The following is a 288,358-nucleotide window of genomic DNA, read 5'->3' as shown; positions in this document are numbered from 1 at the left end:
AGAACCTAGAATATAAGACATAATTTCAGTTGTTTCACACTTTTTTGTTAAGTATATAATTCCACATGTGTTAATTCATAGTTTTGATGCCTTCAGTGTGAATGTACAATTTTCATAGTCATTAAAATACAGAAAAATCTTTAAATGAGAAGGTGTGTCCAAACTTTTGGCCTGTACCATACCTGCGCTATGACCCCTACATTTACCATCTATCCTGTGTGTAAGTGATAAATGAATTTAGTGAAAAACTTTTATTTTGGGGGGAAAAAAGAAGCAATTTTGCTGCAGTTTTCCTTTTTTTCTGGAGTTTGATCCCCGCTGTTGGAGTTACGGCTGCAGCAGTTTCCAGCTCCTGATCGCACGGGCACAGCAGCAATGGGACCCCTGAGATCAGCAGGATGTGTGAACTCGTCAACTGCCTGCCACTCTCCATGAACATAGCTGTCATTTGTTGTCAAGTGGTTAGAGGGAATCTGTCACCAAAAATTAAATTAGTGTTCATAATAACAGTGTTACAAATACATCAACTTTCTTTTTTTTAATTAATATTAACCCTTTCCTGCAATATACAATAAAATAATGGCCACAGCCTGAGCCAGATCACCCTGACAGACCGGCAGTTCTTCTTTTGTTACTTTTTTTTTTTCTTTTTTAAACCTCTAAATATAAAAATATTAAAATATTTCTTGTAATAATGCCCAGAAGTAACCCAGATTTTTTTTTACTTAAAAAAGCAGTGCAAAGTCCTTTTACATAAAACCTGAGGAAACACATGGTCTTGCTGTCCTTGTGCGCAAACGTCTTTTGGTCCATGTATCAGTTTAATAGGTCCAGGAACTGTCCCTATTCTCCTGCTCTGTAACTAGTCATCCATTATTTTCAGTGGGTGGTTCCTCTTCATCAGCATTCTGTCAGCACAACAGGTTCTGGAATTGCCTTTTCTTCATTTCCCAGAAGGCATTGCTCCTGCTACTACCCAATAGTTTGCCTTCCCTGAATGAAAGCCTGCTTCTTTATTATGAGACTTAATTTGATAGAAGAGCAGGAGCAGAGTGAGAAAGACCCACTTTGTGTTGTTAAAGACTTTCTCCCATTTACTAGAGTTAAAGACCTGCACATAGTGAGATAAAAACCCGCCCCTACTTTTTATAGCAAAATAAAGATCTGCCCCACTTCCTGTACAAACATAAACAAAGAAAGAGATAATGAGTCATCTCCACTTCCTGGGGGGAGAGTTAAACATCCAACCCCCAATTCCACCAGAAAGACAAAGAAATGTCCCCACTTCCTGTAGAGAGACAAAGACCCAATTCCACTTCCTCTAAAAAAAATTAAGATTCACCCCTGCTTCCTGTAGAGAGACAAATATCCGCTCCCACTTCCTGCAGAAAGATAAAGACCATCCTTCACTTCCTGTAGAGAAACCAAGACCTGTCCCCACTTCCTGTATATAGACAAAGACCTGTCCCCACTTCCTGTATATAGACAAAGACCTGTCCCCACTTCCTGTATATAGACAAAGACCTGTCCCCACTTCCTGTATATAGACAAAGACCTGTCCCCACTTCCTGTATATAGACAAAGACCTATCCCCACTTCCTGTATAAAGACAAAGACCCGTCACCACTTCCTGTAGAGAGACAAAGACCTTCAGAAAGATAGACCCACCTCTTCTTCCTGTAGAGAAACAAATACCTGTCCCCACTTCCTGTATATAGACAAAGGCCCTTCACCACTTCCCATAAAGAGACAAAGACCCACCCCCACTTTCTGTAAAGAGATAAAGACCCACCCCCACTTCCCATAAAGAGACAAAGACCAACCCCAACTTCCTGTAAAGACTCAAAGACCCACCCCCACTTCCTGTAAAGACACAAAGACCCACCCCCACTTCCCGTAAAGAGACATGGACCCACCCCCACTTCCTGTAAAGAGACAAAGACCCATCCCCAATTCCCGTGAAGAGACATAGACCCACCCCCACTTTCCGTAAAGAGACAAAGACCCACCCCAATTCCTGTAAAGAGACAAAGACCCTTCACCACTTCCTGTAGAGACAAAGACCCTTCACCACTTTCTGTAAAGAGACAAAGACCCACCTCCACTTCCCATAAAGAGACAAAGACCCTGTTAGGGCTAGCGGAACGCACCAAATAATAAGATAGGTAGAATAAGGTGTGTTCGCAGCCCGGGGTCGACTGTGCAGAGATGGAACCTGCTGCCAAGTAATGACGGACTATATGGCGGTACAATGTGAATACACACACGGGTTAACTTCACCCTGTGTGAAGGAAGCGAACCCTGTTAAGTCACAGGGCCGCGGTACAGCACACAAGAGCACAAGCAAGGAGTCTCCGAACTCAGTCCTAAGACTTGGGATCTGAGTCTGAGTAGACTACTTGCGGTCGACATCGCTGCTGGGGTGTCAGCGTAACCAAAATAATAACAAAAGAATGCACGAGAGTGCATGTGGTGCCGCACTGGCGGACGCTACTAACCACCCAGGCTTGGGTCAGGAAAGTGCTGTGAAAGCGCACGGTGCCGCACTGGCTGACATAGCAACTAGACGCTGTATTGGTGTGTAACGTGCTGTTGGGTAAGTCGGGTGCTAGATAGCGAACATACACCTTCCGCGAATAGTCACACAATAGGGAGGGTTTTTTAAGGAACGACTTTCACTCACAACACACACACGTTTACAAATGTACACTAGCACATGGCCGTGCGGTCATGCGAAGCTTATATAGCTGCAGCACGTTCAGGACCTTCCAATAAAGGACCAATGGGAAGCTGCCACAGAAGTTTAGCACCTTCAAGACCTTCCTGGAGGACCAATGGGAACTGCTGCAGTATCTGAGCATGTGACCCTCGATCTCCAACGGGAGATCTCACCCTGGGCATGCTCAGAAGGGAAAAAGCAGGACTTAGTCCCAAAAGCGTCTGCTCGCCGCTGCCCAGCACTGGCTTCAATGGCAGAAGCTGGGAAAGCAGCAGTAATCCTATGCACAGAGTGAGACTGAGCAAGACGCTGGGAACGACGTCTCTGCTGAGCAGGCTCCACTGCGGCTGGAGAAGAATGGGAGACCGCAGCAGAGATGGTTCTGTGCAGAGGCGGGAACTCGACACCTAACAGACCCACCCCCAATTCCCGTAAAGAGACAAAGACCCGCCCCCACTTCCTGGAGAGTCAAAGCTCTGCCCCATTTTCTGTAGAGAGCTAAATAATCTTCCCCCACTTCCTGTAAAGAGATAAAGACCAGCCCCTATTTCCTGTTAGGAGACAAAGATCAGCTCCCACTTCCTGTCGAGAACCAAAGCTCTGCCCCACTTCCTGCAGACATATAAATACTCTCCCCCCCACTTCCTGTAGAGAGATAAAGCCTCATCCCACTTCCTGTAGAGAGATAAAGCCTCATCCCACTTCCTGTAGAGAGATAAAGCCTCATCCCACTTCCTATAATCCATCTCGGCATCTCTGCTGCTAGAGGCGGATTAAATTTGACAACAGGAAGTGAGCAACAAGTTACACAAAGGAGAGAAACCTAGTAGCCGGCATTTTAGAATGGATTTTCTACGGAAAGGAGAAATAATTGTATAAATAAAATGATTTGCAGATTATTTAGTGCATTATCTATTAAATGACAAAAATCTGGCAGTCTGCAGCCACCACTAGAGGGCGCTGAAATACTTACTGCATAGGTTTATACAGTAGGTAACTCTGTATACAGCAAGCTCCCTCTAGTGGTGGCAGCAGTTTCTGCAATGTGCATATCTGATGAGCCACACAGGGTTGTAAAATGCAGTAAAGTCTTTACAGGACATTTTGGGGGTCTGTCTCACAAAAACAGCCTTCTGATATATAGATGATGACATGTATAACATGACTATCACCAGAGATTCTTGAACCGGAAAATGACATGAAAAATGGACAATAGCTTTAACGTTTTGGAGCTCAAGTTGATTTTCACTTTAAAGATAGGCCGCAAGGTAGCAAAATGTAAGCAATAAAGCTACTAATGCAGCAGAGCCGATTCTGCAGACTGGTTCTTCTCTACCTTTACGGCCATGTGATGATATACCATAGATTACAGCGCAGTCATTAATCAGTCATGACTGCGGCACTTTCTTTATCCCTTCAGGAAAGTGAGCTGACAGTAAAGCACTTTAGTAATGGAAGTCATAAGCATGATTTACAGAGCCCTTCATAAATCACACTTCCATTTTTTTTTTTTTGGCAAGGGCTTTTATTTTGTAAGATTTATAGTCCAAGCTTCAAATCCTCTACTTACCTTTATTTATATGCAGTATCTTTATGAAATTATTTCTGCCTACTTTTGCCACTAGGGGGAGCTGTTTGCATATTGATTTATCCAGCTCCTGAAATAAATCTGTATAAAAGTGAGCTCCCCCTAGTGGTGGCAGATGGTAAACATAATTTAATTATGACACTGTTGCAGCGTTGCACCTGCAAATGAATCTGTTTATGGATTTTGACTTTATCTAATGTATATATAAGGGACAATGCTACAGGAAGGGACCAGAATGATATAACACATTCAGCTCTGCTATATCTATGTACCCAAGTGAATAATCCAAGGTACTCCATGTGCAAAATGATGTAGTGCTTGGCTAAATGCAAGAAGCATAGATGCAGCAGAGCTGTTTCCATGACATAACTAATGTCAAGTTGACCAGAGCTGAGTTTGTCACTAGGCACAAAACCTGCTTTGTTTATTGGACTTTGGGAGTTATCATAACTGAGTGGGCCACCACTGTCCATAAGTGAAAGAGAAAGAAGATAAATTCAGCACTGCTACATCATTATGTTAAAAAGATGAACGCAAGTGAACTTTTCATTATACTGATATTGTAGTTGCACTATAAAAATGCCAGATGTAGCAGAGCTGAATATTTAGAGCATCACCGGAGAGTCATTTGTGAATATTCCCTTTATTATAAAGATAATGTGGCAAAGATGAGTTTGTCTTTGAGGTTTTTTAAAGTTACAAAGCCACGACTGGCTAAATTATGATTTGTGAAACTTTATAAGAAATCTGATGAAAAACAATAGATAAGACATTTTAATGGCAAACTCGGCTCAGCTACATATGTAGAGAAAGAATGAGTAGTAAAATATTTGGATTTCTTGCTTTTTACATACATCCTCCTCTCTGCTGCACCTGACATTCTCCTCTTGCAGCTCCTGACAACCTCCTCTCTGATGCTTCTGACATCCTCCTCTCTGCTGCACCTGACAGCCTCCTCTCTGCTGCTCCTGACAGCCTCCTCTCTGATGCTCCTGACATCCTCCTCTCTGCTGCTCCTGACATTCTCCTCTCTGCTGCTCCTGACATCCTACTCTGCTGCTCCTGACATCCTACTCTGCTGCTCCTGACATCCTACCCGGCTGCTCCTGACATCCTTCTCTCTGCTGCTCCTGACATCCTCCTCTCTCCTGCTCCTGACAGCCTCCTCACTGCTGCTCCTGACATCCTCCTCTCTGCTGCTTCTGACAGCCTCCCGTCTGCTGCTCCTGACAGCCTCCTCTCTGCTCCTCCTGACAGCCTCCTGTCTGCTGCTCCTGACAGCCTCCTCTCTGCTGTTTCTGACAGTTTCCTCGCTGCTGCTTCTGACAGCCTCCTCTCTGCTGCACCTGACAGCCTCCTCTCTGCTGCACCTGACAGCCTCCTCTCTGCTGCTCCTGACAGCCTCCTCTCTGCTGCTCCTGACAGCCTCCTCTCTGCTGCTACTGACAGCCTCCTCTCTGCTGCTCCTGACAGCCTCCTATCTGCTGCTCCTGACAGCCTCCTCTCTGCTGCTCCTGACGTCCTCCTCTCTGCTGCTCCTGACGTCTTCCTCTCTGCTGCTCCTGACAGCCTCTTCTCTGCTGCTCCTGACATCCTCCTCTCTGCTGCTCCTGACATCCTCCTCTCTGCTGCTCCTGACATCCTCCTCTCTGCTGCTCCTTACAGTCTCCTCTCTGCTGCTCCTGACATCCTCCTCTCTGCTGCTCCTGACATGCTCCTCTTTGCTGCTCCTGACAGCCTCCCCTATGCTGCTCCTGACATCCTCCCCTATGCTGCTCCTGACATCCTCCTCTCTGCTGCTCCTGACATTCTCCTCTCTGCTGCTCCTGACAGCCTCCTCTCTGATGCGCCTGACATCCTCCTCTCTGCTGCACCTGACAGCCTCCTCTCTGCTGCTCCTGACATTCTCCTCTCTGCTGCTCCTGACAGCCTCCTCTCTGATGCGCCTGACATCCTCCTCTCTGCTGCACCTGACAGCCTCCTCTCTGCTGCACCTGACATCCTCCTCTCTGCTGCTCCTGACAGCCTCCTCTCTGCTGCTCCTGACAGCCTCCTCTGCTGCTCCTGAAAACCTCCTATCTGCTGCACCTGACAGCCTCAAATCTGCTTCACCTGACAGCCTCCTCATTGCTGCTCCTGACATCCTCCTCTCTGCTGCTCCTGACAGCCTCCTCTCTGATGCTCCTGACATCCTCCTCTCTGCTGCTCCTGACATCCTCCTCTCTGATGCTCCTGACATCCTCCTCTCTGCTGCTCCCGACATCCTCCTCTCTGCTGCTCCCGACATCCTCCTCTCTGCTGCATCCGACATCCTCCTCTCTGCTGCTCCCGACATCCTCCTCTCTGCTGCTCCCGACATCCTCCTCTCTGCTGCTCCCGACATCCTCCTTTCTGCTGCTCCTGACATCCTACTCTGCTGCTCCTGACATCCTACTCTGCTGCTCCTGACATCCTTCTCTCTGCTGCTCCTGACATCCTCCTCTCTCCTGCTCCTGACAGCCTCCTCACTGCTGCTCCTGACATCCTCCTCTCTGCTGCGTCTGACAGCCTCCCGTCTGCTGCTCCTGACAGCCTCCTCTCTGCTGCACCTGACAGCCTCCTCTCTGCTGCTCCTTACAGTCTCCTCTCTGCTGCTCCTGACATCCTCCTCTCTGCTGCTCCTGACATCCTCCTCTTTGCTGCTCCTGACATCCTCCCCTATGCTGCTCCTGACATCCTCCTCTCTGCTGCTCCTGACATCCTCCTCTCTGCTGCTCCTGACATTCTCCTCTCTGCTGCTCCTGACAGCCTCCTCTCTGATGCGCCTGACATCCTCCTCTCTGCTGCACCTGACAGCCTCCTCTCTGCTGCTCCTGACATTCTCCTCTCTGCTGCTCCTGACAGCCTCCTCTCTGATGCGCCTGACATCCTCCTCTCTGCTGCACCTGACAGCCTCCTCTCTGCTGCACCTGACATCCTCCTCTCTGCTGCTCCTGACAGCCTCCTCTCTGCTGCTCCTGACAGCCTCCTCTGCTGCTCCTGAAAACCTCCTATCTGCTGCACCTGACAGCCTCAAATCTGCTTCACCTGACAGCCTCCTCATTGCTGCTCCTGACATCCTCCTCTCTGCTGCTCCTGACAGCCTCCTCTCTGATGCTCCTGACATCCTCCTCTCTGCTGCTCCTGACATCCTCCTCTCTGATGCTCCTGACATCCTCCTCTCTGCTGCTCCCGACATCCTCCTCTCTGCTGCTCCCGACATCCTCCTCTCTGCTGCATTCGACATCCTCCTCTCTGCTGCTCCCGACATCCTCCTCTCTGCTGCTCCCGACATCCTCCTCTCTGCTGCTCCCGACATCCTCCTTTCTGCTGCTCCTGACATCCTACTCTGCTGCTCCTGACATCCTACTCTGCTGCTCCTGACATCCTTCTCTCTGCTGCTCCTGACATCCTCCTCTCTCCTGCTCCTGACAGCCTCCTCACTGCTGCTCCTGACATCCTCCTCTCTGCTGCTTCTGACAGCCTCCCGTCTGCTGCTCCTGACAGCCTCCTCTCTGCTCCTCCTGACAGCCTCCTGTCTGCTGCTCCTGACAGCCTCCTCTCTGCTGTTTCTGACAGTTTCCTCGCTGCTGCTTCTGACAGCCTCCTCTCTGCTGCACCTGACAGCCTCCTCTCTGCTGCACCTGACAGCCTCCTCTCTGCTGCTCCTGACAGCCTCCTCTCTGCTGCTCCTGACAGCCTCCTCTCTGCTGCTCCTGACAGCCTCCTCTCTGCTGTTACTGACAGCCTCCTCTCTGCTGCTCCTGACATCCTCCTCTCTGCTGCTCCTGACATCCTCCTCTTTGCTGCTCCTGACAGCCTCCCCTATGCTGCTCCTGACATCCTCCCCTATGCTGCTCCTGACATCCTCCTCTCTGCTGCTCCTGACATTCTCCTCTCTGCTGCTCCTGACAGCCTCCTCTCTGATGCGCCTGACATCCTCCTCTCTGCTGCACCTGACAGCCTCCTCTCTGCTGCTCCTGACATTCTCCTCTCTGCTGCTCCTGACAGCCTCCTCTCTGATGCGCCTGACATCCTCCTCTCTGCTGCACCTGACATCCTCCTCTCTGCTGCACCTAACATCCTCCTCTCTGCTGCTCCTGACAGCCTCCTCTCTGCTGCTCCTGACAGCCTCCTCTGCTGCTCCTGAAAACCTCCTATCTGCTGCACCTGACAGCCTCAAATCTGCTTCACCTGACAGCCTCCTCATTGCTGCTCCTGACATCCTCCTCTCTGCTGCTCCTGACAGCCTCCTCTCTGATGCTCCTGACATCCTCCTCTCTGCTGCTCCTGACATCCTCCTCTCTGATGCTCCTGACATCCTCCTCTCTGCTGCTCCCGACATCCTCCTCTCTGCTGCTCCCGACATCCTCCTCTCTGCTGCCCCCGACATCCTCCTCTCTGCTGCTCCCGACATCCTCCTTTCTGCTGCTCCTGACATCCTACTCTGCTGCTCCTGACATCCTACTCTGCTGCTCCTGACATCCTTCTCTCTGCTGCTCCTGACATCCTCCTCTCTCCTGCTCCTGACAGCCTCCTCACTGCTGCTCCTGACATCCTCCTCTCTGCTGCTTCTGACAGCCTCCCGTCTGCTGCTCCTGACAGCCTCCTCTCTGCTCCTCCTGACAGCCTCCTGTCTGCTGCTCCTGACAGCCTCCTCTCTGCTGTTTCTGACAGTTTCCTCGCTGCTGCTTCTGACAGCCTCCTCTCTGCTGCACCTGACAGCCTCCTCTCTGCTGCACCTGACAGCCTCCTCTCTGCTGCTCCTGACAGCCTCCTCTCTGCTGCTCCTGACAGCCTCCTCTCTGCTGCTCCTGACAGCCTCCTCTCAGCTGCTCCTAACATCCTCCTCCTCTCTGTTGCTCCTGACAGCCTCCTCTCTGCTGCTCATGACATCCTAACGTCTGCTGCACCTGACAGCCTCCCGTCTGCTGCTCTTGACAGCCTCCTCTCTGATGCTCCTGACAGCCTCCTCTCTGCTGCTCCTGACAGCCTCCTCTCTGCTGCTCCTGACATCCTCCTCCCTGCTGCTCCTGACAGCCTCCTCTCTGCTGCTCCTGACAGCCTCCTCTCTGTTGCACCTGACAGCCTCCCCTGTCTTGCTCCTGACAGCCTCCTATCTGCTGCTCCTGACAGCCTGCTCCCTGCTGCTCCTGACATCCTCCTTTCTGCTGCTCCTGACATCCTCCTTTCTGCTGCTCCTGACATCCTCCTCTCTGCTGCTCCTGACATCCTCCTCTCTTTTGCTCCTGACAGCCTCCTCTCTGCTGCTCCTGACAGCCTCCTCCCTGCTGCACCAGAATGCCTCCTCTCTGCTGCACCTGACAGCCTCTTCTCTGCAGCTCCTCACAGCCTCCTCTCTGCTGCTCCTGACATCCTCATCTCTGCTGCTCCTGACAGCCTCCTCTCTGCTGCTCCTGACATCCTCCTCTCTGCTGCTCCTGACAGCCTCCACTCTGCTGCTCCTGACAGCCTCCTCTCTGCTGCACCTGACAGCCTCCCCTATCTTGCTCCTGACAGCCTCCCGTCTGCTGCTCCTGACAGCCTCCTCTCTGCTGCTCCTGACAGCCTCCTCTCTGCTGCTCCTAACAGCCTCCTCCCTGCTGCACCTGAATGCCTTCTCTCTGCTGCACCTGAATGCCTTCTCTCTGCTGCTTCTGACAGCCTCCTCTCTGCTGCTCCTGACAGCCTCCCGTCTGCTGCTCCTGACAGACTCCTCTCTGCTGCTCCTGACAGCCTCATCTCTGCTGCTCCTAACAGCCTCCTCCCTGCTGCACCTGAATGCCTTCTCTCTGCTGCTCCTGACATCCTCCTCTCTGCTGCTCCTGACATCCTCCTCTCTGCTGCTCCTGACATCCTCCTCTCTGCTGCTCCTGACATCCTCTCTGCTGCTCCTGACATCCTCCTCTCTTGCTCCTTACAGCCTCTTTGCTGCTGCTCCTGACATCTCCTCGCTGCTGCTCTTGACAGCCTTCTCTCTGCTGCTCCTGACATTCTCTCTGCTGCTCCTGACAGCCTCCTCGCTGCTGCTCCTGACATCCTCCTCTCTGCTGCTCCTGACATCCTCCTCTCTGCAGCACCTGACAGCCTTTCTGCTGCACCTGACAGCTTCCCGTCTGCTGCTCCTGACAGCCTCCTCCCTGCTGTTCCTGACATCCTCCTCTCTGCTGCACCTGACAGCCTCCTCTCTGCTGCTCCTGACAGCCTTCCATCTGCTGCTCCTGACAGCCTCCTCTCTGCTGCTCCTGACATCCTCCTCCCTGCTGCTCCTGACAGCTTCCCGTCTGCTGCTCCTGACAGCCTCCTCTCTGCTGCACCTGACAGCTTCCCGTCTGCTGCTCCTGACAGCCTCCTCCCTGCTGTTCCTGACATCCTCCTCTCTGCTGCACCTGACAGCCTCCTCTCTGCTGCTCCTGACAGCCTCCCATCTGCTGCTCCTGACAGCCTCCTCTCTGCTGCTCCTGACATCCTCCTCCCTGCTGCTCCTGACAGCTTCCCGTCTGCTGCTCCTGACATTCTCTCTGCTGCTCCTGACAGCCTCCTCGCTGCTGCTCCTGACATCCTCCTCTCTGCTGCTCTTGACATCCTCCTCTCTGCAGCACCTGACAGCCTTTCTGCTGCACCTGACAGCTTCCCGTCTGCTGCTCCTGACAGCCTCCTCCCTGCTGTTCCTGACATCCTCCTCTCTGCTGCACCTGACAGCCTCCTCTCTGCTGCTCCTGACAGCCTCCCATCTGCTGCTCCTGACAGCCTCCTCCCTGCTGTTCCTGACATCCTCCTCTCTGCTGCACCTGACAGCCTCCTCTCTGCTGCTCCTGACAGCCTCCCATCTGCTGCTCCTGACAGCCTCCTCTCTGCTGCTCCTGACATCCTCCTCCCTGCTGCTCCTGACAGCTTCCCGTCTGCTGCTCCTGACATTCTCTCTGCTGCTCCTGACAGCCTCCTCGCTGCTGCTCCTGACATCCTCCTCTCTGCTGCTCCTGACATCCTCCTCTCTGCAGCACCTGACAGCCTTTCTGCTGCACCTGACAGCTTCCCGTCTGCTGCTCCTGACAGCCTCCTCCCTGCTGTTCCTGACATCCTCCTCTCTGCTGCACCTGACAGCCTCCTCTCTGCTGCTCCTGACAGCTTCCCGTCTGCTGCTCCTGACAGCCTCCTCTCTGCTGCGCCTGACATCTTCCTCTCTGCTGCTCCTGACATCCTGCTCTCTGCTGCTCCTGACATCTTACTCTGTGCTGCTCCTGACATCCTCCTCTCTGCTGCTCCTTACAGTCTCCTCTCTGCTGCTCCTGACATCCTCCTCTCTGCTGCTCCTGACATCCTCCTCTTTGCTGCTCCTGACAGCCTCCTCTCTGCTGCCCCTGACATCCTCCTCTCTGCTGCCCCTGACAGCCTCCTCTCTGTTGCTCCTGACATCCACCTCTCTGCTGCTCCTGACATCCTCCTCTCTCCTGCTTCTGACAGCCTCCTCTCTGCTGCACCTGACAGCCTCCTCTCTGCTGCTCCTGACAGCCTCCTGTCTGCTGCTCCTGACAGACTCCTCTCTGCTGCACCTGACACCCTCCTCTCTGCTGCTCCTGACAGCCTTCCGTCTGCTGCTCCTGACAGCCTCCTCTCTGCTGCTCCTGACAGCCTCCCGTCTGCTGCACCTGACAGCCTCCCGTCTGCTGCTCCTGACATCCTCCTCTCTGCTGCTCCTGACATCCTCCTCTCTGCTGCTCCTGACAGCCTCCTCTCTGCTGCACCTGACATCCTCCTCTCTGCTGCTCTTGACAGCCTCCTCTCTGCTGCTCCTGACATCCTCCTCTCTCCTACTCCTGACAGCCTCCTCTCTGCTGCTCCTGACATCCTCCTCTCTCCTGCTCCTGACAGCCTCCTCTCTGCTGCTCCTGACAGCCTCCTCTCTGCTGCTCCTGACGTCCTCCTCTCTGCTGCTCCTGACGTCTTCCTCTCTGCTGCTCCTGACAGCCTCTTCTCTGCTGCTCCTGACACCCTCCTCTCTGCTGCTCCTGACATCCTCCTCTCTGCTGCTCCTGACATCCTCCTCTCTGCTGCTCCTTACAGTCTCCTCTCTGCTGCTCCTGACATCCTCCTCTCTGCTGCTCCTGACATCCTCCTCTTTGCTGCTCCTGACAGCCTCCTCTATGCTGCTCCTGACATCCTCCTCTATGCTGCTCCTGACATCCTCCTGTCTCCTGCTCCTGACAGCCTCCTCTCTGCTGCTCCTGACAGCCTCCTCTCTGCTGCTCCTGACAGCCTCCTCTCTTCTGCTCCTGACAGCCTCCTCTCTGCTGCTCCTGACATCCTTCTCTCTGCTGCCCCTGACAGCCTCCTCTCTGCTGCTCCTGACATCCTCCTCTCTGCTGCTCCTGACATCCTCCTGTCTGCTGCTCCTGACAACCTCCTCTCCCCTGCTCCTGACAGCCTCCTCACTGCTGCTCCTGACATCCTCCTCTCTGCTGCTCCTGACATCCTCCTCTCTGTGTCTCCTGACATCCTCCTCTCTGCTGCTCCTGACAGCCTCCTCTCTGCTGCTCCTGACATCCTCCTCTCTCCTGCTCCTGACAGCCTCCTCTCTGCTGCTACTGATATCCTCCTCACTGCTGCTCCTGACATTCTCCCCTCTGCTGCTCCTGACATTCTCCTCTCTGCTGCTCCTGACAGCCTCTTCTCTGCTGCTCCTGACATCCTCCTCTCTGCTGCACCTGACAGCCTCCCGTCTGCTGCACCTGACAGCCTCCCGTCTGCTGCTCCTGACATCCTCCTCTCTGCTGCTCCTGACATCCTCCTCTCTGCTGCTCCTGACAGCCTCCTCTCTGCTGCTCCTGACATCCTCCTCTCTCCTACTCCTGACAGCCTCCTCTCTGCTGCTCCTGACATCCTCCTCTCTCCTGCTCCTGACAGCCTCCTCTCTGCTGCTCCTGACAGCCTCCTCTCTGCTGCTCCTGACGTCCTCCTCTCTGCTGCTCCTGACGTCTTCCTCTCTGCTGCTCCTGACAGCCTCTTCTCTGCTGCTCCTGACACCCTCCTCTCTGCTGCTCCTGACATCCTCCTCTCTGCTGCTCCTGACATCCTCCTCTCTGCTGCTCCTTACAGTCTCCTCTCTGCTGCTCCTGACATCCTCCTCTCTGCTGCTCCTGACATCCTCCTCTTTGCTGCTCCTGACAGCCTCCTCTATGCTGCTCCTGACATCCTCCTCTATGCTGCTCCTGACATCCTCCAGTCTCCTGCTCCTGACAGCCTCCTCTCTGCTGCTCCTGACAGCCTCCTCTCTGCTGCTCCTGACAGCCTCCTCTCTTCTGCTCCTGACAGCCTCCTCTCTGCTGCTCCTGACATCCTTCTCTCTGCTGCCCCTGACAGCCTCCTCTCTGCTGCTCCTGACATCCTCCTCTCTGCTGCTCCTGACATCCTCCTGTCTGCTGCTCCTGACAACCTCCTCTCCCCTGCTCCTGACAGCCTCCTCACTGCTGCTCCTGACATCCTCCTCTCTGCTGCTCCTGACATCCTCCTCTCTGTGTCTCCTGACATCCTCCTCTCTGCTGCTCCTGACAGCCTCCTCTCTGCTGCTCCTGACATCCTCCTCTCTCCTGCTCCTGACAGCCTCCTCTCTGCTGCTCCTGATATCCTCCTCACTGCTGCTCCTGACATTCTCCCCTCTGCTGCTCCTGACATTCTCCTCTCTGCTGCTCCTGACAGCCTCTTCTCTGCTGCTCCTGACATCCTCCTCTCTGCTGCACCTGACAGCCTCCCGTCTGCTGCACCTGACAGCCTCCCGTCTGCTGCTCCTGACATCCTCCTCTCTGCTGCTCCTGACATCCTCCTCTCTGCTGCTCCTGACAGCCTCCTCTCTGCTGCACCTGACATCCTCCTCTCTGCTGCTCCTGACAGCCTCCTCTCTGCTGCTCCTGACATCCTCCTCTCTCCTACTCCTGACAGCCTCCTCTCTGCTGCTCCTGACATCCTCCTCTCTCCTGCTCCTGACAGCCTCCTCTCTGCTGCTCCTGACAGCCTCCTCTCTGCTGCTCCTGACGTCCTCCTCTCTGCTGCTCCTGACGTCTTCCTCTCTGCTGCTCCTGACAGCCTCTTCTCTGCTGCTCCAGACACCCTCCTCTCTGCTGCTCCTGACATCCTCCTCTCTGCTGCTCCTGACATCCTCCTCTCTGCTGCTCCTTACAGTCTCCTCTCTGCTGCTCCTGACATCCTCCTCTCTGCTGCTCCTGACATCCTCCTCTTTGCTGCTCCTGACAGCCTCCTCTATGCTGCTCCTGACATCCTCCTCTATGCTGCTCCTGACATGCTCCTGTCTCCTGCTCCTGACAGCCTCCTCTCTGCTGCTCCTGACAGCCTCCTCTCTGCTGCTCCTGACAGCCTCCTCTCTTCTGCTCCTGACAGCCTCCTCTCTGCTGCTCCTGACATCCTTCTCTCTGCTGCCCCTGACAGCCTCCTCTCTGCTGCTCCTGACATCCTACTCTCTGCTGCTCCTGACATCCTCCTCTCTCCTGCACCTGACATCCTCGTATCTGCTGCTCCTGACATCCTCCTCTCTGCTGCTCCTGACATCCTCCTGTCTGCTGCTCCTGACAACCTCCTCTCCCCTGCTCCTGACAGCCTCCTCACTGCTGCTCCTGACATCCTCCTCTCTGCTGCTCCTGACATCCTCCTCTCTGTGGCTCCTGACATCCTCCCTTCTGCTGCTCCTGACAGCCTCCTCTCTGCTGCTCCTGACATCCTCCTCTCTCCTCCTCCTGACAGCCTCCTCTCTGCTGCTCCTGACATCCTCCTCTCTCCTGCTCCTGACAGCCTCCTCTCTGCTGCTCCTGACAGCCTCCTCTCTGCTGCTCCTGACGTCCTCCTCTCTGCTGCTCCTGACGTCTTCCTCTCTGCTGCTCCTGACAGCCTCTTCTCTGCTTCTCCTGACACCCTCCTCTCTGCTGCTCCTGACATCCTCCTCTCTGCTGCTCCTGACATCCTCCTCTCTGCTGCTCCTTACAGTCTCCTCTCTGCTGCTCCTGACATCCTCCTCTCTGCTGCTCCTGACATCCTCCTCTTTGCTGCTCCTGACAGCCTCCTCTATGCTGCTCCTGACAGCCTCCTCTATGCTGCTCCTGACATCCTCCTCTATGCTGCTCCTGACATCCTCCTGTCTCCTGCTCCTGACAGCCTCCTCTCTGCTGCTCCTGACAGCCTCCTCTCTTCTGCTCCTGACAGCCTCCTCTCTGCTGCTCCTGACATCCTTCTCTCTGCTGCCCCTGACAGCCTCCTCTCTGCTGCTCCTGACATCCTCCTCTCTGCTGCTCCTGACATCCTCCTCTCTCCTGCACCTGACATCCTCGTATCTGCTGCTCCTGACATCCTCCTCTCTGCTGCTCCTGACATCCTCCTGTCTGCTGCTCCTGACAACCTCCTCTCCCCTGCTCCTGACAGCCTCCTCACTGCTGCTCCTGACATCCTCCTCTCTGCTGCTCCTGACATCCTCCTCTCTGTGGCTCCTCACATCCTCCCTTCTGCTGCTCCTGACAGCCTCCTCTCTGCTGCTCCTGACATCCTCCTCTCTCCTACTCCTGACAGCGTCCTCTCTGCTGCTCCTGACATCCTCCTCTCTCCTGCTCCTGACAGCCTCCTCTCTGCTGCTCCTGACAGCCTCCTCTCTGCTGCTCCTGACGTCCTCCTCTCTGCTGCTCCTGACGTCTTTCTCTCTGCTGCACCTGACAGCCTCTTATCTGCTGCTCCTGACATCCTCCTCTCTGCTGCTCCTGACATCCTCCTCTCTGCTGCTCCTGACATCCTCCTCTCTGCTGCTCCTGACAGTCTCCTCTCTGCTGCTCCTGACATCCTCCTCTTTGCTGCTCCTGACAGCCTCCTCTATGCTGCTCCTGACATCCTCCTCTCTGCTGCTCCTGACATCCTCCTGTCTCCTGCTCCTGACAGCCTCCTCTCTGCTGCTCCTGACAGCCTCCTCTCTGCTGCTCCTGACAGCCTCCTCTCTTCTGCTCCTGACAGCCTCCTCTCTGCTGCTCCTGACATCCTTCTCTCTGTTGCCCCTGACATCCTCGTATCTGCTGCTCCTGACATCCTCCTCTCTGCTGCTCCTGACATCCTCCTCTATCCTGCACCTGACATCCTCGTATCTGCTGCTCCTGACATCCTCCTCTCTGCAGCTCCTGACATCCTCCTGTCTGCTGCTCCTGACAACCTCCTCTCTCCTGCTCCTGACAGCCTCCTCACTGTTGCTCCTGACATCCTCCTCTCTGTGGCTCCTGACATCCTCCTCTCTGCTGCTCCTGACATCCTCCTGTCTTCTGCTCCTGACATCCTCCTCTCTCCTACTCCTGACAGCCTCCTCTCTGCTGCTTCTGACATCCTCTTCTCTGCTGCTCCTGACATCCACCTCTCTCCTGCTCCTGATATCCTCCTCACTGCTGCTCCTGACATCCTCCTCTCTGCTGCTCCTGACATCCTCTCCTCTGCTGCTCCTGACAGCCTCCTCTCTGCTGCTCCTGACATCCTCCTCTCTCCTGCTCCTGACAGCCTCCTCACTGCTGCTCCTGACATCCTCCTCTCTCCTGCTCCTGACAGCCTCCTCACTGCTGCTCCTGACATCCTCCTCTCTGCTGCTCCTGACATCCTCCTCTTTGCTGCTCCTGACAGCCTCCTCTATGCTGCTCCTGACATCCTCCTCTATGCTGCTCCTGACATCCTCCTGTCTCCTGCTCCTGACAGCCTCCTCTCTGCTGCTCCTGACAGCCTCCTCTCTGCTGCTCCTGACAGCCTCCTCTCTTCTGCTCCTGACAGCCTCCTCTCTGCTGCTCCTGACATCCTTCTCTCTGCTGCCCCTGACAGCCTCCTCTCTGCTGCTCCTGACACCCTCCTCTCTGCTGCTCCTGACATCCTCCTGTCTGCTGCTCCTGACAACCTCCTCTCCCCTGCTCCTGACAGCCTCCTCACTGCTGCTCCTGACAGCCTCCTCTCTGCTGCTCCTGACATCCTCCTCTCTGTGGCTCCTGACATCCTCCTCTCTGCTGCTCCTGACAGCCTCCTCTCTGCTGCTCCTGACATCCTCCTCTCTCCTGCTCCTGACAGCCTCCTCTCTGCTGCTCCTGATATCCTCCTCACTGCTGCTCCTGACATTCTCCCCTCTGCTGCTCCTGACATTCTCCTCTCTGCTGCACCTGACATCCTCCTGTCTGCTGCTCCTGACAACCTCCTCTCCCCTGCTCCTGACAGCCTCCTCACTGCTGCTCCTGACATCCTCCTCTCTGCTGCTCCTGACATCCTCCTCTCTGCTGCACCTGACAGCCTCCTCTCTGCTGCACCTGACAGCCTCCCGTCTGCTGCTCCTGACATCCTCCTCTCTGCTGCTCCTGACATCCTCCTCTCTGCTGCTCCTGACATCCTCCTCTATGCTGCTCCTGACATCCTCCTGTCTCCTGCTCCTGACAGCCTCCTCTCTGCTGCTCCTGACAGCCTCCTCTCTTCTGCTCCTGACAACCTCCTCTCTGCTGCTCCTGACATCCTTCTCTCTGCTGCCCCTGACAGCCTCCTCTCTGCTGCTCCTGACATCCTCCTCTCTGCTGCTCCTGACATCCTCCTCTCTCCTGCACCTGACATCCTCGTATCTGCTGCTCCTGACATCCTCCTCTCTGCTGCTCCTGACATACTTCTGTCTGCTGCTCCTGACAACCTCCTCTCCCCTGCTCCTGACAGCCTCCTCACTGCTGCTCCTGACATCCTCCTCTCTGCTGCTCCTGACATCCTCCTCTCTGTGGCTCCTGACATCCTCCCTTCTGCTGCTCCTGACAGCCTCCTCTCTGCTGCTCCTGACATCCTCCTCTCTCCTACTCCTGACAGCGTCCTCTCTGCTGCTCCTGACATCCTCCTCTCTCCTACTCCTGACAGCGTCCTCACTGCTGCTCCTGACATCCTCCTGTCTCCTGCTCCTGACAGCCTCCTCTCTGCTGCTCCTGACAGCCTCCTCTCTGCTGCTCCTGACAGCCTCCTCTCTTCTGCTCCTGACAGCCTCCTCTCTGCTGCTCCTGACATCCTTCTCTCTGCTGCCCCTGACATCCTCGTATCTGCTGCTCCTGACATCCTCCTCTCTGCTGCTCCTGACATCCTCCTCTCTCCTGCACCTGACATCCTCGTATCTGCTGCTCCTGACATCCTCCTCTCTGCAGCTCCTGACATCCTCCTCTCTGATGCTCCTGCCATCCTCCTCTCTGCTGCTCCTGACATCCTCCTCTTTGCTGCTCCTGACAGCCTCCTCTATGCTGCTCCTGACATCCTCCTCTCTGCTGCTCCTGACATCCTCCTGTCTCCTGCTCCTGACAGCCTCCTCTCTGCTGCTCCTGACAGCCTCCTCTCTGCTGCTCCTGACAGCCTCCTCTCTTCTGCTCCTGACAGCCTCCTCTCTGCTTCTCCTGACATCCTTCTCTCTGCTGCCCCTGACATCCTCGTATCTGCTGCTCCTGACATCCTCCTCTCTGCTGCTCCTGACATCCTCCTCTCTCCTGCACCTGACATCCTCGTATCTGCTGCTCCTGACATCCTCCTCTCTGCAGCTCCTGACCTCCTCCTGTCTGCTGCTCCTGACAACCTCCTCTCTCCTGCTCCTGACAGCCTCCTCACTGCTGCTCCTGACATCCTCCTTTCTGTGGCTCCTGACATCCTCCTCTCTGCTGCTCCTGACATCCTCCTGTCTTCTGCTCCTGACATCCTCCTCTCTCCTACTCCTGACAGCCTCCTCTCTGCTGCTTCTGACATCCTCTTCTCTGCTGCTCCTGACATCCACCTCTCTCCTGCTCCTGATATCCTCCTCACTGCTGCTCCTGACATCCTCCTCTCTGCTGCTCCTGACATCCTCTCCTCTTCTGCTCCTGACAGCCTCCTCTCTGCTGCTCCTGAGATCCTCCTCTCTCCTGCTCCTGACAGCCTCCTCACTGCTGCTCCTGACATCCTCCTCTCTCCTGCTCCTGACAGCCTCCTCACTGCTGCTCCTGACATCCTCCTCTCTGCTGCTCCTGACATCCTCCTCTTTGCTGCTCCTGACAGCCTCCTCTATGCTGCTCCTGACATCCTCCTCTATGCTGCTCCTGACATCCTCCTGTCTCCTGCTCCTGACAGCCTGCTCTCTGCTGCTCCTGACAGCCTCCTCTCTGCTGCTCCTGACAGCCTCCTCTCTTCTGCTCCTGACAGCCTCCTCTCTGCTGCTCCTGACATCCTTCTCTCTGCTGCCCCTGACAGCCTCCTCTCTGCTGCTCCTGACATCCTCCTCTCTGCTGCTCCTGACATCCTCCTGTCTGCTGCTCCTGACAACCTCCTCTCCCCTGCTCCTGACAGCCTCCTCACTGCTGCTCCTGACATCCTCCTCTCTGCTGCTCCTGACATCCTCCTCTCTGTGGCTCCTGACATCCTCCTCTCTGCTGCTCCTGACAGCCTCCTCTCTGCTGCTCCTGATATCCTCCTCACTGCTGCTCCTGACATTCTCCCCTCTGCTGCTCCTGACATTCTCCTCTCTGCTGCACCTGACATCCTCCTGTCTGCTGCTCCTGACAACCTCCTCTCCCCTGCTCCTGACAGCCTCCTCACTGCTGCTCCTGACATCCTCCTCTCTGCTGCTCCTGACATCCTCCTCTCTGCTGCACCAGACAGCCTCCTCTCTGCTGCACCTGACAGCCTCCCGTCTGCTGCTCCTGACATCCTCCTCTCTGCTGCTCCTGACATCCTCCTCTCTGCTGCTCCTGACATCCTCCTCTCTGCTGCACCTGACAGCCTCCCGTCTGCTGCACCTGACAGCCTCCCGTCTGCTGCTCCTGACATCCTCCTCTCTGCTGCTCCTGACATCCTCCTCTCTGCTGCTCCTGACAGCCTCCTCTCTGCTGCACCTGACATCCTCCTCTCTGCTGCTCCTGACAGCCTCCTCTCTGCTGCTCCTGACATCCTCCTCTCTCCTACTCCTGACAGCCTCCTCTCTGCTGCTCCTGACATCCTCCTCTCTCCTGCTCCTGACAGCCTCCTCTCTGCTGCTCCTGACAGCCTCCTCTCTGCTGCTCCTGACGTCCTCCTCTCTGCTGCTCCTGACGTCCTCCTCTCTGCTGCTCCTGACGTCTTCCTCTCTGCTGCTCCTGACAGCCTCTTCTCTGCTGCTCCAGACACCCTCCTCTCTGCTGCTCCTGACATCCTCCTCTCTGCTGCTCCTGACATCCTCCTCTCTGCTGCTCCTTACAGTCTCTCCTCTCTGCTGCTCCTGACATCCTCCTCTCTGCTGCTCCTGACATCCTCCTCTTTGCTGCTCCTGACAGCCTCCTCTATGCTGCTCCTGACATCCTCCTCTATGCTGCTCCTGACATCCTCCTGTCTCCTGCTCCTGACAGCCTCCTCTCTGCTGCTCCTGACAGCCTCCTCTCTGCTGCTCCTGACAGCCTCCTCTCTTCTGCTCCTGACAGCCTCCTCTCTTCTGCTCCTGACAGCCTCCTCTCTGCTGCTCCTGACATCCTTCTCTCTGCTGCCCCTGACAGCCTCCTCTCTGCTGCTCCTGACATCCTCCTCTCTGCTGCTCCTGACATCCTCCTCTCTCCTGCACCTGACATCCTGGTATCTGCTGCTCCTGACATCCTCCTCTCTGCTGCTCCTGACATCCTCCTGTCTGCTGCTCCTGACAACCTCCTCTCCCCTGCTCCTGACAGCCTCCTCACTGCTGCTCCTGACATCCTCCTCTCTGCTGCTCCTGACATCCTCCTCTCTGTGGCTCCTGACATCCTCCCTTCTGCTGCTCCTGACAGCCTCCTCTCTGCTGCTCCTGACATCCTCCTCTCTCCTACTCCTGACAGCGTCCTCTCTGCTGCTCCTGACATCCTCCTCTCTCCTGCTCCTGACAGCCTCCTCTCTGCTGCTCCTGACAGCCTCCTCTCTGCTGCTCCTGACGTCCTCCTCTCTGCTGCTCCTGACGTCTTCCTCTCTGCTGCACCTGACAGCCTCTTCTCTGCTGCTCCTGACATCCTCCTCTCTGCTGCTCCTGACATCCTCCTCTCTGCTGCTCCTGACATCCTCCTCTCTGCTGCTCCTGACAGTCTCCTCTCTGCTGCTCCTGCCATCCTCCTCTCTGCTGCTCCTGACATCCTCCTCTTTGCTGCTCCTGACAGCCTCCTCTATGCTGCTCCTGACATCCTCCTCTCTGCTGCTCCTGACATCCTCCTGTCTCCTGCTCCTGACAGCCTCCTCTCTGCTGCTCCTGACAGCCTCCTCTCTGCTGCTCCTGACAGCCTCCTCTATTCTGCTCCTGACAGCCTCCTCTCTGCTGCTCCTGACATCCTTCTCTCTGCTGCCCCTGACATCCTCGTATCTGCTGCTCCTGACATCCTCCTCTCTGCTGCTCCTGACATCCTCCTCTCTCCTGCACCTGACATCCTCGTATCTGCTGCTCCTGACATCCTCCTCTCTGCAGCTCCTGACATCCTCCTGTCTGCTGCTCCGGACAACCTCCTCTCTCCTGCTCCTGACAGCCTCCTCACTGCTGCTCCTGACATCCTCCTCTCTGTGGCTCCTGACATCCTCCTCTCTGCTGCTCCTGACATCCTCCTGTCTTCTGCTCCTGACATCCTCCTCTCTCCTACTCCTGACAGCCTCCTCTCTGCTGCTTCTGACATCCTCTTCTCTGCTGCTCCTGACATCCACCTCTCTCCTGCTCCTGATATCCTCCTCACTGCTGCTCCTGACATCCTCCTCTCTGCTGCTCCTGACATCCTCTCCTCTGCTGCTCCTGACAGCCTCCTCTCTGCTGCTCCTGACATCCTCCTCTCTCCTGCTCCTGACAGCCTCCTCACTGCTGCTCCTGACATCCTCCTCTCTGCTGCTTCTGACAGCCTCCCGTCTGCTGCTCCTGACATCCTCCTCTCTGCTGCTCCTGACAGCCTCCTGTCTGCTGCTCCTGACAGCCTCCTCTCTGCTGTTTCTGACAGTTTCCTCGCTGCTGCTTCTGACAGCCTCCTCTCTGCTGCACCTGACAGCCTCCTCTCTGCTGCACCTGACAGCCTCCTCTCTGCTGCTCCTGACAGCCTCCTCTCTGCTGCTCCTGACAGCCTCCTCTCTGCTGCTACTGACAGCCTCCTCTCTGCTGCTCCTGACAGCCTCCTATCTGCTGCACCTGACAGCCTCCTATCTGCTGCTCCTGACAGCCTCATTTCTGCTGCTCCTGACAGCCTCCTCTCTGCTGCTCCTGACAGCCTCCTCTCTGCTGCTCCTAACATCCTCCTCCTCTCTGTTGCTCCTGACAGCCTCCTCTCTGCTGCTCATGACAGCCTCCTTTCTGCTGCTCCTGACAGCCTCCTCTCTGCTGCTCCTGACATCCTCCTCCCTGCTGCTCCTGACATCCTCCTCCCTGCTGCTCCTGACATCCTCCTCTCTGCTGCTCCTTACATCCTCCTCTCTGCTGCTCCTGACAGCCTCCTCTCTGCTGCTCCTGACAGCCTCCTCTCTGTTGCACCTGACAGCCTCCCCTGTCTTGCTCCTGACAGCCTCCTATCTGCTGCTCCTGACAGCCTCCTCCCTGCTGCTCCTGACATCCTCCTTTCTGCTGCTCCTGACATCCTCCTTTCTGCTGCTCCTGACATCCTCCTCTCTGCTGCTCCTGACATCCTCCTCTCTTTTGCTCCTGACAGCCTCCTCTCTGGTGCACCTGACAGCCTCCCCTATCTTGCTCCTGACAGCCTCCCGTCTGCTGCTCCTGACAGCCTCATCTCTGCTGCTCCTGACAGCCTCCTCTCTGCTGCTCCTGACAGCCTCCTCCCTGCTGCACCAGAATGCCTCCTCTCTGCTGCACCTGACAGCCTACTCTCTGCTGCTCCTCACAGCCTCCTCTCTGCTGCTCCTGACATCCTCATCTCTGCTGCTCCTGACAGCCTCCACTCTGCTGCTCCTGACAGCCTCCTCTCTGCTGCACCTGACAGCCTCCCCTATCTTGCTCCTGACAGCCTCCCGTCTGCTGCTCCTGACAGCCTCCTCTCTGCTGCTCCTGACAGCCTCCTCTCTGCTGCTCCTAACAGCCTCCTCCCTGCTGCACCTGAATGCCTTCTCTCTTCTGCACCTGAATGCCTTCTCTCTGCTGCTTCTGACAGCCTCCTCTCTGCTGCTCCTGACAGCCTCCCGTCTGCTGCTCCTGACAGACTCCTCTCTGCTGCTCCTGACAGCCTCATCTCTGCTGCTCCCTACAGCCTCCTCCCTGCTGCACCTGAATGCCTTCTCTCTGCTGCTCCTGACATCCTCCTCTCTGCTGCTCCTGACATCCTCCTCTCTGCTGCTCCTGACATCCTCTCTGCTGCTCCTGACATCCTCCTCTCTTGCTCCTTACAGCCTCTTTGCTGCTGCTCCTGACATCTCCTTGCTGCTGCTCTTGACAGCCTTCTCTCTGCTGCTCCTGACATTCTCTCTGCTGCTCCTGACAGCCTCCTCGCTGCTGCTCCTGACATCCTCCTCTCTGCTGCTCCTGACATCGTCCTCTCTGCAGCACCTGACAGCCTTTCTGCTGCACCTGACAGCTTCCCGTCTGCTGCTCCTGACAGCCTCCTCCCTGCTGTTCCTGACATCCTCCTCTCTGCTGCACCTGACAGCCTCCTCTCTGCTGCTCCTGACAGCCTCCCATCTGCTGCTCCTGACAGCCTCCTCTCTGCTGCTCCTGACATCCTCCTCCCTGCTGCTCCTGACAGCTTCCCGTCTGCTGCTCCTGACAGCCTCCTCTCTGCTGCGCCTGACAGCCTCCTCTCTGCTGCGCCTGACAGCCTCCTGTCTGCTGCTCCTGACAGCCTTCTCTCTACTGCTCCTGAGATCCTCCTCTCTGCTGCTCCTGACATCCTGCTCTCTGCTGCTCCTGACATCTTCCTCTGTGCTGCTCCTGACATCCTCCTCTCTGCTGCCCCTGACATCCTCCTCTCTGCTGCCCCTGACATCCTCCTCTCTGCTGCCCCTGACAGCCTCCTCTCTGTTGCTCCTGACATCCTCCTCTCTGCTGCTCCTGACATCCTCCTCTCTCCTGCTTCTGACAGCCTCCTCTCTGCTGCACCTGACAGCCTCCTCTCTGCTGCTCCTGACAGCCTCCCGTCTGCTGTTCCTGACAGCCTCCTCTCTGCTGCTCCTGACAGCCTCCTGTCTGCTGCTCCTGACAGCCTCCTCTCTGCTGTTTCTGACAGTTTCCTCGCTGCTGCTTCTGACAGCCTCCTCTCTGCTGCACCTGACAGCCTCCTCTCTGCTGCTCCTGTCAGCCTCCTCCCTGCTGCTCCTGACATCCTCCTCCCTGCTGCTCCTGACATCCTCCTCTCTGCTGCTCCTGACAGCTTCCTCTCTGCTGCTCCTGACAGCCTCCTCTCTGCTGCTTCTGACAGCCTCCTCTCTCCTGCTCCTGACAGTCTCCCCTCTGCTGCTCCTAACAGCCTCCCATCTGCTGCTCCTGACATCCTCCTCTCTCCTGCTCCGGACAGCCTCCTCTCTCCTGCTCCGGACAGCCTCCTCTCTCCTGCTCCTGATAGCCTCCTCTCTCCTGCTCCTGACAGCCTCCCCTCTGCTGCTCCTAACAGCCTCCCGTCTGCTGCTCCTGACATCCTCCTCTCTCCTGCTCCTGACAGCCTCCTCTCTCCTGCTCCTGACAGCCTCCTCTCTCCTGCTCCTAACATCCTCATCTCTGCTGCTCCTAACAGCCTCCAGTCTGCTGCTCCTGACATCCTCTTCTCTGCTGCTCCTGACATCCTCCTCTCTGCTGCACCTGACAGCCTCCTCTCTGCTGCTCCTGATATCCTCCTCACTGCTGCTCCTGACATTCTCCCCTCTGCTGCTCCTGACATTCTCCTCTCTGCTGCTCCTGACAGCCTCTTCTCTGCTGCTCCTGACATCCTCCTCTCTGCTGCACCTGACAGCCTCCCGTCTGCTGCACTTGACAGCCTCCCGTCTGCTGCTCCTGACATCCTCCTCTCTGTTGCTCCTGACATCCTCCTCTCTGCTGCTCCTGACAGCCTCCTCTCTGCTGCACCTGACATCCTCCTCTCTGCTGCTCCTGACAGCCTCCTCTCTGCTGCTCCTGACATCCTCCTCTCTCCTACTCCTGACAGCCTCCTCTCTGCTGCTCCTGACATCCTCCTCTCTCCTGCTCCTGACAGCCTCCTCTCTGCTGCTCCTGACAGCCTCCTCTCTGCTGCTCCTGACAGCCTCCTCTCTGCTGCACCTGACGTCCTCCTCTCTGCTGCTCCTGACGTCTTCCTCTCTGCTGCTCCTGGCAGCCTCTTCTCTGCTGCTCCTGACACCCTCCTCTCTGCTGCTCCTGACAGCCTCCTCTCTGCTGTTTCTGACAGTTTCCTCGCTGCTGCTTCTGACAGCCTCCTCTCTGCTGCACCTGACAGCCTCCTCTCTGCTGCTCCTGTCAGCCTCCTCCCTGCTGCTCCTGACATCCTCCTCCCTGCTGCTCCTGACATCCTCCTCTCTGCTGCTCCTGACAGCTTCCTCTCTGCTGCTCCTGACAGCCTCCTCTCTCCTGCTCCTGACAGCCTCCTCTCTCCTGCTCCTGACAGCCTCCTCTCTGCTGCTCCTGACAGCCTCCTCTCTGCTGCTCCTGACGTCCTCCTCTCTGCTGCTCCTGACTTCCTCTCTGCTGCACCTGACAGCCTCTTCTCTGCTGCTCCTGACATCCTCCTCTCTGCTGCTCCTGACATCCTCCTCTCTGCTGCTCCTGACATCCTCCTCTCTGCTGCTCCTGACAGTCTCCTCTCTGCTGCTCCTGCCATCCTCCTCTCTGCTGCTCCTGATAGCCTCCTCTCTCCTACTCCTGACAGCCTCCTCTCTCCTACTCCTGACAGCCTCCTCTCTGCTGCTCCTGATAGCCTCCTCTCTGCTGCTCCTGACATCCTCCTCTCTCCTACTCCTGACAGCCTCCTCTCTGCTGCTTCTGACATCCTCTTCTCTGCTGCTCCTGACATCCACCTCTCTCTTGCTCCTGATATCCTCCTCACTGCTGCTCCTGACATCCTCCTCTCTGCTGCTCCTGACATCCTCTCCTCTGCTGCTCCTGACAGCCTCCTCTCTGCTGCTCCTGACATCCTCCTCTCTGCTGCTCCTGACATCCTCCTCACTGCTGCTCCTGACAGCCTCCTCTCCGCTGCTCCTGACATCCTCCTCTCTGCTGCTCCTGACATCCTCCTCTCTGCTGCTCCTAACAGCCTCCTCTCTGCTGCACCTGACAGCCTCCTCTCTGCTGCTCCTGACAGCCGACTCACTGCTGCTCCTGACAGCCTCCTCTCTGCTGCTCCTGACATCCTCCTCTCTGCTGCCCCTGACAGCCTCCTCTCTGCTGCTCCTTACATCCTCCTCTCTGCTGCTCCTGACATCCTCCTCTCTCCTGCACCTGACATCCTCGTATCTGCTGCTCCTGACATCCTCCTCTCTGCTGCTCCTGACATCCTCTTGTCTGCTGCTCCTGACATCCTTCTCTCTGCTGCTCCTGACATCCTCCTGTCTGCTGCTCCTGACATCCTCCTCTCTCCTACTCCTGACAGCCTCCTCTCTGCTGCTTCTGACATCCTCTTCTCTGCTGCTCCTGACATCCACCTCTCTCCTGCTCCTGATATCCTCCTCACTGCTGCTCCTGACATCCTCCCCTCTGCTGCTCCTGACAGCCTCCTCTCTGCTGCTCCTGACATCCTCTTCTCTGCTGCTCCTGACATCCTCCTCACTGCTGCTCCTGACAGCCTCCTCTCGGCTGCTCCTGACATCCTCCTCTCTGCTGCTCCTGACATCCTCCTCTCTGCTGCGCCTAACAGACTCCTCTCTGCTGCACCTGACAGCCTCCTCTCTGCTGCTCCTGACAGCCTCCTCACTGCTGCTCCTGACAGCCTCCTCTCTGCTGCTCCTGACAGCCTCCTCTCTGCTGCTCCTGACATCCTCCTCTCTGCTGCCCCTGACATCCTCCTCTCTGCTGCTCCTGACATCCTCCTCTCTCCTGCACCTGACATCCTCCTCTCTGCTGCTCCTGACATCCTCCTGTCTGCTGCTCCTGACATCCTTCTCTCTCCTGCTCCTGACAGCCTCCTCACTGCTGCTCCTGACATCCTGCTCTCTGCTGCTCCTGACATCCTCCTCTCTGTTGCTCCTGACATCCTCCTCTCTGTTGCTCCTGACATCCTCCTCTCTGCTGCTCCTGACATCCTCCTGTCTGCTGCTCCTATCATCCTCCTCTCTTCTGCTCCTGACATCCTCCTCTCTGCTGCTTCTGACATCCTCTTCTCTGCTGCTCCTGACATCCACCTCTCTCCTGCTCCTGATATCCTCCTCACTGCTGCTCCTGACATCCTCCTTTCTGCTGCTCCTGACATCCTCCTCTCTCCTGCTCCTGACAGCCTCCTCTCTGCTGCTCCTGACATCTTCCTCACTGCTGCTCCTGACATCTTCCGCACTGCTGCTCCTGACATCCTCCTCTATGCTGCTCCTGACATCCTCCTCTCTACTGCTCCTGACAGCCTCCTCTCTGCTGCTCCTGACATCCTCCTCTCTCCTGCTCCTGACATCATCCTCTCTCCTGCTCCTGGTATTCTCCTCTCTGCTGCTCCTGACAGCCTCCTCTCTGCTGCTCCTGACATCCTCCTCTCTTCTGCACCTGACAGCCTCCTCACTGCTGCTCCTGACATCCTCCTCTTTGCTGCTCCTGACAGCCTCCTCTCTGCTGCTCCTGACAGCCTCCTCTCTGCTGCTCCCGACTTCCTCCTCTCTGGTGCTCCCGACATCCTCCTCTCTGCTGCTCCCGACATCCTCCTCTCTGCTGCTCCCGAAATCCTCCTCACTGCTGCTCCTGACATCCTCCTCTCTGCTGCCCCTGACAGTCTCCTCTCTGCTGCTCCTGACATCCTCCTCTCTGCTGCTCCTGACATCCTCCTCTCTCCTGCACCTAACATCCTCGTATCTGCTGCTCCTGACATCCTCCTCTCTGCTGCTCCTGACATCCTCCTGTCTGCTGCTCCTGACATCCTTCTCTCTCCTGCTCCTGACAGCCTCCTCACTGCTGCTCCTGACATCCTCCTCTCTGCTGCTCCTGACATCCTCCTCTCTGTTGCTCCTGACATCCTCCTCTCTGTTGCTCCTGACATCCTCCTCTCTGCTGCTCCTGACATCCTCCTGTCTGCTGCTCCTATCATCCTCCTCTCTCCTGCTCCTGACATCCTCCTCTCTGCTGCTTCTGACATCCCCTTCTCTGCTGCTCCTGACATCCACCTCTCTCCTGCTCCTGATATCCTCCTCACTGCTGCTCCTGACATCCTCCTCTCTGCTGCTCCTGACATCCTCCTCTCTCCTGCTCCTGACAGCCTCCTCTCTGCTGCTCCTGACATCTTCCTCACTGCTGCTCCTGACATCTTCCTCACTGCTGCTCCTGACATCCTCCTCTCTGCTGCTCCTGACATCCTCCTCTCTGCTGCTCCTGACAGCCTCCTCTCTGCTGCTCCTGACATCCTCCTCTCTCCTGCTCCTGACATCATCCTCTCTCCTGCTCCTGGTATCCTCCTCTCTGCTGCTCCTGACAGCCTCCTCTCTGCTGCTCCTGACATCCTCCTCTCTTCTGCATCTGACAGCCTCCTCACTGCTGCTCCTGACATCCTCCTCTCTGCTGCTCCTGACATCCTCCTCTCTGCTGCTCCTGACAGCCTCCTCTCTGCTGCTCCTGACAGCATCCTCTCTGCTCCTCCTGACATTCTCCTCTCTTCTGCACCTGACAGCCTCCTCTCTGCTGCTCCTGACAGCCTCCTCTCTGCTGCTCCTGACATCCTCCTCTCTGCTGCTCCTGACATCCTCCTCTCTGCTGCTCCTGACATCCTCCTCTCTGCTGCTCCTGACAGCCTCCTCTCTGCTGCTCCTGACATCCACCTCTCTCCTGCTCCTGACATCCTCCTCTCTACTGCTCCTGACAGCCTCCTCACTGCTGCTCCTGACATCCTCCTCTCTGCTGCTCCTGACATCCTCCTCTCTCCTGCTCCTGACAGCCTCCTCTCTGCTGCTCCTGACATCTTCCTCACTGCTGCTCCTGACATCCTCCTCTTTGCTGCTCCTGACATCCTTCTCTCTCCTGCTGCTGACAGCCTCCTCACTGCTGCTCCTGACATCCTCCTCTCTGCTGTTCCTGACATCCTCCTCTCTGTTGCTCCTGACATCCTCCTCTCTGTTGCTCCTGACATCCTCCTCTCTGCTGCTCCTGACATCCTCCTGTCTGCTGCTCCTATCATCCTCCTCTCTCCTGCTCCTGACATCCTCCTCTCTGCTGCTTCTGACATCCTCTTCTCTGCTGCTCCTGACATCCACCTCTCTCCTGCTCCTGATATCCTCCTCACTGCTGCTCCTGACATCCTCCTCTCTGCTGCTCCTGACGTCCTCCTCTCTCCTGCTCCTGACAGCCTCCTCTCTGCTGCTCCTGACATCTTCCTCACTGCTGCTCCTGACATCTTCCTCACTGCTGCTCCTGACATCCTCCTCTCTGCTGCTCCTGACATCCTCCTCTCTACTGCTCCTGACAGCCTCCTTTCTGCTGCTCCTGACATCCTCCTCTCTCCTGCTCCTGACATCATCCTCTCTCCTGCTCCTGGTATCCTCCTCTCTGCTGCTCCTGACAGCCTCCTCTCTGCTGCTCCTGACATCCTCCTCTCTTCTGCACCTGACAGCCTCCTCACTGCTGCTCCTGACATCCTCCTCTCTGCTGCTCCTGACAGCCTCCTCTGTGCTGCTCCTGACAGCCTCCTCTCTGCTGCTTCTGACATTCTCCTCTCTTCTGCACCTGACAGCCTCCTCTCTGCTGCTCCTGACATCCTCCCCTCTCCTGCTCCTGACAGCCTCCTCTCTCCTGCTCCTGACATCCTCCTCACTGCTGCTCCTGACATCCTCCGCTCTGCTGCTCCTGACATCCTCCGCTCTGCTGCTCCTGACAGCCTCCTCTCTGCTGCTCCTGACATCCTCCTCTCTGCTGCTCCTGACATCCTCCTCTCTGCTGCTCCTGACAGCCTCCTCTCTGCTGCTCCTGACAGCCTCCTCTCTGCTCCTCCTGACATTCTCCTCTCTTCTGCACCTGACAGCCTCCTCTCTGCTGCTCCTGACAGCCTCCTCTCTGCTGCTCCTGACATCCTCCTCTCTGCTGCTCCTGACATCCTCCTCTCTGCTGCTCCTGACATCCTCCTCTCTGCTGCTCCTGACAGCCTCCTCTCTGCTGCTCCTGACATCCACCTCTCTCCTGCTCCTGACATCCTCCTCTCTACTGCTCCTGACAGCCTCCTCACTGCTGCTCCTGACATCCTCCTCTCTGCTGCTCCTGACATCCTCCTCTCTCCTGCTCCTGACAGCCTCCTCTCTGCTGCTCCTGACATCTTCCTCACTGCTGCTCCTGACATCCTCCTGTCTGCTGCTCCTGACATCCTTCTCTCTCCTGCTGCTGACAGCCTCCTCACTGCTGCTCCTGACATCCTCCTCTCTGCTGCTCCTGACATCCTCCTCTCTGTTGCTCCTGACATCCTCCTCTCTGTTGCTCCTGACATCCTCCTCTCTGCTGCTCCTGACATCCTCCTGTCTGCTGCTCCTATCATCCTCCTCTCTCCTGCTCCTGACATCCTCCTCTCTGCTGCTTCTGACATACTCTTCTCTGCTGCTCCTGACATCCACCTCTCTCCTGCTCCTGATATCCTCCTCACTGCTGCTCCTGACATCCTCCTCTCTGTTGCTCCTGACATCCTCCTCTCTCCTGCTCCTGACAGCCTCCTCTCTGCTGCTCCTGACATCTTCCTCACTGCTGCTCCTGACATCTTCCTCACTGCTGCTCCTGACATCCTCCTCTCTGCTGCTCCTGACATCCTCCTCTCTCCTGCTCCTGACATCATCCTCTCTCCTGCTCCTGGTATCCTCCTCTCTGCTGCTCCTGACAGCCTCCTCTCTGCTGCTCCTGACATCCTCCTCTCTTCTGCACCTGACAGCCTCCTCACTGCTGCTCCTGACATCCTCCTCTCTGCTGCTCCTGACAGCCTCCTCTCTGCTGCTCCTGACAGCCTCCTCTCTGCTGCTCCTGACATTCTCCTCTCTTCTGCACCTGACAGCCTCCTCTCTGCTGCTCCTGACATCCTCCCCTCTCCTGCTCCTGACAGCCTCCTTTTTCCTGCTCCTGACATCCTCCTCTCTGCTGCTCCTGACAGCCTCCTCTCTGCTGTTCCTTACAGCCTCCTCTCTGCTGCTCCTGACATCCTCCCCTCCCCTGCTCCTGACAGCCTCCTCTCTGCTGCTCCTGAAAGCCTCCTCTCTGCTGCTCCTTACAGCCTCCTCTCTGCTGCTCCTTACAGCCTACTCTCTTCTGCTCTTGACAGCCTCCTCTCTCCTGCTCCTGACATCCTCCTCTCTGCTGCTCCTTACAGCCTCCTCTCTGCTGTTCCTTACAGCCTCCTCTCTGCTGCTCCTGACAGCCTCCTCTCTGCTGTTCCTTACAGCCTCCTCACTGCTGCTCCTGACATCCTCCCCTCTCCTGCTCCTGACAGCCTCCTCTCTCCTGCTCCTGACAGCCTCCTATCTGCTGCTCCTGACATCCTCTTCTCTGCTGCTCCTTACAGCCTCCTCTCTGCTGTTCCTTACAGCCTCCTCTCTTCTGCTCCTGACAGCCTCCTCTCTCCTGCTCCTGACATTCTCCTCTCTGCTGCCCCTGACAGCCTCCTCTCTGCTGCCCCTGACAGCCTCCTCTCTGCTGCTCCTGACAGCCTCCTCTCTGCTTCCCCTGACATCCTCCTCTCTGCTGCTCCTGACATCCTCCTCTCTGCTGCTCCTTACAGCCTCCTCTCTGCTGCTCCTTACAGCCTCCTCACTGCTGCTCCTGACAGCCTCCTCTCTCCTGCTCCTGACAGCCTCCTATCTGCTGCTCCTGACAGCCTCCTCTCTGCTGCTCCTGACAGCCTCCTCTCTGCTGCTCCTGACAGCCTCCTCTCTGCTGCTCCTGACATCCTCCTCTCTGCTGCCCCTGACAGCCTCCTCTCTGCTACTCCTGACAGCCTCCTCTCTGCTGCTCCTGACAGCCTCCTCTCTGCTGCTCCTGACATCCTCCTCTCTGCTGCTCCTGACAGCCTCCTCTCTGCTGCTCCTGACAGCCTCCTCTCTGCTGCTCCTGACATCCTCCTCTCTGCTGCCCCTGACAGCCTCCTCTCTGCTGCTCCTGACAGCCTCCTCTCTGCTGCTCCTGACAGCCTCCTCTCTGCTGCTCCTGATATCCTCCCCTCTGCTGCTCCTGACATCCTCCTCTCTGCTGCCCCTGACAGCCTCCTCTCTGCTGCTCCTGACATCCTCCTCTCTGCTGCTCCTGACAGCCTCCTCTCTGCTGCTCCTGACAGCCTCCTCGCTGCTGCCCCTGACAGCCTCCTCTCTGCTGCTCCTGACATCCTCCTCTCTGCTGCCCCTTACAGCCTCCTCTCTGCTGCTCCTGACATCCTCCTCTCTGCTGCCCCTGACAGCCTCCTCTCTGCTGCTCCTGACAGCCTCCTCTCTGCTGCTCCTGACATCTTCCTCACTGCTGCTCCTGACATCTTCCTCACTGCTGCTCCTGACATCCTCCTCTCTGCTGCTCCTGACATCCACCTCTCTACTGCTCCTGACAGCCTCCTTTCTGCTGCTCCTGACATCCTCCTCTCACCTGCTCCTGATATCATCCTCTCTCCTGCTCCTGGTATGCTCCTCTCTGCTGCTCCTGACAGCCTCCTCTCTGCTGCTCCTGACATCCTCCTCTCTTCTGCACCTGACAGCCTCCTCACTGCTGCTCCTGACATCCTCCTCTCTGCTGCTCCTGACAGCCTCCTCTCTGCTGCTCCTGACAGCCTCCTCTCTGCTGCTCCTGACAGCCTCCTCTCTGCTCCTCCTGACATTCTCCTCTCTTCTGCACCTGACAGCCTCCTCTCTGCTGCTCCTGACAGCCTCCTCTCTGCTGCTCCTGACATCCTCCTCTCTGCTGCTCCTGACAGCCTCCTCTCTGCTGCTCTTGACATCCTCCTCTCTGCTGCTCCTGACAGCCTCCTCTCTGCTGCTCCTGACAGCCTCCTCTCTGCTGCTCCTTACAGCCTCCTCTCTGCTGCTCCTGACAGCCTCCTCTCTGATGCTCCTGACATCCTCCTCTCTGATGCACCAGACATCCTCCTCTCTGCTGCTCCTGACAGCCTCCTCTCTGCTGCTCCTGACAGCCTCCTCTCTGATGCTCCTGACATCCTCCTCTCTGCTGCTCCTGACATCCTCCTCTCTGCTGCTCCTGACATCCTCCTCTCTGCTGCTCCTGACAGCCTCCTCTCTGGTGCTCCTGACAGCCTCCTCTCTGCTGCTCCTGACATCCTCCTCTCTCCTGCTCCTGACATCCTCCTCTCTGCTGCTCCTGACAGCCTCCTCTCTGTTGCTCCTGACAGCCTCCTCTCTGCTGCTCCTTACAGCCTCCTCACTGCTGCTCCTGACAGCCTCCTCTCTCCTGCTCCTGACAGCCTCCTATCTGCTGCTCCTGACATCCTCCTCTCTGCTGCCTGACAGCCTCCTCTCTCCTGCTCCTGACAGCCTCCTATCTGCTGCTCCTGACAGCCTCCTCTCTGCTGCTCCTGACAGCCTCCTCTCTGCTGCTCCTGACAGCCTCCTCTCTGCTGCTCCTGACATCCTCCTCTCTGCTGCCCCTGACAGCCTCCTCTCTGCTGCTCCTGACAGCCTCCTCTCTGCTGCTCCTGACATCCTCCTCTCTGCTGCTCCTGACAGCCTCCTCTCTGCTGCTCCTGACAGCCTCCTCTCTGCTGCTCCTGACATCCTCCTCTCTGCTGCCCCTGACAGCCTCCTCTCTGCTGCTCCTGACAGCCTCCTCTCTGCTGCTCCTGACAGCCTCCTCTCTGCTGCTCCTGATATCCTCCCCTCTGCTGCTCCTGACATCCTCCTCTCTGCTGCCCCTGACAGCCTCCTCTCTGCTGCTCCTGACATCCTCCTCTCTGCTGCTCCTGACAGCCTCCTCTCTGCTGCTCCTGACAGCCTCCTCGCTGCTGCCCCTGACAGCCTCCTCTCTGCTGCTCCTGACATCCTCCTCTCTGCTGCCCCTTACAGCCTCCTCTCTGCTGCTCCTGACATCCTCCTCTCTGCTGCCCCTGACAGCCTCCTCTCTGCTGCTCCTGACAGCCTCCTCTCTGCTGCTCCTGACATCTTCCTCACTGCTGCTCCTGACATCTTCCTCACTGCTGCTCCTGACATCCTCCTCTCTGCTGCTCCTGACATCCACCTCTCTACTGCTCCTGACAGCCTCCTTTCTGCTGCTCCTGACATCCTCCTCTCACCTGCTCCTGATATCATCCTCTCTCCTGCTCCTGGTATGCTCCTCTCTGCTGCTCCTGACAGCCTCCTCTCTGCTGCTCCTGACATCCTCCTCTCTTCTGCACCTGACAGCCTCCTCACTGCTGCTCCTGACATCCTCCTCTCTGCTGCTCCTGACAGCCTCCTCTCTGCTGCTCCTGACAGCCTCCTCTCTGCTGCTCCTGACAGCCTCCTCTCTGCTCCTCCTGACATTCTCCTCTCTTCTGCACCTGACAGCCTCCTCTCTGCTGCTCCTGACAGCCTCCTCTCTGCTGCTCCTGACATCCTCCTCTCTGCTGCTCCTGACAGCCTCCTCTCTGCTGCTCTTGACATCCTCCTCTCTGCTGCTCCTGACAGCCTCCTCTCTGCTGCTCCTGACAGCCTCCTCTCTGCTGCTCCTTACAGCCTCCTCTCTGCTGCTCCTGACAGCCTCCTCTCTGATGCTCCTGACATCCTCCTCTCTGATGCACCAGACATCCTCCTCTCTGCTGCTCCTGACAGCCTCCTCTCTGCTGCTCCTGACAGCCTCCTCTCTGATGCTCCTGACATCCTCCTCTCTGCTGCTCCTGACATCCTCCTCTCTGCTGCTCCTGACATCCTCCTCTCTGCTGCTCCTGACAGCCTCCTCTCTGGTGCTCCTGACAGCCTCCTCTCTGCTGCTCCTGACATCCTCCTCTCTCCTGCTCCTGACATCCTCCTCTCTGCTGCTCCTGACAGCCTCCTCTCTGTTGCTCCTGACAGCCTCCTCTCTGCTGCTCCTGACATCCTCCTCTCTCCTGCTCCTGACAGCCTCCTCTCTGCTGCTCCTGACAGCCTCCTCTCTGTTGCTCCTGACAGCCTCCTCTCTGCTGCTCCTGACAGCCTCCTCTCTGTTGCTTCTGACATCCTCCTCTCTGCTGCTTCTGACAGCCTCCTCTCTGCTGCTCCTGACATCCTCCCCTCTCCTGCTCCTGACAGCCTCCTCTCTGCTGCTCCTGACAGCCTCCTCTCTGCTGCTCCTGACAGCCTCCTCTCTGCTGCTCCTGACAGCCTCCTCTCTGTTGCTCCTGACAGCCTCCTCTCTGCTGCTCCTGACAGCCTCCTCTCTGTTGCTTCTGACATCCTCCTCTCTGCTGCTCCTGACAGCCTCCTCTCTGCTGCTCCTATCATCCTCCTCTCTCCTGCTCCTGACATCCTCCTCTCTGCTGCTTCTGACATACTCTTCTCTGCTGCTCCTGACATCCACCTCTCTCCTGCTCCTGATATCCTCCTCACTGCTGCTCCTGACATCCTCCTCTCTGTTGCTCCTGACATCCTCCTCTCTCCTGCTCCTGACAGCCTCCTCTCTGCTGCTCCTGACATCTTCCTCACTGCTGCTCCTGACATCTTCCTCACTGCTGCTCCTGACATCCTCCTCTCTGCTGCTCCTGACATCCTCCTCTCTCCTGCTCCTGACATCATCCTCTCTCCTGCTCCTGGTATCCTCCTCTCTGCTGCTCCTGACAGCCTCCTCTCTGCTGCTCCTGACATCCTCCTCTCTTCTGCACCTGACAGCCTCCTCACTGCTGCTCCTGACATCCTCCTCTCTGCTGCTCCTGACAGCCTCCTCTCTGCTGCTCCTGACAGCCTCCTCTCTGCTGCTCCTGACATTCTCCTCTCTTCTGCACCTGACAGCCTCCTCTCTGCTGCTCCTGACATCCTCCCCTCTCCTGCTCCTGACAGCCTCCTTTTTCCTGCTCCTGACATCCTCCTCTCTGCTGCTCCTGACAGCCTCCTCTCTGCTGTTCCTTACAGCCTCCTCTCTGCTGCTCCTGACATCCTCCCCTCCCCTGCTCCTGACAGCCTCCTCTCTGCTGCTCCTGAAAGCCTCCTCTCTGCTGCTCCTTACAGCCTCCTCTCTGCTGCTCCTTACAGCCTACTCTCTTCTGCTCTTGACAGCCTCCTCTCTCCTGCTCCTGACATCCTCCTCTCTGCTGCTCCTTACAGCCTCCTCTCTGCTGTTCCTTACAGCCTCCTCTCTGCTGCTCCTGACAGCCTCCTCTCTGCTGTTCCTTACAGCCTCCTCACTGCTGCTCCTGACATCCTCCCCTCTCCTGCTCCTGACAGCCTCCTCTCTCCTGCTCCTGACAGCCTCCTATCTGCTGCTCCTGACATCCTCTTCTCTGCTGCTCCTTACAGCCTCCTCTCTGCTGTTCCTTACAGCCTCCTCTCTTCTGCTCCTGACAGCCTCCTCTCTCCTGCTCCTGACATTCTCCTCTCTGCTGCCCCTGACAGCCTCCTCTCTGCTGCCCCTGACAGCCTCCTCTCTGCTGCTCCTGACAGCCTCCTCTCTGCTTCCCCTGACATCCTCCTCTCTGCTGCTCCTGACATCCTCCTCTCTGCTGCTCCTTACAGCCTCCTCTCTGCTGCTCCTTACAGCCTCCTCACTGCTGCTCCTGACAGCCTCCTCTCTCCTGCTCCTGACAGCCTCCTATCTGCTGCTCCTGACAGCCTCCTCTCTGCTGCTCCTGACAGCCTCCTCTCTGCTGCTCCTGACAGCCTCCTCTCTGCTGCTCCTGACATCCTCCTCTCTGCTGCCCCTGACAGCCTCCTCTCTGCTGCTCCTGACAGCCTCCTCTCTGCTGCTCCTGACAGCCTCCTCTCTGCTGCTCCTGACATCCTCCTCTCTGCTGCTCCTGACAGCCTCCTCTCTGCTGCTCCTGACAGCCTCCTCTCTGCTGCTCCTGACATCCTCCTCTCTGCTGCCCCTGACAGCCTCCTCTCTGCTGCTCCTGACAGCCTCCTCTCTGCTGCTCCTGACAGCCTCCTCTCTGCTGCTCCTGACATCCTCCCCTCTGCTGCTCCTGACATCCTCCTCTCTGCTGCCCCTGACAGCCTCCTCTCTGCTGCTCCTGACATCCTCCTCTCTGCTGCTCCTGACAGCCTCCTCTCTGCTGCTCCTGACAGCCTCCTCGCTGCTGCCCCTGACAGCCTCCTCTCTGCTGCTCCTGACATCCTCCTCTCTGCTGCCCCTTACAGCCTCCTCTCTGCTGCTCCTGACATCCTCCTCTCTGCTGCCCCTGACAGCCTCCTCTCTGCTGCTCCTGACAGCCTCCTCTCTGCTGCTCCTGACATCTTCCTCACTGCTGCTCCTGACATCTTCCTCACTGCTGCTCCTGACATCCTCCTCTCTGCTGCTCCTGACATCCACCTCTCTACTGCTCCTGACAGCCTCCTTTCTGCTGCTCCTGACATCCTCCTCTCACCTGCTCCTGATATCATCCTCTCTCCTGCTCCTGGTATCCTCCTCTCTGCTGCTCCTGACAGCCTCCTCTCTGCTGCTCCTGACATCCTCCTCTCTTCTGCACCTGACAGCCTCCTCACTGCTGCTCCTGACATCCTCCTCTCTGCTGCTCCTGACAGCCTCCTCTCTGCTGCTCCTGACAGCCTCCTCTCTGCTGCTCCTGACAGCCTCCTCTCTGCTCCTCCTGACATTCTCCTCTCTTCTGCACCTGACAGCCTCCTCTCTGCTGCTCCTGACAGCCACCTCTCTGCTGCTCCTGACATCCTCCTCTCTGCTGCTCCTGACAGCCTCCTCTCTGCTGCTCTTGACATCCTCCTCTCTGCTGCTCCTGACAGCCTCCTCTCTGCTGCTCCTGACAGCCTCCTCTCTGCTGCTCCTTACAGCCTCCTCTCTGCTGCTCCTGACAGCCTCCTCTCTGATGCTCCTGACATCCTCCTCTCTGATGCACCAGACATCCTCCTCTCTGCTGCTCCTGACAGCCTCCTCTCTGCTGCTCCTGACAGCCTCCTCTCTGATGCTCCTGACATCCTCCTCTCTGCTGCTCCTGACATCCTCCTCTCTGCTGCTCCTGACATCCTCCTCTCTGCTGCTCCTGACAGCCTCCTCTCTGGTGCTCCTGACAGCCTCCTCTCTGCTGCTCCTGACATCCTCCTCTCTCCTGCTCCTGACATCCTCCTCTCTGCTGCTCCTGACAGCCTCCTCTCTGTTGCTCCTGACAGCCTCCTCTCTGCTGCTCCTGACATCCTCCTCTCTCCTGCTCCTGACAGCCTCCTCTCTGCTGCTCCTGACAGCCTCCTCTCTGTTGCTCCTGACAGCCTCCTCTCTGCTGCTCCTGACAGCCTCCTCTCTGTTGCTTCTGACATCCTCCTCTCTGCTGCTTCTGACAGCCTCCTCTCTGCTGCTCCTGACATCCTCCCCTCTCCTGCTCCTGACAGCCTCCTCTCTGCTGCTCCTGACAGCCTCCTCTCTGCTGCTCCTGACAGTCTCCTCTCTGCTGCTCCTGACAGCCTCCTCTCTGTTGCTCCTGACAGCCTCCTCTCTGCTGCTCCTGACAGCCTCCTCTCTGTTGCTTCTGACATCCTCCTCTCTGCTGCTCCTGACAGCCTCCTCTCTGCTGCTCCTGACATCCTCCCCTCTCCTGCACCTGACAGCCTCCTCTCTGCTGCTCCTGACATCCTCCTCTCTGCTGCTCCTGACATCCTCCTCTCTGCTGCTCCTGACAGCCTCCTCTCTGCTGCTCCTTACAGCCTCCTCTCTTCTGCTCCTGACAGCCTCCTCTCTGCTGCTCCTGACAGCCTCCTCTCTGCTGCTCCTGACAGCCTCCTCTCTCCTGCTCCTGACATCCTCCTCTCTGCTGCCCCTGACATCCTCCTCTCTCCTGCTCCTGACAGCCTCCTCTCTGTTGCTCCTGACATCCTCCTCTCTGCTGCTCCTGACAGCCTCCTCTCTGCTGCTCCTGACATCCTCCCCTCTCCTGCTCCTGACAGCCTCCTCTCTGCTGCTCCTGACAGCCTCCTCTCTGCTGCTCCTTACAGCCTCCTCTCTGCTGTTCCTTACAGACTCCTCTCTTCTGCTCCTGACAGCCTCCTCTCTGCTGCTCCTGACATCCTCCTCTCTGCTGCTCCTGACAGCCTCCTCTCTCCTGCTCCTGACATCCTCCTCTCTGCTGCTCCTGACATCCTCCTCTCTCCTGCTCCTGACAGCCTCCTCTCTGCTGCTCCTGACAGCCTCCTCTCTGTTGCTCCTGACAGCCTCCTCTCTGCTGCTCCTGACAGCCTCCTCTCTGTTGCTTCTGACATCCTCCTCTCTGCTGCTCCTGACAGCCTCCTCTCTGCTGCTCCTGACATCCTCCCCTCTCCTACTCCTGACATCCTCCTCTCTGCTGCTCCTGACAGCCTCCTCTCTGCTGCTCCTGACAGCCTCCTCTCTGCTGTTCCTTACAGCCTCCTCTCTTCTGCTCCTGACAGCCTCCTCTCTCCTGCTCCTGACATCCTCCTCTCTGCTGCTCCTTACAGCCTCCTCTCTGCTGTTCCTTGCAGCCTCCTCTCTGCTGCTCCTGGCATCCTCCTCTCTCCTGCTCCTGACATCCTCCTCTCTGCTGCCCCTGACATCCTCCTCTCTCCTGCTCCTGACAGCCTCCTCTCTGTTGCTCCTGACATCCTCCTCTCTGCTGCTCCTGACATCCTCCTCTCTGCTGCTCCTGACAGCCTCCTCTCTGCTGCTCCTTACAGCCTCCTCTCTTCTGCTCCTGACAGCCTCCTCTCTGCTGCTCCTGACAGCCTCCTCTCTGCTGCTCCTGACATCCTCCTCTCTCCTACTCCTGACATCCTCCTCTCTGCTGCCCCTGACATCCTCCTCTCTCCTGCTCCTGACAGCCTCCTCTCTGTTGCTCCTGACATCCTCCTCTCTGCTGCTCCTGACAGCCTCCTCTCTGCTGCTCCTGACAGCCTCCTCTCTGTTGCTTCTGACATCCTCCTCTCTGCTGCTCCTGACAGCCTCCTCTCTGCTGCTCCTGACATCCTCCCCTCTCCTACTCCTGACAGCCTCCTCTCTGCTGCTTCTGACAGCCTCCTCTCTGCTGCTCCTGACAGCCTCCTCTCTGCTGTTCCTTACAGCCTCCTCTCTTCTGCTCCTGACAGCCTCCTCTCTCCTGCTCCTGACATCCTCCTCTCTGCTGCTCCTTACAGCCTCCTCTCTGCTGTTCCTTGCAGCCTCCTCTCTGCTGCTCCTGACATCCTCCTCTCTGCTGCTCCTGACATCCTCCTCTCTGCTGCCCCTGACATCCTCCTCTCTCCTGCTCCTGACAGCCTCCTCTCTGTTGCTCCTGACATCCTCCTCTCTGCTGCTCCTGACATCCTCCTCTCTGCTGCTCCTGACAGCCTCCTCTCTGCTGCTCCTTACAGCCTCCTCTCTTCTGCTCCTGACAGCCTCCTCTCTGCTGCTCCTGACAGCCTCCTCTCTGCTGCTCCTGACATCCTCCTCTCTCCTGCTCCTGAGATCCTCCTCTCTGCTGCCCCTGACATCCTCCTCTCTCCTGCTCCTGACAGCCTCCTCTCTGTTGCTCCTGACATCCTCCTCTCTGCTGCTCCTGACAGCCTCCTCTCTGCTGCTCCTGACATCCTCCCCTCTCCTGCTCCTGACAGCCTCCTCTCTGCTGCTCCTGACAGCCTCCTCTCTGCTGCTCCTTACAGCCTCCTCTCTGCTGTTCCTTACAGCCTCCTATCTTCTGCTCCTGACAGCCTCCTCTCTGCTGCTCCTGACAGCCTCCTCTCTTCTGCTCCTGACAGCCTCCTCTCTGCTGCTCCTGACAGCCTCCTCTCTGCTGCTCCTGACAGCCTCCTCTCTCCTGCTCCTGACATCCTCCTCTCTGCTGCTCCTGACATCCTCCTCTCTCCTGCTCCTGACAGCCTCCTCTCTGCTGCTCCTAACAGCCTCCTCTCTGTTGCTCCTGACAGCCTCCTCTCTGCTGCTCCTGACAGCCTCCTCTCTGTTGCTTCTGACATCCTCCTCTCTGCTGCTCCTGACAGCCTCCTCTCTGCTGCTCTTGACATCCTCCCCTCTCCTGCTCTTGACAGCCTCCTCTCTGCTGCTCCTGACAGCCTCCTCTCTGCTGCTCCTGACAGCCTCCTCTCTGCTGTTCCTTACAGCCTCCTCTCTTCTGCTCCTGACAGCCTCCTCTCTCCTGCTCCTGACATCCTCCTCTCTGCTGCTCCTTACAGCCTACTCTCTGCTGTTCCTTGCAGCCTCCTCTCTGCTGCTCCTGACTGCTCCTGACAGCCTCCTCTCTGCTGCTCCTTACAGCCTCCTCTCTGCTGTTCCTTACAGCCTCCTCTCCTCTGCTCCTGACAGCCTCCTCTCTGTTGCTCCTGACATCCTCCCCTCTCCTACTCCTAACAGCCTCCTCTCTCCTGCTCCTGACATCCTCCTCTCTGCTGCTCCTTACAGCCTCCTCTCTGCTGTTCCTTACAGCCTCCTCTCTGCTGCTCCTGACATCCTCCCCTCTCCTGCTCCTGACAGCCTCCTCTCTGCTGCTCCTGACAGCCTCCTCTCTGCTGCTCCTGACACCCTCCTCACTGCTGCTCCTGACATCCTCCTCTCTGCTGCTCCTGACAGCCTCCTATCTGCTGCTCCTGACAGCCTCCTGTCTGCTGCTCCTGACATCCTCCTCTCTGCTGCTCCTGACAGCCTCCTCTCTGCTGCCCCTGACAGCCTCCTCTCTGCTGCTCCTGACAGCCTCCTCTCTGCTGCTCCTGACAGCCTCCTCTCTGCTGCTCCTGACATCCTCCTCTCTGCTGCCCCTGACAGCCTCCTCTCTGCTGCTCCTGACATCCTCCTCTCTGCTGCCCCTGACAGCCTCCTCTCTGCTGCTCCTGACAGCCTCCTCTCTGCTGCTCCTAACAGCCTCCTCTCTGCTGCTCCTGACTTCCTCCTCTCTGCTTCCCCTGAGATCCTCCTCTCTGCTGCTCCTGACATCCTCCTCTCTGCTGCTCCTGACAGCCTCCTCTCTGCTGCTCCTTACAGCCTCCTCACTGCTGCTCCTGACAGCCTCCTCTCTCCTCCTCCTGACATCCTCCTCTCTGCTGCTCCTAACATCCTCCTCACTGCTGCTTCTGACAGCCTCCTCTCTGCTGCTCCTGACATCCTCCTCTCTGCTGCTCCTGACATCCTCCTCACTGCTGCTCCTGACATCCTCCTCTCTGCTGCTCCTGACAGCCTCCTATCTGCTGCTCCTGACAGCCTCCTCTCTGCTGCTCCTGACATCCTACTCTCTGCTGCTCCTGACATCCTCCTCACTGCTGCTCCTGACATCCTCCTCTCTGCTGCTCCTGACAGCCTCCTATCTGCTGCTCCTGACAGCCTCCTCTCTGCTGCTCCTGACATCCTCCTCACTGCTGCTCCTGACATCCTCCTCTCTGCTGTTCCTTACAGCCTCCTCTCTACTGCTTCTGACAGCCTCCTCTCTGTTGCTCCTGACATCCTCCCCTCTCCTGCTCCTGACAGCCTCCTCTCTCCTGCTCCTGACATCCTCCTCTCTGCTGCTCCAGACAGCCTCCTCTCTGCTGTTCCTTACAGCCTCCTCTCTGCTGCTCCTGACATCCTCCCCTCCCCTGCTCCTGACAGCCTCCTCTTTGCTGCTCCTGAAAGCCTCCTCTCTGCTGCTCCTGACAGCCTCCTCTCTGCTGCTCCTTACAGCCTCCTCACTGCTGCTCCTGACAGCCTCCTCTCTCCTCCTCCTGACATCCTCCTCTCTGCTGCTCCTAACATCCTCCTCACTGCTGCTCCTGACAGCCTCCTCTCTGCTGCTCCTGACATCCTCCTCTCTGCTGCTCCTGACATCATCCTCACTGCTGCTCCTGACATCCTCCTCTCTGCTGCTCCTGACAGCCTCCTATCTGCTGCTCCTGACAGCCTCCTCTCTGCTGCTCCTGACATCCTACTCTCTGCTGCTCCTGACATCCTCCTCACTGCTGCTCCTGACATCCTCCTCTCTGCTGCTCCTGACAACCTCCTATCTGCTGCTCCTGACAGCCTCCTCTCTGCTGCTCCTGACATCCTCCTCACTGCTGCTCCTGACATCCTCCTCTCTGCTGTTCCTTACAGCCTCCTCTCTACTGCTTCTGACAGCCTCCTCTCTGTTGCTCCTGACATCCTCCCCTCTCCTGCTCCTGACAGCCTCCTCTCTCCTGCTCCTGATATCCTCCTCTCTGCTGCTCCTGACAGCCTCCTCTCTGCTGTTCCTTACAGCCTCCTCTCTGCTGCTCCTGACATCCTCCCCTCCCCTGCTCCTGACAGCCTCCTCTCTGCTGCTCCTGAAAGCCTCCTCTCTGCTGCTCCTTACAGCCTCCTCTCTGCTGCTCCTTACAGCCTACTCTCTTCTGCTCCTGACAGCCTCCTCTCTCCTGCTCCTGACATCCTCCTCTCTGCTGCTCCTTACAGCCTCCTCTCTGCTGTTCCTTACAGCCTCCTCTCTGCTGCTCCTGACAGCCTCCTCTCTGCTGCTCCTTACAGCCTCCTCACTGCTGCTCCTGACATCCTCCCCTCTCCTGCTCCTGACAGCCTCCTCTCTCCTGCTCCTGACAGCCTCCTATCTGCTGCTCCTGACATCCTCCTCTCTGCTGCTCCTTACAGCCTCCTCTCTGCTGTTCCTTACAGCCTCCTCTCTTCTGCTCCTGACAGCCTCCTCTCTCCTGCTCCTGACATTCTCCTCTCTGCTGCCCCTGACAGCCTCCTCTCTGCTGCCCCTGACAGCCTCCTCTCTGCTGCTCCTGACAGCCTCCTCTCTGCTTCCCCTGACATCCTCCTCTCTGCTGCTCCTGGCATCCTCCTCTCTGCTGCTCCTTACAGCCTCCTCTCTGCTGCTCCTTACAGCCTCCTCACTGCTGCTCCTGACAGGCTCCTCTCTCCTGCTCCTGACAGCCTCCTATCTGCTGCTCCTGACAGCCTCCTCTCTGCTGCTCCTGACAGCCTCCTCTCTGCTGCTTCTGACAGCCTCCTCTCTGCTGCTCCTGACATCCTCCTCTCTGCTGCCCCTGACAGCCTCCTCTCTGCTGCTCCTGACAGCCTCCTCTCTGCTGCTCCTGACAGCCTCCTCTCTGCTGCTCCTGACATCCTCCTCTCTGCTGCTCCTGACAGCCTCCTCTCTGCTGCTCCTGACATTCTCCTCTCTGCTGCTCCTGACAGCCTCCTCTCTGCTGCTCCTGACAGCCTCCTCTCTGCTGCTCCTGACAGCCTCCTCTCTGCTGCTCCTGACATCCTCCTCTCTGCTGCCCCTGACAGCCTCCTCTCTGCTGCTCCTGACATCCTCCTCTCTGCTGCCCCTTACAGCCTCCTCTCTGCTGCTCCTGACATCCTCCTCTCTGCTGCCCCTGACAGCCTCCTCTCTGCTGCTCCTGACAGCCTCCTCTCTGCTGCTCCTGACAGCCTCCTCTCTGCTGCTCCTGACATCCTCCTCTCTGCTGCCCCTGACAGCCTCCTCTCTGCTGCTCCTGACATCCTCCTCTCTGCTGCCCCTTACAGCCTCCTCTCTGCTGCTCCTGACATCCTCCTCTCTGCTGCCCCTGACAGCCTCCTCTCTGCTGCTCCTGACAGCCTCCTCTCTGCTGCTCCTGACAGCCTCCTCTCTGCTGCTCCTTACAGCCTCCTCACTGCTGCTCCTGACAGCCTCCTCTCTCCTGCTCCTGACATCCTCCTCTCTGCTGCTCCTGACATTCTCCTCACTGCTGCTCCTGACATCCTCCTCTCTGCTGCTCCTGACATCCTCCTCACTGCTGCTCCTGACATCCTCCTCTCTGCTGCTCCTGACAGCCTCCTCTCTGCTGCTCCTGACAGCCTCCTCTCTGCTGCTCCTGACATCCTCCTCACTGCTGCTCCTGACATCCTCCTCTCTGTTGCTCCTGACATCCTCCTCTCTGCTGCTCCTGACATCCTCCTGTCTGCTGCTCCTATCATCCTCCTCTCTCCTGCTCCTGACATCCTCCTCTCTGCTGCTTCTGACATCCTCTTCTCTGCTGCTCCTGACATCCACCTCTCTCCTGCTCCTGATATCCTCCTCACTGCTGCTCCTGACATCCTCCTCTCTGCTGCTCCTGACATCCTCCTCTCTCCTGCTCCTGACAGCCTTCTCTCTGCTGCTCCTGACATCTTCCTCACTGCTGCTCCTGACATCTTCCTCACTGCTGCTCCTGACATCATCCTCTCTGCTGCTCCTGACATCCTCCTCTCTACTGCTCCTGACAGCCTCCTCTCTGCTGCTCCTGACATCCTCCTCTCTCCTGCTCCTGACATCATCCTCTCTCCTGCTCCTGGTATCCTCCTCTCTGCTGCTCCTGACAGCCTCCTCTCTGCTGCTCCTGACATCCTCCTCTCTTCTGCACCTGACAGCTTCCTCACTGCTGCTCCTGACATCCTCCTCTCTGCTGCTCCTGACAGCCTCCTCTCTGCTGCTCCTGACAGCCTCCTCTCTGCTGCTCCTGACAGCCTCCTCTCTGCTCCTCCTGACATTCTCCTCTCTTCTGCACCTGACAGCCTCCTCTCTGCTGCTCCTGACCGCCTCCTCTCTGCTGCTCCTGACATCCTCCTCCCTGCTGCTCCTGACAGCCTCCTCTCTGCTGCTCCTGACATCCTCCTCTCTGCTGCTCCTGACAGTCTCCTCTCTGCTGCTCCTGACAGCCTCCTCTCTGCTGCTCCTTACAGCCTCCTCTCTGCTGCTCCTGACAGCCTCCTCTCTGATGCTCCTAACATCCTCCTCTCTGATGCACCAGACATCCTCCTCTCTGCTGCTCCTGACAGCCTCCTCTCTGCTGCTCCTGACAGCCTCCTCTCTGATGCTCCTGACATCCTCCTCTCTGCTGCTCCTGACATCCTCCTCTCTGCTGCTCCTGACATCCTCCTCTCTGCTGCTCCTGACAGCCTCCTCTCTGCTGCTCCTGACAGCCTCCTCTCTGCTGCCCCTGACATCCTCCTCTCTCCTGCTCCTGACATCCTCCTCTCTGCTGCTCCTGACATCCTCCTCTCTTCTGCTCCTGACAGCCTCCTCTCTGCTGCTCCTGACAGCCTCCTCTCTGTTGCTCCTGACAGCCTCCTCTCTGCTGCTCCTGACAGCCTCCTCTCTGTTGCTTCTGACATCCTCCTCTCTGCTGCTCCTGACAGCCTCCTCTCTGCTGCTCCTGACATCCTCCCCTCTCCTGCTCCTGACAGCCTCCTCTCTGCTGCTCCTGACAGCCTCCTCTCTCCTGCCCCTGACAGCCTCCTCTCTGCTGCTCCTGACAGCCTCCTCTCTGTTGCTCCTGACAGCCTCCTCTCTGCTGCTCCTGACAGCCTCCTCTCTGTTGCTCCTGACAGCCTCCTCTCTGCTGCTCCTGACAGCCCCCTCTCTGCTGCTCCTGACATCCTCCCCTCTCCTGCTCCTGACAGCCTCCTCTCTGCTGCTCCTGACATCCTCCTCTCTGCTGCTCCTGACAGCCTCCTCTCTGCTGCTCCTGACAGCCTCCTCTCTGCTGCTCCTGACAGCCTCCTCTCTGCTGCTCCTGACAGCCTCCTCTCTGCTGCTCCTGACAGCCTCCTCTCTCCTGCTCCTGACATCCTCCTCTCTGCTGCCCCTGACATCCTCCTCTCTCCTGCTCCTGACAGCCTCCTCTCTGTTGCTCCTGACAGCCTCCTCTCTGCTGCCCCTGACAGCCTCCTCTCTGTTGCTTCTGACATCCTCCTCTCTGCTGCTCCTGACAGCCTCCTCTCTGCTGCTCCTGACATCCTCCCCTCTCCTGCTCCTGACAGCCTCCTCTCTGCTGCTCCTGACAGCCTCCTCTCTCCTGCTCCTGACAGCCTCCTCTCTGCTGTTCCTTACAGCCTCCTCTCTTCTGCTCCTGACAGCCTCCTCTCTCCTGCTCCTGACATCCTCCTCTCTGCTGCTCCTTACAGCCTCCTCTCTGCTGTTCCTTGCAGCCTCCTCTCTGCTGCTCCTGGCATCCTCCTCTCTCCTGCTCCTGACATCCTCCTCTCTGCTGCCCCTGACATCCTCCTCTCTCCTGCTCCTGACAGCCTCCTCTCTGTTGCTCCTGACATCCTCCTCTCTGCTGCTCCTGACATCCTCCTCTCTGCTGCTCCTGACAGCCTCCTCTCTGCTGCTCCTTACAGCCTCCTCTCTTCTGCTCCTGACAGCCTCCTCTCTGCTGCTCCTGACAGCCTCCTCTCTGCTGCTCCTGACATCCTCCTCTCTCCTGCTCCTGACATCCTCCTCTCTGCTGCCCCTGACATCCTCCTCTCTCCTGCTCCTGACAGCCTCCTCTCTGTTGCTCCTGACATCCTCCTCTCTGCTGCTCCTGACAGCCTCCTCTCTGCTGCTCCTGACAGCCTCCTCTCTGCTGCTTCTGACATCCTCCTCTCTGCTGCTCCTGACAGCCTCCTCTCTGCTGCTCCTGACATCCTCCCCTCTCCTACTCCTGACAGCCTCCTCTCTGCTGCTCCTGACAGCCTCCTCTCTGCTGCTCCTGACAGCCTCCTCTCTGCTGTTCCTTACAGCCTCCTCTCTTCTGCTCCTGACAGCCTCCTCTCTCCTGCTCCTGACATCCTCCTCTCTGCTGCTCCTTACAGCCTCCTCTCTGCTGTTCCTTGCAGCCTCCTCTCTGCTGCTCCTGACATCCTCCTCTCTCCTGCTCCTGACATCCTCCTCTCTGCTGCCCCTGACATCCTCCTCTCTCCTGCTCCTGACAGCCTCCTCTCTGTTGCTCCTGACATCCTCCTCTCTGCTGCTCCTGACATCCTCCTCTCTGCTGCTCCTGACAGCCTCCTCTCTGCTGCTCCTTACAGCCTCCTCTCTTCTGCTCCTGACAGCCTCCTCTCTGCTGCTCCTGACAGCCTCCTCTCTGCTGCTCCTGACATCCTCCCCTCTCCTGCTCCTGACATCCTCCTCTCTGCTGCCCCTGACATCCTCCTCTCTCCTGCTCCTGACAGCCTCCTCTCTGTTGCTCCTGACATCCTCCTCTCTGCTGCTCCTGACAGCCTCCTCTCTGCTGCTCCTGACATCCTCCCCTCTCCTGCTCCTGACAGCCTCCTCTCTGCTGCTCCTGACAGCCTCCTCTCTGCTGCTCCTTACAGCCTCCTCTCTGCTGTTCCTTACAGCCTCCTATCTTCTGCTCCTGACAGCCTCCTCTCTGCTGCTCCTGACAGCCTCCTCTCTTCTGCTCCTGACAGCCTCCTCTCTGCTGCTCCTGACAGCCTCCTCTCTGCTGCTCCTGACAGCCTCCTCTCTCCTGCTCCTGACATCCTCCTCTCTGCTGCTCCTGACATCCTCCTCTCTCCTGCTCCTGACAGCCTCCTCTCTGTTGCTCCTGACATCCTCCTCTCTGCTGCTCCTGACAGCCTCCTCTCTGCTGCTCCTGACAGCCTCCTCTCTGCTGCTTCTGACATCCTCCTCTCTGCTGCTCCTGACAGCCTCCTCTCTGCTGCTCCTGACATCCTCCCCTCTCCTACTCCTGACAGCCTCCTCTCTGCTGCTCCTGACAGCCTCCTCTCTGCTGCTCCTGACAGCCTCCTCTCTGCTGTTCCTTACAGCCTCCTCTCTTCTGCTCCTGACAGCCTCCTCTCTCCTGCTCCTGACATCCTCCTCTCTGCTGCTCCTTACAGCCTCCTCTCTGCTGTTCCTTGCAGCCTCCTCTCTGCTGCTCCTGACATCCTCCTCTCTCCTGCTCCTGACATCCTCCTCTCTGCTGCCCCTGACATCCTCCTCTCTCCTGCTCCTGACAGCCTCCTCTCTGTTGCTCCTGACATCCTCCTCTCTGCTGCTCCTGACATCCTCCTCTCTGCTGCTCCTGACAGCCTCCTCTCTGCTGCTCCTGACAGCCTCCTCTCTTCTGCTCCTGACAGCCTCCTCTCTGCTGCTCCTGACAGCCTCCTCTCTGCTGCTCCTGACATCCTCCCCTCTCCTGCTCCTGACATCCTCCTCTCTGCTGCCCCTGACATCCTCCTCTCTCCTGCTCCTGACAGCCTCCTCTCTGTTGCTCCTGACATCCTCCTCTCTGCTGCTCCTGACAGCCTGCTCTCTGCTGCTCCTGACAGCCTCCTCACTCCTGCTCCTGACAGCCTCCTCTCTGCTGCTCCTGACAGCCTCCTCTCTGCTGCTCCTTACAGCCTCCTCTCTGCTGTTCCTTACAGCCTCCTATCTTCTGCTCCTGACAGCCTCCTCTCTGCTGCTCCTGACAGCCTCCTCTCTTCTGCTCCTGACAGCCTCCTCTCTGCTGCTCCTGACAGCCTCCTCTCTGCTGCTCCTGACAGCCTCCTCTCTCCTGCTCCTGACATCCTCCTCTCTGCTGCTCCTGACATCCTCCTCTCTCCTGCTCCTGACAGCCTCCTTTCTGCTGCTCCTGACAGCCTCCTCTCTGTTGCTCCTGACAGCCTCCTCTCTGCTGCTCCTGACAGCCTCCTCTCTGTTGCTTCTGACATCCTCCTCTCTGCTGCTCCTGACAGCCTCCTCTCTGCTGCTTCTGACATCCTCCCCTCTCCTGCTCTTGACAGCCTCCTCTCTGCTGCTCCTGACAGCCTCCTCTCTGCTGCTCCTGACAGCCTCCTCTCTGCTGTTCCTTACAGCCTCCTCTCTTCTGCTCCTGACAGCCTCCTCTCTCCTGCTCCTGACATCCTCCTCTCTGCTGCTCCTTACAGCCTACTCTCTGCTGTTCCTTGCAGCCTCCTCTCTGCTGCTCCTGACTGCTCCTGACAGCCTCCTCTCTGCTGCTCCTTACAGCCTCCTCTCTGCTGTTCCTTACAGCCTCCTCTCCTCTGCTCCTGACAGCCTCCTCTCTGTTGCTCCTGACATCCTCCCCTCTCCTACTCCTAACAGCCTCCTCTCTCCTGCTCCTGACATCCTCCTCTCTGCTGCTCCTTACAGCCTCCTCTCTGCTGTTCCTTACAGCCTCCTCTCTGCTGCTCCTGACATCCTCCCCTCTCCTGCTCCTGACAGCCTCCTCTCTGCTGCTCCTGACAGCCTCCTCACTGCTGCTCCTGACATCCTTCTCTCTGCTGCTCCTGACAGCCTCCTATCTGCTGCTCCTGACAGCCTCCTGTCTGCTGCTCCTGACATCCTCCTCTCTGCTGCTCCTGACAGCCTCCTCTCTGCTGCCCCTGACAGCCTCCTCTCTGCTGCTCCTGACAGCCTCCTCTCTGCTGCTCCTGACAGCCTCCTCTCTGCTGCTCCTGACATCCTCCTCTCTGCTGCCCCTGACAGCCTCCTCTCTGCTGCTCCTGACATCCTCCTCTCTGCTGCCCCTTACAGCCTCCTCTCTGCTGCTCCTGACAGCCTCCTCTCTGCTGCTCCTAACAGCCTCCTCTCTGCTGCTCCTGACATCCTCCTCTCTGCTTCCCCTGAGATCCTCCTCTCTGCTGCTCCTGACATCCTCCTCTCTGCTGCTCCTGACAGCCTCCTCTCTGCTGCTCCTTACAGCCTCCTCACTGCTGCTCCTGACAGCCTCCTCTCTCCTCCTCCTGACATCCTCCTCTCTGCTGCTCCTAACATCCTCCTCACTGCTGCTCCTGACAGCCTCCTCTCTGCTGCTCCTGACATCCTCCTCTCTGCTGCTCCTGACATCCTCCTCACTGCTGCTCCTGACATCCTCCTCTCTGCTGCTCCTGACAGCCTCCTATCTGCTGCTCCTGACAGCCTCCTCTCTGCTGCTTCTGACATCCTACTCTCTGCTGCTCCTGACATCCTCCTCACTGCTGCTCCTGACATCCTCCTCTCTGCTGCTCCTGACAGCCTCCTATCTGCTGCTCCTGACAGCCTCCTCTCTGCTGCTCCTGACATCCTCCTCACTGCTGCTCCTGACATCCTCCTCTCTGCTGTTCCTTACAGCCTCCTCTCTACTGCTTCTGACAGCCTCCTCTCTGTTGCTCCTGACATCCTCCCCTCTCCTGCTCCTGACAGCCTCCTCTCTCCTGCTCCTGACATCCTCCTCTCTGCTGCTCCTGACAGCCTCCTCTCTGCTGTTCCTTACAGCCTCCTCTCTGCTGCTCCTGACATCCTCCCCTCCCCTGCTCCTGACAGCCTCCTCTCTGCTGCTCCTGAATGCCTCCTCTCTGCTGCTCCTTACAGCCTCCTCTCTGCTGCTCCTTACAGCCTACTCTCTTCTGCTCCTGACAGCCTCCTCTCTCCTGCTCCTGACATCCTCCTCTCTGCTGCTCCTTACAGCCTCCTCTCTGCTGTTCCTTACAGCCTCCTCTCTGCTGCTCCTGACAGCCTCCTCTCTGCTGTTCCTTACAGCCTCCTCACTGCTGCTCCTGACATCCTCCCCTCTCCTGCTCCTGACAGCCTCCTCTCTCCTGCTCCTGACAGCCTCCTATCTGCTGCTCCTGACATCCTCCTCTCTGCTGCTCCTTACAGCCTCCTCTCTGCAGTTCCTTACAGCCTCCTCTCTTCTGCTCCTGACAGCCTCCTCTCTCCTGCTCCTGACATTTTCCTCTCTGCTGCCCCTGACAGCCTCCTCTCTGCTGCCCCTGACAGCCTCCTCTCTGCTGCTCCTGACAGCCTCCTCTCTGCTTCCCCTGACATCCTCCTCTCTGCTGCTCCTGACATCCTCCTCTCTGCTGCTCCTTACAGCCTCCTCTCTGCTGCTCCTTACAGCCTCCTCACTGCTGCTCCTGACAGCCTCCTCTCTCCTGCTCCTGACAGCCTCCTATCTGATGCTCCTGACAGCCTCCTCTCTGCTGCTCCTGACAGCCTCCTCTCTGCTGCTTCTGACAGCCTCCTCTCTGCTGCTCCTGACATCCTCCTCTCTGCTGCCCCTGACAGCCTCCTCTCTGCTGCTCCTGACAGCCTCCTCTCTGCTGCTCCTGACAGCCTCCTCTCTGCTGCTCCTGACATCCTCCTCTCTGCTGCTCCTGACAGCCTCCTCTCTGCTGCTCCTGACATTCTCCTCTCTGCTGCTCCTGACAGCCTCCTCTCTGCTGCTCCTGACAGCCTCCTCTCTGCTGCTCCTGACAGCCTCCTCTCTGCTGCTCCTGACATCCTCCTCTCTGCTGCCCCTGACAGCCTCCTCTCTGCTGCTCCTGACATCCTCCTCTCTGCTGCCCCTTACAGCCTCCTCTCTGCTGCTCCTGACATCCTCCTCTGCTGCCCCTGACAGCCTCCTCTCTGCTGCTCCTGACAGCCTCCTCTCTGCTGCTCCTGACAGCCTCCTCTCTGCTGCTCCTGACATCCTCCTCTCTGCTGCCCCTGACAGCCTCCTCTCTGCTGCTCCTGACATCCTCCTCTCTGCTGCCCCTTACAGCCTCCTCTCTGCTGCTCCTGACATCCTCCTCTCTGCTGCCCCTGACAGCCTCCTCTCTGCTGCTCCTGACAGCCTCCTCTCTGCTGCTCCTGACAGCCTCCTCTCTGCTGCTCCTTACAGCCTCCTCACTGCTGCTCCTGACAGCCTCCTCTCTCCTGCTCCTGACATCCTCCTCTCTGCTGCTCCTGACATTCTCCTCACTGCTGCTCCTGACATCCTCCTCTCTGCTGCTCCTGACATCCTCCTCACTGCTGCTCCTGACATCCTCCTCTCTGCTGCTCCTGACAGCCTCCTCTCTGCTGCTCCTGACAGCCTCCTCTCTGCTGCTCCTGACATCCTCCTCACTGCTGCTCCTGACATCCTCCTCTCTGTTGCTCCTGACATCCTCCTCTCTGCTGCTCCTGACATCCTCCTGTCTGCTGCTCCTATCATCCTCCTCTCTCCTGCTCCTGACATCCTCCTCTCTGCTGCTTCTGACATCCTCTTCTCTGCTGCTCCTGACATCCACCTCTCTCCTGCTCCTGATATCCTCCTCACTGCTGCTCCTGACATCCTCCTCTCTGCTGCTCCTGACATCCTCCTCTCTCCTGCTCCTGACAGCCTTCTCTCTGCTGCTCCTGACATCTTCCTCACTGCTGCTCCTGACATCTTCCTCACTGCTGCTCCTGACATCATCCTCTCTGCTGCTCCTGACATCCTCCTCTCTACTGCTCCTGACAGCCTCCTCTCTGCTGCTCCTGACATCCTCCTCTCTCCTGCTCCTGACATCATCCTCTCTCCTGCTCCTGGTATCCTCCTCTCTGCTGCTCCTGACAGCCTCCTCTCTGCTGCTCCTGACATCCTCCTCTCTTCTGCACCTGACAGCTTCCTCACTGCTGCTCCTGACATCCTCCTCTCTGCTGCTCCTGACAGCCTCCTCTCTGCTGCTCCTGACAGCCTCCTCTCTGCTTCTCCTGACAGCCTCCTCTCTGCTCCTCCTGACATTCTCCTCTCTTCTGCACCTGAAAGCCTCCTCTCTGCTGCTCCTGACAGCCTCCTCTCTGCTGCTCCTGACATCCTCCTCCCTGCTGCTCCTGACAGCCTCCTCTCTGCTGCTCCTGACATCCTCCTCTCTGCTGCTCCTGACAGTCTCCTCTCTGCTGCTCCTGACAGCCTCCTCTCTGCTGCTCCTTACAGCCTCCTCTCTGCTGCTCCTGACAGCCTCCTCTCTGATGCTCCTAACATCCTCCTCTCTGATGCACCAGACATCCTCCTCTCTGCTGCTCCTGACAGCCTGCTCTCTGCTGCTCCTGACAGCCTCCTCTCTGATGCTCCTGACATCCTCCTCTCTGCTGCTCCTGACATCCTCCTCTCTGCTGCTCCTGACATCCTCCTCTCTGCTGCTCCTGACAGCCTCCTCTCTGCTGCTCCTGACAGCCTCCTCTCTGCTGCCCCTGACATCCTCCTCTCTCCTGCTCCTGACATCCTCCTCTCTGCTGCTCCTGACATCCTCCTCTCTTCTGCTCCTGACAGCCTCCTCTCTGCTGCTCCTGACAGCCTCCTCTCTGTTGCTCCTGACAGCCTCCTCTCTGCTGCTCCTGACAGCCTCCTCTCTGTTGCTTCTGACATCCTCCTCTCTGCTGCTCCTGACAGCCTCCTCTCTGCTGCTCCTGACATCCTCCCCTCTCCTGCTCCTGACAGCCTCCTCTCTGCTGCTCCTGACAGCCTCCTCTCTCCTGCCCCTGACAGCCTCCTCTCTGCTGCTCCTGACAGCCTCCTCTCTGTTGCTCCTGACAGCCTCCTCTCTGCTGCTCCTGACAGCCTCCTCTCTGTTGCTCCTGACAGCCTCCTCTCTGCTGCTCCTGACAGCCCCCTCTCTGCTGCTCCTGACATCCTCCCCTCTCCTGCTCCTGACAGCCTCCTCTCTGCTGCTCCTGACATCCTCCCCTCTCCTGCTCCTGACAGCCTCCTCTCTGCTGCTCCTGACAGCCTCCTCTCTCCTGCTCCTGACAGCCTCCTCTCTGCTGCTCCTGACAGCCTCCTCTCTGTTGCTCCTGACAGCCTCCACTCTGCTGCTCCTGACAGCCTTCTCTCTGTTGCTTTTGACATCCTCCTCTCTGCTGCTCCTGACAGCCTCCTCTCTGCTGCTCCTGACATCCTCCCCTCTCCTGCTCCTGACAGCCTCCTCTCTGCTGCTCCTGACAGCCTCCTCTCTGCTGCTCCTTACAGCCTCCTCTCTGCTGTTCCTTACAGCCTCCTCTCTTCTGCTCCTGACAGCCTCCTCTCTGCTGCTCCTTACAGCCTCCTCTCTTCTGCTCCTGACAGCCTCCTCTCTGCTGCTCCTGACAGCCTCCTCTCTGCTGCTCCTGACAGCCTCCTCTCTCCTGCTCCTGACATCCTCCTCTCTGCTGCTCCTGACATCCTCCTCTCTCCTGCTCCTGACAGCCTCCTCTCTGCTGCTCCTGACAGCCTCCTCTCTGTTGCTCCTGACAGCCTCCTCTCTGCTGCTCCTGACAGCCTCCTCTCTGTTGCTTCTGACATCCTCCTCTCTGCTGCTCCTGACAGCCTACTCTCTGCTGCTCCTGACATCCTCCCCTCTCCTGCTCCTGACAGCCTCCTCTCTGTTGCTTCTGACATCCTCCTCTCTGCTGCTCCTGACATCCTCCTCTCTGCTGCTCCTGACAGCCTCCTCTCTGCTGCTCCTGACAGCCTCCTCTCTTCTGCTCCTGACAGCCTCCTCTCTGCTGCTCCTGACAGCCTCCTCTCTGCTGCTCCTGACAGCCTCCTCTCTCCTGCTCCTGACATCCTCCTCTCTGCTGCCCCTGACATCCTCCTCTCTCCTGCTCCGGACAGCCTCCTCTCTGTTGCTCCTGACAGCCTCCTCTCTGCTGCCCCTGACAGCCTCCTCTCTGTTGCTTCTGACATCCTCCTCTCTGCTGCTCCTGACAGCCTCCTCTCTGCTGCTCCTGACATCCTCCCCTCTCCTGCTCCTGACAGCCTCCTCTCTGCTGCTCCTGACAGCCTCCTCTCTCCTGCTCCTGACAGCCTCCTCTCTGCTGCTCCTGACAGCCTCCTCTCTGTTGCTCCTGACAGCCTCCTCTCTGCTGCTCCTGACAGCCTTCTCTCTGTTGCTTTTGACATCCTCCTCTCTGCTGCTCCTGACAGCCTCCTCTCTGCTGCTCCTGACATCCTCCCCTCTCCTGCTCCTGACAGCCTCCTCTCTGCTGCTCCTGACAGCCTCCTCTCTGCTGCTCCTGACATCCTCCTCTATGCTGCTCCTGACAGCCTCCTCTCTCCTGCTCCTGACATCCTCCTCTCTGCTGCCCCTGACAGCCTCCTCTCTGCTGCTCCTGACATCCTCCTCTCTGCTGCCCCTGACAGCCTCCTCTCTGCTGCTCCTGACAGCCTCCTCTCTGCTGCTCCTGACATCCTCCTCTCTGCTGCTCCTGACATCCTCCTCTCTGCTGCTCCTGACATCCTCCTCTCTGCTGCCCCTGACAGCCTCCTCTCTGCTGCTCCTGACATCCTCCTCTCTGCTGCTCCTGACAGCCTCCTCTCTGCTGCTCCTGACAGCCTCCTCTCTGCTGCTCCTGACATCCTCCTCTATGCTGCTCCTGACAGCCTCCTCTCTGCTGCTCCTGACATCCTCCTCTCTTCTGCCCCTGACAGCCTCCTCTCTGCTGCTCCTGACATCCTCCTCTCTGCTGCTCCTGACAGCCTCCTCTCTGTTGCTCCTGACAGCCTCCTCTCTGCTGCTCCTGACAGCCCCCTCTCTGTTGCTCCTGACATCCTCCCCTCTCCTGCTCCTGACAGCCTCCTCTCTGCTGCTCCTGACATCCTCCTCTCTGCTGCTCCTGACAGCCTCCTCTCTGCTGCTCCTGACAGCCTCCTCTCTGCTGCTCCTGACAGCCTCCTCTCTGCTGCTCCTGACAGCCTCCTCTCTCCTGCTCCTGACATCCTCCTCTCTGCTGCCCCTGACATCCTCCTCTCTCCTGCTCCTGACAGCCTCCTCTCTGTTGCTCCTGACAGCCTCCTCTCTGCTGCCCCTGACAGCCTCCTCTCTGTTGCTTCTGACATCCTCCTCTCTGCTGCTCCTGACAGCCTCCTCTCTGCTGCTCCTGACATCCTCCCCTCTCCTGCTCCTGACAGCCTCCTCTCTGCTGCTCCTGACAGCCTCCTCTCTCCTGCTCCTGACAGCCTCCTCTCTGCTGCTCCTGACAGCCTCCTCTCTGTTGCTCCTGACAGCCTCCACTATGCTGCTCCTGACAGCCTTCTCTCTGTTGCTTTTGACATCCTCCTCTCTGCTGCTCCTGACAGCCTCCTCTCTGCTGCTCCTGACATCCTCCCCTCTCCTGCTCCTGACAGCCTCCTCTCTGCTGCTCCTGACAGCCTCCTCTCTGCTGCTCCTTACAGCCTCCTCTCTGCTGTTCCTTACAGCCTCCTCTCTTCTGCTCCTGACAGCCTCCTCTCTGCTGCTCCTTACAGCCTCCTCTCTTCTGCTCCTGACAGCCTCCTCTCTGCTGCTCCTGACAGCCTCCTCTCTGCTGCTCCTGACAGCCTCCTCTCTCCTGCTCCTGACATCCTCCTCTCTGCTGCTCCTGACATCCTCCTCTCTCCTGCTCCTGACAGCCTCCTCTCTGCTGCTCCTGACAGCCTCCTCTCTGTTGCTCCTGACAGCCTCCTCTCTGCTGCTCCTGACAGCCTCCTCTCTGTTGCTTCTGACATCCTCCTCTCTGCTGCTCCTGACAGCCTACTCTCTGCTGCTCCTGACATCCTCCCCTCTCCTGCTCCTGACAGCCTCCTCTCTGTTGCTTCTGACATCCTCCTCTCTGCTGCTCCTGACATCCTCCTCTCTGCTGCTCCTGACAGCCTCCTCTCTGCTGCTCCTGACAGCCTCCTCTCTTCTGCTCCTGACAGCCTCCTCTCTGCTGCTCCTGACAGCCTCCTCTCTGCTGCTCCTGACAGCCTCCTCTCTCCTGCTCCTGACATCCTCCTCTCTGCTGCCCCTGACATCCTCCTCTCTCCTGCTCCGGACAGCCTCCTCTCTGTTGCTCCTGACAGCCTCCTCTCTGCTGCCCCTGACAGCCTCCTCTCTGTTGCTTCTGACATCCTCCTCTCTGCTGCTCCTGACAGCCTCCTCTCTGCTGCTCCTGACATCCTCCCCTCTCCTGCTCCTGACAGCCTCCTCTCTGCTGCTCCTGACAGCCTCCTCTCTCCTGCTCCTGACAGCCTCCTCTCTGCTGCTCCTGACAGCCTCCTCTCTGTTGCTCCTGACAGCCTCCTCTCTGCTGCTCCTGACAGCCTTCTCTCTGTTGCTTTTGACATCCTCCTCTCTGCTGCTCCTGACAGCCTCCTCTCTGCTGCTCCTGACATCCTCCCCTCTCCTGCTCCTGACAGCCTCCTCTCTGCTGCTCCTGACAGCCTCCTCTCTGCTGCTCCTGACATCCTCCTCTATGCTGCTCCTGACAGCCTCCTCTCTCCTGCTCCTGACATCCTCCTCTCTGCTGCCCCTGACAGCCTCCTCTCTGCTGCTCCTGACATCCTCCTCTCTGCTGCCCCTGACAGCCTCCTCTCTGCTGCTCCTGACAGCCTCCTCTCTGCTGCTCCTGACATCCTCCTCTCTGCTGCTCCTGACATCCTCCTCTCTGCTGCTCCTGACATCCTCCTCTCTGCTGCCCCTGACAGCCTCCTCTCTGCTGCTCCTGACATCCTCCTCTCTGCTGCTCCTGACAGCCTCCTCTCTGCTGCTCCTGACAGCCTCCTCTCTGCTGCTCCTGACATCCTCCTCTATGCTGCTCCTGACAGCCTCCTCTCTGCTGCTCCTGACATCCTCCTCTCTTCTGCCCCTGACAGCCTCCTCTCTGCTGCTCCTGACATCCTCCTCTCTGCTGCCCCTGACAGCCTCCTCTCTGCTGCTCCTGACAGCCTCCTCTCTGCTGCTCCTGACAGCCTCCTCTCTGCTGCTCCTGACATCCTCCTCTCTGCTTCCCCTGACATCCTCCTCTCTGCTGCTCCTGACATCCTCCTCTCTGCTGCTCCTGACAGCCTCCTCTCTGCTGCTCCTTACAGCCTCCTCACTGCTGCTCCTGACAGCCTCCTCTCTCCTGCTCCTGACATCCTCCTCTCTGCTGCTCCTGACATCCTCCTCACTGCTGCTCCTGACAGCCTCCTCTCTGCTGCTCCTGACAGCCTCCTCTCTGCTGCTCCTGACATCCTCCTCACTGCTGCTCCTGACATCCTCCTCTCTGCTGCTCCTGACAGCCTCCTCTCTGCTGCTCCTGACAGCCTCCTCTCTGCTGCTCCTGACATCCTCCTCTCTGCTGCTCCTGACATCCTCCTCACTGCTGCTCCTGACATCCTCCTCTCTGCTGCTCCTGACAGCCTCCTCTCTGCTGCTCCTCACAGCCTCCTCTCTGCTGCTCCTGACATCCTCCTCACTGCTGCTCCTGACATCCTCCTCTCTGCTGTTCCTTACAGCCTCCTCTCTTCTGCTCCTGACAGCCTCCTCTCTGTTGCTCCTGACATCCTCCCCTCTCCTGCTCCTGACAGCCTCCTCTCTCCTGCTCCTGACATCCTCCTCTCTGCTGCTCCTGACAGCCTCCTCTCTGCTGTTCCTTACAGCCTCCTCTCTGCTGCTCCTGACATCCTCCCCTCTCCTGCTCCTGACAGCCTCCTCTCTGCTGCTCCTGACAGCCTCCTCTCTGCTGCTCCTGACAGCCTCCTCTCTGCTGCTCCTTACAGCCTCCTCTCTTCTGCTCCTGACAGCCTCCTCTCTCCTGCTCCTGACATCCTCCTCTCTGCTGCTCCTTACAGCCTCCTCTCTGCTGTTCCTTACAGCCTCCTCTCTGCTGCTCCTGACAGCCTCCTCTCTGCTGTTCCTTACAGCCTCCTCACTGCTGCTCCTGACATCCTCCCCTCTCCTGCTCCTGACAGCCTCCTCTCTCCTGCTCCTGACAGCCTCCTATCTGCTGCTCCTGACATCCTCCTCTCTGCTGCTCCTTACAGCCTCCTCTCTGCTGTTCCTTACAGCCTCCTCTCTTCTGCTCCTGACAGCCTCCTCTCTCCTGCTCCTGACATTCTCCTCTCTGCTGCCCCTGACAGCCTCCTCTCTGCTGCCCCTGACAGCCTCCTCTCTGCTGCTCATGACAGCCTCCTCTCTGCTTCCCCTGACATCCTCCTCTCTGCTGCTCCTGACATCCTCCTCTCTGCTGCTCCTTACAGCCTCCTCTCTGCTGCTCCTTACAGCCTTCTCACTGCTGCTCCTGACAGCCTCCTCTCTCCTGCTCCTGACAGCCTCCTCTCTGCTGCTCCTGACAGCCTCCTCTCTGCTGCTCCTGACATCCTCCTCACTGCTGCTCCTGACATAATCCTCTCTGCTGCTCCTGACAGACTCCTCTCTGCGGCTCCTGACAGCCTCCTCTCTGCTGCTCCTGACATCCTCCTCTCTGCTGTCCCTGACAGCCTCCTCTCTGCTGTCCCTGACAGCCTCCTCTCTGCTGCTCCTGACAGCCTCCTCTCTGCTGCTCCTGACAGCCTCCTCTCTGCTGCTCCTGACATCCTCCTCACTGCTGCTCCTGACAGCCTCCTCTCTGCTGCTCCTGACAGCCTCCTCACTGCTGCTCCTGACATCCTCCTCTATGCTGCTCCTGACAGCCTCCTCTCTCCTGCTCCTGACATCCTCCTCTCTGCTGCTCCTGATATCCTCCTCTCTTCTGCTCCTGACAGCCTCCTCTCTCCTGCTCCTGACATCCTCCTCTCTGCTGCTCCTGACATCCTCCTCTCTTCTGCTCCTGACAGCCTCCTATCTGCTGCTCCTGACAGCCAACTCTCTGCTGCTCCTGACAGCCTCCTCTCTGCTGCTCCTGACAGCCTCCTCTCTGCTGCTCCTGACAGTCTCCTCTCTGTTGCTCCTGACATCCTCCTCTCTGCTGCTCCTTACAGCCTCCTCTCTGCTGCTCCTGACAGCCTCCTATCTGCTGCTCCTGACAGTCTCCTCTCTGCTGCTCCTGACAGCCTCCTCTCTGCTGTTCCTGACAGCCTCCTCTCTGCTGCTCCTGACAGCCTCCTCTCTGTTGCTCCTGACATCCTCCTCTCTGCTGCTCCTGACAGCCTCCTCTCTGCTGCTCCTGACAACCTCCTCTCTGCTGCTCCTGACAGCCTCCTCTCTGCTGCTCCTGACAGCCTCCTCTCTCCTGCTCCTGACAGCCTCCTCTCTCCTGCTCCTGACATCCTCCTCTATGCTGCTCCTGACAGCCTCCTCTCTGCTGCTCCTGACAGCCTCCTCTCTGCTGCTCCTGACAGCCTCCTCTCTGTTGCTCCTGACAGCCTCCTCTCTGTTGCTCCTGACATCCTCCTCTCTGCTGCTCCTTACAGCCTCCTCTCTGCTGCTCCTGACAGCCTCCTATCTGCTGCTCCTGACATCCTCCTCTCTCCTGCTCCTGACAGTCTCCTCTCTGCTGCTCCTGACAGCCTCCTCTCTCCTGCTCCTGACAGCCTCCTCACTGCTGCTCCTGACATCCTCCTCCCTGCTGCTCCTGACAGCCTCCTCTCTGCTGCTCCTGACAGCCTCCTATCTGCTGCTCCTGACAGCCTCCTCTCTGCTGCTCCTGACAGCCTCCTCTCTGCTGCTCCTGACAGCCTCCTCTCTGCTGCTCCTGACATCCTCCTCTCTGCTGCTCCTGACAGCCTCCTCTCTGCTGCTCCTGACAGCCTCCTCTCTGCTGCTCCTGACATCCTCCTCTCTGCTGCTCCTGACAGCCTCCTCTCTCCTGCTCCTGACAGCCTCCTCACTGCTGCTCCTGACAGCCTCCTCTCTCCTGCTCCTGACAGCCTCCTATCTGCTGCTCCTGACATCCTCCTCTCTCCTGCTCCTGACAGTCTCCTCTCTGCTGCTCCTGACAACCTCCTCTCTCCTGCTCCTGACATCCTCCTCTCTGCTGCTCCTGACATCCTCCTCTCTGCTGCTCCTGACATCCTCCTCTCTGCTGCTCCTGACAGCCTCCTCTCTGCTGCTCCTGACAGCCTCCTCTCTGCTGCTCCTGACAGCCTCCTCTCTGCTGCTCCTGACAGCCTCCTCTCTGTTGCTCCTGACAGCCTCCTCTCTGCTGCTCCTGACAGCCTCCTCTCTGCTGCTCCTGACAGCCTCCTCTCTGCTGCTCCTGACAGCCTCCTCTCTGCTGCTCCTGACAGCCTCCTCTCTGTTGCTCCTGACATCCTCCTCTCTGCTGCTCCTGACAGCCTCCTCTCTCCTGCTCCTGACAGCCTCCTCACTGCTGCTCCTGACAGCCTCCTCTCTGCTGCTCCTGACAGCCTCCTCTCTGCTGCTCCTGACAGCCTCCTCTCTGCTGCTCCTGACAGCCTCCTCTCTGCTGCTCCTGACAGCCTCCTCTCTGCTGCTCCTGACAGCCTCCTCTCTGTTGCTCCTGATATCCTCCTCTCTGCTGCTCCTTACAGCCTCCTCTCTGCTGCTCCTGACAGCCTCCTCTCTGCTGCTCCTGACAGCCTCCTCTCTGTTGCTCCTGACATCCTCCTCTCTGCTGCTCCTGACAACCTCCTCTCTCCTGCTCCTGACATCCTCCTCTCTGCTGCTCCTGACATCCTCCTCTCTGCTGCTCCTGACATCCTCCTCTCTGCTGCTCCTGACAGCCTCCTATCTGCTGCTCCTGACAGCCTCCTCACTGCTGCTCCTGACATCCTCCTCTCTGCTGCCCCTGACATCCTCCTCTCTGCTGCTCCTGACAGCCTCCTCTCTGCTGCTCCTGACATCCTCCTCTCTGCTGCTCCTGACATCCTCCTCTCTGCTGCTCCTGACATCCTCCTCTCTGCTGCTCCTGACAGCCTCCTCTCTGCTGCTCCTGACAGCCTCCTCTCTCCTGCTCCTGACATCCTCCTCTCTGCTGCTCCTGACAGTCTCCTCTCTCCTGCTCCTGACAACCTCCTCTCTCCTGCTCCTGACAGCCTCCTCTCTGCTGCTCCTGACATCCTCCTCTCTGCTGCTCCTGACATCCTCCTCTCTGCTGCTCCTGACATCCTCCTCTCTGCTGCTCCTGACATCCTCCTCTATGCTGCTCCTGACATCCTCCTCTCTCCTGCTCCTGACATCCTCCTGTCTTCTGCTCCTGACATCCTCCTCTCTCCTGCTCCTGACAGCCTCCTCTCTCCTGCTCCTGACAGCCTCCTATCTGCTGCTCCTGACATCCTCCTCTCTGCTGCTCCTGACAGCCTCCTCTCTGCTGCTCCTGACATCCTCCTCTCTCCTGCTCCTGACATCCTCCTCTCTGCTGCTCCTGACATCCTCCTCTATGCTGCTCCTGACATCCTCCTCTCTCCTGCTCCTGACATCCTCCTGTCTTCTGCTCCTGACATCCTCCTCTCTCCTGCTCCTGACAGCCTCCTCTCTCCTGCTCCTGACAGCCTCCTATCTGCTGCTCCTGACATCCTCCTCTCTGCTGCTCCTGACATCCTCCTCTCTGCTGCTCCTGACAGTCTCCTCTCTCCTGCTCCTGACATCCTCCTCTCTGCTGCTCCTGACATCCTCCTCTCTCCTACTCCTGACAGCCTCCTCTCTCCTGCTCCTGACAGCCTCCTCTCTCCTGCTCCTGACATCCTCCTCTCTGCTGCTCCTGACAGCCTCCTCTCTGCTGCTCCTGACATCCTCCTCTCTCCTGCTCCTGACATCCTCCTCTCTGCTGCTCCTGACAGTCTCCTCTCTCCTGCTCCTGACATCCTCCTCTCTGCTGCTCCTGACATCCTCCTCTCTGCTGCTCCTGACAGCCTCCTCTCTACTGCTCCTGACATCCTCCTCTCTCCTGCTCCTGACATCCTCCTCTCTGCTGCTCCTGACAGTCTCCTCTCTCCTGCTCCTGACATCCTCCTCTCTGCTGCTCCTGACAGTCTCCTCTCTCCTGCTCCTGACATCCTCCTCTCTGCTGCTCCTGACAGTCTCCTCTCTCCTGCTCCTGACATCCTCCTCTCTGCTGCTCCTGACAGTCTCCTCTCTCCTGCTCCTGACATCCTCCTCTCTGCTGCTCCTGACAGCCTCCTCTCTACTGCTCCTGACATCCTCCTCTCTCCTGCTCCTGACATCCTCCTCTCTGCTGCTCCTGACAGTCTCCTCTCTCCTGCTCCTGACATCCTCCTCTCTGCTGCTCCTGACAGTCTCCTCTCTCCTGCTCCTGACAGCCTCCTCTCTGCTGCTCCTGACATCCTCCTCTCTGCTGCTCCTGACAGCCTCCTCTCTGCTGCTCCTGACAGCCTCCTCTCTGCTGCTCCTGACAGCCTCCTCTCTCCTGCTCCTGACATCCTCCTCTCTGCTGCTCCTGACAGTCTCCTCTCTCCTGCTCCTGACATCCTCCTCTCTGCTGCTCCTGACATCCTCCTCTCTGCTGCTCCTGACATACTGCTGTGACTGTGGCACAGATCGTGCTGCCTCCTCTCCTCTCCCTCCTCCTCCTGGCATTGCTGTGTCCTCCTCCTCCTCAGTCTCCGCTGACTTTTGATGATTTTACACTTTTCCCTCCTTTTCTTCCCGGTTCATTATTAGCCCCTGAACACCAAACTCCTGTAGCCGCCCCCTCCGCTCCTTGTCAGCTGCTCGTTAAACATGCGCCCCTGTCCCCGTCCTGTCACCTTGCGGGCTCCTGCTCCCTGTTCACACCTTGCACAGGTGAGGAGCGCAGGACTGGCGCCGGTGTAGCGGACGGCGCTCGGCATGTGAGATGAGAGAGGCGGCAGCGCTAGCGATGCTCCACAATGCGTCCCTGCCGCGGAACTGCTGCGCTCTGGGGCGAGGAGAGGGGCCGGCGGGGCCCCGGGCTGCCGGGCTGGTGGCGGCGCTGTCCGGGGTGCTGATCCTCACCACCGTGGTGGACGTGCTGGGGAACCTGCTGGTCATCATCTCCGTGCTGAAGAACCGCAAGCTGCGGAACTCAGGTGAGACGCTCCGTGCGCACAGCGCTGTACCGGCATGTGCCTGGGGCTGGTCTGTAATCTGTCCTCTGTATATATTGTACTGGTCTGAAATCTGTCCTCTGTATATATTGTACTGGTCTGTAATCTGTCCTCTGTATATAGCTGTAGACTGGAATATCTATATATAGCACTGGTCTGTAATATCCTCTGTATATAGCTCTGGTATGTAATATCCTCTGTATATAACTCTAGACTGTAACATCTATATATAGCACTGGTCTGTAATATCTGTATAAAGCTCTGGTCTATAATATCCATATATAGCACTGGTCTATAATATCCTCTGTATATAGCACTAGTCTGTAACATCTGTATATAGCACTAGTCTGTAACATCTGTATATAGCACTAGTCTGTAACATCTGTATATAGCACTAGTCTGTAACATCTGTATATAGCACTAGTCTGTAACATCTGTATATAGCACTAGTCTGTAATATCTGTATATAGCACTAGTCTGTAACATCTGTATATAGCACTAGTCTGTAATATCTGTATATAGCACTAGTCTGTAATATATTCTGTATATAGCACTAGTGTGTAATATCATCTGTATATAGCACTAGTCTGTAATACCATCTGTATATAGCACTAGTCTGTAATATCATCTGTATATAGCACTAGTCTGTAATATCATCTGTATATAGCACTAGTGTGTAATATCATCTGTATATAGTACTAGTCTGTAATATCATCTGTATATAGCACTAGTCTGTAATATCATCTGTATATAGCACTAGTGTGTAATATCATCTGTATATAGCACTAGTCTGTAATATCATCTGTATATAGCACTAGTGTGTAATATCATCTGTATATAGTACTAGTCTGTAATATCATCTGTATATAGCACTAGTCTGTAATATAATCTGTATATAGCACTAGTCTGTAATATCATCTGTATATAGCACTAGTCTGTAATATCATCTGTATATAGCACTAGTGTGTAATATCATCTGTATATAGCACTAGTCTGTAATATCATCTGTATATAGCACTAGTGTGTAATATCATCTGTATATAGTACTAGTCTGTAATATCATCTGTATATAGCACTAGTCTGTAATATCATCTGTATATAGCACTAGTCTGTAATATCATCTGTATATAGCACTAGTGTGTAATATCATCTGTATATAGCACTAGTGTGTAATATCATCTGTATATAGTACTAGTCTGTAATATCATCTGTATATAGCACTAGTCTGTAATATCATCTGTATATAGCACTAGTGTGTAATATCATCTGTATATAGTACTAGTCTGTAATATCATCTGTATATAGCACTAGTCTGTAATATCATCTGTATATAGCACTAGTGTGTAATATCATCTGTATATAGCACTAGTGTGTAATATCATCTGTATATAGTACTAGTCTGTAATATCATCTGTATATAGCACTAGTCTGTAATTTCTTCTGTATATAGCACTAGTCTGTAATATCTATATAGCACTAGTCTGTAATATCATCTGTATATAGCACTGGTCTGTAATATCCTCTGTATATAGCACTGGTCTATAATATCCTCTGTATATAGCACTGGGTCTATAATATATGTATATAGCACTAGTCGGTAATATCCTCTGTATGTAGCTCTAGTCTGTAATATCTGTATAAAGCTCTGGTCTATAATATCTGTATATAGCACTGGTCTATAATATCCTCTGTATATAGCACTAATCTGCAACATCTGTATACAGCACTAGTCTGTAACATCTGTATATAGCACTAGTCTGTAATATCTGTATATAGCACTAGTCTGTAATATATTCTGTATATAGCACTAGTGTGTAATATCATCTGTATATAGCACTAGTCTGTAATATCTGTATATAGCACTAGTCTGTAACATCTGTATATAGCACTAGTCTGTAATATCTGTATATAGCACTAGTCTGTAATATATTCTGTATATAGCACTAGTGTGTAATATCATCTGTATATAGCACTAGTGTGTAATATCTATATAGCACTAGTCTGTAATATCATCTGTATATAGCACTAGTCTGTAACATCTGTATATAGCACTAGTCTGTAATATCTGTATATAGCACTAGTCTGTAATATATTCTGTATATAGCACTAGTGTGTAATATCATCTGTATATAGCACTAGTCTGTAACATCTGTATATAGCACTAGTCTGTAACATCTGTATATAGCACTAGTCTGTAATATCTGTATATAGCACTAGTCTGTAATATATTCTGTATATAGCACTAGTGTGTAATATCATCTGTATATAGCACTAGTCTGTAACATCTGTATATAGCACTAGTCTGTAACATCTGTATATAGCACTAGTGTGTAATATCTATATAGCACTAGTCTGTAATATCATCTGTATATAGCACTAGTCTGTAATTTCTTCTGTATCTAGCACTAGTCTGTAATATCTATATAGCACTAGTCTGTAATATCATCTGTATATAGCACTGGTCTGTAATATCCTCTGTATATAGCACTAGTCTGTAATATCATCTGCATATAGCACTAGTCTGTAATATCATCTGTATATAGCACTAGTCTGTAATATCATCTGTATATAGCACTAGTCTGTAACATCTGTATATAGCACTAGTCTGTAATATCTGTATATAGCACTAGTCTGTAATATCTGTATATAGCACTAGTCTGTAATATCTGTATATAGCACTAGTCTGTAATATCATCTGTATATAGCACTAGTCTGTAATATCATCTGTATATAGCACTAGTCTGTAATATCTGTATATAGCACTAATCTGTAATATCCTCTGTATATAGCACTAGTCTGTAATATCTGTATATAGCACTAATCTCTAATATCCTCTGTATATAGCACTAGTCTGTAATATCTGTATATAGCACTAATCTCTAATATCCTCTGTATATAGCACTAGTCTGTAATATCTGTATATAGCACTAATCTGTAATATCCTCTGTATATAGCACTAATCTGTAATATCATCTGTATATAGCACTAGTCTGTAATATCATCTGTATATAGCACTAGTCTGTAATATCTGTATATAGCACTAATCTGTAATATCCTCTGTATATAGCACTAATCTGTAATATCCTCTGTATATAGCACTAGTCTGTAATATCCTCTGTATATAGCACTAGTCTGTAATATCTGTATATAGCACTAATCTGTAATATCATCTGTATATAGCACTAGTCTGTAATATCATCTGTATATAGCACTAGTCTGTAATATCTGTATATAGCACTAATCTGTAATATCCTCTGTATATAGCACTAGTCTGTAATATCTGTATATAGCACTAATCTGTAATATCCTCTGTATATAGCACTAGTCTGTAATATCTGTATATAGCACTAATCTGTAATATCCTCTGTATATAGCACTAATCTGTAATATCCTCTGTATATAGCACTAGTCTGTAATATCATCTGTATATAGCACTAGTCTGTAATATCATCTGTATATAGCACTAGTCTGTAATATCTGTATATAGCACTAATCTGTAATATCCTCTGTATATAGCACTAATCTGTAATATCCTCTGTATATAGCACTAGTCTGTAATATTTTAATATAGCCCTAGTCTGTAATATCATCTGTATATAGCACTAGTCTGTAATATTATCTGTATATAGCACTAGTGTGTAATATGATTAGTATACAGCACTGGTCTGTAATATCTGTATATAGTAATAACCACACAGGTAGTAGTAATGTATTAGTATCAAGGAAATAGTACAGTGGAAGTGGAACAACAATAACAGTATCAGTTACAGTATGTTAGTAGTACCAGTTCCAGCAGTAGTAGCAGTTGCAGTAGTAACAATTTAGTTACAGTAGTTGCAGTGATACCAGTTGCAGCAGTAATTCCAGTTGCAGTAGTATTAGTTGCAGTAGTAGTACAAGTTGCATCAGTACTACCATAACAGTTACAGCAGTGGTACCAGTTGCAGCAGTTGTACCAGTTCCAGCAGTAGTTCCTGGAGACGTACCAGTTGTACCAATTGTAGCAGTAGCAGCAGTTGCAGTAGTAGAATCATAGAATCTTAGAGTTGGTAGGGACCTCCAGGGTCATGGCATCCAGCCCCCTGCTCAATGCAGGACTCACTAAACCATCTCAGACAGATGTCTGTCCACCTCTGGTTGAAGACTTCCATTAAAGAAGAACTCACCACCTCTAGTGGGAGTAGTAGCAGTTGTAGCAGTAGTTACAGTTTAATAGTAGTACCAATTGCAGTAATTGTACCAGTTGCAATAATAGCAGTATTAGTTACAGTAGTAGTGGTACAAGTTGCTGCAGTAGTAGTAGCAGGAGTTGCAGCAGTAGTACCAGTTGCAGCACTATTTCCAGTTGCAGTAGCAGTACCAGTTACAGTAGTAATACCAGTTTCAGCAGTAGTACCAGTTGCAGTAGCAGTACCAGTTACAGTAGTAATACCAGTTTCAGCAGTAATACCAGTTGCAGTAACAGTACCAGTTGTAGCAGTAGTACCAGTTGCAGTAATAATACCAGTTGTAGCACTATTACCAGTTACAGTAGTATACCCAGTTTCAGCAGTAATACCAGTTGCTGTAATAGTACCAGTTGCAATAATAGCAGTATTAGTTACAGTAGTAGTGGTACCAGTTGCTGCAGTAGTAGTAGCAGGAGTTGCAGCAGTAGTACCAGTTGCAGTAATAGTACCAGTTGTAGTAGTAGTACCAGTTGCAGCACTATTTCCAGTTGCAGTAGCAGTACCAGTTACAGTAGTAATACCAGTTGCAGTAATAGTACCAGTTGCAGTAGCAGTACCAGTTACAGTAGTAATACCAGTTTCAGCAGTAATACCAGTTGCAGTAATAGTACCAGTTGCAGTAGCAGTACCAGTTACAGTAGTAATACCAGTTTCAGCAGTAATACCAGTTGCAGTAATAGTACCAGTTGCAGTAGCAGTACCAGTTACAGTAGTAATACCAGTTTCAGCAGTAATACCAGTTGCAGTAATAGTACCAGTTGCAGTAGCAGTACCAGTTACAGTAGTAATACCAGTTTCAGCAGTAGTACCAGTTGCAGTAACAGTACCAGTTGTAGCAGTAGTACCAGTTGCAGTAATAATACCAGTTGTAGCACTATTACCAGTTACAGTAGTATACCCAGTTTCAGCAGTAATACCAGTTTCAGCAGTAGTACCAGTTGCTGTAATAGTACCAGTTGCAATAATAGCAGTATTAGTTACAGTAGTAGTGGTACCAGTTGCTGCAGTAGTAGTAGCAGGAGTTGCAGCAGTAGTACCAGTTGCAGTAATAGTACCAGTTGTAGTAGTAGTACCAGTTGCAGCACTATTTCCAGTTGCAGTAGCAGTACCAGTTACAGTAGTAATACCAGTTGCAGTAATAGTACCAGTTGCAGTAGCAGTACCAGTTACAGTAGTAATACCAGTTTCAGCAGTAATACCAGTTGCAGTAATAGTACCAGTTGCAGTAGCAGTACCAGTTACAGTAGTAATACCAGTTTCAGCAGTAATACCAGTTGCAGTAATAGTACCAGTTGCAGTAGCAGTACCAGTTACAGTAGTAATACCAGTTTCAGCAGTAGTACCAGTTGCAGTAACAGTACCAGTTGTAGCAGTAGTACCAGTTGCAGTAATAATACCAGTTGTAGCACTATTACCAGTTACAGTAGTATACCCAGTTTCAGCAGTAATACCAGTTTCAGCAGTAGTACCAGTTGCTGTAATAGTACCAGTTGCAGTAATAGTACCAGTTGTAGTAGCAGTACCAGTTGCAGCTAAAGGACTTTACTCTTGGTGTGTGTTTTCATACTATGTGACTATGGAATTAGTAATGGGGGCATCTTATAGACACCTCTCCATTACTAACCTCTATGCTTGATGTCACCAGACAATACAAAGGTGACATCACACCCCCAAACTATCAGCCCACTTGCCACCGCTACAGGGCAAGTGGGAAGAGCGAAGTTCAGTGCCAGAATTGGCGCTTCTTATAGATGGACCTTTTCTGGGGCAGCTGAGAGCTGATGTTTCTTGCCTGGGGGTGGGCAATATCCATGGCCCCATCCTAGGCTATTAATATAAGCTCACAGCTGTCTGCCTAGCTTTTGCTGGTTGTTAATTATATGGTGACCCTACGTCACTTTTATGGGGGCCCCCCATTTTTATAACCAGTAAAGGCTAAGTATAAAGCTGTGAGCTGATATTAATAGCCTGGGAAGCTCCATGGGTATTACCCCCTTCCCAGGCTATAAACATCTGTCCCCAGCCATCGGCTTTTCCTCTGCTGGTTAAGAAAATTACGGGGGAGCCCACTACTTTTTTTTTTCAGAAAAATAATCATTTGTTAAGTAAATACATGAACAGTAAGCTGCACATGCACTGTATTAATTGTATGCATCACTGACATTTATTTATCTATTCTATGTGTAAATACTGTATGTAATGTATCCTATCTTGTTGGCTCCTGCTGTGATTTCACTGTACGCGGCTGTTGAATTGCCGGCTATCTAAATCGGATGCTAGGTGTTAAAATTCAGATTGTAGTTGCATGAAAACCGCATGACAGGTGCATGCCACTCGCTAGTGTGTCTCCTGCTTGAGGGATAGATGTAGCAGAGCTGAGGTTGTAAAATAAGCATGGATAAGATTGATAATTTCAGGGCAATGCTACAATGTGTTATGTCTATGAACCGGATTTCAGGTAGGGTAATAGACTGATAAGTAATCATTGTATACATGAAACAGCCTGAAGGCAAACTCAGCTCTGCTACATCTGTGTAAAAATGACGGGAATACGCATTGGATTTCTATCACCAGATAGAATTGATGGAGTTACATGGCTGTAAAAAGGTGTTTCGCTTCCCTGGAGTTGCTGCCTCGATAAGGATCTATGTTTTATTAAATAATACACCGTGTTTGATATTCCAGCGGAGCGCAGAACGCTAGATGTTAATTAAAATCCAGAGATGCGAAAATATCAGAAGATTATGTTTTCGTATAGAGGATATCCCCTGATAGCTCAGTCAAATGCAATAAATTGAAATATTTAAAGGGGAACACGGAATTAATTGTGCTCTAATTTTATTCCTTGGAATTAATTGTGCTCTAATTTTATTCATTGGAATTAATTGTGCTCTAATTTTATTCATTGGAATTAATTGTGCTCTAATTTTATTCCTTGTTTAAATGTAGTTGTCCACTTTGAGCAATTGAAATTTATTAGAACGGTCCTCCCACAAGTAAGCTGATCACTTGGATCTCGGCGATCAGTTAGTGAACCTGATTAATTTCTCTACATCACCGCCACAGAACAAATGAAGCATTGCACCATTCTCATTTATATATATGGGACGTTTGATAAACGCTGGTTCCTCCGACATCCTGGGTGCTGCATCCTGTCCAATATAGGTGATCGAGGGACCCGCCTAAATTCAGTCACAGTGACTTAATAGCAGGCTTTGCTTTTTAAGGGGTTGTCTTATGAATAAATGCATCGGCTATCCATGGGAGAGAAGATACATGTGTGATTATTTGGGATTTGGCTGTGGATATCCTCACTCATCCTGTGCACAGTCCCCTTGTATGAATGAAGCATTACTGTGCATGTGCGATTTGTTAACTGTCTACTAGTGATGGGCGAACCCGAACGGTAAAGTTGGGGGTCCGTATAGGACACCTAGTGTCATGCCCGGACTCCGAACACAGACTTCTCCCTGAAATCCGCGTTACTGTTCAGCAGCCGGAACAAAGCTTGTTGAAAGGCTGCGGCCACTCAACAAGCATATCTGGCTCAATCACATCCATGTTAAGAATTGTCGTGGCTGTGCTTGGCCCTCAGCTGTCAGCTTTGTCTTGGCTGGTTATCAGAAATAGAGGGTCCACACGCTTTTTTTTTATTATTTAAAGAATTAAAAAAAAAAAACCAACATGGGGTCCCCCTCTTTTTTAATAACCAGTAGTGATGAGCGAGTATACTCGTCGCTCGGGTTTTCCTGAACACACTCGGGTGATCTCCGAGTATTTGTTAGTGTTCGGAGATTTAGTTTTCATCGCGGCAGCTGAATGATTTACAGCTAGTAGCCAGCTTGAATACATGTGGGGATTCCCTAGCCACCAGGCAACCCCCACATGTACTCAGGCTGGCTAGTAGCTGTAAATCATTCAGCTGGAGCGATGAAAACTAAATCTCCGAGTAGTCACAAATACTCGGAGACCACCCGAGCGTGCTCAGGAAAACCCGAGCAACGAGTACACTCGCTCATCACTAATAACCAGCCAAGCTAAAGCAGACAGCTGCGGGCTAGTATTCTCAGGCTGGGATGGCCCTTGCATATTTGTCCCTCCTCAGCGTAAAAATAGTAGCTTGCAGCCGCCCAAGAAAAGGCGCATATATTAGATGTGTCAATTCTGACACTTAGCCCAGCTCTTCCCACTCGTCCTGGTGCTTTGGCAAGAGGGGTAATAGTTTTGGGGTTGATGTCGGCTGTTTTATGTCCTCTAACATCGAGACCAGGGTTTAATAATGGAGAGGTGTCTATCAGATGCTCCCATTATTAACCCTGTTGTCAAATGTAATAAAGACACAAAGTCCTTTAATTGAAATAAACACTCCCTGACCCTCTTTTACCCGTTTAATAATTTAAAAATAAAAAATAAAAGTTATACTTACCTGTCTGCCGATAATCCATGTTACATGACGAGCTCCTAGTCAGCTATACATTGCTGAGCGGTGACATAACCAATGTGAGCACTCAGCCCGGCATCAAGGACACACTGAGCTGACTGAGAGAACGCAGCTGCACGTGACCGGCGGTAACTTTAATAATGTCACCGCCGGTCATGTGCAGGCACGTTCTCATGCTCAGCGCAGTGCAAGCTCGTTGCTGGGCTGAGCAGTAACATTTGTCATCACTCAGCAATGCAGCCAGATGTAGCAGAGTTGGTGATCGTTGTAGGACATCAGCGTTATGGAGTACTTTCGGACAAGTGAGCATAACTGATTTTTGATTTTCATTATTACATTAACAAATGTGTAAAAGACGGTTGGGGAGTCTTTTTTGTTCAAATAAAGGCCTTTTTTGTGTGTGCCTGTAGTACTTTTGATTGCAGGGCTAGTAATAGAGGGGGTTTATAGAGGCCTCCCCATTGTCAGCAGAATTAAAACAGCTGACATCGACCCCAAAAACTATTACCCCATTTGCCAACGCACTAGGGTAAGTAGGAAGAGCTGAGGCTAAGCTGAAGAAGGGACTTATCTAATGGATGCTCGACTTCTGGAGCAGCTGAGGGCTGGTGTTTATAGCCTAGGAGGGGGTCAATATCCATGGACCCTTCCTAGCCTATTAATATCAGCCAACAGCTGTCTGTTTAACCTTTGCTAGCTATTAAATATAGGGGGACCTTATGTAATTTTTTGTAGGGGTCCCCCCATTCTAATAACTAATAAAGGCTACACAGACAGCTGTGAGCTGATATTAATAGCCTGGGAACCATTATAGATATTGGCCCCTTCACAAAATAATAATGCCAGCCCACAGCTGTCTGCTTTCCCTGGGCTGGTTATTAAATTAGGAGGGACCTCACATTGTTTTTTATTATTATTTATTTATTTAATAAAAATTTCTGTAAAATGAAAACCCAAGGTAACCTTGTGTCACAGCTCCTGGTGTTCAGCAGCTGGAAACTCCAGTAACCTTAAAGTTTCCTTTAATGTCTCCCTTAAGATTTCTGGACCTCACAGCTGTCAGAAGGTTAACTGAGTTCACAGCCACTGGGCCTCACAGAAGCTCTAGTGATGAGTGTGGGAGTGCCGAGTGCCGGACTCGCGGTCATGCATCAGTCCTGCACTAGGACTGTGCAGCATGAGAACCAGCTTACAGTAAGGTTATCTCAGTTTTCAGCGGTGCTGCCCTCATGAGAACCAAACCTTGTGAACTGAGATAACCTTACTGAGGTTACCTAAATTCCCAGCAGCTGGGTCTCGTGGTGCACAGCTCAAAAACTAGCAGTTGCTACAGCTCCAGTGCATAGAGCTGCCTTCTGGATGTAGCAGTGTTGGGTTTTGTCGTGAGACCTCATTATTATGGATTGTCTGTGGACAGGCATCATGCTGATCGACAGCCAGCTCCCCGCTGCCTAACTTCAGAGAGGCGGCTGTCAATCACCATGACATCGTCAATCACCATGACATCGTCAATCACCATGACATCGTCAATCACCATGACATCGTCAATCATGAACTGTTAACTGAGCAGCCTGGAAGAAGAAGAGCTGCTCTGTTGACATCGAACTGCTCAATCGCTCACAAGAGCAGTTGGTAACCATTCTGAGCGGGCGCTGAGCAGAACAGGCAGGTAGGTTTATTTATCAAGGGGTTACAAATGCTCATGAATGCTTCATTCACCCAGGGAACTTTGGGACCCCGTCTATATGATTGGTGAGGCTCTCCGCATTCAGACCCTCAGTGATCCTTCATTTATAACCGATGTGATAACCCCTTTTTGCTATGTTAGGATAAAGGAAAAGCTGGGGATTTTAGCAGCAGATCTGTGCAGATAAAATCCGCATCAGAGTACAGTAGCAGGCAAATAAACAAGATTTGCAGAACAATTTTGGCAAGAAAATGCAGATATTAAGATCCGTATGTAATTTACTCTTGAGAATTGATTTGTGCGCATTTTACCCGTCGAATGCAAAGGGAATTCAAAACTAATGTAACGTGGATTTTGCTGCAGATTACCTGCAAAATCTGCAACACCATTGATTTTGTTTTGTTTTTTTTTTTGCAGAGGCGAATCTGAACCAAAATCCATATGATTCAATGTGGATTTGTGAATTTTCCTGTAGATTCGTGTACAGATTTTCAGTGGAATTATCTGCTGCAAATCAGACCGATGTGAACCTAAATTTACTGTGTAGAACTGCAGCTACTAGTGTGTTCTGCCGCGGGCTAGCAATATGGTCCAGATGCCCTAAACTGACGGCTCAGAAGGTGGAGCAGAACTACTATGTTCATAGGTATTTGTCTTGTGTCTCCCCGCACACAGCCCTGAGAAATTCCTGCTCTCCTGTCTATATGCAGCACATTATCAGAACTGAGCAGTGTAGTTGTGAATCCAGCTCTAGAGGAAGATAAGCACTTACACAAAAGCAGCAGTACTACCTGTCTTTTTGTTACTCTCACACTCATCCTTTTACCCCCTCTCTTTAGCCTTCAATAGGCAGCTGTAATCTGATCCCTCAGTGAGCTGACAGTCTATTTTACTTTTGTTAAGGATAGAAATGAGTGAACCCAAACGTAAAATTTCACGATTCATAATTGACAGATGTTAAATGCCAAAAGTTTGGGAGGAGAGAGAATTTTCCAGTAAGGATGAGCGGACCCTTGTAAGTCCGGGTTCTAGTACGCGACCCAAACTTTATTGCAAAGTTCTACCTGAACTTGAACCTGAACCCGAACTCCATTGAAAACAATGGGGACCGGACTTTGGAGCTTGAAATTACTTTCTCCCTCCTTCCCTACCTCTTCCTCTCCCTACTTCTCTCTCTCTGACTTCCCCCAGAATTCCGAACATTCTAATAGACATTCCGGGAGAATTCCGTGTTCAGGATTTAGCACTGGACACTAACTGTCCGGTATGAACCCAGAATCTTTACGTTCGGGTTCTCTCATCTCTATTTTCCAGCTCAAAAGTTTGAGTCCCCGATTGTTTTCATTGGGGTTCGGGATCTGGATCAAGTTCTGGTACAGCTCTGATACCCGACCCGACTTTGGAATCAAGTACCACAACCCGAACTTCCATGAGTCCGCTCATCCCTAAGACACATTTTAGCGTTTCTATTTTTTTCTGAGCGAACGTTGAGTTAAGGAAGGAGAGAATTGGCTCATAAGTGGAGAAAGAAGCCGATTTCTATGATGAGATGTGTTTTAGAGAAATCTATCAAGTTTTTGTCTATCCAAAAGGCAGTGAAACTACCCCAAGCATCATACATTTTCAGAACCCCAAGTCTCCTCACTCTTACAGTAAATAATCCTTTCCTTTATGATGCACAACGTTCTTTCCTGTTGACATACGAGATGCCCCCTGGTTACAGGTAAAGTACTTGGTGTAAATAAATCATTAGACGAGTCTCGGTATTGACGCTCCTCTTTTCTCCGAATTGATCTGTCTTAATATTGGTAATCTATATTTCACTCCTGCCATTCTGTTAATTACTTTGGCTGCTCACCTCTGATCCCGCGCTGATAAAGACTTTTTCATGTAAGAGCTTTAAGCAAAAACTATATTGTCATCTTTTACATCCCTATTTATTTCATGCCTTTGCAGCAGCTGCCTGGCATTGGTTACTTTTTTGACGATCTCTATATGTAAGTTCTATACACAACTTGCTCTGTAGGAAGTTTCCTGCCAACAGTGTTCTTTCCTCTTTCATTCCTCGGATTTAGCAGAGCTGAACTGATTAAGTTAGTTTTTTCGCATTTGGCAAGGCCCATTCTTTCTTAAAGCGGTCATCCAGGCTGGGGCTTCAAGTCTCTATCTGACTGCAGACTTGTGAATCCACAGTGCACGCTGTCAGGATTCTCCAGTCCCGACGCCGACAGCGGCAGGCGTGTGACCTCAAGCATGCGATTTACTGTATATACATGCGGTCACATGCAGACTAGACTTGCGCAGACTCGCTCAATGCAAATAAATTGGGCAAGGCCGGACGCGTCTAGTTGGAATGTTTCCGGAAGTATGCAAAACCCAAACTCGAGGTCACATGACCGTAGAATCCTCACAGTGCGCACTTTGAGGATTCACCAGTCTACAGTCACATAGTGTAACTGCAGATTTAAAGGGCCCCAGCCAAGACAACCCCTTTAAGATTAGAGATGTGCCGATTTTGGTGTATATCTTGTCACTGAACCTCATCATCACCAATAAAGTCTTCAAAGTTAAAAAAAAAAACAAAAAAAAAATATTACATGGGGCTAGAACATGTCTGATACAGCCATGCTGCTTCTAAGGCTACGTTCACATTTGCGTTGCGTCGGGCGCAGGTTCGGCGACGCATAGCGGCGCATGCGTCATGCTCCCCTATATTTAACATGGGGGCGCATGGACATGCGTTGTCTTGCGTTTTGTGACGCATGCGTCATTTTTGGCGCAAGCGTCAGGGCGCAGAGGACGCAGAAAGTTGCGGTTTTTTTGCGTCCAAAATCAAGCCAAAAATGGACGCATGCGTCACAAAACAATGCGTTTTTGCATGCGTTTTGCATGCGTTGTGCGTTGCGTCGCCGACGCAACGCCCAACAACGCAAATGTGAACTTAGCTTACTTTAGCTCTGCTACATCTGTTCACTATTCTTAAGGTTAATGTATTTTTTTTTTCTTATTAACCATTGTACCCAAACATCAGACACACTTAACTCTGCTCCATCTATGCAGCTTTTCAAAAAAATATGATTTTGCGACAATCTATCAGGAGATGTTTATGCTGTATGTGTCTGTGTGTGGCCATCTAGTGGCTATGATGTGAACTGCAGCCTGACAAAAGTTTTATACACTATATTGCAAAAAGCTGACAACATTTCTGGGGATATTTTAAGTCTCACCACCCCAGTTTTGGGGAGCACCGCCATGGCAGCCGGGATTTATATAAAACCGTCCCCTTTTTTGGTACAGAGGCAGTCCTATCCCAGCGACTACGTTGCAAACTCAGCTCTGCTACTTTTGACACCTCCAGTTCTGCTACATCCGTTCGGATCACATTAAAATGGAACACGAGACTCTCATATCCCAAAGAGCAATGATATTTATCACTAAAAAGGCGACCTTATATTACCCTAAAAACCCGCTGTTTTATCGCGTCGTCTGCTCCCTACGTGGCTCGTGTGATTTTCGGATTTCTATGTCGGTGCCAGTTTTCCGCCCACACTCGGTTGTCAGCGAAGGCTTGATTTCATTGTGAGCCGTGTGAATCTAGAAAAAGCCGACACGTGGGAATGATTGTATAGACGTGCACTCGGCGTATCCTGCAAGCAGCTTATTTACGGGGGGCATTTAGATACCGCGCGAGCGCACCCACTGCAAGCATCCGAGCCTAATTGTGGGAGCGCTGCAGACGCTAATGATGAAAGTCTGATCCGCCGCTGATGTGAATGTTTCTGTGCATTATGGAGAACCTCGCGCGGCGTCTAACAAGTGACGTGAACTCTATTTATAGTGAGTCAAGAGCTCCATGAGTGATCTTACAGTAAGTACCCTGATTAGCTCAACAACCAGACGTCGCTCCGAATTTGGGTAGGATGAAGCTGTAAGAACGTGGCACGCTATACATAAGACCGTTAATCCCGCGCGGCGGAGCTCAGCGACGCAGAACACTTCTATGCGATAATCAGTAGAAAACGTATCATAAAATGTATCTGATACCTCTCCAGACGAGACTGCAGTGTCCAGTACTATCAGAAGAACCAGCAGTACTGAGCAGTCTAGCTGTGAATCCAGCTCTAGATGGAGATAAACACTTACAAGAAAGCAAGCAGTACAATCTGTCTCTGTCACTCTCACGCTCCTCCTCTTATCACCTCTCTTTAGACCTCAACATGCAGCTGTAATCTGATCCCTCAGTGAGCCGACAGTCTATTTTATTTTGGTCATGACGGATTTTAGTGTTTTTATTTTTCTGAGTTGAGGAGAAGAGGAATGGGCTGATGAGATATATTAGAAAGTTTCTTATATTTGCTCGTACGGTTGATTTATACAAAATTTTGCTAAAATATCAGGGAACGTTGTAACCTGACTATAATGTGGAGTGGTGTCAGGGCGGCACTCGCCTGCAAATTAAAGGGAGATCTGTGAGTTACACTGACTTATATGTTGTAGAAAATTCACCATAAAATGTCAGTTCTGCTCAGGTTTTCTTATAATTCCGTATTGTGCTTGGTTTTCCTGCAAAGTTGTGAATAAATTGACAACAGGGTGTTTCCAACTGCTTGTTAAAGAGGCGGGTTCCTACTGTCAGTCCTGATAGGCTGCAACAGAGTGTGTAGGGACACGCCCACCCCCAGCTGGAAACACCTAGTTGTCAATTTACTCAGAAATTCCTAGGAGAAATAATAGAAGAATGACACAACGTGGAGCAGAAAGATAAGTTATTCCAACCTTGTCACTTCATGAAGAATGCATTTACTGGAGACATGTCAGAACAGGTGACAATTTCTCTTTAAAGGACTTTTCCACTCTAACAAAAAGCAATCCCCAAACTCCTTTAGAATTGTCAAATAACAAATACCGCTGCAGTCAATCACTGAGCTCAGCAGCTCTGACTATGTAGACGGCACAAGCAACAGAGTTCAGTGATTGGCATCAGCGGTGATACTAGATGCTAGAGTAGTGACAGGGATCAGGCACTGGATCCAGGGTGAGAACGTGCTCTGTTTTTTTATTTTACATGAATAAAGGTTTGGGGACCACTTTTGTTAAGGTGGAAAATTCCTTTAAAGGGAATCCGTCGGCAGGTTTTTGCTATATAATCTGGCAGCAGCATGATGTAGGGACAGAGACCCTGATTCCAGCGATGTCTCACTTAGTTTATCGGTTACAGCAGTAGTAATGGAATCACAGTTTTCTCTGTGGCAGATCTAGCAGAGCTCAAATGCTGAACTGTGTATAGCCCCGCCCACACCACAGATTGGCAGCTTTTGCGTGCACTGCATATTGACAGAAAGCTGCTAATCAGTGGTGGAGGTGTGACTGGACCAGGAGGCACGAGACACCTAGTCCTGTAGTGATAATCTCTTGCTGATAAAATACTGATTGTAAATGAGCAGCAAAACACAGCCTAGTAAGTGACGCATCGCTGGAATCAGGGTTTGTGACCTTTATTCATGCCTACCTTTTCCTTCTTTCCTTCTTTCTTCTCATGTCTTTCTACATTTCTGACCTTTATTCCTGCCTACCTTATTCTTATTTCCTTCTTTCTTCTCGTGTCTTTCTTTCGATTTTTCTGACTTTTATTCCTGACTACCTTTTCCTTCTTTCTTCTTGTGTCTTACTTATCCTCTCTATCACTTCCCTTCCTCCTGTCTTCTCTTTCCTTTTCCTTCTTTCCTTCTTTCTTCTTGTGTCTTTCTTTCTACTTTTCTGACCTTTATTCCTGACTACCTTTTCCTTCTTTCTTCTCATGTCTTTCTTTCTACTTTTCTGACCTTTATTCCTGACTACCTTTTCCTTCTTTCCTCCTTTCTTTTCATGTCAATCTTTCTACTTTTCTGACCTTTATTGCAGCCTACCTTCCTTCTATTTTTCCTTCTTTCCCCTGGCCAATTTTACACTTTTCTCCCTACTTATCCTCTCCATCGCTTCCCTTCCTCCCATCCTTTCTCCCATGGTCATATTGGGCAGTGGAGGGGTTAATGTCAGCCTCTCTGTCTAGGGTAGTGCTTGGGTTTGACATTCATTTTCTTTATAGTCTCAGGCTGGGAATTGGTTAATTCTTCACCCTCCATTTTTTTCTTTTAGGTATCTATAGTATTTTTGGAACCGTATCTTCTTTCTGCCTTTGTGCTCTAGAAATGCTAATTTACTGTAATTTGAGATGGATCCGGCGTCATCATTTCAATGCCTGATACTTATTGTGCAGATGTGGCAAAGCTGAATCTGTCATTTAACCCTTTCCGGCATCATTCATCTCAATGTCAGCAGGTCCTTCTTCAGCCTGAGAAACCTCAACACCAGCTCGGCTCTGCTACATCTGCATTTTTTTATTCCATTAGTTATTTTCCATCTTAAAATCCAGAAGTATTGTTAACGTTTTTAAATCATGTATTTCGCCGTGTCGTCGGACTTCTTATGGAATCCCGTATGTTTGTGATGCAGAAGAAAAAAAAGGAAACTCTACAGTGATGCTGCTGGTGAGGGGGAAATAAAAATACCTGCTTTAAAGTAAAATTATGCATTCTGCTCCACTGTTCATCTCTTCATGATAAAAGCTAATCCTTGTCTTCATTTATAATGACCTCCAGCTGTGTTGTATATAACGCTACCAAAGTTTCCAGACATAAATCCCAGAAGATAATATTAACTTCCGAAAACTTCTAGAACCATCACAAGTAAGGCAAATCGCAGGAGGATTTAAAAACATTGCGTTCTTTCCATTCGGGGTTTTTTTTTCTAGAAAGACGTAAACAAAAGATCCTTTGTTTATTTCCATGGATGTCATGCTGAATCTATGATGCATTTTACTATTTCATCACTAGGTGGCAGAGTCCTCTAAATGCAACGTGTTGTCCACACAGCCAGGTCTGCACTGAGATCACTTGTGGGGAGCGAAGAAGAAAGTTTTCTCTTTATTTTACTTTTCATTTGTTTTTTTTTCGGTCTGACCTCTTGTGCAATGAATATAGTGACTACTGTGTTAGGAGAAACAAGGGTGGTCTTTATTATGGGGAGGGCAAAAGAGGCATCAGCCTAAGGGAATCCACCAACTGCGTCCCGAGTCCTTACGAGTCCCAGAAGTGGACGCCTCCAGTTGGAACATATTGGACCACCCAACTTTCTATATGAAAAAGATTTGAAAGAATAGCGATAATGGACTCTGGGTTGAGTTTTAGGTCTTTAATTTTGCAGATGCATGATGAGCAAAGCTTTTACAAATGTAATCAATCTGGTTCTACGTGTAAATGCCTAATACTACTAAGATAAAGAAATATTGGTGGGGGTGGGAGATGAATAAGGTGGGTTTATGTAAATCATAGTGGTCTGCTCATGACATTAAACAGAATTAATGACTATCTACAGCTTTTACATGTTCTCCTATTTATCTATAAATTCATGTATACATTGATCCATCCATCTACTGTAGTCCTCAATCCATCTATCTATCCACTTATCCATCCATCCAGCTATCCACCAATCCATCTCAGAATCCATATATTGATCCATTAATCCATTTATGTATTCATCCATTCATCCATCCTTCCACTAATCCATCTATCCAGTAGTCCTTCCATCCATCCATTAATCGACTGCCAATCCAAAATGACCAAAATAACAACACTGCACAGAGTCTATCCCAGCTCTGTAATATCTGTCAATATACCAACTGGTGGTGTAGTGTGTAGTACAGAGCTGGGATAGACTCTGTGCAGTGTTGTTATTTTGGCCATTTTGGATTGGCAGTACATCATATGAAGCTGTATTTTGTATAGGGCCGTGGTTTTTGTTGTTTGGCCTTAGTGCTCTCAGAGTGTCAGTGGACACTGCTGCAGTTTTACATAACTTGTGTTAATTCCAAAGTGCAAAATAGGCAGGCTGTGCGAATCCTTGTATGTATGTCTATGAGAACCTCGGAATGAGATGAGAGTAATTGAGATAAGGGATAAATAAATAAATCCCTGATTGATGAGGGGTTCCGTTAGGTGTGGTCCTCTGTATGTGACAGAAGACATTATTCAACTCAATTTGAGCTGAATTAGGTCGAGTGATTGAGATAAGGGATTTTCTTCTTGTAAAAATCAACTAAAAAGTGAAAAAAAAATTCCTGAATGAGCACATATGAATGAATGATCACATAAGTATCATTACTTATCCAATTGTTGCTGAGGGTCCAGGACAGATTTGTTGTGGATATTTTTAATTTACATCTGAGATTCAGTGAAACCCTTGTTATATATGGTTTGACATTGACAGGTTTTTATATGGGTTTTGGCCGGACGCAGTCAGAATCATCTTATTCAAATTGTGCAGTGATCTGTGTTATGATTAGACAATTCAATACCACAGTGGACATAGAGGTCAGAGCACATACAGTGATTTGACAATGACCCAAAAACCATAGAACGAGCTCTGAGACGTGGGAACTCTGTTGACCGCAATCCCTAATCCTCTCCAACAACACTAGAGGCAGCCGTGGATTGCGCCTAACACTCCCTATGCAACTCGGCACAGCCTGAGAAACTAGCTAGCCTGAAGATAGAAAATAAGCCTACCTTGCCTCAGAGAAATACCCCAAAGGAAAAGGCAGCCCCCCACATATAATGACTGTGAGTTAAGATGAAAAGACAAACGTAGAGATGAAATAGATTTAGCAAAGTGAGGCCCGACTTTCTGAACAGAGCGAGGATAGGAAAGGTAACTTTGCGGTCAACACAAAACCCTAAAAACCACGCAAAGGGGGCAAAAAGACCCTCCGTACCGAACTAACGGCACGGAGGTACACCCTCTGCGTCCCAGAGCTTCCAGCAAACAAATAGAAAAGCTGGACAGAAAAAAAGCAAACAAAATAGCAAAGGAAAACTTAGCTATGCAGAGCAGCAGGCCACAGGAACGATCCAGGAAGAAAACAAGTCCAATACTGGAACATTGACAGGAAGCCAGGATCAAAGCACTAGGTGGAGTTAAGTAGAGCAGCACCTAACGACCTCACCACATCACCTGAGGGAGGAAACTCAGAAGCTGCAGTACCACTTCCCTCCACCAACGGAAGCTCACAGAGAGAATCAGCCGAAGTACCACTTGTGACCACAGGAGGGAGCTCTGCCACAGAATTCACAACAGATCTGCCTGTATAGCGAAACTGTTTTTGATTCCCAGAGGATGAAGGGTTTGTAGAAATCAATTAAGTCTGAGAACAGCTGCATTCTGTTTCTGTGTGAAAGACACAAAATTTCTAAAATTCTGATGGGAGGGGTAGATGTAGCCGCTGCGTGATTGCTTGTGAATTTCTCCTTGGAGGGATGCTGTGAGTTCTTATCTCCGCTAAGTGCCTGATGTGTTCTCTGTATATTCTGTCCTTGGTGTAGTACGCGCTGGAAGATTTGTGTCTAAAACAATAGTACTGTATTGAAGTAGAAAGAAATATTATAAGTTGATGCTGGAAGTTGAAAATAAAAGAACTGTGCCTATTTTAGAGGAAATTTGTGAAAGATTGTTTGGTTATCAGTGTGATTGAAAGATTGGTAAAAGATTCACCTGCTTCAAGTTGAATCTTTTACCAATCTTTCAATCACACTGATAACCAAACAATCTTTCAATAATTTCCTCTAAAATAGGCACAGTTCTTTTACTTTCAACTTCCAGCTTCAACTTATAATATTTCTAAGTAGCCTCGTCCGCCCTTCCGTTGCCCTCTACCTCCACAGAGTCACCGTTCGTTTGTGCTTTTACCTTGACGATGCCAACCTGGACTGGTAACATTAATGCCTCCATTAATTGTTTCACCAGCTCTGCATTTTTAATGGGCTTACCGGCTGATGTAAGAAACATTCTGCTTCTCCAGATAGGGCCATAATCATGGGATATTCCCCGTACATAATTCGAAGCTGTGTAGATATTAGCGACTTTACCTGCAGCAGCTCTACACGCCTCAGTGAGTGCCTTCAACTCTGCCTCCTGCACCTACATATGAGGATGGATCTAAGACTCCATCTATCCATTCATCAATTTAACCATCCATCAATCAACTGAAGAATCCATCTATCCATTGATCCATCTACTTAAATCAATCTTCTATCTATCTTTGTATCTCCTAGTTATCTATTGATCTAGGTAAAGAAAGTTGACATGTTTGGAGCTAACATTGCTGCACATGGGCAAATACTCTGTATTTTTTGCTTGAAAACAATTCTGAATTGCTGCCTTCCTTTTTTGGAATTTATCTATCAAGAGTGCAAAAACCTGCAGCGTACCTGTGTAAGATGATGAAAAATAGGTTTGTCATGGACTAAATCACCTTTTTTCATCAACTTTACACAGGAGCGCAGATGGTTTTTGCACTTTATTTTGATCTGCTTACAACTACACTTTAGCCTGGAGCAGTGCTGCTTCATTTTGAGTTCTATCTATCTATCTATCTATCTATCTATCTATCTATCTATCTATCTATCTATCTATCTATCTCTCTATTTATCTCTCTATCTATTCTGACCCATAGCTAGGCTGCACGTATGGGGTGCTTGAGACACTGATTCTAGGCTGCCTCAGTATGAGCCAGTACTCACACAAAGATATTTCATCAGATAGTTTGAATTTGACTTCAGAGCCACGTATCAAAATTGCAGAATACGTTTTATTTTCCAGCTGAATTCTTGTAGTTATGCTCAAATACAGTAGGTAAAAAATACTTTTCTGAACCAAAGATGCAAACACATGAGCTTCTAAGATGGCTGACAACAGTGAATGAGAACGAAGAATGAGGAAGAAGGGAGGGGTTAGTGACATCAGAGCTATATCAGAACCAGAGAAAGAGACAGGGAGAGAGGAATGACAAACTTCTAAAGAGGGCAAACTTTCCCAAGTTGTGGGACATGACTTTATCTATCACAGTAATTTCTGTGAATTACAATAATTAAAGCAGGTGTAAAGATGGCAGCGCACTGTAGTTCAATCAGATCACCATTACTATGTAGACTTATAGTAAGACACAGGATTTCATCCACAGCCAGTACAACAGTGATGACCTTCTTTAATTTTCTGTTTGAACTTTCCACTTAACTTTGCAGTATTATTATTATTTATTTATATAGCACCATTAATTCCATGGTACTGTACATGAGAAAGGGTTTACATACAGAGTTATAGATATCATTTACAGTAAACAAGTTTACAGTGACAGACTGGTACACAGGGGAGAGGACCCTGTCCTTGCGGACTTACATTCTATGGGATAGTGGGGAAGAGGCAGAAGGTAGGGGCAAAGCGGCAGCTCTGGCGATGGAGAGGCGGTGGCTCTGGCGATGGAGAGGTGGCAGAATGGTTATTGCAGGCTGTAGGCTTTCTTGAAGAGATGGGTTTTCAGGTTCCATCTGAAGGATCCGAGGGTGGTGGATAGTCGGACATGTTGAGGCGTGGAATTCCAGAGGATGGGGAATATTTGGGAGAAATCTTGGAGGCGGCTGTGTGAGGAACGAATAAGTGTGGAGGAGAGTAGGAGGTCTTGGGAGGATCGGAGATTACGTGAGGGAAGATATTGGGAGATTAGTTCAGAGATATAGGGAGGGGACAGGTTGTGGATGGTTTTGTAGATCAGTGTTAGTAGTTTAAACTGGATTCGTTGGGGAATTGGGAGCCAGTGGAGGGTGTTGTGAATTCTGTTGTCGGGCTCCCTCCAGTGGTCATGAATGGTACTTCGGCTGGTTCTGTCCATGGACTTCCTCTGGTGGGTGTTTCTGAGGTTCCTTTCACAGGTGACGAGGTTAATTCGTTAGCTGCTGCTCTATTTAACTCCACTTAGATCTTTACTCCATGCCACCTGTCAATGTTTCAGTATTGGTCTAGTTCACTCCTGGATCGTTCTTGTGACCTGTCTTCCCATCAGAAGCTAAGTTCCAGCTTGTATTTCTTTGGTTTGCTATTTTTCTGTCCAGCTTGCTATTTAATTTGTTGTCTTGCTTGCTGGAAGCTCTGAGACGCAGAGGGAGCGCCTCCGCACCGTGAGTCGGTGCGGAGGGTCTTTTTGCGCCCTCTGCGTGGTCTTTTTGTAGTTTTTTGTGCTGACTGCAAAGTAACCTTTCCTATCCTCGGTCTGTTCAGTATGTCGGGCCTCACTTTGCTAAATCTATTTCATCACTGTGTTTGTATTTTCATCTTTACTCACAGTCATTATATGTGGGGGGCTGCCTTTTCCTTTGGGGAATTTCTCTGAGGCAAGGTAGGCTTTATTTTCCTATCTTCAGGGCTAGCTAGTTTCTTAGGCTGTGCCGAGTTGCATAGGGAGCGTTAGGCGCAATCCACGGCTATTTCTAGTGTGGTTGATAGGTTTAGGGATTGCGGTCAGCAGAGTTCCCACGTCCCAGAGCTCGTCCTTTATTATCGGTGACTATCGGGTCATTCCGTGTGCTCTTAACCACCAGGTCCATTATTGTCCTGACCACCAGGTCATAACAGGAGGGATTTGCAGAGGGGAGTAGCGAGGAGAGAGGTGGATTAGCCGGGCTGCAGAGTTGAGGACAGACTGGAGTGGTGCAAGAGAGTTAGCGGGAAGGCCACAGAGGAGGGTGTTGCAGTAGTCGAGGCGGGAGATGATGAGGGCATGCACAAGAGTTTTGGTAGATTGTGGGCTGAGGAAGGAATGGATTCTGACAATATTTTTGAGTTGGAGGCGACAGGAGGTGGCAAGAGTTTGGACGTGCAGTTTGAAGGACAGGGCAGATTCGAGAGTCACCCCGAGGCAGCGGATTTCAGGTGCGGGAGAGAGCGTGATGCCGTTTACCATAATAGATAGGTCAGGTAGGAGGAATACGTGAGATGGGGAAAGATGATGAGTTTGGTTTTGTCTACATTGAGTTTTAGGAAGCGAGAGGTGAAGAAGGAGGCTATGGCTGACAGACACTTCGGGATTCTGGACAGCAGAGAGCTGACATCTGGGCCAGAGAGGTAGATCTGAGTGTCATCCGCATGCAGGTGGTACTGGAAGCCTTGGGACTTTATGAGTTGTCCTAGGCCAAGGGTATAGATGGAAAAAAGTAGGGGCCCTAGGACAGAGCCTTGAGGAACTCCAACAGAGAGAGGGTGGGATGAGGAGGTGGTGTGGGAGTGGGAAGCACTAAATGTGCCGTCGGAAAGGTATGAGGCAATCCAGGACATGGCAAGGTCTTTGATGCCAAGGGAAGAAAGAATCTGTAGCCGTAGGCAGTGATCGACTGTGTCGAAAGCAGAGGACAGGTCAAGAAGGAGTAGGATGGAGAACTGTCTGTTAGCTTTGGCTGTAAGTCATTAGTAATTTTTGTCAGGGCATTTTCGGTGGAGTGGTGGGGGCGGAAGCCAGATAGGAGGTTGTCAAGGAGAGAGTTAGATGAGAGGTGGGAGGAAATTTGAGCATGGACATGCTGCTCAAGGAGTTTTGAAGCAAACGGGAGCAGTGATATGGGGCGGTAGCTGGGCATAGCAGTTGGGTCAAGGTTATTTTTTTTGAGGATGGGTGTGATGGTGGCATGTTTGAAGGCAGAGGGGAAGGTACCAGAAGATAGTGATAGGTTGAAGAGATGGGTTAGGGCTGGAGTGAGCATGTTAGGTTAGGGAGCAGGTGGGAAGGGATGGGGTCAAGTGCACAGGTGGTGAGGTGCGATTTGGAAAAGAGGCGAGTAAGCTCTCCTTCAGTGATGTTGGAGAGGGAGGTTATTAGGGAAGGGCAGAGGTCTGGTTTATGGAGTGGTTGGGGTAGTGGAACAGTTAGGGTTTGGTCGATCTTGTTTTTGAAGCAGGTGGCAAAGTCCTCGGAAGAGATGAGGGGAGTTGGAGGTGGCAGTTGTGGGCGGAGGAGGGAGGTAAATGTGCTGAATAGTTGTTTTGGGTTGTAGGACAGTGAAGATACAAGGTTAGTGAAATAGGTCTGTTTAGCGGAGGTAAGGGCTAATTTTAAGTGAAATGTAGCTTGTTTGAAAGCAGTGAAGTCGTCTGGCAGCCAACGCCGCTCTGCAACCCTGGATGCTTGTCGAAGATTTTTTGTGAGATTGTTATGCCAAGGTTACCCATTGGTTTGTCGCACTGTGCCATGCATGAGAGGGGCGACTGAGTCTATGGCTGATGTGAGGGCGGAGTTATAGAAAGCGGTAGCGCTGTCTGTGTCGTGGAGTGAAGATATGGAGGACAGGGGTAGGAGAAAGTCTGAGAGTCTGTGAATATCTAGATGTGCGAGGTTTCTGCGAGGATGTGGTAATGGCTGGACATGGGGGGCAGGTGAGGAGGACAAGGATGAGAAGGTGAGTAGATGGTGGTCAGATAAGGGGGAGGGAGAGGTTGTGAGATTAGATAAGGAACAGAGGCGGGTGAAGATGAGGTCTAGTGTATGTCCGTCTGTGTGGGTGGCTGAGGAGGACCACTGAGTCCAAAGGATGAAGTAAGGGCTAGTAGCTTGGAGGCTAGGGATATTAAAGTCACCCATTATGATAGTGGGGATGTCAGCAGAGAGAAAGTCAAGGAGCCAGGAGAATTGGTCGATGAAGGCAGTGGCTGAGCCCAGTGGTCGGTATATGACAGCCATTTGGAGATTGGAGGGAGCGTAGATACGGACAGAGTGAACCTCGAAAGAAGGGAGGATAAGGGAGGGTGGGGGTTGGATAGGGTTGAAGGATCAGTTTTTAGAAAGGATACCCACTCCTCCACCATGTCTGTTGCCAGAGCGAGGAGTGTGGGTAAATTGGAGGCCACCGTAGCTCAGTGCAGCAGGTGAGGCTGTGTCATGGGGCATCAGCCAGGTCTCAGTGAGGGCCAGGAAGGAAAGATTGCAGGAAGTAAAGAGATCGTGGATCACGTGGAGCTTGTTGCATATAGAGCGGGCATTCCAAAGTGCCCCAGAGAGAGGAAGCAGGGGGGTGGGAGTCAGTTGCACAGATTTTAAGTGTGAGGGGTTGCGATAGTTTCTCATAGTGTGAGAAGGATAGGGGCGAGGATTAGTGATGAATGAGGTGGGGGTGGGGGGGGCAGGATTGGGGGATGTGTTGCCAGCAGTGAGAATAAAAAGAGAAAGAAGCAGGTGGGTGAAGGAGAGTGATTGGCTTACATTATATTTTGGTGGTAGAGGTCTGAGGTTAGAGAGCAGTTCAGCAGTTAGGAAAGAGGGAGAGAAGTACATGGGATTCAGGGGTGCAGTGGCTATTCCAGAGTAGAAGATTGTTCAGACGTACCAGCAGTTAGGAAAGAGGGAGAGAAGTTTTATAGCCCTAATGTTTTACAGCTAGCTACACTGCAGACAAACATCCACAATTGCATTACAAAAAACCCCCCAAAAACATAGGGCCTAAGTTTTAGACAGTAATGAGAGTTTTCCGAGACTCTGAGATTGTAGGTTGAACGAATTCTCGCAAAGGTGGAGGAAGCAGATGAAATTGCCATCTCTCCTTGAAATCTATTTATACTGCGGATTGCTTTGTCAGTGGCTTATAATTGTGTTGCGTTTTTCAGTCTTTGAGCCACAATTTGTAGGAGACCGATAAATGCTTTTCCAGGAACTCAATAAGCTGTAGCGCGGCCATTGTGTTGGTTGAGTATAGGCTTTCTGGATAAGATGATTAATTCTTGTAGTAAGTGGAAGTTTCAGAATATTGTCCATGAGGCTAATTGTCTCTTCAGAGAGGAAGAGGACTAGAACTCTAGTGCCACCTATTGGAAGTAGCAATCCTAAATGTCAATGTCGACAGTTTAACGAGCCTTGTCACGTGACTTAGGATAATGTGACAAGGCTTGTTAAAGGGTCGACATTGACTTTTAGGATTGCGACTTCCAATAGGTGGCACTAGAGTTCTAGTCCTCTTCTTCTCTGAAGAAACAAATTGCATATTTCCCAGAGGAGCATTGCGGCTATAAGTCTCCTCATCTCGGCATGCTTAACATGTCACTCTCCGCAAGGAGAAACGATACTTCTTGGGTCCATGAGGCTACAAACTTACGTATAAAGAAAATCAAAATGGAAATCATTCTGGCTGAGCGTTCAATGTCATCATCACCACTACCAGATGGCTTTTGGTGAAGGCGACAAGCAACGGAATTGAGGTTCTGGTTAACAAACCTGTAGAGGTCTTGTAATATTTCCCTCCCCGGTATATTTGTGATGTATACCACTGTTTACCCATATAATTCATGAAATATCATATGTGACTTCCATATGACACTCATAAGGAGAGACAGAAAAGATTCACTTTGTGCGGCTGCCTTCCAGCGATAGTTACTGGACATTGACTCCTTCCCATAGCCAATTTTTGTTTTTGTGCTTTCATTTGTTTTCTCCTCTTCTTCCAAGAGCCATTACTTATTTATTTGTCCATCTACATAGCCATATGAGGGACAAGTTGTAGTTTTGAAGGTTATTGTTCATTTTACTTAATAACATACTGAAAAACAGGAAAAACCATTAAAGTAATGGTGAAAAAACACCAATTTGTTTTGTTTTACTGCATTCATTGTGTGGTGAAAATAACTCGACAACTTCATTCTCTAGGTTTTATTGGTACCATTTAAGGGTGCCACCAACATTTCGACCTCTTTTATTTAATTTTTGAGTGGCATTGGGGCAACTGAAAAATGGCAATGTTTTTTAATTTTCTGATCTTTATATGACTTAAATAATTTTACATTTTGATGGATAGGACTTTTATAACCACACCGATAAAAATTGTTCTTATTTTTATGTATTTTTCATTGAAGGAAAAGATAGCTGGTAGATATGAGCGAACCTGAACTGTAAAGTTCAGGGTTCATACCGTACATCTAGTGTCGAATGCTGAACATCTTCTGGAAGTATGTTTTACAGTTCGGGAGTCCGGGGAAGAGAGAGAGAGAGAAAGGGGGAGTGAGAGGTGAATAAGAGGGAGAGAGATTTTCCAGCTCCAAAGTTTGGGTCCCCCATTGACCATTGATTTCAGTGGGATTCGGGTTCAGGTTCAAGTTCGAGTACAGTTCTTGTACCCAAAACGAACTTCGAAGTAAAGTTCGGTCAGGTTCCAGAACCCAACTTTCATGGGTCCGCTCATCCCTAATAGTTGGTTCCAATATTTTTTTAATCATTTATTTTTTTTTTAGTTCCAATAGGGTACGTGAACTTTTGATCCTTTGATCGCTTGCTCTGTAAACTGTAATGCATGAGTAGTGGAGTATATAGGTAACATGGTGGTTTCCTGTGAAGCACAGTCTGTGGCTGGGCTTCACAGGAGCAACAATATGACAGCCATGAGCACATCTTCTGTGTCCCATGATAACGTGCAGAAGGGATTGGGTTGGTGGGCAAGTGAAACACCACGGATGCTCACCTTTAAATGCTGTTGTCAGACAATGAGATCTGCATTTTATTGGACCTAGCCTTGGTGGCTGTTAGAGGTAGATGTTGTCTGTAACACTGCCGGCATCTGCTGTGTATGTGCAGCACCCCAGGTGACCGGTTGCTGCAGTGATGTTGCTTTTCCTTCGGGAAGGTAATGTCATGCTCGAAGGCAATGGAGTTCTCTTCACACACATGCAACACATTCGGAATCCAGGCAAGGAGGGGGAGCTCAGGACCCGGATTCAGGGGAGCTTCCCTAGGCTTTATGTATCCTGACCTGGAGGAGGAGCTAGACAGTTGGTCCTGGGAGACCAAGCAGAGCAGACGTCTAGGAGAGACACAGTGCAGACAGAGAGGCCTGGCAGCCACGAGGGAACTGCAGCCTCTGGAAGGAGAAAGACCTGAAGGGTTGGATGTGGAGTAGCCAGAAGGGAAGGAGCACAGGAGAGGAACAGAGCTCAGAGGGGAACTGTGGCAGGGCACCCTCAATACTAAAGTGTAGTAGCCGGAAACCGGGAGCCCAAGGCTTTTGTGGGACTCTAGGACACAGAGCAGAACCGTAGGCCACGACACTACACGTTACCTGCCCGCATCATGCCTGAGATGCAGCAGCACCTGAGGTGCCCCGAGCATGTTAGAGTCCCTGTAAAAAGGCTCAAGCTGCCCGTTGTGCAGGTGATAATGTGTGCAAGACTGTAAAGCGCTGCGGAATATGTTAGCGTTATATAAAAATAAAGATTATTATTATTATTATTATTATTATTATTACCTGTCCCAGGACAAGGGGAAACTGGAAGACCCTGTAGGAAGCTTCAGGCAGCAGGGACCTCACCTTGAAAGGCGCTAGTTGGAAAGGCTCTCAGACCTCTACCGGTACAGGAGAACTCTCACTTGCCTCTGAGCCAGCCGGACCACCATCATCCGTGCCTGGTACCCTGGACTGTGGCCAGCAACCTGCACTAAACCAGGTAAAGACTTACAACTGTCTCCTCTATTTATTCACCGGCACATACCATCATCTCTGCCACACAGGACCCCTGAGGACCCCGCTTTACCTGTGGGAAGTGTAATATCTGTGCTGCCGCAACATCCCCAGGGAACCCTTTTAATGCAGCATCTGTCCGGCTGCTGACCGAGCTCCACGGGTGGCATCATGACAGACTTTGAACGTTTTCCCCTTTGGCATTGAGGCCCAGGGCCACGGACCGGGTCGTGGCCACTGTGACATCCCCCCTTGTGACCAGACTTGGTACCGAGTATCCCACTGCCCTGTGGGCCCATCAGCTTTTGGTGTTGCGAACAGGATTTCGTGCCCTGGTATCGCCGGGTACTGTGCGCCATGGATTAAAATGGACTGTGTTATACTGTGTAAGATTGAAATATGGCCGCCATTGCTGTACCAGAGGCGGACAGTGAACAGGAAAAGATGTGTTGCTATGGGTGGAGTTCAAGCATCGGTGCGAAAGCTGGATCCACCCCCAGAAGATGTCCCTGGTCCGCAGCGGCAAGAAACCTCGGACCTGCAACCTATTCTGGACCCGGAGTGTTATGATCTGGTGGCCTAGGAGCAGCATGAGACGGACTCTGGAGAAGGTGGTCCCTGTACTGACCGCAAACCCTGAACCTAGCAGCGCAACTAGAAGTAGCCGTGGGGGGTACCTAACACTCCCTAGACCCCTCGACACAGCCTAAGAAATAACTACCCCTAAAGACAGAAACAGGAAACCTATCTTGCCTCAGAGAAAATCCCCAAAGGAAAGATAGCCCCCCACAAATATTGACTGAGTGGAGAGGGAAATAACATACGCAGATATGAAATCAGATTTTAGCATAGGAGGCCATACTAGCTAAAAAGAAAGAATAGAACAGAGTACTATGCGGTCAGTATAAAAACACTAGAAAATATCCACCACAGAACATACGAATCACCACATCTAACTAAAGACATGGGGGTATATCTGCATCTCCAGAGACACAGCTTGGCTGCAAAAAATCCTTCACAGACAAAGCTGGACAAGACAAAAACATGAATATGCACAGAACTATAAGGTCCACAGCAGGTGGACAGCAAAAACAAGCCAGGACTTATCTTTGAAGAAAAGCACAGCGAACAGGAGAGACCAGAAGGGATGTGAATCCTCCATAAACAATGGACAACTGGCAGGGACAAAAGAGTCCTGCAAGGTTATATACCCCAGTCAGTTTTGCAATTAGTAGATACACCTGTCCAATCCTGCAGTCCAGGCACAACTGCATTACCCTCTACAACCACCGGAGGGAGCCCAAAAGCTGAATTCACTACAGTACCCACCTTGAGGAGGGGTCACCGAACCCTCACCAGAGCCCCCAGGCCGATCAGGATGAGCCCGATGAAAGGTACGAACCAAATCAGCGGCATGGACATCAGAGGCAGAAACCCAAGAATTATCCTCCTGGCCATAACCCTTCCATTTGACAAGGTACTGAAGCTTCCGCCTCGAAAAACGAGAATCCAAAATCTTCTCAACCACATATTCCAACTCCCCATCGACCAACACAGGGGCTGGAGGATCAACAGAGGGAACAACGGGCTCCACATATTTCCGCAACAAAGATCTATGGAAGACATTATGAATAGCAAAAGAGGCCGGAAGCGCCAGGCGAAAGGACACCGGATTAATAATCTCAGAATTCCTATAAGGACCAATAAATCGCGGCTTAAACTTAGGGGAAGAAACCTTCATAGGAACATGACGGGAAGATGACCAAACCAGATCCCCCAACCCGAAGCCGGGAACCAACACACCGACGACGGTTAGCAAAACGTTCAGCCTCCTCCTGAGAACACCAAATTGTCCACCACATGAGCCCAAATCTGCTGCAACCTGTCGACCACAGAATCCACACCAGGAAGGTCAGAAGGCTCAACCTGCCCAGAAGAAAAACGAGGATGAAAACCAAAATTACAAAAAAAGGCGATACCAAAGTAGCCGAACTAGCCCGATTATTAAGGGCAAACTCGGCCAATGGCAAAAAAGCCACCCAATCATCCTGATCAGCAGACACAAAACATCTCAAATAGGTCTTCAAGGTCTGATTAGTTCGCTAAGTCTGGCCATTTGTCTGAGGATGAAATGCAGAAGAAAAAGACAAATCAATGCCCAGCTTGGCACAAAAGGCCCGCCAAAACCTGGAAACAAACTGGGAACCTCTGTCGGACACAATATTCTCCGGAATACCATGCAAACGTACCACATGCTGAAAAAACAACGGAACCAAATCAGAAGAAGAAGGCAATTTAGGCAAAGGCACCAAATGAACCATCTTAGAAAATCGGTCACAGACAACCCAGATAACCGACATTCTTTGGGAAACAGGAAGATCGGAAATAAAACCCATAGAAATATGTGTCCAGGGCCTCTCGGGGACCGGTAATGGCAAAAGCAACCCACTAGCGCGGGAACAGCAAGGCTTAGCCCGCGCACAAATCCCACAGGACTGCACAAAAGAACGCACATCCCGCAACAAAGAAGGCCACCAAAAGGACCTACTAACCAAATCTCTGGTACCAAAACTCCCAGGATGGCCAGCCAACACAGAACAATGAACCTCAGAAATCACTTTACTAGTCCATCTATCAGGAACAAACAGTTTCCCCACAGGACAGCGGTCAGGTTTATTAGCCTGAAATTCCTGAAGAACCCGTCGCAAATCAGGGGAGATGGCAGAAAGAATCACCCCTTTCAAAATGCCGACCGGCTCAAGAACCCCAGGGGAATCAGGAAAAAAACTCCTAGAGAGGGCATCCGCCTTAACATTCTTAGTACCAGGAATGTACGAGACCACAAAATCAAAATGGGAGAAAAACAGGGACCATCGAGCCTGTCTAGGATTCAGCCGTTTGGCAGACTCGAGGTAAATCAGATTCTTATGATCGGTCAGGACCACAATACGGTGCTTGGCCCCCTCAAGCCAATGTCGCCACTCCTCAAATGCCCACTTCATAGCCAACAACTCCCGATTGCCGACATCATAATTGCGTTCCGCAGGCGAAAACTTCCGAGAAAAGAAGGCACACGGTTTCATCAAGGAACCATCAGAATTCCTCTGAGACAAAACGGCCCCTGCCCCAATCTCAGACGCGTCAACCTCAACCTGAAATGGAAGAGAAACATCTGGCTGACGCAACACAGGGGCAGAAGTAAATCGGCGTTTAAGCTCCAGAAAGGCAGAAACAGCCGCGGAGGACCAATTCGTCACATCTGCGCCTTTCTTGGTCAAATTGGTCAGAGGTTTAACCACACTGAAAAAGTTGGCAATGAAACGACGATAGAAATTAGCAAAGCCCAAGAATTTCTGACGGCTCTTCACAGATGTGGGCTGAATCCAATCATGAATGGCCTGAACCTTAACCGGATCCATTTCTATAGATGAGGGAGAAAAAAATGAAACCCAAAAAAGAAACCTTCTGCACTCCAAAGAGGCACTTTGACCCCTTCACAAATAAAGCATTATTACGGAGGATCTGAAATACCATCCTGACCTGTTTCACATGAGACTCCCAATCATTGGAAAAAATCAAAATATCATCCAAATATACAACCATGACCATGAATTTATCAAGATAACTCCGAAAGATATCATGCATGAAGGATTGGAACACAGATGGGGCATTAGAGAGTCCGAATGGCATCACAAGGTATTCAAAATGGCCTTCGGGCGTATTCAATTCAGTTTTCCATTCGTCACCCTGCTTAATACAAATAAGATTATATGCCCCTCGAAGGTCAATCTTAGTAAACCAGCTAGCCCCCTTAATCCTAGCAAACAAATCAGTAAGCAAAGGCAAGGGGTATTGAAATTTGACCGTGATCCTATTCACGAGGCGATAATCAATACAGGGTCTCAAAGAGCCATCCTTCTTGGCAACAAAAAAGAACCCCGCTCCCAACGGTGAAGAAGATGGCCGAATATGCCCCTTCTCCAAAGACTCCTTAATATAGCTCCGCATGGCGGTATGTTCTGGCACAGACAGGTTGAAAAGTCGGCCCTTAGGGAACTTACAACCTGGAATCAAGTCAATAGCACAATCACAGTCTCTATGCGGAGGAAGGGAACTGGATTTGGGCTCAGCGAATACATCCTGGAAGTCTGACAAAAACTCAGGAATTTCAGAAGAGGGGGAAGAGGAAATTGACATCAAAGGAACCTGATCATGAACCCCCTGACAACCCCAACTAGTCACAGACATGGATTTCCAATCTAACACCGGATTATGTAGCTGCAACCATGGAAAACCCAGCACAATATCATCATGCAAATTATGCAACACCAGAAAACGACAGTCTTCCTGATGGGCTGGCGCCATGCGCATGGTCAGCTGTGTCCAAAACTGAGCTTTATTTTTAGCCAACGGTGTAGCATCAATGCCCCTCAAAGGAATAGGGTTCTGCAAAGGCTGCAAGGGAAAACCACAGCGTCTGGCAAATTCTAAGTCCATTAAGTTCAGAGCGGCGCCTGAATCCACAAATGCCATAACAGAAAATGATGATAATGAGCAGATCAAGGTCACAGATAACAGAAATTTAGGTTGTATAGTACTGATGGCAACAGAACTAGCGATTCTCTTTGTACGCTTAGGGCAATCAGAAATAACATGAGCAGAATCGCCGCAGTAAAAACACAACCTATTCTGATGCCTGAATGTTTGGCGTTCAGCTCTAGACAAAATCCTATCACACTGCATAGGCTCAGGGCTCCGCTCAGAGGATAAAGCCACAGTGTGCACAACTCTGCGCTCGCGCAAGCACCGATCAATCTGATTGGCCAGAGACATAGAATCACTCAGACTAGTAGGCGTGGGGAACCCCAACATAACATCTTAAACGGAATCAGAAAGATCCTTTCTGAAAATTGCTGCCAAGGCATCGTCATTCCATTTAGTCAGTACAGACCATTTTCTAAATTTCTGGCAATACGATTCTGCCGCTTCTTGACCTTGACACAGGGCCAACAAGATTTTCTCAGCCTGATCCACAGAATTAGGCTCATCATACAACAACCCCAATGCCTGAAAGAATGAATCAACATTAAGCAAAGCAGGATTGCCAGTTTCCAGGGAAAATGCCCAATCCTGTGGGTCACCACGCAGCAGAGATATGATGATTTTAACCTGCTGAATTGGATCACCAGAAGACCGGGATCTTAATGCAAAAAACAGTTTACAGTTATTTTTGAAACTCAAAAATTTGGATCTGTCACCAAAGAATAAATCAGGAGTGGCAATCTTAGGTTCTAAGGCAGGAGTCTGAATAATATAATCTGAAATACCCTGTACCCTAGCAGCAAGCTGATCCACCCGAGAAACTAACTCCTGAACATTCATGTTAATACTAGATTCCGTAGCCACCCAGAGATAAAGAGGGAGGAAAAGACAAAACAGGCTGAGGAAAAAAAAATGGCTCAAAAGCTTCCCTCCCTTCTGAGATGCAATTAACTCATTGTTAGCCAGTTGTACTGTTATGATCTGGTGGCCTAGGAGCAGCATGAGACGGACTCTGGAGAAGGTGGTCCCTGTACTGATCGCAAACCCTGAACCTAGCAGCGCAACTAGAAGTAGCCGTGGGGGGTACCTAACACTCCCTAGACCCCTCGACACAGCCTAAGAAATAACTACCCCTAAAGACAGAAACAGGAAACCTATCTTGCCTCAGAGAAAATCCCCAAAGGAAAGATAGCCCCCCACAAATATTGACTGAGTGGAGAGGGAAATAACATACGCAGATATGAAATCAGATTTTAGCATAGGAGGCCATACTAGCTAAAAAGAAAGAATAGAACAGAGTACTATGCGGTCAGTATAAAAACACTAGAAAATATCCACCACAGAACATACGAATCACCACAGCTGACTAAAGACATGGGGGTATATCTGCATCTCCAGAGACACAGCTTGGCTGCAAAAAATCCTTCACAGACAAAGCTGTACAAGACAAAAACATGAATATGCACAGAACTATAAGGTCCACAGCAGGTGGACAGCAAAAACAAGCCAGGACTTATCTTTGAAGAAAAGCACAGCGAACAGGAGAGACCAGAAGGGATGTGAATCCTCCATAAACAATGGACAACTGGCAGGGACAAAAGAGTCCTGCAAGGCTATATACCCCAGTCAGTTTTGCAATTAGTAGATACACCTGTCCAATCCTGCAGTCCAGGCACAACTGCATTACCCTCTACAACCACCGGAGGGAGCCCAAAAGCTGAATTCACAACACCGGAGCTCCTCGCCGCAGAGATGGAGGAGCTGGCCCAGCAACTGATGAAGACCCAGATGAGACCTGTGGGCGCCTGGAAAGATTCCCTGGTCCGGAGAATGAAGACCGTCCAGCCGCCACACCAACACTTACCAGCTGTGTCCCCAGCCCCAGCGGAACCTGCACCGTCAACCTTGGTTGAGCCGGAGAGCAACGCACTGCTGGAGGAGACGTCGCCGCCAACAGGAGACCCGGAGCCCGCTCCTACAGCCCTGACAACCAGAAAGCAAGACCCTGCCGGAACGTGAGACAGCGCCGCCAACAGAAAACCTGGACCTCGCGACTGCCGCCCCGACGGAGCCGGAAAGTGAGGACCAGCCATAAAGCGAGACGCCGAACACTGAGATGACCACGCCGCAGCACCAGGCCCTGCAGCCCGCAGACCAGGAGCGACAACCAGACATCCAGACCCCAGCGGAGGAGGCAAAACAAGACCCTGGCATTGGTGAAACAGGTACTGTATGTTCACTGCCCTGGTAGCTGAAGACACTTTAGTGGAACCACTAGCACCCCCGCCAACCTTAGTGCTCAAACAAGTAACAACTGCCATGACTTGGGACTGCATAACGGATGCTTGTCTGAGCCCATGACCCCAGTAGCATCGCCCCTATAGGAACGTAGACCTAAAGAGACACTACACTGGAAACACCCCAGCCCAGGATCTTATGGGATTCCCTATAGAGGCCCTATCAGCAGCTAATGGTATACAATTAGTGGACAAAGCCGAATTCTGCAGACAGCAGATCCTAAAACTGGCTAATGAAGAAAGACAGCGACAAAATCAATGGGAGGCTATGGAGCAAAAGAACTTAATAGCTAAAGCTCAATCCCGTTTAATTAAACCTGCCAGTAGAACGCCCATTATAACGGAACTGTGGTATCCTTTAACTTGGACAGAGGCTGGGGATTCATAAGAGAACAAATTGGACAAAGAGAACGGTTTGTTAACCGCAGGGATGTGGAGTCGCACCTGTTAAGAGGACACCCCGATCGTGATTTGTACCCTGGTGACAAAGTCACTTATACCCGGCACCACGGAGAAAGGGGATACTACGCCCTTCATGTGAAACGGTGCCATGGCGCTTATGATCACTCCCGTGTAGCCACTGAAAGTGGAACTGAAACACAGACTCAGGTGTTGTGAATTCTGTGGCTGAATTCACTCCTGTGGTCACAAGTGGTACTGCAGCTTCTGGGCTTCCTCCCTCAGGTGTTCTGGTGAGCTCGTTGGCTGCTTTGTTATTTAACTCCACCTGATTCTGTCTTCCTTGCTCCTTGTCAATGTTCCAGTGTTGGATCTGAGCTTTGGATCTTTCCTGTGGCCTGCTGCTCTGCTTAGATAAGTGCTTCTTTGTTTTTGTTGCTATTTTGTCTGTCCAGCTTGTCTTTCTTTTTGCTGGAAGCTCTGAGACGCAAAGGGTGTACCGCCGTGCCGTTAGTTCGGCACGGTGGGTCTTTTTGCCCCCTTTGCGTGGTTTTTTGCTTTAGGGTTTTTTGTAGACTGCAAAGTTCTCTTTGCTATCCTCGCTCTATCTAGAATATCGGGCCTCACTTTGCTGAATCTATTTCATCCCTACGTTTGTCTTTTCATCTTGCTAACAGTCATTATATGTGGGGGGCTGCCTTTTCCTTTGGGGTATTTCTCTGAGGCAAGTCAGGCTTGTATTTCTATCTTCAGGCTAGTCAGTTCCTCAGGCTGTGCCGAGTTGCATAGGTAGTGTCAGGCGCAATCCACAGCTGCCTTTAGTCGTGTTTAGGATAGGTTCAGGTATTGCGGTCTACAGAGATTCCACGTCTCAGAGCTCGTTCTATTGTTTTTGGGTTATTATCAGATCACTGCATGTGCTCTGATTGCTGGCACACTGTGTCACTGGATTGCCTACATAACACTCAGGCTACACAAACTCCAAATGCTGAACTATTTTCAACAGAGTCACCAGTTGTGACACGTGTTAATGAACTTCCCCAGTCAGGAAGCTGTACACGCCAGGACCTGCCCTGGAAAAAGCAAAAATAAAGGACATTCACCTGCGTGAAATAATTGATGTAAATATGTTGTTTTGATGCTCTTCTTTTTTTTGCAGTTTATATGGACAAGATGTTTCCCGGTAAAATGTATAAATAGTCTGGCACCTGTTCCAGTGCCCCTTTGCTTTGATATTGCCGCGCACTGGTAGGATGAGCAGCAGGTACAGACTTGGACTGAAATTCAGTCCTGGCATTTGAAATCACACAGGCCCATGTTATCCCCTCCCCTAAGTACCAGATGGGGATATATTACCCTCGATGGATGAAAGGAAGATTTAATACAAGACCAATGTTTTTAATGAAACCCGTAGCCTGCTGGGGTAAGTGATGGAGTTAGCAACTTTGTGTTCTGTCACAACTCTTAACAGTAGGGGTGTCTTGAGAACACCAATTCTGTTAACAACATTGCAGATAAGACAGCCCACGGCCAGACAGGCCCTTCTGGCATTTGCCAGAATTGCCAAATGGCCAGTCCGGCCCTGGTGAGCAGGACTGTATATGTGTACCTGTTTTGCTTTTCAGAATTGGAGCAAAACTACCTGGTGCAGCAGAGATCAGGATTGGTCAATGTGCTCTGTTAATTTTTAAGTTTTCCCTTTAACCTGTGTGCACTTGTAATAAAAAGTTATTTGATTGTTATGTTATGCAACGTTCAAGAGCCGTGCCTCCCATAAAGGGATGTTTCAGTTTTTCATCTGTTGATATGCATATCCAAAAATTTTCTTTTAACATGTAATGCTTGTCATTCTTTTCCCAGTCTGGGAGTACTGGTTTTAACGGGGGGGTTTGGCAGCACCCCTGGTGACTCGTTGTTGCAGTAATGTTGCTTTTCCTTGTCATGCTCAGAGGCAATGGAGTTCTCTTCACCAAGTACGGCACACACATGCAACATATTCTGAATCCAGGCCAGGAAGGGGAGCTCAGGATTCAGGGGAACTTCCCTGGGCTTTATGTATCCTGACCTGGAGGAGGAGCTAGACAGTTGGTCCTGGGAGACCAAGCAGAGCAGATGTCTAGGAGAGACGCAGTGCAGACAGAGAGGCCTGGCAGCCACGAGGGAGCTGCAGCCTCTAGAAGGAGGAAGACCTGAAGGGTTGGATGTGGGGTAGCCAGAAGGGAAGGAGCACAGGAGAGGAACAGAGCTCAGAGGGGAACTGTGGCAGGGCACCCTCAGAGCTGAAGCCCAGTAGCCGGGAACTGGGAGCCCAAGGCTTTTGTGGGACACTAGGACACAGAGCAGAACCGTAGGGCACGACACTAAATGTTACCTGCCCGCACCACGCCTGAGACACAGCAGCACCTGAGGTTCCTGGGGCATGTTAGAGTCCCTGTAAAAAGGCTCAAGCTGCCCGTCGTGCAGGTACCTGTCCCAGGACAGGGGGACCTGGAGGACCCTGTAGGAAGCTTCAGGCAGCAGGGACCTCACCTTGAAAGGCGCTAGTTGGAAAGGCTCACGGACCTCTACTGGTACAGGAGAACTCTCACTTGCCTCTGAGCAAGCTGGACCACCATCATCCGTGCCTGGTACCCTGGACTGTGGCCAGCAACCTGCAGTAATCCAGGTAAAGACTTACAACTGTCTCCTCTATTCACCGGCACATACCATCATCTCTGCCACACACAATAGGACCCCTGGGGACCCCGCTTCACCTGTGGGAAGTGTAACATCTGTGCTGCCGCAACATCCCCCAGGGGACCCCTTTAATGCAGCGTCGGTCTGGCTGCTGATCGAGGTCAACGGGTGGCGTCATGACAGACTTTGAATGTTTTCCCCTTTGGCATTGAGGCCCAGGTCCGGGTCGCGGCCACCGTGACATTCCCCCTTGCGACCGAACCCGGTACCGAAGTATCCCACTGCCCTGTGGGCGCGTCATATGTAGCAGGCTCAATTCCTGAGCCTGCTTGATGCACAGCATTCAACAGACCTTATATGAATGATGGATTCGGGAAGAGTTCAGTATAGTTCTACCCCGCCTCGAAAAATAGACTACTATGTTTTCTACAGAGAAATGGAGGCACCTTGGCCGTCCAAACCTATTATTTACACAGTATTCATATATGATTTGGATGCTCCGTTCTGTGTGGATTTACAGATTTCTACAAAGGTTAAAGTGGAAAAATACAGCCCTATTCTTTCCAACAGAATGAAGAACGTCAAGAGGCAACCCAATGGTTTGCATTCTGCACCAGTGGTGGTCATTGTATGACAGATTTTGCTCCGTACAAGAAAAGATGGCAGATTTGATGTGAAGAATATGGTGCTACGTTTCCAACTACCTGTCCTAAAAGCAAGAGGGAATTAGACCATATTCCTTATTCTGATTCCATATCAAAAGGTATTTTTTAGCTTCATCTCCCCTTTATGGACTTAAGAAATGTCAGAAATAGTTGAGGGTTTCTTGATCTCCTCCTGAGCAGGTTCTGGTTCTTCAGTCCAATATATATTTTTCTCGTAGTGGACAAGAGGAAGACAATTTCATAAATTATACAACCCCAGCTATGATAATAGGCACTTTTATAATCGATGGCAATTGGCGACCTGGTTAATACAAAGTCATACGTGACATAGGTGTCTTAGGTAGAATTAAGCATTATTGTTCTGATGGCCATGAGCCAAACACTAAAGTGATTTATTTAACGTGGCCCACTTATAGTTCATTGATCTTTTTCGCACAAGCTTGAAAAAAAAAAGTCGCGCAACAATTTGCATTGTGGCCTGCCCAAAAATTGGTGTCAATAAATTGTTAAATCCTTCCTACTGTTCTTTGAAAATGATGGTTTATGCAAGATCCTATAGTGTTTAGCATTTCTCTCGCTGTAGGCCAGCGAATAATGAAAATGTGACTCATTTTTCTCCAATGGCACATACACAGAAAATAAGGTTCAAAACTTGATAATTGGCAAAAAGCAGAGACAACATGCTGTATCTTCCCTGATTTTCTTATTCATACCAGTAAGGCATAAATCGTCATTGACTAGCTGGACCATGTATGAGAAGAGGTTGAGGCTTCCCATCATCAGAAGATTGGGGCTCTTCACAAGAAGGTAGTCATAAATCATATTCAGCACAACTTCTTCCCAACCAGTAGCAATGGAGTCGGCCTAACAATGGATGGGATTCCTCTTCCTCTCATTGGTGTCTATAGATTAGAAAGTGACATTAAATATGACAATTTCCAGCTCACAAATTAAATTGTCAACTATTGATATCTTCTACCATAACTTTCCTCTTGGCTTCAGATGGCTGGCGTGAAATTACCAACTTTGTAAAAAAAATAACAAAAAAGTGATACTCTGTTAGGAGATGTCTTTGCTATGTAGGTCTCTTTGTGACCACCTACTGGTTGTGATGGGAATTGCAGCCTGTTGTGAAAATGTATTGAATTTGTATGGCAAATTGTCTCTTCAGAGAGGAAGAGGACTTGAAGTCTAGCTCCACTTATTGGAAGTTAGAATCCTAAAAGTCAATATTAACCCTTTAATATCCTTCGCAAGTTCGGAGGCACATATTCCTTCGCCTTCTGAACTTACCATCCTCTCTTAAAAATACAGCTTATCTCTGTCTTGCACAAGACAAAACGGACTTATAGCTCCGTATAGTATCATGTGATACTAACCATTATACACTATGAAGAGGGGAGGGGGAACAGAGTGAAAAAAGAGGCAGGAGGAGAACCCAGGAAGATCATGCTGAACTTTCTAATAAGTCTTTTACCTCATTTCAGAGCTGGATTCACATCTACACTGCACGGTACTACTCTATAATGTCTTGCATGCTGCTTGTCACGATTCACACCGTGACCGTCACCCCTACGTCACGGATCGGGGTGACTTTAGGCCAACAGATGGCTATCACATGTGCAGGGGGCTTATCTTAGTTATCCCTCCACTGCTACAATGTGATGAAAAAACACACACAAGGCTATTGACCTCTTAGTTTACAGCAGGGGCTTATTTGAGGTATCCCACTGCTCTTCAATATACCACGAACTGCAGGGATTTATGTATATCCCGCTTTACAGTTCCACTTGAAAACTTGCAGCTCTCTGGCGCCCCCTCACCCTCAGGTCAGACTAGGTACTGCACCTAGGCTAATTAGTCGCCAGAAAGGCTGCCTGCTATGTACTGGCTATTGGGCACGCTGCAGCGAGGCAATATCACTACTCCCATTCAGGGAGGAACAATAATTATCAACGCCGCCGTCGCTACAATGACTCCCAAAGGCACAGCACACGGTATGCTGCCACCAGCTTCGATTAACGGGTCCGAAGCTAACAAAACAGTAGCGTAATTCCCTTCAGAAGACTTGGGGTACGTTTTAGAGCAGGAAGAACGAAACTAGTAATTTATATATTTTACTCCGAAAGTTTACGGCAGTGTTTATAAGAAGGCATATAAAGATGTTACAATATGAGACAATTGGAAATATGTACAAGCAATTATAAAATAAAGGGATTAAATGAGAATAGGTTAAACTTACATGTTCTCAGTTCATGTCAGGCAAAACCATGCTGATAGGCGGGACCCCAAATGTTCCAGTGCATCAGGAGGTCTGGATAGAAACAGCTCCTTAAGTAAAATCTGTGCTGAATCCAGGCTGGGTTAAGTGTAAAGACTTTTAACTCCTGCCTTCTGACATCACTAAAGGGGTTGAGTTAAGATCGCCCTCCCCTTTCCTCAGCTGTACAGTTTTCTCCAACCATTCTTATGATTGTCATATCTTCGCTGGAGAATCTGGCAGAGTCATAACACACCCCTTATCCATCTTGTATTAAGATTTGCTCTCTATACATACTATATTTGGGCTAGTGGGACACACAGTTCCAGAGAAATCCATACTTTTTTACCTGTTGTAATTAGAGGCTACAGTGATTGATAGATGCGCCGATGGACTTTAGGAATATGTACTTATTATTTTCCTAGCCCAAATCGTTGGCCCAGAATCTTACAAGATTAAGACAAAGTGCTTCATGTTTTAAAAGGGAGATCAGACCAGTTTCAGCTGGTACAACTGTCCACTGCAGCTATAGCGGTCGTAAAAATTCCTTGGGGGAGCAGAGGAGTAAGTCGCTCCGAACCTGGAATTTGCAGCTAGAAGCAATAAACCCTCAGCAAAACACAGAGTGAAGGGGGGTCAACGCCCACCCTATATGTGCTGGCAAGAGAAACTAATATTTATATTATACATTTTCCTCACACTGCTCCTGCTGGAATATAGAGCATAAATAATGCTCAGCATGCTGTTTACTGTGTATAGGGAAGACCATAGCAACTAGTCTCCTCCCACCAGCTCAGACTTGATTGCAAATTATGAGTAAAAAACATTTATAGGGAAAAATTGGTCAAAATGCAGGATAAAATTCATATAATAGTGTTATTACTCACATGCAGGTCAACTTATTCTGAAAAATTACTTGAACATACAGTTACACTTTAGCAAAATTTGTGAATAGGTCAGGGTGGGCACATCTGTGTCTGCTGGACCCAACCAAAAATATGTCAAAGAACCAAACTTTAGATGGATAATAACTAATTTTCTAGATTCTGCAAATCGTAGAACAAATATGCTCATCCCACATCATTAGTAGAGCGAAACATAAATCTGGATGTAATGCTGCCAACATTCCCATTAGAACATCTGTTTTGTGATTCACTGAAACCTTATGTAAACCAGCGCTGAGCAATGTGCAGTGAGCAGCTTCTGAGTGTTCCCCCATATAAACACAGCTGCTGTCACCCTTCTATACAGAGAGCTCATGAACATGGTCGTAATATGGCTCCTTGGGCCATATTGTGGTACTGTGCCAAACATAGGATTGAGACCTGTCCTTAACCCCTTCCCGACCCATGACGCCACGTAGGCGTCATGAAAGTCGGTGCCATTCCGACCCATGACGCCTATGCGGCGTCATGGAAAGATCGCGTCCCTGCAGGCCGGGTGAAAGGGTTAACTCCCATTTCACCTGATCTGCAGGGACAGGGGGAGTGGTAGTTTAGCCCAGGGGGGGTGGCTTCACCCCCTCGTGGCTACGATCGCTCTGATTGGCTGTTGAAAGTGAAACTGCCAATCAGAGCGATTTGTAATATTTCACCCATTATAACGGGTGAAATATTACAATCCAGCCATGGCCGATGCTGAAATATCATCGGCCATGGCTGGAAATACTAGTGTGCCCCCACCCCACCCCTCCGATCGCCCCCCCACCCCCCCGATCTGGCCGGTACACTGCTCCGGCTCCCCTCCGTCCAGTGCTCCGCTCCCCCCCGTGCTCGTGCCCGCTCCCCCCGTGCTCCAATCACCCCCCCGTGCTCCAATCACCCCCCCTGCACTCCGATCCACCCCCCCCCGTGCTCCGTTCCACCCCCCCGTGCTCCATTCCAGTCCCCCCGTGCTCCGTTCCACGCCCCCCGCGCTCCGTTCCACCCCTCCCGCGCTCCGATCCCCCCCCCCGTGCTCCGATCCCCCCCCCGTGGTCCCCCCCCACCCTATCATACTTACCGATCCAGCCGTGGTCCCGTCCGTCTTCTCCCGGGCGCCGCCATCTTCCAAAATGGCGGGCGCATGCGCAGTGCGCCCGCCGAATCTGCCGGCCGGCAGATTCGTTCCAAAGTGCATTTTGATCACTGAGATATAATCTATCTCAGTGATCAAAATAAAAAAAATAATAAATTACCCCCCCCCCCCCTTTGTCACCCCCATAGGTAGGGACAATAAAAAAATAAAGAATTTTTTTTTTTTCCACTGTTAGAATAGGGTTAGGGTTAGGGGTAGGGTTAGGGGTAGGGGTAGGGTTAGGGGTAGGGTTAGGGGTAGGGTTAGGGGTAGGGTTAGGGGTAGGGCTAGGGGTAGGGTTAGGGGTAGGGTTAGGGGTAGGGTTAGGGTTAGGGTTAGGGCTAGGGTTAGGGTTAGGAATGTGCACACGTATTCTGGTCCTCTGCGGATTTTTCCGCTGCGGATTTGATAAATCCGCAGTGCTAAACCGCTGCGGATTTATGGCGGATTTACCGCGTTTTTTTCTGCGCATTTCACTGCGGTTTTACAATTGCGATTTTCTATTGGAGCAGTTGTAAAACCGCTGCGGAATCCGCACAAAGAAGTGACATGCTGCGGAATGTAAACCGCTGCGTTTCCGTGCAGTTTTTCCACAGCATGGGCACAGCGATTTTTGTTTCCCATAGGTTTACATTGAACTGTACACTCATGGGAAACTGCTGCGGATCCGCAGCGTTTTCCGCAGCGTGTGCACATACCTTTAGAATTAGGCTATGTGCACACGGTGCTGATTTGGCTGCGGATTGGCCGCTGCGGATTCGCAGCAGTGTTCCATCAGGTTTACAGTACCATGTAAACATATGAAAAACCAAATCCGCTGTGCCCATGGTGCGGAAAATACCACGCGGGAACGCTGCGTTGTATTTTCCGCAGCATGTCAATTCTTTGTGCGGATTCCGCAGCGTTTTACACCTGTTCCTCAATAGGAATCCGCAGGTGAAATCCGCACAAAAAACACTGGAAATCCGCGGAAAATCCGCAGGTAAAACACAGTGCCTTTTACCCGCAGATTTTTCAAAAATGGTGCGGAAATATCTCACACGAATCCGCAACGTGGGCACATAGCCTTAGGGTTAGGGTTGGAATTAGGGTTGTGGTTAGGGTTAGGGGTGTGTTGGGGTTAGTGTTGTGGTTAGGGGTGTGTTGGGGTTAGGGTTGTGATTAGGATTATGGCTACAGTTGGGATTAGGGTTAGGGGTGTGTTGGGGTTAGTGTTGGAGGTAGAATTGAGGGGTTACCACTGTTTAGGCACATCAGGGGTCTCCAAACGCAACATGGCGCCACCATTGATTCCAGCCAATCTCGTATTCAAAAAGTCAAATGGTGCTCCCTCACTTCCGAGCCCTGACGTGTGCCCAAACAGTGGTTTACCCCCACATATGGGGTAGCAGCATACTCAGGACAAACTGCGCAACAATTACTGGGGTCCAATTTCTCCTGTTACCCTTGTGAATCTAAAAAAATGCTTGCTAAAACATAATTTTTGAGGAAAGAAAAATGATTTTTTATTTTCACGGCTCTGCGTTGTAAACGTCTGTGAAGCACTTGGGGGTTCAAAGTGCTCACCACATATCTAGATAAGTTCCTTGGGGGGTCTAGTTTCTAAAATGGGGTCACTTGTGGGGGGTTTCTACTGTTTAGGCACACCAGGGGCTCTGCAAACGCAACGTGACACCCGCAGACCATTCCATCAAAGTCTGCATTTCAAAAGTCACTACTTCCCTTCTGAGCCCCGACGTGTGCCCAAACAGTGGTTTACCCCCACATATGGGGTATCAGCGTACTCAGGAGAAACTGGACAACAACTTTTGGGGTCCAATTTCTCCTGTAACCCTTGGGAAAATAAAAAATTCTGGGCTAAATAATTATTTTTGAGGAAAGAAAACGTATTTATTATTTTCACGGCTCTGCATTATAAACTTCTATGAAGCACTTGGGGGTTCAAAGTGCTCACCACACATCTAGATAAGTTCCTTTCAGGGTCTAGTTTCCAAAATGGGGTCACTTGTGGGGGGTTTCTACTGTTTAGGCACATCAGGGGCTCTGCAAACGCAACGTGACGCCCGCAGAGCATTCCATCAAAGTCTGCATTTCAAAACGTCACTACTTCAATTCCAAGCCCCGGCATGTGCCCAAACAGTAGTTTACCCCCACATATGGGGTATCACCGTACTCAGGAGAAACTGGACAACAAATATTGGGGTCAAATTTCTCCTGTTACCCTTGGGAAAATTAAAAAATTCTGGGCTAAATAATTATTTTTGAGGAAAGAAAACGTATTTATTATTTTCACGGCTCTGCATTATAAACTTCTATGAAGCACTTGGGGGTTCAAAGTGCTCACCACACATCTAGATAAGTTCCTTTGGGGGTCTAGTTTCCAAAATGGGGTCACTTGTGGGGGGTTTCTACTGTTAAGCCACATCAGGGGCTCTGCAAACGCAACGTGACGCCCACAGAGCATTCCATCAAAGTCTGCATTTCAAAACGTCACTACTTCACTTCCGAGCCCCGGCATGTGCCCAAACAGTGATTTACCCCCACATATGGGGTATCAGCGTACTCAGGAGAAACTGGACAACAACTTTTGGGGTCAATTTCTCCTGTTACCCTTGGGAAAATAAAAAATTGCAGGCTAAAAGATCATTTTTGAGAAAATAATTTTTTTTTTTATTTTCATGGCTCTGCGTTATAAACTTCTGTGAAGCACTTGGGGGTTCAAAGTCCTCACCACACATCTAGATTAGTTCCTTTGGGGGTCTAGTTTCTAAAATGGTGTCATTTCTGGGGGATCTCCAATGTTTAGGCACACAGGGGCTCTCCAAACGTGACATGGTGTCCGCTAATGATTGGAGCTAATTTTCCATTTAAAAAGCCAAATGGCGTGCCATCCCTTCCGAGCCCTGCCGTGCGCCCAAACAGTGGTTTACCCCCACATATGGGGTATCAGCGTACTCAGGACAAACTGGACAACAATATTTGGGGTCCAATTTCTCCTATTATCCTTGGCAAAATAGGAAATTCCAGGCTAAAAAATCATTTTTGAGGAAAGAAAAATTATTTTTTATTTTCATGGCTCTGCGTTATAAACTTCTGTGAAGCACCTGGGGGTTTAAAGTGCTCAATATGCATCTAGATAAGTTCCTTGGGGGGTCTAGTTTCCAAAATGGGGTCACTTGTGGGGGAGCTCCAATGTTTAGGCACACAGGGGCTCTCCAAACGCGACATGGTGTCCGCTAACAATTGGAGCTAATTTTCCATTCAAAAAGTCAAATGGCACGCCTTCTCTTCCGAGCCCTGCCGAGTGCCCAAACAGTGGTTTACCCCCACATATGAGGTATTGGTGTACTCGGGAGAAATTGCCCAACAAATTTTATGATCCATTTTATCCTACTGCCCATGTGAAAATGAGAAAATTGAGGCGAAAAGAATTTTTTTGTGAAAAAAAATTACTTTTTCATTTTTACAGATCAATTTGTGAAGCACCTGAGGGTTTAAAGTGCTCACTAGGCATCTAAATTAGTTCCTTGGGGGGTCTAGTTTCCAAAATGGGGTCACTTGTGGGGGAGCGCCAATGTTTAGGCACACAGGAGCTATCCAAACGCGACATGGTGTCCGCTAACGATGGAAATAATTTTTCATTCAAAAAGTCAAATGGCGCTCCTTCCCTTCCGAGCCTTACCATGTGCCCAAACAGTGGTTTACCCCCACATATGAGGTATTGGTGTACTCAGGAGAAATTGCCCAACACATTTTAGGATCCATTTTATCCTGTTGCCCATGTGAAAATGAAAAAATTGAGGCTAAAAGAATTTTTTTGTGAAAAAAAAGTACTTTTTCATTTTTACGGATCAATTTGTGAAGCACCTGGGGGTTCAAAGTGCTCACTATGCATCTAGATAAGTTCCTTGGGGCGTCTAGTTTCCAAAATGGGGTCACTTGTGGGGGAGCTCCAATTTTTAGGCACACGGGGGCTCTCCAAACGTGACATGGTGTCCGCTAAAGAGTGGAGCCAATTTTTGATTCAAAAAGTCAAATGGCGCTCCTTCCCTTCCAAGCCCTGCCGTGCGCCAAAACAGTGGTTTACCCCCACATATGAGGTATCAGCGTACTCAGGACAAATTGGACAACAACGTTCGTGGTTCAGTTTCTCCTTTTACCATTGGGAAAATAAAAAAATTGTTGCTAAAAGATAATTTTTGTGACTAAAAAGTTAAATGTTCATTTTTTCCTTCCATGTTGCTTCTGCTGCTGTGAAGCACCTGAAGGGTTAATAAACTTCTTGAATGTGGTTTTGAGTACCTTGAGGGGTGCAGTTTTTAGAATGGTGTCACTTTTGGGTATTTTCAGCCATATAGACCCCTCAAACTGACTTCAAATGTGAGGTGGTCCCTAAAAAAAATGGTTTTGTAAATTTCGTTGTAAAAATGACAAATCGCTGGTCGAATTTTAACCCTTATAACTTCCTAACAAAAAAAAATTTTGTTTCCAAAATTGTGCTGATGTAAAGTAAACATGTGGGAAATGTTATTTATTAACTATTTTGTGTCACATATCTCTCTGGTTTAACAGAATAAAAATTCAAAATGTGAAAATTGCGAAATTTTCAAAATTTTCGCCAAATTTCCGTGTTTATCACAAATAAATGCAGAATTTATTGACCTAAATTTACCACTAACATGAAGCCCAATATGTCACGAAAAAACAATCTCAGAACCGCTAGGATCCGTTGAAGCGTTCCTGAGTTATTACCTCATAAAGGGACACTGGTCAGAATTGCAAAAAACGGCAAGGTCTTTAAGGTCAAAATAGGCTGGGTCTTGAAGGGGTTAAAGGGGTTGTTCAGCCTTGGGTTAAAGTTTGCAGTCAATCCAGGTGACTGCAGACTTGAGTCTTCACATCACAAGCAGTATGCGCTATCTGGATTATCCGGTGCCAGGAGCGGGCTGGAGCGTGAGCACAATTATTCGATGGGCATACATACGACTGTCAACTAGACGTGATAGAAGTGAATTGAGAGAGGCACGTCTAGTCGGATTGTGGCCATTTGAGGTCATATGACTGATCACTCCGGATAATCCTGACAGCATGCACACTGCGCACTGTGAAGATTCACAAGTCTGCAGTCACATATATAATGATTGCAATTTTGAGCCCCAAGTCTGGACAGCCCCTTTAAGATTGCAATAAGTCTTTGCCAAGAACAAGGCATGGAGTTTGAATTTTGTTCCTCTGTTTGCATGCATTTTCTCCATGTCTCCAAAAAAGTTATCGATATAGGTTACTGGATATGATTGTGTAGAGTTTGCCCATGTTTGCCTGTATGATTGCGAGCGCTTTTGGTGGACAGAGGATGATGTGTGTGATGACTGATGTCAGCGCTGTTGAATCTGTTGCAGCTATTATTTAAGCAAAGGGGGAATTTGCACATTGCTCTTCCGCCCACTGTAAGCTATTAGGGTACCAAATAGTTAATTCTACCTGGGGCACATTCTAGATATTTACGTTCTGAACAAATATTATCGAGTACTTCACCTCCATATCTTATCATCTTGGATTAATTCTATTAGCAAAAATTGAATTAAATTATAATAAATAAATTATTACTAATTTTTTGTGTGAGGGATTGCACTATTTCCGGCCATTATATGACTAATATCCTGAATTTGTCACCAGTTTTACCCTCTTCAACCTCTTTCTCTAGTTTTTCACTTGTCTCTGAGCTAGTGGGTGGAGGTTAACTGCTATGATGTCTCGCATGCACGGTACACACAGACATTGTCTCTGTGTAGCACATGTTCAGAAGATTCAGCACCATGGAGGGCATTATACAGCAGTACTGAGCAATGTAGCTGCGAGTCAACCTCTGGAGAGTGATAAACAATAAAAAGCAGTAGCACCAGCCGTGTGTGCCCTTGAATCTCTCTTCCTTTTGTTTTTCTATTCTGATCTACTCTCTCATCTATTAAAAGTAATCAGATCCAGAGATTTTAGCTATTTTTCAAAGTAAATGATGAGTTCAGGAAACAAGGGATGGAAAAAATTAATGGCTCATACATGGAGAAAGCAGCATATTTCTCTGATAAGATATATGACAGAGTTTCTTACATTTGCTTGAACTATGGATTTATGCAAACTTTGTCAAAATGACAGTGACTTCTTTCCAGATTTTCCATGTATAGCTCTGCTTTTGGCCCCTCAGTCCCAATAACTTAACAGAACCTCGTAATGAGAAAAGCTACTAAATCAGTATCTACTAAAGTCATCAGTAGAGGAGACAATAATCCATTTTACTGACAGTTTGCTCCATTGGGAAACATCATATGTCAGAAGAAATACAAGTCCCATCAATTGTCAGGCCCTCAGGTGCCATGCAACCTCTTGATTGCTCAAGCTCCATCTACAGTAGACAACCTATTCGTTACGAAGTATTTGGTCATGTTTATGGGTGGTCCTTAGTTTAGGTGTTGTCCTTTTTGAGCTAAAGTTGAGATCTTCACCAATTGACTTGTCAATAAAGAGAGTCTTCAGTGGACTGTGCTTCTATGGATGCCTTCTATTGTTAAAAATGGCATTGTGGCTCTGATGTGGCTCACTAAATCAAAGGAGTGGACCTCTAGAGCCAACTATTGGATATAGGAATTCTATAAGTCAATATCGACCCTTTATCAAGCTTTGCCACTTGGCTTTGCTTAAAAAAATCAAACCATAAACTCCATCGGCAGACACGTGTTTCGGGTGTGTGCCCCTCATCTGTGCAAGGCAGGGCATCTAATTTATCTGGGTAAGACCTCTGACTGGGGGTTTAACAGTGAGAAGAGTGCCACATGGCATTTCTAGTTTGGCTTTTTATCCTAAGTCATACTGACAGCTCGTTTGAGATTTGATATCGACTTTTAGGATCGCAATATCCAACAGGTGGCATTGGAGCATTGCATGGCCTAAAAGTCTCTTTACGCCAACTTGGTACTCTCACAAGGAGAGAAGTTCCACCTTGGTTCTTTTATAGTCTTACGTATATGGTTACTTTTTTTTTTGCTTTCGCTGCACATTAAAACTCTAAATGTTTATCCTGATAACTTTCTTCTGATATACCAAAAAAAGGAATTGTGAATCCAATGAAAAACTTGGATTAAACCTGACCTGTATACTTTTATATGCAGTGTAGTACAGTTTGTGTATAACCCATGTTTTTTGTTAGTTGCACAATTTCTTTTTGTTGCAAGGGTCATCGATTACAGAGGGGTCATAATGGTGGCACTCCCAGCAATCACATGTAATATATTGGGAAATTGATCAGCACGTGTTCTTATGTACTTTGGCGCCCCTCACAGGGAAAATGAAGCAGTACACGGTTCACATTTAATGAGTTTTTCACTTTCTATAAATATTTTTTTTTGTACTCTCGTATCTGTCATTGTTTTTATTTTCTTCCTGCACCTTTTTGTCCACCGTCCTCTCTTAGCCTTTCTCTCTATACATTTTTCCCAATTTTTACTCATTTAAACAGTGATTTTGCCCTATATTTTCACTTCCTATATGCATATCATTATAACTTACAGACATCATCATCACTGTCTCCAGTTTGGTCCACAATCTAGATTCCCTATCAATCTTTGGAGAATGGGAGTAAACCTGAGAACCCAGAGGAAACCCATGTCAAACACAGGAAGAACATACAAACGCCTTGAAGATGTTGTCCTTGGAGGGATTTGAACCCAGGACTCCAGCGCTGCAAGGCTGCAGTGTTAACCTATGACTATGCTGACCAGTGACTTAGTGCTGGGGTCCTGGGTTCAAATCTCAGGACATCTGCAGGGAGTTTGGATGTTCTCTATGCTTGCTTAGGTTTCCTCCCACACACCAAAGACATGTGGATAGGGAATGTAGATTGTGAGCCCCATTGGGGACAAGTAATGCTGCGGAATAAAATGGCGCCATATGGTAAGTAAAATAAATAAATAAAATAAGTCAATGTTAAACCACATTTGCCCCTTTTCTGTTTCCAGCTACATATGTAACATAACACTACCTTTCTTTGTTTAACTATTTGCAAAAATCAATAACTTCCTTTTCACTCCCTCAACATGACATAAGGGTATACGTGACTCCCGTGAGCTTGAATTAAAACTCCCAATTAACTCTTGATAACAAACACCCCCCCAGCCCTTCCAACCCGATATAATAAAAAACATCCCCCTTGCCCCAATAAACACTCAAATCGTTTGGATTTAAATGGCCACAGCAGCCTTTTTTTAACAAAAAGTATAAAACAATTTTTAACAATCGAAAAAATAAGAGGGGTGGTCCTCAAAGCCCCAAAATTATAAACCCCAAATCTCCAAATCCTACATTGGCCCCCAGGTTAAGTCTTACCCCCAGCCGTTAAGCACCAGCTCAGGGATAATAACCAACCTGGTCAACCAAAAACCCATCCAAGGGTCCCTTGAATACCCCGGGATAATCAAACCACGCCTAGTTAAATTCACTCATGGGGAGTCCAGGACCTCTTAAGTTTCCCCCCCCCCCCACTAATCCGCCATTTTCCACTTCCACCGACTTCAAAGACCTCCCCCCCCACAACGCTGCCATAACAACTTGCTAAGATAATATTAATCAGTACCATAATACGATTAGCTTTAAAACAATCCCCAACGTAGAAAAAAAAACCTGACCCTGCGCAAGCCCTCCAACACTGTCTTCTAACAAGCAAAAAAAAGGGGGTGGGTGGGAGATTCTTTACACGTCAGGTGGGTACTTAAAATGGTTGCCTGCATAAGATACGTGCTCCCTCTTATACTACCCCTCCCCTCCTAACCTTAACCCCACATCCTTCTAGTTTGAAAAGCTGACCATTATCCCTCCCCTCACATGCCATTAACCCCTGCTAACCCATCCTTCCCAGCCAACTTCCTTCGTCAGCTCACCAAGTCCCACGTAAACAGGTCATGTCGGCCTCCCCTTAGGTGCCATGGGCCCCGTACGACCTCTCTAGATGATTATTAAAAGAAAATAAGACAATAGAGCCAATACTGAGACCAGGGCTCCTATACTAGTAACGGTGATCCAATCCTTTTTTTTTCAGGATGAGTAACTGTGGCGACACAGCATTTAATCTTAATTATGCTAGACATATATTTCCAGTAGATCAAGAAACATAGACTATTGTTCGTATGATTCTGAACGTTGACTCTTGAATTTATGTTTGTGAATTGTTGAATGGCTGCTGTTTACCACTTATATCAGCTCCTACAGGTTATCGTCTTCTATCTTTGGAGGACAGGGTCGCAGGGTCATTGAACAATCGATGTTTGCTAATATGTTGATTACCCATTGTATAAGTCCATGTAGCTTGTTGACCCGCAAAACAGTGGAGGATAACCTATGCAGATTGTTTAAATACACAAACAGTGAGAGTTAATCTCATCCCATCTTCCCCCTGTTCTGTGGATGATGGCTGTACCACAGATGTGAGTATAAAAAGGGATCTATATCCTTCTGCAAATGAGATTCTACAGAACCACAGCCAAAGTACCATGGCTCCATCAAGGAGAACAGAGATTTGACATTCTACAGGATGCCAACTTAAGGGACCATAGCCTTAGCTCGAAGAATACAGATCTGCTCCATTGACCATCACGGTTGTCTCTGCCCATGCAATTTGAATGATGTTCCCGGGGTTGCACCAACATCATTCAAATCTGATTTGAAAGGCCCACACTTGCACAATTAATCGTGGAGCCGCACTTGCGCAGTGTTGATCGGGGAGCCGCGCATGTTTCATGACGAGCAGCTCCAGCCGCGCAATCAGTGAAGCTAGGTACTACACACAGCTTCAATGCGCATGCGCGAGGAGCTGCTCGTCATGGCGTATGCGCAGGGAGCCGCTCATAACGGCAAATGCACAACTCTCCCATCGACACTGCAGGATTTTCAAATTTGATTTGAGTGAATTCAGCACAACACCGGGAACATCATTCAAATTGCATGGGCGGTGACAGCCGTGAATGACGAACACCCCTATGACTAAATGAGCGGGTATTATTATTATATATTATTATAGCGCCATTTATTCCATGGCGCTTTACATGTGAGGAGGGGTATACATAATAAAAACAAGTACAATAATCTTAAACAATACAAGTCACGACTGGTACAGGAGGAGTGAGGACCCTGCCCGCGTGGGCTCACAGTCTACAATCCAACTATATAAAGTGCTTTTTCCATATGATGAGATCGACGTTTTTAATGAAAAAAACGTGCTAGTGATGCACATTGCATCACTAACAATGCACTGCGGACAGGTTACTTGCTACAAAGGACATGACAGGTTCCCTTTAATGGCAAATAACTTTTCCACTAAAGTGAATGGTTTTGTTATTTGTCGTCAGGTTCCCTTTAAAGACATTATACTGTAATGCTACAATCATAATATTTTGACTGAAAAAGCAAAACTGTATTTCCTAAATCTCAAACTCCTGTGAAACTGGTCTACTGATTCTGTAATATTGGTATTCAGGCTCCTGTGTAATTATATGCATGAGGAATGCAAATGTAGTGGTGCCTCAGTGAGCGGGGATGTGACACTTTGGCTCTAAATCCAATTATTGCAATGAAATTCATTCTTCATACTAAGCAGGCGCCATTTCTTCTGATGAAGCTGAATTGTTTTGCTTGTTAATTAGTTAGGTGCTCAATACTATTTCATTTAGTATTATTTGGTAGATAGCAGCTTTTACCTTCAGTATTCTATTTCTGAAAACTCGACACTTACAACTGGGCGTTACCATTTTTGTTGTTGATATTGTATTTTAAGCCCTACATGACCGGAGCTTTTTTCGGTTTTGCGTTTTTGTTTTTTGCTCCCCTCCTTCCCAGAGCCATAACTTTTTATTTTTCCGTCAATATGGCCATGTGAGGGCTTATTTTTTGTGGGACGAGTTGTACTTTTGAACGACACCATTGGTTTTACCATGTTGTGTAACAGAAAATGGGAAAAAATTCCAAGTGCTGTGAAATTGCAAAAAAAAGTGCAATCCCACACTTGTTTTTTGTTTGGATTTTTTGCTAGATTCACTAAATGCTAAAACTGACCTGCCATTATGATTCTCCAGGTCAGTACGAGTTCATAGACACCAAAGATGTCTAGGTTATTTTGGTGAAATTTTTTTTAACCCCTTCCCGACCTTTGACGCCACGCAGGCGTCGTGAAAGTCGCTGTCAATCCGACCTGTGACGCCTATGTGGCGTCATGGAGGGATCGCGTCCCTGCAGATCGGAAGAAAGGGTTAACTCCAATTTCACCCGATCTGCTGGGACAGGGGGACTGGTACTTCAGCCCGGGGGGGGGGGGGGGGGTGGCTTCACCACCCCATGGCTACGATCGCTCTGATTGGCTGTTGAAAGTGAAACTGCCAATCAGAGCGATTTGTAATATTTCACCTATTAAAACTGGTGAAATATTACAATCCAGCCATGGCCAATGCTGCAATATCATCGGCCATGGCTGGAAACACTGGTCTGCCCCACACCGCCACCGATCTCCCCCCTCCAGTCCTCCGATCTGTGGTCCGCTCAACTCCGTCCTCCTGTCCGCTCCCCCCGTGCTCCTGTCCGCTCCCCCCATGCTCCAATCCAACCCCCTTGCTCCGATCCAACCCCCCTGTAGTCCGATCCACCCCCTGTGCTCCAATCCACCCACCCGTGCTCCAATCCACCCCCCGTGCTCCAATCCACCCACCCGTGCTCCAATCCACCCCCCGTGCTCCGATCCACCCCCCATGCTCTCCCCCACCCCATCATACTTACCGAGCCTCCCGGTGTCCGTCCGTCTTCTCCATAGGCGCCGCCATCTTCCAAAATGGCGGGCGCATTCGCAGTGCGCCCGCCGAATCTGCCGGCTGGCAGATTCGTTCCAAGTGCATTTTGATCACTGTGATAAAACCTCACAGTGATCAAAATAAAAAAAATACTAAATGAACCCCCCCCTTTATCACCCCCATAGGTAGGGACAATAATAAAATAAAGAAAATATATATATTTTTTTCCACTAAGGTTGGGGTTAGAACTAGGGTTAGGGTTACGGTATGTGCACACGTATTCTGGTCCTCTGCGGATTTTTCTGCAGCGGATTTCATAAATCCGCAGTGCTAAACCGCTGCGGATTTACCGCGGTTTTTCTGCGCATTTCACTGCGGTTTTACAACTGCGGTTTTCTATTGGAGCAGTTGAAAAACCGCTGCGGAATCCGCAGAAAGAAGTGACATGCTGCGAAATGTAAACCCCTGCGTTTCCATGCAGTTTTTCCGCAGCATGTGTACAGCGATTTTTGTTTCCCATAGGTTTACATTGAACTGTAAACTCATGGGAAACTGCTGCGGATCCACAGCGTTTTCCGCAGCGTGTGCACATACCTTTAGAATTAGGCTATGTGCACACGGTGCGGATTGGCCGCTGCGGATTTGCAGCAGTGTTCCATCAGGTTTACAGTTCCATGTAAACCTATGGAAAACAAAATCCGCTGTGCAAATGGTGCGGAAAATACCGCGCGGAAACGCTGCGTTGTATTTTCCGCAGCATCTCAATTCTTTGTGCGGATTCCGCTGCGTTTTACACCTGTTCCTCAATAGGAATCCACAGGTGAAATCCGCACAAAAAAACACTGTAAATCCGCAGGTAAAACGCAGTGCCTTTTACCCGCGGATTTTTCAAAAATGGTGCGGAAAAATCTCACACGAATCCGCAACGTGGGCACATAGCCTTAGGGTTAGGGTTGGAATTAGGGTTGTGGTTAGGGGTGTGTTGGGGTTAGGGTTGTGATTAGGGTTACGGCTACAGTTGGGATTAGAGTTAGGGGTGTGGGGGGGGGTTAGTGTTGGAGTTAGAATTGAGGGGTTTCCACTGTTTAGGCACATCAGGGGGGCTCCAAACACAACATGGCGCCACCATTGATTCCAGCCAATCTTGTATTCAAAAAGTCAAATGGTGCTCCCTCACTTCCGAGCCCCGACGTGTGCCCAAACAGTGGTTTACCCTCACATATGGGGTACCAGCATACTCAGGACAAACTGCGCAACAATTATTGGGGTCCAATTTCTCCTGTTACCCTTGTGAAAATAAAAAATTGCTTGCTAAAACATCATTTTTGAGGAAAGAAAAATGATTTTTTATTTTCAAGGCTCTGCGTTGTAAACGTCTGTGAAGCACTTGGGGGTTCAAAGTGCTCACCACATATCTAGATAAGTTCCATGGGGGGTCTAGTTTCCAAAATGGGGTCACTTGTGGGGGGTTTGTACTGTTTAGGCACATCAGGGGCTCTGCAACGCAACGTGATGCCCGCAGACCATTCCATCAAAGTCTGCATTTCAAAAGTCACTACTTCCCTTCTGAGCCCCAACGTGTGCCCAAACATTGGTTTACCCCCACATATGGGGTATCTGTGTACTCAGGACAAACTGGACAACAACTATTGGGGTCCATTTTTTTTGTTACCCTTGTGAAAATAAAAATTGCTTGCTAAAACATCATTTTTGAGGAAAGAAAAATGATTTTTTATTTTCAAGGCTCTGCGTTGTAAACGTCTGTGAAGCACTTGGGGGTTCAAAGTGCTCACCACATATCTAGATAAGTTCCATGGGGGGTCTAGTTTCCAAAATGGGGTCACTTGTGGGGGGTTTGTACTGTTTAGGCACATCAGGGGCTCTGCAACGCAACGTGATGCCCGCAGACCATTCCATCAAAGTCTGCATTTCAAAAGTCACTACTTCCCTTCTGAGCCCCAACGTGTGCCCAAACATTGGTTTACCCCCACATATGGGGTATCTGTGTACTCAGGACAAACTGGACAACAACTATTGGGGTCCATTTTTTTTGTTACCCTTGTGAAAATAAAAATTGCTTGCTAAAACATCATTTTTGAGGAAAGAAAAATTATTTTTTATTTTCACGGCTCTGCGTTGTAAACGTCTGTGAAGCACTTGGGGGTTCAAAGTGCTCACCACACATCTAGATAAGTTCCTTGGGGGGTCTAGTTTCCAAAATGGGGTCATTTGTGGGCGGTTTCTACTGTTTAGGCACATCAGAGGCTCTGCAAACGCAACATGATGCCCGCAGACCATTCCATCAAAGTCTGCATTTCATAAGTCACTTCCGAGGCCCGACGTGTGCCCAAACAGTGGTCCCCCCACATATGGGGCATCAGCGTACTCAGGACAAACTGGACAACAACTTTTGGGGTCCAATTTCTCCTGTTACTCTTGTGAAAATAAAAAATTGCGGGCTAAAATATAATTTTTGAGGAAAGAAAAATGATTTTTTACTTTCACGGCTCTGCGTTATAAACTTCTGTGAAGCACTTGGGGGTTTAAAGTGGTCACCGCACATCTAGATTAGTTCCATGGGAGGTCTAGTTTCTAAAATGGGGTCAGATGTGGGGAGCTCCAATGTTTAGGCACACAGGGGGTCTCCAAACGCGACATGGTGTCCGCTAACGATTGGAGCTAATTTTTCATTCAAAAAGTCAAATGGCGCTCCTTCCCTTCCGAGCCCTGCCGTGTGCCCAAACAGTGGTTTACCCCCACATGTGAGGTATCAGTGTACTCAGGAGAAATTGCCCAATAAATTTTAGGATGCATTTTATCCTGCTTCCCATGTGGAAATGAACAAATTGAGGCTAAATTAAATTTTTAGTGAAAAAAAGTACTTTTTCATTTTTTTCAGATCAATTTGTGAAGCACCTGGGGGTTCAAAGTGCTCACTATGCATCTAGATAAGTTCCTTGGGGGGTCTAGTTTCCAAAATGAGGTCAAATGTGAGGAAGCTCCAATGTTTAGGCACACAGGGGCTCTCCAAACGCGACATGGTGTCCGCTAACGATTGGAGCTAATTTTTCATTCAAAAGTCAAATGGCGCTCCTTCCCTTCCGAGCCTTGCCGTGTGCACAAACAGTGGTTCACCCCCACATGTGAGGAATCCGTGTACTCAGGAGAAATTGCCCAACACATTTTAGTATCCATTTTATCCTGTTACCCATGTGAAAATGAAAAAATTGAGGCCAAAATAATTTTTTTGTGAAAACAAAGTACTTTTTCATTTTTACGGATCAATTTGTGAAGCACCAGGGGGTTCAAAGTGCTCACTATGAATCTAGATAAACTCTTTGGGGGTCTTGTTTCCAAAATGGGGTCACTTGTGGGGGTTCTCCAATGTTTAGGCACACAAGGGCTCTCCAAACGCGACATGGTGTCCGCTAAAGATTGGAGCCAATTTTTCATTGAAAAAGTCAAATGGCGCTCCTTCCCTTCCGAGCCCTGTCGTGCGCCCAGACAATGGTTCCCCCCCACATATGAGGTATCGGCGTACTCAGGACAAATTGTACAATTACGTTTGGGGTCCAGTTTCTCCTTTTACCCTTGGGAAAATAAAAAAATTGTTGCTAAAACATCATTTTTGTGACTAAAAAGTTAAATGTTCATTTTTTCCTTCCATGTTGCTTCTGCTGCTGTGAAGTACCTGAAGGGTTAATAAACTTCTTGAATGTGGTTTTGAGTACCTTGAGGGGTGCAGTTTTTACAATGGTGTCACTTTTGGGTATTTTCAGCCATACAGACCCTTCAAACTGACTTCAAATGTGAGGTGGTCCCTAAAAAAATGGTTTTGTAAATTTTGTTGTCAAAATGAGAAATCGCTGGTCAAATTTTAACCCTTATAACTTTCTAGCAAAAAAAAATTTTGTTTCCAAAATTGTGCTGATGTAAAGTAGATATGTGGGAAATGTTATTTATTAACTATTTTGTGTCACAATATTTTCTCGTTTAACAGAATAAAAATTCAAAATTTGAAAATTGCGAAATTTTCAAAATTTTCGCCAAATTTCCATTTTTTTCACAAATAAACGCAAAAATTATCGACCTAAATTTACCACTAACATGAAGCCCAATATGTCATGAAAAAACAATCTCAGAACCGTTAGGATCCGTTGAAGCGTTTCTGAGTTATTACCTCATAAAGGGACACTGGTCAGAATTGCAAAAAGCGGCCAGGTCATTAAGGTCAAAATAGGCTGGGTCATGAAGGGATTAATGATTCACAGCTACTAGCCAGGCTGAGTACATGTGGGGGTTGCCTGGTTGCTAGGGAATCCCCACATGTAATCAAGCTGGCTAATAGCCGTAAATCATTCAGCTGCTGCAATGAAAACTTAATCTCCGAACACTAACAAATACTCGGAGATCACCTGAGTGTGCTCGGGAAAACCTGAGCAATGAGTATATTCGCTCATCACTAGTAGCCAGGCATTAGGTAGGGGGATGCAACACCATTGCCTCCAATCATCAAGACAATTATGCAATTGACAGATGAATGATGGGCAAGGCCGCAGCTTTTCCTGCGACTAGTCCCGTTTTCGGATGAACTCACAGTGAGTGTATGGTATGTACAGCTCCGATTCCATGGAATATATACACTTAAAGCTGAAAGTGTTGGCACCCTTGAAATTACACATGGTTTATTATTGGGACCCAATGGACCAAGTTGTATTTGGAATCGGGTTTGGTTGTAATAAAGCTATTTTAAAGAATAAAGGTTTCATTAGAAAAATAGGAAAGGATGGATTGGGTTGGGTCATAATATGATTATTGAGATAGACCATAACTGGGTCCGGATATGATTGGAATTGGGTTTTGTAGCACTGCCAGATAGGCTATGCTTAAATATAATAATTGATACAATTAAGTTTATGAATATTACATTAAGGAGATCTTATTTTTCTACTTGACCTTTCTTTCTTAAAAAATATACAGTTAGTGTATAATTGTCACATAGAGCTTTATATATGGTAATATTGCCCCATGTGCTAGTGAAGATATAAATGGCGGAACAATAATACAATAAGTCACCTTGGAACGTTAAGGATTACTGAAAAGGATAAAACTGTCTTTTTTTTGCAGCTTGATTCCTTGGAGATGTGAAGGAAGATATGCATTTAGCATCATCGGTGCTTTGAGTTATAATCTAATTATTCCCATTGCATGTTATGTATTTTATCTTAATGCAAATGTATGGAGTTAAATCTCTTCTTTTATCTCTTCTTCATACAATGCAGGGCTTTCTTCTTCAGGCCTACTCCTATAGTATGGTGCGTTATGGAAAAATTATTATTATTCTAAATACACAGTTTTATTGAAGCCTCAAGGAAAGATGAAGGACATTTACAAGCATAATAGTGCAGACTTTATATTACTGTAATACGCAGCGTGCATTGCCAGGAAAAGTGAGGCCATGTGTAACTGTCCACCAGTATTGGAGTCTTAGCTAGTAACGGTAGAGCTGTCGTAGAATTAAAGGAGTTGTCGTGCTGATTAATTATATTTTAAAAAGGCTCTAAGTGAACTAAAATAAAAGAAAAGTAGTAAAACTCACTTCCACCAATCCATTGCTGTCCCGTTTTGACACTCGGAGTGTCCTGGCTGGTCTCTACTTCCTGGTCAACTCTTGACAAACAGGAAATGACTGCTCAGCCAATCAAAGGCCACAGGCGTGACCCGTCTCAGGCAGTGATTGGCTCAGCAGCCATTTCCTGTTTGTCAACAGTTGACCAGGAGTTAGAGACCAGCCAGGACACTCCGAGTGTTAAACCGGGATAGCAATGGATTGGTGGAAGTGAGTTACTTGTGTGTCAAGATCAGGAAGCAGAGACCAGCTGGTAACCAGAGTATCAGAACAGGTTTAGGAAGGGGGTGGGGAATTAATGGAGGTGATATATTCATACTTTTTTATTCCATTTGGAGCCTTTAAAAAAATTAATTGGACAACCCTTTTAAAATATTTGTATTTCTACAGACCTATGTGGACTGCTGTAATAGATTGAGGAGATTGCTTGTGAGGTTGTTAAAGTCCAGACCAACATTAATGCCCAAGTCAAAACTTTGTGGTTTTCCAAAACCATAAGTCCCATTCAAATTCTGTATGTCAAAACCACATGTCATGCATGTGAACTTGGCTTCCTCAACCACATACTCAGGCTAGATAACATTTCCCAACAGGTTTCTTTGTGCCACAGGAACAGCTTGCTTTATATTTCTAAGAGAAACACCAAGGATAAGCCCTTGTAGCACTTTCCAGGCTGGTAGTTGATCAATTCATTTCCGTTTGTTTTGCTCCCTGCTGTTTAGCCTGGGTAGTGTTGTAAGCTATTTAAACTCCTTTAATCCTGCTGTCCACTGCCAGTTATAGTTAAAGTACCGTCACACTCAGCGACGCTGCAGCGATATAGACAACGAGCCGACCTAAACTTGATCGCTGCAGCGTCGTTGTTTAGGTCACTGTAGAGACGTCAAACACAGCAACTCCAGAACGATGCAGGAGCGATCCAGTGACGTAACGGCGACTCACTTCTCGTTCTCGCTGGTTGTTAGCTCCATGTCAAACAGCCGGAGTGTACCAATCCGACACACATCTAGGGGCCCTATGCTCGTTGCTGGCGTCGTTGCTTCTGATGTCAAACATGACGATACACGCCGACCTGGCGACAAAATAAAGTTCTGGACTTCTAGCTCCGACCAGCGATGGCACAGCGGGATCCAGATCACTGCTGCTTGTCAAACACAACGAGATCGCTATCCAGGACGCTGCAACGTCACGGATCGTTGTCGTTCTCGTTGTAAAGTTGCTGAGTGTGAAGGTACCTTTAGACTAGCTCTGGTGATCTTCTGTGTGTCTTAGCACTTGTCTTTCTAGTGGATATTCCTGATTCAAACCTTGGCTCATTTACTGACCATTCTCCTGACTGATGACTTTGTCAAAGCCTAGTTTTGGCCCAGCAACCTGACCATTCTTCCTGCCAGCATGCACTACCGGCCAGGGGCTACTTTAAGGACTCAGCCCATTCCTTCTAGTGTAAGTTCACATTCCTGTATAGGTGTTTAAGGGAGAAGGCCAGAGCTCCCCTGGAACTTGATAGAGTGGCCAGCACAAAATCTGTCTGTGGCTGCAGTTCATAGCGCTGCCAGGTCACCACTAACAATGCCCCCGTAACGGTAGCCTAAGAGAAATAACAATACATTAGAGTACAAGACACCAAATCTAACCTTCTGCATAATCTTGAGTCTGCTTTCTGCCCTTTGGTTCACTGCATTGGTAATCATCACATTACTTAGCAGTGACATTCCTAAAAGATGGGTATAACTACCTCCTACAGAAGTCTTGGTACCCTACATTCAATCTTCACAACATTTTGTATTAGCTATCAAATGTAGAGACAACATTAAGATGGCGATGAGACCTTCTGCATGGGCTTCATTTGTGGAATGTACACCACGGGGTGGAACTTCTCTTTAAATGCCATGAAGTCTTTTGGGATCACTGTTGGCCTCGTTAATAGTGTCTCTGGCAGTTTTGTACAATTTGTTGTTGTTTGTCCTGTTTTTCTTTTCACATCATATCTTCTAGCACAATTAGATCTACCAATGATAGAGTCTACAAAGAGCTACATAGTGTAGAGTCTACCTAGTGATCTCATCAGATTAATGGGATTATTGTTAGTCCTCATTCAGATGTCAGGTGTTTTACAAACATGTTCTGTGTAAAACATATATGTTCTGTGTTTTTCACGGATAGAACGCAAACCCATTTTTATTTTATTTTTTTTTGACATATGAGAATATCCTTTAAGAATACTGATAGTAAAACTAATACACTGATGAAAATCGTATCCAAGACATTTTTTGTTTACGAGAATAATTACTAAGATCTGAATGAAGTCTAATGTGCAACAGTCTGCTGCAATATTTCATGTTTTTTTGTTACAAATGCCAACTGGAAGTCAAAAGGGCATATTGGGGGCTCTGTTGGGCTAATATAACACTATAGATGCATTTATTGTGTAGTTGAAAGCTTTCGCCACATACATGCTAGATGCTACAAATATGATATGACCATAGACCTTCTATGACCTCGTGCTCTGAGAATTCAATCTTGTGTGTTTCTTTTTATCTTGGCACAACGGAAAGGGTAAATGTTGCCCAAGAAAGCTGATCATGATGAGAAAGGAATCTCACATTAGAGGAATCATTTTCAGCTGCCAGGTGGACCCTGTCCTTATAGTTGGTGCCATCTAGTCTCTCTTGGCAAATTAAAAGTGATTGATCAAAAAGTTCAAAAAGTTCATTTTTTCTCATTAATGTGCTCTCTGCACCCCATCTTGACTTAACCCCCCCCCCCCCAGAAATGTAGAAAGTATTCAGCCCCTTTGCTCAGTATTGAGTAGAAGCCCCTTTTGAGCTAGTACAGCCATGAGTCTTCTTGGGAATGATGCAACAAGTTTTTCACACCTGGATTTGGGGATCCTCTGCCATTCTACCTTACAGATCCTCCCCAGTTCCGTCAGGTTGGATGGTGAACATTGGTGGACAGCCATTTTCAGGTCTCTCCAGAGATGCTCAATTGGGTTTAGGTCAGGGCTCTGGATGGGCCAGTCAAGAATGGTCACAGAGTTGTTCTGAAGCCACTCCTTTGTTATTTTAGCTGTGTGCTTAGGGTCATTGTCTTGTTGGAAGGTGAACCTTCGGCCAAGTCTGAGGTTCAGAGCACTCTGGAAGAGGTTTTCATTCAGGATATCTCTGTACTTGGCCGCATTCATGTTTCTTTCAATGGCAACCAGTCATCCTGTCCCTGCAGCTAAAAAACAGCATGATGCTGCCACCACCATGTTTCACTGTTGGGATTGTATTGGGCAGGTGATGAGCAGTGCCTGGATTTCGCCACACATACTTAGAGTTGTCACCAAAAAGGTCTATCTTCGTCTCCTCAGACCAGAGAATCTTATATCTCATAGTCTTGGAGTCCTTCATGTGTTTTTTAGCAAACTCTATGCAGGCTTTCATATGTCTTGGACTGAGGAAAGGCTTCCGTCAGGCCACTCTGCCATAAAAGCCCGACTGGTGGAGGGCTGCAGTGATAGTTGACTTTGTGAAACTTTCTCCCATCTCCCTACTGCATCTCTGGATCTCAGCCACAGTGATCTTGGGGTTCTTCTTTACTTCTCTCACCAAGGCTCTTCTTTCACAATAGCTCAGTTTGGCTGGACAGCCAGGTCTAGGAAGACTTCTGGTGGTCCCAAACTACCCCTATTTAAGGATTATGGAGGCCAATGTGCTCTTAGGAACCTTGAGTACTGCAGTAATTCTGTTGTAACCTTGACCAGATCTGTGCCTTGCTACAATTCTGTCTCTGAGCTCCTTGGCCAGTTCCTTTGACCTCATAATTCTCATTTGGTCTGACATGCACTATGAGCTGTGAGGTCTTATATAGACAGGTGTGAGCCTTTCCAAATCAAGTCCTATCAGTTTAATTAAACACAGCTGGACTCCAATGAAGGAGTAGAACCATCTCAAGGAGGATCACAAGGAAATGGACAGCATGTGACTTAAATATGAGAGTCTGAGCAAAGGGTCTGAATACTTATGACCATGTGATATTTCAGTTTTCCTTTTTTAATAAATTTGCAAAAATGTCTACATTTCTGTTTTTTTTCAGTCAAGATGAGGTGCAGAGGGTTCATTAATGAGAAAACAATGAATTTTTTTGAATTTACCAAATGGCTGCAATGAAGCAAAGTGAAAAATTTAAAGGGGTCTGAATACTTTCCGTACCCACTGTATATAAAACTATTGTTTTCCAAGGACTGTGTCACAATTCTGACTACCAGAGTGTCTGGCCGCAGAGAATGATAGTCCAATCTAGGAATGGGGTATGCTGAGCTGTCAGTATGGTGATGGACGGCTATGCTGTCCAATCAGATTCAGGGGCGTGCTGAGCTGTCAGTGTCTGGAGTGACATTTTAGCCTTAGAAACTGGACCAGTGTGTGTCGGGGCTACATCTATGTGTCTCTTGTCCAGAGTCTGACCTTTGCTGCTCAACCTTGGATTTTTCTTGACCATCCTTTTGCCTAACCCTTTTGTCGTGATCTGCTACCTTCTTGGAATACTGACCTCGGACTCTTTTTTGACTGCATCTTTTTCTCACCTTCCTATGATGTACTCTTATGCCTTTTGACCTTGGACCTTTTGACTGTCCAGCCTCACGGCTTTTCCATGAGTAGTGACTAGCATCGCAGAATTTTTATAGTTTTGCAGTGCCCACAGAGGTGTGGTGCTTTTTAATTGGTGAGGTAGGTGGGGGTCAGACTTTTATTTTATATTCCTAGACAACACTTTCTCATGTATGCATTTGCTTGGTTATGAATAAACTAAAACAAGTCTGTGCAGCCTCGAGTGTATTGTATAGCAGACAGACCTTCTTTCATTTTGCAAGAGAACTAATTTGCATACTTTTCTCTCATGTTACAATTCTAATAAGGGTATGTGCACATGATGCTCTCTTTCCGGTGGTATATTCTCTAAGATTCTGCAAGTTGAGCTTCTTCGGGCAAATGCTGGTGGCCAGACATCCAGAGAAGGTGTGAGCGCTGCTGCCATTAGCGACCATTGACATAATGTCATGCTAGCACCAGGAGACCTGGTGCTAGCATTGCTGTAACAGCTCAAGGATTTGTCATTTTTATTTTACACTGGGGAGTATAGTGTTTAAAGTGAACCTGTCAGCAGTTTTGGCTGATATAAGATACGCCCACCGCCTTTAAGGGCTTATCTACCACATTCTATAGTCTGTATATAAGCACCCGGTCGTACCTGAAAGATAAAAAAAATAAGTTTCATTATACTCACCTGGAAGGGCGGTCCGGTCCGATAGGTGTTCCAGGTCCAGGTCCGGCGCCTCCCATCTTCTTGTGATGCTGCCCTCCTGTTGCTTCATCGCACCCTGGCATCGCGCTCCTGCACAGGCGTACTTATCTGCCTGTTGAGGGCAAAGCAAAGTACTGCAGTGCGCAAGCACTGGGAAAGGTCAGAGAAATAAGCCCTGAAAGGCAGTGGCTGTATCTTATATCGGCCAAAACTGCTGACAGGTTTGCTTTAAGAAAACCTAGATAAACCTACATGGTCCAACTATGGTCCTTGAAGGGGTTGTCAACCACTCAGGTAACCCCCTCAAGAACCTTATTTTAGCCATGTAGGTTGATGTTTGGTCTTAGGTTGTCTAGAAAATGTAATGTTTTATTTCATTTTGTAGGACAACCCCCTCAAGAACCTTATTTGGGTCCTGTAAGTTGATATAGGACTTAGGGTGTCTAGAAAATGTTTAGCTTCCTTTTACGTTCAGTTCAATGCAGTTCAATGTAGAAACTGAAGTAGTCTTCTCTTTAATGCACTGCTTCTCTTGGCTACACAATTGTATTTTTGGTAATTTCTATTGAAGTAAGGAATGTAACCCCTTTTGTCAAAACTGACAAGAAGGAAAGGATCATTGTAAAATAAAAAATGTGTACGCCTGTTGCACCAGTGACACCATTACTGTGGTCTCCACCAGAACCAGAAGTAAGAAGGACTCTTCTTTCAGTCATCAGAGAGCTGATGCTACTGTTTGGTGAACATTTGTTGGAATGGTTTGGATGATGTAGGGTTCATCAGTCAACTGGCCCTGCAGCCAATGGTCTCAGCGCAGACACAAAACTGAATGGATAGGATGTCATAACTTCTTGTGACCACCAAAGAGATGGGTGTTCATAGACCTAAGTGCAACATCATAACATCACTAATTTACAACCTTGCCTTCCCTCTGGCCTTTTTTTGAAGGGATTGTTCATGATAAGAAAAAAAGCTTTGGCTTGGAGTAAGGAACATACCCAAACACATACTGCAGGTCAAGCTGATTGCATCTTCTGTTGGATTCCAATATTCCCATTCAATAAAGTCTTGGACTTTCTTCTCATTTCTTCATTGATGCTCTGGGCTGTCTGTGCATGTTTGACTGTGCGATATCTGGATGAATGAGCTGATACCTCTGTAAGCGACACCCTCAGGGAGACTTCATACACATGGTTGGCCAATGATGCTGTGTAAAATGACTTGCAGAACTGTTGATTATTGAGCATCTCAGTATCAGTTGTCTGTCGGTTGGTGGCATCTTAGAAGCCATCGGGGCATATTTTAGAGGACTTAATTTCCGATTAATGACGTGATCTATAACAAGAAGAAAAATAGAATTGTTCTTATAAAACTATTTGGTTTTTCAATTTATTACAAATAACATGTGAATCTGAGTACACATACTTTAATATCTCAATTTCACACTTGGATGCATTTGACAAGGTGTGAAAGGATGCTTACTGAGAATTCCTGCCGGGCTCCTGTGACTCGGGTCTGGAAGAAGACGTGACTACATGTGCATAACAAGTCGCTTACCTTCTACCCAACAAGCAGAGGATTAAATAGACACCAACAACAGCTGCTTCTATTGCCGGAGACAGAAGTGCTATTACAAAAACTAATAAACTTCTGGTCATCTGACAGGTATAAACCGCTGATTAGCGGCTGTCATGTAGTACAGGACCCACACAAAGATTCAGACCTATGAGAAATAAAATTTGCTTGTGTCACCATTTTCTGGGACACGCTTTTTTTATGGATGGATCTCAGTGATGATTTGATTTTTTTGAGAGCTGTAGTTACCGTATTTATTTTTATGCATTTTTGGGGGGAAAGAGCAAAAACCAAAAATGAGACATCTAGTATTTCAATTCTTTCTCTTTTGTGACATTTACCATATAGATTGTGTCAAAGACACACAGACGTAAAAGGAATGAAACTCCGCTGCCTCCAATCTCCAGGACAATTTGTTAATTGGCAAGTCATGGATGAGACAGCAGCTGCTTCAACTACTATGCTGGTTATTGGAGAACTAACAATGAGCATATAGTATAAACACCTCCAATTCCAAATGCTCATGGAATAAATGTATTTACCCCCGGTATGGTCAATGCCAGTATTAACGTAACTACTGCCACCACCATGCCGATTGGACACCCACTACAGGTAGTGTATGGCTTTCAGGGTGCGGTTTACAGAGCAAGAGGAACAGAGCTATTACATTTTATATTTAGTTCAGAAATATAGGCAGTGTTTATCAAAATGATTTTACAAAGGGGACAATACAATGCTACTTAAATGCTTGATGCTGCAGTTAGAGGCAGTCACCGGCTGTTTAACACAGCTGGCACCGGCCATTTATGAAGTGGGCTCAGCTTTTGAGCTCACTCTGTACACCTCATATATGTATGCCACACTGTAGATCGGGAAGAAGTTAAAGGGTTTGCCCCAACTTTTTAAGTTATTTGCTATCCTCAGAATTGGTCTCACTCCTCAATTCTCACTGACCTCATTGCCTGTGCGACTTTCGATATAGCATAGCAGAAAATGAAAGGAGCAGATAAAAGCATGTATGATCATTGCTCCATTCAAACATTGACACTTCAAAGCCTCCTTCTTGGGATCGCAGGGGGTCCCAGCAATCAGAAAGTTTCAGAATTTAGCCCATACAGGTGCTTCTCACAAAATTAGAATATCATCAAAAAGTTAATTTATTTCAGTTCTTCAATATAAAAAGTGAAACTCGTATATTACATCGAGTCATTACAGACAGAATGACCTATTTCAAGTTTTTATTTCTGTTAATGTTGATGATTATGGCTTACCGCCAATGAAAATCCAAAAGTCATTATCTCAGTAAGTTAGAATACTTTATAACACCAGCTTGAAAAATGATTCTAAAATCCGAAATGTTGGCCTACTGAAATGTATGTTCAGTAAATGCACTCAATACTTGGTCGGGGTTCTTTTGGCATCAATTACTGCATCAATGCGGCGTGGCAAGGAGGCGATCACCCTGTGGCACTGCTGAGGTGTAGTGATGAGCGAGTATACTCGTTACTCGAGATTTCCCGAGCACGCTCAGGTGACCTCCGAGTATTTTTTAGTGCTCGAAGATTTAGTTTTCATCGCCGCAGCTGAATGATTTACATCTGTTAGCCAGCTTGATTACATGTGGGGATTCCCTAGCAAACATGCAACCCCCACATGTACTTATGCTGGCTAGGAGCCGTAAATCATGCAGCTGCGTCAACAAAAACTAAATCTCCGAGCACTTACAAATACTCGGAGATCCCCCGAGCATGCTCGGGAAATCTCGAGCAACGAGTATACTCGCTCATCACTACTGAGGTGTTATGGTAGCCCAGGTTGCTTTGATAGCAGCTTTCAGGTTTTCTGCATTGTTGGGTCTGGTGTCTCTCATCTTCCTCTTGATAATACCCCATAGATTCTCTGTAGGGTTAAGGTCAGGCGAGTTTGCTGCCAATCAAGCACAGTGATTCTGTTGTTTTTAAACCAGGTATTGGTACTTTTGGCAATGTGGACAGGTGCCAAGTCCTGCTGGAGAATGAAATTTCCATCTCGAAAAAGCTTGTCGACAGAGTGAAGCATGAAGTGCTCTAAAATTTTCTTTGGTCTTGATAAAACACAGTGGACCTACATCAGCAGATTACATGGCTCCCCAAACCCTCACTGATTGTGAAGACTTCACACTAGACCTCAGGCAGTTTGGATTGTAGCCTCTCCACTCTTCCTCCAGACTCTGGGACTTTGATTTCCAAATGAAATGCAAAATTTACTTTCATCTGAAAACATCACCTTGGACCACTGACAACAGTCCAGTTCTTTTTCTCCTTGGCCCAGGTAAGACGCTTCTGGTGTTGTCTATTGGTCATGATCATGAGTAGAGATGAGCGAATATCTATGGCTCCCTCCTTATTCGGCAAGCTATAGCGCTTACCAAATAAGCTGCACGGGAACCCGGATACCTGGATCGCTCCTGCGTGACAGTCACAACACATGTATGGAGAGCCTGTTTGTTGGGCTCTCCATGCATGTGTTGTGACTGTCACACAGCTGTGACGCTGAAAGAACACTTTCTGGGAACAGTGCTTGTGCTTGATTGACAGATTGCACCAGTATCATTGTAAAAACGCTGGCGCACCATCAGAAGAGTACAGTGAAACGGAATCTGTAAAGAATCGAAAGCTAACAGCTTGCTCCAGCAATCCTGGTCAGTGCAGTGCTTACAACCTCTGTTGGAAAGTGCTTGTAAGCACTGAACATGTTCGTCCACTACTGCTAGACTGCAGCAGTGGCCGGTAAACTAGACAACGAGCAGTAAACAATAACATTATAAATCCTTCCTTTAAAGCGGAGAGAAGTTTTAACAAGTAAATTGCAATGGGACGTGAACTTACTAGCGCGTCGCAATTTTTCCAATCTACAAAGATGGGAAAAAGAATAACCCTTCATCAGACAACTCAACTGACTTTTTTGCTCTTAGGGCAAGATTCATCATTTGTGGGGAAGTTTTTATCTCGTGGCATTCATTACTGATTTTTGCACCAAATTCTTCAAAAATGGTACACGCAAGTACTGAAGTTTACAGAAAATATCAAAATTGCTTTTTATTTTTGTCTTTTACCTTTTTTTCCGCTTCTTTACGTTCAAAAATTGCATAATTTTTTGGCAGAAAACTTTTTGTAGCATACAAAAAAATTTCTCTGGTGAAGGGATAGTGGCAGGTTCAGACTGGCCCACAGGGGAGCCGGTAAATCCCCGGGTAGGCCCCTATGCAGAAATAGGGGACTCCGCCTCCATGACTAGTGGTTTGCACAATACACTTGCTGCACACTGTAAGACAGAAATAACATCTCATCGTTGTTTTACCAAACTAAGCAGTTAATTATTATATAGAAGAAAGGTAGATTTGTGAACGAGGGTGATGTAATATTTGCATGTAGCTGAACAGCAGACCCCAAGAGTCAATATTACTGATGGGCCAGTGACACCCCAGTCCGAAATTGGACATTGGGCTTCATTTTTGCACAAAAATTTGCGACTTTGAAAAGTTACAAATAATGGATGGGCTGCAAAAATGTGGATTGCGAAACCGTGCCCACGATGGCAAACATAAAAAATAAACAAACACTATAAAATAGATTTCAAAAGAGCACAAACTAAAAGACCAGGCTTAAAATGCCAAAAGCTAAACAAAAAAAAGATAAGGAATAATAATGAGTCTTGCCCTTTAGTCTTAACCCCTTCGTGCCCCATAACATAATAGATGTTCCTTCCACGATCTGACAAACTCGTGATATTCCAAAACGTTGTGACTACACAATAAACAAATAAAATAATTTGTCCTATTTATTATTATATTCGCATGTTACTGCTTTGATTTTTTTTTTGTGTTTTTATGTTTTATTTTTTCATGTAGTGGGGTTTGGACACCTTTGTTAGACGGCTTCTTTCCTAGCTACAGAAAGACGGCTTGTTTTTTATTTCTTTTCTATTTTTCTGACCTGAATAATTGACTCTTGAGGGATTTGTATAAGATTCTTCTTGGATCTTAGTGAGAGTGCATTGTCAAAAAATAAAAAGTGAGGAGATGGTGAGAGAGTAATAAAAAGTGAGTCCCTATGTGGATACAGCACAAGGAACACCATGCCTGTCTGAGCAATCAGTCCGCGGCCCGCACACACTTGTTTATTGTGTTTGACAGCAAATTCTCTTTATTCCGTCTATTATCTGTCGGAGAAGTAACATCTAATGAACGGCAGCATAGATCGTGTAACGCACCAGCGAACGGACCGGCTTGGTATAATAGGAGCATAGCTAAAGGTTGTCTCCGCGACCTTTGGCGCGATCACATTGTTGACAAAGGCGTAACGAGATTTCAGATTTCTACAAAGTGTTAAGGACAATGCCATTCCCCCGCACAGGACACTATGCTGCTAATGCCACCGCGAACGCCTCCATGGAGTCATTAGTCAATAACGTACCAGTGGGAAATTAGTCATCTGAGACGAACTACAAGCCGGAACCGGAGACCAGATACGTATGTCCATTTTAAAGGGGACTTGTCACATCTCTTGACATGTTTTGCATTGTGCCGGTCCCTCTATTCCTCCTGGAAATGTATGAATACATTCAGACTAGGGTGGCACCTGATGCCAGGTCTTCCTTAAAGTTTAAAGGAGTAATATTAGTTTCATTATATAGATATTTTTCTGAGTAGGAGAAAAAGAGGGAACTTGTAAATTTGTAATAATGTAGGTGCTGTATGTATTTTTATAATCTTTTCCTGGGGACATATTAGAGACTTGCACTGCCTCGTGTATTAAATGTATGGACATTGGAAGGATGTGTGCTTTAAAGTGGACCTGTCACTTGCTCAAAAAAATAGTTAAATATCTTGTAAAATTCCCTAAGCTTCCCTGATTCTGCCGATCTTTTCCATTTTGCGGAGCGTCGCTGCATTGTAGAGATATTCACAATTGTTTCTTTTGGAGCGCAGTATGTGAAATCTCTTGTTTCCACTCAGACTCCACTTTTCTTCCAGGTGTTCTCTGGGCATGTGCGCTTTTACCTCTCCCTCTCAGATGCTGCCAATCACAGTTTGGCACCTGATCTATCTGTTTCAGACGCTGCTGAGCTATGATTGGTAGTGTCAAGAGGTGGACTGGTGAAAGTGGCCATGACCCAAAAAAGACACCCACTTGGACTGGGAAGAATAGATTTCACCTATTGCGCTCAAAAGAAATAAATGTGAATATCTCTGCAATAGAGCGACGCAGCAAAAAACAGAAAGAAGCAACAGAATCAGAGGATCTCAGAATTTTTTACAAGGTATTTAACTCAGCTTTTTGAGCAGGTGACAGGCCTTCTTTAATAGAGCTTAAATAAATGGGAGTCAATGGACAGAAAATTGTCCCCAGACTAATACAGAGGCCATATGATCCCATAATCAGCACATATTGTGTTTGCATCCACTGGAAGTCAACAATGAAGGTTCCTATTGAAAGAGAATGAAATGTGCCCAAGGTGGTAGCCATGGGTGATCTGCTGCTTCTCCACCCCCTGGCACCCCACAAACACACAGTGTCCCAGTCTGTCTTTAGTGTCCTGTGAATGTATTGCACTCACTTTTAGGCTAAAGTTTGTTGGTGCAGCAGCATCCTTTGGTAGAGGATCAGCCTCACACACATCAGGGGACACACGGTTCATTATAACAAGTTCAACCTTACTGGACAGTTCAAGCATATTAGTCTCTAGCACGCAGTTTCAGGCACATCACCCTCCAGTTTCCTCAACACAGTACATTTCAAGCCTCTACTTTCACTGAGCTCGGACTATCTCTATGCTTAATCCTCTCGTCAGCCCCAGGAATTTCCCGTCTGGCATCACAGATCTGCTACTTCTACCTCATGATTTACCCGTATGGCTTCCTCTGTATAAAAGGCATAAGGCACACATTCCAGTGCTTATTTCAGGCCATAGACCCCAGACTATACAGGAATTTCTACAGGTAATCTGGCAGGGTGGATTTGATTTAAATCTAACTGATTTAAATCACGATTTAAATCACGATTTAAATCACTAGTCAGTAAGGCTTGATTTAAATCAGTGATTTAAATCAAAGTTTCTACCTAAATTAGTTCTTGCTACTTTCACATGCAAGTAGATGAAGATTTTTAGAATCACTTTTTATATTACTTTTTTCTCCCCAGTTTAATGGGTTAATCATTCATATTTGGACACCACTGTTCTGTTGTACTTAGGAATGAGAAAAATAATCCTGACCTTAATAACAATTTAAATAGATTTATTCAACTGAAACAATAACAACATTACAGCATAAGTTATTTGCTTAAACAAACATCCATGTTTGTTAACTAATTTGGCTAAACAAAATATATATATATTTTAAGAAACTTAGACTGTCAGCCCAGCTGACACATGAAAAACTTAAATACTACTGTCCCTGCTGTCCTCTGTAGCTCACTTGTCGTCATCTTCATCATCATCTTCTTCTTTGTTCCTATTCATAATCTGGAAAAGAAAAACAAGCTTTCCTGCTTTATTGGGTCCCAACCGATTTCTCAATTTAGAATGAATGAGTCCAAAGGAAGAGAATATTCTTTCAACGCCTGCAGAAGAAGCTACTGCTGTTAAAAGTGAAATCATTACTTGAACAGTCTCTAAATCCAAGCGCTTAAGTGACTTCCACCAGTTTACTGGTGTGACCTTCCTTAAAATATCTTCAGCAAACATATATTTCTTGAATGGTTCCCCCTTAGCTCTGAAGTTTATTATAGTTGGCATTAAAGATGGATGATTGCTGGATACCCATGTCATAGCTAACTCCTCTTCCTCAGCACTTAGGTTTTGACCCTGATATTGAATATTGACAATATTTGCCAAAAAAATGAGCTGGAGTCAGTGCTTGTCCCATTCGTTTGTTTATTGCTTGTAATTTAATTCTGTCCATGTGTAGTTCTGTTTTTAAGTGTTCACTCAGTTCCTTCCAAATTTCAACAGCATCCGCAATAAAACAGCTATTTTCTGTAATTTGTTTAAAGCTTGAGAGATGGGTTTCAGGAAGCTCAGCATATGTTCAACATTTCTCTTAAGCCCAATGTTGAGGATTTTGGCCATGACAGTGCCATCTATTTTATCTCGATTTTCTTCACAAAGTGTCATCAGAATAGGCCAGTTTTTGATATACTGCTCAAAACAGTCCAGCAGCAAAATGATTATTACGGAAGTATTTAGCAATTTCAACAACATTAGCCTTTATTTCTGGAACACTTAAGTCTTTGGCTAAGAGGTGCAGCAAATGAGCACTGCAACCATATGTTATTAGCAGCTTTGTATTCCCTCCCTGCTCTTCTAAATCTCTTCTCATCTTGGATACGTTTGCAGCATTGTCAGTGACCAAACTGCGTACTAGACATTTGACTTTTTGTTCACATGTTGTTATAGCTTTTACTGCCACTTCTTGTAAGTATTCTGCTGTGTGTGCATTTCCTGACGTATCAGTTGTTTGTGCAAGGAATACTTTACCTTCTTCTGTTGTTATACAAGCACATACAATAGGATCATTGTGGACATTACTCCACCCATCAATACTTAGGTTAACAATATTACCCTCCAGAGCTGTTGCACATTGCTCCATTTCTCTGTCATACACTTGATCCAGCAGTTTCCCTGCAACATCAGCTCTGCTGGGTGGACTGTATCCTGGTCTCAGTGACTGAACCATATTAATGAAATGTGGGTTCTCAGGCAGACAGAAAGAAGAGTTTGTTGCATAAATAAACTGGGCAATTTTTTCATCAATCAACTCTTTTTCTAATCTGCTAGTTCTTATCACAAACCTATCTATGGGGGTTCCAGGAGGTAAAGGTTTTTTCTTCCTTTTGGGTGATGGTGATATGTGGCTGTGGGTGTCTGATGATGATGCTGCTGCTAATGAAGCCCTATCCTGGATGGAGAACTCTGAAACTGTAGAACAGGATGATGGTGATCTTGGAGGTGGATAGTTTCCAGAATCCATGAATTCCCCTAAACAAAAAAAGTCAATGCTGTTATTTTATTGTTTATACAATTTCTGCTTATTGTACACAACACATAACTGCCCCTGCCCCAAAAGGAATATTTGTTTTTCTTCATAACTGTACCAAATGACAGTAACATGCAGTAATAATAATATAATTTTTCTCACACATGACAGTTCAGTCTTTAGAAATAGGATTCAATAAAAATGTTTACCAACGTGAAGATCCTGCCTGTTCAGAAGTGTTTCTTTGGTCATCTTCATCACCGCACTTCTCATGATGTTGCCTCATTCGCGCCACCAGGCCTTGCATCTCTTTGTTGCATCGTTTGCATTTTGCACGCATGCCTGCCTTACCGATAGGCGAAGGAGCTTCATTAAAATATTCCCAAACTGGGTCTCTTTTACGGCCTGCTGCCATTATAAGGAAAGAATGTAATAAACCTCAGATCGTACACACAAACAGATCCAGACTTGTCTGTCTGTGGCTATGCTGCAGTATTGTGCTCAAAGTTTCACTTTCATTTTCTTGTCTGCTTGCCCTTCCTCCTCCTCACACTTAGATTCACATTTTTCTTGTGTTGTGCAGATCTATTCCACTCCAAACAATCAGAAACATATTGTCTAACTTCTTGGACTTGGCACTGAAGGGGTTGGTTCTGTATTCATAGGTTTGTAGAACAATAGGATTAAGGTCTTTTTCTCAACTCTGTTCTTGTTGTAACATTTTGCCGTGAAGAAGAGGCTGGGACCTCTGCGGAGTCAAATTCAGTTTTGAGAACTGCGTAAGTAAAGCGAGCGTCTGTGATAATATAGGAGAGAATCTGCCCACTAATCCTACAGAAACCTCTGGAAGAGCATGGCATTGTGAATGTTACACATATACAGCCTTTTTTCTACTGAGTTAAACAACTCAGCTTTATCTCATGATGGAAGAACCTTTGTATGGTAAAATATTTTCCTCGAAAAGCAGTTTATTGAAAAAAATCCGATTTAAATAAAAAAAATCCGATTTTTTTTATTTTTTTTAAAAAAAACATTGATTTTTATCCACCCTGTAATCTGGTGTGACCTCATGCTGCCAGAACAATATATATTCCATGTGCCTCCAGCCCACTGCACCTTGAGCCTGAACTTCACACGAACCTTACATACTAACAATTTCTGACTACAACCAGGAAATGCTTCCCCATTTAGCTTGACTTAGCCTGCTCCCATACTGGGCTGGTCCCAAACATTTAACTGTATCCTCTTCCTATTGCTGTGCACTAATAAGGTCCACCGTTGCCTATCTGCCCTAATGTTCCTATCTATCACTAACTAAACACCAAACCATGTTTTATACTTTCCCAACCCTGATCTGAATGTTCCAGGTTACCTTAGGCATTACCAATATAGTACCCACACAGCAGCATCACTACTAATAACACTCTATGCATTTTACATTATACCATAAAAACACAATACAACCGCATATTAGTAACACACTATAATTGTTGTCTTCACCGGAAGGTATAGGACAGTCCCTATCACACCCTTAGAAGAACAAACAGGCTTCTTGAAAATAATACTGCACAATATTTTAAAAATGTATAATATTGTATTAATTACTGTGTAAAAGAGTTGAGCAGAAATATTCCTGGTCTAACATTCAGGCTGGTCCTCCATGGCAGCAACTGTAGCGTGTAGCACAGATGCATCGGGAACCATTAGAAGCTGATAAGGAAAAGGGATAAACTTTAAAGCTTAGTATATTAGAATTAGAGATGAGTGGACCAGGCTATATTTGAATCTGCTTGTTTGTGCACATCTTACAGGGAATTTCAATTAGCAAAGAATGTATTCTCCGAAAATTGAATGTCCCTTATTATGCTCTCAGTTTTCTCCAAACAACAGATCATGGTAAACATCTGATGTAAAAAAAAAATTTAAATAATGCATATACTCACCTGATTGTTCAACTCTCCAAACACTCTCACTGCTCCTTGCCACCTGTTTCGTCCTCCATGATTCCGTCACACTGCATTTCCAGCCCGATGTTCACTCTAGGCCGGGGTATCAAGCTGAAGCCACATGTGCTATGACCTGAAGCCGGAAGTAGAAGTCACAGTCCGGTGTTCACTCTAGGCCGAGGTATCGACCTGAAGCCACGTGTGCTATGACCTGAAGCTGGAAGTAGAAGTCACAGTCCGGTGTTCACTCTAGGCCGAGGTATCGACCTGAAAGCACATGTGCCATGACCTCAAGCCGGAATTAGAAGTCACAGTGCGGTGTTCTCTAGACCATGTATTTTGGCTGCAAATGGGGCCTATGAGCATGCGCAGTGAACTCCAGGGCCTGGTCACATCCAGAAGCCTAGAGCCTATATATCAACAATGGGTGTCCCGCTATAGACCTTAATTTTTTACCTTTTCTTCTGCTGGTATGTGGTGTCCATGCTGTGTTTGCTGTGTAATCGGCTACCACTCTGTTCAATGCATCACAGAGCAGAGTATCTGCCGGTTAATCAGAAGACACTATACGCCCTGAGATGCAATCACATTCTTCCTCCATCCAGACTCAGCCAACAATCTGCCACCGGCTATGTCTGTCCCCGAAGTACGAAGCTCTTGGTGTCTGAATGAAGAAATTTTCTCTTTCAAGTTATGGATGGGTGAAAGTACATATAAACTATCCGTTGAAATTTCACATAAGTGCTTGAATCTCGGTATCGCCGTTTGCCGAGTGCCAGTGATTCTCGGTGGGACCGGCTGAAGTGTCTGTCAGTCAACGCTATAATTGTATAGATTCAATCAGATGCAAAGTATTAACCGCGCTAACAAGACATCGGGGGTTAAAGAGGACACTACACAGCAAGCCGCACCGTAAATGAAATTTCTTCGCCCGAGGTGATCATGTTCATATGATTGAATTCCACATTTACAGATCTGCAGAATTTGTCAAACTTTCAGATAAAGACACATTCCCTCTAATAAAATGAGACATTTTGATAAGATATCGCCTCTAATACTATAAGCAAAACATTCCTGCGCTTTTCATGTTTAATCTGAGATCTGACATTGCGCAAGAAAGACAGAGAAAGGTATTATAGGCGGGAGGTCAAGATCCAGTGAAATAAGTAAAAACAACGTATTTAGCTCCAAACTACACCTCTCAGATGACCTACTAACGATCTTGACGTCCCCATAATTATTGTTTCATGTACTAATGTATGTACTGTGGTGCAGTGACCAGTGTTACAACCAGGGGGCGCTTTGTGTGCGCTTCAAGATGCGCTTGGAGGCATAAATGTGATGAAACAGTGACTGGCAGAGTTGTGAATGGCAGATACGTGTCACAGAGGGAGTCTGCGTGGTAAGTCTGATGCAGTGTTGTTTTTCTGGGACCTGTAGTCCCTCAAGAGTTTGTATAGTTATGAAGGGAGACTTACTAGGCTAGTTATGTGAGATGGGCAGGACAAACTAGCCACACATCCACACTCCCACCCAGGGGAGTGGTTAAAAGGTATATAATGTGACTAGGGTGTGGGTCACATGTTCCTATGTATGGACCCGTTTGTTCCTGTGTTTGGATCTGAGTGGTCCAAGTGCAAGGCCCTGGAAGCCTGTGTTGGAAATCCTGGGAATTCCTGAATAGCACATGGTTGGGCTTTGGCACTGAGTGGCCTGTGTGCTGTAGGTCGTGGATGGTCAGCATTGGAGTCTCCTGGGAGTGCATACATCCTGGAAGGACCTGGAGACCGTATACCTACGGAGCCTGGGACGGCTTCTGTGCTGGCGAAGCCAGGACTGACATGGAGTCAACCTGTGTAGCAGGAGCTCCTAAGAGGTAACCCCTGGTATGGGGAAAAGAACTGTGTGCGCTAACATAGCACAGTTGCTGAACTGTGCGGTCACCCGGTGACTGGAGAGATCAGGCTTGAATAATGAATGATTTGCAAAGCCATATATGATGAAGTAAAGGACTATGTGAAGTCTGTGATACGTAACATGGCTTACAGTGGTTTATACTGAGAGTATAATAAACCACATGGACTGCTTATGTGAAATACCGTGCCTGTCTATGATTATTCTGCTGCCAAGCAAGTGTCCCCCAAGACACATAGTGGGTGAAACGCTACAATTGGTGTTTTGAATGCGGGCAGAACGGTTCTCCAATACAATCATCAGCTTGCTGTGGCTCGGTGGGGTCACGAAGTTTGCTGTGGATCGGTGGGTCCGAGAAATTGTGTTTGTGTGTTGTAATGCTGTAACTCGGCGGGTTTACGAAGGTGACAAGCTTCTTTCTGTGGATCGACGGGTCCATGAAGTCTGCGGTGGAGCAGTACAGAGCATTGTGGAGTGCAGCTGCAGTTGCAGCAAGAGGTTCAGCAGCAGCGGCTTGTGATTGCCAGCAGGAACTGGTGAAGAGTTGGAAAAAAAAACAAAAAAACCCTTTTTTTTGCAGACCAGTGCGACCCTAAGAGACGTGGTTTTTTTCTGTATTGTGTGAACTGGTGCCTGAGAGTACCATTGGGTGTACCCCAGAGAAGGGGTGGTGTCCCAAAAAAGGGGCGGTAACCCAAACAGGGATGGTTGTTCAAAAAGGGGTGGGGTCCCAAAAGGGGGCGGTATCCCAAAATAGCGTAGTTGCCCAAAAGGGGGTGGAGTACCAAAAGGGGGTAGTGACCCTAAAGGCGGCAGATTCCCAAAAGGGGGCGGTATCCCAAATAGAGGTGGTGGCAGGAAAAGAGGCGGCAGTGAATGCATCATCGAACTGTTGCCTGAGGCAATTGTACTATGTGTGTCCAATCTGCTCTATGAACTGCCAACCTGGTAAGAGGTTACGTGGGTGTGTACTAGAATTAAACGCAGACGTAGAAGAGGTATTTGGTCTGGTCGATTTGGGGAGCTCAGTGACCCTAGTAACGGCTGTAGAAGATAAATTTGTAATATCTGAAAGGAAGATTGAGGTTACATGCATCCATGGGGACACTAAGGTTTATTCAGTGGCCTTGGTGCAACTCGAGATGGTCAGGGCCATTCAAGTCTGGAGGCCGCCATAGTTCCAAACTTACCTTGTCCGGTGATAGTTGGCCGGGACTGTAAGTTATTCTCGGATTTGTGGAAGGAGGGTGTTCCTCTACAGCAGGAGGATGGAAGTCTCTCTGTTGTTGCAGGGGCACACATTAAGTCAGAAATACATCCCAGAATTGACGGGTCAGACATCGGGGTGACCAGTGTGAAGGGTTCGTCTGCCCAACTTACCGACATGATGTCACCTGACGTGTACCCCAAAATGACTGACATTGAGGTGGTAAATAAAACCTGTGAAGCTGACACCCTATTAGAAAGGAACTTGAGGGTTCACCATACTGTGGGGTGGGACACAGACTCAGGGGGTGACTGTGACGTGTCCTTGTCAGTAGCAACCGCTAGGACTGAGTACAATGGTGTGCTGACTAGTGTTGAGCATTCCGATACCGCAAGTATCGGGTATCGGCCGATACTTGCGGTATCGGAATTCCGATACCGAGATCCGATACTTTTGTGGTATCGGGTATCGGTATCGGATACATAGAGATGTGTAAAATAAAGAATTAAAATAAAAAATATTGATATATTTACCTCTCCGGCGGCCCCTGGACTCAGCGCGGGTAACCGGCAGGCTTCGTTGTTCAAAATCAGCGCTTTTAGGACCTGAGAATCACGTCCCGGCTTCTGATTGGTCGCGGGCCGCCCATGTGACGGCCACGCGACCAATCACAAGCCGCGACGTCACCGCAAGCTATTAACGCGCTCATTTTTAAAAATGAGCGCGTTAATGGCTTTCAAAGACGTAGCGGCTTGTGATTGGTCGCGGCCACGCGACCAATCACAAGCCGCGACGTCACCGCAAGCTATTAACGCGCTCATTTTTAAAAATGAGCGCGTTAATGGCTTTCAAAGACGTAGCGGCTTGTGATTGGTCGCGTGGCCGCGACCAATCACAAGCCGCTACGTCTTTGAAAGCCATTAACGCGCTCATTTTTAAAAATGAGCGCGTTAATAGCTTGCGGTGACGTCGCGGCTTGTGATTGGTCGCGTGGCGGTCACATGGGCGGCCCGCGACCAATCAGAAGCCGGGACGTGATTCTCAGGTCCTAAAAGCGCTGATTTTGAACAACGAAGCCTGCCGGTTACCCGCGCTGAGTTCAGGGGCCGCGGGAGAGGTAAATATATCAATATTTTTTATTTTAATTCTTTATTTTACACATCCCTATGGATCCCAGGGCCTGAAGGAGAGTTTCCTCTCCTTCAGACCCTGGGAACCATGAGAATACCTTCCGATACTTGATGTCCCATTGACTTGTATTGGTATCGGATATCGGTATCGGCGATATCCGATATTTTTCGGATATCGGCCGATACTATCCGATACCGATACTTTCAAGTATCGGACGGTATCGCTCAACACTAGTGCTGACAGAAACACTGACACAGGGGAACGACAGTGCTCCACAAGGTGATGTCAGGATGACAGGGGCAGCCATATCAGAAAATATGACCTGTGTAAGAGGCGACTGCTGGTTCCAGGATAACCAACCAGGTGGTGGTGACTCCCATTCAGATGAGGACACCAGCGGAAAAGAGTGCAGTATAGCTGACTCAAGTAAAAATGGCAAGTTTTCCGTCCGTCGCCGGAGACGTAAAAGAGGAAAGGGGGCTGAACAAATTGCACCTATGAGAAGAATGTTAAAGGGGAAGTCCAGGATCTCGCTAATTAGTTGTCTCAAGAGAAACAAAAGGTAACAGATTTATAGGCCGAGTTAAGTCATCTGAGACAAGCAGCTGAGCACAGGGTAGATGAGCTGGAGAAGGAAGTCTCTGTGCTCAAACATCACCTGTCAACATGGCAAAGGGTAAATAAAGCCTTAAGGGAAGATATGGAAGGGCTCCGAGACGCATAGAGGTCTTCTGCAAGAGAAGGAGATGCTGGTCGAAGACTCACAGCTCCAGTACCAGAGTAGTAACGAGGTGAAGATGCCAGTGCCCATCCTGGCCAGGGATCTGGAAGAGTGTAGAGCAGACGAAGAATTGGTACTAAAAATGGAACAAGACAGTTGTCCGGTCGTGGCAGATGTCTTATTGGAAAGGTCCGTGGTGAAAAAGGAGCCGTCCGTCCATGAAGAGAGTGAGACCCCACTCTTCAAGTGTGTGATAGATGTACCCGAAGGTGTGCAAGAAGCTTGTACCGGTGAAGGTGTGCATGAGGCCTTTAAGAAGGGGATCGAAGCGCATAGTGTGAACTGGGCACCAGAGATGAAACAGTTGGTCATACTGTCGACTAAGGAAGTCAGAGTGAAGTGAGTGGCTATCCTGAAGGATATGCACCTACAATGTCTCCGTACGAAACAGATGTTTTTGTTGAGAAATAAGGAAGCCGCTCAACGTTTGGAGCATACCAGGAAAGCTCAAAGTCTGCTGGGCTTTGTGGAAGACATTGTTCAAGTACCCAGACATCTGGTGAGGAAAGTCATTGGAAGATTTGGAAAAGTGATGCAGGACCTGGTGAATAGATTTGGAGTGGCAAGAATAAGGATTGCGGATGATGGTGAAGTCCAGGTAACTGGTGACAAGGGGATGGTTCCATTTGTTGTAGTTGGCTCAGTAGAAAGCCTTAAGGTACCGTTACACTAAACGACTTACCAACGATCACGACCAGCGCTATGACCTGACCGTGATCGTTGGTAAGTCGTTGTGTGTTTGCTGGGGAGCTGTCACACAGACAGCTCTCTCCAGCGACCAACGATCCGGGGAACAACTTCGGCATCGTTGAAAATGTCTTCAACGATGCCGAAATCCCAGCGCAGGGCCGCGCTTAGTAACCCGATATTTACCCTGGTTACATTGTAAAAGTTAAAAAAAAAAAAACAGTACATACTCACATTCTGATGTCTGTCACGTCCCCCGGCGTCCACAGGGTTAAAACTGCTTTCGGCAGGAGCGCTGCTAGTGCACGCGCTGCTGCAGAGAGCTTTCCTTGCACTTTGTCAGCGCCGGCCGTAAAGCAGCGGTGACGTCACTGCTGTGCTTTGCTTTACGGCCGGCGCTGACACAATGCAGGGAAAGCTCTCGGCAGCAGCGCGTGCATTAGCAGTGCTCCTGCCGAAAGCAGTTTTAACCCTGTGGACGCCGGGGGACGTGACAGACATCAGAATGTGAGTATGTACTGTTTGTTTGTTTTTTACTTTTACAATGGTAACCAGGGTAAATATCGGGTTACTAAGCGCGGCCCTGCGCATAGTAACCCGATATTTACCCTGGTTACCAGTGAACACATCGCTGGATCGGCGTTACACACGCCGATTCAGCGATGACAGTGGGTGATCAGCAACCAAAAAAAGGTCCTGATCATACCCAGCGACCAACGATCTCCCAGCAGGGGCCTGATCATTGGTCGCTGTCACGCCTAACGATATCGTTGCTACGTCACAAAAAGCAACGATATCATTAACGAAATCGTTATGTGTGAAGGTACCTTTAGGAACATTCGGATGTTCCTTGAATACCGGGTGATATATCTGAAGGAGATAGAGCAGCTAAGACTGGATCATCTGGAGATTAGTAAACAGCTGCAGAATATAAGATGGCGACCGCTTCCGACCCAAGATAAGGAGATACGAAAAGATATTCTAAAGAATAGAAGAGTCCAAAGAAGTGACTCCTCTGTTAGCTCAGGGTTGAGTGACCGAGGTGGGAGACCTGGTAGCAGATGTAGTAGCGAAGGATCAGACTCGGTCATAAGTCCCACTTACAGTTGAGCTGACTGGTCTGTGTCGGTCAGGGAAGTCGATTATGGAGAGAAAGGTCACGTGAAAGGCTACCTGTGAAAAGTGGGTTGACCAAAAAGGGTCTGGTGACACAGACGGATGGTGACTCAAGGGTTGAAGCCCAAGGCCGACAAACTGACCACTGGGGGCGGGGGATGCCTATCAAAAGTAACGTAGGTACCCGATGTTGGGATGCCTGGTTTATGTCATGTGTCCACCCCAGTAGGGTTGAACAAAGGGGGGAGGTATGTGGTGCAGTTACCAGTGTTACAGTCAGGGGGCGCTGTGTGTGCGCTTCAAGATGCGCTTGGAGGCATAAATGTGATGAAACAGTGACTGGCAGAGTTGTGAATGGCAGATATGTGCCGCAGAGGGAGTCTGCTTGGTAAGTCTGATGCAATGTTGTTCTGGGACCTGTGGTCCCTCAAGAGTTTGTATAGTTATGAAGGGAGACTTACTAGGCTAGTTATGTGAGATGAGCAGGACAAACTAGACACACATCCACACTCCCACCCAGGGGAGTGGTTAAAAGGTATATAATGTGACCAGGGTGTGGGTCACACGTTCCTGTGTATGGACCTGTTTGTTCCTGTGTTTGGATCTGAGTGGTCCAAGTGCAAGGCCCTGGAAGCCTGTGTTGGAAATCCTGGGAATTCCTGAATAGCACATGGTTGGGCTTTGGCACCGAGTGGCCTGTGTGCTGTAGGTCCTGGATGGTCAGCGTTGGAGTCTCCTGGGAGTGCAGACGTCCTGGAAGGACCTAGAGACCGTATACCTACAGAGCCTGGGACGGCTTCTGTGCTGGCGAAGCCAGGACTGACATGGAGTTAACCTGTGTAGCAGGAGCTCCTAAGAGGTAACCCCTGGTATGGGGAAAAGAACTGTGTGCGCTAACATAGCACAGTTGCTGAACTGTGCAGTCACCCGGTGACTGGAGAGATCAGGCTTGAATAATGATTTGCAAAGCCATATATGATGAACTAAAGGACTATGTGAAGTCTGTGATACATAACATGGCCTACAGTGGTTTATGCTGAGAGTATAATAAACCACATGGACTGTTTATGTGAAATACCGTGCCTGTCTATGATTATTCTGCTGCCAAGCGAGTGTCCCCCAAGACACGTAGTGGGTGAAACGCTACAGTACACAGTGACTGCTCCAGCAGAATAGTGAGTGCAGCTCTGGGGTATAATACAGGATGTAACTCAGGATCAGTAATGTAATGTATGTACACAGTGACTGCACCAGCAGAATAGTGAGTGCAGCTCTGGGGTATAATACAGGATGTAACTCAGGATCAGTAATGTAATGTATGTACACAGTGACTGCACCAGCAGAATAGTGAGTGCAGCTCTGGAGTATAATACAGGATGTAACTCAAGATCAGTAATGTATGTACACAGTGACTGCACCAGCAGAATAGTGAGGGCAGCTCTGGGGTATAATACAGGATGTAACTCAGGATCAGTAATGTAATGTATGTACACAGTGACTGCACCAGCAGAATAGTGAGTGCAGCTCTGGAGTATAATACAGGATGTAACTCAGGATCAGTAATGTAATGTATGTACACAGTGACTGCACCAGCAGAATAGTGAGCGCAGCTCTGGGGTATAATACAGGATGTAACTCAGGATCAGTAATGTAATGTATATACACAGTGACTGCACCAGCAGAATAGTGAGTGCAGCTCTGGAGTATAATACAGGATGTAATTCAGGATCAGTAATGTAATGTATGTACACAGTGACTGCACCAGCAGAATAGTGAGCGCAGCTCTGGGGTATAATACAGGATGTAGCTCAGGATCAGTAATGTAATGTATGTACACAGTGACTGCACCAGCAGAATAGTGAGTGCAGCTCTGGAGTATAATACAGGATGTAATTTAGGGTCAGTAATGTAATGTATGTACACAGTGACTGAATACATGTATACATGATACAATTATGATACGATTAAAAATCAGTACAAGAGAAGTAATACAGGGTGGAGCGCGGTAATTTGCTTTTTTGCACTGCATGCTGTGGCGGCACTGTCGGTCGAAGAGAGGGGAGAGTGGGTGTGGCTTACAGTGGCTGATGGGAGATTTGTATTCCTCTGCCTTTCAGTTGCCATCATGCAGTGGACACGTGAGGAGAGGTCATTTTGTGTTGAAGCGTATTTTTCAAATGCCCACTCGATCATTGCAGTGCAGCGTGCTTTTCGTTTACAATTCGCTGTTCCTCCACGCGGACGTGTTCCTGGACGGCAATCAATTGTAAATTGGGTGAATGCATTCAGAACAGCAGGGAATGTGTCATGTGTACGAAGGGGACCTGAGAGAAGGATTACAACACCACAAAACATCGAGAGAGTTAGAGCAGCAGTACTGCAATCTCCGAAACGCTCTGCTCGGAAGCAATCATTTGCTCTTGGCATTTCAAGACGTTCTCTCCACCGGATTCTTCATTATGAACTGAATTTTCACCCGTATAAAATGTGCGTGGTCCAACATTTGTCAGCATGGGACTATTTGACACGGCGGACCTCTTGTGAAGACATGTTAGCAACGATACCCCGTGACGCAATTGTGTTTTTTTCTGATGAGGCACATTTTCACCTCATTTTCACTGTGTGGTGCGCCATATCACGAGTAGGCATCATTGGTCCTTACTTTTTTCAGGATAATGGTCGTGCCATAACTGTGAACTCCGAACGGTACTTGTCTATGATACAGGATTATTTTCAGCCGGCTCTTGAGGCAATGGAACTAGAGGATACATGGTTCCAACAGGATGGTGCCACTGCACACACAGCGAGGGTTACCATGAATTGTTTGAGGCAAATGTTTCCTGGACGGCTTATCTCTTTGAGGGGAGATGTGAACTGGCCAGCACGCTCACCAGATTTAGCCCCATGCGATTTTTTTCCTTTGGGGTTACCTGAAGTCTAAGGTGTATATCAACCGTCCCAACACCTTGGAAGACCTAAGGAACAATATTGAAGCTGAAATTGGCAGAATACCAGTGGACATGCTTGTTAGAGTTCATGAAAACTTCAGAAAACGTATGCAGCAGTGTGTGGATAGCGAAGGTCGACATTTGCCAGATACACTATTTAAAACCATGTAATTTAAAAATTCCATTACTGTTCAGTATAATTAAAATATAAAATAAATTTTTCTAATGATCATAATTTTTTTATTTCATTCCCAAATCAGCAAATTACCGCGCTCCACCCTGTATAATTTATTTAGAAAGTGAATCCGCCACAGAAAAAGAACGATGGGGCTCATTAGGTTTCTGGTCAGCAGTAATTCTGGGAGCTGATACATTTTTCAGACTTTTCATAAACACAAAATATATTTGATCATGTAACAACTCTCTAATGGTTGAAACTATTGGAACAATATAACCTGGTTTTTGTATTCTAGATACAAATATCAATGTTCCGTTTTGTACTTGGTAAGATAACATTGTAGACGCTGTGTATTTCTCCAGTGGCTTCATTGTAGAGTGAAGTAATCATATAATATAAGGACAGCTTTCCCGCGGGTCCTCATTTCTGAATTGACCAGCTGTGATACTTCATCATTTCACAATTTCTAAACTTTACTTATACGTTTCAGCACATCTCCTGCATAAGAGAAATAGTTTGTTCTTCCAGTTCTTAACATTACTATCAGCTTCTGTTCCCAACTATTAACTGGACATCTGAATAATGGAAAATACTCAATCCAGTGGCTGCATTCTTAAAGAGATACACTCCCGGGAACTGCTTTGATTTAGACCATTGTTGGGGAATGTGCCGGAATCCTCATGTACACTGATCTGTACATCTCTTTTTAAGTGCAATTCTACTGTATAAAGTTGTATGTAAGGACCCACGTCTAGTGGTGGCTACAAGCTATAAATGAATATGCCAAAAATCAAACTTGATCAAATTTTTGTTTGCATCCAATATATTTGCCACAATTTGACTGTATTATATTATGTTATAAGGTCTCCCCAGAACCCACAGCCTAATATATCTAAGGATTTATCCTCTGCCCAACTCAGTGGTCCTCCGATTCTCCACGATGACAACTCAAATTATACTCAACGTCAAAGACCCTGAAGACCACAGTTAAGATCGAAGAGGACTACAGATGGGAGAATCAATTTTCAGGACTCTGGCTTATCGACCAGGTCAATATTCTTTGACCACTAGATGGGAGAGTTATGAATCTTCTTTCAAAAGAAGTTCTACTTGTGCTACAACCTTTGGCTCAGATTGACAAACAATTAAAAATAGATTAAATGCGAACCTGACCCTAACTCTAGACAGCACGGTGGCTCAGTGGTTAGCACTGCAGCGCTGGGGTCCTGGGTTCAAATCCCACCAAGGACAGCATCTGCAAGGAGTTTGTATGTTCTCCCCGTATTTGCGTGGGTTTCCTCCGGGTTCTCCGGTTTACTCCCACATTCTAAAGACATACTGATAGGGAATTTAGATTGTGAGCCCCAATTGGGACAGTGATGATGTCTGTAAAGTGCTGTTGAATTAATGGCGCTATGTAATTGAGTAAAATAAATAAAATGAGTCATTAAAAGAAAAATTAGTAATTTATTCAGACTTCTTCTATGGGCATCACAGGTAAGGTTAATAAAATGCTGACATGTTTTAAGTGCAACACGCGCTCTTAATCATAGCATTCATTGTAGGATAGGAAGTGATGTTTTATAAAAGTTTTCACAGGGAGTGATTAGATCTAATTAATCAACTTCTGGGTTTATAAAACCAATATAAATAAAACCATTATTTAACCCTGTAGAATTCGATATGAGTGAAGAATAAAGGAAACATGGCACCAATTTTCACTATCCAAACAAAAGCCACCCCCTTTATTTATTCCCTTATCGCAGTCCACAAACCTACTCGCTTCCTCTGTATTTCCCAAAAAATACCATCTGCATTTCTCTCATGCACAATATGTAAATGACTCCAGTCTGGTCCCATGGGCGTCATCGCTGTGTCTGCACCTCCTATATTTTTCAAAATCTCCGGCTTTAATCGATGTGGATGACGCATCCTGCGTCGTCAACATAGTGTAATGAATTCCAACTTACAGGTCCCGGAAATCATTTAAATAAAGATTGCGAAAGCTTCCATGAACATAAAAGCTGGAATGACATTTTGAATGGCGCCTATGATGGGCCTATGCTCCCTTGGTAGGGCTGAGCATTGTCGGCATGCGCAGGTTTGTGCTCAGATTTCATTGAGCGATATTGATGATGCAGGACATCAATCAAAGCCAGAGGATGGTGAGTAGGAAAACAGAGGAGACGACGACAACAAAGCAAAGTTGACCATCCAACCTGACGGTGTTAATTTGTATACAGCGCAGGAGAAATACAAATGTCATCCAAGTGCTGTCCGATGGTTTCCTCATACTCATTCACTTGCATGGCCGAGTACAAGCTGAATATTGGGTTAAACTCGGGGATGCGGCATTTTTTTTCTCATATCGGCACTGTCCGGGGAAAGATTCAAACGTGTAGTCGGATAGACTAACATTGGTCTAGGTGCTACCCGATGTTTTGGCGGATCACATTTGGACCGATAATACAGCCGTCTACATTGGTCCTAAAAAGTGCACGATTCCTCTGTATAGAGTCATACTTAATGGAGTGCATGTTTCAGGGGAAAAACTCCCGACACCATATAGAATCTTCAACACACACATATTTTTTAACTACCATATATACTTGAGTATAAGCCGACCCCCCCTAATTTTGCCACAAAAAACTGGGAAAACTTAATAACTCGAGTATAAGCCTAGGGTGGAAAATGCAGCAGCTACTAGTAAATTTCAAAAATAAAAATAGATACCAATAAAAGTAAAATTAATTGCGACATCAGTAGGTTAAGTGTTTTTGAATATCCATATTGAATCAGGAGCCCCATATAATGCTCCATGCAGTTTATGATGGGCTCCATAAGATGCTCCATATTAAAATATGCCCCATATAATGCTGCACAAATGCTGATTATGGCCTCATAAGATGCTCCATACAGATAATTGCCCCATATAATGCTGCACAAATGTTGATTATGACCCCATAAGATGCTCCATACAGATATTTGCCCCCATATCATGCTGCACATGGCCCCATAAAATGCTACACATGGCCCCATACAGATGCCCCATACAGATATTTGCCCCATATCATGCTGCACATGGCCACATAAGATGCTCCATACAAATATTTGCCCCATATAATGCTGCATATGGCCACATAAGATGCCCCATACAGATATTTGCCCCCATATTATGCTGCACATGGCCCCATAAGATGCTCCATGCCAGGGCCGGTCCGAGAGATTACGGCGCCCTAAGCGAAACTATTTTGTTGCGCCCCTACTATTCTTGGCAGTAGATAAAAACTTGGGATATAAATTTAGGAGCAAAATAAACCACAACAACAATGATTAATTAACTATCTCCTAACTCTTTAATCTGAGAAGTTGTATAGGACAAATATATACAAAGTAATCAATAACAGAAAACAATAACGACCATAGGTAATTAAAATTTTTGTTTCCTTGCCTTTTTTTTTAAAGGATGACACTGTCACCGAGATTAATTTGTTTAGCAACTTCAGATTCTATCGAAATTGATGCCAACCCAACCAACCTCTCTTGCGTCATATTTGCCCTTAAATATGTTTTAATTAGCTTTAGTTTTGAGAAGCTTCTCTCTCCTGAGGCCACGTACACAGGCAGAGTCAAAAGAATTCTTAGAGCCACCACCAGGTTGGGGACACTTTCTTTCAAGTCAGATTTAAGCAAAAGTTCAAGAACGTCTTTTGGTGATGAATCTTCTGGAACACGTCTTGACATTGCCTGCAGTTCACCACACAGCTCTATGGCATCGATGTCTTTTACTTCGTTGTGTGTAAGAGACTTTTCCAGAGCTTTACACTTATCCAGAACAAATTGCTTGGTTTTCCCTCAAGTGAACGGATGTGGTACAAAAATCCAAATTTCAATTCCATTTCTTTCCATCCCTAAAACTTTTTGCCTTTTGAAAAGATTTTTTATAATTTTTTCTATTTTTTCTCTGGCGCCCCATTTGGGTCGGCGCCCTAGGCGGCCGCCTAGTTCGCCTATACGTTCGGGCCGGCCCTGCTCCATGCTGATATTTGCCCCTATATCATGCTGCACATGGCCACATAAGATGCTCCATAAAGATATTTGCCCCATTTGCTGTTGCTGCGATTAAAAAAATTACATACTCACCTCTCCGGCCCCCGGCACTTGCTATACTCACCTGCTCCCCTTTCCACCGCTGACCACCGCTGTGTCTTCCCCATCCTCTGCACCGACGTTCAGGAAGAGGGCGGCGCGAACACTAATCGCGTCATTGCGCCCTCTTACCTGAGCGTCACTGTGGAAGACACAGCGGCGCCGACGGTGGAACGATGAGCAAGTGAATATCACGCACTGCCCCCGTCATACTCACCTGTTCCTGGCGCCGTCGCTGCACGTCTGTTCCCCGGCGCCACACTTTCTTCCTGTAGTGAGCGGTCACCGTTACCGCTCATTCCAGTAATGAATATGCGGCTCCACCTCTATGGGAGGTGGAGCCGCATATTCATTACTGGAATGAGCGGTACCATGTGATAGCTCACTACAGGAAGAAGCTGCAGTGCCGGGGAAGAAGGAACCTGCAGGGTCCGCGCCAGGAGCAGGTGAGTATAATTAGACAGCCCCCGCTCCCCCTCCCCTGCCGACCCCTGGGAATGACTCGAGTATAAGCCGAGAGGGGGACTTTCAGCCCAAAAAAGTGGGCTGAAAATCTCGGCTTATACTCGAGTATATACGGTAATTCAATGCCGTACAAATAATAATAATAATAATTTTTATTTATATAGCGCCAACATAGTCCGCAGCACTTTACAATTAAGCGGGGACATGTACAGACAATAAATTCAGTACAAGTTAAGACAATTTAAACAGTGACATTAGGGGTGAGGTCCCTGCTCGCAAGCTTACAATCTACAAGGAAATGGGGGGACACAATAGGTGAAAAGTGCTGGTTATTTCAGGTCTGGTAATTATAATAAATAGGGATTTTCATATAAAGCTGCATGATCCGGTCATGAGCCCGTGTGTTTAAGTGCAATAGTCAAGTATCAAGTGCAGTTATCGTGTGCATGGAGGGTGTGGAGACAGATGAATAGTAGGGTATTGCATTTCTTTTTGATGCGGGTCTCTAAAATGTTTAACTGCATTTGAGACATTCTGCTGCTTAATAATAATTAAATCATTTAAGAGTTCCACAATTCTCTATGTCATCGCCCCGACGGTTCGGCCCACGGATAATGAATTACCGTACATTTGGAACATTCCGCAATGTAAACATTCCAAATCATGTCATTCTGGATTTGATATGTGCTATTTTGTCTTGAATTTAAAAAATTCTGTACAGTTTTTATTCTATTTATGCACTTTCCATCGATAGGTTACACACAAAAAGGGTTTTAGAAGTGCGGAAACCGTGTCTTTTGTGGCTTTACATGTGGAATCTAACCTTGGAGATAATATATTGCCTACAGCTGTTGTGTTCTAGATTATTGTTCTGATTCCATTGTCAAGAATAGAACTTAATTTGGAATCTTTATTTAAGATTGGTAATTATTTTGAAACGATGCGTTTAATTCCTTAGAATCGTTGGCTAAACGTTAGTGCTAAAGTGGGTGAATTTCTGATCGTTTTGAAACATTTTGAAAAAATTAACTCTTAGCACTTTTTATTTTCTGTTGAGCATCCATTTGGGGTTATCCCCTGGCAACTTGACATAAATGATTAGTTTTATCTTCTCGTGGAATTATATATATTTTTTCATGCAATTTAATTGTAATTGTGGGTTAAAGCTTTGTTCACACACAACACTGAAGAATTGAGCAGGAGCATAAGTTGGTATACATGCAACCTGTAGAAGCGTGTTCACATTGTGGCCATTAAACACAAACCTAAGATAATAATAATAATATAATAATAATCTTTATTTTTATATAGCGCTAACATATTCCGCAGCGCTTTACTGTTTTGCACACATTATCATCACTGTCCCCGATGGGGCTCACAATCTAGAATCCCTATCAGTATGTCTTTGGAATGTGGGAGGAAACCGGAGTGCCCGGAGGAAACCCACGCAAACACGGAGAGAACATACAAACTCTTTGCAGATGTTGTCCTTGGTGGGATTAGAACCCAGGACTCCAGCGCTGCAAGGCTGCAGTGCTAACCACTGCGCCACCGTGCTGCCCACAAGATAGAAACAAGATGAGCATATATCCTGCAGTAAATAAGTAAATAGTAATAGTATCGTTTTTACATTTTCTCATTGCTTTCTATGGGTGAAAAAAAACACTGCAAAACACTGAAAGAATTGACATGCTGCAGATTTATAAAATGCTGCAGCTCTCAAATTCAACCAAGAAAAAAATAAGCAAGCGTGTGCATGAGATTTTTTAAATGTCATAACTTTTGCTCGTACTGTAAAAAGCAGCGTAAAATTTGCATTAAAAAAACGCTGCATGTGAACAAAGCCTTATGGGGCATAGAAGTAACAATGGTTTCTCCTGGAATTCCTATTAGTTTTAAATCTTAAAAAGATATTTGAGATTGATGTGGTTCTTTTATCTGAAATTAAATTTATGCCTATTTTTACCGTATTTTTGGGACTATAATACGCACTTTTTTCCCACAAATAGGGGATGCTTCTTATAGTCCGTGGTGTTGCAGTGGTGTTGGAGTGCAATCACAGGAGGCAGAGTCCCTTCCTCAGGAGGCCGGTGGCGGCAGAAGCAGTGCAATGCAGCGGGCCCGGTATCAGCAGTAATTCCGAGTGCATTGCTTTCCCGACAATGGCCTACAGCTTGCCCAGATTCAGATTTTGGCCGGGCTGAGCTGCCAGTCTGCGCATGCACCGCCTCCAGCAGCCCACAGCTTCAGGAGAATGGCCGCCATGAAAGCAATGCACTCTGCTTTGCCTCAATAGGAACAAGATATCGCACCACTGGGGCACCCACTTCTCCCACCCAGGGCCCACAGCATTGCTCCACTTCTGCCTCTGTCAGCTTCCTCAGGAATGGACCACACCTCCTGTGACCCCACTCGACTGCTGCCACCTTCAAGATAAGATACCTTAAATTCTGACTATAAGACGGAACCACATCTTATAAAAAAAATCTTTTTTTTCCTATTTTCCTCCCCAAAATTTTGGGTGCATCTTATGGTCTGGTGAGTCTTACAGTCCAAAAAATACGGTATGTAAAAATATTATGCACATTGCATCCAAACAGACGTTTTTTGAAAGGAGACTGGATGGCCTTCCATACAGCAAAGATTACTGAACAGGCTAATGGACTAGAGTCCTGGACCCTTTTGGACCTGAATATGAGGAACTTCCCAGAAAACACTGTCTAAAAAAATGTCTTCACGGGGACTGGCAAATGTAAGGAAGTAACCAACCTCAGAGGTACCACCCAATTCCTTACATATGATATAGTAGTAATACTGAAAGGGAAGGAAGCAGTTGATGTGGTGAATTATATTGAAACATTGTGAGATGGCAAAATGGGAGAATTTGGAGGGAAAGGAATGGAACAAGCGTATTTGTAATTGGGAAGGTTGACTGACAGACAAGTAAAACTAGAACAAGCTGGGATATGATTTGATGTAGCACAGTGCCTCTCAAAAAGTGAGCATAAATTATAAGAAACAAAGAAAGACTCTGTATGAAACTTTGGATAGTTTTCAAAAACCCAAAACTTCGCTCCTAGGGTTTGAACTTTTTGCATCACCTTCTGGCCCATCACCTCATGCAGGTCACACCAACTGGAGCCAGCAAAACACGCCTAAAGCTAATTATTGTGTGGTCTATGGAGCCCCATGTCCAGGAGGCCAACCAAGAGTGTCTATATTCCCTATGAGGACCACCACCCATTTGCAATTTCTACCTCCGAGGATAGTAGATGGTCATGAAGTACCAGTCCCACCCCATGTGTATCCTGTAGAAACATACTAGTGAGCTCATTGCGCTTGCTACCAAGCTCCCAGACTGTTGAAAAAAAACCTAACATTTAGAATGCGCATCTATGAGGTATATTAGGCCACGTTGGATGACTTGGTCTTAGTCATTCTATAAAAAGGGAGTGACCCCTTACTCATGGAAGTCATCCAGGTGATGCCAGGACAGGAACCCGCTATCAAGAATACAACAGGTTCAGGCAGGGATAAGAAACAGGACCTCATGCAGACTTTAATATAGGACCAAGCACAGTCTCACAATCTACTTATGTGTTGGATTTTATGTATGAGCTGTGATGCAGTGACCCCTGTTATGGGTAGGGGGCACTGGATGGTCTCCCCAGAATATGCATGGAGGCGTATTGAGGCCATAGGAATGCATGTCAATTGCAGGCATAACTGTGGCAATGAGACAAAGTCTGGCATTATTGTGAATGGCCGGTATGTGTGTCGCAGAGGAAGATTCTCTGCACTGTCAGCCAGAAGTAAGGATGTTCTGGGATCTATAGTCCCGCAAGTAATTGTGTTGTTTTAGAGGGAGGCTGGCAGGGCTAGTTCTGAGAGCTGGGTGGGTCGAACTAGCCATACACACACCACCCACCTATGGGAGTAGTTACAAGTATGTAATGTGACCAGGGTGTGGGTCACATGTCTCTGTGTATGGTTCCTGTCTTTGGTTCCTGTGTATGGACCTGAATGGTGATGAGGCTGAGGACCTGGAAGGCCTCTGTGTTGGAAGGTCCTGGGAGTAGGACTGGATCCCTGAAGAGCACATGGGGAGGCCTTGGACCTGGAGACCTGTGTGTTGGACGGTCCCAGGTGGGGACGGACATCCACTGAGTGGCCTGTGTTGGAAGTCCTGGGAGTAGGACTTCCTGAATAGCACAACCTGTGTTGGAAGTCTTGGGAGTAGGACTTCTTGAAGAGCACATGGGAAGGCATGTATGCAGAGTCTGCAACAGCACTGCATTGGGGAGCTACAGTCCGTCTGAGGATTTGGACTGACTGATGTGTGCCTGCCAGGCAAGTTGGTGATCCCAGTTCGGCTGTTTCCCTGGAGGAGAGAGGACTGACAGGAGGTCAGCGTGTGGAGCAGGAGCTCCAGAAAGGTAACACCCTTAGGTTATCAGAAAGTCAGAGACATATCTGCCAGTGGAACAGACTGTTGGTGCTTGTTGTTTTCCATGGATAGCGATGAACTGTTCGGCATACGGTCACCCATGGTAACTGGACGAAGTGAGAAGTCCGGCATGTTTAGTGAACTGTGAGTTAAAGCCGTATACAATGTATATAATGAACTGTGCATGACCCGGTTTATGTTGCCATAGTCACACAGGCACGTTTTTCTCTAAAACAGTCCATGCGGTTTATTAAGTCCCGTTGCTAAGCGAGTGTCCCCCAACACATGCAGTAAGTGCTATCTCACAGCATAAAGGTGATAAGGACAGCTGACTATTGCTGCAGGGTTTCATGAATGGACAAAGACCTACAATTCAAGCCACAGTACGCCATAGTTGCCCAAAGTGACACAATATGCAATGGCTTGACCTGAAGGACATAGCATGGGGAGATGATTGAGAGACCTTGGCAAAGCATAGAAAAGGGTTAATCTGGCTCCCATGCAGTCTAAAGAGGGGTTTTGACAACAAAGTGATTAGAGTGGTGGTCCTGACTGCAAACTACTGCTGCATTGATTTTGATAGCAAATATATTAATACAAAAACATATATACACATAAAATAAGGACATATAAAACTTTAATATGCAGCAGATTAAGCTAATACTTATGAAACAGAGATTGGTCCGTGAGTCATGGCATAGGCTTGGAGCTGTGTCCCTTTTGTATAGTTTGTGTGTAAGCATCCTAATAGCTTCTAGTTTGGGGTTCGCAAAAGAACATTGTGTGCACGTGTCATTGCATAGTAATTTTATCTGAAAGAAGCTCATTACAGTCAACGTCGGCCCTCAGAGTTCACGTTCATTCTTTGTCAAACCAGCTAGATATTAGTAAGACTATTGCAAATTTCTTAGGGCAGATCTCTGGCTGTGTCTAGACTTTTTTGTTAATTATTATTATTAATAATATTATTATTACATTTTACAAAACGGAATTGTAAAATTTAAGTCATACTATGACTAGTGAACTAATAATGGCAGTAGCTATGAATCCCTATACAAAGAAATTTAATGGGAATATGTCATCAGAAAATGACCAGCTGCTTAAATGGGTGGTCCGAAACAGAATTCTATAATCTAAACTATATTCTAATGTACTTTAATTAAAAATTCCCTATTATTCCCTCACTACACTATCTAGCTATTGTTTCTTTTTACTGCTTCCTTTTTGGTGATGCTTTGTTTGAGAATCCCCAGTGCATGGTGGGCTGAAACTGTGGAATCTTCACTTGGACCTACTTCAGCAAGGTCTCCTTCTATCGCCGGTGCCACAGTTTTCACTCTCCTGGTGGTGCTGATAATGGAAGAGACATTGCGGTCATTTACTTTGGGTGGACGTGTGTGGCAGCCCTGCCGGAGTTATCAGTTCCCTGCTATAGACTATCGGGCAGCACCACACCTTACTTAAACTTTTAGCATTCTGCTAGGAACTGCCAACTATTGGATTCTCATTCCCCGATTCTGACATGAATAGTGACCTTGACCATGTCTGCTCTGATACATTTCATGTTTTTTACCTTATATTCCTTAGTTCTTGACTAACTTTCTGGTATTTGACCTTGACTTTCCCCATGACTTCAACTTTTTCTCCTGACTTAATCCATGGTTCTGGCCTTCCTGTTACTGAATTAAGACTACACTTGTCTCAAGATTGCTTTTCCAGCCAACAGCCACTCTGTGGACACAACCTGAGGTGCCCAACAGTAAGACTATATCCATGTACCGGGGATCAGCCAGATGAAATGGCTAGTGCCAAGTCTGACTGAGGCAGCCTTTATGAGCTTGCAGCCTCTGTCAGACTTTACAAGGTCATTTTCTGATGATGCAATCTCTAAAAAATGATTAGAGATAATTAATAATAAATTAGAGATAATACTTTTTAAAATGAAGAAGTAGAGGTGATTTGATCACCACTGTCTTATTTCAGATGATTTTTCAAAGGGAAACCACTACCAGAACAGCATTTTTCCTGCAAGCAACCACTGCAGGAAAATATGGTATTTCATGTTGAGCATACAAATGAATGTTGTTCCATGCAATATATGAAAATGCCAGGTCCAAAGGCATAGGAACCACAAATATTATGTTTTTTATCATAGAGGAGGGTCCTAATCGGAGGAACGCCATTTATAACGTCAATGTGCCCTGAGGGGACAGGTGAAATTTAGTATATTGGGGATGTTCTCAACAAGCAGTTATGCATTCTGGTTCCTGGTGGTCCCAAACAGAGGACCTATCTATAAAACATCTACTAGCTCTAATAGGGATTATGGACAGTGGTTTCTTCATGAGATATCCCATTTTTATATGATTTCTTAGTGTCTTGATCCAGTTCTGAGGTTGTGTTCAGCTGTCTTATCTCTGGACTGGTCATGTGGGAGTTATTCCCCTCTGCCTCACTTTGAAGCTGGCTGAGCTATTTAAGTCCTCTGCAGCCTGTGGGCCAGTGTCAGCTATAGTTCATGCTGCACGGTTTGAGCACCTGACCTGGATACTTGTACTAGTGTTCCTTTTTGCCTCTGACTGCCTGCACCCGTTTATGACTTGTTCTGACCTCTGGCCTGTACCCCGACTCCGTCTTACGTCTCACATTTTGGTTACCACGTTCCCGGTAGGCTCTGACTTCTTGCTTGTCCCCGACTATTCTCTGCTCCCCCCTTCTGTACTGCGCTGCTATCTCCGTGTATGACTTTGGCTTGTCTCACGTCTCTTTCATTACCTGTGACACCTGTGTTGTTCAGTGTTGCTGCGCTGTGTGCACAACCTCTTTTCCTTAACCAGCACCCCCTGGTGGAGGTTGCTCGATACTGCACTGCAGCAGCACATTACACTTAGGTCATATTGACATCATTGAGAGTATTCCCCTTGAATATTAATGACTCCTATCCTTTTGTATATGGCCATCTCATGGATAGCCTTTTAGTTGAATGGCAGCTATTGCTATTTACTGTTACATTTCTCCTACAGTGGTCAGGGAGGGCAAACTATTGTATGGCCATGGCTTCACTTTGGAAAACCAGCTGGAGGAAAAGTGGGATCGGCAGGAGTTGGGAGGAGAGTTATGAGTTGGAGGAAGAGAGTTTCCAATGATGGCAACATTAATGTATATGGGTCGCCAATCAGTTTCGGGACAGGATTTCACGTGGAAGGAACCCAGTCATGTCGGGGATGGTGCAATCGCATGGGGGGGGCCATAAAAAATGTTGATAGAGTGACTTGGCTATTCTAGTTCCACCCCTAAGTAACCTAATCTAATCGAAAGACACCATCTGTTATGATACTTATTGATCGAAAATTGAAAACATCCCAGATTTGACAAACCCTTTAAAGGGAATTTGACAGCAGGTTTTTGCTATGTAATATCAGGACATCAAGACAACAAGAGGTATTGGATAAAACACAGAATTCAGTGGTGTGTCACTTTTCAACCTGTGTGCTGTTTACTTACAGTGAAGGTTTTATCACCAGGACATTATTGTTGCTGTGATTAGCAGTCGTTCAACCACGCCCCATCCTGTGATAAGCAGCTTACTTTTGATGAACAATGTATATACAGAGCCTAGTGTGCGCGGGGTTAGATTTCTCAGCTCTGCTTCATGCTGCATCTAAGAACTTTGATTGTGTCACAATTGCTGCACCCAGTAAACTAAGTGATACATCGTTGGATTCAGAGTCTCTGTCCCTACATTATGCTGTTCTCAGAAAAGGTAGAAAAAATCTACCGTATATACTCGAGTATAAGCCGAGATTTTCAGCCCAAATTTTTGGGCTGAAAGTGCCCCTCTCGGCTTAAACTCGAGTCAAAGTGGGTGGCAGGGGCGGCGGGTGAGGGCGCTGAGGCATACTTACCTGCTTCCAGCGATCCTGGCGCTCCCCGCCCGTCCCACGGTCTTCGGCTGCTGCAGTTCTTCCCCTCTTCAGCGGTCACGTGGGACCGCTGATTAGAGAAATGAATATGCGGCTCCACCTCCCATAGGGGTGGAGCCGCATATTCATTTCTCTAATCAGCGGTGCCGGTGACCGCTGATAGAGGAAGAAGCTGCGGCACCGAAGACAGCTGTCCGGGAGAAGGAGCAGGACGCCTGGAGCAGGTAAGTATCGCATACTCACCTGTCCACGATCCAGCCGCCGGGCGCCGCTCCATCTTCCTGGCGTCTCTCCGCTCTGACTGTGCAGGTCAGATGGCGCGATGACGCATATAGTGGGCGCGGCGCCCTCTACCTGATCAGTCAGTGCGGAGAGACGCCGGGACCGTACGCTGGGAGCTGCAAGCAAGAAAGGTGAGTATGGCATTTTTTTTTTATTGCAGCAGCAGCAGCAATGGCAGAGATTTATAATAATAATCTTTATTTTTATATAGCGCTAACATATTCCGCAGCGCTTTACAGTTTTGCACACATTATCATCACTGTCCCCGATTGGACTCACAATCTAGAATTCCTATCGGTATTTATAAGGAGCATCTATGGGGAAATATGAACGGTGCAGAGCACTATATGGGGCACAGCTATGGGGCAATAATGAACGGTGCAGAGCATATATGGCACAGTTATGGGACAATATGAACGGTGCAGAGCACTATATGGCACAGCTATGGGGCAATACGAACGGTGCAGAGCACTATATGGCACAGCTATGGGACAATATGAACGGTGCAGAGCACTATATGGCACAGCTATGGGGCAATAATGAACGGTGCAGAGCACTATATGGCACAGCTATGGGGAAATATGAACGGTGCAGAGCACTATATGGCACAGCTATAGGACAGTATGAACGGTGCAGAGCACTATATGGCACAGCTATGGGGCAATAATGAATGGTGCAGAGCATATATGGGGCACAGCTATGGGGCAATATGAATAGTGCAGAGCACTATATGGCACAGCTATGGGACAGTATGAACGGTGCAGAGCACTATATGGCACAGCTATGGGGCAATATGAACGGTGCAGAGCACTATATGGCACAGCTATGGGGCAATATGAACAGTGTAGAGCACTATATGGCACAGCTATGGGGCAATATGAACAGTGCAGAGCACTATATGGCACAGCTATGGGGCAATATGAACGGTGCAGAGCACTATATGGCACAGCTATGGGGCAATAATGAACGGTGCAGAGCACTATATGGGGCACAGCTATGGGGCAATATGAACAGTGCAGAGCACTATATGGCAGCTATGGGGCAATATGAACGGTGCAGAGCACTATATGGCAGCTATGGGGCAATATGAACAGTGCAGAGCACTATATGGGGCACAGCTATGGGGCAATATGAACAGTGCAAAGCACTATATGGCAGCTATGGGGCAATATGAACGGTGCAGAGCACTATATGGGGCACAGCTATGGGGCAATAATGAACATGCATTGCACTATATGGCACAGCTATGGGGCAATAATGAACGGTGCAGAGCACTATATGGGGCACAGCTATGGGGAAATATGAACGGTGCAGAGCACTATATGGCACAGCTATGGGGCAATAATGAACTGTGCAGAGCACTATATGGCACAGCTATGGGGCAATAATGAACTGTGCAGAGCACTATATGGCACAGCTATGGGGAAATATGAACGGTGCAGAGCACTATATGGCACAGCTATGGGGCAATAATGAACTGTGCAGAGCACTATATGGCACAGCTATGGGGCAATAATGAACATGCAGAGCACTATATGGCACAGCTATGGGGCAATAATGAACATGCAGAGCACTATATGGCACAGCTATGGGGCAATATGAACGGTGCAGAGCACTATATAGCACAGCTATGGGGCAATAATGAACTGTGCAGAGCACTATATGGCACAGCTATGGGGCAATAATGAACATGCAGAGCACTATATGGCACAGCTATGGGGCAATAATGAACATGCAGAGCACTATATGGCACAGCTATGGGGCAATATGAACGGTGCAGAGCACTATATGGCAGCTATGGGGCAATATGAACAGTGCAGAGCACTATATGGGGCACAGCTATGGGGCAATATGAACAGTGCAGAGCACTATATGGCAGCTATGGGGCAATATGAACGGTGCAGGGCACTATATGGGGCACAGCTATGGGGCAATAATGAACATGCATTGCACTATATGGCACAGCTATGGGGCAATAATGAACGGTGCAGAGCACTATATGGGGCACAGCTATGGGGAAATATGAACGGTGCAGAGCACTATATGGCACAGCTATGGGGCAATAATGAACTGTGCAGAGCACTATATGGCACAGCTATGGGGCAATAATGAACTGTGCAGAGCACTATATGGCACAGCTGTGGGGAAATATGAACGGTGCAGAGCACTATATGGCACAGCTGTGGGGCAATAATGAACTGTGCAGAGCACTATATGGCACAGCTATGGGGCAATAATGAACATGCAGAGCACTATATGGCACAGCTATGGGGCAATAATGAACATGCAGAGCACTATATGGCACAGCTATGGGGCAATATGAACGGTGCAGAGCACTATATGGCACAGCTATGGGGCAATAATGAACTGTGCAGAGCACTATATGGCACAGCTATAGGGCAGGAATGATCGGTGCAGAGCACTATATGGCACAGCTATGGGGCAATAATGAACTGTGCAGAGCACTATATGGCACAGCTATGGGGCAATAATGAACATGCAGAGCACTATATGGCACAGCTATGGGGCAATAATGAACATGCAGAGCACTTTATGGTACAGCTATGGGGCAATATGAACGGTGCAGAGCACTATATGGCACAGCTATGGGGCAATAATGAACTGTGCAGAGCACTATATGGCACAGCTATGGGGCAATAATGAACATGCAGAGCACTATATGGCACAGCTATGGGGCAATATGAACGGTGCAGAGCACTATATGGCAGCTATGGGGCAATATGGACGGTGCAGAGCACTATATGGGGCACAGCTATGGGGCAATAATGAACAGTGCAGAGCACTATATGGCACAGCTATGGGGCAATAATGAACATGCAGAGCACTATATGGCACAGCTATGGGGCAGGAATGAACGGTGCAGAGCACTATATGGGGCACATCTATGGGGAAATATGAACGGTGCAGAGCACTATATGGCACAGCTATGGGGCAATAATGAACTGTGCAGAGCACTATATGGCACAGCTATGGGGCAATAATGAACATGCAGAGCACTATATGGCACGCTATGGGGCAATAATGAACATGCAGAGCACTATATGGCACAGCTATGGGGCAATATGAACGGTGCAGAGCACTATATGGCACAGCTATGGGGCAATAATGAACTGTGCAGAGCACTATATGGCACAGCTATGGTGCAATAATGAACATGCAGAGCACTATATGGCACAGCTATGGGGCAATATGAACGGTGCAGAGCACTATATGGCACAGCTATGGGGCAATAATGAACATGCAGAGCACTATATGGCACAGCTATGGGGCAATATGAACGGTGCAGAGCACTATATGGCAGCTATGGGGCAATATGAACGGTGCAGAGCACTATATGGGGCACAGCTATGGGGCAATATGAACAGTGCAGAGCACTATATGGCAGCTATGGGGCAATAATGAACATGCAGAGCACTATATGGCACAGCTATGGGGCAGGAATGAACGGTGCAGAGCACTATATGGGGCACAGCTATGGGGAAATATGAACGGTGCAGAGCACTATATGGCACAGCTATGGGGCAATATGAACGGTGCAGAGCACTATATGGCACAGCTATGGGGCAATATGAACGGTGCAGAGCACTATATGGCACAGCTATGGGGAAATATGAACGGTGCAGAGCACTATATGGCACAGCTATGGGGCAATATGAACGGTGCAGAGCACTATATGGCACAGCTATGGGGCAATAATGAACTGTGCAGAGCACTATATGGCACAGCTATGGGGCAATATGAACAGTGCAGAGCACTATATGGCACAGCTATGGTGCAATATGAACGGTGCAGAGCACTATATGGGGCACAGCTATGGGGCAATAATGAACTGTGCAGAGCACTATATGGCACAACCATAATTTCCCACGGGATCAATAAAGTGTATCGTATCGTATCGTATCTATGGGGCAATAAGAACGGTGCAGAGCACTATATGGCACAGCTATGGGGAAATATGAACGGTGCAGAGCACTATATGGCACAGCTATGGGGAAATATGAACGGTGCAGAGCACTATATGGCACAGCTATGGGGCAATATGAACGGTGCAGAGCACTATATGGCACAGCTATGGGGAAATATGAACGGTGCAGAGCACTATATGGCACAGCTATGGGGAAATAATGAACTGTGCAGAGCACTATATGGCACAGCTATGGGGCAATAATGAACATGCAGAGCACTATATGGCACAGCTATGGGGCAATAATGAACATGCAGAGCACTATATGGCACAGCTATGGGGCAATAATGAACATGCAGAGCACTATATGGCACAGCTATGGGGCAATATGAACGGTGCAGAGCACTATATGGCACAGCTATGGGGCAATATGAACGGTGCAGAGCACTATATGGCACAGCTATGGGGCAATAATGAACTGTGCAGAGCACTATATGGCACAGCTATGGGGCAATAATGAACATGCAGAGCACTATATGGCACAGTTATGGGGCAATAATAAACATGCAGAGCACTATATGGCACAGCTATGGGGCAATAATGAACATGCAGAGCACTATATGGCACAGCTATGGGGCAATATGAACGGTGCAGAGCACTATATGGCACAGCTATGGGGCAATAATGAACTGTGCAGAGCACTATATGGCACAGCTATGGGGCAATAATGAACATGCAGAGCACTATATGGCACAGCTATGGGGCAATAATGAACATGCAGAGCACTATATGGCACAGCTATGGGGCAATAATGAACATGCAGAGCACTATATGGCACAGCTATGGGGCAATATTAACTGTGCAGAGCACTATATGGCACAGCTATGGGGCAATATGAACGGTGCAGAGCACTATATGGCAAAGCTATGGGGCAATATGAACGGTGCAGAGCACTATATGGCACAGCTATGGGGCAATAATGAACTGTGCAGAACACTATATGGCACAGCTATGGGGCAATAATGAACTGTGCAGAGCACTATATGGCACAGCTACGGGGCAATAATGAACATGCAGAGCACTATATGGCACAGCTATGGGGCAATAATGAACATGCAGAGCACTATATGGCACAGCTATGGGGCAATATGAACGGTGCAGAGCACTATATGGCACAGCTATGGGGCAATAATGAACTGTGCAGAGCACTATATGGCACAGCTATGGGGCAATAATGAACATGCAGAGCACTATATGGCACAGCTATGGGGCAATAATGAACATGCAGAGCACTATATGGGGCACAGCTATGGGGCAATAATGAACTGTGCAGAGCACTATATGGCACAGCTATGGGGAAATAATGATCTATTTTTATTTTTGAAATTCACCGGTAGCTGCTGCATTTCCACCCTAGGCTTATACTCGAGTCAATAAGTTTTCCCAGTTTTTTGTGGCAAAATTAGGGGGGTCGGCTTATACTCGGGTCGGCTTATACTCGAGTATATACGGTAATGACTAGTGTTGAGCGATACCGTCCGATACTTGAAAGTTTCGGTATCGAATAGTATCGGCCGATATCCGAAAAATATCGGATATCGCCGATACCGATATCCGATACCAATACAAGTCAATGGGACACCAAGTATCGGAAGGTATCCTGATGGTTCCCAGGGTCTGAAGGAGAGGAAACTCCTTCAGGCCCTGGGATCCATATTAATGTGTAAAATAAAGAATTAAAATAAAAAATATTGATATATTCACCTCTCCGGCGGCCCCTGGACATCACGCTGGTAACCGGCAGGCTTCTTTGTTTAAAATGAGCTCGTTTAGGACCTGCGAATGACGTTGCGACCAATCAGAAGCCGCGACGTCATTCGCAGGTCCTAAATTCCTAGAATTAGGAGTTTAGTGAATGAGAATGACGTCGCGGCTTCTGATTGGTCGCGTGGCGGTCACATGAGTGGCACGCGACCAATCAGAAGCCGCGACGTCATTCGCAGGTCCTAAATTCCTAGAATTAGGAGTTTAGTGAATGAGAATGAAGTCGCGGCTTCTGATTGGTCACGTGGCGGTCACATGAGCGGCACGCGACCAATCAGAAGCCGCGACGTCATTCGCAGGTCCTAAACGCGCTCATTATAAACAAAGTAGCCTGCCGGTTACCAGCGTGATGTCCAGGGGCCGCTGGAGAGGTGAATATATCAATATTTTTTATTTTAATTCTTTATTTTACACATCCCTATGGATCCGATACCCGATACCACAAAAGTATCGGATCTCGGTATCGGAATTCCGATACCGCAAGTATCGGCCGATACCCGATACTTGCGGTATCGGAATGCTCAACACTAGTAATGACTGATTCCCTTTGAGGCTCTTGTACATTGATCAATAATTGGACATCCAAGCAATTGTAAGGAGAAATTTTTTTTCCAATCTATGACTATGTCAACATGACAGTGACCACCTGAAGAATGAGCAAACTCTCATTTTTTTTGACTGATAGCATTTTTTTTGAGACCTAAAAAATAATACACGTCTGCCCCATGTAAAAAGAAGATGTGCTGTTGGCAATATGCAAACTGTGCTGGGACCAAACAATTATATTACCAACTAGCTGAAGAGCCCGGCGTTGCCTGGGCATAGGAAATATCTGTGGTTAGTTATAGCACCTCACGTCTCTTATTTTCCCATCATGCCTCTCATTCCCCCTAACACTTGTCATTTCGACCTCACATCTGTCATTTTCTGATCACTCCACTATTTTCCCTCACTCCTCTCATTTTGCATGCACACCTTTTCATTTTCACCTCACAGCCCTCATTTTCACCTCAGTATATACTGTACATGTTTGTCATCTCCCTTATATATATTATACACCTGTATGTCTTCTCTTGTATATAGTATATACCTGTATGTCATCTCCCCTGTATATTGTATATACCCATGTGTCATCTCCTATATTATATACCTGTATGTCATCTCTTCTGTTTATACTATATACCTGTATGTCATCTCCTATATATAGTATATACCTGTATGTCATCTCCTGTATATAGTATATACCTGTATGTCATCTCCCCTGTATATAGTATATACCTGCTGTGTGTCATCTCCTCTATATACCTATGTGTCATCTCCTCTTTTATATAGTATATACCTGTATGTCATCTCCTCCTGTATATAGTATATACGTGTGTCATCTCCTCCTGTATATAGTATGTACCTGTAAGTCATCTCCTCCTGTATATAGTATATACCTGTATGTCATCTCCTCCTGTATATAGTATATACGTGTGTCATCTCCTCCTGTATATAGTATGTACCTGTAAGTCATCTCCTCCAGTATATAGTATATACCTGTATGTCATTGCCCCTGTATATAGTATGTACCTGTATGTCATCTCCCCTGTATGTAGTATATACCAGGTTGTCATCTCCTCCTGTATATAATATGTACCTGTGTGTCATGTCCTCCTGTATATAGTATATACGTGTATGTCATCTCCTCCTATATATAGTATATACCTGTGTGTCATCTCCCCTGTATATAGTATATCTGTGTGTCATCTCCTCCTGTATATAGTATATACCTGTGTCTTCTCCTCCTGTATATAGTATATACCTGTGTCATCTCCTCCTGTATATAGTATATACCTGTATGTCATCTCCTCCTGTATATAGTATATACGTGTGTCATCTCCTGTATATAGTATATACCTGTAAGTCATCTCCTGTATATAATATATACCTGTGTGTCATCTCCTCCTGTATATAGTATATACCTGTGTGTCATCTCTCCTGTATATAGTATATACCTGTGTATAATCTCCTCCTGTATATAGTATATATCTGTGTGTCATCTCCTCCTGTATTAGACCGCGTTCACATGTTATTTGGTCAGTATTTTTACCTCAGTATTTGTAAGCTAAATTGGCAGCCTGATAAATCCCCAGCCAACAGGAAGCCCTCCCCCTGGCAGTATATATTAGCTCACACATACACATAATAGACAGTTCATGTGACTGACAGCTGCCGTATTTCCTATATGGCACATTTGTTGCTCTTGTAGTTTGTCTGCTTATTAATCAGATTTTTATTTTTGAAGGATAATATCCGACTTGTGTGTGTTTTAGGGCGAGTTTCATGTGTCAAGTTGTGTGTGTTGAGTTGCATGAGGCGACATGCATGTAGTAACTTTTGTGAGATGAGTTTTGTGTGGCGACATGCGTGTAGCAACTTTTTGTGTGGCGAATTGCATGTGACAGGTTAGTGTAGCAAGTTGTGTGCAGCAAGTTTTGCGCATGGTGAGTTTTGCGCGTGGCGAGTTTTATGTGTGGTGCGTTTTGAGTATGTGCAAGTTTTGTGTGAGGCAACTTTTGCATGTGTTGCAACTTTTGTGCATGTGGCAATTTTTCCGCGTGTGCAAGTTTTGCACGTGTGGTGAGTTTTGCGCGTGGCGAGTTTTGAGCGACGACTTTTGTGTTTCGACTTTTATGTGGCGAGGTTGGTGTATGTGTGGTGAAATGTGTGCTGAAGGTGGTATATGTGTTCAAGCACGTGGTAGTTTGTGGCGCCTTTTGAGGTGTGTGTGTTCATATCCCCGTGTGTGGTGAGCATCCCATGTTGGGGCCCCACCTTAGCAACTGTACGGTATATACTCTTTGTACGGTATATACTCTTTGGCGCCATCGCTCTCACTCTTTTAAGTCCCCCTTGTTTACATCTGGCAGCTGTCAATTTGCCTCCAACACTTTTCCTTTCACTTTTTCCCCATTATGTAGATAGGGGCAAAATTGTTTGGTGAATTGGAAAGCGCGGGGTTAAAATTTCACCTCACAACATAGCCTATGACGCTCTCGGGGTCCAGACGTGTGACTGTGCAAAATTTTGTGGCTGTAGCTGCGACGCCTCCAACACTTTTCCTTTCGCTTTTTCCCCATTATGTAGATAGGGGCAAAATTGTTTGGTGAATTGGAACACGCGGGGTTAACATTTCGCCTCACAACATAGCCTATGACGCTCTCGGGGTCCAGTTGTGTGACTGTGCAAAATTTCGTGGCTGTAGCTGCAACGGTGCAGATGCCAATCCCGGACATACATACATACATACATACATACACACATACATACACACACATACACACACACATTCAGCTTTATATATTAGATCATTCATCCTCTTATGCTTTACTCTTGTAAAAGAGCATTTAAATGATCGCTAATCAGCTTATGTGATCTGTCTGCGTGAAACGTCCCTAAGAGTGAATTGCGAGAAGTCAAAGTATCTGTGAAGTTACATTGTAAAATGCAGTAACACTAATAAATTATAATCAAAAAGTATATATACCTCCGCCAGAAATAAGGTCAAAACTCTCTCCAAAACATCAAAAAGGCTCAAGAGAGAAGCTTCAGAGGCATGATTAGACACTTTGAAGATACTTGAGAATCAAACACTGGCCTAGTTAACACTGGCCTGTCTAAGAAAATGGCTCAAAGGAAACCTTTAGTCGATAAAAGCCATGTTATAGAAGATCAGTGGAGGAAAAAAAGAGTTGAAATGTGAAAATGAGGTCCGAGGTAATATAAGAGCAAGGGCAGCAGGTGCATAGATATGAATGCTCTCATGCTTGCAAGGGTTTCTTCCACATATCAAAAACATCCTACACATAGGTTTCCTATGAAATCGTCAAAAGTATATGAATGAAAAATAAGAAATTTATACTGTGAGTCCTATTGGAGACAGATAGTGATGGCAATTTCTGGACCTTAACTCCTTTAGTATTAGAGATTATTGAATCTTTAGAAATTCAAACTCACACAAATTGCTAAATTTTTCCAAGAAATTCGATCCGTGATTAATCAATTTGCAGCAAATCAAAAGTACTGCAAAGCCTCCACTTGCCATGTAAAACATGTATATCACTATTCTCTTTTTCTTACAATGCTAATTTTCTGTACTTATGTGCTGTCACACGCTATTTGTACACTTTCTTCGGTGTGTTATGGCTTTCTCTCCCTATTTCTGTTGCTAAACTGTAAGCGGTGACGTCCTCTCACTTTCCAGATTCACCCTAGCTGCTGTATTTCCTGCTTCTGCTTTTTCACTGGCTTTCATAGTTCCTGTTGATTCAGAACTGCTATATGATGTCATGTGATAGCTGCAGAAGCCCGATTGGGGTCATGGTGACCAGGTTAAAAAAAAAAAATATGCAAATTGTTCAAATTTGCCAGGTTCTGCGAATTCCTAAAAATTTGACACAAATTTGGTTGGAATTGATTCAGCCTTCTCTATTTAACATATAACCCAATTTTTGCTTGCTCTTCTCTCCCTTTAAATACCTTTGCAATCTGATAATTGTCAGCTTTTTTAAATAAAAAAAAGGGAAAGTTACGCACAATACTAGAAGTGGATTTTCCAATGCCTCGTGACTGTCTCGCTGGCCATAAATGTCCTTCAATGTGCGACTGTCTATAGCTAGAAGGGAGATTTTGTTATGCTGGCCTAGCTTCAGATATTAGCAAGTACTGGGAAAAATGATATAATAATGCAAACTGTGAAGTGCTGTAGGGATAGAAAGAATAATGTAAACTATTTTATATCAGCCTTGAGAAAAATATTAAAGGGAAATAATTGACAAGGCATGGCGGCAAACATATGCAGGGTCAAGTCTGCGCAAGGTCAGACAACAAAATCTAAAATACATAAAATGGAGCCTCAGCTCTGCTGACTGGGTATATGCGATCATGCATTTGATTTGCTAAGCTGCCAAAAACAGGAAACTTCTTCGTCTGTAGAGATAGGCCGTCACAGTGTTCGGTAAATTGTAAGAATTACAAAAAAGTTGCTTTACAGATTAAAATATTGACCTTCTTAAATTCTGCTCTTCACGATTGAGCTCTCCTCATTATTTGGATTTTAATTGAATTTCTTCAGTGAAGTTAATAATATAAAAATCAGCTCGACCTCGCACTTTAAAATGCTTGCCTTCATTTTACGGACATACTGTACCCAGTTTACGGTATGTTGAAGAGGAACTAATTCTGAAGGCTTAGAGTATAAACTTTTGGGGCAAGATGTTCCCAGAAGAAAGTTCTCCTCATTAAATGCATACCTGTGCATTCACGTAAAACTGGTAAAAAAAAATCTTCGTCTTGCAGCTGTAAAGGAATAGCTGATTTTGAAGCTGAATGTACAGTGAAGCTTAAACAAGTTACAGTGCCTTGCGAAAGTATTCGGCCCCCTGGAACTTTTAAACCTTTTCCCTCATATCACGCATCAAACATAAAGATACCAAATGTAAATTTTTGGTGAAGATTCAACAACAAGTGGAACACAATTGTGAAGTTGAATGAAATTTATTGGTTATTTTACATTTTTGTAAAAAAGTGGGGTGTGCAATATTATTCGCACCTTTAACTTAATACTTTGTTGCACCACCTTGCAAGTCACTTGGGGTATGTCTCTATCAGTTTTGTCCATCGAGAGACTGAAATTCTTGCCCATTCTTCCTTGGCAAACAGCTCGAGCTCAGTGAGGTTTGATGGAGATTATTTGTGAACGGCAGTTTTCAGCTCTTTCCACAGATTCTCGATTGGATTGAGGTCTGGACTTTGACTTGGCCATTTTAACAACTGGATATGTTTATTTGTGAACCATTCTATTGTAGATTTTGCTTTATGTTTGGGTTCATTGTCTTGTTGGAAGACAAATCTCCGTCCCAGTCTCACATGGTCCAGTATTTGGCTCCATCCATCTTCCCATCAATTTTAACCATCTTCCTTGTCCCTGCTGAAGAAAAACAGGTCCCAACCATGATGTTGCCACCACCATGTTTGACAGTGGGGATGGTGTGTTCAGGATTATGAGCTGTGTTGCCTTTACACCAAACATATCGTTTGGCATTGTTGCCAAAAAGTTCAATTTTGGTTTCATCTGACTAGAGCACCTCCTTACACATGTTTGTTGTATCCCCCAGGTGGCTTGTTGCAAACTGTAAACAACACTTTTTATGGATATCTTTGAGAAATGGCTTTCTTCTTGCCACTCTTCCATAAAGGCCAGATTTGTGCAGTGTACGACTGATTGTTGTCCTATGGACAGACTGTCCCACCTCAGCTGTAGATCTCTGCAGTTCATCCAGAGTGATCATGGGCCTCTTGGCTGCATCTCTGATCAGTCTTCTCCTTGTTTGACATGAAAGTTTAGAGGGACGGCCAGATCTTGGTAGATTTGCAGTGGTATGATACTCCTTCCATTTCAATGTGATCGCTTGCACAGTACTCCTTGGGATGTTTAAAGTTTTGGAAATCATTTTGTATCCAAATCCGGCTTTAAACTTCTCCACAACAGTATCACAGACCTGCCTGTTGTGTTCATTGGTCTTCATGATGCTCTCTGTGCTTCAAACAGAACCCAGAGACTATCGCAGAGCAGGTGCATTTATACGAAGACTTGATTACACACAGGTGGCTTATATTTATCATCATTAGGCATTTAAGACAACATTGGATCATTCAGAGATCCACAATTAACTTCTGGAGTGAGTTTGCTGCATTGAAAGTAAAGGGGACGAATAATATTTAACGCCCCACTTTTCAGTTTTTGAATTTCCACAAAAATTTAATATAACCAATACATTTTGTTCAACTTCACAATTGTGTTCCACTTGTTGTTGATTCTTTACCAAAAATTAACATTTGGTATCTTTATGTTTGAAACATGATATGTGGGAAAAGGTTGAAAAGTTCCAGGGAGCCGAATACTAAGGCACTGTAACATCGCCATGAGGAGGCCAGAGATTATAAGAACAGGAACAAAGAGAGGGCAATTAGGAGCTGCAATGCGAATCGTAAGTTTCCAAGAGGGAATAGATAAGAAGAGACACCAGGTCATGCAATAGCCATATCATATTTAGGAAATATAAAAACCCCTGAGACCGAAGCAGAAGAGGAGTCATCGCCTGAACCTGTGTCAGGTCAGAAGGGCAGTGCTAGCTGAAGTGGCTGACAGTCACACACAAAAGAGAGTTGAGAACAGCACGATGAGATTTCTGGCCAAGATTAGGACAAAGACTTGTTAAAGGCAGGAAGCTTACTATGGAACTAGATTTGCGGTCTACTGTTGAAATAGAGCTGACTCCTATTAGGGCCTGTTACAGTGACTACTATGACAGACTTAGTATTTAGGTGAAGACGGTGACGACAACCGCACGTACTTCGACATACCATGGACTAACTTACCAGTAGAAATATTCTTTGCTATATTAGTTAGTTAACTTTGTGATTCAAAATTGTGTTGTCAAGCAAAGATACTGTTTATATAACTAGAATAATAAGCCCCAGCATTGTGAACTAGTTTACTATTTCTGGTAGATCATTAAACCTTTAGACATTTAATTTCTGTTCACATAAATTGTTTGTTGTAAATAAATAATCACTTGGTTCAAGTTACCACTGAGTCTTCATGTGCAGTGCTGATGCATCTGCATACCTGTTTACATAGCCTTCATGCCCTTCAACAATTTACAACTGCTTTTAATGCACATAACAGTCCAATGTTTCCAGGAACAGTCCAGTCACATGCTCAGTTGCGCTCTGCTCTTTTTCCAGTGGGTGGATTTTTCATTAGCATTCTACTAGCACTACGGGTGCTGGAACTTCCTTTCTTTAACTTCCTCACATGCTCTGCGGTTGACATTTAACAAAGACTTTCCTGCACAGAACTGAAAGCCTATCTGTTTGTTTTGCATGTTTAGTTTGACATACAGTAAATTTAAGAGGAACAGTAGCACTAATTTTGTGGGACAAAGACCTGCCTCCACATCCAGAATAGAGACAAAGACTCACCCCCACTTACTGTAGAGCGATAAGGTCCCACCCTCACTTCCTGTAAATCAATAAAGACCCGCCCCCAATTCCTGTAGATAATCGAAGTCCCACCTTCACTTCCTGTAGAAGGACAAATATCCATCCCACACTTCCTGTACAGAGATAAATACTCACCTACACATCCTGTAATCCATATCTGCTGTAAAACACAGAATACACTTAGCTACACACAATGGGCAGCAGTTACAAAGAAGAAAGACACCAAATCGCCTGCACTTTGGAGTGATTTTCTAGGGGAAAGACAGTATTTAATTTATAGCTAAAGTAATTTGCAGTGCGTCTGTTTATCACATCATCTAACAACTGAGTTCAAGTTGTCTGGAAGTACAGTGCCTACTTAAAGGAGTTTTTTTTTTCCCGTAGTTTTTCTAAAGTTGTTAAAGAGTAAGGAATGTCATAAATAAGGCAGCATTACTTGCTCCTTGATTCAACGGAACACTAGGACTGACTCATCAGTGATCTCTTGGGTCCCGTGGCGTTGATGTCTAATTCATCATTCACATGACTGCTTCAGCCAATCACTGGCCTCAGCAGTGACATTATCATGTACTGCTGAAGACAGTGATTGATTGCAGTAGTCACATGGATGGAATGTCATCTCTGAAGGACAGTAGGGGACCACTGAATCAGTGGGGGATCCAAGAGTAAGTAATGCTACTGTATTTTTTACCATTCCTTAGTGTTCGTTAACTTTTGAAAGATCTCAAAAACTTTCTTAAAAGTTCAGGGTCTCATTAAAAATATGGTATTTTTATATATCGTCGCGTAAGGCTTAATGTACAATACCAATCTATGTACGCTATACAGAGTCATAGAGGGAGTCCCCCAAAATCTAGTAGCAGCTCATTTCTGAACTGTTCTAATTAAAACACAGTAAGACACAACATTGCCAAATTTTTAACAACATAAACTTAGACTAGACAGCTCTAAAATATCCCAAATTTATAATCGTCTCCTATAGAAGGTAAATTCTCTAGACACTTTAGTCAATCTTTACATGAACTGTTGGTTGGCTTACTTTTGGTGACATTTTTGCACATGCTAGTGCATTTTAAGTCAAACCCTTTCCCTATTCGCCACTCTACTTGTCAAATGAAGCAAGAAAAGCATCGAACACTTTTTAGAAATGTGGTGCAAGTCATTTACACCAGTTTTTAGTACCATTTGCACTAGAAATGGCTTAGAAAAATAATTTAATAAATGACTGAAATGAATAAAATCCTATACAAGCCTTTCCATATTAAAGTTAAGAGCTTTAAGCTAACGCCGACACAGTAAAGTAATATAACCAATGTTCTGTGAGTCGCTGCAATGAGAACCTATGTAAAATATTAACAGGTCTTATTTGATGTAGGAGAGATCCGTGTATCTGGGTTTCATTGTTTCTCATCAGATTCTCTGGAGTGTAGGAAATGAGAATAAACAAAGTTAAGATTATGGTTCAGAACAGAGCGAATAAGACAACTTGTCAGGCGGAGGAAGAACAAAAGGAGATCAAGCGACTTCAATTGATTTTGGCTTCTAGTGTCAAATGTGACTGATGTGACGGAGGGAACCGTGACTTTGAAAGTCCCTGCTGGAAAAGCGAAATGTTTAAGGCGTACGGTCCTCGATGCGAGATCTAAAGAGTAAAAAACCAATTGTGTTTCGTGGCACTGGATATTAATTTTGACTTGTCTAATTACTGAAAACAACTTGGTGGCGCATGTGCAGCAGCAATTATTTTGCATAGCCCACTTCCCACCTCCTCCAACATACAGTCCCATGTAAATAACAACAATACCCTTCCAACAAACAGTTCCATGTAACCACCATCATTTTTGTTTCTTTTGAAAGCCCAAGATCGTACCTTCTCTCTTGAATGCACAGAACAAGTGACAAAAAGGTGCCACAAAAAAGTGCACTGGGATGCGGTCAGTTGTAAGCCTCTTCAATAGGTGAAAGGCCCCAAAGATCGCTTCCCAACGCTACGAGCCAGAAGGCCACAACGAAGGGACAGGGCAAGTTGATTTCCATAGGCAAAGCCAAGGAAAATCACTCCACCTTACTCAGATACACATATAGAGGAACATAGTGTCATGTCTTCCTGTTATAAGCACAGTCCCTAAAGGCAAAGTTTCTCCTTGGGGAGACTGCAAAGTTGGCATAAGGAGATTTATAGGTCATACAATGCTCCTCTTGGAAATTAAATATGCAAATAGCTTCTTAACAGAGGATAGAGAGTAGGGAGTCTAGTGCAACCTATTGTAGGTAGCAATCCTAAAAGTCAAAATCTAATCTGAAGAGCTTTGCCACATGACTTAGTATATACAGTCAAACCAGAACCTCTGTTTGCAAACACGTGTTTCTGAGGTTTTTCCCCTCATCAGTACAAAGAAGGAGAACTGGTTGGCTGGGTGAAAGGACTTTAATAAGGGGTCTAATGAGTAAAGTTTCTCCCTACTCAGTCAACCTCTTTCTCTGCTTTGCACTGATGAGGGGCAAAAACTACAAAACATGTGTCTGCTAATGGAAGTTCTAGTTTGACTTCTATTCCTAAATCATGTGCAAGGCCCTTAAAAGAGTCCATATTGACTTTTAAGATTGCTACTTTCAATAGGTGGCATTACAGTTCTTGCTGGGGTTTTTGTTTGTTGCTTTTTATTTTTATTTTCTTTTATTTTTTTGAGACCGTCATACTTTGCTTAACAGGTGCAACTCCTTTCTAGACAAGACCAAGTAACCAGCGACTGAATGTATCCTGAAATAGTCTCCCAACAATGGTCACCTACACATTCTTTTGTGCTCCTTGTTAAATATATACCAATGTACCATGAAGGCTACAGGGACAAGTGTGATATGCTACAAGTCTCCAGGGACAACATCTTAGACTATCTCTCTGGCTACCGGAGAGTTGGAGGGAATGCTACGAGTACCGGAAGCTTACTACTAGTAGCAAGTGATGCAGTTGTGGCTCACAAATTAGACCTGAAGTTTTGTCAAATTAATCTGTGCATTTACAAACAGGGGCATACCTATAGCGGTTGCAGGGTTGACCATTGAGCTTTAAGGACACAAAAGGCCCCTTCTGCCAAAATGAGAAGACCAATACTAAACTCTAAAAATATTACTGAATTACCTAATAATTGGAGGCACTGTTGGAGATTTTGGATTGAGCCCCACAAACCTCTTGTAGACATAGCTAAAACAATGAGGCCGAAAGACTTAGGCAGGCCAAACAGATTGTTATACCCCTCAAAAAAGAAATGCAATTCTACAAAGTGGTAGCCATGTATATAAAGTCACTTTTATTCCTCCAAAAATAATAAAACCTAATACAAATCCCCATTCATAATAATCCCTTGAGTCAGTTGAGCGCTCCTTGCTCCAGCATAGTATGTGGCCATCATCTGAGCCATGGGGCCAAGAATTGAGGATAATAGCAGTTCAATTGACCTAGGGCCATTTACGTACTTTTACGTCAGTTTGCAAGAGTAGTGTTTTTCACAATCTCTCTAAGGTTTGAATATTTTTGATAATGATTGGGAATCCGATGTATAGGGGACCAATGTGATCTCATTTTCCATTCTGCAAAATGGGATACATCCACAATATATAACAAACCAACAATTACGGATCTTATGAGAATTTATCATTTGACCATAAAGGACAAATAGTGTGAAAAATGAAAATGCAAACACATTAATTTTAACAAAATAATGCATTTTTCATTTTATTTACGTCCTAGTGCTATAGTGACAAAGTGATGATGACTGATTAATTTTAATAATCATACCGGAAAAACATTTTTTTTTAAATGGCTAAATGGTGTTCAACTATAAAATTGGAAAGCTTTATTTTAATTTTCTGGTCTATTAGTCTAAAGATCACGCTGACGTATGAAAAGTTCATTAACGATTGAGCTGAAAGGACAATATGTTAAACTAGAATGATGATGAGACTTTCGAAAACAGGGTGTAGTTTTTGAAGACAAGTTTTTGTTTTCATTGAGGGCAACAGGTACTCTTGTTGCAAATTCTCACCATAGTGCCCAAGACTACAAAGACAAGAAGGGGAACCATAGCAAAACTGGCATTCTACACACCAATCCAAAACAAGAAGGTCTGTTGCTTACCCGCCCCCAACCCACCATACCACTCCTATATTGGTATAAGGAGAAAGAGAGCCTTCTGCTGGTTGTCATACTATGTACTTGTAAATGTTGAACGGCTCTTCACATCTTCACACCTGAAGATTAAAGGGGGTGCCCAAGATTTTTTGAAAATAGACACAAAGTGGAAAAGTTATACTTACTGGCACCTATCTATGGTGGAAGCAGGGTTTTGCTATTGCACCCAGGCTCTGGAGTTTGGGGATCCCTAAAGGTTGCTTTGGCCCATATGAGAAGATCAATATTATTAAAGACCCATGATAGTTGCGAGCCCTTTTGGAAATTTTGCATTGGCGCCAACAATCTTCAAGTAACGTCACTCTATATTTGCCTAGTAAATTCATTTTTCTTCAGCTCCGCTCACTCCAGTAAACTTACTGGTCTTTGTCTACTGTGCAGTAAAGAATTGCCAAACACATACAACTCATCCATGCAACCAATCACATATATTTTTTTTGCAGTGATGGTAGCACAGTTGGCAAAGGAACAATGAGGCCAGTGACTGGTTACAGTAAAGCTCACCAAAGATGATGGGCTATCTTAGCGATAGCACTTCTTCTCCAGCTCTACCGTACCAGCAAACCCACTGGTCTTGGTCAACTGTGCAGTAAAGGCATGCCAACCACATACAAATCACTCATACAGGCAATTTTTTAGCAGTTATGGTAGCACAGTTGAGGTGACACTTTTGCTCCTGCTCCACTACTCCAGTAAACCCACTGTTCTTTGTCAACTGTGCAGTAAAGACGTGCCAGCTGCACACAAATCAACCATCCAGCCAATCTTTTTTTTTGCTGTGATGGTAGCACAGTTGACAAGTGAACAATTAGGTCTGTGTTTGGCTGCAGTACAGTTCACAAAAAATGGCGGACTATCCAAGTGGTGGCATTTGAGCAGAGGAGAGTTTGCCAGAGGAGTAAAACTTTTATTTTCTTGATTCTCCAATTAATGGTCATTTTTTTTTACAGAAATAGAACGAACCTCTTTTTTTATTTCATGGGCTGCATAACTGTACAGGAATGATAACTATATTGACTTTAAAATATGCATTGTGCTTCTGTTGCCTCCAAGAAAATTTTCAAAAAATTTTAAGATGGAAGTAAATATTTAACGAATTGAATACTAATGAAAAAACTTTCCAGAAGATTACCACGAGAGTGTTTCCCACACTTGTCATGGTGGTAAGATTTGTTATGTTAGTCTACGTCAATGTTGGGCAGATGGGGGTTCTCAAGTGTCTACCCTGCAGCCCATTGTTTTCCTCTTCCATCAGTATACTACATAGTAAAGAGCTCTATTCAGCCTTATATCAATGGTGTGACACTGCCAGCCTCAAGACCCATACGTACATCCCAACAGACGTTGCGATCTTCAGACTCCAGGAAAGGTCCTCTTCATATGGTAAGATGACCACCATTGGTTTAGGAGGCAACTGTCAACACATCTAAGAATTATAGCGTATCAGATATTCCCTTTTAATCAATGGTTAAAATAAATAAAAATAATATAGACAAAAGAAACTTTGTTAGAAGGAGAGTTTATGGTCTTATTTCTGGCCCTGAACAGTTGCATGGATTAACCCTTTTTTTTGCAGCTTAAATGAACACAGCTGGAAAAGGGCCATGTAGTATATTTCCATTTTTCTTATTATTACCTCCACAGGGATGACGCTGTTGGCAATGAGAAGATTATAATCTGAAGATAACATTTTAACTTGTCAGCTTCATGGTAACGATCACGCTTAACCATGTTCCTGCGATGCTGCCTACCGTGTTGGTGGCCGCCTGCCAGGTCTTCTTCCGAGACTGTATTGCGCTTCTGCTGTGAGTGCTAACAAACCGCTCTTTACAATAGTCACAATCAGGTGTTGGTTCTCCTGGCCCAGGGCCCAGCTACCCATCTGTCTTTACGCAGAAATGAACGGTAAAGAGGACGTGGTGTGAGAAATGAGTGGACCCAGAAGACCTACTGTAGAAAATGTGATAACTCTACTGCATCCTACATGTTCAGTTATCATAATCATTATTTATCCAGTCAATCCCGTGGAGACAGGGATGTGATTTTGTATTTTGTTCACTGAGTTGTAATTTTGAATGACACCATTCATTTTTCTGTATAAGGTACTGAAAAAAAATGTAAAAAAGGAAATCTGTGAAATAAACAGCAATTCCGCGGTTATTTTGTGGGGTTGTTTTCACGTTATGATAAAATGATCTAGTAACTTTTCTCTATGAATCCGTATGGCTGTGATCTTAGCATATATATTTTTTTTTTTTGTACACCCTACCAGATTTATTAGAAAAACCTTCAGCTTCCCTTCAGAATCAACATTTTGTACATGTTACCGTAATAAAAAAAATACTTCCACAAATCTGGTCCATTCGTAGGAAGCAAAATTAGTAATTTTGCATTTACAAAAAAAGTGATTTCCTAACAAATTAATTCAAGACCATATTGAAAAATTGATTGCACCCCCCCAAAAAAAGTCTTAGGAGCAAAGCTAAAGTTTAAGAAAGGAGCAAGTGGCACTCAGAGGTCAGTGGAACATGAACCTTCTTTTGAGACAATATATGGATGCAGGGGAGCGGGTAAAATCTTGTCTGATTGACATGAAATGGCCATTGTCCACAATGTTACCCACTGCCCTGCGTCCATGTACTGTCTCCAATAAATGAAGATTCATGTTCCACTGACATCCCAGTGCCACTTGCTCCTTTCTTCTCCTCTGGATTCCACATGATGCTTTTCCGCCTCAGTGAAGCACCAGGTCAGAGAAGTTATAAGAACTGCTGCTTGCTACAGGAGCCTGCAAAAGGTATTTCCCTTGATGTTTGGTGCTGGAATCTCTCACCCATAAAGCCAAAGTTTAGATTACAAAATTTCAATTACGTTACTCAATCACAGGTCAGTCTAAATTATTTATTACACTGGTGACTATAAAAGGCCGTGACGTAGCTGTCACAATATGGAAGAGAAATGTCACAAGACCTGAGAAAGAAAATTATACAAAGGGTAAGGCTACATGAAGATCAGAAAAGCTTATCAGTCAGAATACTGCAGCAAAATTGAAATAAAAATGTAGCAAAAAAAAATGGAACGGCAACCATCTCACAGAGATGTTCGGGCAACTATGGAAGATAACATCTAAACAGGAGCGTCTTCAGAGAAGGGTTGAAGAAAATCGACATGCAAGTTCACTACAGTTAGCTAAAGAGTGGAAATCCAAACTGGGGTGAGTGTTTCCCTTGACACAATATGTTGTACAATGCAGAGGAACGGCATGCATGGCTGTATTTCACAATGGAAGCCTCTCCTAAAGCTCATGTACAAAAAAGTCGCCTTCAATTTGCCTGGGCCCATGCTGAAATATATGAAGACTACTAGGACTCTATACTCTGGTGTGATGAGACCAAGATAAATGTTTTTTTGGAAGTGATGGCTTCAAAACTGTATGGTGTCACAAAGGTGAGGAGTACAAAGAGAAATGCATGATGCCTACAGTGAGACATGGTGGTGACAGTGTCCATAAGGTATATGGGGCATCATGAGGGCTGCTGATATCGGAGAGCTACACTTCATTGATCATGAATTTACAGATGTACTGTGTTAGACATGATCTTTTCCAACATGACAATGATCTAAAGCACACATCTGTAGCATTTCTGAAGAACAGGGTGAAAGTGGTTCAGTGGCCAAGTGTTTCCTGATCTGAACCCACCTAAACACATATGTTGAATTCTGAAGAGACAATCTGTCATCACTCTCCATCCATGATGACTCTAAGGCTATGTGCACACGTTCAGGATTTCTCGCAGAAAATTCCTGAGAAAAACCGGACATGCGATTTTGCTGCGGTTTTGCCGCGTTTTTTTCCGGACACTTCCCAATGCATTTTGTACCGGGAAATCCGCAAAAAAAATGCAAAATTAATGAACATGCTGCAGTTTTTACCGCGATGCGTTTTTTTCACGGAAAAAAACGCATCATGTGCACAAAACATGCGGAATTCATTCTAAATGATGGATGCTTATTGGATGCATTTTTTTTGCAGTTTTATAGCGTTTTTATCGGGGAAAACCGCGAAAAAACCGCAACGCGTGCACACAGCCTAAATGAGGTTTTTCTTAAAGAATAAAAAAGACATGTTGCAATGCGCCACCAACTTGTTCATTCCAGGCCTAGAAGACTTGGTGTATTCGCTTTCACATCATCAGTGAGGTGTATTCATTTTGTGCATCAACTAATTTGAGTAAAACTGAAGATTTTGTAAAGGCAGTTATATTATTAACCATACTGTCATGCTATGAGTTGTCATACTGTCTTATCTAGTTTTTGGAAATTGTTCAGTGAGATCTTCATTAATATCTTGCTTGTCAAAGAGGTATACTCATTTATGCTGATAAAGGCATGCATGCATATGTATACCTTTATCTTTAAACTCCTGGAACGCTTGGTCCATTCCTTGTCTAATCCTCTATCTCTCAGAACGCTCAGAAGCCTGGGAATTCGGCGCTTGCGGCTGTGATAAGGTGCGAAGAAGACTGGATGTGTGATAACACATTGTTTTCTTTTAACCTTTCAATGGCTCCTTTACAGTTAAGCAAATTTGCTGAATACGCACGGAAGGGACTTACAAAGGTTTTTTAGTAGAATTCAAGTAGAATTCAATTCCACTCTAATTTTTTTATTCATCTCTAACTGGGACATCACGGCAAAAAAAAATGGTGGAGAAAAACTACTTTCTAGGATACTTCTAACATGCATTGGAGATTGGCCAACCCTTCTTGGACTCATTTTTTTTCTAAAAAACCTCTTAGAAATTTTTGTAAGAGTTTAAGTCTCCTCATACTGGCAAGCCATACCTGGCATGTCACTTTCCACAAGGAGAAACCTTACCCCTTTAGATCACAGTCTTAGCCCTTCCAAATCAGATCTCATACTCTACTGACGAGGGGCAATGTCACAAAGTACCGTGTCTGCAAATTCAGATATTGATTTGGCTTTTATCCCAAGTCATCTTGCAAGGCTCATTAAAGGGTTGATAATGACGTGTAGGATCGCTGCTTCCAACAGGTAGCACTAAAGTTCTCTAACTCTCTGAAGAGACAATTTGCTTATTTAATTTCCCAGAGGAGCATCCAAAGGATCTAATTATCCTCATACTTTCGTGCCAGGCCTGGCATATCACTCTCCACAAATGGAAACCTTTCCCCTTCGATCAGAAATGTGGAAACATAAAGTGCCACAAAAATTATCAAATTTTCTGGAATTCACAATTGGCGTGCATGAATGCAAGCCATAAGGAGTTACAAGAAAATGTACAACATACCTACAGAATTGCACCAATATGTTATGCTACATGCGCTCTTTTAATAAATTTGGCAATATGTGCACTATTTTTACCGACTCATTCCATGCATCGTAAGACACATTGGAACCACTCTGCCCAATAGGTTCTATCTAATTTTCAAATAATTGGTGGAGCTGGTTTAAAAACACTAAAAGTTTCAATAATTTTAGCTCTACTATCTGTTGAACAAATTTTTTTTCCTAAATTCAGTTTTACACCAAATTGTTTAATAAATCGGCCACCAATATGGTATCTCTTCCAATTGTTTGTCCTACTGTACCTCTTTATAGCCTCCAAAATGGATGATTGTGGTTGCAATTCACTGTCTATGCCTAAAAAAGCCAAGTATGAACCGTGATGTTCAGGCTAGCCATGAGTCTCCAAACCAGAGGTCCCCAACGTTTCTGACCTTGAGAGCCAGATTCAGCTCTGAGGCAGGTTTCACACGTCAGTGCCTCCGGTACGTGAGGTGACAGTTTCCTCACATACCGGAGACACCTACTCACGTAGACACATTAAAATCAATGTGTCTCTGCACATGTCAGCGTGTTTTCACGGACCGTGTGTCCGTTTGGAAAACACAGAGACATATCAGTGTTCGTGGGAGCGCACGGATCACACGGACCCATTAAAGTAAATGGGTCCGTGTAAAACACGTACCGCACACGGATGTTGTCCGTGTGCAGTCCGTGTGCTGTGCAGGAGACAGCGCTACTATAAGCGCTGTCCCCCCGCGTGTGGTGCTGGAGCCCCATTCATTTCTTCTCTCCAGCAGCATTTGCTGGAAAGAAGGAATGAATAATCTTTTTTTATTTATTTTTGTTTTTAAAATAAAGTTGCCGGTAATCTGCCCCCTCCCACCCGCTGGCATTAAAATACTTACCCAGCTCCCTCAGCGCTTACATCCTCTCAGTGTCGCTGCTTGTCCTGTTTGAGCGGTCACGTGGTGCCGCACATTACAGTGATGAATATGCGGCTCCACCTCCCATAGGGGTGGAGCCGCATATTCATTACTGTAATAAGCGGCACCACGTGACCGCTCATACAGGACAAGCAGCGACGCTGAGAGGATGTAAGTGCCGAGGGAGCTGGGTAAGTATTTTAATGCCAGCGGGGGGGGGGGGGGCGCACAGGGAGTGGGAGGGGGCAGATTACCGGCAACTTTATTTTAAAAACAAAAATACATTTAAAAAAAAAGATTATTCATTCCTTCTTTCCAGCGAACGCTGCTGGGAAGAAGGGATGAATACCAGCTTCAGCACCGCACGCAGGGGACAGCGCTTAACTCTAGCGCTGTCTCCTGCACGGTCCGTGTGGTCCTCAGTCGGCACACGGGCGGCACACGGCTGCCGCACGTGTACCACCCTGATGTTCAACGTGAGCACACGGACACACAGACACGGATAATTCCGGTACCGATTTTTCCGGTACCAGAATTATCTGGACGTGTGAGACTGGCCAGAGAGAGAGTCGAGAGCCACATCCAGTCTTGAGAGAGGGTCGCGAGCCACATTCAGCTCCATCCCCCCTCTCAATAGTGGCAACCAAAGCCCCCATTACAGGCATGAGGGTAACCAAAGCTTTTCCACAAAAATCAATCACCCCAAAGCAGTATACAAAGATCCAGGAGTTCCTACAATACCCCCATTCAGTATTCTCCTATAAAGCACTCCCAAGACACTGTCACATCCAACTTCAATAACCTCCTCTGACAAGTGGTGTCATCTTGTCTCCAGCGTACCATACTTAAATCATCTCAAAACCCCTGAGACCAGTATATGTGCATCCAGATCTGCTCTTCTGTGCAGGGCTGATCACAAAATTCACCATTTTCAGATGTGCTCTTCATACCTGTTTGTAGAATTGGAGCTAATGCACCAAGCTGGCAGACAGCCGCGAGCCACAATTCATGGGAGGATATTGAAGTCTGTACTTGAGCAAAAAATATCTTGGCTGATTATGGCAAACAAATCAAATAGATTTATTTTGTATTCTGTCCTTGAAAAATTGAAAATGTCACCGCTCATTGTTTCAGCTCTCGCGCTGCCCTCATGAGAATCAGCGCTTGTGAATTGAGGTAACCTTACTGACATCACCAAAGTTCACAGTGACGAGGTCTCACGGAGAACAGCATGAGTCCCAGCAGTGGCTGCTGCTCCAGTGTATGGTGTTTCATTTTCCGGATAGAGCTCCATACACTGGAGGAAGAAGATGGAGACTATGGCGGACCGGTGTGGATTATTATTATTATTTATTTATTTTTTTTAACAAATTGGGTAAACGAGTGAAATTGTCGGGACTGATTATTTCAAATAAATAACTTTTGTGTGTGTGCTTATTTCTTTTGGCTACAGGGTTAGTAATGAGGGTGTCTGACAGATGCCTCTCCATTACTTACAGATGGGCTTGATATCAGGGCCAGCTGCTGACATCAACCCCAAAATCCCATTACCCCGATTGCCAATGCACCAGTGAAATCGGGAAGAGCCAAGGCTAAACACCAGAATCTAATGGATGCAACATTTCTGGAGCGGCTGAGGGCTGATCTTATTAGACTGATAAGGGGCCAATATCCTTGTGGCTTTCCAGCCTATTAATATCAACCCCCAGCTGTCTGCTTTGTCTTAGCTGGTTATTAAAAATAGGGGGGAACCAATTGCATTTTTTTAGGGTACCTCCGCTACCCCTATTTTTAATAACCAGCAAAAGCAAAGCAGACAGCTCACAGCTTGGCTGGTTATTTAAAATAGGTTGGACCCAATGTGGTTTTTTAACCCCTTCATGACCTGCACCGTACTATTATTGCACAGGTCGCTTCTCTCCGTTTGATGTGGGCTCCAGGTTTGAGCTCAAACTTTGACAGCGGCATTTAACGCGATCTTCTGGCCATTGGGCTGGAAATTCACCCATCAATGACCCACGTCATGTGATTGCGGGTCACCGATGGGTTGGTGTGACAACCAGAGGTCTACTGGAAACCTTTATGGTTGTCACTGCCGGATTGCTCATGGTCGGCGCACACAGCAAGTGAGGTATTCTGCTACATACAGGTGATCTGTTCATCACCTGTATGTAGCAGAGCCGATCGGGTTAAGGCAGCTTCTAGTCTCCCTTGTAGACATTTGAAGAATGCCAAAAGTAAAAAAAATGTTTTTTAAAATATTTAAAAAAATAAAAAACATATAAAAGTTTAAATCACCCCCTTTCGCCCCATTCAAAATAAATCAATACAAAAATCAAACCTACACATATTTTGTATCAGAATCGCTCAATCTATCAATAGAAGCAAAGGATTAACCTGATCACTAAATGGCGTAGCGAGAAAAAAAAAGTCAAAACGCCAGAACTACGTTTTGTTGGTCACCGTAACATTGCATTAAAATGCAATAACGGGCGATCAAAAGATTGTAGCTGCACCAAAATAGTATCAATAAAACCATAAGCTCGGCACGCAAAAAAATAAGCCCTCACCCAACCCGATATCACAAAAATTAGAAACTCTACGGGTCTCGGAAATGGTGCAATTTTTTTAACCCCCGGGGTAATGTTATAATTTAGCTACATAGAGATGATCTGTGCATCACCTCTATGTAGCAGTGGTGATCGAGTAGTGGATGCTTCTAGCCTCCCATGAAGGCTATTGAAGCATGCCAAAATAAAAAAAATGTGTTTAAAAAAATAAAAAAAAATAAAACATAAAAGTTCAAATCACCCCCTTTCGCCCCAATCAAAATAAAACAATAAAAAAAATTGAAACATAGACATATTTGGTATCGCCGCATTCGTAATCACCCGATCTATCAATAAAAAAAGGATTAACTGGGGCTCGCTAAACTGCATAGCGAGAAAAATCAAAACGCCAGAATTACTTTTTTTGGTCGGCGCGACATTGCATTTACAGTAAATGCAATAACGAGTGATCAAAAGAACGTATCTGCACAAAAGTGGTATCATTAAAAATTTCAGCTCGGCACGCAAAAATTGAGCCCTCACCCAACCCCAGATCACGAAAAATAGAGACGCTTCAGGTCTCGGAAACTTGCACAATTTTTTTTTTTTAAGCAAAGTTTTGAATTTTTTTTACTACTTAGATAAAAAGAACCTAGGCATGTTTGGTGTCTATGAACTCATAATGACCTGGAGAATCATAATGGCGGTCAGTTTTAGCATTTAGTGAACCTGGCAAAAAAAACAAGAAAAAGTGTGGGATTGCACTTTTTTGGCAATTTCATTGCACTTGGAATTTTTTTCCCGTTTTCTGTTACAAGACATGGTAAAACCAATGGTATTGTTCAAAAGTAAAACTCGTCCCACAAAAAATAAGCCCTCACATGGCCATATTGATTGAAAAATAAAAAAGATATGGCTCTGTAAAGAAGGGGAGTGAAAAATGAAAACAAAAAAAAACAAAAAAAAGCTTCAAGGGTTAAGGGGTTAACAAACTTTGGATATTTTTTTACCACTTAAATAAAAAAGAACCTAGACATGTTATGAACTCGTAATGACCTGGAGAATCAAAATAGCAGGTCAGTTTTAGCATTTGGTGAACATGGTAAAAAAAAATCCAAAAAAACGTTGTGGAATTGCATTTTTTTTTTATATTTCACCGCACTTGGAATTTTTTTCCCATTTTTGAGTACACTATATGGTAAAACCAATGGTGTTGTTCAAAATTACAACTTGTCCTGCAAAAAACAAGCCCTAACACGGGCGTATTAATGGAAAAATAAAAAAGCTATAGCTCTGGGAAGAAAGGGAGCGAAAAACAGAAACGCAAAAACGAAAAAGGTCAAAGTCTCAAAGGGGTTAAATTTATTAGCAAGCACAGTAATATACACATGCAAGGCACTGCTCCACTTCTTCACTTGGACCTCCTCCTCTTGGTTCAAGATTATTGCTTTTTTTTTATCCTATGTTATTTTAAGTTATTTTCCTAGCCACATTTTTTTCAGTGCAATTGTCCTCCTCTAACCCCTCTTCCTTTTGCAGCCCCCTAGCCCTTACTATGACTATTTTAAAGCCCCCTTGGTCTTATATAGGGTTCGGGTCCGGGGTCAAGTGTGGGTACCCGAACCGAATTTTTGCCAATCCCACTGAACCCAAACTTGCACGGGTCCAGTCATCCCTACTGATCAATTCACTTTCAGGCTAATTAACATGTAGCATAAATTGGATTTCCGCTAAAACCCTAAAAACTACTCTTGGGTTCCCTACACAATCTTTCTTCCCTGAAGCCTGATGTATTTATTTACCTGCTGGTGTGATACATGTCATTGTCAATCTCTCACCTCGGTATTGCACTATATGCTGCTGTGTGGAGTGATCTTTCTAACTACTTTAGTGTTGGGTTTGTCCATACTCTATATTGTCCAAATTCGATTTACCCTTAAAATTAAGTGAGAAGACAATGGTAAATTTCACATCTTTATGTACTCTACCAATATTGTGTTCTTAGGTAACCTTCTCTTGTTTCCTACGCATCTTTGTTTCCTTGTCTCGGAGATGTGATCAGTTTTGTCTGTGTTATTAAATGTTGAAAACGATGGTTATTTCCTCCTCTGAGATGTGTGAGGACGCCCACTGAGAGCTGTGGGAATGATTTGCTCTGGATTTAGCGTAGGAGCAGTGTCTCATCGGCTGCTGGAGGAAAAATGTGATTTAAGTGTTGAGCGCTGGGTACAGTAATGGCTGTGCACCCACTAAAGAAAAACAGATTGCTGCTTTCAGCTGCAGAAACACCGGAGCAGAACCAAACGGATGTAATTCTTAATAATTAAAGCTATCTTGAATTTTACGAAAATTTTCTTTTTAATTAAGTTATCTATTTTATCAGCTGTCAACTTTTGGAAGAATTTTTTTCAGTTTCGCATCTCCACATTCAAAAACCATATATTTTTTTTCTTTCCGTCAATGTAGCTCTACATCGGCTTTGTCCCCATCGGCAAGCCGCGATTGAAATCGCATGATGCCGATGGCAGCCAAGATGAACCCAGGCCGAGCAATGGTCACCGAATCACATACAGCTGTGGTGACTTGTAAGGTCTTGCCGTAAGCAAGAAATGCAAAATGTGTGGAAAAGGTGGGCAATGCTGAATGAATTTTGCAGATAAAAGGATGCTATTTTCATGCCTGTTTAGAGTAGAATGTCTCATAAACCGTTCAAAAAGTTTAAAAATTTTGCAATCTTCAACTATGCAAAATGGAGGTACTACTGTGCAAAAACTTTGCAATTACGAGACGACTTAGCAGAAAACATCAGGATAATAAAAAACAATTCAAGGACTAAAAAAAATAGCACAAAAGCGGCACAAAAGCCATAATGAATATGGAGAAAAAATTAAAATACAAACTTTTACTCCCAACAGAAAAGGCACAAAAGGAATGAAATGGGGTCGTAGTGCTCAAATAACAGCTCTGTACATAAACTAATTATTTTGCAGCATAAACAATTATTTCTGTATTTTCCCTTTAACCCCTTAGTGACAGAGCCAATTTGGTACTTAATGACCAGGCCAATTTTTGCAATTCTGACCACTGTCACTTTATGAGGTTATAACTCTGGAACGCTTCAACGGATCCCGCTGATTCTGAGATTTTTTTTTCTTGACATATTGTACTTCATGTCAGTGGTAACATTTCTTCGATATTACTTGCGATTATTTATGAAAAAAACGGAAATATGGCGAAAATTTTTAAAATTTTGCAATTTTCAAACTTTGTATTTTTATGCCCTTAAATCAGAGAGATATGTCACGAAAAATAGTTAATAAATAACATTTCCCACATGTCTACTTTACATCAGCACAATTTTGGAAACAAAATTTTTTTTGTTAGGGAGTTATAAGGGTTAAAAGTTGACCAGCAATTTCTCATTTTTACAACACCATTTTTTTGGGGAACAAATCACATTTGAAGTCATTTTGAGGGGTCTATATGATAGAAAATAATGAAGTGTGACACCATTCTAAAAACTACACCCCTCAAGGTTCTCAAAACCACATTCAAGAAGTTTATTAACCCTTTACGTGCTTCACAGGAACTGAAACAATGTGGAAGGAAAAAATGAACATTTAACTTTTTTTTGCAAACATCTTAATTCAGAACCATTTTTTTTATTTTCACAAGTGTAAAAACAGAAATGTAACCATAAATTTTGCTATGCAATTTCTCCTGAATACGCCAATACCCCATATGTGGGGGTAAACCACTTTTTGGGCGCACCGCAGAACTTAGAAGTGAAGGAGCGCCGTTTTACTTTTTCAATGTAGAATTGGCTGGAATTGAGATTGGACGCCATGTCGCGTTTGGAGAGCCTCTGATGTGCCTAAACAGTGGAAACCCCCCACAAGTGACCCCATTTTGGAAACTAGACCCCTTAAGGAACATATCTAGATGTGTGGTGAGCACTTTGAACCCCCATGTGCTTCACAAAAGTTTATAATGTAGAGCCGTGGAAAAAAAAAATCGCATTTTTTTCTACAAAAATGATCTTTTTGCCCACAAATTTTTATTTTCACAAGGGTAACAGGAGAAATTAGACCACAAAAGTTGTTGTGCAATTTCTCCTGAGTACGCTGATACCCAATATGTGGGGGTAAACCACTGTTAGGGCGCACCGCAGAGCTTGGAAGAGGAGTGCCGTTTTACTTTTTCAGTGCAGAATTGGCTGGAATTGAGATTGGACGCCATGTCGCGTTTGGAGAGCCCCTGATGTGCCTAAACAGTGGAAACCCCCCACAAGTGACACCATTTTGGAAACTAGACCCCTTAAGGAACTTATCTAGATGTGTGGCGAGCTCTTTGAACCCCCATGTGCTTCACAGAAGTTTATAACGTAGAGCCGTGAAAAAAAAACATTGCATTTTTTCTACAATAATGATCTTTTTGCCCACAAATTTTTATTTTCACAAGGGTAACAGGAGAAATTAGACCACTAAGATTGTTGTGCAATTTCTCCTGAGTATGTCGATACCCAATATGTGGGGGTAAACCACTGTTTGGGCGCACCGCAGAGCTTGGAAGAGAAAGAGTGCCGTTTTACTTTTTCAATGTAGAATTGGCTGGAATTGAGATCGGACGCCATGTCACGTTTGGAGAGCCCCTGATGTGCCTAAACAGTAGAAATCCCCCACAAGTGACCCCATTTTGGAAACTAGACCCCCCCATGGAACTTATCTAGATGTGTGGTGAGAACCTTGAATGCCCAAGTGCTTCACAGAAGTTTATAATGCAGAGCCGTGAAAATAAAAAATATTTTTTTTTTCACAAAAAAGATTTTTTAGCCCCCACGTTTTTATTTTCACAAGGGTAACAAGAGAAATTGGACCCCAAAAGTTGTTGTCCAATTTGTCCTGAGTATGCTGGTACCCCATATGTGGGGGTAAACCACTGTTTGGGCGCACGGCAGAGCTCGGAAGGAAGGAGCGCCGTTTTGGAATGCAGACTTTGATAGAATGGTCTGCGGGTATTATGTTGCGTTTGCAGAGCCCCTGATGTACCTAACCAGTAGAAACCCTCCACAAGTGACCCCATTTTGGAAACTAGACCCCCCAAGGAACTTATCTAGATGTGTGGTGAGAACTTTGAATGCCCAAGTGCTTCACAGAAGTTTAGAATGCAGAGTCGTGAAAATAAAAAATATTTTTTTTTCCACAAAAAATATATTGTAGCCCACAAGTTTTTATTTTCACAAGGGTAACAGGAGAAATTGGACTGCAATAGTTGTTGTCCAATTTATCCCGAGTACGGTGATGCGCCATATGTGGGGGTAAACCACTGTTTGGGCGCACGGCAGAGCTCGGAAGGGAAGGAGCGCCTTTTTGGAATGCAGACTTTGATAGAATGGTCTGTGGGCATTATGTTGCGATTGCAGAGCCCCTGATGTACCTAAACTGTAGTAACCCCTCACAAGTGACCCAATTTTGGAAACTAGACCCCCCAAGGAACTTATCTAGATGTGTGGTGAGAACTTTGAATGCCCAAGTGCTTCACAGAAGTTTAGAATGCAGAGTCGTGAAAATAAAAAATATTTTTTCCACAAAAAAGATATTGTAGCCCCCAAGTTTTTATTTTCACAAGGGTAACAGGAGAAATTGGACTGCAATAGTTGTTGTCCAATTTATCCCGAGTACGCTGATGTGCGATATGTGGGGGTAAACCACTGTTTGGGCGCACGGCAGAGCTCGGAAGGGAAGGAGCGCCTTTTTGGAATGCAGACTTTGATAGAATGGTCTGTGGGCATTATGTTGCGATTGCAGAGCCCCTGATGTACCTAAACTGTAGTAACCCCCCACAAGTGACCCAATTTTGGAAACTAGACCCCCCAAGGAACTTATCTAGATGTGTGGTGAGAACTTTGAATGCCCAAGTGCTTCACAGAAGTTTAGAATGCAGAGTCGTGAAAATAAAAAATATTTTTTCCACAAAAAAGATAATGTAGCCCCCAAGTTTTTATTTTCACAAGGGTAACAGGAGAAATTGGACTGCAATAGTTGTTGTCCAATTTATCCCGAGTACGCTGATGCGCCATATGTGGGGGTAAACCACTGTTTGGGTGCACGGCAGAGCTCGGAAGGGAAGGAGCACCTTTTTGGAATGCAGACTTTGATAGAATGGTCTGTGGGCATTATGTTGCGATTGCAGAGCCCCTGATGTACCTAAACTGTAGTAACCCCCCACAAGTGACCCAATTTTGGAAACTAGACCCCCCAAGGAACTTATCTAGATGTGTGGTGAGAACTTTGAATGCCCAAGTGCTTCACAGAAGTTTAGAATGCAGAGTCGTGAAAATAAAAAATATTTTTTTTTCCACAAAAAAGATATTGTAGCCCCCAAGTTTTTATTTTCAGAAGGGTAACAACAGAAATTGGACCCCAGAAGTTGTTGTCCAATTTATCCCGAGTACGCTGATGCCCCATATGTAGGGGTAACCCACTGTTTGGGCGCACGGCAGAGCTCAGAAGGGAGGGAGCACCATTTGACTTTTTGAGCGCAAAATTGGCTGTCGTGTTTGGAGACCCCCTGATGTACCTAAATTCTAGCTCCAACCCTAACCCCAACACACCCCTAACCCTAATCCCAACCTGATCCATAATCCTAATCACTAACCCTAACCATAATCACAACCCTTACCCCAAAACAACCCTAATGTCAACCCTAACCATAACCCTAATCAAAACCCTAAATCCAACACACCCCTAATCCTAACCTCAAACCTAACCCTAATCCCAATACACCCCTAATCACAACCCTAACCTTAACCCTAATCCGAAACCTAACCCTAATCCCAAGCGTAACCCTAATGCCAACCCTAACCCTAATACCATCCCTAATCCAAACCCTAACCCTAATCCCAGCTCTAACCCTAACTTTAGCCCCAACCCTAGCCCTAACTTTAGCCCCAACCCTAACCCTAGCCCTAAGGCTACTTTCACACTTGCGTCGTTTGGCATTCCGTCGCAATCCGTCGTTTTGGACAAGAAACGGATCCTGCAAATGTGCCCGCAGGATGCGTTTTTTGCCCATAGACTTGTATTGCCGACGGATCGTGACGGATGGCCACACGTCGCGTCCGTCGTGCACTGGATCAGTTGTGTTTTGGCGGACAGTCGGCACAAAAAAAGTTCAATGAAACGTTTTTTTGTACGTGGCATCTGCCATTTCTGACCGCGCATGCGTTGCCGTAACTCCGCCCCCTCCTCCCCAGGACATAGATTGGGCAGCGGATGCGTTGAAAAACTACAGCTGCTGCCCACGTTGTGCACAATTTTCACAACGTGCGTCTGTATGTCGGGCCGACGCATTGCGACGGCCCTGTACCGACGTAAGTGTGAAAGAAGCCTAAACCTAAATTTAGCCCCAACCCTAACCCTAAATTTAGCCCCAAACCTAGCCCTAACCCTAGCCCTACCCCTAACCCTACCCCTAACCCTAACCCTACCCCTAACACTACCCCTAACCTAACCCTACCACTAACCCTACCCCTAACCCTACCCCTAACCCTAATTTTAGCCCCAACTGCTGTTCTCCTGCCGGCCGGCAGATGGAGACAGATGGCGGGCGCACTGCGCATGCGCCCGCCATTTTCTTCTGCCGGCGGCCAGGAGGAGCAGCAAGAGGATCCAGGGACACAGGTGAGTATTGTAGGGTCCCCGAATCCCCCTATTTCTCTGTCCTCTGATGTGCGATCACATCAGAGGACATAGAATTACACTTTACTTTTTTTTTTTTTTTTTTTTTGCGGTCGCCGGTAAACAGTTAATTAGTGGGCGGCGCCCACCGGGAGACACGAGGAGCATCGGGGGAGATAGGTGAGTATTGGGGGGCCACCTGGGACCCCTTTTCTCTGTCCTCCGATGTGCGATCACATCGGAGGACAGAGAAATTAAAAAGAGATCGCGTTTTGTTTTTTTTTTGCGATCGCCGGTAAACGGTTAATTACCGGCGATCGCAAATGCGGGGTGGGTTAAAAACCCCCCCGAATCATGTTCTCTGGGGTCTCGGCTACCCCCGGCAGCCGAGACCCCGGAGAAAATCGGCCTCTGGGGGGCGCTATTTACTTTTTCCACAGCGCCGTTAATTAACGACGCTGTGGTTTAAGTACCCTTAGCGGCCGCCGTTAAAAGGCGTATCGGCGGTCGCTAAGGGGTTAAGTGAGATAAACATTTTTGTGAAAAAGAATTCTCCTAGTGAGGGGCTACATATTAACTTCACTCAATGATACGATTTCATTAAAGGTCTAAATGTGAGATGAGTAATCAATCTGCAAATTCGCAAATCAATTTCAATCTGCTTTTCACTCGTAAAATTTCGACATAGCGATTCCCATTGAATTTGATGTTCAAAACAAAATTTTGTCCAACTGATTCACACAACACGAAAGTTATAACTGGTATAATGAAAAGTTTGGATACTTTCCCATAGATTAGAATTCTTGAAGAGTACCTAAACTTTTTTTTTTTTTTTTTAAATGCCTGATATTCAGTTAGAGGAATTTATGTACAATAGCATGTAAAATTATTAATGATCAATATTACTTTTATTGTGAACAGTTAAGCAAGTTGAAGATGAAATGATCTCTAAAAGAATTAAAGTTTAAGATGACAAATTTCCTTTGTATTTTATGTAAAAAGAAAAATACATTTTCATCTTTTACATTATAAAAATTACAAAAAGGAAAATAGGCAGTTGCAAAAGTTTGGGTTGGTTACTAGCTAGTAGCACCCCCTTTTGCAAGTATTACAGCTTGTAAACTCTTTTTCTAGCCAGACAAGTCTTTCAACTGTTGTTTGAGGGATTTTCATCTATTTTTCCTTGGAGAATTCATCCAGTTTTGTGAGATTCCTGGGTCATTTTGCATGCACTGCTATTTTGAGTTCTAGCCACAGATTCTCTATGATGTTCAGATCAGGGGACTGTGAGGGCCATTGTAAAACCTTCATCTTGCGCCTTTTGGGGTCGTCTATAGTTTATTTTGACGTGTGTTTAGGGTCATTATACATTTGTAGAAGCCATCCTCTTTTCAACTTCAGCTTTTTTACAGATGGTATTATCTTTGCATCAAGAATTTATTGAAATTTCATTGACTCCATTCTTCCCTCTACCTCTGAAATGTTCCCCGTGCCATTGGCTGCAACAAAACCCCAAAGCATAAATCACAAAAGGAGGAAAAAAAGGAAAAAAACTCCACTATTCTAGAAAAAACACCAAAAAAACAGGCAAAGGTGCTCACCTGTCTAGGCCTTGAATCAAATGCACTATCATGGTGCAGAGGGCCCAAGTAAAGATGACAACTACACACGTGCGGTAATACCAAATGGGACAGCCAGCCTACAACCAGGGATTGGCCGCGTGGCACACCAGTGTAAACAAATAATCTGCAGCAGTGTTCACACAGAGAATGCACAGCATCTGGATCGTAGCCTATTAGTAACGCCCTGTGGCGGGCTGCCCAGTGCTAACTGTAATGTGTCCTGTGTGAACAGAGGCCACAGACTACAAAGCCATCTGGGCCCAACTGCTCCCCGAAAAGTAAAAATAAAGTGAACAAAAAAAATATATCAAAATGTCAACCCCAAAGAATGATTGATCCACCCCCAAGATTAATGGTTGGTGAGATGTTCTTTTCCTGAAATTCTGTGCCTTTTTTGTTCTTCACACATACCTTTGATCATTGCGGCCACAGAGTTCTATTTTAATCTCATCGGTCCACAGGACTTGTTTCCAAAATGCATCAGGCTTGTTTAGATGTTCTTTTGCATACTTCTGATGCTCAATTTTATGGTGAGGACGCAGGAGAGGTTTTCTTCAGATGACTATTCCATGAAGGCTATATTTGTGCAGGTTTCACTGACCAGCAAAACAAAGTACCTCAACTCCTGAGTCTGCTAAATCTTACTGAAGATCTTTTGTAGTCAAGCAGGGGTCCAGATTTGCTTCTCTAGCAATCCTAAGAGCAGCTCTCACTAAAGCGTTTCTTGGTCTTCCAGACCTTATCTTGACCTCCACTATTTCTGGCCATATCTTAATTATATTTTGAACTGAGGAAAGGGCAACTTGAAAATGCTGTGCTATCTTCTTATAGCCTTCTCCTGCTTTCTGGGCCTCCACCATTTTGATTTTCAGAGTGCTAGGCAGCTGCTTAGAAGAACCCATGGCTGCTGTTATTTGGCACAAGGTTAGAAGAGGCTGGATGTTTATAAAGCTGGGAAATTTGCATCACCTGTCCTTCCCTAACGATGATAGTGAACAAGCCATAACCCTAACAGGCTAATTAAGGTCTAAAACCTTGGTCAAAGTTATCTGAGCACACAAATGTACACTGGCCCATATTCGGTTTTGTAATTTGTACAATGTACCGTAAATGACAGTTTTTTTTGCCTACAATATAAAGGAAATATGTCATCTTTAACTTTAGGCCTCTTAGAGATCATTTCATCTTTAAATTGCCTAACTGTTCATAACAGCAGTAATTTTGACAAGGGGTGACAAAATGTTTACATACCACTGTATATACTGTAAAATCCAAGGAATCTATAAGAAAGTTTTTGCTATTTAATCTAGTAGCTGCATAACGTAGGCACAGAGAACCCAATTCTAGCAATGTATCATTGCTCAGCAGCTTGCTGCAGCTTCAAAACAATGAGCCTTTTATCATCAGGAGATTATAACCGCAGGATTAGGTGTCATGTGCAGGGCAGTAAGGCTAGTTTGTGTAAACTTGCCCCCACCACTGATTGGCAGCTTTCTGACAGTGTACACAGGATTTTGCTAATCGGGGAGTGTGGGCGGAACTGTATACAGCTCGGAATTCTGAGCACTGCTACACCTACAGCAGAGAAAACAGGGATTCTATCAAAACTGCACCATGCAGCCTGGTAAGTGTTACATCGCTGCAATCAAAAACACACACAAAAAAAAAACAGTTTACAGATTGCCATTAATGACAACGATACTTGAAATCTCACTTAGAGGGGGTGCTTGCTTTAGAAAAAAAAAATTTGAAATACCCTATTACAACTTCATCAGTAATGGGAAAGGAATGGGTTTGTTTAGTTTGTCAATTAGCTGTCTATTTCATCCAGCGATGTAATGCATAAAACCTCCTGTAGAGGCGCTGCAGAGGAATAAAGCACTTCCCGCTGCTTCCTCCTGTAGATTACTACTGATCTCTGAAAGTTTCTGCATGACGACCAGTCATGTGATCATTTGGGGGGGGGGACATTCTAACAAAAAGAGTTTATAAAAAGCCGAGTTCATCTTTAATGTAGCCGGCAAGATTCAGAATCCGAAAACAGAGTATATGTACCAAGCGGTTACAGAGAGCACTTTTCTCTGCCAGTGATACTAAGAGCTTTGAATTGCCAGGGTAATGATCGTAGTAATAGGCGCCGCGTGTGCACCCGTAAATTGCAATAATTGGTAATAGTTTGGGCTTTGTGTCAGCCGACGGACACATTTGGCTCTGTTGAAAAATAGCAGTTTGACATTAACAAGCATTCCAGACTCTCTCCGAGCCATAGAAAATGGAAGATATTTCAATATTCTGTAACGCTGAAACATTTATTTGGCGGGAGTGCGGAAGAAGTAGAAAATTCATGAAGAAATATGCTGCTGTTCTCGCGGAATATTATAGTAATCAGTGATTATTTTTGGTTGTTTAGTCATTACTTTTACAGAGTATAAACGGAGCAGAGTTTTCTAGGTGCAATCTGTCATTTACGTCCACTTATTGTGATCATAAAATATTTTAGTTGTGTTTTTTTTTTGTAGTTTATCTAATTCGAAGTTAGAATTCAACCTGTAAAATTCCTTGTGCCACCATACGCCTCCAATTTTCTAAGACAGTCATGCAGAGTTGAGTCTTTTGCCATTTTTCTTATCGTTTTCTGATATTTACTTCTAGGGGAAATTGTCCATGTAATATGGCACCATTAGGACCACCAGAGTTTGGCATTGCTGTTTGCGTGAGACTTTAACATGATGCATAAAACTCTACCGTTACAGAATTGTATGAGGGTTTTACAGTAAATATCAGACCTTCTTTTTTAATTGGACCAGGACACTTTTGTGTATAGGTTGGGTCTAGGGATGAGGACGTTATCGGTCATACTAGGATATCACTTGAGAATCTGGGTGCTCGGATGTGCTCGGCACTCTACGGGCATTGTCTGGTGCTCAGATGTAATGCTCGAATCCCCACCCCATGTCTTTGGCACCTGTTACACAGCCAATAAACGTGAGGATTGCCTGCCAGTCACTATAATGCCATAGCCATCTTGGTAGTAGTATTACTGTGACTGGCTGGCTGCATTACCTCATCAGAGGTTACAAAACCCAACTTGTTGCATTCCCGTGCGGTTGGCGGGCGCGTCAAAACAACGCATCTGCATATATCCGCATAGATCGCATGTCCTGCGCACCCAATGTTAAAGATAGGTACGCAGGACTCATGCAGTAGTATGTAGAGGTAGGCAGGGCTTAACGGAGGACATACGCAGCCCTCCGCAAAGCCCCTGAATGCTAATGTGAACTTAGCCTTAGACATTCTTATGTCGCAGTAGAAATTAATCCTTATGAATAGGTAAAGTCTTTATACAATTCAAGCATCACGCAGTATAAAATCTTTCCTTCACAGTGAGTTGCAGGCAACTTTCCCTTACTTCAGACTGGCACATCATGACTGATAAATCCGGCATTTAGCCTAGTGACAGCTGGTGGAGCAGGGAGAGTGGCTGAATACAACCTCTGGGCAGAGCTTAGGGCTTTGCTAAATATATAGCTGCTGCAGGCAACCACTTTTTTTTGGTGAAAAATTGACAGTTTTGGCATCCTTACAATTTAACCTGCTTTGTGTTCAATTATGGTAGTTTTAAACTCCAAAAAAATGCTTTGTCTGCTGACTACATTTATTTTTTTGTGAAAAAATTGACTGGATTGTCATCGATACAGTTTAACCTGATTTGCGTTAAATTATAATGGCTTTAAAAAAAAAAAACTTAAAAAAATTGACTGTAAATTACAGTGGTTTAAAACTAAAAGAAAAGTGTTTTGCCTGCTGCATGTGACCACATTTTTTTGTGAAAAAAAATGACTGGATTTTTGTCATCCATACAGTTTAACCTGCTTCGTGTTACATTATGGTGGTTTAAAAAAAATGCTTTGTCTCCTGCAAGTGACCACATTTCTTTATTTTTATTAAAAAAAATATTTTCAATTCATCAAAGAAACTTGGTTTTCAAAGAACTAGCAATTAAAAATGCATAAGGCATGTGCTAAGGGACGGGGAAGTGAAGGTGCTGATGATGGTGCGTGCATGCAGATGCCGAGGATATGAAACAGGTGCGACTGTTGCTGTAGAACAAGAAACACGCCATTCAATGACACATTGATTCCTGTCCTACTTTAAAGGGAGGCATGGGACACCACTTCTGAAGCCAGAGAAGTTCTAATAGGTGGTCGGTTGGATTTCAGATAATATTTCCAGCATGCTTGCCAGCACCACCCAGTCTTCCACATGGTCCAGTCTCACCACCCAAGAGCCTGGATCACTTAATCCTCACCCTGATCCTCCTTTCTCCCACCTTGTTGAGTCCCATGATACCAGTTATCCCACACTAGGACACTCCGAGGAGCTCTATCATTTCTTGATTGTGGCCTCTCACCCTGCAAGCTCCAAGAGGGAGAGAAGTACATGCTGTTTAGTGATGCACAAAACTTAGAGCAACCATGGTCACAAGAAGATGACAGTGGGGAATGGCAAATTTTGTCTAAGGAGGTAGATGATGATGAGATACAGTTGTCGATAAGTCAGGTTGTTAAGTCATCAAGTCAGGAGGACCAGGGTGCGGTGGTGGAAGACAAAGTGATGAATAGCAAAGTCACTCACCTAACCTGGGAAGCTGGCATACAGAGCAAGGACAGCAGCGCTGAGGGGGATGGGTTGGCAGCACCATAACAGCCAGAAAGAGGCAGTGGAGTGACCAGGGGAAGAAGGCAGGTAACTGTTCCCACAGAGCACCAACACTTGTGAATTTCTCCATGAAAGAGTTAGGTGTTCCCCAATCTGGGACCTTTTTAAAGCGGCTTCTGAGACAAAAACGTCATTTGAAACCTGTGCCATGCCAAGATCAGCAGGGTCCTGACCACTAAGAATGTTACCACCACCAGCATGATCAGGCAAATGTCATCTAAGCACCTAATTCGGTAGGCCTAATGCCTGGGTCTACAATTGCTGCCAGCAGGTGACACCACTGCCTCTTCCCCTGTTCTAGGTGCTTCGCAAACCCCTGTCCATGACCGTGGTGCATATACCTCCTGCCCTGCACCTGTCCTTGCACATTCTGAGGCACCATCATCAGACACTTCCAAATCTTTGTTCCAGCACAGCGTTCAGCTGTCCCTATCACTGACCTTGGAACGAAAAATAAAGTTCGAAACCACACACCCAAAGGGCCAAATGGTAAGTGGGCACATTTCATGGCTGCATGCTGTGAAAATGTTGCCATTTTGGCTGACAGACATAGAGAATTTCCGCTGGCTCATGACAGCAGCCATCCCTCTTTACTCGGTCCCCAACCGCCACTATTTCTCACAGTGTGGCGTCTGCACCTTGTGCCACCACATGTCAAGAAACATCACCTGTGCCCTTACCAACGAAGTTACTTGGATTGTCCACTTAACAACTGACACGAAGACAAGCGCTTGTGGCCAGGGATGCTACATTTCCTTGATGGCACATTGGGTGAACATTGTGGCGTACGACCCTGGCTCGACACGTGCTACCGATGCCGTGGATTGCTGGAAAGAATTCTATCAGGGTTTACTCTACCTCCTACAAGAGTTCCTGCATACCCTCTTGCCACTCCTCATCCTCCATCTCCAATTTGTCATCTCAGAGCACGTCATCCATATCAGCCTGAAGCTGGAAGCTCTGCAGCACTGCCTTATCTAAGTAGCAACAGGCACTGCTGAAGTTAACTTGTCTAGGAGACACACCGCAGTAGAGTTGTTGAAAGTAATTACAGACCAGACAGATCTGTGTCTCTCGCCGCTGAACATGCAAGCAGGAATGGTTGTGTGTGATAATGCCTGTAACCTGGCGCCTGTGCAGCTTGGCAAGCTCACACACGTACCATGCTTGGCCCACATGCTTATCTTAGTGGTTCAGCAGTTACTGAAAACCTACCCAGATTTGCCAGAGCTGCTTGCGCCACATAAGTGTTTCCACAAGTCAGCTACAGCTGCCACCACTCTCGCAGTTCTGCAGCAGCACATGCATGTGCCAGCTCACCGACTGGTGTGTTACATGACCACGTGATGGAACTCCACACTTCATATGGTGTTAAGGTTTTGTGAGCAGCATAAGCTAGTTGTTGAATACCAGCTTCAACATGCCCATTGGTATTCTGTTCAGCCTTCGCACAAAATAACTGAAGAGTGAGCATGGATGTCTGACATTATGCGGATCGCCATGACTTTGAGGATTTCACAAAGATGGTCAGGGGCGATGATGCCATAATCAGCACAACAATCCCATCTAATGAAACAGTTGCTGCTTACAATTAAAGTTAAAGCTTTGCATGCAGACCAGGTGGAGATGGAGGAAGACATAAGACAAGGAGATACTACCCAGCCTCATCTCATCTGCTCAGCGGGGATTAGGTAACAATGAGGAGGAGGAACAGGAGCTGGTTGCTAGACAACAGAGGCTAGTACCCACAGAAGCTTTGGTCCTGTCTCTCCTACATGCCTTAGACAGAGGAGGGGAATGAGGAGGAAGAGATGGAGAGTCATCATCATGGTGGAGACATGGTAGTATTGGATGTAGGGAGCTTGGCACATATGGCTGAATTTATGTACTGCTGCCTTTCCCATGACCCTTGCATTGCATTCACCTTGGCCAAAAAAAAGTACTGGTTGTTCACCCTGCTATGCTCATGCTACAAGGAGAAACTTGCATCTCTCCTTCCTGATGCTTTGAGGTCTTTTAATCCATTACTTGTCAAATTAGAAATTTTCATTTTATGTATTTTTCAGAAAAGGGTGTCCCTATATTCAATTAAAAATGACGACATGATTTCCTATTTTGAAAACATTCATTTTACAAACACAACACAAAAAATTGGACCTAATTATAAACATTATAAAATCTTAGTTGCTAGAAGCAAAAGATTAGGCGTCCCAAAAAAGGACATTGGTAGATAATGGGTTAAAATGGTGCTATACCAGAAAGCCATTATGGAAAATATGTTAAAAAAATTGCCATCAGACAATGCTAGCTGCAAGGGGCAAGCTTCCTTACCCAACCAAGGAGGAGAGGCGAGGGAGACACACACCAGGTACAACAGATGCAGGTACTCTTACACTCATAAAGGCTCTGCACACAGTGCAAAGCCAGACAAAAATTACAAGCAGGGTTATCCATACAGCCTTGAAGGCACCAACTTTAGTGCTTCATTCAAATATTGAAAATAAGGTGTAGTTGTGGTACTACTATACTTATAAAGGCCCTCCACACAGTGCAAAGCCAGACAAAAATTACAAGCAGCGTTATTCCGCACAGCTTTGAAGGCACCAACTGTACTATAGTGCCTTTCTTCTCAATATTTGAATGAAGCACTACGGTTGGTGCCTTCAAGAGTGTATGGATGACACAGCTGGTAATTTTTGGCAGGTTTTGCACTTAGTGCATAGCGTTTATGAGTCTAGGAGTACCACTACATGATAATCCAATCAGAATGTGTATGAGGCCATCCTTTATATTTAATACAGGGTTTATCTGAATCCCTCGTCCATCTAATTTTTGGCATTTCTTGCTTCCTTCATAAATTGCACTGAAATTTCCAATTTTTTTAAATAAAAAACAAAATTTTGCTTTACTTAGCTTATTATTTTTTTTAAATCATTTTAACATTTTGCCTCATATACAAATCGTTATACAGGAAAAAATGTTTCTTAACATTTTTTCCCCGTAAACTCCCAATTTCTTTTTGATTTTGAATGTTTTATTTTCAGTCCTTAAAGCAGAGTAAAAGTGTGACACCATTGTTCTCAGCAGCGATCTGGGAGTCATAGTTTCTTCCAGGGCTCTTTTCTGTGCTGTTCTCCTTCCATTGAGCACTTTTTCCATCCATTTCAACATTTTAGCTACTCCTCAGAACTCCTTGTAGGGTCTGCTGGAAAAATGCTCGGATTTCCCATTGACTCTCATTATATTCCTTGTGCAAAATGAGTATCCGAGCATTAGGAATTGCTTGGTTCAAGTAATGAGCATCCAATCATTTTAGTGCTCACTCATCACTAGTTGTGTCTTCTATTGTAATTTATCCCCATTGAAGTGAATATTAAATAGACACAGCCAAAGGACAAGTGTGACACTGTTAATGGAAGAAAATATGAAGTTTTTTTTATAATCCCATATAACATCCTTAACCCTGCTGTTCTGTTTAGATTTCACATACACTTGTACTGTTCCCGGTCATTTTTGACCGTCCTTATAAAATAATCATTTTTAGCTAATCTAAGTGGTTTTTTTAAACAGTTTTTGCACTATTATATTGCTTGTGAAGATGGTTGTTCAAATACCAGAAAAAAAAATAAATACAAAGCTTGTTTTATATTTTTTTTATATCCAAAAGGGAACATGGTATTTTTTCGATTTTTGTAAAAATTGATTATTTTTGCAGATAAAAAAAAAATCTTGATCTAAATGTTAACTATAAGTAATAATATCAAACATTATGTAGATATACTTTTTTCAAAGGCAAAAAAAAAAAAAAAAAGCTTTTTTCTCTATAAAATGGCAAAAAACGTTGTTTTTTATACACTTATACTGTTCCCGGTCATTTTTGACCGGACCTAACATCCTCGTCTGTATCGGAGTCGTTTATAAACTCCTCCAATTCAGCTTGGGTGAAGTGTCTTCTTCTCATGCTGTAAGGCATCACTGTTGAATGAAAAAATAAAATATATCCATAAACAATGAATGAAAAAAAAAATCAAAACAATTTCGCAACAATACACACAATAACGTCCCGTCACACATTGAGATATGCCCTGTGATTATGGTGCTGGAGCGTCGCAAACAAAAATGAGGCATGCACTCATTCTATCACAGCAGTGAGAATATGTACTCATAAGCAGACATTGAGTCTACACAACCTTAATGCTAACCCCCTATCATCCATTCTATCACAGCAGTGAGAATATGTACTCATAAGCAGACATTGAGTCTACACAACCCTAATGCTAACCCCCTATCATCCATTTTATCACAGCAGTGAGAATATTGAATAATTTTAGAATAAAAGAATAATTTATCTGTAACATACCTGTAAAAATGGGACTTCAGAGCTCTGACGTCTGAACCTCTGCTCACTCTGTGTTGTCTCCAGCTGAACTGAAACTCTACACTGCTATGTTATCTGTCTACAGATAAGATCAGAGCAGACACCACCCTGCAGCAGGAAAAAGCTCACAGTACAACACTTTAGGTGAATTCTGCTTAGGACAGCATTGCACAGTGTAATACTGTACAACCAGCAAACACATGGAAAATCAGAAAATCATGATTTACAATATGAAATGTTGACAACTGAATGGAACTAGATCTATATGAACAGCAGGGTAAATAAAAACCAGTGAAATAAATTGCGCATAGCTATACTGGAAGCGAATCCGTCAGCTGTATCGCAACTTGAAAATGTTGGTATGTGTAAATCTTTTCTGACCAAAAGTAGTCAGATACATTGATAAATAGTAGTAGATGCAATATATAGTTCAAAATGAGGTGATAGCACCTTTATTTTTGTCAAAAATTGTCTGGAGAGCTGAATAAAGGCCTATCGGTCATTTTTGACCGAACAGTACAAGTGTAAAAAAAATTGTACCAAATAAAGTAAACAAAAATTAAAAAAAAAAAAAATTCCCACAGAGAGTACCCCCCTAATGACGAAAAGTCATTTTTATAACATTATAGAATTTCAAAAACGGTCATTTTTGACCTAACAGAACAGCAGGGTTAAAGGAATTCCCCATGAATAAAAAAAAATAATTTTTCATTACAAAAAAATTGCAAATATCTCTAGTTTTAACCAGGGTGGAAATCACTGAACTACATCCAAATGGGCTGAAGTCTTGATACAGTAACAGAAACCTATCCTAGGATTTTAATAGGAAAGGAGCCTGTGAGCACGTGCAGTAGGAATTACCACCCCGTCATGTGTAGGAAAATGTGATTACAGAGGATATTCTGATTTAATACTGTAAACAGCAGGGGTGCTGAGATAAGAAGAGGCTGCTCACACTGCTGTCCACCCTGTGCATCTCAACTAATACTGGAGATACAAGGTGTTTTGAGGTAAGAAGAGTCTGCTCACACTGCTGTCCACCCTGTCCATCTCAACGAATACTGGAGAGACAAGGTGTTTTGAGGTAAGAGGCTGCTCACACTGCTGGCCACCCTATCTGATCTAATTCTATGATATCACGGGTGCTGAGGCAAGAAGTGACTGCTTACACTGATTTCAACCTTGTCTATCCCTGTCTATCTGGAATTATACTGGAGATACCAGGGTTGCTGAGATAAGAAGAGACTGCTGTCCACCCTGCCTATCAGATCTACTACTGGAAATAACAGGGATGCTGAGGTAAGAAGAAGCTTCTCACATTGATTTAAACCCTATCTATCTGATCTAATAATGTATTACTGAGGTAATAAGGGGTTGCTCACACTGCTGTCCACCCAGTCTAACTGATCTAATACTAAGGCTATGTTCACACCTTGCGGCGTCCCTCTGCGGGTTTTCCCGCAGCGGATTTGATAAATCTGCAGGGCAAAACAACTGCGGTTCTCCCTGCAGATTTATCGCGGTTTGTTCCGCGTTTTCCGCTGCGGGTTTCCGCCTATACTCTTGATGCTGCATATGCAGCAATATGCAGCATCAATAGTAATGTTAAAAATAATAAAAATTGGTTATACTCACCCTCTGACGTCCCGATCCCTCGGCGCTGCACCCGGCGGTCCGGTTCCAGAGATGCTGTGCGAGAAGGACCCTTCGTGACGTCACGGTCATGTGACCGCGACGTCACCGCAGGTCCTGGTCGCACAGCAACTCTGACCGGACAGCCGCGTGCAGCGCCCAGGAGCTCCGGACATCAGAGGGTGAGTATAACCAGATTTTATTATTTTTTAACCCCAAATATGGTTCCCAGGGCCTGGAGGAGAGTCTCCTCTCCTCCACCCCGGGTACCACCCGCACATTATCCGCTTACTTCCCGCAACGTGGGCACAGCCCCATGCGGGAAGTAAGCGGTTCAATGTATTCCTATGGGTGCAGAATCGCAGCGATTCTGCACAAAGAAGTGACATGCTGCGGGTTGTAAACCGCTGCGTTCCCGCGCGGTTTTTCCCGCAGCATGTGCACAGCGGTTTGCGGTTTCCATAGGGTTTACATGTTACTGTAAACGCTATGGAAACTGCTGCGGACCCGCAGCATCAAAATCGCGGCGGTTCCGCGGTAAAAACCGCTAAGTGTGAATATAGCCTAAAGATATCAGGGGTGGTAAGGTAAGAAGAGTCTACTCGCATTGCTGACATCCAGTAGTATGAACTAAGACTGGAGATTCCAGGGGAGCTAAAGTGTGAACAGGCTGCTCACACGGCTCTCCTCCCTGTCCATCTGATCTAATACTGTAGAAACCATGGTTGCTGAGGTAAGACAGGGCAGCTCACATAACTGCCCACCCTGTCTATCTGGTCTAATACTAGTGATACCGCGGCTGTTGAGGTAAGAATAGGCTGCTCACACTGCTGTCCACCCTATTTGATGTAATACTAAGATATTATGGAAGCTGAGGTAAGAAGAGGCTGCTCACACTTATTTCAACCATGTTTATCCCTGTCTATCTGATCTAATACTGGAGATACCAGGGTTGCTGAGGTAAGAAGAGGCTGCTCACTCTGCTGTCCACCCTGTCAATTTGATCTAATACTGGAGATACCAGGGTTGCTGAGGTAAGAAGAGGCTGCTCACTCTGCTGTCCACCCTTTCTATCTGATCTAATACTGGAGATACCAGGGTTGCTGAGGTAAGAAGAGGCTGCTCACACTGCTGTCCAATGAGTCTATCTGATCTAATGCTGCACATATAAGGAGTGCTGAGTGTGGCCTGTGTTTGCAGCATGTTAGAACCTAGATGTAAGCAGTGGTTGGAGTGGAACACCACCACTCTATTACTCTGTATAATGGCCATTATCACTAAAGGAGCTGGTATGCAGTATTTGGCAGTGACCACTACCTGGCAGAAGCAAATGAAGTGTGTGAAAGAGAGTTTGTGCTCCACTTTATATACTGTTTATACCCAGCTTTTGCCAACCTTACAAGTAGCTTAACAGTCAAGGGGTTGTGAGTTGGACCCCAACCAGTGTAATATTGTTGACCTATCCTATATGCTGCAAAACCCATTTTATTTAGCAAATTATTTTGATGCAAAAAATACCATGAGTAGCTTAGTATGTAATACTATTTTTGCTTTTTTTGACTGCTGCAGGAGAAGTATATGACTGACTTTCACTTCTCCAAAAGATATTTAATTGTTGGGGAAATTCTGAAAGTAGATTTGGGTTATCATTATATGTGATCTATGAGAAACATAATGATGAAAAAAACATGTAAAATACTCTAATATAATACTCTGTGGAAATCAGTGAAAATGTTATATTAGTATGTTATGTTAACATAGTTTTACAAATAAAGGCTGCTGTCACACTAGCAGTATTTGGTCTGTATTTTACATCAGTATTTGTGAGCCAAAACCAGGAGTGGAACAAATAGAGGAAAGGTATAATAGAAACATATGCACCACTTCTGTATTTATCACCCACTCCTAGTTTTGGCTGAGAAATACTGATGTAAAATACTGACCAAATACTGCTAGTGTGACGGCAGCCAAAAGCTCAAGTACTGAGTTGTGCTTACATGTAATGTGAAGGAACAAATTATGAAAGATTCTCCATTTTGTGCTAGATTCTCCATTTTGTGCTTTGACTCCATTTTCTTGTTGGTCAAAGATAAATTCTGTTATTTAATTAGGTAGAAGGTTACAGCTGCCATGAAGTAATTTTATCTTGTTTTTCACAAGCCTGTTATTCAACTAGGCTATGGTTCATAATTGGTATAAAGACCTTGAGTGTTCTAACTCGAGCCGAGCCAGATAAGAGACTCGGGGGTGTATCGCTATACAAGACTGAGGCATCTGTTAATCTGTTTTTTATGCCAAAAAGACACGACCATATCTGTAGTTTCCATTTTTCCTGTATCTTTATAAGTTAAGTTTTTCCTGCATTCTTATAGGTTAAGAACTGTGAGCGTGTTTTTATGCTGATTGGTTGAAGTAGAATTTGCTAATATGATAAAACTGCAACACAATAAACGGGGGCCCAGAGATCTGCTCGATCCCCCATACAGAGACATGAGTCTCCGTCTGGTCATTTTCAGTTGCCGGCAACGCCCTGTAGAATAATTTGGAAATCACTGAGTCAAACGTGAAGGATCAATTTAGATCCTCCCTCAACAGTAATACCTAATTATGTAGACTTCCAAGAAAAGGACAATTTTTGGAAAATCTTTTAAAACTTTGGGTATTCTCGCCACAGTTGAAAACCATTGAAACGTATAACTCGGTCAAATGCTATTCGTTTTATTGGATAGCACTCGGAACAATGTTATACTATGGGGCAGTGCAGATCTGCCTTTTGTTCTACAGACCGATGTGGGCTGTAGAAAATATTGCAGCTTTCTGTGGGTGAATCTGCAAATCGGATCACGCGCACCTATACAAGTCCAAGAGTGCAGTCTGATTTCCACGGACACAGGATATAGAGAAGATGGAGAAATTAAGTTTTCCGCCTTCTCTACATCTGTGATACGATTCTTTCATTTGAGAGAAACAGATCACAGTACATTGATACTCGGCTCAAACTCTGATTATAATTTGAGCCCAGTGTCAGTGACATAATCAATCTGATTCTGTCATGTGAGAGAATCAATGCTTGTTTGAGCTACTCTTAGAGAGAATAACAGGAGGGAGATGGGTTGTACACCTACAGTCAGGAAAATAAGTATTTGATACACTGCCGATTTTGCACGTTTTCCCACCTACAAAGAATGGAGAGGTCTGTAATTTTTATTGTAGGTACACTTCAACTGTGAGAGACAGAATCTTACAAAAAATCTAGAAAATCACATTGTATGATTTTTACATAATTAATTTGCATTTTATTGCATGCAATAAGTATTTGATACAATAGAAAAACAGAACTTAATATTTGGTACAGAAACCTTTGTTTGCAATGACAGAGGTCAGATCTTTCCTGTAGTTCTTCTTGACCAAGTTTGCACACACTGCAGCAGAGATTTTGGCTCACTCCTCCATACAGATCTTCTCCTGATTTTTAGAGGTTTTAGAGCTGTTGGTGGGCAACATTGAGTTTCAGCTCCCTCCAAAGATTTTCTACTGGGTTCAGGTCTGGAGACTGGGTAGGCCATTCAAGGACTCCAAAATGTTTCTTACGGAGCCACTCCTTAGTTGCCCTGGCTATGTGTTTCGGGTCATTGTCATGCTGGAAGACCCGGCCACAACCCATCTTCAATGAGGTTGTTGCCCAAAATCTCACGATACATGACCCCCATTTATCCTCCCTTCAATACGGTGCAGTCGTCCTGTCCCTTTGCAGAAAAGAACCCCGAAAGTATGATGTTTCCTCCAGCATGCTTCACAGTTGAAACAGTGTTCTTGGGGTTGTATTCATCCTTCTTCCTTCAAACGCGGTAAGTTGATTTGATGATGTTTCCTCCAGCATGCTTCACAGTTGAAACAGTGTTCTTGGGGTTGTATTCATCCTTCTTCCTTCAAACGCGGTAAGTGGATTTGATACCATAAAGTTCTATTTTAGTGTCATCTGACCACATGACCTTTTCCCAAGCCTCATCTGGATCATCCAGGTGGTCATTGGCGAACTTCAAATAGGCCTGGACATGAGAGCACAGTGTGTTACTAATGGTAATGTTTGAGCCTCTAGTCCCAGTTCTCTAAAGATCATTGACCTGGCCCACCTATGTAGTTCTCGGCTGATTTCTGACCTTTCACAGAATCATCCTTACCCCATGAGGTGAGATCTTGGTGAAACCAAGAAAGATTGACAGTCATCTTGAGTTTATTCCATTTTCTAATAATTGTAACAACAGTTGCCTTCTCACCAAGCTGCTTGCCAATTGACATGTAACCCATCAATGCCTTGTTCAGGTCTACAATTTTGTCCCTGGTGTCCTTAGACAGATTGTTGGTCTTGGCCATGGTAGAGAGGTTGGAGTGTGATTGATTGAGCGTGTGGACAGGTGTTTTAAAACAAGTGCGCAGGCGGTGGGAAATGTCAAAGAGCCCGGGCGCATGCGCACAGCAGTACCTTGTTCTGCCCTCAACAAGTTTGAGAATTATGCCTGCGCAGGAGCACCATGCTGGGGAGATTGTGTGAATGAGCAAGCAGGAGGACGGCGATAGTGAGAAAATGGGAATCAGCGCACCAAGACCTGCGATACCCCTCGGACTGAACCGCCCCACAGGTGAGTATAATAAAAGTTATTTTTCTTCCCATATAGGTCGGGTTGGAGACAGATATACAGCATTATAGAATGCTGTATATCAGCCCCGAAAGGTGGTGGCCTTACTTCATATCGCCCAAAACTGGTGACAGGTTCCCTTTAAAGAAAAACTAACAGTTCTGTGAGAACCTGAATTCTTGCTGGTTGGTAGGTGAACAAATAATTATTTCAAGCAGTAAAATGCAATTTAAAAATCATACAATGTGATTTTCTGTTTTTTTTATGCTCAGATTCTGTCTCTCACAGTTGAAGTGTACCTACGATAAAAACTACAGAGCTCTCCATTTTTTTGTAGGTGGGAAAACTTGCAAAATACTTATTTTCTCCGCTGCATATCCATAGTTTGTACAGTGGGGAAAGCATTCACAGTCTCAGGGAGGGTAAAGAAAACAGGCTGTAGAAGAGGAGGAAAGCCCATGAACAAATAAGACTAGGACATAAGCTGTCTTAATGTATGAAATAATTAAAATAGCAGCACACTGGATACACACAGACCTTACACCTACAAGAAAAAAAATCTGAAACTGGGATCATTCTTCAAACTGCATATCAGTGCGTCTGAAAATCAAGGAATGACGATCGCAGACCATAACTTTTCTCGTCAAAGGTGTCCATAGCCTTTAACCCCTTCATAACCCAGCCTATTTTGACCTTAAAGACGTTGCCGTTTTTTGCAATTCTGACCAGTGTCCCTTTATGAGGTAATAACTCAGGAACGCTTCAACGGATCCTAGCGGTTCTGAGATTGTTTTTTCGTGACATATTGGGCTTCATGTTAGTGGTAAATTTAGGTCAATAAATTCTGCGTTTATTTGTGATAAAAACGGAAATTTGGTGAAAATTTTGAAAATTTCGCAATTTTCACATTTTGAATTTTTATTCTGTTAAACCAGAGAGTTATGTGACACAAAATAGTTAATAAATAACATTTCCCACATGTTTACTTTACATCAGCACAATTTTGGAAACAAAATTTTTTTTTGTTAGGAAGTTATAAGGGTTAAAATTTGACCAGCGATTTGTCATTTTTACAACGAAATTTACAAAACCATTTTTTTTAGGGACCACCTCACATTTGAAGTCAGTTTGAGGGGTCTATATGGCTGAAAATACCCAAAAGTGACACCATTCTAAAAACTGCACCCCTCAAGGTACTCAAAACCACATTCAAGAAGTTTATTAACCCTTCAGGTGCTTCACAGCAGCAGAAGCAACATGGAAGGAAAAAATGAACATTTAACTTTTTAGTCACAAAAATTATCTTTTAGCAACAATTTTTTTATTTTCCCAATGGTAAAAGGAGAAACTGAACCACGAAAGTTGTTGTCCAATTTGTCCTGAGTACGCTGATACCTCATATGTGGGGGTAAACCACTGTTTGGGCGCACGGCAGGGCTTGGAAGGGAAGGAGCGCCATTTGACTTTTTGAATCAAAAATTGGCTCCACTCTTTAGCGGACACCATGTCACGTTTGGAGAGCCCCCGTGTGCCTAAAAATTGGAGCTCCCCCACAAGTGACCCCATTTTGGAAACTAGACGCCCCAAGGAACTTATCTAGATGCATAGTGAGCACTTTGAACCCCCAGGTGCTTCACAAATTAATCCGTAAAAATGAAAAAGTACTTTTTTTCACAAAAAAATTCTTTTAGCCTCAATTTTTTCATTTTCACATGGGCAACAGGATAAAATGGATCCTAAAATGTGTTGGGCAATTTCTCCTGAGTACACCAATACCTCACATGTGGGGGTAAACCACTGTTTGGGCACATGGTAAGGCTCGGAAGGGAAGGAGCGCCATTTGACTTTTTGAATGAAAAATTATTTCCATCGTTAGCGGACACCATGTCGCGTTTGGAGAGCTCCTGTGTGCCTAAACATTGGCGCTCCCCCACAAGTGACCCCATTTTGGAAACTAGACCCCCCAAGGAACTTATTTAGATGCCTAGTGAGCACTTTAAACCCTCAGGTGCTTCACAAATTGATCTGTAAAAATGAAAAAGTACTTTTTTTTCACAAAAAAATTCTTTTCGCCTCAATTTTTTCATTTTCACATGGGCAGTAGGGTAAAATGGATCATAAAATTTGTTGGGCAATTTCTCCCGAGTACGTCGATACCTCATATGTGGGGGTAAACCACTGTTTGGGCACTCGGCAGGGCTCGGAAGGGAAGGCGCGCCATTTGACTTTTTGAATGGAAAATTAGCTCCAATTGTTAGCGGACACCATGTCGCGTTTGGAGAGCCCCTGTGTGCCTAAACATTGGAGCTCCCCCACAAGTGACCCCATTTTGGAAACTAGACCCCCCAAGGAACTTATCTAGATGCATATTGAGCACTTTAAACCCCCAGGTGCTTCACAGAAGTTTATAACGCAGAGCCATGAAAATAAAAAAAAATTTTTCTTTCCTCAAAAATGATTTTTTAGCCTGGAATTTCCTATTTTGCCAAGGATAATAGGAGAAATTGGACCCCAAATATTGTTGTCCTGTTTGTCCTGAGTACGCAGATACCCCATATGTGGGGGTAAACCACTGTTTGGGCGCACGGCAGGGCTCGGAAGGGATGGCACGCCATTTGGCTTTTTAAATGGAAAATTAGCTCCAATCATTAGCGGACACCATGTCACGTTTGGAGAGCCCCTGTGTGCCTAAACATTGGAGATCCCCCAGAAATGACACCATTTTGGAAACTAGACCCCCAAAGGAACTAATCTAGATGTGTGGTGAGGACTTTGAACCCCCAAGTGCTTCACAGAAGTTTATAACGCAGAGCCATGAAAAAAAAAAAAATTATTTTCTCAAAAATGATCTTTTAGCCTGCAATTTTTTATTTTCCCAAGGGTAACAGGAGAAATTTGACCCCAAAAGATGTTGTCCAGTTTTTCCTGAGTACGATGATACCCCATATGTGGGGGTAAATCACTGTTTGGGCACATGCCGGGGCTCGGAAGTGAAGTAGTGACGTTTTGAAATGCAGACTTTGATGGAATGCTCTGTGGGCGTCACGTTGCGTTTGCAGAGCCCCTGATGTGGCTTAACAGTAGAAACCCCCCACAAGTGACCCCATTTTGGAAACTAGACCCCCAAAGGAACTTATCTAGATGTGTGGTGAGCACTTTGAACCCCCAAGTGCTTCATAGAAGTTTATAATGCAGAGCCGTGAAAATAATAAATACGTTTTCTTTCCTCAAAAATAATTATTTAGCCCAGAATTTTTTATTTTCCCAAGGGTTACAGAAGAAATTGGACCCCAAAAGTTGTTGTCCAGTTTCTCCTGAGTACGCTGATACCCCATATGTGGGGGTAAACCACTGTTTGGGCACATGCCGAGGCTCGGAAGTGAAGTAGTGACGTTTTGAAATGCAGACTTTGATGGAATGCTCTGTGGGCGTCACGTTGCGTTTGCAGAGCCCCTGATGTGGCTTAACAGTAGAAACCCCCCACAAGTGACCGCATTTTGGAAACTAGACCCCGAAAGGAACTTATCTAGATGTGTGGTGAGCACTTTGAACCCCCAAGCGCTTCATAGAAGTTTATAATGCAGACCCGTGAAAATAATAAATACGTTTTCTTTCCTCAAAAATAATTATTTAGCCCAGAATTTTTTAATTTTCCCAAGGGTAACAGGAGAAATTTGACCCCAATATTTGTTGTCCAGTTTCTCCTGAGTACGGTGATACCCCATATGTGGGGGTAAACTACTGTTTGGGCACATGCCGGGGCTTGGAATTGAAGTAGTGACGTTTTGAAATGCAGACTTTGATGGAATGCTCTGCGGGCGTCACGTTGCGTTTGCAGAGCCCCTGATGTGCCTAAACAGTAGAAACCCCCCACAAGTGACCCCATTTTGGAAACTAGACCCCGAAAGGAACTTATCTAGATGTGTGGTGAGCACTTTGAACCCCCAAGTGCTTCATAGAAGTTTATAATGCAGAGCCGTGAAAATAATAAATACGTTTTCTTTCCTCAAAAATAATTATTTAGCCCAGAATTTTTTATTTTCCCAAGGGTTACAGGAGAAATTGGACCCCAAAAGTTGTTGTCCAGTTTCTCCTGAGTACGCTGATACCCCATGAGTGGGGGTAAACCACTGTTTGGGCACACGTCGGGGCTCAGAAGGGAAGTAGTGACTTTTGAAATGCAGACTTTGATGGAATGGTCTGCGGGTGTCACGTTGCGTTTGCAGAGCCCCTGGTGTGCCTAAACAGTAGAAACCCCCACAAGTGACCCCATTTTAGAAATTAGACCCCCCAAGGAACTTATCTAGATATGTGGTGAGCACTTTGAACCCACAAGTGCTTCACAGACGTTTACAACGCAGAGCCGTGAAAATAAAAAATCATTTTTCTTTCCTCAAAAATTATGTTTTAGCAAGCATTTTTTTTGATTCACAAGGGTAACAGGAGAAATTGGACCCCAGTAATTGTTGCGCAGTTTGTCCTGAGTATGCTGGTACCCATATGTGGGGGTAAACCACTGTTTGGGCACACGTCAGGGCTCGGAAGTGAGGGAGCACCATTTGACTTTTTGAATACGAGATTGGCTGGAATCAATGGTGGCGCCATGTTGCGTTTGGAGACCCCTGATGTGCCTAAACAGTGGTAACCCCTCAATTCTACCTCCAACACTAACCCCAACACACCCCTAACCCTAATCCCAACTGTAGCCATAACCCTAAACACAACCCTAACCGCAACACACCCCTAACCACAACCCTAACCCCAACACACCCCTAACCATAACCACAACCCTAATTCCAACCCTAACCCTAAGGCTATGTGCCCACGTTGCGGATTCGTGTGAGATATTTTCGCACCATTTTTGAAAAATCCGCGGGTAAAAGGCACTGCGTTTTACCTGCGGATTTTCCGCGGATTTCCAGTGTTTTTTGTGCGGATTTCACCTGCGGATTCCTATTGAGGAACAGGTGTAATTCGCTGCGGAATCCGCACAAAGAATTGACATGCTGCGGAAAATACAACGCATCGTTTCCGCGCGGTATTTTCCGCACCATGGGCACAGCGGATTTGGTTTTTCATATGTTTACATGGTACTGTAAACCTGATTGAACACTGCTGCGGATCCACAGCCAAATCTGCACCGTGTGCACATAGCCTAATTCTAAAGGTATGTGCACACGCTGCGGAAAACGCTGCGGATCCGCAGCAGTTTCCCATGAGTTTATAGTTCAATGTAAACCTACGGGAAACAAAAATCGCTGTGCCCATGCTGCGGAAAAACTGCACGGAAACGCAGCGGTTTACATTCCGCAGCATGTCACTTCTTTGTGTGGATTCCGCAGCGGTTTTACAACTGCTCAAATAGAAAATCGCAGTTGTAAAACCGCAGTGAAATGCGCAGAAAAACCGCGGTAAATCCGCCATAAATCCGCAGCGGTTTAGCACTGCGGATTTATCAAATCCGCAGCGGAAAAATCCGCAGAGGACCAGAATACGTGTGCACATACCGAAACCCTAACCCTAGCCCTAACCCTACCCCTACCCCTAGCCCTAACCCTAACCCTACCCCTAACCCTACCCCTACCCCTAGCCCTAACCCTAACCCTACCCCTAACCCTACCCCTAACCCTAACCCTATTCTAACATTAGTGGAAAAAAAAAATGTCTTTATTTTTTTATTGTCCCTACCTATGGGGGTGACAAAGGGGGGGGGTCATTTATTATTTTTTTTATTTTGATCACTGAGATATAATCTATCTCAGTGATCAAAATGCACTTTGGAACGAATCTGCCGGCCGGCAGATTCGGCGGGCGCACTGCGTATGCGCCCGCCATTTTGGAAGATGGCGGCGCCCAGGGAGAAGACGGACGGGACCCCGGCTGGATCGGTAAGTATGATGGGGTGGGGGGGGACCACGGGGGGGATCGGAGCACGGGGGGGGAATCGGAGTGCGGGAGGGGTGGAACGGAGCACGGGGGGCGTGGAACGGAGCACGGGGGGGCTGGAATGGAGCACGGGGGGGTGGATCGGAGTGCAGGGGGGGTGATTGGAGCACGGGGGGGTGATTGGAGCACGGGGGGAGCGGACAAGAGCATGGGGGGGAGCGGAGCACTGGACGGAGGGGAGCCGGAGCAGTGTACCAGCCAGATCGGAGGGCTGGGGGGGCGATCGGTGGGGTGGGGTGGGGGCACACTAGTATTTCCAGCCATGGCCGATGATATTGCAGCATCGGCCATGGCTGGATTGTAATATTTCACCCGTTATAATAGGTGAAATATTACAAATCGCTCTGATTGGCAGTTTCACTTTCAACAGCCAATCAGAGCGATCGTAGCCACGAGGGGGTGAAGCCACCCCCCCTGGGCTAAACTACCACTCCCCCTGTCCCTGCAGATCGGGTGAAATGGGAGTTAACCCTTTCACCCGATCTGCAGGGACGCGATCTTTCCATGACGCCGCATAGGCGTCATGGGTCGGAATGGCACCGACTTTCATGACGCCTACGTGGCGTCATGGGTCGGGAAGGGGTTAAGTATTTTTTTATTTCTCTCTTTAAACTCCAGTGTTATTTTTACTTCTCCAATTAGTGTCTTAGAATAAGTCCTTTCTTCTTAAGTTTCCAGATTCTGCGCCGTCTTGTTGGCTCCATTAGAATAGATGATCCGTATTGAGAAATGTATTCATGAAGGTTTATCTGCCTGAAAGAACATGAAGCGGTGCATACCATGGTCGCCTTTCAAGCCTGATTACTGTTCTTTTCATTGGTTTCAGTATCTCACGTTATAGAGGAGAGAATTAGTAGCTATTGTAATTGTTTTATACCTGAATGGATTGGAAATTGCTATATTGCATTTTTCAAAAAGGAAAGTGAGCAGCTGAAAAAAAAAAGTAGAAAAATATTTTAAAAGAAACTTTCGTCCTTGTTTAATACTTTTATGCTTTTCTTGAATCTGGCAACAGATTTATATTTCTCTTTTTAAGACCAAATCCTTTTTCCAGTGGAAGTGTCCGATTCCATAAAGCTAACAAAACTCTTTTTAATTATCGAGTGAGTTTATTATTTAATTTGCAATGGGATTTATCTTAAACAATTTAGCATTAAGATTATGAAAAAAAAAAACATTTCATGTTTAAGAAAGACTTGCATTACATAAAAAAATTACTGAGTTGGTGTGAAAAGTGTTTAAAGGCACTGTTGGCTATAAAGAAAAATTAAAAAAAATGTTTCATTGTCTTTTGTGCTGGTCTTTATTTCTCTTTGACCGAACAAAAAAAGTAGAAAACATTAAAAAAAAAAACAATAATTAAGCTTCAGAGTTTAAGAGTGGAGCTTATCTTGCCATGGTCAGAAATATAAATTGCGCTACAGCAGCCCTTTAAGTAATAAGCTATAATCTGGAAAAACTCCTATAAAATAGAAATCTTTATTAAATAAATGTTAAAATACTGGAGGAAAAAAGGACAAACTATGGAAAAACACATATTAAAAAATGTTAGAAAGAAGTTCCGAAAGATAGGTAGGGGTGTGGATCTAAATTCCCCTAGTAGAACCCTAAGTTATCCCTACCTGTCCACAGAGGTTGGCACCCTGCAAAAGATAATATGGACGTGGACTACCCCTAGATATCCCTATAAGACCCTTTAAAAATTTGACACCACCAAGTGAAATGCAACACAAAAATCGTGCCAAAAGGCAGGTAGTGAATGGAGGACAGCTCCTTGGTCTGATTCTGTCATGGACACATGTATGGGCTTTGTCCCAGGTCATTGCACATCTACTTAACTGAGCTGTCAGTCCCTGGTAGCTGTCAGTCGTAGCTTTCAGCTCAGTGTGGCGTGTTCTCTGCCCTTTGTGCTCTGATTTCAGACATTCTGATCTTCTGTTGCTGGACCCTGGATTTGCCTATTTACTACCCATTTATATTACTCATTTTGCCTTGATGCATTCAGACCTTGGAATTCTGACTCTGGACTGTGACCTGACTATGTCTTTGTCTCTTCTCTTTATTTATGAAGTAGCCTCCTGGCTTTTGACCTAAGACTGACTCGTGGCTTGTCTATGAGATGCAACTTAGCATCACATTTGCTTTTCTTTTCTGGCTTTTAATTTGAGTGACGTGGATATTATGAGTATTATGGATTTGGTAGTCATTAACTATGTGGCATTGATGACCCTACTTGCTTTTATGGTATAGATGTATAATTACATCGTTTTACACTTTTTTGATCTTCCCAAAGTCCATACGTGTGTCCATGACAGAATCCATGACTAGAGAGTTGTCCTTCACTTACTACCTGCCTGTTGGCAGCATTTTAGTATTGTATTTCACTTGGTGATGTGCTGTCAAATTATATCTAGGGATAGTCCACATTGAGCATGGGCGCCATATCATCTTTTCTAGGGTGCCATCATCCGCGCACAGGTACCTTAGGGTATAAATAGGGGAATTTAGGTGCACACCACTACCTATCTTTTAGACCTTGCTATATGCATTTTTTAAGTCCCTAAGGCTTCTATCACACTTCCGTTTTTACAATCTGCACAGGATCCGTCAAAATGTTGAAATGATCCTGTGCAGATTGTAAAAAACGGGTGCACTGGGCATGTTTTTCTGACCGACCCGTCGAGACTATGTGCACCTATTGTGTATGCGTCTTCGCAGTGGTTTTCTGCACAACACAACACAGGTTAAAAATAATAAAAAATCGCAATATTCTTACCTTCTGGCGTCACCCGCGCAGTGTGACCGATGCTCGCGATGCTCCCGGCAGCTAGCGTTCCCTGTAATGCCTTGCGTGCAATGACCTCTGATGACGTCGCGGTCATTTCACAATGCATCCATGGGAACGCTAGCTGCCGGGAGCATCGCGAGCATCGCTAACGCTGCACGGGTGACGCCGGAAGGTGAGAATATTGCGATTTTTTTATTATTATTTAACATTATATCTTGTTACTATTGATGCTGCATAGGCAGCATCAATAGTAAAAAGAGAGAGAGCAAGCGAGGGAGAATTTCCCTGACGGGAAATTCTTCCACACATGCTCAGTTTGAAAAGACGGTACCCATCGCTGGATTCCTACTTTTCACAGTCAGCGGCAATCCTGCGTCCATAGGCTTCCATTATAGCCAACGATGGGCAGCGTAGGACGCGTTGCTGAGCGATTTTCCGATGTGCAGAAAAAACGTTCCTCTGAGCATTGTCTCCGCCCGACAGACAGCAGTTTTCCGACGTTTCCAGTGCACGACAGATTAAACGGATGGCCATCCGTCACAAATTCCGTCGCTAATACAAGTCTATGGGAAAAAACGGGATCCAGCTGAAAAATTTGCTGGATCCTGTTTTTTCAAAAATCGACAGGTTGTGACGGGAGCTAAAAGACAGAAGTGTGAAAGAGGCCTAAGACTCACCATATGTATTTTGCCATGGTTTTGTCCTTTGCCTCCAGTATTTCAATATTTATTTAAAGGGACGGTGCCACTAGTTTTCTTGTAGTTTGTTTTTTTGCGAAATTAAGCTTAAAATAGTAAATAGAAATGCACTGTTTGCAAACATTTCTATATGAAAAATATATATTTTCTTAAAAATATATATATATCACTAGGGGAAGCATTTTCCGTTTTAGACCTCAAGCAGCTATAGTGAGACTTACCAGCTTTACTGTTAGCTGGAAAATTGGGGCAGTAACTGCTGACATCACCATTTCCCTCCCCTTTTGGGTGGTCTAATATCCCTGGGGCAGAATGAAGAGCAGCATCACAGGGCAGCGCCATTTTGTGTGTGACTGCCCTGTGATCTATTATCACCAGCAGACGTTTACAGAGGAGCAGACGATGGTGGACTCAGCAGCATGGTGGACTGGAGGAAGAGTGAAGACATGTGGTGTGTATGGAGCAGCATTTGAGTGGAGCTGTATGTGACTCATCCATCAGTAAGATAAGGAGATCCAGGTCTGCAGTGAATAGCCAGGCATTGTGGAGGGAGGGGAGAGATACATTGGTATGGCTGAGAGAGACTGATGGGAGAGAGCGAGACATGTAGCATGCTGAGCGAGACACATATGGAGCATGATGGAGAGAGATACACATGGAACAGCAGGGGTGAGACACATGGAGCATGATGGGCAGAGAGATACACATGGAATAGCAGGGGTGAGACATATGGAGCATGAGGGGCAGAGAGATACACATGGAACAGCAGGGGTGAGACACATGGAGTGTGATGGGCAGAGAGATACACATGGAATAGCAGGGGTGAGACACATGGAGCATGAGGGGCAGAGAGATACACATGGAATAGCAGGGGTGAGACACGGAGCATGATGGGCAGAGAGATACACATGGAATAGCAGGGGTGAGACACATGGAGCATGATGGGCAGAGAGATACACATGGAATAGCAGGGGTGAGAAACATATGGAGCATGAGGGGCAGAGAGATACACATGGAATAGCAGGGGTGAGACACATGGAGCATGATGGGGAGAGAGATACACATGGAACAGCAGGGGTGAGACACATGGAGTGTGATGGGCAGAGAGATACACATGGAATAGCAGGGGTGAGACACATGGAGCGTGAGGGGCAGAGAGATACACATGGAACAGCAGGGGTGAGACACATGGAGCGTGAGGGGCAGAGAGATACACATGGAATAGCAGGGGTGAGACACATGGAGCATGATGGGGAGAGAGATACACATGGAATAGCAGGGGTGAGACATATGGAGCATGAGGGGCAGAGAGATACACATGGAACAGCAGGGGTGAGACACATGGAGTGTGATGGGCAGAGAGATACACATGGAATAGCAGGGGTGAGACACATGGAGCATGAGGGGCAGAGAGATACACATGGAATAGCAGGGGTGAGACACATGGAGTGTGATGGGCAGAGAGATACACATGGAATAGCAGGGGTGAGACACATGGAGCGTGAGGGGCAGAGAGATACACATGGAATAGCAGGGGTGAGACACATGGAGCATGATGGGGAGAGAGATACACATGGAACAGCAGGGGTGAGACACATGGAGCATGATGGGCAGAGAGATACACATGGAATAACAGGGGTGAGACACATGGAGCATGAGGGGCAGAGAGATACACATGGAATAGCAGGGGTGAGACACATGGAGCGTGATGGGGAGAGAGATACACATGGAACAGCAGGGGTGAGACACATGGAGCGTGATGGGGAGAGAGATACACATGGAATAGCAGGGGTGAGACACATGGAGCGTGAGGGGCAGAGAGATACACATGGAATAGCAGGGGTGAGACACATGGAGCATGATGGGGAGAGAGATACACATGGAACAGCAGGGGTGAGAAACATATGGAGCGTGATGGGCAGAGAGATACACATGGAACAGCAGGGGTGAGACACATGGAGCGTGATGGGGAGAGAGATACACATGGAACAGCAGGGGTGAGACACATGGAGCGTGAGGGGCAGAGAGATACACATGGAATAGCAGGGGTGAGACACATGGAGCATGATGGGGAGAGAGATACACATGGAACAGCAGGGGTGAGAAACATATGGAGCGTGATGGGCAGAGAGATACACATGGAACAGCAGGGGTGAGACACATGGAGCGTGATGGGGAGAGAGATACACATGGAATAGCAGGGGTGAGACACATGGAGCGTGATGGGGAGAGAGATACACATGGAACAGCAGGGGTGAGACACATGGAGCGTGATGGGGAGAGAGATACACATGGAATAGCAGGGGTGAGACACATGGAGCGTGATGGGGAGAGAGATACACATGGAATAGCAGGGGTGAGACACATGGAGCGTGAGGGGCAGAGAGATACACATGGAATAGCAGGGGTGAGACACATGGAGCATGATGGGGAGAGAGATACACATGGAACAGCAGGGGTGAGACACATGGAGCATGATGGGGAGAGAGACATAGTATGATGAGAGACATGGAGTGTGATGGAGAGATATACACATGGAATAGCAGGGGTGAGACATGGAGCATGATAGGGAGAGAGATACACATGGAATAGCAGGGGTGAGACACATGGAGCGTGATGGGGAGAGAGATACACATGGAACAGCAGGGGTGAGACACATGGAGCGTGATGGGGAGAGAGATACACATGGAATAGCAGGGGTGAGACACATGGAGCGTGATGGGGAGAGAGATACACATGGAACAGCAGGGGTGAGACACATGGAGCGTGATGGGGAGAGAGATACACATGGAATAGCAGGGGTGAGACACATGGAGCGTGATGGGGAGAGAGATACACATGGAATAGCAGGGGTGAGACATGGAGCATGATGGGGAGAGAGATACACATGGAATAGCAGGGGTGAGAGACATGGAGCATGATGGGCAGAGAGATACACATGGAATAGCAGGGGTGAGAGACATGGAGCGTGATGGGGAGAGAGATACACATGGAATAGCAGGGGTGAGACACATGGAGCATGATGGGGAGAAAGATACACATGGAACAGCAGGGGTGAGACACATATGGAGCGTGATGGGCAGAGAGATACACATGGAATAGCAGGGGTGAGACACATATGGAGCGTGATGGGCAGAGAGATACACATGGAATAGCAGGGTTGAGACACATGGAGCATGATGGGGAGAGAGATACACATGGAATAGCAGGGGTGAGACACATGGAGCATGATGGGGAGAGAGATACACATGGAACAGCAGGGGTGAGACACATGGAGCATGATGGGGAGAGAGATACACATGGAATAGCAGGGGTGAGAAACATATGGAGCATGATGGGCAGAGAGATACACATGGAACAGCAGGGGTGAGACACATGGAGCGTGAGGGGCAGAGAGATACACATGGAATAGCAGGGGTGAGACACATGGAGTGTGATGGGCAGAGAGATACACATGGAATAGCAGGGGTGAGACACATGGAGTGTGATGGGCAGAGAGATACACATGGAATAGCAGGGGTGAGACACATGGAGCATGAGGGGCAGAGAGATACACATGGAATAGCAGGGGTGAGACACATGGAGCGTGAGGGGCAGAGAGATACACATGGAATAGCAGGGGTGAGACACATGGAGCGTGATGGGGAGAGAGATACACATGGAACAGCAGGGGTGAGACACATGGAGCATGATGGGGAGAGAGATACACATGGAACAGCAGGGGTGAGACACATGGAGCATGATGGGCAGAGAGATACACATGGAACAGCAGGGGTGAGACACATGGAGCATGAGGGGCAGAGAGATACACATGGAATAGCAGGGGTGAGACACATGGAGCGTGATGGGGAGAGAGATACACATGGAACAGCAGGGGTGAGACACATGGAGCGTGATGGGGAGAGAGATACACATGGAATAGCAGGGGTGAGACACATGGAGCATGATGGGGAGAGAGATACACATGGAACAGCAGGGGTGAGAAACATATGGAGCGTGATGGGCAGAGAGATACACATGGAACAGCAGGGGTGAGACACATGGAGCGTGATGGGGAGAGAGATACACATGGAACAGCAGGGGTGAGAAACATATGGAGCGTGATGGGCAGAGAGATACACATGGAACAGCAGGGGTGAGACACATGGAGCGTGAGGGGCAGAGAGATACACATGGAATAGCAGGGGTGAGACACATGGAGCATGATGGGGAGAGAGATACACATGGAACAGCAGGGGTGAAACACATGGAGCGTGATGGGGAGAGAGATACACATGGAATAGCAGGGGTGAGACACATGGAGCGTGATGGGGAGAGAGATACACATGGAACAGCAGGGGTGAGAAACATATGGAGCGTGATGGGCAGAGAGATACACATGGAACAGCAGGGGTGAGACACATGGAGCGTGATGGGGAGAGAGATACACATGGAATAGCAGGGGTGAGACACATGGAGCGTGATGGGGAGAGAGATACACATGGAACAGCAGGGGTGAGACACATGGAGCGTGATGGGGAGAGAGATACACATGGAATAGCAGGGGTGAGACACATGGAGCGTGATGGGGAGAGAGATACACATGGAATAGCAGGGGTGAGACACATGGAGTGTGATGGGCAGAGAGATACACATGGAACAGCAGGGGTGAGACACATGGAGCGTGAGGGGCAGAGAGATACACATGGAATAGCAGGGGTGAGACACATGGAGCATGATGGGGAGAGAGATACACATGGAACAGCAGGGGTGAGACACATGGAGCATGATGGGGAGAGAGACATAGTATGATGAGAGACATGGAGTGTGATGGAGAGATATACACATGGAATAGCAGGGGTGAGACATGGAGCATGATAGGGAGAGAGATACACATGGAATAGCAGGGGTGAGACACATGGAGCGTGATGGGGAGAGAGATACACATGGAACAGCAGGGGTGAGACACATGGAGCGTGATGGGGAGAGAGATACACATGGAATAGCAGGGGTGAGACACATGGAGCGTGATGGGGAGAGAGATACACATGGAACAGCAGGGGTGAGACACATGGAGCGTGATGGGGAGAGAGATACACATGGAACAGCAGGGGTGAGACACATGGAGCGTGATGGGGAGAGAGATACACATGGAATAGCAGGGGTGAGACACATGGAGCATGATGGGGAGAGAGATACACATGGAATAGCAGGGGTGAGAGACATGGAGCATGATGGGCAGAGAGATACACATGGAATAGCAGGGGTGAGAGACATGGAGCGTGATGGGGAGAGAGATACACATGGAATAGCAGGGGTGAGACACATGGAGCATGATGGGGAGAAAGATACACATGGAACAGCAGGGGTGAGACACATATGGAGCGTGATGGGCAGAGAGATACACATGGAATAGCAGGGGTGAGACACATATGGAGCGTGATGGGCAGAGAGATACACATGGAATAGCAGGGGTGAGACACATGGAGCGTGATGGGGAGAGAGATACACATGGAATAGCAGGGGTGAGACACATGGAGCATGATGGGGAGAGAGATACACATGGAACAGCAGGGGTGAGACACATGGAGCATGATGGGGAGAGAGATACACATGGAATAGCAGGGGTGAGAAACATATGGAGCATGATGGGCAGAGAGATACACATGGAACAGCAGGGGTGAGACACATGGAGCGTGAGGGGCAGAGAGATACACATGGAATAGCAGGGGTGAGACACATGGAGCATGATGGGGAGAGAGATACACATGGAATAGCAGGGGTGAGACACATGGAGCATGATGGGCAGAGAGATACACATGGAATAGCAGGGGTGAGAAACATATGGAGCATGATGGGCAGAGAGATACACATGGAATAGCAGGGGTGAGACACATGGAGCATGATGGGGAGAGAGATACACATGGAACAGCAGGGGTGAGACACATGGAGCATGATGGGCAGAGAGATACACATGGAATAGCAGGGGTGAGACACATGGAGCATGATGGGGAGAGAGATACACATGGAATAGCAGGGGTGAGACACATGGAGCATGATGGGGAGAGAGATACACATGGAACAGCAGGGGTGAGACACATGGAGCATGATGGGGAGAGAGATACACATGGAATAGCAGGGGTGAGACACATGGAGCATGATGGGGAGAGAGATACACATGGAACAGCAGGGGTGAGACACATGGAGCATGATGGGCAGAGAGATACACATGGAATAGCAGGGGTGAGAAACATATGGAGCATGATGGGCAGAGAGATACACATGGAATAGCAGGGGTGAGACACATGGAGCATGATGGGGAGAGAGATACACATGGAACAGCAGGGGTGAGACACATGGAGCATGATGGGCAGAGAGATACACATGGAATAGCAGGGGTGAGACACATGGAGCATGATGGGCAGAGAGATACACATGGAATAGCAGGGGTGAGAAACATATGGAGCATGATGGGCAGAGAGATACACATGGAACAGCAGGGGTGAGACACATGGAGCATGATGGGGAGAGAGATACACATGGAATAGCAGGGGTGAGACACATGGAGCATGATGGGGAGAGAGATACACATGGAACAGCAGGGGTGAGACACATGGAGCATGATGGGGAGAGAGATACACATGGAACAGCAGGGGTGAGACACATGGAGCATGATGGGCAGAGAGATACACATGGAACAGCAGGGGTGAGACACATGGAGCATGATGGGGAGAGAGATACACATGGAATAGCAGGGGTGAGACACATATGGAGCATGATGGGGAGAGATACACATGGAATAGCAGGGGTGAGACATATGGAGCATGATGGGCAGAGAGATACACATGGAATAGCAGGGGTGAGACATGGAGCATGATGGGGAGAGAGATACACATGGAATAGCAGGGGTGAGACACATATGGAGCATGATGGGGAGAGATACACATGGAATAGCAGGGGTGAGACATATGGAGCATGATGGGCAGAGAGATACACATGGAATAGCAGGGGTGAGACACATGGAGCGTGAGGGGCAGAGAGATACACATGGAATAGCAGGGGTGAGACACATGGAGCATGATGGGCAGAGAGATACACATGGAATAGCAGGGGTGAGAAACATATGGAGCATGATGGGCAGAGAGATACACATGGAACAGCAGGGGTGAGACACATGGAGCATGATGGGGAGAGAGATACACATGGAATAGCAGGGGTGAGACACATGGAGCATGATGGGGAGAGAGATACACATGGAACAGCAGGGGTGAGACACATGGAGCATGATGGGCAGAGAGATACACATGGAATTGCAGGGGTGAGACACATGGAGCATGATGGGCAGAGAGATACACATGGAATAGCAGGGGTGAGAAACATATGGAGCATGATGGGCAGAGAGATACACATGGAACAGCAGGGGTGAGACACATGGAGCATGATGGGGAGAGAGATACACATGGAACAGCAGGGGTGAGACACATGGAGCATGATGGGCAGAGAGATACACATGGAACAGCAGGGGTGAGACACATGGAGCATGATGGGGAGAGAGATACACATGGAATAGCAGGGGTGAGACACATATGGAGCATGATGGGGAGAGATACACATGGAATAGCAGGGGTGAGACATATGGAGCATGATGGGCAGAGAGATACACATGGAATAGCAGGGGTGAGACATGGAGCATGATGGGGAGAGAGATACACATGGAATAGCAGGGGTGAGACACATATGGAGCATGATGGGGAGAGATACACATGGAATAGCAGGGGTGAGACATATGGAGCATGATGGGCAGAGAGATACACATGGAATAGCAGGGGTGAGACACATGGAGCGTGATGGGCAGAGAGATACACATGGAATAGCAGGGGTGAGACACATGGAGCATGATGGGGAGAGAGATACACATGGAATAGCAGGGGTGAGACACATGGAGCATGATGGGCAGAGAGATACACATGGAACAGCAGGGGTGAGACACATATGGAGCGTGATGGGCAGAGAGATACACATGGAACAGCAGGGGTGAGACATATGGAGCATGATGGGCAGAGAGATACACATGGAATAGCAGGGGTGAGACACATGGAGCGTGAGGGGCAGAGAGATACACATGGAATAGCAGGGGTGAGACACATGGAGCATGATGGGGAGAGAGATACACATGGAACAGCAGGGGTGAGACACATGGAGCATGATGGGCAGAGAGATACACATGGAACAGCAGGGGTGAGACACATGGAGCGTGAGGGGCAGAGAGATACACATGGAACAGCAGGGGTGAGACACATGGAGCGTGAGGGGCAGAGAGATACACATGGAATAGCAGGGGTGAGACACATGGAGCATGATGGGCAGAGAGATACACATGGAATAGCAGGGGTGAGACACATGGAGCATGATGGGGAGAGAGATACACATGGAACAGCAGGGGTGAGACACATGGAGCATGATGGGCAGAGAGATACACATGGAATAGCAGGGGTGAGACACATGGAGCGTGAGGGGCAGAGAGATACACATGGAATAGCAGGGGTGAGACACATATGGAGCATGATGGGGAGAGATACACATGGAATAGCAGGGGTGAGACATATGGAGCATGATGGGCAGAGAGATACACATGGAATAGCAGGGGTGAGACATGGAGCATGATGGGGAGAGATACACATGGAATAGCAGGGGTGAGACATATGGAGCATGATGGGCAGAGAGATACACATGGAACAGCAGGGGTGAGACACATGGAGCATGATGGGCAGAGAGATACACATGGAACAGCAGGGGTGAGACACATGGAGCATGATGGGCAGAGAGATACACATGGAATAGCAGGGGTGAGACACATGGAGCGTGAGGGGCAGAGAGATACACATGGAATAGCAGGGGTGAGACACATATGGAGCATGATGGGGAGAGATACACATGGAATAGCAGGGGTGAGACATATGGAGCATGATGGGCAGAGAGATACACATGGAATAGCAGGGGTGAGACATGGAGCATGATGGGGAGAGATACACATGGAATAGCAGGGGTGAGACATATGGAGCATGATGGGCAGAGAGATACACATGGAACAGCAGGGGTGAGACACATGGAGCATGATGGGCAGAGAGATACACATGGAACAGCAGGGGTGAGACACATGGAGCATGATGGGCAGAGAGATACACATGGAACAGCAGGGGTGAGACACATGGAGCATGATGGGCAGAGAGATACACATGGAATAGCAGGGGTGAGACACATGGAGCATGATGGGCAGAGAGATACACATGGAATAGCAGGGGTGAGACACATGGAGCATGATGGGGAGAGAGATACACATGGAACAGCAGGGGTGAGACACATGGAGCGTGAGGGGCAGAGAGATACACATGGAACAGCAGGGGTGAGACACATGGAGCATGATGGGGAGAGAGATACACATGGAACAGCAGGGGTGAGACACATGGAGCATGATAGGGAGAGAGATACACATGGAATAGCAGGGGTGAGACACATGGAGCATGATGGGGAGAGAGATACACATGGAATAGCAGGGGTGAGACACATATGGAGCATGATGGGGAGAGATACACATGGAATAGCAGGGGTGAGACATATGGAGCATGATGGGCAGAGAGATACACATGGAATAGCAGGGGTGAGACACATGGAGCATGATGGGCAGAGAGATACACATGGAATAGCAGGGGTGAGACACATATGGAGCATGATGGGGAGAGATACACATGGAATAGCAGGGGTGAGACACATATGGAGCATGATGGGGAGAGATACACATGGAATAGCAGGGGTGAGACATGGAGCATGATGGGGAGAGAGATACACATGGAATAGCAGGGGTGAGACACATGGAGCATGATGGGCAGAGAGATACACATGGAACAGCAGGGGTGAGACACATGGAGCATGATGGGGAGAGAGATACACATGGAATAGCAGGGGTGAGACACATATGGAGCATGATGGGGAGAGATACACATGGAATAGCAGGGGTGAGACATATGGAGCATGATGGGCAGAGAGATACACATGGAATAGCAGGGGTGAGACATGGAGCATGATGGGGAGAGAGATACACATGGAATAGCAGGGGTGAGACACATATGGAGCATGATGGGGAGAGATACACATGGAATAGCAGGGGTGAGACATATGGAGCATGATGGGCAGAGAGATACACATGGAATAGCAGGGGTGAGACACATGGAGCATGATGGGCAGAGAGATACACATGGAATAGCAGGGGTGAGACACATATCTTTATTTTTTTTTTCTTTATTTTTTTTTTATATAGCGCTAACATATTACGCAGCGCTTTACAGTTTGCACACATTATCATCGCTGTCCCCGATGGGGCTCACAATCTAAATTCCCTATCAGTATGTCTTTGGAATGTGGGAGGAAACCGGAGTGCCCGGAGGAAACCCACGCAAACACGGAGAGAACATACAAACTCTTTGCAGATGTTGTCCAAGGTGGGATTAGAACCCAGGACTCCAGCGCTGCAAGGCTGCTGTGCTAACCACTAAGCCACCGTGCTGCCCACATATGGAGCATGATGGGGAGAGATACACATGGAATAGCAGGGGTGAGACATGGAGCATGATGGGGAGAGAGATACACATGGAATAGCAGGGGTGAGACACATGGAGCATGATGGGCAGAGAGATACACATGGAACAGCAGGGGTGAGACACATATGGAGCATGATGGGCAGAGAGATACACATGGAATAGCAGGGGTGAGACACATGGAGTGTGATGGGGAGAGAGATACACATGGAATAGCAGGGGTGAGACACATGGAGTGTGATGGGGAGAGAGATACACATGGAATAGCAGGGGTGAGACACATGGAGCATGAGGGGCAGAGAGATACACATGGAATAGCAGGGGTGAGACACATATGGAGCGTGATGGGCAGAGAGATACACATGGAATAGCAGGGGTGAGACACATATGGAGCATGATGGGCAGAGAGATACACATGGAATAGCAGGGGTGAGACACATGGAGTGTGATGGGCAGAGAGATACACATGGAACAGCAGGGGTGAGACACATGGAGCATGAGGGGCAGAGAGATACACATGGAATAGCAGGGGTGAGACACATATGGAGCGTGATGGGCAGAGAGATACACATGGAACAGCAGGGGTGAGACACATGGAGTGTGATGGGGAGAGAGATACACATGGAATAGCAGGGGTGAGACACATATGGAGCATGATGGGCAGAGAGATACACATGGAACAGCAGGGGTGAGACACATGGAGTGTGATGGGGAGAGAGATACACATGGAATAGCAGGGGTGAGACACATGGAGCATGATGGGGAGAGAGACATAGTATGATGAGAGACATGGAGTGTGATGGAGAGATATACACATGGAATAGCAGGGGTGAGACACTTGGAGCGTGATGGGGAAAGAGACGTAGTATGATGAGAGACATATGGAGTGTGATGGAGAGAGCTACACATGGAATAGCAGGGGTGAGACACTTGGAGCGTGATGGGGAAAGAGACGTAGTATGATGAGAGACATATGGAGTGTGATGGAGAGAGATACACATGGAACAGCAGGGGTGAGACACTTGGGCTATATGCACACGTTGCGGATTTTGATGCTTTTCCACAGCGTTTTTGGATGCGCGGAATTGCATCAAATCCGCAGTGTAGTGCACAACCAATGTTAGTCAATGGGAAATTGAGAATTGTTGTGCACATGCTGCGGAAAAATACGCGCAGATTTGCAGGGATTTATTTTCCACAGCATGTCAATTCTTTTTGTGGATCTGCAGCGTTTCTGCACCCATTGACTACCATTGAGTTCGGCAAATCCGCAGCAAAACTGCAGGTTTAAAAATCTGGTTTTGCTGCAGAGTTGCGTGCGATAAATGCTGCAGATAGGGAGGAGGAAGAGTGTGTGCGGAGACTTGTGTGAGCTGTGAATGTGTGCGGGAACAGGGAGTATACTGCTGGTTTATTATTTTATTTTTTTTACAGGAGATTGAGGGCGTTGCATGGATTAGCTGAATAATAAAGATGGGAAACTGTGTAGTGTTTTATTTCATTAAAATACTTTATTCTGGCTGTGTGTTTATTTAACCCCTTAACAACTAAAGGATTAGTAATGGATAGGTGTCTCATTGACGCTTCTCCATGACTAAGCCAGCTTGATGTCACCTTACAATACAAAGGTGACATCAACCCCACAAATATTACCCCATATGACACCACTACAGGGCAGTGGGAAGAGAGAGGCTAAGTGCCGGAATTGGCGCATCTTAGAGATGCGCCATTTCAGGGGTGGCTTTCAGCTGGTGTTTGTAGCCGGTGAAGGGGGGGGGGGCAATATCCATGGCCCCTTCTTAGGTTATTAATATCAGCCTGCAGATGTCTGCATAGCCTTTTCTGGTTATTAATTATAGGGGAACCCCACATCGTTTTTTTGGGGTCCCCCTATTTTAATAGCCAGTAAAGGCTAAATATACAGCTGCGGGCTGATATTCATAGCCTGCGTAGATCCATGGGTATTATCCCCTTCCTAGGCTACAAACATATAGTTCTCACATAATACTGCCATATAGATAAAACATAATGGTGCCATATAGTTCTCAAATAATACCGTCATATAGATCACACATACCGCCATAGTGTTCTCATATAATGCCGCCATATACTTCTCACATAATACCGCTATATACTTTTCACATAATACCGCCATATAATCACACATAATACCGTAATATAGATCACACACAACACCACGTAGATCACACATAAAACCACCATATAATTCTTACATAATAATGCCACATAGATCACACATAATCCCACAATATAGTTATCATATAATACAGTCATATATTTTGTAAATTATTCCACCATACTGATCAAACATAATACCACCATACAGATCACATATAATACCAACATATAGATCACACATAATGCCATAATACAGCTCACACATAATACTTGGCGACATCAAGTGTGGTCCATATGGCAGTACTATGTAAAAAATATACCGTATATACTCGAGTATAAGCCGAGATTTTCAGCCCATTTTTTGGGGCTGAATGTCCCCCTCTCGGCTTATACTCGAGTCATACGCAGGGGTCGGCAGGGGAGGGGGAGCGGGGGCTGTCTAGTTATACTCACCTATTCACCTGCTTCTTCCAGCGCTGCAGATTCATCCTGTATTGAGCGGTCACATGGTACCGCTCATTACAGTCATGAATATGCGGCTCCACCTCCCATAGAGGTGGAGCCGCATATTCATGAATGTAATGATCGGTAACTGTGACCGCTCAATACAGGAAGAAGATGCAGCGGTGGAAGAAGCAGGGACCGCGCCGGGAGCAGGTAAGTATACGGGGAGGGGAGCGCTGCGTGATATTTACCGCTCCTCGCTCCGGTGCAGCTCCGTCTCCAGTGTCCTCTGGCAGTGATGCTCAGGTCAGAGGGCGCGGTGACGTAGTCAGTGCGCGCCCTCTGCTGAGCGTCAGTGCTGGAGACGGAGCCGCACGAGGAGCAGGTAAATATTGAAAGCGCCGGCGTCCTGAGCGAAGAGAGGTGAGTATGTGATTTTTTTTTTATTGCAGCAGCAGCATTATATATGGCACAGCTTTATATGGAGCATCCATGGGGCCATAATGAACGGTGCAGAGCATATATATATGTGGGGCACAGCTTTATATGGAGCATCTATGGGGCCATAATCAACGGTGCAGAGCATTATATGGGGCACAGCTTTATATGGAGCATCTATGGGGCCATAATGAACGGTGCAGAGCATTATAAATGGCACAGCTTTCTATGGAGCATCTATGGGGCCATAATGAACGGTGCAGAGCATTATAAATGGCACAGCTTTATATGGAGCATCTATGGGGCCATAATGAACGGTGCAGAGCATTTTATATGGCACAGATTTCTATGGCATATATGGGGCCATAATGAACGGTGCAGAGCATTATATATGGCACAGCTTTCTATGGAGCATCTATGGGGCCATAATGAACGGTGCAGAGCATTATATATGGCACAGCTTTCTATGGAGCATCTATGGGGCCATAATGAACGGTGCAGAGCATTATATATGGCACAGATTTCTATGGAGCATCTATAGGGCCATATTGAATGGTGCAGAGCATTATATATGGCACAGCTTTCTATGGAGCATCTATGGGGCCATAATGAACAGTGCAGAGCATTATATATGGCACAGCTTTCTATGGAGCATCTATGGGGCCATAATGAACAGTGCAGAGCATTATATATGGCACAGCTTTCTATGGAGCATCTATGGGGCCATATTGAATGGTGCAGAGCATTATATATGGCACAGCTTTCTATGGAGCATCTATGGGGCCATAATGAACAGTGCAGAGCATTCTATATGGCACAGCTTTCTATGGAGCATCTATGGGGCCATAATGAACGGTGCAGAGCATTATAAATGGCACAGCTTTCTATGGAGCATCTATGGGGCCATAATGAACGGTGCAGAGCATTTTATATGGCACAGATTTCTATGGCATATATGGGGCCATAATGAACGGTGCAGAGCATTATATATGGCACAGCTTTCTATGGAGCATCTATAGGGCCATAATGAACGGTGCAGAGCATTATATATGGCACAGATTTCTAAGGAGCATCTATAGGGCCATATTGAATGGTGCAGAGCATTATATATGGCACAGCTTTCTATGGAGCATCTATGGGGCCATAATGAACAGTGCAGAGCATTATATATGGCACAACTTTCTATGGAGCATCTATGGGGCCATAATGAACAGTGCAGAGCATTATATATGGCACAGCTTTCTATGGAGCATCTATGGGGCCATAATGAACAGTGCAGAGCATTATATATGGCACAGCTTTCTATGGAGCATCTATGGGGCCATATTGAATGGTGCAGAGCATTATATATGGCACAGCTTTCTATGGAGCATCTATGGGGCCATAATGAACAGTGCAGAGCATTATATATGGCACAGCTTTCTATGGAGCATCTATGGGGCCATATTGAACGGTGCAGAGCATTATATATGGCACAGCTTTCTATGGAGCATCTATGGGGCCATAATGAACAGTGCAGAGCATTATATATGGCACAGCTTTCTATGGAGCATCTATGGGGCCATATTGAACGGTGCAGAGCATTATATATGGCACAGCTTTCTATGGAGCATCTATGGGGCCATAATGAACGGTGCAGAGCATTATATATGGCACAGATTTCTATGGAGCATCTATGGGGCCATAATGAACGGTGCAGGGCATTATATGGGGCACAGCTTTATATGGAGCATCTATGGGGCAATAATGAATGGTGCAGAGCATTATATGTGGCACAGCTTTATATGGAGCATCTATGGGGCCATAATGAACGGTGCAGAGCATTTTATATGGCACAGATATCTATGGCATCTATGGGGCCATAATGAACGGTGCAGAGCATTATATGTGGCACAGCTTTATATGGAGCATCTATGGGGCCATAATGAACGGTGCAGAGCATTATATGTGGCACAGCTTTATATGGAGCATCTATGGGGCCATAATGAACGGTGCAGAGCATTTTATATGGCACAGATTTCTATGGCATCTATGGGGCCATAATGAACGGTGCAGAGCATTCTATATGGCACAGCTTTATATGGAGCATCTATAGGGCCATAATGAACGGTGCAGAGCATTACATATGGCACAGCTTTATATGGAGCATCTATAGGGCCATAATGAACGGTGCAGAGCATTATATGTGGCACAGCTTTATATGGAACATCTATAGGGCAATAATGAACGATATGAAGCATTATATGTGGCAAAGCTTTATATGGAGCATCTATTTTTATTTTTGAAATTCACCGGTAGCTGCTGCATTTCCTACCCTAGGCTTATACTCGAGTCAACAAGTTTTCCCAGTTTTTTGTGGCAAAATTAGGGGGGTCGGCTTATACTCGGGTCGGCTTATACTCGAGTATATACGGTATATGGCAGCATCATGTGCGATCTATATGGCAGTATTATGTAATAAATATATGGCGATATGTGTGGTCTTTATGGGAGTATTATGTGATAAATAGATATGGCGGCATTATGCGTGATCCATATGGCAGTTTGCTGGTCTATGGGGGGGTCACAGAGAGAGATATATGGTGGAGGGTGACAGGAGCACAGAGTATTTCAGAAGAGCAGTGTGCTGGTCTATGGGGGGAGTGTGCTCACGTGCTGACACACACACTCACAACTGTATACTTAGCCTTTACTGGCTATTAAAATGGGGGGCCCGAAACAAAAAAAAATTACGTGGGGTCCCCCTATAATTAATAACCAGCAGAGGCTATGCAAACAGCTGCAGGATATTAATAGCCTAGCAAGGGGCCATGGATATTGCCCCCCAGGCTAAAAACCATCAGCTCTCAGCCACCCCAGAAATGGCGCATCTATTAGATGTGTCTTTTCTGGCACTTTGCCCGACTCATCCCACTTGCCCTGCAGCAGTGGCAAGTTTGTTTCATATTTGTGGGGTTGATGTCATATTGTCAGGTGACATCAAGCCCACGGCTTAGTAATGGAGAGGCGTCTATAAGACACCTATCCATTACTTATCCTATAGTTGTATTGTAAATAAAGACACAGCCAGAATAAAGTTCTTTCTTAATCTTAATTAAACCATGACGTGACAGCATGACCCCCGCAGCTCCTGTTATCGCACGCACTGAGCTGTGTGTGCAATGGGGAAAGACATGCAGGGGGAGAGGAGTGCATAGGAAGGAGAGCGACCCATGGGAAGAGAGACATGCAGGGGGGAGAGAGACATGCAGGGGGGAGAGGGAGAAAAGCGACCCATGGGGAGAGAAATGCAGGGGGAGAGAGACATGCAGGGGGAGAGGAGGGAGAGCAACCCATGGGGGAGAGACATGCAGGGGGGAGAGAGACATGCAGGGGGGAGAGGGAGAAACGCGACCCATGGGGAGAGAGACATGCAGGGGGAGAGGAGTGCATAGGAGCGAGAGCAACCCATGGGGAGAGAGACATGCAGGGGGGAGAGGGAGAAAAGCGACCCATGGGGAGAGAGACATGGAGGGGGAGAGGGAGAAAAGCGACCCATGGGGAGAGAGACATGCAGGGGGGGAGAAGTGCATAGGAGCGAGAGCAACCCATGGGGAGAGAGACATGCAGGGGGGAGAGGAGGGAGAGGGACCCATGGGGAGAGAGACATGCAGGGGGGAGAGGAGTGTATAGGAGCGAGAGCCAACAGGCACAGGAGGATGGAGAGCACACATGGGGAGACAGCACCCATAGGGAGAGACGGTCACCTCCAGGGTCACAGAGGGAGATATATGGGAGAAGGAACAGGGTGACTGCAGCACAGAGTATTTCAGGAGAGCAGTGTGCTGGTCTATGGGGGGTCATAGAGGAGATATATGGGAGAAGGAACAGGGTGACTGCAGCACAGAGTATTTCAGGAAAGCAGTGTGCTGAACTATGGGAGATCACAGAGGAGATACATGGGGAAGGATATATGATCTCTGCTGTGTGCATGCTACTTCTGTCCTGTTTTGTGACTAACAAACATTCTTGCCATCCCCCCTTCCCCCACCTTAGTCACTGTCCTGTCAGCTGTCCTGCTCACTCCAGGTGTCACCTCCTCTCTGCAGGCTGTGAATGCAGCTTAGGCTACTTTCACACATCCATCGGTACCGGGCCATCGCAAACTGTCGGCCCGATGTACCGACGGACGTTGTGCTAAATTTAGCACAACGTGGACAGCGGATGCAGTTTTACAACGCATCCGCTGCCCATTGCGATGAGCGGGGAGGAGGGGGCGGAGTTTCGGCCGCGCATGCGTGGTCAAAAATGGCGGACACGTCGCACAAATAATTGTTACATTGAACTTTTTTTGTGCATCGCGTCCGCCAAAACACGACGGATTCATATGTTGGATGCGACGTGTGCACATCCGTTGCGATCCGTCACTAATACAAGTCTATCGACAAAAAACGCATCCTGCAAGCACATTTGCAGGATCCGTATTTTGCCCATAGCGACAGATTGCGACGGATTAAAAAAGACGGAAGTGTGAAAGTAGCCTTACCGGAGATCACAGGGACTGTGTGTGAGTGAGGAGGCGGAGACAGAGCAGGAGAAAGACACAGGGCAGCGTGTGAGGAGCAGAGGATGTCTGCCCAGGACGCACAGGGCAGTGCCTGGAGCACAGAGGTAAATCACCCGCTCTCCCCACTCTCCATCCTCCGGCTCCAGTGAGCGCTTCTCTCCAGCAGTGAATTGTGCAGCCCACAGAGGCTCACTGCTAATGCTGCTGCAATGTTAGAGATAGGGTCAGCGGGGGTCTACTATCTCCTATGTCCATGGGGTGCCGTATGATGACACCGATAGTGTCTTGCTACTGCTGTGAACACAAGATGTCAACCCCCAGTGCTTTCTTTAAACTCATGTAACACACGAAATCTGTTTCACATGCATTCAAAACTTGGTTATAACAGCATGTTATGCTACATTACAGTGATATACTAATGATCTACAAATGTGGTATCTTCCGTTTAAACTGCCGCAGCGCCGGTAGGGGCCCGGTGAGCAGATGAGAGGGGCCCAATGCAGGCCCCCTCTGCCCACTGGGCCCCATACGCCAGTCAGGGCAGTAATGCCCTGATGGCAGCCCTGAACATGGCACACATGTACCGCTCGCAAGCTGGAAACATTCGTATATATGCACCACTCACAAACTGGATTCATAGAGCACATGTGTTTAGAAGCCGAAGTTAGGCACTAAAATTCATTAAAACCTACTATTTATTTCCTCTTTAAAAGCATCATAATGGAACACACCAGCCTACCGACAGGTAGCCACATGCCACTCACAACCTCGCTGTACACACATGCACCACTCATAAGTCGGATACATGGTAAACACACTCCACTCACAAAAAGAATGGCGCACTTGCTCCATTCACAGGCGTCATATGAGACACATGCTCCACTCCAAGCTGGAAACATGGCACACACTCCTCTCCTCCATTGCAAAGATAGTACTACTTCCGTGTACACAATTTCCTAGCCAATGACGAGGATGCAACAGCAAAGGGGTTAATCTTTGATGTGTAAATTTTGCAATCTCCTTAGGCTCAGGTTGCAAATTGAGTGGAAATCATATCCCAACACCGTTCACACTTCAAAGTGTTGATTCGGGGTTCCAGTGTGGTGCGGATTGATGGAAAAAGACCCTAATGTTGGTTTTCTTGTAGAGGATAGTGTATATTGAAAGGCCTTAGTTGGTCACCACATTGCACCTTAAAGGGTGAAGAATTGTTTACCTATAGCATGTCTCGAAGTCAGTGGTACTAAGGCGCCACCCATCACTTAGCCGATGTTAGACCAATGGATACCAAGGCGCCACCCATCTCTTAGTCAATGTTAGATCAATGGATACCAAGGCACCACCCATCACTTAGCCGATGTTAGGTCAATGGATACCAAGACGCCACCCATCACTTAGCCAATGTTGGATCAATGGATACTAAGACGCCACCCATCACTTAGCCGCTGTTAGATGTATGGATAACAAGGCACCACCCATCACTTAGCCGATGTTAGATGAATGGATACCAATGTGCCACCCATCGCTTAGCTGCTGTTAGATGAACCGATATCAAGGGGCCACCCATCATTTAGTCATTGTTAGATCAATGGATACCAAGGCACCACCCATCACTTAGCCAATGTTAGATCAATGGATACCAAGGTGCCACCCATCACTTAGCCGATGTTAGACCAATGGATACCAAGGCGCCACCCATCTCTTAGTCAATGTTAGATCAATGGATACCAAGGCGCCACCCATCACTCAGCCGATGTTAGATCAATGGATACCAAGGCGCCACCCATTACTTAGCCGATGTTAGATGAATGGATACCTAGGTGCCACCCTTCGCTTAGCTGCTGTTAGATGAACCGATATCAAGGGGCCACCCATCATTTAGTCATTGTTAGATCAATGGATACCAAGGCACCACCCATCACTTAGCTAATGTTAGATCAATGGATACCAAGGCGCCACCCATCACTTGGCCTGTTATGATCTGGTGGCCTAGGAGCAGCATGAGACGGACTCTGGAGAAGGTGGTCCCTGTACTGACCGCAAACCCTGAACCTAGAAGCGCAACTAGAAGTAGCCGTGGGGGGTACCTAACACTCCCTAGACCCCTCGGCACAGCCTAAGATCTAACTACCCCTAAAGACAGAAACAGGAAACCTATCTTGCCTCAGAGAAAATCCCCAAAGGATAGGTAGCCCCCACAAATATTGACTGTGAGAGGAGAGGGAAATAACATACGCAGAAATGAAATCAGATTTTAGCATAGGAGGCCATACTAGCTAAAAAGAAAGAATAGAACAGAGTACTATGCGGTCAGTATGAAAACACTAGAAAATATCCACCGCAGAAAATACGGATCACCACATCTGACTAAAGACATGGGGGTATATCTGCATCTCCAGAGAAACAGCTAGGCTGCAAAAATCCTTCACAGACAAAACTGGACAAGACAAAAACATGAATATGCACAGAACTATAAGGTCCACAGCAGGTGGACAGCAAAAACCAAGCCAGGACTTATCTTTGTAGAAAAGCACAGCAAACTGGAGAGACCAGCAGGGAAGTGAATCCTTCAAGAACAATGAACAACTGGCACTGACCAAAGGATCCTGCAAAGCTATATACCCCAATCAGATTTGCAATTAGTAGATACACCTGTCCACTCCTGCAGTCCAGGCACAACTGCATTACCCTCTACAACCACCAGAGGGAGCCCAGAAGCTGAATTCACAACAGTACCCCCCTTGAGGAGGGGTCACCGAACCCTCACCAGAGCCCCCAGGCCGATCAGGATGAGCCCGATGAAAGGCACGAACCAAATCAACGGCATGGACATCAGAGGCAGAAACCCAAGAATTATCCTCCTGGCCATAACCCTTCCACTTGACAAGGTACTGAAGCTTCCGCCTCGAAAAACGAGAATCCAAAATCTTCTCAACAACATATTCCAACTCCCCATCGACCAATACAGGGGCCGGAGGATCAACAGAGGGAACAACGGTTTCCACATATTTCCGCAACAAAGATTTATGGAAGACATTATGAATAGCAAACGAGGCCGGAAGCGCCAGGCGAAAGGACACCGGATTAATAATCTCAGAAATCCTATAAGGACCAATAAATCGAGGCTTAAACTTAGGGGAAGAAACCTTCATAGGAACATGACGGGAAGATAACCAAACCAGATCCCCAATCCGAAGCCGGGATCCAACACACCGACGACGATTAGCAAAACGTTGAGCCTCCTCCTGAGACAGCACCAAATTGTCCACCACATAAGCCCAAATCTGCTGCTACCTGTCGACCACAGAATCCACACCAGGAAGGTCAGAAGGCTCAACCTGCCCAGAAGAAAAACGAGGATGAAAACCAAAATTACAAAAAAAAGGCGAAACCAAAGTAGCCGAACTAGCCCGATTATTAAGGGCAAACTCGGCCAATGGCAAAAAAGCCACCCAATCATCCTGATCAGCAGACACAAAGCATCTCAAATAGGTCTCCAAGATCTGATTAGTTCGCTCAGTCTGGCCATTTGTCTGAGGATGAAATGCAGAAGAAAAAGACAAATCAATGCCCAGCTTGGCACAAAAGGCCCGCCAAAACCTAGAAACAAACTGGGAACCTCTGTCGGACACAATATTCTCCGGAATACCATGCAAACGTACCACATGCTGAAAAAACAACGGAACCAAATCAGAAGAAGAAGGCAATTTAGGCAAAGGCACCAAATGAACCATCTTAGAAAATCGGTCACAGACAACCCAGATAACCGATATTCTTTGGGAAACAGGAAGATCGGAAATAAAATCCATAGAAATATGTGTCCAGGGCCTCTCGGGAACCGGTAATGGCAAAAGCAACCCTCTAGCGCGGGAACAGCAAGGCTTAGCCCGCGCACAAATCCCACAGGACTGCACAAAAGAACGCACATCCCGCGACAAGGAAGGCCACCAAAAGGACCTACTAACCAAATCTCTGGTACCAAAAATCCCAGGATGGCCAGCCAACACAGAACAATGAACTTCAGAAATCACTTTAGTAGTCCATCTATCAGGAACAAAGTTTCCCCACAGGACAGTGGTCAGGCTTATCAGCCTGAAATTCCTGAAGAACTCGTCGCAAATCAGGGGAGATGGCAGAAAGAATCACCCCTTCCTTCAAAATGCCGACCGGCTCAAGAACCCCAGGGGAATCAGGAAAACAACTCCTAGAGAGGGCATCCGCCTTAACATTCTTAGTACCAGGAATGTACGAGACCACAAAATCAAAATGGGAGAAAAACAGGGACCATCGAGCCTGTCTAGGATTCAGCCATTTGGCAGACTCGAGGTAAATCAGATTCTTATGATCCGTTAGGACCACAATACAGTGCTTGGCCCCCTCAAGCCAATGTCGCCACTCCTCAAATGCCCACTTCATAGCCAACAACTCCCGATTGCCGACATCATAATTGCGTTCCGTAGGCGAAAACTTCCGAGAAATGAAGGCACACGGTTTCATCAAGGAACCATCAGAATTCCTCTGAGACAAAACGGCCCCTGCCCCAATCTCAGACACGTCAACCTCAACCTGAAAGGGAAGAGAAACATCTGGCTAACGCAACACAGGGGCAGAAGTAAATCGGCGTTTAAGCTCCTGAAAGGCAGAAACAGCCGCGGAGGACCAATTTGTCACATCAGCACCTTTCTTGGTCAAATCGGTTAGAGGTTTAACCACACTGGAGAAGTTGGCAATGAAACGACGATAAAAATTAGCAAAGCCCAAGAATTTCTGAAGGCTCTTCACAGATGTGGGCTGAATCCAATCATGAATGGCCTGAACCTTAACCGGATCCATTTCTATAGATGAGGGAGAAAAAATGAAACCCAAAAAAGAAACCTTCGGCACTCCAAAGAGGCACTTTGACCTCTTCACAAATAAAGCATTATTACGGAGGATCTGAAATATCATCCTGACCTGTTTCACATGAGACTCCCAATCATTGGAAAAAATCAAAATATCATCCAAATATACAACCATGAGTTTATCAAGATAACTCCGAAAGATATCATGCATGAAGGATTGGAACACAGATGGAGCATTAGAGAGCCCGAATGGCATCACAAGGTATTCAAAATGGCCTTCGGGTGTATTAAATGCAGTTTTCCATTCGTCACCCTGCTTGATACGAATAAGATTATATGCCCCTCGAAGGTCAATCTTAGTAAACCAGCTAGACCCCTTAATCCTAGCAAACAAATCAGTAATCAAAGGCAAGGGGTATTGAAATTTAACCGTGATCTTATTCAAGAGGCGATAATCAATACAGGGTCTCAAGGAGCCATCCTTCTTGGCAACAAAAAAGAACCCCGCTCCCAATGGTGAAGGAGATGGCCGAATATGCCCTTTCTCCAAAGACTCCTTAATATAGCTCCGCATGGCGGTATGTTCAGGCACAGACAGGTTGAAAAGTCGGCCCTTAGGGAACTTACAACCTGGAATCAAGTCAATAGCACAATCACAGTCCCTATGCGGTGGAAGGGAACTGGATTTGGGATCATCGAATACATCCTGGAAGTCAGACAAAAACTCAGGAACTTCAGAAGAGGGGGAAGAGGAAATTGACATCAAAGGAACCTGATCATGAACCCCCTGACAACCCCAACTAGTCACAGACATGGATTTCCAATCTAACACCGGATTATGTAGCTGTAACCATGGAAAACCCAGCACAATATCATTATGCAAATTATGCAACACCAGAAAACGACAATCTTCCTGATGGGCTGGCGCCATGCGCATGGTCAGCTGTGTCCAAAACTGAGGTTTATTTTTAGCCAAAAGTGTAGCATCAATGCGCCTCAAAGGAATAGGGTTCTGCAAAGGCTGCAAGGGAAAACCACAACGTCTGGCAAATTCTAAGTTCATTAAGTTCAGAGCGGCACCTGAATCCACAAATGCCATGACAGAAAATGATGATAATGAGCAGATCAAGGTCACAGATAACAAAAATTTAGGTTGTATAGTACTGATGGCAACAGAACTAGCGATTCTCTTAGTACGCTTAGTGCAATCAGAAATAACATGAGCAGAATCGCCGCAGTAAAAACACAACCTATTCTGACGCCTGAATGTTTGACGTTCAGCTCTAGACAAAATCCTATCACACTGTATAGGCTCAGGGCTCCGCTCAGAGGACATCGCCACAGTGTGCACAACTCTGCGCTCGCGCAAGCGCCGATCAATCTTAATGGCCAGAGACATGGAATCACTCAGACCAGCAGGCGTGGGGAACCCCACCATAACGTCTTTAACGGATTCAGAAAGACCCTTTCTGAAAATTGCCGCCAAGGCATCCTCATTCCATTTAGTCAGTACAGACCATTTTCTAAATTTCTGGCAATACAATTCTGCCGCTTCTTGACCTTGACACAGGGCTAACAAGATTTTCTCAGCCTGATCCACAGAATTAGGCTCATCATACAACAACCCCAATGCCTGAAAGAACGAATCAACATTAAGCAAAGCAGGATTTCCAGATTCCAGGGAAAATGCCCAATCCTGTGGGTCACCACGCAGCAGAGATATAATGATTCTAACCTGCTGAATAGGATCACCAGAAGACCAGGGTCTTAATGCAAAAAACAGTTTACAGTTATTTTTGAAACTCACAAATTTGGATCTGTCACCAAAGAATAAATCAGGAGTGGGAATCTTAGGTTCTAAGGTAGGAGTCTGAACAATGAAATCTGAAATACCCTGAACCCTAGCAGCAAGCTGATCCACCCGAGAAACTAACTCCTGAACATTCATGTTAATACTAGACTCCGTAGCCACCCAGAGGTAAAGAGGGAGGAAAATACCAAACAGGCTAAGGAAAAAAAATGGCTCAAAAGCTTCCCTCCCTTCTTCTGAGATGCAATTAACTCATTGTTGGCCAGTTGTACTGTTATGATCTGGTGGCCTAGGAGCAGCACGAGACGGACTCTGGATAAGGTGGTCCCTGTACTGACCGCAAACCCTGAACCTAGCAGCGCAACTAGAAGTAGCCGTGGGGGGTACCTAACACTCCCTAGACCCCTCGGCACAGCCTAAGATCTAACTACCCCTAAAGACAGAAACAGGAAACCTATCTTGCCTCAGAGAAAATCCCCAAAGGATAGATAGCCCCCCACAAATGTTGACTGTGAGAGGAGAGGGAAATAACATACGCAGATATGAAATCAGATTTTAGCATAGGAGGCCATACTAGCTAAAAAGAAAGAATAGAACAGAGTACTATGCGGTCAGTATGAAAACACTAGAAAATATCCACCGCAGAAAATACAGATCACTACATCTGACTAAAGACATGGGGGGTATATCTGCATCTCCAGAGAAATAGCTAGGCTGCAAAAATCCTTCACAGACAAAACTGGACAAGACAAAAACATGAATATGCACAGAACTATAAGGTCCACAGCAGGTGGACAGCAAAAACCAAGCCAGGACTTATCTTTGTAGAAAAGCACAGCAAACTGGAGAGACCAGCAGGGAAGTGAATCCTTCAAGAACAATGAACAACTGGCACTGACCAAAGGATCCTGCAAAGCTATATACCCAAGTCAGTTTTGCAATTAGTAGATACACCTGTCCACTCCTGCAGTCCAGGAACAACTGCATTACCCTCTACAACCACTGGAGGGAGCCCAGAAGCTGAATTCACAACATTAGCCGATGTTAGATTAATGGATACCAAGGCGCGACCCATCACTTAGCCGATGTTAGATGAATGGATAACAGGGCGCTACCCATCACTTAGCCAATGTTAGATCAATGCATACCAAGGTGCCACCCATCACTTAGCCGATGTTAGATGAATGGATACCAAGGCGCCACCCATCACTTAGCCGATGTTAGAAGAATAGATAACATGGCGCCACCCATCATTTAGCCTGTGAGACTGTGAGCCATCGCGGGCAGGGTCCTCTCTCCTCCTGTACTTGTGTATGCCTTGTTTTACTCCTGTTTACTGTACTTGTCTATATTTGCCCCGTTCACATGTAAAGCGCCATGGAATAAATGGCGCTATAAAAATATATAATAATAATAATAAAGTTAGATCAATGGATACCAAGGCGCCACCCATCACTTAGCTGATATTAGATGAATGGATACCAAGGCGCCACCCGTCACTTAGCCGATGTTAGATCAATGCATACCGAGGCGCCACCCATCAGTTTGCCGATGTTAGATCAATGGATACCAAGGTGCCACCCATCACTTAGCCAATGTTAGATCAATAGATACCAAGGCGCCACCCCTCACTTAGCCGATGTTAGATCAATGGATACCAAGGCACCACCCATCACTTAGCAGATGTTAGGTGAATGGATACCAAGGCGCCATCCATCATTTAGCCGATGTTAGATCAATGGATACCAAGGCGCCACCCATTACTTAGCTGATGTTAGGTCAATGGATACCAAGGAGCCACCCACCACTTAGCCAATGTTAGATCAATGGATACCAAGGTGCCACTCACCACTTAGCCAATGTTAGATCAATGGATACCAAGGCGCCACCCATCATTTAGCCGATGTTAGATCAATGGATACCAAGGTGCCACCCATCACTTAGCCGATGTTAGGTCAATGGATACCAATGTGCCACTCACCACTTAGCCAATGTTAGATCAATGGATACCAATGTGCCACTCACCACTTAGCCAATGTTAGATCAATGGATACCAAGGTGCCACCCATCATTTAGCCGATGTTAGATCAATGGATACCAAGGCACCACCCATCACTTAGCCAATGTTAGATCAATGGATACCAAGGAACCACCCATCCTTAGCCAGTGTTAGATCAATGCATACAAAGGCGCCACCCATCACTTAGCCGATGTTAGATCAATGGATACCAAGGTGCCACTCACCACTTAGCCAATGTTAGATCAATGGATAACAAGGCACCACCCATCACTTAGCCAGTGTTAGATCAGTGGATAAGCATTGTAAGTTTGAGGTTTGGATGGCATGTCTCTGCACTGTTTGTCACTTTTAAGTAATTTATTCTTTTTATACAAAACTAGCTGAAGAGCCCGGCGTTGCCTGGGCATAGTAAATATCTGTGGTTAGTTATAGCACCTCACTTCTCTTATTTTCCCATCACGCCTCTCATTTTCCCAATCACATCTTTCATTTTCTCCCTCACTCCTCTCATTCCCCCCTAACACTTGTCATTTCAACCTCACATCTGTCATTTTCTGATCACTCCACTATTTTTCCTCACTCCTCTCATTTTGCACTCACACCTTTCATTTTCACCTCACACCTCTCATTTTCACCTCATCACTTCAGTATATACATGTTTGTCATCTCCCTTATATATAGTATACATCTGTATGTCATCTCCTGTATATAGTATATACCTGCTGTGTGTCATCTCCTCTATATATAGTATATACCTGAATGTCATCTCCCCTGTATATAGTATATACCTGCTGTGTGTCATCTCCCCTATATATAGTATATACCTGAATGTCATCTCCTTCTATATATAGTATATACCTGTATATCATCTCCTCCTGTATATAGTATATACCTGTGTGTCATCTCCCCTGTATATAGCATATATCTGTGTGTCATCTCCTCCTGTAGATAGTATATACCTGCATGTCATCTTCTATATATAGCATATACCTGTATGTCATCTCCTCCTGTATATAGTATATACCTGTAGGTCATCTGCTCCTGTATATAATATATACCTGTGTGTCATCTCCTCCTGTATATAGTATATACCTGTATGTCATCTCCTCCTCTATATAGTATATACCTGTGTGTCATCTCTCCTGTATATAGTATATATCTGTGTGTCATCTCCCCTATATATAGTATATACCTGTGTGATCTCCTGTATTAGACCTCGTTAACACGTTATTTGCTCAGTATTTTTACCTCAGTATTTGTAAGATAAATTGGCAGCCTGATAAATCCCCAGCCAACAGGAAGCCCTCCCCCTGGCAGTATATATTAGCTCACACATACACATAATAATATAAGTAATTGGTCTGCACACTTCCGAATTAATTTAGTGGTGCTGGTATATTGGACAAAAAGTCCGAATAACAATAATACAGAAATATATCGCACTCACAGGTGGAATATCATGCAAAAGAATGAACACTTTATTGTGTACCAAAACAACGTGGCATAACAGTACAAATGAAATTAATCAAGCGTTGCAAATAAATTGACGTTTCGGACTAAGACGTTTCGGACTAACCAAGTCCTAATCATATATTGCTTTAATAAAGTAGTAAACTAACGCGCTCAAGAGGAAGGAGTAATCGCATTTAGTACGTATGCTAGCAACCTGGTACGCAGCGTTAATGTGGGGAAAATGTCCCATATGCTGAACCTTGAATCTCTGTCAGGAAAAGCGGCGCTCCCGCGCCCTGCTATTGCTGTGTGTCATACACATAATAGACAGGTCATGTGACTGACAGCTGCTGTATTTCCTATATGGTACATTTGTTGCTCTTGTAGTTTGTCTGCTTATTAATCAGATTTTTATTTTTGAAGGCTAATACCAGACTTGGGTGTGTTTTAGGGCGAGTTTCGTTTGTCAAGTTGTGTGTGTTGAGTTGTGTGTGGCGACATGCATGTAGCGACTTTTGTGAGATGAGTTTTGTGTGGCAACATGCGTGTAGCAACTTTTTGTGTGTCGAGTTGCATGTGACAGGTTAGTGTAGCAAGTTGTGTGCAGCAAGTTTTGCGCATGGCGAGTTTTGCGCGTGGTGAGTTTTATGTCTGGTGCCTTTTGAGTATGTGCAAGTTTTGTGTGAGGCAACTTTTGCATGTGTTGCAAATTTTGTGCATGTGGCAATTTTTCCGCGTGTGCAAGTTTTGCGTGTGGCAAGTTTTCCATGAGGTGAGTTTTGCAATTGTGGCGAGTTTTGCGTGAGCCTAGTTTTTGCATGTGGCGAGTTTTGCACGTGGTGAGTTTTGAGCGGCGACTTTTGTGTTTCGAATTTTATGTGGCGAGGTTGGTGTATGTGTGGTGAAATGTGTGCTGAGGGTGGTATATGTGTTCAAGCACGTGGTAGTGTGTGGCGCATTTTGTGTGTGTGTTCATATCCCCGTGTGTGGTGAGTATCCCATGTCGGGGCCCCACCTTAGCAACTGTACGGTATATACTCTTTGGCGCCATCGCTCTCATTCTTTAAGTCCCCCTTGTTCACATCTGGCAGCTGTCAATTTGCCTCCAACACTTTTCCTTTCACTTTTCCCCATTATGTAGATAGGGGAAAAATAGTTTGGTGAATTGGAAAGTGCGGAGTTAAAATTTCACCTCACAACATAGCCTATGACGCTCTCAGGGTCCAGACGTGTGACTGTGCAAAATTTTGTTGCTGTAGCTGCGACGCCTCCAACACTTTTCCTTTCCCTTTTTCCCCATTATGTAGATAGGGGCAAAATTGTTTAGTGAATTGGAATGTGCGGGGTTAAAATTTCGCCTCACAACATAGCCTATGACGCTCTCGGGGTCCAGATGTGTGACTGTGCAAAATTTTGTGGCTGTAGCTGCGACGGTGCAGATGCCAATCCCGGACATACACACACACACACATTCAGCTTTATATAGTAGATTTGTGATAATCATTGATTACTTAGCCAATGTTACATCAATGGATACCAAGGCGCCACCCATCACTTAGCCAATGTTAGGTCAATGGATACCAAGGTGCCACCCATCACTTAGCCAATGTTAGGTCAATGGATACCAAGGTGCCACCCATCACTTAACCAGTGTTAGATCAATGGATAAGCATTGTAAGTTTGAGGTTTGGATGGCATGTCTCTGCACTGTTTGTCACTTTTAAGTAATTTATTCTTTTTATACAAAATTTGTGATAATCATTGATTACCTGTTTTGAAGATCCTCACAGCTGGAGCCTCTTGTTTATGATAAAAAGATACTTCATTAGATTTTTTTTACTAATTTTTGAAGTTGTTATTTTGACATTTTTTTTTATTAAATATTTTAAAGAAACATGAAGTTGAATTACGCGGTTAGAGAAACACTCGGTGCAGTTTTTGGTGCACACTGTAAAAGCTGGGATCTAATGTATATCCTATGGATTCCAAGCCTGACACCGATGGTATGGAAAATCCAAACCACAAGGAAGTTACTTTCCACAGAAAATAACTGCACCATGCCCATGTATTGCTGGGGTGTCTCATGCCCATGTATTGCTGGGGTGTCTCATGCCCATGTAACGCTGGGGTGTCTCATGCCCAGGTAATGCTGGGGTGTCTTATGCCCATCTAATGCTGGGGTTTCTCACGCCCATGTATACCCATCTAACGCTGGGGTTTCTTGTGCCCATGTAACGCTGGGGTTTCTTGTGCCCTTGTAATGCTGGGGAGTCTCGTGCCCTTCTAATGCTGGGGAGTCTCGTGCCCTTGTAATGCTGGGGAGTCTCGTGCCCATGTAATACTCCGGTTTCTTGTGCCCATGTAATACTGGGGTTTCTCGTGCCCATGCAATGCTGGGGTTTCTCGTACCCATGCAATGCTGGGGTTTCTCGTACCCATGTAATGCTGGGGTTTCTCATGCCCATGTAATGCTGGGGAGTCTCAAGACCATGTAATGCTGGGTTTTCTCATACCCATGTAATGCTGGGGTGTCTCATGCCCATGTAATGCTGGGGAGTCTCGTGCCCTTGTAATGCTGGGGAGTCTCGTGCCCATATATAATACTGGGGTGTCTCATGCCCATGTAATGCTGGGGTGTCTCATGCCCATGTAATGCTGGGGTATCTAATGCCCATGTAATGCTGGGGAGTCTCGTGCCCATATAATGCTGGGGTGTCTCATGCCCATGTAATGCAGGGGTTTCTCATGCCCATGTAATGCTGGGGAGTCTCGTGCCCATATATAATACTGGGGTGTCTCATGCCCATGTAATGCTGGGGTGTCTCATGCCCATGTAATGCAGGGGTGTCTCATGCCCATGTAATGCTGGGGAGTCTCGTGCCCATATATAGTACTGGGGCGTCTCATGCCCATGTAATGCTGGGGTGTCTCATGCCCATGTAATGCTGGGGTGTCTCGTGCCCATGTAATGCAGGGGTGTCTCATGCCCATGTAATGCTGGGGAGTCTCGTGCCCATATATAGTACTGGGGCGTCTCATGCCCATGTAATGCTGGGGTGTCTCATGCCCATGTAATGCTGGGGTGTCTCGTGCCCATGTAATGCTGCGGTGTCTCATGCCCATGTAATGCTGGGGAGTCTCGTGCCCATATATAGTACTGGGGCGTCTCATGCCCATGTAATGCTGGGGTGTCTCATGCCCATGTAATGCTGGGGTGTCTCGTGCCCATGTAATGCTGCGGTGTCTCATGCACATGTAATGCTGGGGTGTCTCATGCCCATGTAATGCTGGGGAGTCTCGTGCCCATATATAGTACTGGGGTATCTCATGCCCATGTAATGCTGGGGAGTCTCGTGCCCATATATAATACTGGGCGTCTCACGCCCATGTAATGCTGGGGTGTCTCATGCCCATGTAATGCTGGGGTGTCTCGTGCCCATGTAATGCAGGGGTTTCTCATGCCCATGTAATGCTGGGGTGTCTCGTGCCCATATATAATACTGGGGTGTCTCATGCCCATGTAATGCTGGGGTGTCTCATGCCCATGTAATGCAGGGGTGTCTCATGCCCATGTAATGCTGTGGAGTCTCGTGCCCATATATAGTACTGGGGCGTCTCATGCCCATGTAATGCTGGGGTGTCTCGTGCCCATGTAATGCTGCGGTGTCTCATGCACATGTAATGCTGGGGTGTCTCATGCCCATGTAATGCTGGGGAGTCTCGTGCCCATATATAGTACTGGGGTGTCTCATGCCCATGTAATGCTGGGGAGTCTCATGCCCATATATAGTACTGGGGTATCTCATGCCCATGTAATGCTGGGGAGTCTCATGCCCATGTAATGCTGGGGTGTCTCGTGCCCATGTAATGCAGGGGTTTCTCATGCCCATGTAATGCTGGGGAGTCTCGTGCCCATATATAGTACTGGGGTGTCTCATGCCCATGTAATGCTGGGGTGTCTCATGCCCATGTAATGCTGGGGTGTCTCGTGCCCATGTAATGCTGCGGTGTCTCATGCACATGTAATGCTGGGGTGTCTCATGCCCATGTAATGCTGGGGAGTCTTGTGCCCATATATAGTGCTGGGGTGTCTCATGCCCATGTAATGCTGGGGAGTCTCATGCCCATATATAGTGCTGGGGTGTCTCATGCCCATGTAATGCTGGTGAGTCTCATGCCCATGTAATACTGGGGTGTCTCATGCCCATATATAGTGCTGGGGTGTCTCATGCCCATGTAATGCTGGGGTGTCTCATGCCCATGTAATACTGGGGTGTCTCATGCCCATGTAATGCTGGGGAGTCTCGTGCCCATGTAATACAGGGGTGTTACCCATATCCTCAGTACAACATGCAGTAATGCTTCCCAGTTACACCATGAAATGCCGGCTAGAGACGAGCAGATCAGGCAAAATTCCAATTATCCTTTTTCCTCAAATCTTCACGGGAAATTTGATTTACGGAGAAGCTGTACACCGAATATTTAATGTCTCGTATTCTGCATAATAAATGTTAGATGTAAAAAAATGTAGACGCTCTATGTCTGAGCTTGTTATAGGGGCACTGAGTGGTTGTCATTGTTATTAAGGCATAAATAGGACTCTCATCGATCAAACGTGTATTATGAATCAACAGACTGACACGGCCTGGAATTTTCACAGCGTCCAGACTTGGCCCTTAGAGCAGAAGAGTTGTGCATCCCGCGGCTGTTACATGTTCATTGAGTGCAGATGCCGCTTTCTCTTGCACTCATCAAATCCCAGCAATTGATGACAGCTTGTAGTAATGATTGCCATCTTTAACGAAAGGAGGGTTCCAACCCCCACCGTGTGATGTACACGGAGCTAATTCCGCCCGATCCCGTCTCTACAACCATCAGGGGGCTGTTGATTGACTACTGATAGACTTTAAACACAGACGCGTTAGCGGAAAGTGGCTATTCTCCAGTGTATCCAGGAACGATACCAGACTACCGCGCCATGCATTCCGAAAACTGGAAGATGACAGCTCTATTATTAGGAGCTCAGAGTAAAAGTAAGAGGAGTGACAAGGTTTTATCATGTGTTGAGAGTGATGGAGCATGCCACGAGCCAGATGATGCCAACGCTGTCCGGGCCCTGAACAACACATATTAATTGGGTCGACCTGACAATATGTTGACATGAGTGAGGATGCCGTATTTCCCTACACATATTTTATTTACGATTGTAGAAGAGCAGCATAGCAGCATATACAGTGGGTACGGAAAGTATTCAGACCTATTTACATTTTTCACTCTGTTTCATTGCAGCCATTTGGTAAATTCAAAAAAGTTCATTTTTTTCTCATTAATGTACACTCTGCACCCCATCTTCACTGAAAAAAACAGAAATCTAGTAATTTTTGCACATTTAATAAAAAAGAAAAACTGAAATATCACATGGACATAAGTATTCAGACCCTTTGATTAGAAGCAAACTTTTGAGCTAGTACAGCCATGAGTCTTCTTGGGAATGATACAAGTTTTTCACACCTGGATTTGGGGATCCTCTGCCATTCTTCCTTGCAGATCCTCTCCAGTTCCATCAGGTTGGATGGTGAACATTGGTGGACGGCCATTTTTAGGTCTCTCCAGAGATGCTCAGTTGGGTTTAGGTCAGGGCTCTGGCTGGTCCTGTCAAGAATGGTCACAGAGTTGTTCTGTAGCCGCTCCTTTGCTATTTTAGCTGTGTGCTTATTGTCATTGTCTTGTCGGAAGGTGAACCTTCTGCCAAGTCTGAGGTCCAGAGCACTCTGGAAGAGGTTTTCATCCAGGATATCTCTGTACTTGGCCGCATTCATGTTTCCTTCAATGACAACCAGTTGTCCTGTAACTGCAGCTGAAAAACACCCCCATAGCATAATGCTGCCACCATGTTTCACTGTTGGGATTATATTGGACAGGTGATGAGCAGTGCCTGGTTTTCTCCACACATACTGCTTAGAATTATCACCAAAAAGGTCTATCTTCATCTCATCAGACCAGAGAATCTTATTTCTCATAGTCTGAGTCCTTCATGTGTTTTTTTAGCAAACTCTATGCGGGCTTTCACATATCTTGCACTGAGGAGAGGCTCCCTTCGGGCCACTCTGCCATAAAGGCCCGACTGGTGGAGGGCTGTAGTGATAGTTGACTTTGTGGAACTTTCTCCCATCTCCCTACTGCATCTCTGGAGCTCAGCCACAGTGATCTTGGGGTTCTTCTTTACCACTCTCACCAAGGCTCTTCCACGATTGCTCAATTTGGCTGGATGGCCAGGTCTAGGAAGACTTCTCGTGGTACCAATCATTTAAGGATTATGGAGGCCACTGCGCTCTTAGGAACCTTGAGTACTGCAGAAATTCTGTTGTAACCTTGGCCAAATCAGTGCCTTGCCACAATTCTGTCTCTGAGCTCCTTGGCCAGTTCCTTTGACCTCATGATTCTCATTTGGTCTGACATGCACTGTGAGCTGTGAGGTCTTCTATAGACAGGTGCGTGCCTTTCCAAATCAAGTCCTATCAGTTTAATTAAACACAGCTGGACTCCAATGAAGGAGTAGAACCATCTCAAGGAGGATCACAAGGAAATGGACAGCATGTGACTTAAATATGAGTGTCTGAGCAAAGGGTCTGAATACTTAGGACCATGTGATATTTCAGTTTTACTTTTTTATTAAATTTGCAAACATCTCTACATTTCTGTTTTTTCAGTCAAGATGGGGTACAGAGTGTACATTAATGGGAAAAAATGAACTTTTTTTGAATTTACCGAATGGCTGCAATGAAACGAAAAGTGAAAATTTTAAAGGGGTCTGAATGCTTTCCGTACCCACTGTATATATATATATATATATATATATATATATATTACAGTTGTGCTCAAAAGTTTACATACCCTGGCAGAATTTTTGCTTTCTTGGCGTTTTTTCAGAGAATATGGGGTTTATAACACCAAAACTTTTTCTCCACTCATGGTTAGTGGTTGGGTGCTGCCATTTATTGTCAAACTTGTCAAACTACTGTGTTTTCCCTTTTTAAATCATAATGACGACCCAAAACATCCAAATAGCCCTGATCAAAAGTTCACATACCCCATTTCTTATTGCCCTGTATTGCCCCCTCTAACATTAATGACATCTTGAAGTCTTTTGTGGTAGTTGTGGTTAAGGTTCTTTATTTTCTCAGATGGTAAAGCTGCCCACTCTTCTTGGCAAAAAGCCTCCAGTTCCTGTAAATTCCTGGGCTGTCTAGCAAGAACTGCACGCTTGAGATCTCCACAGAGTGGTCTACCTGACTGTGGTTTTGTTTTTACAGAGCCCCTGATTTTCCATTTGTTAATCACAGTTTGAACGCTGCTGACTGTCATTATCAATTCCTTGGATATCTTTTTGTCTCCCTTTCCTGTTTTATACAGTTCAACTACCTTTTCCTGTAGATCAGTTTACAATTCTTTTGTTTTCCCCATGACTCGCAATCCAGAAACATCAGTGGCTGGGTGAAAAATGCAAGAGTCTGTCTGGATCCCAGAAACTCACTCAGCTTTTATGCACACACACTGATTACAAGCAAACAGTTCACATGTGAGGATGTTACCATTAGTAGCCATTCAAACCAATTTTTGTCAACTTCTGTGCATGTTATCAGGCCAAAATCACCAGGGTATGTGAACTTTTGATCAGGATCATTTGGATGTTTTGGGTTGTCATTATGATTTAAAAGAGAAAACACAGTAGTTGGACAATAAGTGGCTTCACCTAACCACTATCCATGAGTGGAAAAAAAGTTTTGGTGTTATCATTCATATTCTCTGAAAAAAGGACAAGAAAGCAAAAATTCTGCCGGGGTATGTACATTTTTGAGCACAACTATATATATATAATATATATTTCTATTTTTAGAGGATTTCTTTCTAGCTTTAGTCCATCGAAGATATAGAGGGAATTAATAGGTGGAGAGCAGTTATTGCATCTCTCGATATTGAAAAAGTTTTTGACTATGTGCAATTTACATTGTGTCGTACCAGATGCTTTTTTAACTGCTTAATTGCTCATTTGCGCTTTGAAGGGAAATTCTAAGTAAAAGAAATTATTACCTCTGTACTGTTGTTAATAATTAATACAGATCACGGAGGACATCCATAACCCATTTTTTCCTGAAAGCAAGAACATTTCCAAGAGGAATTGAAAGCTGCAGCTGGTTGCACATGCGCCCTGCAGCATCATTCTGGGTGTATGGCACCAACGCTTGTGCAATCTTCATCAGTGCCATGGCCGCTCCATTCAACTCTTCCTGGAAGTGTTCTTGTAGCCTACTAGTGGAGAAAGAGAAACATGTTCTGGTGATCAGTGGGGCTACAGCCAATCCAACAATTATCATCTATCCTGTAATGCCCACTATTTGTTTTGCCTCTGCGCAGTAAAGAATCCATAACGTTTTCTTTTTTTCTTGACTTGTCTGCATCAGGCTTTGTTACGTAATTTTTTGCATGTAAAATACTATGTAGTTAAATGTATCAAAGAAGGAAAGGTATCCAGCAAGAGATCCATCAGTGAATAATTATCTACAGTGCCTTGTGAAAGTATTCGGCCCCCTTGAACTTTTCAACCTTTTCCCACATATCATGCTTCAAAAATAAAGATACTAAATGTACTGTATATTTTTGGTGAAGAATCAACAAGTGGAACACTATTGTAAAGTTGAACGAAATTTATTGGTTATTTTAAATTTTTGAGAAAATTCAAAAACTGAAAAGTGGGGCGTGCAATATTATTTGGCCCCTTTTCTTTCAGTTCAGCAAACTCACTCCAGAAGTTCATTGTGGATCTCTGAATGATCCAATGTTGTCCTAAATGCCTAATGATGATGATGATAAATATAATCCGCCTGTGTGTAATCAAGTCTCCGTATAAATGCACCTGCTCTGTGATAGTCTCAGGGTTCTGTTTGAAGCACAGAGAGCATCATGAAGACCAAGGAACACAACAGGCAGGTCCATGATACTGTTGTGGAGAAGTTTAAGGCCGGATTTGGATACAAATTGATTTCCAAAACTTTAAATATCCCAAGGAGCACTGTGTAAGCGATCATATTGAAATGGAAGGAGTATCATAGCACTGCAAATCTACCAAGACCCGGCCGTCCCTCTAAACTTTCATCTCAAACAAGGAGAAGACTGATCAGAGATGCAACCAAGAGGCCCATGATCACTCTGGATGAACTGCAGAGATCTACAGCTGAGGTGGGACAGTCTGTCCATAGGATAACAATCGGTCGTACACTGCACAAATCTGGCCTTTATGGAAGAGTGGCAAGAAGAAAGCCATTTCTCAAAGATATCCATAAAAAGTGTTCAAAGTTTGCAACAAGCCACCGGGGAGACACACCAAACATGTGTAAGAAGGTGCTCTGGTCAGATGAAACCAAAATCGAATTTTTTGTCAACAATGCCAAACAATATGTTTGGCGTAAAGGCAAAACAGCTCATCACCCTGAACACACCATCCCCACTGTCAAACGTGGTGGAAGCATCATGATTTGGGCCTGCTTTTCTTCAACAGTGACAGGGAAGAAGGCTAAAATTGACGGGAAGATGGATGGAGCCAAATACAGGACCATTCTTGAAGAAAACCTGTTGGAGTCTGCAAAACACCTGAGACCGAGACGGAGATTTGTCTTCCAACAAGACAATGATCCCAAACATAAAGCAAACTCTACAATGGAATGGTTCACAAATAAACGTATCCAGGTGTTGGAATGGCCAAGTCAAAGTCCAGAGAGGCCATACGGGGCCCATTGCACCTAAGGGGAGACCGACATGACAGGGTTACGGGGGACTTGGTGAGCTAACGAAGGTAGTTGGCCGGGAAGGATGGAATAGCAGGGGTTAATAGCATGTGAGGGAAGAGATAATGGTCAGTTTTTCAAATTAGAAGGAGGTGGGGTTAAAGTTAGGAGGGGAGGGGTAGTATAAGAGTGAGCACGTATCTGATGCAGGCATTCATTTTAAGTACCCACCTGACGTGTAAGGAATCTGCAGGGTACTGCTTCAATGGAGATCGAAGCCTTGCTTCAATGCCTGAGGGACGCAGCCGGCTCTCAGGGTACAGATTGACTGCAGGCATCAGTTAACAGCCTGCTACAGCGGACAGCAGATGGAGCTTCCCAGGCTCAACCAGGTGGGCGCCGGCCGTGGAGGTCCAGGCCTCCGGCGCGCTTAAGCCCCGACGTTGTTCCCCGGGTCCAATGCCGAAATTGGAGCCCCTCCCAGGACCCTCCAGTAAGCAGCGGAGGCCTCGGTCCTTCTGCCTCGCGTCACAATGCCGGGAGGAATCCACCTGAGAGGCAGGGCCTACATTTGGGGGAGGAGCCAACCTCCCCACCATCTGTGAGGATGCAGCGAGGGGCAGCAGGAGCTGTGGGCGCCAGCACGTCTGCTGGTCCTGCTCAGCATGGGAGACTTAGGGAGTTGAGGGGACGGGGGCCATATTCGGCGACCCCTCAGTGCCAGAGAGAATGCGGGCGGCATCCGGCCGGCCTGAATAACAGCGCGCTGCCCGATGTAGCGCAGTGCGCTGCACCATTAACGTTCAGGGGCAAGCAACATCAGCCTCTTACGGGCGACAGTCGGTCGCTTCGGCCTCCAGTCCTAGGGACACTTCTGTGGCATGGGGTCAAGCGTATCCTTACGGGCAGCAGGATGCTGGCCCTGCTCCCATTGCACAGCCCACATCAGCACCGAGCACTGCAACACAATTAGTGGCAGTGGCGCCTGACGATGGCTGGCGGTCCTTGGAGCAAGAAAGCAAGGGAGCTGCAGATTCCAGCACAGACCAAACCAGGATGGGTTTAGGACAACTACACCAGGAATCCAGATCTTCGGCTGCTGGGTTCACAGCACCCAGGCAGCTAGGTGAGAACAATTATCCTTTACTTACTAACCCTTGTTTAGCTTCCCCTGATACTAGGAGTGTGGATGTTTTTTCAGGGGTAGCTGGCGGGGGTATGGGGGTCCAGGCATAACAGAGGGGTATTACCGTCTGCTGCCTGGTTGGAGAATTCTGGGGCGTTCGCAGGAACCGGGGGCTCCTCTGAAGTTTTAGGTATTTGTGGCAACTCAGGGTCAAGTGTGGGTGTTGCGGGTTCTTCAGGGGAAAATTGGCAGCGCATCTAGAGCTATGACGCCAGTTGATCGGTCAGGGATTGTGGCTTTAGAGGGATCAACTGGGGAAAAAGAAAAAGGACGCAATTCGCTTGGACGATACAGCTAGAAGGGAAGTGTACGTGTGTTTTGAGGGTCCTTTGGGGGCTCATTTAAAACAAGAGGTGAGGGGAAAAAATGGAGGGGAGAATATGTAGAGATATTTTCCCTATTGCCTCTAGAGCGTTTTAATTTAGACAGAGTGAGGAGGGAGGATTGAAAAAAAAGAGGATGAAGAGAAAAGGAGGTATAGGTTGATTCCAAGATCTTTTTCGAATTGGCTGCAAGCTTTTGCTATCTTAGCTAGTGTTATTGGAGAAAAAGCTCCTGAAAACTGCTCGGGCCTTTTTTGCTATTTAGATGCAATAGGTGAGTCTTACAGGGTTTAAGGTGTTCAGGGATGGTTGAGGTATGACAAGCAGTTTCATCAACGTAAAGTGTTCAGGCCTCACATCCGTTGGGATCACAAAGATATAGCGTTGTGGATGAGGGTTATGGTCCTGTCTAGATTAGGTCAAGCTAGTCAGCCTTTTCATGGGGGCACTGGGAGTTCAGGGCAGTTGGAACATTCGGTGGCATTGCAGAAAGGACTGTGTTTTTCCTTTAATGAGGGGACGTGCAAATTCGGGAACAAGTGTAAATTTAAACATGAATGTTCGGCCTGCGGGGGCACGCACGGTGCAGCAAAATGTTTCAGAGGAAATAGGCAGAAAGGAGGCGATTCAGCTGAAAAAAGGGGTGACTCCGATGTGGTGGGACATGATGGAGGGCTTCTAAGTAGATATCCTGATACAGCGGCAGCAGCTTTGCTGCGCGATGATTTTAGGGAAGGCCTCAAAATCCCATTTGTTGAGCAAGAAGTTCAGTTATCTAAAAAGAATTTGAAATCAGTGTCACAATTTCCTGAAGTAGTCTCGGAAAAATTGAGGAAAGAAGTTGCATTGGGTAGAATGGCAGGGCCATTTGCAGAGCCTCCTGTCGATAATTTGAGGGTGTCACCACTCGGTGTGGTCCCAAAGAAAGAACCGAATAAACACAGGCTGATCCACCATTTATCTTTTCCAAAAGGCTCCTCAGTTAATGATGGGATTGACCCTCAATTGTGTTTGGTACTGTACACGTCATTTGATATGGCTATGGAGTGGGTTTTGTTTGTGTGGCAGAGGGGCCAAGCTAGCAAAAACTGATATCGAGGCAGCTTTCCGTTTATTACCGGTTCACCCCAAGAGTATGCATTTGTTGGATTGTTTTTCGGACGGCGGGTTTTTTGTTGATCGTTGTCTTCCTATGGGTTGCTCGCTTTCCTGTGCTTATTTTGAGGCGTTTAGCACCTTTCTGGAATGGGTTGTTAAAGACGTGTCTGGGTTAAGTTCGTGTATCCATTACCTGGATGATTTTTTTTGTTTGTTGGTCCCGCTCAGACAGCAGATTGTTCAGTTTTGTTGCACACAATGGAGAGCATGGTGAGACAATTTGGGGTCCCGTTAGCGGAAGAAAAGACAACGGGTCCGGTGACGGGGTTGAGTTTTCTGGGAATCGAAATCGACACCATGGCAATGGAATGCAGGTTACATGCAGACAAGCTAATTGCTCTACGCGAGGAGGCGGTTAGAGCAGTCAGTTTAAAAAAGATAACCTTACGTGGTTTGCAATCATTGTTAGGAAAACTAAATTTTGCTTGCAGGATCATGCCGATGGGGCATGCCTTTTGTCGGCGTTTGTCATTGGCAATGATAGGGGTAAAGTCACCCTTGTATTTTATCAGACTGAAAAGAGAATATCGTGAGGACTTGAAGGTGTGGGCAGTTTTTCTCGACGAGTACAACGGCAGATCTCTTTGGATCCAGCTGGTGGTGTATGCCAACACCTTGGGCATCATGGTCAATATCATCGAGGAGAGCTGTTTTGGTCTATTCTTTCAAGGGAGCTGGTTGGCGGCGGAATGACCTACGGCTTGAAAAATGCAGGGTGTAACTATGAATCGGATATTGCTTCAACTGTTTCCAAGGGTCATGGCGTTGTCCTTGTGGGGCGACAAATTAATTAATTCAAAGATCTGTTTTCCCTGTGAACACGTGGGGGTGGTGACAGCCATAAACTCATTGTCAGCGGCAACGCCAGCTGTGGTGAAGGTGTTGCAACACTTGGTTTTCTTTGGCCTTAAATTTAATTTATGGATTGTGCCTGAGGTTGGACCGTTTGTGCTTGATCCAATCGTTGATGTTCTTTCTCAATTTCAGTGGCAGCGCTTCACGGATTTGGCACCTCAAGGGGAGGCATCGGGCCTGGAATGTCCAGTGGAGCTATGGAACCTGTCGTGCGGGCTGTAAGGGATCTATTTTCTAGGTCACTGTCGGACAGATCGTGGACTCAATATGGTCAGGCGTGGTGTTTGTGGGAATCGTGGAGGGCGAACATGGAGGAAGAGATGGATGAAGATTGTAGATTGTTGTTGTTCATTGGTCACTATTGGGAAGGGGAAGCAGGGTGGTCTGTAGCGATATTGAATAAGTTTTTGGCGGGGCTATCTTAGTTTTAAGATCAGAGGTTTCAGGGATGTAACAAAATCCTTTTTCGTGCGTCAAGTGGTTAGAGGCTGGAAAATAGGGTGAAAGGCGATGGATGGCAGGCGTCCCGTTTCTTATGAAGTGCTATTAGCTATCGGTCGTCACTTGAAGGAGGTATGTTCATCAGATTGGGAAGTGGTTTTGTTTAAATCGGCTTTTTCGTTGGCCTTTTTTGGGGCTTTTCGGCTGGGGGAGTTGATTAGCCCTTCTAGGTGTAAAAAGGGTAATTTGTTGAGAGAAAATGTAGATGTCGATGGCAATAAAGAGATTGTGTTTATTAAATCGTCTAAAACGGATTTGTTTGGCAAGGGATGCAAAGTGGTTATATTCGGTGTTGATGGTTCCCCCTTATGCCCAGTGGTATGTGTAAAGAATTACATGTCTAGGGGTGGTGTTCTGATTGAGCCATTGTTAGTTCATGAAGACGTCTCTTTCTTGCCTCCCTTTCAGTTTATCACGATATATAGAAGATTTGGAAGCGAGTGGCATCCCCACGACTGATTATAGCGGGCACTCTTTTAGGATTGGGGCTGCGACAGAGGCAGCCAGAATGGGTCTGGGCGACAAAATGGTTAGGAGGATTGGACGTTGGGAATCTATGAGGTTTCGTTCGTATGTTTGTCCGGTGCTAGTGTGAAGATCTTAGCTGGCATTGCGTTGTTGTTTGTTACATATCTGTCGCTTTTCTTTTATTTCAGAGGCTGATCTGATGCTCGTTTGGATAATGGGGCATTTGTTCATTTTTTGGGCCGCGTTGAGAGCAGCGGTTCGTCTGGAAGGGTGACAATTAGGTTTCCCCGGAAGTCCATAACGCTATGTTGGATCGGTAAAAGGGGAATGGTTTGAAAGCAATGGTTGACTGAATTTCAACGGTTGGACAGGGTGCCAGAAGTGGTTGTGGTACATTTGGGGGAGAACGATTTGGACAAACGACCTTGTAGGGAGTTGATCAAGGATATTAAATTTGATATGTTGAGGTTATGGGCCATGTTTCCAAAGGTCTTATTAATTTGGTCTGATATCATCCTGCGGAAGGTGTGGCGAGGTGCCAGGTCTATTGACGGAGTAAATAGAGCAAGGATCAAAGTGAACAGAGCTATATCCCAGTTCATAGTTCGGAATGGGGCGATGGTAGTGAGGCACATGGATTTAGAATCGGGCCAGGGCAGATTTTGGAGAGCTGATGGAGTACACTTGAACGCGGTGGGGACGGATATGTGGTGTCTGGCTTTTCACAATGGCATTGAGCTAGGTTTAAAGGTGAGGAGGGACATAAATGGCTAAGGTGTCAGACCATTTATGTTTGTGGCGGGGGGGAGGTCCTCGAAGTCGGTGGAAGTGGAAAATGGCAGATTACTGGGGGGGATCTTGAGAGGTCTTGGACTCCCCATGAGTGAATTTAACTAAGTGTGGTTCAATTATCCCACTGGAGGGGTATTCAAGGGACCCTTGGATGGGTTTTTTGGTTGACCAGGTTGGTTGTTATCTATCCCTGAGCTGGTGCTTAATGGCTGGGGGTAAGACTTTACCTGAGGGCCAAGGTGGGATTTCGATATTTGAGGTTTATAATTTTGGGGCTTCGAGGACCACCCCTCCTATTTTTCAATTGTTAAAATTGTTTTATACTTTATGTTAATAAAAGGCTGCTGTGGCCATTTAAATCCAAACAACGGTTTAAGTGTTTCTTTAAGGGGGGGGCAGGGGGGAGGTTTTATTATATCGGGTTTGAAGGGCTGGGGGCATGTGTTATCAAGAGTTACTTGGGAGAGTTTAATGTAAGCTCATGGGAGTCACGTATACCATTATGTCAAGACTTCAATCCAATCGAGAACCTGTGGAAAGAGCTGAAAATTGCTGTTCACAAACAATCTCCATCAAACCTCACTGAGCTCGAGCTGTTTGCCAAGGAAGAATGGGCAAGAATTTCAGCCTCTCGATGTACAAAACTGATAGAGACAGAACCCAAGTGACTGCAGCTGTAATCGCAGCAAAAGGCGGCGCAACAAAGTATTAAGTTAAAGGGGCCGAATAATATTTCACGCCCCACGTTTCAGTTTTTGAATTTCAAAATGTAAAATAGCCAATACATTTCGTTCAACTTCACAATTGTGCTCCACTTGTTGTTGATTCTTCACCCAAAATTTACATTTGGTATCTTTATGATTGAAGCATGATATGTGGGAAAAGGTTGAAAAGTTCCAGGGGGCTGAATACTTTCGCAAATCACTGTATAGAAAAAAGCAATTTTTCTGCAGTTTTTGTCGTTTTTTTATTCATTTTCTTTATACAGCTGAAGTATTATTACTGTCATGTAGTTATTTGAAAAGTGCTGTTGGTTTTTACTGTATGTATGCGCAACAAATGTATTTTATACTATATAACTGCATTTTCATACGTTTTTATTGCCTTTTCTTTTTTCGATTTTTTAAAAAATTTTCATTAAATATTATAAAAATTTTAAATCACATTAGGAGATTACTGTTTTCTATGTTTGTTTATTCTAACCTTTTAACGTACTATCATACATTATTCTCGGTGTCAATATGATGTTATTTTAATGGATTCTGTCAAAAGGTTTTGCTGTGTAATCTGAGAGCAGTATGATGTGGGGGCAGAGAGCCTAATTCCAGCGATGTGTCACTTACTGGACTGCTTGGTACAGTTTTGATAAAATCACAGTTTACTCTTCTGTGGATCTAGCAGTGCTGTGAACGCTGAGCTGTGTATAACCCCGCCCACACCACTGATTGGCAGCTTCCTACGTACACTCTGTATATTGTCAGCAATCTGCCAATCAGTGCTGGGGGCGGAGCTACACAGATTAGCTAGTCTGCCTGGCACACAACACCTAGTCCTCTACTGATAATCTCCTGCTGATAAAACATTGATTGTATTCAAACTACAGCAATCTGCTGAGCAAGTGACACATCCCTGGAATCAGAGTTTCTGCCCCTACATTATGCTGCTCTTAGATTCCATAGCAAAACCTGCTGACAGATTCCATTAAGCCAGCATTTAGAGACCTATTCATGTAGGGCCATTATACTGTGGGGGAAGCTAAGGGGTATTGTATATGGGGAGTGGCAACATCATACTCTCATATTGTGGAATTGGGGTGACAAGGGAAATGTTACTGTAGGATGATCATGCTGTGGAGAACAATAAACTGTCTTGAAGGGTATGGTGGCAGCATTATACTGTTTTGGAGGCCCTGTGGGGAAATCATAGGAGTCACTGTGGGGCATTATGTTGTGTTGGGATGCTGTGGGGGCATCGTACAGTGCGAGTAGTGGGTACTACGAGGACATCTTGTGTGGTGGAATTCACTATGGAGTATCATATTATGTGTAGGGAGACATTTTTAGGGATATACTACTCTATGAGGGCCATGAAAGGGGTATCATGGTGGGTTTCATTAGAGGCACAATTACTAAGTAGATGCTGCAAATACATGTACCTCTCACTGTCATTAAAATTTGGGAAAGTATGCCGTTCTGTGACTGTACCTATATGCAGACCTTTCCTACTCCACAAATTTTTATTTATTTTTGATTTTTGGAGGGAGGGGCCTAACTTAGATATTTGCTATAGAGTCCCATGATTTTTATGAATGCCTTTACACAACACCCAACCTGTGGACAGATGTATTGCTATTTTTTTATAATCCAGTACAACCTTTTTAAAGGCAGAATTAACCAAGACCTGCTTGGTTTAGAAGCAAGTGGCTCAAGCTTTGCCAAACAACTATTTGTTAAAGGCTTGCTTGGTGAATTGGATTATGTAAGTCACAGGTCAGGGTGAGCAACATGGAACAGAGGTGATGGAGCAGCAGAGTGGCTGGCATGGCTGCATGGAACATGGATCAGAGAGGTTCAGAGCAGCAGTGTCTGTAGGAAAACACACAGAAATAAAGAGTAAGAAGCACTAAATAAATCAGAGCCAGATGAGAATTTGCAAAAGACTAGCAGCAAAAGAGTGGTTAATAACAGAAATGTATGCAATCAGGGACTTGTTGCAGGCATATGGTTAATGGCAGAGCTGTATACTTGCAATAAACAAATGGTTAATGGCAGTCGCATGTTTGCAGCAGACAGATGGTTAATAGCAGATTTCCATGACTTTAGCAGACAGATTGTCTACAGCAATCATAAGACTGCCATTAACTAACGGTTATCCACAGGACTGCAGTGATGAATAGGTAAAATGGTTATTGCTTGCAGTGATGAGATTACTCACAGCAATAGTAAATATGAATAATTACACTGGTCTACAAAAAAAAAAATTCTGGCATGGACTTTAAGAACAGTTTTAGACTAATTTGAGGGTGCTGAATTCAAATCTGATCTTATAATTTCTCTATCACATCACGTTTTTGCGCTATAGGTATATAGCCCATTTTCATGAATTCCATGATAAATATAAGTAGTGAATGAAAAGTGCCGGATTATACGGTTCACTAAGGTAAACTTAGTTTTCATTTAGTCTCCCAATAAATGTGAGAATATCTTTGTTTTCTTTGAACTTGCATAATTCTCATTTGTTATGATAACACCCTTGTTTTCTGTGCTACTGGGACAGTAGAGCTACAGCAGAGCATTGGGTGAAAACTGAATGGCCTCAGTGACAGAGTTTGGCATCTGGCGATAAGAATGTCACCCATGATAGGAAGGACATTGTCTTTCCTCCCTTACACATAAAACTTGTATTGATGAAGCAGTTCGTCAAAGCTCTCAATCACAGTGGAGAATGCTTTAACTATATATGTTCAACTTTTCCTGGTCTTAGTGAAGAGAAGAAAAAGGCTGGAATATTTGATGGACCTCAAATAAGAACACTTATGAGAGACCCAAATTTTATCACATCAATGAATGAGACAGAAGAAAGAGCTTGGAATGCATTTTGTAATGTGGTGCAGAATATTCTAGGGAATAAGAAAGCCGACAACTATGAAGAGATTGTGGAAGAGCTACTAATGAGTCTGCGAAATCTTGGATGTAGAATGAGTATCAAGATTCACTATTTACACAGCCATTTGGACTGTTTTCCAGAGAACCTTGGGGATGTGAGCGAGGAACAAGGGGAGCGTTTTCATCAGGACATTAAAACAATGGAAGAACGGTATCAAGGCCGGTGGGACTCACATATGATGGCTGACTATTGCTGGAGCTTGATGAGAGACAACCCAGAAGCTGTACATCACAGATAAGCCAAGAAAAGAAAGTTCAAATAACTGCCATTTGTCATTCATCTGTGTGCCATATATATGTGTTTTTATATTTTGTAGTTTAATTCTGGAAGTATATTTGATTTGCTGTACATAGACTTTGTAATCTTTGTTATTCCTTGATTAAAAATATACAAAATGTAGTACCGAAAATCATGTGTTTTTATCTTAAAACATTAGGAGTAATTTTCATCAAAAATTGAAAATATCTTGAAATCCTGATGTGATAGCCAAAAACGGAGTTCATATTCGTAATCAGCAGCCAAAATTGACTTAAAATATGTTTTAAAACCTTTTGCCAGAAAAATTATGTTGACCAGTGTAATGAAGTATCTAGTTTGCAAAGGCAAATACATTTCTGGTGAAGAGCAACAGTATAGTTGGGATGAGGCTGGTCCAAAGTACCTGTAATAGTAGAGTTTAGAGTGCAATAGCACAAGAATTCACAGGACTGAGCTAGGAAATAAATACTAGTAGTTGAATGAAAGTCAGGAGATAATTAGCATGTGCCTGGAGATCAAGCTAAGTGGACTATGATGTAAATTCTTAAACACTAGTCCACACATTCATCATCTCCTGCCTTTACTAATGCAACCTCCTGCTCTGTGGCCTCCCCTCTAACACTCTCGCACCCCTTCAATCTATTCTAAACTCTTTCGCCCAACCAATCCACCTGTCCCCTCCTCTATTCCCCGGCCTCTCCCTCTGTCAATCCCTTCACTGGATCCCCATTACCCAGAGACTCCAGTTCAAAACGCTAAGCATGAAATACACAGCTATCCACAACCTGTCTCCTCCATACATCTGTGACCTCATCTCCCGGTACTTTCCTGCACGCAACCTCCGATCCTCACAAGATCTCCTTCTCTACTCCCCTCTTATCCCCTGTTCTCACAATCGGATACAAGATTTCTCCCGCGCATCACCCCTACTCTGGAACCCTCTACCCCAAAACATCAGACTCTCGCCTACTGTGGAAACCTTCAAAAGGAACCTGAAGACCCACCTCTTCCGAAAAGACTAAAACCTGAAGTAACCACCAAACTGCTGAGCGACCAGCTCTACGCTCACCTACACTGTATCCTCACCCATCCCTTGCAGATTGTGTACCAGTCATGACTTGTATTGTTTAAGATTAGTGATGGGCGAACCCCCCAATGGTCGAGATCATCAGGTTCGCCCGAGTTTTTTTGTAAAGTTCGAGCTCAAGGCTGGAGATGATGCAAACTTGCGTCCGAACCCCCAGCTTGGACTTTACAGATATGGGATGGGGCAGAGGGGCTGTAAAACAGAGCAAAAAATTAATAATAAACATAATTATACTGACCTGTCCAGCGACACGTCCTCCTGTCCCGCTGTCTCCCGGCCGCATTTGCTTCCAGGGCCGCTCATTGGCTTCCGGCGGTATTCACTGCACTCGACAGTCTTCGGCTTTTTCCGGCAGTGTTCGTACGGCACAAACAATGCCAGAAAAAGCCGCAGACTGCCGAGTGAAATGAATACCACCGGAAGCTAATGAGCGGCCCCATAAGCAGAAGCGTCCGGGAGACAGCAGGACGGGAGGACGCGTCGCTCCACAGGTCAGTATAATTATAATTTTTACTATTAATTTTATGCTACAGGCCCTGGACCCGAACTGTAACATGGGTTTCCCATGGAAACCCGTGTTCGGGACCTTGTGATCGAACACTATGTGTTCGGTACGGGTCCAGAACTTTACAGTTCGGGTTCGCCCATCCCTATTTAAGATTACTGTACTTGTTTTTTATTATGTATACCCCTCCTCACACGTGAAGCGCAATGGAATAAATGGTGCTATAATAATAATAAATATTAATAATAACTTCTGACAAGCACAAAGTTGCAGAGAGCAGTTCAATTTCTACACTCACACAGCGGTAGATTAGATGGCCATATTAGTAATTTTCCTAAAACAATACTTTGACTTTGAAAGTAATAACAATCCTAACAAAGATCGCCACAGAACCCACAAATTATCCCTGAATGGTCACTGTCTTTTCTACAAATTTTGCATAAATCAATAGTACATGTGAAAATAAGAATAAGTAATGCATCTTATCAGACAAATCTGCATTTTCTCTATTTATGAGCCACTTCTTCTGAACTCATCTATCACTGTCGAATAGCATCTAAAATAAAAACAAGCAAGGTTTCCAGTACACAAAGATGTCTGAATATCAAGTACAGAAACATAAAATGCTGTTCTTTCCTTTATAAGTGTTTTATTTCACCGCAGAGATGGATTTACAGCTACACTGCTCAGTACTGATGTATAATGTCCTCCATGCTGCTGCTGTTGCTTTTTAGCATGATTTACATAGATTCAGACAAGCAGGAATCCCGTATGTATATGTGTTTTTTTGCATGGCAGACATGATAGCAGTTTGTCTACACCCACCAACTCAGAGACAACTAAAAACTAGAGCCTACAGAAGGGAAAACTTATGAAACAAATGTAGGATATTAACCACACCATGGCCAGAAATAGTGTTATGCTACATAGTCTGTAGGCAGACATAATGTCATGAGTGGGTCTTGTCTTCCAGAGAGATCTGGGGTGAGTAGATCACTACGTATTGTGATTTGCAGATCTTCCATTTTTCCTGTGTATTTGTGTCCTATATTAAATGGATTTGGTTTCCTTTTGGTGCTGAAGAGGTTAACGGCCCTTTCTGTGCTGGTCAGAAACTTGCAGCTCCATTTCAGCTGCTTCAGATCTGGTCATTACCTCTCCCTATAAAACCTGTCACGACCCTCTCTGCCTTGCCAGTGAAAGATTTTCTTCCTTGCTCCTTTCAGAAGCTGTGCTGAATTGGAAATCGTTCTTGCTACTGGAGATTGTTGCGTGCTGTTTTTGGGGTGTATGCTTCCCCCATTGTCCTATTCCCATTTGGTTGGTACATTCCTATCCTTCCCTATATACCTCTCTTTTGGTGAGCGTTTATATGCTTGTTGCTTTCTGTTATCCCTGTCCCTGAGGGGACAGATCAGGGTTTAATAGGAGGATAGTAAAGTCAGAGACTCAGGCCTCTCTACCTTCAAGAGTACCCCTGGGACAGAGATAGGATTCCAGTTCCAGGGCCAGTTTGAGACCCCCCTTCCTTACCGAAGACCGTCATAACAGCACATAACAGCTTATTCTGAAAAGTCACTGGAATTAATAAATATGCTTTAATCTGACCCTGAAGGCTCCTAATTAACTGTATTTTTTTTACTCTTTATGACCTAAAATGATATCAGGCAATGGGTTATCTGAACCTCCCTAACCTCCCCCCCAAAGAATAACATTAATAATATTTTAAAACCTATTAAACTAGTTTAATCTGCCATATAGGTAACGTAAAGAGATTTTTTTTTTGCACTCGACACAGATGGAAGTGCAGTGACATGCTTCAGGAAAATATGAGACACGGTAAACAAGTAGCGCTGACATCTATCTGCATTTCAGGGTCATCACTCGGCACATACTCTAATGGTTTTGTATGAATTATTGATTTATTCAGCTTGTAGAGTAATTCAAGATCAGTGACTGGAGTCATTTGGGTGCGGATTTATATATTTTGCATAAATACAGGATTTTCATGCCAAAAATTCCACTTTACTGACATCTCAAAGGGAAAACATTGCCGATGGCACAACCGAAATGAACAGACAAATAATGTCATACTACTGATGGACTGAAAATCTCTATATGACTGGCTGAGACTTGTGGTCCATCTGCAGCACTACCATAAGCTTCCTAGTCTTCATTTACTCACTGTCACCTCCTTCTGGTGATATTTGGGTACTGCTATGCAAAAAAATTTTGCTAAAAAAATGTGAGAATAGTTTCTCATGCTTTTGGGATAATCCAGCGTGGCTTTGATTATAAACCCTAGCAATCTCAAATTTATAAATATGTAGAGGTTTTTACCTATGTTCATATTGTTTGTCAGTGTTATTTTAATATTATTTTTGCAATTCTTTGTTTACAATTTTTTACCGACTAAGGTGCACTTTTATAATGGGCAGCGTTGGTGATTAATCCTATTGCATTGGAAATAAATGGTACAGATTTAAAGGAAAATCTGCATTCGGAGATTTTGATACAAAGCTCGACATCATAGCTACCTGCAGTCACCACTAGATGGCGCTTACTACTTATTGTGTTGTTACTGAGTTCAGTGTATACAAATACAAGTGAGCTCCCTCTAGTGGTGGTTGCAGATAGCTAGAACATTTACCCACCCAGCCATTAGAGACTTCCCAGTATCGAAGGGAGAAGACAAAACATATTTTTACCATTCCGTTCTACTGTGATTGTACATAAACAGTGAGCTACTGTTTCTAGCCATTATGACTTGTATCCTGCATTTTTCATCCGTTTTCCCCTACTCAGGCTCTATCAATAATTTTCATTCATCTCTGAGCTAGATATCTGCTTCGAGGTCTCATATACACAGCATATACAGAAATGTGGGATTCCTGATCTACTGTCTTTATGTAGCAGCACATGCTCAGATGTAGCAGCCAATTGAAGGCCATTATACAGCAGTACTGAGCGGTGTAGCCGTGAATCCAGCTCTGATGCCAGAGAAAATGCTTACTATAAAGTAGCAGCAGGTGTTTGTGCCTCTGCCTCTCTCGTTACCTCTGCTTCTCACTTTGATCCCTCTCCTCTTCCCCACTCCCCTCTTTATAGACTATACTAGGCAGCTGTAATATGATTCCTCAGTGAGCCGGCAGTCAATTTTATTTTGATTAAGCCAGAATTGAAAGTTTTTTTAATGGGTGATACGTTCAGAAAGCAGGATGGAGACTAATACATGAATAAATAGCAAATTTCTGTAATAAAATATATAGCAATGTTTCTCAAAGCTTATCAAATGTTCTCAAGTTTGTTCACATTATTGATTTATGGAACATTTATTAAAGCCACAATTTAACTTCTGTTCATTTTAATGTGCAGCGGGAATCGAAAAAAAAACAGTAGGTTTTTTTTTTTTTTCATTAATACAATTTATGAAATAGCTTTCTTCTGTGGGTTGATACAATTACTGTGATACCAATTATGTGTAGTTTTTGTTTTCTATGCTTCAACGTTTTCACATAATACAAGCTTGTTTCCTTAAAAAAAAAATTCACATTCTTATCTTTGAAGGAAAATTTGCATCACTTTTAGGGTTCATACGATTTGATGACTAATTTTAATACAGGAAAGTTATATATCTTTGTGTTAGCCAGCAGATAGAGAAATATTAAGATCTGAGAGTCTTCAGTGGTTGATACCTTTTAATGGCTAACTGAAAAGATGGTAACACATTGCAAGCTTTCGAGACTACACAGGTCTCTTCATCAGGCAAAGACTAAAAGAAATTCTGAAGAGTCACATTTATGCACAATGGGGCACAGGAATAATGCAACAGATTAGACAAGTGACGTGACGCAGAACTATCAGTATGGGAGAGGAATAAACAGTTATAGTCTTAAATATTATAACAGTTCATAGATAAGGAGTGTGAAAGTTTTATTGTCCTGTGATTGAGGTCTGTTCCATGGTTGTGATGACCCCCACAAGGTCTAAATAGCACATTCCTTAGATGATGTAGAAATACATAAATCCATGTGACACATTCATTCCTGCACTGAGACTGTCAAAGGTCATCATTAGCTTATATTCCCAGACTCTTCTGTCTCTCTACGTTTTGAGGTTTCCTTTTTAATACTAGTAATTCCATGTCTGTATTAAAAGGTAACTTCAAATCTCTTATCTATTACATTATTTCTGTGTCCAGTTGTGCATAAATATGTGATTCCTCCGATTTTGTTTTAGTCTTTGCCTGATGAAGAGACCTGTGTAGTCTGGAAATCTTGCAATTTGTTACCATATTCTCAGTTAGCCATTAAAAGGTATCAACCACTGATGACTCTCAAATCTTCACTAATTTTATGCATTTTTCAGACACAATGTGCTGTGTGATATAAATTATACGTCAAATGTATTATACTTATTGTATTGCAGTATCACAGCACCATATATCTTTATTTTTTATGGTTTATTTTTTTTTTTTTTTAAAAGGTAATCATTTATTTTTGAAGAGGGGGAGGCGACTTTTTTAATTGCATTTTTTCCCATACCCATGAATTGTTTTAGCATAGTAATTATCCTAGGAATTTATTAGGACGTGGATTGAGTCCCCCAACATGCTATGGTAATCAGGACCACGCAATGAAGTTGTCTTCTTTCCTTTGAAGCCATTGTTTCCATTTACTATGGCATCTCAGAGGTTAACCAGACCACTGCAAACTATCATCCGACCACTAAAGTGGAAGTCCATCTGTCAATCACTGCCAAGCTCTCACAGCCCTTCGCATGGGCAAAGCTTCTGTGCCAGCTCGATCCTCCTGACTTACATCAGAAAAGACAATCCATGCATGCAGGGGTTAATTTCTGAAAAATGATGCAATAAAAGACGTACAGCATATGAGAGAATCAGATGCTATATGCACATGACCCTCAGCCCAAACTCTGCTGCGAGTGTCATTTTTCTGTGATCCGATTCTCTTCCATGCTAAGAATTGGGTTACAGGTATGGAGAAGATGGAGAACTTAATTTCTCCATCTTCTCCATTGTGTGAGTCAGCATATATGGGACTGCACTCAGATGACATCGGAGTGCAGTCCGATGTTTTGCACGCACCCATAGTCTTGTGTGGGTTCACCGTCCGATATATGCTGCCAATCGCAGTATGAAGCAATTTTTTGTATCTCGCCAACTCGGCGTGAGAAAAAAAAACACTAGTCGGCACTGCTCCATAGTATAGTATTGGGCCCAGTGCTATCAAACATCGCATAGCACTCATCCATGTGAGCAAACCCAAAGAGAAATATCGAGAGCAGGAGGAAAAATGATGTATAAGCCTAAGTGAATTGTATTATTGACAAGGAATCAATATTCTCATAAATCCATCATTATGTAGAATCAATAACGTGCACGGCTGTTGTGCTCCCCCAGCTTCTAGCCTGCCGTAATGAATGACACATGCAGTACTGGTTACTAATAATGCAGCTCTCGGTCTTAGGGTATGTGCACACGATGCAGATTTAGTGCAGAACTGCAGCAGATTTTTCTGCAGCAGAAACGCTGCAGAACTGCACTGTGATCACAGTACAATGTAAATCAATGGGAAAAAAAAAAAGCTGTGCACATGGTACAGAAAAATCTGCGCAGAAACGCTGCAGATTTCAAAGAAGTGCCTGTCACTTCTTTTGTGCAGTTCTGCAGCGTTTCTGCACCCCTCCATAATAGAAATCTGCAGGTGCGTTTTTGATGCGTTTTTGATGCGTTTTTTGTGCAGATTTGTGCTAAAAAACGCATCAAAAACGCATAAAAAACGCATAAAAAACGCACCTGCAGATTTAGTGCAGAACTGCAGCAGATTTTTCTGCACTAAATCTGCATCGTGTGCACATACCCTTTTCTGCACTAAATCTGCATCTCCTGGCAGAATCTGCAGGTGCGTTTTTTATGCGTTTTTGATGCGTCTTTGATGCGTTTTTGATGCGTTTTTGATGCGTTTTTTGTGCAGATTTGTGCTAAAAACGCATCAAAAACGCACAAAAAACGCATAAAAAATGCACCTGCAGATTCTGCCAGGAGATGCAGATTTAGTGCAGAACTGCAGCAGATTTTTCTGCACTAAATCTGCATCGTGTGCACATACCCTAACTCTCTGTAGCTCTTATGTTATATAGTGATGCTTGAATATTTGTGAACCCATCAGAATTGTTCATGTTTTTGCTAAATTTGACCTAAAAATGACATAGAACCAAATCAAACACATGGGTCGAAAATATTAGATTTTTTGTTATTGAGGAAAATAATTTAACACTACATGTTTGTGAGGGTCAAAAGTATGGGAACCTTTGCTTTCGGAGTCTGGTGTGACCCCTGTCGTCCAGTAATCCTTCTACACCTCAGCTTGGAGGAATTTTAGCACACTCCTAGCTATAAAACAGCTTCTCCGCTGGCATGTTGGTGGATTGGTGGAGACTTCAGGTCCTTCCATATCCATTTCTATAGGATTAAAGGGGCTGTCCACTACTAGGACAACCCATTCTTGATCAAAATGTTTGGCGCCCATAAAATAATAAAGTCCCCATTTCCCTCCCGTGCAGGCGCCATTCCCGGGGTGTTGGCACTCACTCTCACCGGAGCTCTCGTGCGTTGTTGTGACACATGACGCCGGGGCCCAATCAACTCTAGGGTCACCGTCTCCGTATTCGGACAGTGACGCCAGCGCTGATTTAGTTAGTGACCCCCAACTTCTCACAGTACAAATTAGATTACACTACTGGGACAAGCTAGCAAAACACTCGACAAACTGCAACGCAAATCACAGCCACATATAAACACACATACTGTAGCATTAACATCTTCAAACAGAGTATCACAAAATCACGTTTTATGTAAACTGTTCATCTGATGCCATTTGTATTGAGATATGTTAAACTAAGAGTAAAAGAAAGGAACAAATCTGTTTACTGTATTGATCCGTCTCCAAAAAAACCTAATCAGCAAATCGAAACAGAATAAAGCAAGATACTATGACTGCATAATATACAAATAAAGGTCACCTTGTTGTAGCTGATGGACTCTCATGAATTGGCCAATTTTTGGTTAAGTGCCTTAATTTTATAAGTATATTCTATATAGCAGTAATGAAGTCCAACTTTCATATATTCAATGTTTGCACACATATTAGTGCTTTAATGTGCACTACTGTATTCTTTTGTTTGTGTCTGATGCAGTCCCAGCAGCTTGCACTCGGTTTACACTTGCTTTATTTTCTTCAGCGGTGCTGGCCAGTTTTTTGAAGCATACATTTGAAGATGGCGATTGCCTCGATATTTGGTTGAGTTCCTCCTCCTATCAGCCTAAGGCTTGTGTTAACTGTAACTGCCCTTTAAATGTGTTGGCTTTAGCTAAGGAGAGGCAGGTGTGATAAATATTCGGCTTAGGGTCCCGTCAAAGGAAGGTTGTCTTGATGTGGTTGATGGGCTCTCATTAATTGGCAAATTTGTGCACCAAGAACCTTCATTTTAAAAGTAAATTCTATATAGAAATAATGCAGTCGAAATGGAATATATACAATGTTTGAAAATATCTGCAATCTCACACTCCAAATATCACCGCGACCTGTCACTTGCCTTCCTCACTCAACATGGCAGTTCAAAGAAATATCTCAGCAGGGGGCGACATTGAGCACTGAAGGAAGCTTTTCCCAGGTTGCACAAAATCTTGATCCCAAATGTGGTGTGAGCTACCAAATGGAATTACCACATTTTTACGTTGTCCGCTTTATATTCACAGGACCATTGATCATTCATATATGTGAATATCTAGCACCTTGTAACACATTGTGTATTGTACTTTTTGTAAATATTCTGGAATCTCTTTGGACCCCTCCTAAAATATTGTACAACTAAACATGAAAGGATATAAACACCCTTAAAGGAATATTTATTGTCAAAATAAATTTATTCAGGTTAAAAAACAATTGTTACATTAGAGTTTCATTACAATACTAGATGTTGGCCCAATTCAAAAGCATCGGGTATTCTAGAATATGTATGTATGTATGTTGCGCTGTCAGTGGTGTTTAAATCCCGCACTAATATCGCTGATTGGCTGATATCCGAGACAGACAATTAGACCCTTAGACAAGACAATGGCGGCACTTGACAGCCGGCTTGTCAGCCGGCTGGCCTCGACCAATCAGAGACTGTGCCCGTTGCTGATTGGTCGACGCCTGGCGGCCTCGACCAATCAGCCACGCGTACAGGCCAGCCGGCCTCAACCAATCAGAGACTGTGCGCGTCGCTGATTGGTCAAGGCCTGGCGGCCTCGACCAATTCAGCGACGCGGGATTTCCAGGACAGACAGCCAAATCTGTTATGAACTGGTGGTTTAGGAGCAACATGGGACGAGCTCTGAAGGAGGTGGTACCTGTACTGACCGCAGTCCCTAAGCTCAACACAACACTAGAAGTAGCCGTGGGATGCTCCTGTCACTCCCTAGGCACCTTGACACAGCCTGAGAACTAACTACCCCTAAAGATAGTTTTCCTGTTTCTATCTTACCTCAGAGAAAATCCCCAAAGGATAGATAGCCCCCCACAAGTAATGACTGTGAGTGGAGAGGGAAAAGACATACACAGAATGAAACCAGGATGTAGCACAGGAGGCCAGTCTAGCTAGATAGATAAAACAGGATAGAATACTGTGCGGTCAGTATAAAAACTACAAAAATCCACACAGAGTTTACAAAAATCTCCACACCTGACTAAAGGTGTGGAGGGTAAATCTGCTTCCCAGGGCTTCCAGCTTAACTGAATTAATCCATACTAACAAGCTGGACAAAAAAAAAGCACAGAACGGATAAGTCCACAACACGTGGACAGAAAAGAGCAAAGAAAGGACTTAACTTTGCTGAACTGGTCAGGATATCAGGGAAATCCAAGAGAGATGTGAATCCAACCAGGAACCATTGACAAGTGGCACTGCTGAAGGGAAGAGCCAGGCATAAATAGTCGAGCAGAAAGACAATCAGTGGAAGCAGCTGCAGACTGCTAAATCCAAGGAGCAGCCATACCACTTAAAACCACCGGAGGGAGCCCAAGAGCAGAACTCACAAAAGTGCCACTTACATCCACCAGAGGGAGCCCAAGAGCGGAATTCACAACACAAATCCTTAGACAATTATTTATAAAGATGGTGTCTCTTTAGCTTCCACAGCCTCTATGTACCACAGTACATAGCAGACTGCGGAATGAGTTACCATCAAATACATCTCTTCTTCTGACCTTTCTTCTAAGTTGCTTTATTGCCACGTCAAAGCTGAATGTTCACATAGTTATAAATCCGCTTAGAAGAAAGCAATAAAAAATATTAGATAGGAGTTAAAAATGCCGCCATAAGGCAAAGGTTACTGACAAATTCACTAGTAATGAATTCAGTAGTCTGCTATGTACAGCAATGCATAGAGGCTGCAGAATACTAGCAGTCCACAATTTGTGCCAAAATTCTAAAGCAAAAATTATTTTTATTAAAAAATGTATGTGTTTAAGAAAACCAAATGTCCTCCCACATATTTTAATTAGAAAACAAGATACCCTTTTGGCTTCAAAGGAAGCAGGGGGAGGGGCAACTGAATCTTCCCTTCTAATGTGTTGGTGAAGAGAAAGCTGGAAGGAAAAGTTACTGACTTAGACAAACATGTCTTAAACAAAAAACATACCACTAGAAAGAAGGAAAATGCCCCACATTTTTCACATAGAGACCCCATAAACATCTCCTAATAAAGTACCCCAATTCATGTATTTTTCAAAAATGACTGTCTCTCATCCCTCCTATTATAATACAGAGATATCCTTCCTTTCACTTTCTGTTGGTTTGACCCATCCCAGGAGGAGTGATGACGAGAGATAGTCATGATTTGTGATACTCTATCAGGAGATGATTACGTTTAGGCACCTAAATGTGGCCACTTGGTAGTTGTGATATGCATTGCAGTCTGTAGATGATTTTTCTAGCGTGTCGTGAATTAATTTGTGTTGTGAGAAATTGATGTTCTTGACAAGATGTATGGAAATGTAATGGTTGACACGTGAGCTGGCCATATTTGAGCTATCATTTAACATCATAATTTTTTTGCTGTACCAGAGAATTTTCTACTAAAAAAACTGTCTTTATTTCAGTCCTACATTAAGTGTATGTTAGCTATGCTTAGATTCTTTTGAGCTGTTCAAAGAACCTTTAGAATGTATCTGTGTTCCAGTACACTAATGCAATGTCTTCTCTTGCAGGTAACGCCTTTGTGGTCAGCTTGGCCTTTGCAGACCTGGTGGTGGCCTTCTATCCCTATCCACTAGTCCTAGTGGCCATTTTTAAGAATGGTTGGGTTCTTGGAGATATACACTGCAAAGTGAGTGGATTTGTCATGGGTCTGAGCGTCATTGGATCCATCTTCAACATCACAGGGATTGCCATAAACCGGTACTGTTACATCTGCCACAGCTTTGTCTATGACAAGGTCTTCAGCACTTGGAATACAATATTTTATGTATGTCTAATCTGGGTCCTTACTGTTCTGGCCACAGTCCCAAACTTTTTTGTTGGCTCTTTGGAGTACGACCCTCGGATCTATTCCTGTACGTTTGTTCAGACTGTAAGCATGTCATACACAATCACTCTGGTGGTCATCCATTTCATTGTTCCCATCACTGTGGTCACATTTTGCTATCTCCGAATATGGATTTTGGTCATTCAAGTAAGAAGAAAAGTCAAGTCGGAGACAAATCCAAGGATGAAACCTAGTGACTTTAGGAACTTTCTAACAATGTTTGTAGTTTTTGTCATTTTCGCTTTTTGTTGGGCTCCACTGAACCTCATCGGCTTAGCTGTGGCCATCAACCCTAAGAAGGTGGCGCCCAAAATTCCCGAGTGGCTGTTCGTCTTAAGTTACTTCATGGCTTACTTTAACAGTTGCCTTAATGCTGTGATTTATGGGCTTTTGAACCAAAACTTTCGAAAAGAATATAAAAGGATTTTAGTATCTCTGTGGACACCAAGGCTTTTCTTTCAGGAACTCTCCAGAGGAGGAACCGAGTGCCCAAAGAGCAAACCGTCTCCTGCCCTGAATAACAATGAACATATGAGAATTGATACCGTCTAACTCCACTGTGAAGGACCGATCACCGAGAGCCATTGAACATACACGTTTACTTGTTTTACATTGAATTTATTTTACTGCATATTTTTTTATCTCTAAAGAAAAAAAGAACCTCAAAAAATGCTATTTTTACATCCTATAAATGTACAAATTGTTTAAATCAACTGATGAGATGACTTGATTATATATATATTGCGTGGAAAGCATATGGCACAGTTCTTTCAATTTAATTACTTAGACACTTTTCTGATGTACCTTATATCAAAGACTTATCTTTTAATACTGTGACATTACTTTGGGATGGAACTGACATTTCTCAAAAGAAATCTGTCCATAACATCAACCCCCTAACCATATATATGGGCACAAAGGTCTTTGAAATGTAAATCCATCGACACTTTTAGATCTTGTATCTGTTGCTGCATTCCCAAGTAGATAGCATTTTAATTGACGTTAAGTGCTCTGGGCAGAACAGAGCACTTTAGGAGCCACTGCCTCCCCAGGTTGGTTACCTGTCCAGCACCAGCCACTATAGCTTGATTGTTAGTTCACGGTCTGTGTGATGTAAGACAAGAATATCAGGCAGTGAGCAGTCAATCAAGATAAAGAGGCTGGCGCTAGGTGGTGTAATAACCTCCAGAGCCAGGAGTTCAGGAAGAGTGCTGTCATGTCCACAGCAGTTAATGCTTTATTTGCACATGAATTAAATGTTAATTACTTGGAAGTGCAGCAACAGATAAAAGGTATAATGGTGTCCATGGACTTACATTTCAAAGATCTGCGTGTCAATTTATGCAGTTTTTTGGGGGAAGGGTTTTCATCCAATGTTTCATGGGAAGTACATGCAAATTAGCTTTCTCTTCTAGAATGGAAACTATTTGACTACCTAACTGCTAGTGCTACCCTGTTTGTCAACGTCCGTTAATAAGCATTGCAACAAGACTAGGGATATAAATCAAGCTAGACAACTTTCTACAGACATCTGTTTCGGGAAACTTGAGCCTCTTCAGAGCAGGGTTTAATTAGCTGAACAATATCACCTTTCAATAGCTTTGGAGGGACTGTCCCTAAGGAGATAAGCTGGGTATTTATTCCTATGGGCAGTGCAATATAGAATCATAGAGTATTAGAGTTGGAAGGGACCTAAAGGGTCATCGTGTCCAACCCCCTGATCAACGCAGGATTCACTAAACCATCTCAGGCAGATGTCTGTCCAGCCTCTGTTTGAAGACTTCCATTGAAGGAGAACTCACCACCTCTCGTGGCAGCCTGTACCGCTCATTGATCACCCTCACTGTCAAAAAGTTTTTTCTAATATCTAATCTGTATCTTCTCTTTTTCAGTTTCATTCCATTGCTTTTTGTTTTTCTATGTGCAAATGAGAATAATGATGATCCCTCTACACTGCGACAGCCCTTCAGATATTTGTAAACAGCTATTAAGTCTCCTTTTAGCCTTTGTTTTGCAAGCTAAACATTCCCAGATCCTTTAACTGTTCCTCATAGGACATACTTTGCAGTCCGCTCACCATCCTGGTAACTCTTTTCTGAACTTGCTCTAGTTTTTCAATGTCTTTTTTAAAGTGTGGTGCCCAGATGAAGCCTGACCAACGAGGAGTAGAGGGCGATAATTACTTCACGTCATCTAGACTCCATCTTCGCTCAATTCATTTCCATTGAGTGAGGCTACGCATGTCCAGTCAGCACATGGCCACATGTATGCAATTCGCCAGCACCAGAGAATCCTGACAGCATGCAGATTAGTCAGTATCGCAAAAAAAAACATTTACATCCAGGTGCCTGATAGATG

At 46.7% G+C, this 288,358-nt stretch overlaps 1 protein-coding gene across 1 annotated transcript; it reads left to right on the top strand.

Moving 5' to 3' along the window:
• Nucleotides 1-64,387: 64,387 nt before the first annotated feature.
• LOC138671242 (melatonin receptor type 1B) lies at nt 64,388-286,860 on the top strand. The gene is made up of 2 exons (XM_069759234.1): nt 64,388-64,577; nt 285,684-286,860. Exons 1-2 carry the CDS (start codon nt 64,388-64,390, stop codon nt 286,550-286,552), a joined length of 1,059 nt encoding a protein of 352 aa, XP_069615335.1. The 3' UTR covers nt 286,553-286,860.
• Nucleotides 286,861-288,358: the final 1,498 nt, after the last annotated feature.

The sequence above is a fragment of the Ranitomeya imitator genome, chromosome 3, assembly GCF_032444005.1.
Source record: "Ranitomeya imitator isolate aRanImi1 chromosome 3, aRanImi1.pri, whole genome shotgun sequence".
Lineage (NCBI taxonomy): Eukaryota > Metazoa > Chordata > Amphibia > Anura > Dendrobatidae > Ranitomeya > Ranitomeya imitator.
Note: the sequence above shows the minus strand (reverse complement) of the source record. Positions and strands in the feature narration are given on the sequence as shown.

Excerpts from the sequence above, each read along its gene's own strand:
- LOC138671242 (XM_069759234.1), top strand. The coding sequence starts at position 64,388 with ATGCTCCACAATGCGTCCCTGCCGCGGAACTGCTGCGCTCTGGGGCGA. Across the intron at positions 64,578-285,683 it reads CCGCAAGCTGCGGAACTCAG|GTAACGCCTTTGTGGTCAGC; the intron begins GTGAGACGCTCC and ends CTTCTCTTGCAG.